At 40.6% G+C, this 245,775-nt stretch overlaps 3 protein-coding genes across 19 annotated transcripts; 1 reads left to right on the top strand and 2 right to left on the bottom strand.

The window, feature by feature from the left end:
* Positions 1-28,017: 28,017 nt before the first annotated feature.
* Positions 28,018-140,128, top strand: ATF7IP (activating transcription factor 7 interacting protein). Of its 17 annotated transcripts, none has more exons than XM_074870971.1 (15): positions 28,327-28,487; positions 81,192-82,249; positions 92,897-92,986; positions 98,325-98,470; positions 99,585-99,722; positions 101,573-101,638; positions 102,334-102,407; positions 102,911-102,999; positions 104,318-104,956; positions 106,580-106,647; positions 123,286-123,364; positions 129,888-130,037; positions 130,970-131,155; positions 134,676-134,788; positions 135,453-140,128. In XM_074870971.1, the coding sequence occupies exons 1-15, from the start codon at positions 28,327-28,329 to the stop codon at positions 135,867-135,869; spliced, it is 3,474 nt and encodes a 1,157-aa protein (XP_074727072.1). In that variant the 3' UTR covers positions 135,870-140,128. The 17 variants fall into 17 exon arrangements, with proteins under 17 accessions (XP_074727075.1, XP_074727067.1, XP_074727070.1 ...); XM_074870973.1 differs by having other exon boundaries at positions 129,891-130,037; XM_074870976.1 differs by lacking the exon at positions 130,970-131,155.
* Positions 140,129-144,771: 4,643 nt separating this feature from the next.
* Positions 144,772-183,984, bottom strand: PLBD1 (phospholipase B domain containing 1). The gene is made up of 11 exons (XM_074870977.1): positions 183,873-183,984; positions 176,401-176,620; positions 169,597-169,680; positions 167,147-167,285; positions 160,324-160,488; positions 158,999-159,143; positions 152,288-152,488; positions 152,035-152,175; positions 147,821-148,006; positions 146,579-146,685; positions 144,772-145,020 (listed from the first exon to the last, which is right to left on the bottom strand). Exons 1-11 carry the CDS (start codon positions 183,955-183,957, stop codon positions 144,853-144,855), a joined length of 1,641 nt encoding a protein of 546 aa, XP_074727078.1. The 5' UTR covers positions 183,958-183,984; the 3' UTR covers positions 144,772-144,852.
* A 3,762-nt stretch (positions 183,985-187,746) lies between these two features.
* On the bottom strand, positions 187,747-237,872 carry GUCY2C (guanylate cyclase 2C). The gene is made up of 27 exons (XM_074869432.1): positions 237,662-237,872; positions 236,630-236,742; positions 235,264-235,331; positions 231,757-231,972; positions 229,273-229,394; positions 228,322-228,418; positions 225,532-225,646; positions 221,127-221,262; positions 218,812-218,897; positions 218,268-218,379; positions 213,932-214,013; positions 211,474-211,579; positions 210,873-210,935; positions 210,216-210,287; positions 209,179-209,283; positions 207,829-207,915; positions 203,588-203,720; positions 201,643-201,780; positions 197,946-198,034; positions 197,151-197,242; positions 195,408-195,566; positions 193,861-194,053; positions 193,294-193,468; positions 192,472-192,570; positions 190,478-190,572; positions 189,775-189,851; positions 187,747-187,921 (listed from the first exon to the last, which is right to left on the bottom strand). Exons 1-27 carry the CDS (start codon positions 237,870-237,872, stop codon positions 187,747-187,749), a joined length of 3,216 nt encoding a protein of 1,071 aa, XP_074725533.1.
* Between the last annotated feature and the right edge of the window lie 7,903 nt (positions 237,873-245,775).

The raw sequence follows: 245,775 nt of genomic DNA on the forward strand, positions 1-245,775 counted from the left end.
TGGAGAAAGGTGGGGCTCCAGAACACCTGCAGTTCATTGATGATATCATTGTATGGGGGGACACAGCTGAGGAAGTCTTTGAGAAAGGAAAGAAGATAATTGAAATCCTCTTGAAGGCTGGTTTTGCCATCAAGCGACAGAAAGTTAAGGGGCCTGGAAGGGAGATTCAGTTCCTAGGAATAAAATGGCAAGATGGGCGTCGCCGCATCCCAATGGAGGTGATAAACAAGATAACAGCCATGGCCCCACCAACCACTAAAAAGGAGACTCGATCTTTCCTGGGTGCTGTGGGGTTCTGGAGGATGCACATCCCAAACTACAGCCTGATTGTGAACCCTCTCTACCACGTAACCCACAAGAAGAACAATTTTAAATGGGGCCCAGAGCAACAACAAGCCTTTGAACAAATTAAGCAGGAGATTACCCAGGCAGTGGCCCTCGGGCCAGTCCGGACAGGGCAGGAGATTAAGAACGTGCTCTACACCGCAGCCGGGGAGAATGGCCCTTCCTGCAGCCTTTGGCAGAGAGCAGATGGGGAATCCCGAGGCCGACCTCTAGGCTTTTGGAGCCGGGGATACAAAGGCTCTGAAGCTAACTATACCCTGACTGAGAAGGAGATACTGGCAGCGTATGAAGTAATTCGAGCTGCCTCAGAAGTGGTCGGCACTGAGACACAGCTCCTCCTGGCACCCCGACTGCTGGTGCTGGGATGGATGTTCAAAGGAAAGGCTCCCTCCACACATCATGCAACAGATGCCACGTGGAGTAAATGGGTTGCGTTGATAACACAAGGGGCTCGAATAGGGAACCTCGACCCCCCAGGATTAGTGGAAACGATCATGAACTGGCCAGAGAGCAAAGATGCTGGGATGTCACCAGAACAAGAGGTGAAACGTGCTGAGGAGGCCCCACCATATAACGAGCTGCCAGAGGAAGAAAAACAATATGCCCTGTTCACTGATGGGTCTTGCCGCATTGTGGGAAAACATCGACGATGGAAAGCTGCGGTGTGGCATCCCACACGAGAAACCACTGAAGCTGTTGAGGGACAAGGTGAATCGAGCCAGTTCGCAGAGGTGAAAGCCATCCAATTGGCTTTGGGGATTGCTGAGCGAGAAAAGTGGCCGAGGCTCTATCTCTACACTGACTCGTGGGTGGTGACAAGTGCCCTGTGGATGTGGTTGCAGCAATGGAAGCATAACAACTGGCAACGCAAGGGCAGACCCGTCTGGGCCGCTGAAGTATGGCAGGACATTGCAGCCCGGGTGGAGAACCTCGCTGTGAAGGTGCGCCATGTGGACGCCCATATACCCAAGAGTTGGGTATCTGATGAACATCAACACAACCAGCAGGTGGACCAGGCTGCTAAGATCAAAGTGGCTCAGGTGGACTTGGACTGGCAGCATAAAGGTGAACTGTTCATAGCCCGGTGGGCCCATGAGACCTTGGGCCACCAAGGCAGAGATGCAACATATAGGTGGGCTCGAGATCGAGGGGTGGACCTCACCATTGACACCATCACAGAGATCATCCATGGATGTGAGACGTGTGCTGCAATCAAACAAGCCAAACGGGTGAAGCCCCAGTGGAATGAAGATCGATGGATGAAATATAAATATGGAGAGGCCTGGGAGATCGACTACATCACACTGCCACAGACCCGCCGAGGCAAGCGCCACGTGCTCACAATGGTGGAAGCAACCACTGGATGGCTCGAAACTTATCCAGTGTCCCACGCCACCGCCCAGAACACCATCCTGGGCCTTGAAGACCAAGTCCTGTGGCGACACGGCACCCCAGAGAGGATTGAGTTGAACAATGGGACTCACTTCCAAAATAACCTCATAAATGCCTGGGCAGAAGAACACGGCATCGAGTGGGTTTACCACATCCCTTACCACACACCAGCCTCTGGGAAGATCGAGCACTACAATGGACTGTTAAAAACTACATTGAGAGCAATGAGGGTTGGAACCTTCAAACACTGGGACACACATCTGACAAAGGCCACTTGGTTAGTGAACACAAGAGGATCTGCCAATCGAGCTGGCCCGGCTCAGTCAAAACTTCCACGTGTTGTGGACGGGGATAAAGTCCCTGTGGTGCACATGAGGGACCTGCTGGGAAAAATGGTCTGGGTTAGTCCTGTGCCGGGCAAAGGCAAACCCATCCACGGGATTGTTTTTGCTCAAGGACCTGGGTGCACCTGGTGGGTGATGCAGAAGGATGGAGAGGTCCGATGTGTACCACAAGGGGACTTGATTGTGGGTGAAAACACACCGTGAGTTATACTGTGCTTTTGTCAATTTTTCTTTGTCAATGCTAATTGCTAAATGGCAGCTGGGTGTGACGCACATGGTATAGAATAAAGGGGTGGATTATGTCCTGGTTTAGCCAGGATAGGGTTAAGTTTCCCCAGCAGTGGTGGGGAAGCTCTAGCCGGGTTATTCAGATACCCTGCGGACGTCACATCCTGGCGCGGAAGCGGGACGAGGGGTTACCACATGTACTGTGGGATTTGCTCTATTCTCACTGCTTTATCGGTATATATTTTGCTCTGTTCATTGTTATTATTGTTATTGTTATTGTTGCTGTTTGTTGTGTTGCTGTTGCACTGCTGTATTAAACCTGTCCTTATCTCAGCCTCGGGGCTTTGTATTTCACTCCCTTTGTGGGGGAGGGGCAGCGGCCGCGTGGTCTCAGACCCCAGCAGGGGCTAAACCACCACAACTGGCAATGGTTATATGGCCATTGCCTGAAACTGTGTGAGTCACACTGACTATTTGTTTTCCTTTGGTTTCCCTTATAAAGGAGAAGTGGGTTCTAAGGTGAACACTCCTGAGGCTATTGTACTTTCATTTTTGGCTCACTAGTCTGTTTTTAGATGTCTTCCAAATCTTTCCTGTGTTAGCCATGTTAATTTAAGAACAGTCCATTGATGCTCGATCCTGGGCATCATTACTACCACTGCCTTCCAGAATTGGGTTTGGTTTTTGGTTTACTTTTTTTTTTTTTCCCTGTCATGTACATTCAGTGATTTCAAGGTATGGGGTTTTTTTATGAGGAAAAAAATAATTCTTGCAAAGCACCTCTTCAGAAGGAGATAAATAAATTACATTTGTAATATCAAGAGGAAGCTGCTGGCTTGGCCCCAAAAAATATTTCTAGAAAAATTGACTTCGATTCAGGTACACATACAGATAGTGTCACTATATTTCTAGGTTCTTAAACAGATCTCATCTCCTAAGCACATACACTACAGTATGGCAGTCTCAAAATTAAAACTATCTTGTCATCTGTTTGTTTAAGATCAGAAGGCAAATGTAATATCCAGTGATCAAGTGGTAGGATACCCCAGCATTAACATGGTCCAATTTGCCTTTGCAGTTTCCCTCTTCTCTGCTTCTTAATGTTGGATATTTATAAAATGAGCTGTCCACATTTAAGGATCTTATGCTGGGTTTCAAGTTAATCAGTTCTCACCAGCTAGCATGCCTATAGAGGAGATGACCAAGGAAAACCCATTTGCTCCAGTAAAAAAACTAGATCTTTTTTTCCTGTGCTTTTCATTTTAAGAAGTTGATGAAAAAGGACCTTGAAGTACTTTAAACGATGGAATGATTATGTGATTGTCCTACACCATTCCACCTCAGACATGGTTCCATTTCAGAATGAGAGTTTTCCTGCATTAGAAGTTATGCATTGTAATCATTGGTCTGTGGAGGAAATGAGTTGTTACACATTTGTTGTAACATTCCTCAGTTGTCTACACTGTTCATACTAATAGCATTACATATTTACGTATGCCATCATAAAGCAGACCCACCCATGAATTATTACCACATGAATGTGAGACACTGAAGGTCCACTTAGGAACATATAAGTATGTTCATGGATGAATATATATATGGTGGTATAATGGTCATAAATATTGCTAAGTCTTGCTTGGTTCAGATACTTCAAAGATACATGTTTTCATAGGTATATTAACCTGACTTCATCGCATGCAGGTAAGGTGAGCTTAGAAGTTAATTGACTGACTAAGCTTAGTTGTTTACAAAATGAGTCTTCTTGAGAAGTCACTAATGAGACACTCATTCCAAGTATTTAACACTACCTTGCCATACTGCTGTTCAAGCATGCAAATATGGAAGGGATCTGAATACATAACCTGCATAATATAATACAGGAGAGTATGTAGTGTGCAAGGTTGCATTAGCTTTCTTGCCTCTAAAGAGAGGAAGTTAGAGGAACGTGCTGTTAAAACTAAATTATCGTGACCAGTAGGATTTCACAACAGAGATGATGTTGCAAAGGCATCTGACTGCTAAATGTATATCTTGTCTTACTTAGCCACACATTTGTACTTTAATTACCAAATATGCAGAAGTAGAATTGCAGGGACATTGGCAAATAAGTCCTTTTCATCTGCATTCTATTTTCAGCTGTAGTTTAGCCTTGCTGTAGGACAAAAATAATTATTTTACACCTCGTGATTCAGTGATGTAGTATCCATGCAGTCATCTTCCTCCCCACCATCACTCAGTGTTTATATGAGCTAAGAGGGAGGATAAACATTTTCCTGTAAGGACTCCACCAGTGTTGCATTGGCAGACATAGTCACAGAAGTAATTTCAGCGGGCTCACTGATGATGTCATTGCACGGTACTCTCTGTTCTTAACTCTCCTGACCCTGTCTGATGGACTGCCTCCCACAGGGCTCTCACTTCCTTCTTTGATCAACGTTGCACTTCCTGCCTCCAATGGTCCTTCACAGCCTCTTGTTCTCTTTGTGTTTCCTGCAACAAATCCCTTCCAGTTTTCTGCCATATAAAGCAGAGAGACAAAGCCACACCTTGAAACTGAAAAACTAAGACAGAAATCATGGAACCAGAAAGATCACTGTTACTATTTTGCTCTACCTTTATCTTTTTTCTCCTTCACATCTGTCTTACTCTTTAGATTATAAGCATTCCTTGCACTCTATAGAGAAAGTGTTAGTGCAGTGTAAAAACTTAAATATCTTCAACAATTTATTGTGAAAGCTAATGTGAAACATATTAATAATAATGTGGAACACTTGATATCTTAGTCTAATAGCTTCAAACTGTAGTGACTTCTCAGTATTTCTTATAGAAAACTAATATTACCACCTAAAATTCTACACCTTACCTATTTTTGAATTATAAAAGCATCAAAACCAAGTTTCAAATCATTTCATCATACTCAAATAATTCAGTGATTAAATCTTTTTTTTAAATGTGGCATTTCAATACATGCACGTTATAAAAGATTGCAAGTAAATGAGATTAGAATAAAGTCTCTATGTCAACTTCTAAAATTATGTGCAATAAAGAGTTAAAATGTTTTGTGTTTTAAGCATATGGGATATCAACATAATCACAGAGTGATTAATTATATAGTAGTTTCAGCCCATTTGATACCTGGTTAGAGTAAGGTCATGCTTTTTAATGATTAATTGACACCAATACAAATATGAAGTAGCTATACAGGTATTCCAGTTATTCCCATGCTACACAACACACGTGTGTGTATTCTACATCTGAATTGTGTACACTTGTATAGACAGACACACAATCACATTTATATATATGTATGTATATATGTATCTCAGACGTATATTGTGTTCATGTGAACCATTGTGTTCATGCTATAAATATTCCCAGCCATGTGGTTATGTGAATTAGTGGTAATTGTAGGATAAAAGATTACTAGTGTAACTTTGCTATAATTTCAGTGTAATTACAGTCATTGTATTATGAATTTTAACAAAATATCGAGCCTGTACTGGCAAAACAGAACTTATAAGTGCAATCATTGCTTAAAAAAGCTTAAAACTTATTTCACTTTCAGAAAGTTTCCTCTTTCTTTTTCACACTAGTGCCTTTCCTTTTTTTTAATAATTAAAAAGAAGAATCTGTGGGCAACTGAAAAACTCATATATATGAAATATGCTCATACATAACTCATATATTTGAAATTGCAGAGCTGACAGTTATTAAATCCTAACTATTTTTTCTGAAGAGATTTACAGTAAACCCAAAACTTGTTGTAACGCATCTTTATAAGATACTATAATAGGATGTTTTTCCCTTTGGATCTTACTTTTAATCAGTATAATTTTAGTATTTATGATTTCCGTCTGTCACTTTACTGAAGATGCATACAAGTCACATTTCATCTTGAAACTGAAACTGAAAGAGAAAATAAGGAAGATCTCTACATTGGTGTTTAGCCAAAAAACTGGGCCCAACACCTTTGCACTTCCAAAAAAACACAATGAAATCATTAATTACAGAATCACAGAATCAAAGAATTCTCTAGGTTGGAAAAGACCTTGAAGATCATCCAGTCCAACCATTAACCTAACATTAACAGTTCCCAACTACACCATATCCCTCAGCGCTATGTCAGCCTGACTCTTAAACACCTCCAGGGATGGGGACTCACCACCTCCCCGGGTAGCCCATTCCAACACCTAACAACCTGTTCTGGAAAGAAATACTTCCTAATATCCAGTCTAAACCTTCCCTGGCACAACTTGAGGCCATTCCCTCTTGTCCTATCACTTGTTACTTGGTTAAAGAGACTCATCCCCAGCTCTCTGCAACCTCCTTTCAGGTAGCTGTAGAGGGCGATGAGGTCTCCCCTCAGCCTCCTCTTCTCCAGACTAAACAACCCCAGTTCCCTCAGCCGCTCCTCGTACCACATGTGCTCCAGACCCTGCACCAGCTTCGTTGCCCTTCTCTGGACATGCTCGAGTCATTCAATGTCCTTTTTGTAGTGAGGGGCCCAAAACTGAACACAGTAGTCGAGGTGCGGCCTCACCAGTGCCGAGTACAGGGGCAAGATCACTTCCCTGTCCCTGCTGGCCACGCTATTTCTGATACAGGCCAGGATACCATTGGCCTTCTTGGCCACCTGGGCACACTGCTGGCTCATGTTCAGCCGGCTGTCAATCAACACCCCCAGGTCCCTCTCTGACTGGCAGCTCTCCAGCCACTCCTCCCCAAGCCTGTAGTGCTGCTGGGGGTTGTTGTGGCCCAAGTGCAGCACCCGGCATTTGGCCTTATTGACACTCATGCAGTTGGCCTTAGCCCATCGCTCCAGCCTGTCCAGGTCTCTCTGCAGAGCCTCCCTACCCTCGAGCCGATCAACACTCCCACCCAACTTGGTGTCATCTGCAAACTTACTGAGGGTGCACTCGATCCCCTCGTCTAGATCATCAATAAAGATGTTAAACAGGAGTGGCCCCAAAACCAAGCCCTGGGGGACACCACTCATGACCAGCCGCCAACCAGATTTAACTCCATTCACCACAACTCTTTGGGCCCGGCCATCCAGCCAGTTTTTTACCCAGCAAAGCGTGTGCCCGTCCAAGCCGCGAGCAGCCAGTTTCGCCAGGAGAATGCTGTGGGAAACAGTGTCAAAGGCCTTACTAAAGTCAAGGTAGACAACATCCACAGCCTTTCCCTCATCCAATAAGCAGGTCGCCCTGCCGTAGAAGGAGATCAGGTTTGTCAAGCAGGACCTGCCTTTCATAAACCCATGCTGACTGGGCCTGATCCCCTGGTTGTCCCGCACATGTTGTATGATGGTACTCAGGATGAGCTGCTCCATCAGCTTCCCAGGCACAGAAGTCAAGCTGACAGGCCTGTAATTCCCAGATCATCCTTCCGACCCCTCTCTTATATTGGCGTCACATTGGCCAATTCCCAATCTGTCGGGACCTCCCCAGTCAGCCAGGACTGCTGGTAAATGATGGAAAGTGACTTGGCAAGCACCCCAGCCAGCTCCTTCAGCACCCTCAGGTGTATCCCATCCGGTCCCATAGACTTGTGTGTGTCTATGTGATGCAGTAGGTCACTGACTATCTCCTCCTGGATTGCGGGGGGGTCGTTCTCCCAGTCTCTGTCTTCTGGCTGAGGAGGCTGGATTCCCTCAGTACAACTAGTCTTGTTATTAAAGACTGAGGCAAAGAAGGCATTAAGTACTTCAGCCTTTTCCTCATCACTCGTTGCCATCTTTCCTCCTACATCTATCAGGGGATGGAGGCTCTCCCTTGTCTTTCTTTTGCTGCTCACATACTTATAGAAACATTTCTTGTTGTCCTTGATTGCTGAAGCCAGAGTAATTTCCAGCTGGGCTTTAGACCTCCTGATTTCTGCCCTGCATAGCCTCACAGCATCTTTGTAATCACTGTGAGTGGCTAGCCCCTTCTTCCAAAGGCCATAAACTCTCCTTTTCTCCCTGAGTTGAAGCCAAAGCTCCCTGTTCAGCCAGGGTGGTCTTCTCTGTCACTGGCTTCTCTTACAGCACCTGGGGACAGCCTGCTCCTGTGCCATTAAGACTTTCTTCTTAAAGAGCATCCAGCCTTCCTGGACCCCTATACCCTTCAGGACCATCTCCCAAGGGATTCTGTCAAGCAGGTGCCCAAACAAGACAAAGTCAGCCCTTTGGAAGTCCAGGATGTCAGTTCTGCTTCCCCCGCTCCTGGCCTCCCTAAGAATAGAGAACTCTATTATTTCATGATCTCTGTGAATTAGTATAAACAGGGAGGACTGTTGCTTTTCACATGAAAGGCAGTTACTTTAGTTATGTGTCCCTAAGAAATGACCCATTATTTTTGCAGCTGAATAGCAAAAATAGCTTTTAATTCCTAAAGTATAGCAATCCAGCCTAGGATGCTCAGGAACTAAAGCATCACTGGTAACTGTTTTAATGCACAGCATAGCAGCTATAGTTGAAACCTCCAGTGGTTGGCTGTTTTCCTCAAGCATAGGCTCTCAGCTTGTAAAGACCAGCTCCAATCAACTCCGTGGTTCAAAGGAGAGGATTGTGACACATTTTGTCCCGTGCCAAGTTCCCCTTGATAGTCGTATCACAGGCTGCAGTCAGGGAATGTGCTTTTGGGAAGAACAGCACACTGGGAGACATGTGCCACGGACACAGCCTGTCAGTACGGGCTCTCTCCCACTTTTCATTCACCACATGTCACACAGAGCTGATAAGCATGATCTTGGGTGCCAGAGTGAGAGGAGGCAGCAGCACTGCACTGCCAGTGCATGAGCTATGGGTGATGTAAAATGAGACAAGAAGCTTCCTGAATCAGGGATCCATAGCCTGTTTATTCCTGAAAGGTTTTATTGTTAGTGCAAATGTCAAATAACAGTGTAAAGATCTACAGGCCTACTTTCTTGCTACCCTGAAGCTTATGACATCATTTACAACATCAGAATTATATATTAACAATTCATCACATCAATTCACAAGGTAAAGTGTGGGGCAGAGGAAACCCACACCTTCATATGTAGCTGTTTAGCACTGTTAAATAGTAACAGAGGGCACATGCAGAAGTTGGATATATGAAATAAAATATGGTGCAGAGCTGATTGTAAAATGTTACTGTTCCGTGCTTGACATTAAATGTATTTTCAGTTTAAACTCAAGGTTAGTGTAAAATAAGGTCTCTTTACAGAAAGAATTATTCTCTTCCATATATCTTATAAAGAATAGCATACACTCTTTTCTAAGGCATCAGACCATAATTTCACCAACTGGTGCTGGTGGTAGTGATAAACAGGGAGATAGAAAGCCAGGGAAGTTTATCACATCAACTAGCAACCAGGAATAAAATTCTGCACTTTACAAATGCTTTAAAGTGTGCTTATTAATCATAAAAAGAACTTATAACCCCAGTGATTTGTACTTTACAGTAACATTCTTATGTCTAAAGAATTTGGGATAATTTGTGATTTTTTGCAGCAAAGGAATTCGGGAGTATGGGGGCACTAAATCTGGGACTTCACAAATTTGCTTTTAGCACCATGGCAGTGAGTCTACCTAGATACTTGCTTCCAGCTTGGCTCCTCATCAGCTGCTCTTTAACATACCTACTTCACAGTTAGTAGGAAAGTTTATACTAGAATGGCAATTGTAAAACGCTAAACAGAAGACCTGCAGAATAGGTCTAGTGCCAGGAATTCAGATCGCCATGTAGGGATTTTAACAAAACAAATAGAAAATTCTTTCCCATTGCACAGTTTGATAGTAATGGGAAAAGCTCAGAATTGGTTTCTGTTGTGGATGCAAGAGATGCAAGTTTAATGCTTGGAGTAGAATGGAAGTCAAGAAGATCAAAAGTGGATACATTTATTTCAGATATCTTAGAATATAGAATCATAAAATGGTTTGGATTGGAAGGGACCTTTAAAGCAGGGACATCTTCAGCCAGATCAGGTTGCTCAGAGCACTGTCCAACCTGATCTTGAATGTTTCCAGGGATGGGGCATCTGGAGCCTCTCTGGGCAACATGTTCCAGTGTTTCACAGCCCTCATTGTAAGAAATGTCTTCCTTATACCTGGTCTGAATCTACCTTCTTTTAGTTTAAAACCATTACTCCTTGTCCTATCGGTACAGGCTCTACTAAAAAGTCTGTTCCCATCTTTCTTATAAGCCACCTTTAAGTACTGGAAGGCTGCAATAAGGTCTCCCTGGAGCCTTATCTTCTCCAGGCTGAACAACCCCAACTCTCTCAGCCTGTCCTCGCAGGAGAGGTGTTCCATCACTATGATCATCTTCGTGGCCTCCTCTGGACACACTCCAAACAGGTCCATGTCTATCTTGTACTAAGGACACCAGAGCTGGATGCACTACTGCAGGTGGGGTCACCAGAGTGGAGTAGAGGGGCAGAATTACTTCTCTTGTCCTGCTGGTTATGCTTCTTTTGATATAGCCCAGGATACAGTTGGCTTTCTGGGCTGCAAGCACACATTGCCCACATTGCGCACATCTTATGGATTTGTAGACCTGGTTTCTATTATGTGATGTAGAAATTGCATATGTTTAATAGTTCAGGTCTGAGTGAAGCTGCAATGGTGACAGGAAGGTGTCATACTGGAGCAATTTCTTTCACATGGGATGAAGCATGGGCTGCATCAGGAAGTTCTAACACAGAGACTACAATCCCGATAGGCTTCCTGACTTCTGTAATTTAGTACATCCGCAGCGCATGTCTTTCATTTTTCACAACATGTACTCAACATGTTTTTTGAAAGGACAAATGAAAGTCAGCATGAAATCTCTGTGCCACTCAGTATTTTTTGTAGCTTTTATAACTGTTGTCACTTACTATTTTCTAAACAAAACATTCTCGACTTTTCATTTTTGTTCTAATCGAATGTTTTTAGACATCTCTGAACTCAAATTCCTGTAATGGGGTACCTGTTTGAGATGCAAGTATCACACCTGAAAACTATTTCATATGAGAGAATATCATACAGAGATACGGATAGCCAGGCTAATATTCTACTACTGTTGGTGTCATTTTTCTACCATTTTTTTATGTCTCCTCATATTTTTCTGTTTTACTTTTTAATTGTTAATTCATATTCAGTGAAGATTTACATGTCCATCATAACCACCAAATGTCTTTCCTGAGAAATCAGTCAATGTAGAAGCCTTAATTAGGTCTCTGTATTACACCTCATTCTTATCTGTTGTCTACATTATGAAAATTCCCTTCCCTAACTATTATATCAAGCAGTCTTTATAGTATGAAAGTGTATTAACTTTGTTAATATATATTAGTTCGCATTATACACTGCAGTGTAATGAGGTAGTGGAATTTTACTGGAGACTTTGGTATTGTGCATGCTTAAGTAAAACAAACTACTGGACACCAGCTCATTGCAAGGACCAGGACAGCCTGACACTGGAAATAAGGACTTTGCTTCTTGGAAGCTTAGAGTGGTCCATGAAGGATAAAACTTGCCCGTGAACAGCCAAGATAACACCAGCATCCTTGCCTTCCTAACACATCTTTGAAATCTTCCCAGCATCATCTGGCATCATGATAAGTAACTATAGCAAAACTGATGTCTGGTTCAACAGACAAGCAGCCAGAATGCTACAGAAATATAGTTGCTTTGCAAAGTTATGCTGTGATTAGTAATTGGTAGTGTTGTGTTGGTGATTAGTTAAATTGTGTTGTAACTGAACACTTTGAAGGGTACAAGAACGTTGTGTAAAACTGCATCTGGAGTGCCCTAATTTGGCTGGGAAACCCCACATGCATGAATAAATATTTACCCTTTGTAATTCTATACTTTGCTTCTTAGCCTCTCTCCTCAGTTGGCACAAGGCAGCTGTGCATTTCATGACATCTAGCACAGAAAAACAAAGAAAATTAACTGTCGTTATACAGACATCTGGTTGTCTCCATCAGTTTCTTCTGGACCTCTCTCACTCGTGACCTCTTGTTAGGATGCAAAGTCTAGAAGTCTCCATAAGCACATTCTACTTTAAGGAACTGTGTTTTACCTATTGGCATTACTAATGCTTCTGAAAAAAGTACTGCCCCAATGACATGATCTTAGAAAGCAACTTGGCTGCATGAGAGTGATATGCTCAACGAGCTCTTTCGCATCTCGGCCTCCACAAAGAAAACTAAAACTGGGGAAGGGACATTCCGTAACGTCCCTTCACATCATCACACGCTCTTTGGCTTGCACTGGCTGTACTCCCCTGTAGTATCAACGAGGGGAGCACACAAAAGATTTGCAGGACGAGTGGTGCATGTGGGGAGCCTTCCCCAGGGATGGCTGCAGCCAGGCCCCGCGTGCCAGGCCAACGTCGCCCCGGCACACCCAGCACGTTCCTACAGACACCCGTTGCGCCTCTCCCGCCTCAGCCCATCCCTCGTCCCTCCGTTTGGCCGGTTTTGGGCCCATTTTCAAGGCAGGTTCCTGCTTCCTCCCCTCCCCCCGAGACAGCTCCCTTCCCCTCCCCCCCCAACGGCCGAACTCTCTAGAGGCCCCTGGCGCCCGGAGCCCCGGTTGCTTGGCAACACCGCTTACCTCACGCACGTTGCCACGGTGACAGCACCCCACGCCACGTCCGCGGTCGGCGGGCGGCCATGGCAGCCCCGCTCCGGGAGGCCTTGGGGCCCCGTGCCGGTACTTGGGACACGCCACATCTCCTGGCCTGGCTGCAGCCACGGGGTACCCCAGGCTGCCCTCCACTCAGCCTTTTGGCCAGAGGTGCCAAGCCCAGGCAGCACTCCCAGCTCTGCCTTACACGGTTTTAGGACCACTGGCTGCTCCACAGCTCTGGGAAAAAAAAAAAAAAAAAAGAAAATATGTTGTTCACTAAAAGCAGAGACTGGGAATTCAGGCAGGCTGTGCAGCGACACTTCACGAGCTTCACTGTGGTCATGGTTCAGCTAGCAGGCAGACATAATTTATTTTACTTCCATACACACCATATGTTGGTGGAAATAATTTTCACCAAAGGTGCCTGAGGGAGTTGAAGAGCGTGTGTGTACGTGCACACACATGCATGTGCATGGCTGGAGAGGAGCCATCATGAAGGGATCGTCCAGAGTGGGAAACAAAACCCTAAAAGTGTTCGGTTTCCTATACTAGGGAACCACTCTTGCCACTCTACTACTGAACTAGCAAGTAACTAGTCAGTAAAACCATGGTGCTAATCCCTAGCAAGAAGCAAATGGTATCGTGGGAAACCAAAGCCCTTCTAGCACTTTTGAGTGATTGGAAGAAGCCCCTTTAAAATTAGAGGGAGCAAGGCCACTAAATAGAGAAAAAACTGCAACGCAGAAGAAAATTAGTTGTCCAAGGGAAACAAGACAAACCTTTTACGCCTTTGTAACAGTTAGATGGCTTCCCTGGATATATGACATTGCCTCCTCTTGAGTATTATTATATAGCAATTCCAGTTTTCACAGTTATGATGGATATATATAACACAATTTTGATTTTCCGCTGTTGCTCCAATGCTGTAGTTTACAGGTTTGCCAGTTGGTAGCTATGTAGTTCCTCGCTGGTTTTGCTGTTGGGTGACCGAAAATGTGAGTGAACCTGCTCTTTTCTCAACTGATTACAGAAGCCCTGAACAGTTTCACGTCTCAGGGAGAAGTGAAAGTCACAGACAGGCTGGGAAGGAGTAAAGCAAAAGAGATACCAGAGCCTGGAGCCGCTAGAACAGATGAAACCGAAACAGCACATGCCCTGGAGCCACAGCTCAGGCGTGAATGGGCTGGACATTAGCATGAGGCTAGTACAAAAGGCAGAACTACACAGCGGAGGGGATTGAAATGCACCTAAAAACCTCAGTAATTTGAAAGTAGTTGACTATTCATCTGAGGACTTTCATGTCTTTTGTTCAGAGCTTTATCCCTTGACTTGAGGCTCCTGACCAGATTCCAATGCAATTCCAAAACACATTTTTGTGGGTTAAGTTTGGGGGACAGGAATGGAAGAGTGGTTGTGGAGAGGATGTAAAGAAAAAAACCCACTTGGTTAAAGTTCTTAAGTTAAGCAGATTTTAACGAATGTGTTATTTCAAAATGTACCAAATACTCAAATGATATTTCTGGCAACTATTTCTGTTGTTGGCCAGGTCTGTTGTTAATCAAAGACTGTGTACAAAGTTTGTTATTTAGGTGTTGTGAAATATTCCAACAAAAAGTTGTATTTTGGTAGCTGAGAGTGTTACTGTCAGATACACTCAAAATTATGCATTCCTCTAATATCAGGCAACTCAGCACTAGCTAAGGGTGGACTATTTAACTCTGGTTAGTACGTTGAGTTCTAGAGATCTCTGTTTTTTCTTTAGAGACACAAGACCGGGATAAACTGAGGTCATACAATGAGTGTTTATAAATTAAAAATGTCTGAATTTTCAAATACATATTTAGTAGCTTTGACATTTCATTAAGCAGTATTATTAATATAATACAACTTAATATAAAACATGTTTTTCTTTCAGATTAAATCCTAAAGAGTTATTGGTATCTGAAAGTTGGGCTAATATGAAAATGTAAAATAGTGAATTTGCTCAAAGATGTTATAAGCATTTAGAACATGCTGTTGAGCCACAGCATAACTTCCACATATCTATGGATTTTCAGCATGATCTATGTCTCTTCCTCCTGCTCCAAGAGGGGTATTTTTGCCATAGAAAGAACCTCCTTAGAAACCTGTCCCGACCCCATCCTAATGAAGAAACTGAGTATGATGAGATAATGTTTTGATTTGAATTTTTTTAAGTTGTTCACTTCCTTTTGAAACAAATGAGGCACATTTGAAGAGATGGTTCTGTTAATAATTAATAATTTGACTCGTTTGGTGAGCTACATCAAGAAAATGCCGGGTGCTGCACTTGGGCCACAACAACCCCCAGCAGCGCTACAGGCTTGGGGAGGAGTGGCTGGAGAGCTGCCAGTCAGAGAGGGACCTGGGGGTGTTGACTGACAGCTGGCTGAACATGAGCCAGCAGTGTGCCCAGGTGGCCAAGAAGGCCAATGGTATCCTGGCTTGCATCAGAAATAGCGTGGCCAGCAGGGACAGGGAAGTGATCTTACCCCTGTACTCGGCACTGGTGAGGCCGCACCTCGACTACTGTGTTCAGTTTTGGGCCCCTCACTACAAAAAGGACATTGAATGACTCGAGCGTGTCCAGAGAAGGGCAACGAAGCTGGTGAAGGGTCTGGAGCACATGTCGTACAAGGAGCAGCTGAGGGAACTGGGGTTGTTTAGTCTGGAGAAGAGGAGGCTGAGGGGAGACCTCATCACCCTCTACAGCTACCTGAAAGGAGGTTGCAGAGAGCTGGGGATGAGTCTCTTTAACCAAGTAACAAGCGATAGGACAAGAGGGAATGGCCTCAAGTTGTGCCATGGAAGGTTTAGACTGAGTATTAGGAAGTATTTCTTTCCAGACCAGGTTGTTAGGTGTTGGAATGGGCTGCCCAGGGAGGTGGTCTAGTCCCCATCCCTGGAGGTGTTTAAGAGTCGGGTCGACATAGCGCTGAGAGATATGGTGTAGTTGGGAACTGTCAGTGCTAGGTTAATGGTTGGACTAGATGATCTTCAAGGTCCTTTCCAACCTAGATGATTCTGTGATTCTGTGAAAATGTTAAAATGTCAATTTAAGACTATAGCAGAATAACACAAACAAAACAAGAATCAGTAGCAGCTTGTGGTGAAAGGAACTAATGTTTTTGGCATTTTTATTCAAAAAGCAAATAACAAAGGAAAATATATGATTTATTACACAATAGGAACTTTGGGTTCTTTTTGGTTTGAGATAGGGGAGGAAGGAAGGTGTTGTTTTAATTTTTGTTTTTATTTCTCACCACCCAAATCTATTTTAACTGACAATAAATTAAATTAATATTCCCCAAGTTGAGTCTGTTTTGCCAGTAGTGGTAACTGTTAAGTGATTTCACTATCTTTATCTCAACTATCCTAAGCTTGGCCATCCTATTTTTTCCACCTGTCCTGTTGAAGAGAGGGAGAGAGCAGCTGGATGGGCATCTGGCTGCTAGACAAGGCTATGCCACCACAGTCCTTTTTGGTGTCCAACATGGGGCTCAAGGAATTTGAGATAATAACAGTAATTGGGAGAAGTAATGGGCAAAATTCAGACTGGACATTGCCAGGGAGTAGAATAATTTGGGGGAGCTTTGATACTGGTGTTGGGATTTTTTGTTGTGGTGAAGGGACAAGTGGTGGAGTTTTATTGTTTGTCTATACTGTTCACCCTCGTCAGTGTCATGATAGTGTTACTTTGATTTTGATGTGGGGAATTTTTTCTTGATGTTGCAAGTGAAGGTTGTGGAGGATGTGTGATGAATGATTATTTTAATGACAAAAATGTGTTTCACAAAGGCAAGGGGAGGAATGTATTGCATGTAGGTTGCAAAGTTTTGGTAGCATGGGGCAACAGACCCACTGCAGGACACAGCTGAGCCCATTAGCCAACCTGATGGCACATCTGGGAAAACATACTTATAGAAGGGTAAAACACTGTGTGGCAGCAGAAGTGAGAAAAAAATGTGTGAGAAACAACCCCACGAACACCAAGGTCAGAGAAGGAGGGGGAGGAAGTGCTCCAGGTGCTGGAGCAGAGATTCCCCTGCAGCCCATGGAGACCATGGTGGAGCAAGTATTTCCTTCAGCCTGTGGAAAGGACCACGGTGGAGCAAATATTCCCTGGAAACCTCTGGGAGAGACCATGGTGGAACACATGCACACTGCAGCCCACGAAGGACCCCACACAGGAGCAGGTGGATATCTTCTGAAGGAACTGTGGTCTGTAGAGTACCCACACAGGAGCAGGTTTATCCTGAAGGACTGCAGCCCATGGAAGGACCTATGCAGGAGCAGGGGAAAAGTGTGAGGAGGAAGGAGCAGCAGACAGGAATTATTAGGTACTGATCATAATCACCCATCACCCCTGCAATCCTTGCAGGCGTTAGAGGAGTCGGGAGTGATGTTGAGCTTGGGAAAAAGGGGGAGGGGGAGGTGGTGTTTTAATTTTTGTTTTTGTTTCTCACAATGCAAATCTATTTTAGTTGGCAATAAATTAAATTAATTTTCCCAAAGTCAAGTCTGGTTTGCCTGTGAGAGTAACTGGAAAGCAATCTCCATCTTTATCTTGACTCATGAGCTTTTCCAACCAATTCTCTCCCCCTGTCCTGTTGAGGAGGAGGGAGTGAGAGAGCAGCTGGGTGGTCATGTGGCTGCTGGCCACAGCTAACCCACCACAGTAGAGTAGCTAGCGCAGTTGTGTCTTGGAGTCCAGGACTATGATTTTTAAGTACTTTCATAAAGGTTCACTATTAATCATTCCAATTTTTGTTTAATACCATATGCTATTAGAAATTACAAAAACCGTAATTATTACGTATGTATTTTAGATTGGTTATATTGAATAAAACAGCTGCTGTACTGGTTCTGTGGCAACTATATTCTTGCCACAGCTTCAAATCAGACTTTAAGACACTTTGCAGGATAGTAGGGTAGAAATAACAATGATATATTTTCAGCTTTAACTCTGTCCAGTGCCATTTCTGATGAATGGAAACTAGGAATCTGAATAACACACCCATAGCCATGGAAGGGATAAATCTGGTCCACAGCAACCCAGTTGCACAAGCAAATGATTGATGAACCGCTCAGAACACCCCTTCCCACCTGTTCATGATATTTCAGTCACAAGCAATGGACTGTACAGTTGGAGAGCAGATATGTTTCACAGCCGTTGTCAAAACAAAATGAAAAATTTTAAAAAATAGTTGAAATAATGAATCCTGTCCTCTGAACAATGGAACTGATTGGGGTCAAAGAAAAACAAGCTTTGGCAACACCTGATTCAGGGCTTACGAGACATGCAGCCTCTCAACATGAACTGGTAATAGCACTTGCAGATTCTTAACATTTTAGCACAGTTGAGGAACAAAGACACGCAGAACATTGTTGGAAGAGGAGAGAGATTAGAGAATGGAGAAGTGGAAAGAGTGGAAGGAGAGTAGGTTGCAGCTGTGGGAGAGGATGAGGACATTAAGGAATGGGGTAAATGGAATGGATAGAGAAGATAAATGCTTGGCAGCTCTACTTTCAATCCTAATATTTGTTGTAGACAACTGGTCCCCTTCCTTTTAATTTCTACTTTTCTCATGTCATAGGCAGGCATCCGTCTGCTCTTCACAGCCTTCACAGCCACAGGGAATGGCTGCTATTGACCAGATGCACCTCACACAAAACTGGGAATGGAGCAGTGATTTCTGGTCCCTGTACTATAGGGAATGTCTCTGTGAGAGGGCCCTGCTACACAGGTAGAGGGGTAAGATTGCTTCTGTGTGTACATTTAGCCTGTTAGCCAAATTCTTAGAAGGCTTCTCATCAGTGGCTCCTTCATTCAAATTTTGAGGACCATGCCTCCCTGGTGAAAGGGGAAGAAGAGGCAACCTAAGCTTCTCTTCCTTCCTTCAAGAGTGTATGTGTATATATATTATGAACTGTAGGACCCCTACCTCAAAGATATAAGAGCTCCTTTCTCATTTCCCCAAATACACCAACATCTAGAGAAATCATCTAAAATTATTCTGCTAAGTCATAGAAATTAAATATGTTATTAAGTAAGATGGTGGTAACTGGCAATAGATAGGTGCTGAGTTCTCCATTTGTTGATGACTTTAATCAGGATCAGCAAATATCGTGTGTTTTCGTTAATCACCTGCCTCAGTACTGGAAGAAATTTGAGATTTTCTAAGCTATATTTATACAAGAGGTGTTGATCTTGTTTTACAACATAATGAAAAGAACCTATAGGAGGAAGTCATGAGAAAGCAGTCAGAACATGGCAAAAAATACCAGATGACAACTTCAATTAGGGAAAAACTTTAAAGGCAAGACAATGACTTCTAGCAAATATAACCAGCAACTTAACACTGACAAACCCCAAAACTTCAGGAGGTTTATTTTTTTAAAAATAAGTATGATTGATTTTTTAGGTTTGGCATAAATATAGTGAGGTTTAAGTTGCTCTTCATTTTCACTTTAAGTCACTATGGAGAAAATTCACCCCAAGCAGGAAATACGGCTGTAACAAAATCAACAATAATAAATAAACCCAAACAAGCACATATTTACATTCCACCCATTTTCTGAAAGCCGAATTTTTATTTACAAAGCCTCCAGCAAGTTAATACAAGGCTGATCATCCTGTGTTTAAGACAAAAAAAGACATTTCAAAATACAACTGAGATCATGAAATATTCGTAAGTCCCAATTATTACATAACTTACATCTTGAAAAAGTTCACTGTTGCTAAGCCCAAGTATTTTACCTTTTTAAGTTGTTACTAAAGCACTCTACATCTGATTCTTCACTAGCAATTTCCTGCAGATTGTCCTGATTTAGCCAGGATAGGGTTAAGTTTCCCCAGCAGTGGGGGGGAAGCTCTAGCCGGGTTATTCATATATCATGCTGACGTCACATCCTGGCGCGAGCGCGGGGAAGAATCGGTGATCGCGTAGGTTGGCGCAGCCGGTTCTCTCTTTGCTGTATCGGTATATACTTTGCTCTGTTCATTGTTATCACTGTTATTGTTATTGTTTGTTGTGTTGCTGTTGCTCTATTGTATTAAACCTCTCCTTATCTCAGTCTCAGGGCTTTGTATTTCACTCCCTTTGTGGGGGAGGGGCAGCGGCCGCGTGGTCTCAGACCCCGGCAGGAGCTAAACCATCACACAACTTTGGCGCTCCAACGTGGGGCTGGAGAAGACTGAAATAAGGACAAAAGGAGACTCAGTCCTTCCTGGGCGCTGTGGGGTTCTGGAGGATGCACATCCCAAACTACAGCCTGATTGTGAGCCCTCTCTACCACGTAACCCGCAAGAAGAACAATTTTAAATGGGGCCCAGAGCAACAACAAGCCTTTGAACAAATTAAGCAGGAGATTACCCAGGCAGTGGCCCTCGGGCCAGTCCGGACAGGGCAGGAGATTAAGAACGTGCTCTACACCGCAGCCGGGGAGAATGGCCCTTCCTGGAGCCTTTGGCAGAGAGCAGATGGGGAATCCCGAGGCCGACCTCTAGGCTTTTGGAGCCGGGGATACAAAGGCTCTGAAGCTAACTATACCCTGACTGAGAAGGAGATACTGGCAGCGTACGAAGGAATTCGAGCTGCCTCAGAAGTGGTCGGCACTGAGACACAGCTCCTCCTGGCACCTCGACTGCTGGTGCTGGGATGGATGTTCAAAGGAAAGGCTCCCTCCACACATCATACAACAGATGCCACGTGGAGTAAATGGGTTGCGTTGATAACACAAGGGGCTCGAATAGGGAACTTCGACCCCCCAGGATTAGTGGAAATGATCATGAACTGGCCAGAGAGCAAAGATGCTGGGATGTCACCAGAATAAGAGGTGAAACGTGCTGAGGAGGCCCCACCATATAACGAGCTGCCAGAGGAAGAAAAACAATATGCCCTGTTCACTGATGGGTCTTGCCGCATTGTGGGAAAACATCGACGATGGAAAGCTGTGGTGTGGCATCCCACACGAGAAACCACTGAAGCTGTTGAGGGACAAGGTGAATCGAGCCAGTTCGCAGAAGTGAAAGCCATCCAATTGGCTTTGGGGATTGCTGAGCGAGAAAAGTGGCTGAGGCTCTATCTCTACACTGACTCGTGGGTGGTGACAAGTGCCCCGTGGATGTGGTTGCAGCAATGGAAGCATAACAACTGGCAACGCAAGGGCAGACCCGTCTGGGCTGCTGAAGTATGGCAGGACATTGCAGCCCGGGTGGAGAACCTCGTTGTGAAGGTGCGCCATGTGGACGCCCATATACCCAAGAGTCGGGCCACTGATGAACATCAACACAACCAGCAGGCGGACCAGGCTGCTAAGATCAAAGTGGCTCAGGTGGACTTGGACTGGCAGCATAAAGGTGAACTGTTCATAGCCTGGTGGGCCCATGAGACCTCGGGCCACCAAGGCAGAGATGCAACATACAGGTGGGCTCGAGATCGAGGGGTGGACCTCACCATTGACACCATCGCAGAGATCATCCATGGATGTGAGACGTGTGCTGCAATCAAACAAGCCAAACGGGTGAAGCCCCAGCGGAATGAAGATCGATGGATGAAATATAAATATGGAGAGGCCTGGGAGATCGACTACATCACACTGCCACAGACCCGCCAAGGCAAGCGCCACGTGCTCACAATGGTGGAAGCAACCACTGGGTGGCTCGAAACTTATCCAGTGTCCCACGCCACCGCCCAGAACACCATCCTGGGCCTTGAAGACCAAGTCCTGTGGCGACACGGCACCCCAGAGAGGATTGAGTCGGACAATGGGACTCACTTCCGAAATAACCTCATAGATGCCTGGGCAGAAGAACATGGCATCGAGTGGGTTTACCACATCCCCTACCATGCACCAGCCTCTGGGAAGATCGAGCGCTACAATGGACTGTTAAAAACTACATTGAGAGCAATGAGGGTTGGAACCTTCAAACACTGGGACACACATCTGACAAAGGCCACTTGGTTAGTGAACACGAGAGGATCTGCCAATCGAGCTGGCCCGGCTCAGTCAAAACTTCCACGTGTTGTGGACGGGGATAAAGTCCCTGTGGTGCACATGAGGGACCTGCTGGGAAAAATGGTCTGGGTTAGTCCTGTGCCGGGCAAAGGCAAACCCATCCACGGGATTGTTTTTGCTCAAGGACCTGGGTGCACCTGGTGGGTGATGCAGAAGGATGGAGAGGTCCGATGTGTACCACAAGGGGACTTGATTGTGGGTGAAAACACACCGTGAGTTATACTGTGCTTTTGTCAATTTTTCTTTGTCAATGCTAATTGCTAAATGGCAGCTGGATGTGACGCACATGGTATAGAATAAAGGGGTGGATTATGTCCTGGTTTAGCCAGGATAGGGTTAAGTTTCCCCAGCAGTGGTGGGGAAGCTCTAGCCGGGTTATTTTTATATCATGCTGATGTCACATCCTGGCGCGAGCGCGGGGAAGAATCGGTGATCGCGTGGGTTGGCGCAGCCGGTTCTCTCTTTGCTGTATCGGTATATACTTTGCTCTGTTCATTGTTATCACTGTTATTGTTGTTGTTTGTTGTGTTGCTGTTGCTCTGTTGTATTAAACCTCTCCTTATCTCAGCCTCGGGGCTTTGTATTTCACTCCCTTTGTGGGGGAGGGGCAGCGGCCACGTGGTCTCAGACCCCAGCAGGGGCTAAACCACCACACAGATACTTATCAGTTATTGAGAAACATATTACCACTATTACCGCTTGGATTCATTAACCCATGAATCTTCCACTTTCTAGAAAGACCTAAAGCAGGTATTACATTGAAAAAAGCCCAAGCTTAGAACTAAGAAACAGAAACTGAGAAACGAATCTGATTCACCCTGAGGATAAGCCTTTTTAAACAGTATAGAAATTTTTCTTTAAAAGAAAGTATTTCCATTTCTAAACATTCAAAAAGGTCAAATATTTTCATTCATTTAAACTAAGTCAGTAACATGACTACACAAAAAATCAGCCCACACATTTCAGATGATCTGCATAGTTCATTTACTGAAGACATCCCATATTCATTACATTCCAGAGTGATGTTCAGATAGATTTCTTCCAACAGGTCAAAACATACTCCCAAGGAGGAAACATATGGCATATTTTTTACATTTCTTCATCAGTTTCTAAAAGTACTTAAATGTATTGGATAAAATTTAATGAGACGCGTGTTCGTAAAACTTTACCTGTGTAATCTGGGGATCAAGCACATTGCATCTAAGAAGTATTGTGGGAGGTAAAACTGAGCACTAATTTTTCAACCTGTACTGTAATTACAACGCTACCGCAGTATTACTTTGCATTTTTAGGGGGGAAAGGCATCTTCCAAACCAAGCTACTTGTAGACTAATTGTCTCTGAAGTAATGGAAAGACAACTGTGTTCACGAAGTTACATAGTCAACAGACTTGATGAAAATCAGATTGTTCCATGGCTACCACATGAATACTTCTGGTGACTGAAAATAAACTGCAAGAAAAATAGGTAAAACCAAAAGAGCTTTTATAGCTTTAAGGTTCTCCAGTATATCAGGTGTTGTTTGTACAACTAGGTTTCACAACTTTTTCGTATCAAAGAATAAGTGGGACAATGGGAGACAAGCTGTTCTTTCCAACAAACAGATTCCTGATTGACTCACTTTTAAGACCCTTTGGAAAAGGGTCTTCATTTCATAGATTCCAATTGTCAATCAGATCACATTTTGTTAAAATTACTTTTTCTTTCAAAGTCTGACAGACTCTTTAGCTAGATGTTAAGCACAAGAATTCATGGTGCAGATGATGCTTGCTTGTATCTCAAAATACTGATAGTTTAGTGTAGTGGAAACAAATTTAACAAGCTATAAAAACATGTTTTTGTCACTACTTCTTCATCATTGAACTCTGCACTTACCACTGAACTATATCAATCCTTACGGTACAAAATACAGTTTTCATATTAAAACCAGAAATGAAGTTAGATCTAGTTTGCTATGGTGGAGGTGGAAAGTAGCAAAGGGAGAGGACACCTCAGAGGAAAAAATGACTGGTAGGTTTTTAACCTAAACATGTTTGCTTAGTAAATAAATGAGTTAAGTTAATACAGCAAAGTCACCACAGAGTAAGTTTGATCACAAAACAGCTGAACAGCAGAATATTTACTTCATGATTAATAAAGTTTATTTTTAGAAAGTATTATGAAATCAGAGAGGAATAAAGTACATTTAGGATTTTTCCCTAAATCCTCTTATTACCCTTAAAGGCAATAGATAATATTAGCATATTTTACAAAAGTCACATTACGGGAAGGTACTTAATCTACAGTGAAAACTAACCTAAGTGAAAATGCCTTAAATAGCTTTAACCCATTGTTGTAAAATTTCCTCAAGTATTTTGGTTACATTTACTATGTTTGTGCTCTCTGTACCTTGTTAACTTTATGTTTTCAAAAAGTTTAGGAAATATCTTTACATATTTTTATAGATTTCTTCCTGCCTTTTTTGGGGTGTGTGTGTGTGTGTTTAAAAAAGTGCCCTTATATGAAAAAGGAATTTAAAAAATCTTCTGTTTTTCTTCACCAGAATGGTACCGGGCAATTCCTTTTTCAGTGACATTTTAAGCCTTCCTAGTGAAATTCTTGAAGTCCCAAATGAGTCCTTAAATCACAGATTATGTTGTCAGACAGGGATATATTTTTTTTTCTTGACAGAAATATTTCTGTTAGTAAATTTACTTTCTGGTATTATGGTGTTTCTTTTGCCCTGTGTAGGACTTGTTTATAATCAGAGAAGTTGTAATCATTGCATTCTATTAGACTATTACTATGCAAGAAATACTTATTAATCTAGTCAATTACCAAGAAAAATTAACATAAATCTTATTGGCTCAATAGTGTCATCCATTTAGCAAGGTGACCTCTTGTAAATACACATTTCCCAGCAATGATTTAAAAATAAAATGTAAAAATAAAACTACTTTATTTTTTTCCCTACTGCTAACCATTTCTTATGATCACATTTTGGTTTCATTATAAGTCAGTAGTTCTCTGTATATAAACCATATTTTCTTACTGAGAACTATACCTCTTTTGTGCATCACCTTCCTTTTATCATTCCCATTTGTGACTCTACAATATCTCTACAATTAGCAATTATTAAATCATATGGGGAGAGTTAATATTTGGGAAATATTCAAGGTGGTTAAGTCTCATTTTTCTAACACGATTTGACATACAGAAAGAAGGATCATGTAATCAGCTTACTAGTGATAAGTCATTCATAGTTTTGGAACTGTCCTATGACAGTACCTGGAAATAAGAAAATTCAATGTTATATGCATACTTCAAGCCCTAAGTTCAGTGGAGAATTGAGAACATCAAGAAGAAATCCTCTGTTGCACATAAAATACTCTTTTTTTGATTTTCATAAAGTACGTTGGAATCTATTGGGTTTTTTCTCTATGTTTATCATTACAATGCCCAAACACATTATCAGAGTCCTCAGACAGGAAAGTGAACTACATGGACATGTACTTTCCAGTGGTGTTACAACTGTAGTATCTTGTAAATTTAACTCCAGTGTAGTATTTGTTTTATGTGTCACTTTCCAGCAAAAAAAAAAAAAAATTTGCAAATAAAGAAAAGCTGCTGAAGTTGCATTTTTTCAACAATTTTTTATTTTAACTTTCTTCTTGCAAAGAGTGAGCAATATCAACTGATATAATTGCTTTTTATGACCAGTCTGACTTCAGCAAGAGCAGTTGACAGAGATCTGGATTTCTGCTTCCTCAAATTACTGACCTGATAATTCAGATGTGGTCACTGCTCTTCAAATTTTAGGATGCTAGCCTACTGCTTATACTGGTACCTAAAATGCCATAGCAGGGCACTCAATTGCTATAACAGCTGCATTAATAAAACTTTGGAGTTAATCAACACAACTGTGGAGTATGTGAATAAAGTAAATATAATACAGGTTGGGGTTTTTGCTTGTTAAATTTGGGGGTTTTCTGCTTTTAAGGCTGAACAGGAATACTGCCTTAGAAAGAAGTTGAAAAAAGAGCACTGGCATTAAAAAAATTATGGGGTGTATTCTTTAGTTTTTCTATAAGCCCATTTTTAAGCAATAATGTATCATCTGATATATATTTGTAATGACAGAAAATGGCTATGATAGCATGATGAACACATTAACGTAATTTGTGCTAAGTAAAACAAGAATGAAAATAAATTTTCCATTTAAAATTACTATGTTGCTGTAACAGCTTCCATACTAAAATAAGTTTGGAATAATACCAATTGTTATCCAAAGAGGTGGCTATACTAATACCCAGTCTTCTGAACACATGCATCTTTTAGCCACAAAGCATTCATTCCTGATTGACTCTCAAAGGACATATATGCATGGAACCTGCAAAAGTTCTCACCAGCAGTGAAATTTCGAGTTAAACAATAGGCATGGCTATGAACTGTCCACTTCTGGATAGTTCTAGCCTTTTTTTTTCTGAAATGCCTTGTCCTCTGTATTGAAAAGCTCAGACGAGTCAACTAAAATTCAGGTGCCCCTTTTTCCAAGACAAAACATTCCAGTACTGCGCTGTGACTCGATAAAGCTAGGTATGAAAGTTTAAGAAATTACTGTTACAGGTGCCTGCCCCACTTTCTCTTAGAAATTGCCATGCTTGTAGCAAAGACGTTGGAGCAAGATGTATGTTCACATTTCAGCAGTTCAAGTTCCCAGGCTAGTAGACTTGCTTAAAGCACTGTTGCAGATGTGTCTGCACAAATTTATGGGCACATGTATACATTTCCTTCTTCCATCTTGGCTGTGCAATGGAAGGGTGTAGCAGGGAGGTCAGGCAAACCACAGGGAATGGCAGCATCTTAAAACACTGCCCCTCAACCTGCCAAGCACACCTGACAGGACTCTTAAAATGGCTGTGTCATAGGCACTGTTTCATGACATATGGGAACAGAGTGCCCTATTCATCAGCCTGATCTGTATGGCACGGACAAAAACTTAATTCATATATAGCTTACTCTTGAAGATAGATAAATCAAGATGCCATTTTTCACGCCATCAGTAGGAAAAATGTGAATTTTATTGGCCTTAACAAGGAAGGAGTGGGACTCTCCATTAGTTAGTAGGTGACTGGTACTTGAATCTCAGTACTAGATTAGCACAGGCGGTATATAAGCATTTCTACCGAAAACTTGTCCTTCTATGCTCTTGTACCTTCTTGTGTACCCCAGGATACAGCCGCTGGTCTCTCTACTAGACCTGGACCCACGCCTTATGTGACAGTTGCACTGTTGCATTGGTCGTTCCTGCCTTTGGCAATGGTACAAAAGGCACCAAGTTCTGGCTCAGATTAAAGCAGGTCCTGTGGTTTTCTCCCTCCCCCACCCCGAGGGAGAAAAGGAGTGTGGGTGGGAAATGGCCACTGGCGGTTTTGACCTGCAGCTCACCCAGGATAAGTTGTGTGCCTTAGATCCACTTAAAGCACAACCAACGCTACCGTTTGGTTTCTTGGCACTCTTGAAAGCTGGTGATTAAAAAAAACCCCAAACCTCTGTGTTTTAGGAGCCTGTTGTGGAGAAAACTTGAAGTCACCTCACACACAGCCCAGAACCTGGACAAGAGGAGTGCTAAGGGAGCCGCAGCAAGCGATGCAGGAAGCTGACAACGCGGGTTATTGTCAGAGGGTGCCCAGCGGACCTCAGGCAGGCTTTTGAAGGTGTCAGAGAGGCTCCAAAGCCACGCAGCCCACGACCGCCGCGTCAGGAAGCTGAGGGAGGGAAGGCAGGAAGGGCCGGCTGCTCCCGCCCTTGCCCCTGAGCCCTGCCCCTGAGCCCTGCCCCTCAGCCCCACCACAGCGCCCCCTGGCGGCCACGGCTGCAGCTCGGCTCTGTCGCGTTATTGGGAATAACCGTCCGCCACTACCCGCCAAGGGGCGGAGCCACCTGCTCATTTAAATAACACGGCGGCTCATTTGCATGCTATCAAGATGGCCGGCCCTGGGATTGGCCAGCTCCGAGGCAGCCCCCACTGCCTGCCCCTGTGCCCACGGAGGGGGCGGGGTCACACGGAGAGGGGAGGGGACACGGGATTTATTTGCATAACGGCCCGGCACGGGCGGCGGGGGGAGGCGGTGCTGGAGCGCGTTCCGATTTTGAATCTCCGGCGGCAGCGGCGGGAAGGCTGGAGCGGCGGCGGCCGAGCGCGGGGGCAGAGGCTGCTGCGGGACGCCGGGGCGCAGGTACCGCACGTCCTTCCCGGGGCGCGCGCGGCCGGGCAGCGGCAGCGCTCTGCGCGGAGCGCTGCCCCGCGCGGCGGCGGCGGCAGTGCGCATGCGCCGGGGCTGCAGCTTTGCACACGCGCCGCTGCGCGCACCCAGACTCGCTCACAAACGCAGCGCAGCTAGGCGCGCGCTGCATGGGAGCACGTGACTCGGCTCCAGTGCAGGCGGCGGCGCGCATGCGCGTTGCTGTTTTCGCGCAGAGGTGGCAGCAGGTGGGGATCGGGGTGTGGGGAGGCGCCTTCCTCCGCCCCCCCACGTGTGGAGGGTTCTCTGTGGCGGCCGTTGCGGGGCACAGGTAGGTCTGGTGTAGGGCAGGGCACAAGCTGGGGCACTCTGCGGAGTCCTGAAGGCGCAGAAAGCTGGGCAATACCAGGCAGCTGTCTGGCTGCATTCTGCCTTACGCGTCGGTGAGGTGAGGTTGAGGCGCCTCCTACACCGCGCTGGGCGGGTGTTTGGGTGGGACAGTGGTGTGGCTGGCTGGCTGACGCCTCGAAAGTGTTTCCTTTCTGTTCGAATTGGGGATGGCATGACCTGGGAGGTGCTGTATGAAGCCAGTGGATATCCTCGCAAATACAGCAGGTGTGGATGTTGAGTGTCTCGGTGGATGAGCTGTAGAAGCAATGAGGAAAAAATGTTTTTTCTTGTTATTGCACTCAATAGCATGCTGATGAACTTCAGATTAAAGTTTCTGAAGCATATGGGCATGCTAATTCACTAGAAATGAGGGTGTTTCAGTGGGAAAAAGAAGAAGTGCCTAGTTGTGCCTTGTGTATGCGATGTCATCAGTAAACAAGGCCGGAGTGGCTACTCTAGGTTGCAATGGAGGCCCACATCAAATAAAATGGCAGAAGTTCAAAGTTTAAGAAGTGTGTTCATGTAAAGAAGGTACAGTTGAACTTTCAGTTTTCTTTGAACTTAAGCATTTAAAATCCTGAAACTGTGTTCATGGTTAAGTGTTTCACATTTTAATTCTGACATGACATTGGGGCCTGTTAGAGGTGTAGCGTTGTCCTCAAGCAGTTTTTTCTTGTAGCAGGTATATATCCTTGTTACACCTCCTAATCTTTAACAGATGTCCAGTGGAAATGCCTACGTTAGAATATTTTCTTGCATAATAGTAATCTTGAAATAAAATCTACATATTGTAATGTCACTGTGACCCTTAACACAAACTTGTTGGATAGAAAAATTGGATGGAATTGTTGATGGAAATATATTTTCTTAAAATAAAGGGGGAACAGCTCAACCATTCTAGGCAACAGTCAATGAGCTTAAAACTGCATCTTTCATGGAGTCACAGAAAAATAACACTTGTGCATCTAGACAGCTTATTTAACATGCTAACTGGCGGAAGTAAGAGTGTGCTAATAAATACATTTGGTCGATATCCCAGATTATACAAGCAAATACAATATTATGAATAATTTTATTGGAATCCATATCAGCAACATCAGGGTATTCTACAAGCATGCTGCATGGCTCTCTTTTGCAAGTTAAAATGTATATTTGACCATTATCTGTTACACCAGTTTGATCTAGTTACAATTATTACAGTTATTAATGTTTACTTTAGATTTTTAAGAATAAATGTGAAGCATATGCTTAACTACTGCTTAAATCTGAAATTAATAAGTTAAATATGAACTCTGATACAAACAGCAGATACCAATTTAAGAAATAAGTATGTTTTTCTGATTAGGTACTGGTTTCTGCAGTTCTACAAGAAGGTAGGAAGGAGAGTATTACCTCAAATATTAAGAATTCTTGGGGGGGGGGGGAACAACAAAAAAACACTGCTATTTGATATGTGATCTTGGGTAGGTAATTTCTTAGTTTTCAGATTGCTGAAATGGGGTTAATGGTAGTTGTCAGGCCCATCATAAAGTGAATTCACTAATGAATGCATGAGGACTTGTGCAGTTCATGAATCATGGCAACTATACCCACTATTTATTCCTCGAGTTTCAGTTATCTTATTATTTTGAATGCTCCAGAAGTATCAAATCAAGTTCCTATGTACAAATAATCCAGAAAGGAATTGTACTAATAGTTTTGGATTGCGATACATTTTTTTTTATAAATGCCAAATTAAAATACACAAAATCTTATTTTGTCACTGTTTATACATAAACAGTTCATTGTGTGTTCTTTTCAAAGAATCTCGAGAGATCTTTATGTTCTCATCATCATGTTTTTAGTTTAGTAGATTTACTATGTTGGTTGCAGTAAAAAGGCTTTTTATCAGCTGCAACCTTGCTACCACATGTAGCAGTACTGAACTGATGCTTCCTGTGATAAGGTGGAACAGTGTTGTATTTTGCTGTATGACTTAATTAAGACTATTTTGAATGTTGTGTAGGCTTGAAACTGATCATAACAGTATTGATTCATGGAAGGATACAGTAATTATATACATCAGTTGAAACAGTCATTTTGATGCTCTTATTGAGGAACCTCTTAATTATAATTTCCTATCCATTATGAAGTCTGTTTTCAAGAAGATGCTAATCCCAATAGATAGGCATACATGCCATACTCTGTCATGTCTGCTGATATCTCATGCTTTTAGCCTGTCTTGTTATGCCCATTTCACATATTTAGAAGATCAACATAAACTGTAGTATGTTAGTTTTCCTGTAAAGGCTCCCTTAGTAATGCTTCCATTTGGGACATGAAGACAGGAAATGTGGTATAATATAAACATATGCTTTTCTCCATCATGGGAGATGATCTTGCTAGCCAAGAGACTGCACATCTATGAATAAAAATAGCTTAATTTTAAATACTGATTTTACAGAATCTGTTGTAAACAGGAACAGTTCACATGCTAAACAATTTTTAAAATCCTGTTTTCATAACTGAATCCTAATTGGTAATTAAATCCTCATTTTTACTGTGTGTGTTTGTGATTTTTGGGAGAAGGCAATTTTTCTGTTACAAACAGACAATATTTCCACAGTGAAAAGTAGTTGACTAAACCAGATTTTCCTTCCGAACCAAGAAGAAAATAAAATTCCTTGTCATTTAGGTGTTTTTAATAGTATAATCGTTAATTAGGCTTATTTGGGCTTATTGTCAGAAATTCTGTTTATGCCAAAAATCTCAAGGTTATTCATTAAGTGTAGATAGGAAGGCCAAAAGATATTTTACCAATGTATTGCTCTTAAGGAGTTTGCAAGTTGAATTGCATTTTTTCCATTTGCTCTTCACCTGGTGTTTTTCTGTATTGTGGGCTAGTTATATGTTTATATTATGAGTTTATTTCGGAAACTGCAGTGACACAGATGTACATCAGAGAATATTTCTCTTAAATGCATTGAAATCTAAGATTGTTAATATTTTTCAGTTAAATCTGTGGCTGGACTCTACTTCTCTTTAGTATGTGACATTACTTTGTGAGATTTACCTACATACACAAAACAACTGGGAACTCAAACTGGCCTACACAAATGATGCTTTGATGATGTGTATTTGTAGTTCTGTTATTTCAGTTCTACTCATTTCTCTATATGCTGCACTGTATGAAAAAACACTCCTGTTTCCATCACACTGTAAGAAACTGTTCATCAAGCAGCAGTGACGTGCAAATACTGAATAGAGAATAAGACAGGGTTGTGTGGGGCAACAAAAAACTTGATTTTTTTTTTTTGACAGCTCACTAAGAAGCAAAGAGAAAGGTTCTCTGAAGTGATTAATCAGGTTTTCTTGTTGGACAGTTAGATAATATCTTAATCTCTGAATAAATTTTAGATGTGAATTGGGTAATACTTCATATTGTGAATTGGGTAATACTTCACATTTAAAATTCCTGTAGCTCAGTATTATTTAGGATCAGCCACCAGGCTTTAATATCCAAAACAAGGTAACTGTAAAGTCTTCTAGCTTTGAGATTTTCAATCAGGAGGATCTGGAGTACAGATTTTGTCAGCCTTTAAAGTTCTGGTTATCTTTTTAAAAGCAAAATTTTGCATGTAGGATCTTCATTTCATTTGTCTGAACAGATTTTATGTATCATTCATAGTGTGTTTAGGTGTTTTACCTTTTTTGTTTGTGTGTGGATTTTTGTTACATATTTTTCTCCCTATTTCTATAGCAATGGGGGTCAGAAAGTTCTTGAGTTCATTAAGTCTCTGGAAGTATCTGATAATTAAAGTTCATTGTTAGCCTGCAGATCAGGCTATGAAAGTAAGTGTGATCAATCTTAGAGATATGAAGTACTAATTAGTTATCCAGAAACTGGATATGCAGAATGCATTTTTATTTTTTTTATAATGATAAAGATTGAACTAAACCAATACATTTTTTAGCTTTTCAAGGTGTAAACAATTGAATTGTGATTCAGAAATGGGAGTCTGTCTTGTTTGGTTGGGTTTTTTTTTCTTTAGTTGCATATTCTGATTTTAGTTAATGTTCTAGTTTGTATCTCTGTTCTGTCTTGACTATTTAAAAAAAAATATCCCAAAGTTGAGAGTAGAATTTCAGCTACACTTAAGTTTTATGTGGCTTTGTGTTCTATGTTTTCATGTGAGGTTATGTTAGATAGTATTAAACAAAAACTAGAATGCTCTTAGTGAAAAATAAATGCCTGCATGAAACTTTAAATATGCATGAATAAGGTTATTAAATGGCACTTAGAATTCCACTAAGGCGACAAATATGTTTAACAAATATAAATTATCTTTTCTTGCCTAAGCAGAAAATTGCAAAACAGGTATGTAACAAAAAAATGTTTAATTGTGCCACAGCCCTACAAGTTTTAACAGAAAGCTGCTCAGTTCTAGTATAGTAGTCCAATTTCCTGTAATCATTGTTCGTCAATTGTTCTATCCTTAGTAATTCTTGAACGACTTGCTGGTTTTCAGTAAATTTGACAGAGTAGTAAGTATCAAAAATAATTAATTCCTGCAAATTTTGTGAAAACAAGCAGCTGAGGTGAGGAGAGGCTACCATTGTCCCAGAGAGGGAACTTGGCAGTTACACATTGTTTTGGGGGGATAACTTGCTGTCAGACAGGACATAAGTATTGTCTGTCAAAGCAGTTTGGAGGTTGTCACATCAACATGCAGCTTCAGACTAGACATGTACGTGCGCTTGCTTGCCCAGTGTGGTAAGGCACCAATTATAACCTGAGGTTATTCCGATAAACATTGTCTTGCTACTTTATAAATCTGCAGGAAGTGTGGTTTCATTAGTTCCATTGCTTGCTCATTATCTTGTTTAGTACCACCGATGTATATTTTTTTTAAATTGCCAGTGTATTTAACAGCAAGTCTGCCTCCCCTTCCTATTCTGTCCCCCCGCCTTTTTTTGGTATTTTGGTTTGGTTTTTTAAGTAACGATTCCTTGGTGGTGCAGCTGAAGGTGTAATAGTAACTATGTGGTATTAAATAAATGCCTGATCCTCAGTTGTATGTCAGCTTCCATCATATCACTGTGCAGGAATTTGGAACACTATGTATATGTGTGTATATTGTATAAATGCACTTTATGTTCCTTTAGGATTTATGAGTAACTTTAAAAAAAAAAAGTTATGTCCTTTAAGATGTTTTATTTTGAGCTGTGCATGTATGACTAAAAACTGTAGTCATGAGTTACCAGCTCTTATTTCTTCCAGGAACAAACATCAAATCTAATTTATTTTCTAAGATATGTAGGTAAACTAATAGAGTTTGTTTGCTGTGTGTAACTTGGATGTTTTTAATACAGGAAAAGTGTTTTTCTCTTTTTTTAGATCCAATTTCTGAAAATGCTCTTAAGTAATTCATGTACTCAAAGCGCAGGTTTTATGAATTACATGACTCTGGATATGTCAGCTAGCTGTTAAAATAACCTGCATATTTGCTCTATCATTTTGTGCTGTCCTAAGCATTATCCTCTATTTTACAATAGTGTAAAGAAATGTTATGGTAAAAAAAAGCCCAAACCTGGCATGAAAGAAGGTTCCTTCTACCTTTGTCTCCAACTTTTTGCAGTTTCCAGGTCATTTTAAAAGGATGTTGCATTTGAAGTTTAAGTCTTCCAAAATGTGTTTAGTTGCAAGCTAGCACATAAACATACATGCTTGCTGACTTCAGTCAATACATTGAAAATGTCTTTTATTGGTACTACCATGAAGTGGCTTGGAATTATGAGAAGACCTCAAATGTTGTCCAGCCTTTGACTTTCTGGACTCTAGTGTTCCTTGCCGCGTGATCATCATGGACTCTTTTCCCCAGTAGTTTAAGTAGTTTTTATCTGCGAAGTTCTTGTAGTCCTAAGTGAGAGTTGAGATGTTTCTTGAAGTCAGCCTATTGGCCTGTATAAATATAGGAATAAAGGAGGGTTTCAGTAGATGTTCTATAGAGACTATAACTCAGATGCATACAAACAGTAGTAGGGTCTCTTGAATTTCATCAGTGTAAGAAGTGTTTTGTCCTCTTAATGTTAACTAACATACAAAAAATTACAAAACAAACACAAAATAAAAAGGTAAATGGAAAAAGTGGATGAGATGTGGTTTGTCCACAAGGAAATGTGGATGATATGTAGCAGACTAGTTTCTAAGCGTGTAATTTGAGCAAAATAAATTATTTATGCTTTGGCTGCTTTTTTACTGCCCTTGTAATGTGAAATGACATAAAACCCTATCTGAAAGTCTAGAATTTTCTGCCTTCCCTTGATTCTTCAGGGCAGGAGCCCTAGTAAAGTCTGACTCTATGTAATGATACTTAAAAGAGCTGTTGGGGGGGGTGATATTACTTATACATGGCAACAATTAGAGAAATGACAGGGTACCATTCTCTTGAGTTTCTTGTTTGATGTTTATGAGAAGGTTGGAAAATGGAAGCTCCGTTTTAAATTTTAATTTATGACTAGAGTAATTGAACATGCTGAGATGATACTGCAGTGTGTTGGCATGTCATCAAAAGAAGGCACTTAATGTTGTTTGGAGTTTTTATTAGATATTTAAGAGAAATCTAAACATAACAGGTTAAGTTTAAATTCCATTTTGAATCTTTCGAAAATGCCAGATTTTCTTATTTTTGATTTTTAGAGAACCTGTATAGATGCCACCTTAAGTAGCAATAAGAAATCATAGTCCCACGCTAATACAGGAATTCCACAATAGCATAGGTTTGCTTTAATATTTCCTGGGCCAAAGCATTCTCAGATGAGTTATTTCACTCCTAATTTTGTGTTTAATTAAATGTCAGGTTTTATTTTAAAATTAGTCTGGTTAATATTTTTTAATGTATTAACACACCTATGTATATTAACCGAAGTATATTGAAGTGAACTCTTGAGTAAATGCACATGGTTTCTTACTATTCTAGATTTTTTGCAGCTAGGTATCTGTATTAACATATCAGTACCTCTGCATGTTCATGAAGTTTTCTGACCAGGTAAAGCAATTAACTGCAACAGGAGTGTGACATGGGTTCTGTTTTCTCTGGCTGAGTGAAAGTATTCTCTCAATTTTTTTTGCCAAGTACTTGTGCCTGTTCAAACCTATTTAAGTCATGGAGTTTTCATATATGGAACTCCAAGACTGAAGGTTAGAGAATGCAGTGTTGTACAAGTACAGCTGTTGGGTTCCATATTAGAACCTCTCTAGGTTTTTGTTTAATTTCTAGGACTGCGGGTCAGAATTCACCTTTTGATGTAGGAATTTCGTAGGTGTGCTAAACATAAAATTCTCTTCTATTTAAAACATTGCTACTGTGGAAATCAAAGTGCATGTGTTTGTCATACAAATGAAATACTAAGTTTGACTTTTGAAATGTTACTGTAAATCCCTATAAGCTGAAGGTGTCCTATGATTGAAGTTCAGAGTAAGCAACATGGGGTTATAACTGGCTAATGAAAACGTTTCTTTTGATTTTGTTGTAAACTTGATTTTTTTTATTTATTAATAGGTTTTGGTGAAGAAAAGCTTCAGTATCGTGGGTAATTATAAATTACTTGTAATAAAGTTGTTCTCCAGTCTTCTCAAATTTGTTTTTGAGAGACTTGTCTTTTAGGCATTTGAACTTCAAGCATATTTTAATTTAGTCCTCTGAATCTGTACAGTATTATCATAGATGATAATAGTGTAGCTGTTTCCATGTATGTGATATGTGCTTTTTCTTGTGTTGCAAATCATGCTCTTCCTTTTGTCCTTGTATTAGCCAGATGGTGTTTTTCAACATTTTTTAAGTTTGAAATACTGTGGTGCTGATGAGTGCATCAGACAACTACTGCTGGCATGATTAATCGGTCCTGAAATAACCAGCTACAGCTGGCAACAGACATGCACAGTTATGTAAGTTTAGACATTTTCATAAAAGTAGATGGAGGTCATGTTCTCCTGCTTTTTCATGTGTGTGTATGTCTGTGGGGGCTTACTGTGTTGAGCTAATTTTGGATCACAAAGACTATTTTTTAGTAGAAGGTTAGGAATAATTCAACATTAATTTCCTTCAGGATTGCCCCGTGTGCTCTTAGAATTATTTTGTTTTAAATTAGCCATATTTGGATTTTGTAGAAGAGGTGTACATGAAGTGAGGCTGATACAGACGAGCTCCCTACAGAACTGATCCACTGTTGCCTGGACAAGAGCACATGATTGGTATTAATGAACAGATATTAGAGAGGAACCAGTATTATATTTAGTTCTGCTTTCATTAGAATTGTATTTTTTTGACAACCCCTCTGTCCCCCTCCATAGGTTCCCAAACCAGGAACACACAAGATTCTAGCAAAATTGTTGAAGGGATTCTAGATAGGTCTCTCTGAAAAACTTACACAACATACTGCGTCATTCATAACGAATACTTGATTTCTGCAGGCACCGAAATTCTGGAGTGTTCTTGGGGTTTTTGCTATCTTCCTTATTTATAAAGTGAACTTCATTTTTTTTCCCCCCCAAGTAAAACTGTTATTGGGCAACTAATATTACACAATATTTCAAAATTGGTGGTCCTGTAAAAATGTATAGATCAATTTCTTAAGCATTTTCTTTAACACTGAAATGAGGCTGCTCTTGAAGAGTATTCCCTAATGTTTGTCAGTTCTGTGCATGATCTGGCTCTGTATCTGTGGCTGTTAATATGTGACATGGATTCTGAACTGCCTGGAGTCTGGAGGAATTTGAAATATGTGATACAAATCCTGGATCACAGACCTAGCAGCGCTGCCTCTCTGGGTTTTTTGGTTTATATTAGTTTTCTCTGTAGCGATGGTGTTCTAAGTAGCTGCAGTGTTGCAGCCGTGCATTAACCATTTCCTGCCTGACAAAGAAACCATTCCTCTGCCCCCCCCCTGCCTGTGGAGCTTGTTGCAGTGTGGCAAAGAGGGAGGTGCTTTGCTGTGTAAATTTTTTATCCACTGCTGAGTTGTCACTGAGTGGCTGGTCTTGAGTGCACGTTGCAGCCATCTTAATCACGTTTTCAGTGCAGCTGAGACAGTACAGTTTCAAAATGGCTGACGAAGTGCTCTTGATTGCAGCACTTTAACTTGACTGTATGCAAATGAGCAGAGCTGTTGGCATCACATGCTCCAGACCTTACAGGTAAGCATCAGCACTGCTTTGCTGAGGAACAATTTCAAACTTTATTTAGGCAAAATTAACTAATTCTAAGCTGTATAAAATATCTTAAATACTGTCCTTTTTTTTTTTTTGTCAACAGGAGGGTGGGTTTTTTGTGTGAGGGGGTTTTGGGTTTTTTTTGTTTGTTTCCCTCCCCTCTCTCACTGAATTATCATAGACCTCTATCCTTTCACAGTTACAGGGTAGATTGGGTGGGACAAGAGAGGTGAAAGGTCATACCCATATGTCTTGCTAATCAAATTATTTCATTTTGGCTTCCTTCCTCACCAGGCCATAAGAGCTCTCACTTTATGCTGCCCTTTCCTAAAAGCTTGCCTCATACTTTAACTAAAACATAAAATAAACTCTTTATAAACTTCATTAAATTTTTTTAACTAAGTGGTTAGAGCTACATTTGATTATCGTATTTTCAACATGTGACTTTTTCCAGTGGTAGATAAGAACTACAAAACCTGCATAAATACATTGGAATAGCAATGATTATGTAAATGTTAACTATTTTGCAGGTAGCAGTTATTTGCTACTCAAGAATAAAACTATAAATTCTGTAGAACTATTACAAATGATAGAATGAAAGTTTCAAGGTAATTATTCTTTTATTTATTTTGTATAAATTGAAATCTGAGTTTCAGAGTGCTAGTGCTTTCACATGGCCTGGTCTTTCTCTGTGTGTGTTACTGATTGGTGGCCTAGTTATCTGTCATGTTCAACACTCACTAAAAGGTAGTTGATAGGTGTGAGTGTCCAGGGACATGAAGGTGGGGAAAAAAGCAGTGCTTAGTTTTTTTTCCATTGAGGAGGGTGAGAAGAGAAAAGGAGGAGAAAGAAGACGTTTTTCCTCATGACTCGCACATTTTCTTGTTTTGTGTCTGTCTTAAATACCTAGTTAAGGTCTTTATGGGATCTTAAACTGGATATGAGTTAATTTGAGAGTAACTAAATAGGGAGTTACTCGAAGTTTTCCAGAAACATATCAGGAGCAGCAGAAGAGCTGGATAACTCATCAGGATGTAGCTCATAGTATTTTCATGTCTGAAGTTGAACTTAGTGCTAAGGATGTGCACGTCAGTACTAAACACCTAAAATTTTAGTCTTTCGTCAATATTTTTGCACATTAACTTGGTGCTTCTAGCATACTCTGTAACAAAGCACTTGGTGGTTAAATTAGTTTTTAAAATCTGTTCCCATAAACAATCTATGGTTAATGACAATACATCGTTAATAAAGATATTCTGGGCAGATAGTGCATATCAGGTTCTCAGGAGATGTGGTTTCTCCATGTTTACTGTGTGCATTTGATATGAAGAGATAAAAAAAAAATCATAAAATACAGGATTTTAAGCCCAGGTTGATTGCTGACTTAAGTCAACTGTAAATTTGTAAGTAATTGGTCATAGGATTTTCCTGCTTTAGGATAAAAGATCAGTGACAGGAATAATATTGAATGCGTGATCACAGGTGATGATGAAATGCAGGTAGGTAGTTTTGTTACTTGTTTTACTGTTAGTGGAATTTTTAGTGGATTTAAGGCAGGTTTTAGTTCATAGTGGCTTTTCTTGACTGGGTAAGATATTTTAAGATCCTGAGAACATTTGGGCACTTTAGAATGTCTGAAAACTCGGACAACAAATTCTACTTAAATGCATTTATATTGAGAAAATGTGAAGTTTTGCTGTATATTCACCTCATCTAATGAATGCAGATTAATAATGTAGTGATATTTCCTTCTTCCCATCCCCCAAACAATATCTTTCTGGTTTCTTGCAAGATATTCGGTGAGTCAAGTCATTCTGACCCCAAAATGATTACTGAGGTTTGTGTTTAGTCAGTTATTGTTGTTAATTCCAGATGTTAATACCTCATTGTTCAAAGCAAGCAGAAACAATTCATTCTTTATAATGAGATCACCAAAGTCCTACTTTCTAGTCATTGAAGGGGATGAAATTTTATGTCTAAAACATACTTTGCCATACACATCCTGTGGTGGTTTTGTTTGCTTCTTGGTTTTGGGTCTTTTGTTTTTTGTTTTGGCGGGTTTTTTTGATTCCAAGGAGCATATGAAAGTGTAATAAAGCAGTAGGCATATAGAAATTGTCAAGTGCTATTGGTTCTGCTGGGTTTGGTTTTTTTGTTAACCCGCTCGTTAATGGGAACATGAAAAGTAGTGTATTTTTTGACATTCGCTGTAAGGAGTGGTTCTTCACATGTATTACAATTGAGTAAAATATTGTATGTTCACACCACGTCTTTCATACAGTCCTTTTTGTGACTTTGTTGCCCATCTTTCTGTGAGCTGAGTAGGCTTACTCCAGTTTTATAGAAAAGGCACAGAGATTGCCAGAGTTCTGAGGAAAGCTCTTGTTTTGGTGTCTTCCCTTCCCTTTGGTTTTGGCTTACTTTGCTCTTTACAGGCCGTTTTGAAAACAGTATCATTCTTGAAAGTGCTGTACAAAATGACTGGCCCAGTAGGGAGCTGTACTGTGTTGTTGTATGAGCTGGGTGGGTGGAGTGGTTTGGTGGTTTGGTTTTTTTTTGGTTGGTTTCTTTTTTCTTTCCTAAAGTGGGTGTTGGAATGCATAAAGTATGGTGAGTTTTGAAACCTGTGTTGCATATGGAACACATCCCTGATTCCAGAAGTCCAAGTTGTACAGTAGTACTGGTAGCTGACAGCATGATCTCTTCTCTGTTCCTCCCATGGTGTTAATAGTTTGTTCTTTAGTCAAAAAGAAAATTGAAAACACCAATTTATCTGCATGGGAAGAAGGCACTTCAGTGGATGCTAAAAAAAAAAAAAAAGCTTTTTATTAAATACATAAATTAGATGTTCATGATTTGAATTAGAAATAATTGTGTATAATGAATTAACAACTTCAACTGAATTGATCACTATACATTTTTAATGTGAGATGCATTGTCAGACTCTGCTCAGTGTTCTCGTGTCTGCATTTTCTTCACTTCTGAGACCTGCTGCATTCTAGATCAATTAGCTTTGTGCTGCTGATGGGTAAACTTGAAGGATAGGCTTTCAGAAGTAAATAAATTGCTAATGGGATAGTAAACTCAAATACACATGATTTTCAAAGAGAAATACCCAACAATCGTTTACTCTGAAGGAGTGTATCGATTCCCATTTTTTTCAAGTAATTTTTTTGCAAATGGTGTATTTGATTATAAGAAAAATATTTTACTTTATTTTCATTTGTGCTCCAACTATTTGGATGTTTTTTTCATTACTAAATTCTACTTGGTTGGAACCATTCTAAGGCAGCTTGTTTATTTTTTATGTTCCTCTTAATATTCAGAATTGTCTCAATTTGCACAGCAACATCTTCTATTTTGATAGATATTTTGGGAGCAAACAATTTCAGGCAGGATTTGAAACAAACTGGAATGGACTGCTGAATTAATGCAATACTGTGTAATGCATGCAAATCACTTTCAGACAGCTGACTTGTTTGGTTCTTTAGGTACTAGAAATAAATGGTTACCAAGCACTTAGAACTGTTTTGAATTTTAAATACTTAATCACATTATGACTATTATTAAACAGTTAAATTGGACCTTTGTTCTTAGCTGTAAACCTTATGATGTTTTTCTCAAGAATGTACTGTCTTCAAAGAAACGGAGTAAGGCAAATGTTAATTTTTTTTCTGCATCATCTTGATTTGCAGGTTAAGATCTGTCAGCTTTTCAGTATTTGTTTAATAAATGACAAAATTCTTCATGTAAATTTAAGCAAAATGTGGGGTTTTTTAAAGTTTATAAGGAATCAAATAATTTTACCTTTCTAAAAGAAAGGGAGTGCAACATTAGACTGTTACTGCCTGGAAGTTACCCATTTTAGACACTTTCTCACATCTACAGTAGAAAAGTGGATATAACTAGTGTCAGCCTCCCCCCCCCCCCCCCCCCCCCCCTTCCTGCCTTCCCAGCTTCTGCTGTAAAATATCTTGCAATAAACCTCCCTGGCTAAGATAGTGGGTTGATAGTTCTCTACTTCAGAAATGAACATAATTTTTTTGTGCCTTTCAAAGACCAGTGTGAGAAAAGTTTGGGAGCTACTCAAACTCTGGTTGAATAATTTGTTCTGTTTCATGCTTTGGAGAAGAGGAGAAGTCAGAGGGGAAGGGGCTGGTTTCGCTGACTCTGTGTGTGTTGCTTACAGAAGGCCCAGGGCCTTTCATTTTCTTTTGCTCTGTGGTGGATGTTTTTTTGTCTTTTTTTTTTTTTTTCCCCCTTGGATCAAGCTACTAGAAACAGGTTTCATCATTGTTTTTTAATTGTTTTTATTTTGTCAATGAAATGCTTTTTTATCTAAAATTGTGTATGAATTAGGAGCATCATTCTGTGGCAGACTTTTGTGTACCTTTCTATTCTGAGATGAATCAACTGGCATTTAAAATTCGAGGATGTTGTCTTTGATACGTACCAATTGAAACCATATAGCTACTAGTCATTATTACAAATGCAACTGACCTTACTACTTTTGACTGTAACATCTGCTCTTAAAGGTTGCTTCTGATGCAAGACTAGGAAATTCTGTGCATGTTGGAGGAAGAGTCCTGTTAACTGGCTTTCAGAAGCCAAAGTCATAAAAGCTTTCGGGTGTTCCCACTGACTGCAGGCTAAACACAGGAAAGGCAGGCAGACATTTTGGCTTTTTCTGTAGTGGCAATCACTGGAGAATATAATTTGAGTATGCTGTTGTTTTTTCTTCCAGGTTAAACTCTCACATTACAAAAAAAAAGTATCTCCACCCCCCCACACACCCCACCCCAAAAAAATGTAAACAAAAAAACCCAGATACCCTGTTTCAGAAGCAGCTAAAATGGTCCCTGCGTTCAGGGTCTGGGGGCTGGTTCATCAGCTCTGTACATGGCAGGAAGATATTGCTGCAGTTGGTTTGGGGCTCAGCGAGCCCTCCAGTTACTTCAGTTCACCTCTAGCTCAGAGTCAGCCCCCTGTGCCCGGTTTGGTGCATTTGCTCCTCCTCTCTGTAAAAGCATTCTGTGTTTTAATATGAGCTTTATCATAGCTAGCTGTGCAAGAGGCAAGAGGGTGCAGAGAGGACGCTACGGCTGAGGGGTGGTGCGGGGGGGGGGGGTGGTGTGTGTGTGTGTGAGTGACTCTGCGGGAATGTTCTGGAATGGGGATGGTGCCTCCCCCAGATGGCAGATGGGGAGCTCCCCATCGAGGCTGGGGGCAAACTCTGGCCTGGCCTTGCCTGAGCAGACTGGAGCCAAGAATAGAAAATGTTGCAAGTAAAGGCTTTTATTTTGCAGTATTTATTTTACTGTGTTGAGAATCATACTATTAATCTGGTATTTGTGCACAAGTCTGTAGAGCTGGGGGGGAGGTGGTGGCAGCTGTATGTGGAAAACACAAGGGGTTTTTTGGTTTGCTTTTCTTAAAGCAGCATTGGTGCCCTTTATTTTTAAGCTCAGAGGCTGTTCATCTGATGATTCATTCTGCAAATGACAACAGCATCACTGAAAGATGTATTCTGCGCAGCGTTTAAATGTGCTAACATACACAAATCTGTCTGAAAGTAAGATAAGAGACACGTGACATAAAAGAGCAGCAGTACCAGATCACTTTTATAGTTAATGGCTGTCATTTTAATGTGACAGTCATTCTGGAAAAATAATTATTTTTCCCTTACACATCACTTTAGGCTTTTGAATACAACAGCTGAGGATGAATTGTAACAACCAATGAAGAGTAATTTGCATTACTAAATACTTTCAGACACAAAATAGGTATGTTTTTGACATTACAGATGAGCAAATTGTGTTATGCTCAAATAACCTAGAACCAGCTGTACAGCAAATTACACTCAGAGTGGAAAAGGGGACATACAAAGTAATTTGACTATATATAGCCTTGATGCTGTTGGCATTCTAAAGAGGAACAGTGCAGGGAACTAGAAGAGGCCTGTGGTGAAAAGCAGACTCTTCTGAATCGAGGCACTCTGCCTTGTCCTGCTGGAATCGACAAGCATCACTGTCTCCATCTTTCCTTTTCCACTACGTGGTGCCAGGCTGCAACTACAGCAGTGTTGCTAGATGTGTAGCTAGCCAAACATTACTGTGGGTTTAACTTGACTTTGTTTAGGGTTTCTCAAATTCATGTTTATAGTTAGTATAATAAATAGTATGTTTATTTGCATTGAGTTGTTTCATGCTCTGAGAGTTTCTTACAAGGCAGCAAATGAGGGGAGAAAGGTATTGGCGAATGATTCATCCTTTACATACATACACTTAATAGTAAGCAAAGCCTGGCTTCTTTTTTTCCCCGGAAAAGTACAGTGACTTCTAGAATAAGCATTTGTAAAATGTAATTTATTTATTAATGTAATCGGACTTTGGAAGGAAAAAGGTAAGAATTAAACTATTTGAAGTCAGAGTGAGGCTGAAATCCAAGCTTCTGTCTCCACCGGTCACTGTACCTTTTAGGTAGTTGAAAAGATAAAGTCCACAGATCGGGATGGGGAATTTCTGTCTTCATCTGTCTAATGAAGAAAAATTAAATGTGAAATTGAAACAGCAAATTAAATGGCCAGACATGTTACCTGTCAGCATTAGGTTAAAAAGGGATCTGTCCCACTTGGGACTGATACTTATTGGTAGGCTGCAAAATACTGGAAATACCAGTTTAAGAAAAGCTGGTTGCTGAGCACTGAGCATACCCATTTTTTCGGTGTTATTTCAGTTACTACAGAGAGCTCACCAGAATCTGTGAACAGTGCAGCATGTAGCATCTTACCTGGGAACAGGCTTCAAGGTGGAATTTCTTTTGCAAGAGACTACTGTCAATTTCCATTTATATAAAAGTAAGAGCAGCACTTCTGACATGGATCTGGATTATTAGTAAGCAAATAACTGTAGGATATATTCTAGAACCCGTAGTGGTGTCGCGGGGGGTGGGGGGAGGGGGGGGGCGGGGAGGCTTTGCTCAGCAATATCCTGCTGCAATTTAGTCTTGAAATGAGGCCCCCTTTATGTAAATTTTTACTGGCGCCAGCTAGCTGTAACTGCAGTCTGGCTCCGTGTCGGCAGCAACTAACACGTGTCGTGGACTTCTGTACACGGACTGCAGGAGCACTGCGGTTTCTGGACCGAATGAGCCGCACTCATGAATGTGGAAAGATGTACAAAGGAACCTAGGTGTAATTAGATTGCTAGTAAGTGAAAATACAGAGGAAATTTCAGCTTTCTTTTTTTTTTTTTTTAGTGTGCTGTCTTGCACTGTGCTGTAATAAACGTATGGTTGTTGGTACTACTGTGTGGTATGTGGGAGGTACTTCACTGAACATAGTTGCTGCAGTGCTAATAGTTGGCAGCACATAAGGCAGTACAAAGAGTCCGACTGGAGGCACTTGCACTTGCAACGTTCCCTGGGAGGCTGTGGCATGCTCAGTGTGCTGCAGGGGCACTCCTGACACGTTCAGCCACTTGTGTGGAGAAGTGGGAGTTCCAGCAGGCTTTAACAAGCAGATGTAGACTACTGGCTGAGAGGTACAACAGCATAGCTCAGGCTGGCTAAAAAACAGTGCTCGTGCTGTTATGTAAACAAAACAAGATTTTTAGTATCAAGATGGCTGACCTGGAAGTCTACTTGTAGCTCGTGATACTTATGCAAATGAGCTACACGTCAGTGGCTTACTCAGAGGAGGAAACTCATTTTGCACGTGCCCACCTTCTTGCCAGGTAAGAGCAGCATCTCATTTTCTGCATTAATGTTTTAGAGGCCTTTGATGTTATTTTTCCACTTAGGTGTCCATCCCCCGCTTTGGCATAATGCCAGGGATTAAATTTAAATACAAGAGGCGTTTTCTGGGAAGCCCGGAAGTAATTTGTTCTTGCTGTAATTATTTTTGGGCCGCTGTTGTTTTGGGGAACATTAACTAGCAATTACTGTAAAATGTTTACTTAAGTAAAACTGAAGACGTTAAAAAATATTAGAAATCTGAGTTTTGATTTTTGCTGCTGCTGTTACTGGTTTTGTTTGGTTCAAACCTCTACTGTTTTGCTACTGTGTTATTTTTGTCTCTATAGTGACATCAGTTGATGCACATGGAGGCTCAGCAATAAGGTGAGCTTACCCCTGAAAAGAGTGCAGAATTATAAAAGTTAAATCCACCAGTGGTTTTTTGGCTTCGTGGTATTATGAAGAAACTTCATTATCCTTGTTGTAGTTTGAATTCTTGAGATGGCAAAGCTGTAAAAGTATTGTACAGTGAACTGTTGTCCATGTGTCTTTCAGTGTAAAAGCACATTCTCAAGTGGATTTATATAAATTGTAAAGAGGTGTATTTGTAAATAGGGAAGCAGATCAGAAAAATATATTTATCTGATCTTCCCTCCCTCCAGAGACAATAAGGTTGCCTTAAAGCAGCAAATTTTAACAAAATTAAAGTATTACTAGTTACATAATGTACTGTATTGTTATGCATGTAGTGTATGAAATGACAGCATGGGGCAGATGTACTAGTTCTGCACAAATGTATTTACGTTCTATTTTACAAGTCAAAAAAGTTGTGACAGGGTGGGAGACTGGAAGGAGGAGATGTAAGAGAAGATAATTAATCTGGGAAGTCTGAGCTAGAGAAAAGAGATAATTGGAGATGCGTGAACAGGCCAAGGAAAACGTGGTCATTTAAAGGTAGACAGCAGCTCAAGGTAGGGATGTGGAACTGGCAGTACATGGGCCTGGTCTGGTTGAAGGAAAAATGAGATTAATTGAAGAGAACAAAGCTAAAAAGGTAGAAGGGTAAAGCAGGCAGGTAGATTATTTAGGTTTTAAATGGCAGTGATAGGGACTAAAAGTATTGAAACCGTTCTGAAATGGACTGTGAATTAAGGCCAATAGAGAAGATGTAAATACGCTAGGAAAGAGAACTAATTGTTTGATAGTGAGGAGGGGGGGAGTTTAATGATAATAGAGAAAGGTATACTTCTGCATTGATACAGCAGAATAAAATGCTACATGCCAGCAACTTGGGCCAAATGAGTCTTTTTTTTGTACGTATCTCACCGACTTTGAAACCTTCGATAACTTTTTTCTTAGTGATAACTTAAGATTTTATATGGGACACAATTTTGCTTGTCATTTAGAAGTCTCGTTATATGCATGTCCAGACTAAAAAGAGTAGAAAAATGGGGGGTGGGGTGTGTGTGCATGTGAGAAAGTGTGTAAATAGGTGTCTGGTAGATTTCCCCAAATAAATTACATTAGAAATCACAGTTAACAACTATAAAGGTTGTCCATAAAGGGCAAATTCTGTTAAAATCGGCCTTGCTTTCATTGCAATATGAAGGAAGCAATTCAGGGCCCCTCCCACCTTTTTTTTTTTTAAAGTGTAGGTGTGGGAATGGTAGAGGAGAAATGGCGTTGAGTGGGGCATGAAAAACATTAGAAGACTGACTAAAAGAGACAAAATGGTCCTGAGGCAGCCTTGACTAGTAAAGCAAAGGATAACAAAGATTGTTAAAAATTGAGAAATAATTTTAACAGCGATGGAGGTGAAAATGATAATATGGTTCATAGTGAAAGAGAAAAGGCAGACGATTACAGTAAATATTTTTGGTTTTTTTCGACAGAAATGAAATTACACTATGTCTCATAGGTGGCTTAAGTATTTAAAATCTAGGAGTTACTAGGAAGATATTAAAGAATGCATGATAGACATTTCTCAAGAAAGGGTATAATTATGCAGGTCTCTGTAATCTGCATGAGGAGTTCTAAGAGAATTGGCTGAGAATACTTCTTTTCTGAGGTGTGCCTCCCTATAACTTAAAATACAATGGAAATTCCAGAAGGCCTTGAAGACTTTATTTAGGTCATGCTACTTGACCTTTTTAAATAACTATTTAACCTCATGTCAATCCTGGGGAAAAATAATGGAGGGACAACTGAGGGATTCAGTAAACGCAAAATCATAATATTATAATTAATACTGAGGTGGTTTAATGGAAATAAAACTTTATTTTTTAAAAAAAATCCCAATTTGTCCTAGAACAAAGTTCCTTGGTGTAAATACCTGATACGTATAATGCAGTTAGCCTTGATAACGCCTTTTTCATAAAGAACAACTACGCCCTCCCCCAAACCCTGTATCAATAAAACATTAAGTTAATTTAAAAGTTAATCTGATAATTTAGGTTGGAAGGGACCTCTGGAGGTCATCTAGTCTGACATCTTCCTCAAAGGAGGGTAATTTCAAAATTAGACCAGGTTGCTTCAGGGTTTGTGAAGGTGAGGTTTGACATGGGCAGGGGTTGGAGATTCCACAACCCCTCTTGGACACGCTCTTTCAGTGTTTGACCACCCTTGTGGTAAAGAACTGTTCCCTGTATATATCTAGAATTTGTTGCTGCAAGCTGTATCTATTTCCTTTCGTCAGTGTACTCTGCATTTCTGAAAAATGTCTGGCTTCTCTATGAATGCCGATTATGTTGTTGTAGAGAACACTTATTAGCTATCTATTCTTCATACTACGCAAATTCAACTTGCTACTCTCGCCTCATCTGTCATGTTTTCCAGCTCTCAACTGTCTTGGTGGTCCTCCACTGGACCTGACCTGCTTATCAATATCTCTTTGGCATTTGGGGTCCCAAAATATAGGCACCATACTTCAGATGCAGGCTTTGTTTTTGCTTATGCAGCACAGTCTTGAGTTTTAAAAGAAAAAAATAATATAAAGCAGTAATTACATTGAATATGTTTTTTTCAGAAAGCAGAAATGGCTACTAAAATAGGCTTTCCAATCTGGGGGGAAGAGGGGGAAGTAATGGGAAGCCGGAGGCAGACCAACTAATACTTAAAAATGGTGCATTTTCATTTTGCAGTGAGCGAGTGTCCTGGTTTAACCAGGATAGGGTTAAGTTTCCCCAGCAGTGGGGGGGAGCTCTAGCCGGGTTATTCAGATACCATGCCGACGTCACATCCTGGCAGGTCACATTTTCCTGGCACGGAGCGCGGTGCACTCATGGTTTTGTACATCGTGCTTCTCACTGCTGTATTTGGTAGCTATTTTGCTCTGTTAATTGCCATCACTATTACTGCTATTGTTATTGTTGTTGTTTGTTGTGTTGCTATTGCACTGTTGTATTAAACCTTTCCTTATTTCAGTCTTGGGGCTTTGTATTTTCACTCCCTCTGTGGGGGAGGGGTAGCGGCCGTGTGGTCTCAGACCCCGGCAGGGGCTAAACCACCACAGTGAGTAAAGGAAGTAGTGAATTTTGTGTTTTGTCTGTTTCCAGAAAGACACTATTCTTGGTTTGAAGACAGGCTTAAAACAATGGCCAATGTATGGCACTTAAATGGCATATGGATTTGGAACAGTTGATGTATGACTTGCGCACTGTGGCAACTCTGCGGCTGGGTTATGTGGGATAATGCTGGCATAAAGCCTTCCATGTAATCTAGATTTCTGGTTATTGGATACAGTTACCTAGCAAGGACTGCTACAACCTTTTATTACTAGTTTGACTTGAAGCTGGTTACATACTTAGCCAAACCATGCCTAGCCTTACACTGATGTGGTGAGACCCCACAAAAGTTGTCTAGGTCTTCTGCCCAGGAATAATTTCTGCACTGTCTCATCTTGTGGCTCTTAGTCAAGATAAGATATTTAGATGATGAGGTCAAGAAAGTTAGCCAACTTTGCATTAGCCAAGTGCCTTTCTAGTTTCAGCAAAGGGATGGCTAAGAGCATTTAGTGGTCTGAGACTAGAAAAGGTTCCTTTTGTTGTCATGCTTTACAATGTTTGGTACTCTTCACCAGACACATTGCGGTGGTTCTGGATACTTTTGTTGTTTCCCCTGTCCCTTCCCTTCATGAATGGACAGTGGGAAAGGCTTAATCTTCATGCAGCAGAACTTGTAACTGTTGAATGAAAACCCTTATTGTCAAGAAAAGTAAAATACCTAATAGTATTCGGTCATCCTAGTGGCGTGTAGTCAGTGACCTTATCTTTCTATCTATAATTTTATTTCGCCTTTGTTGTGGGTCGTCTTCTTAATTTGTGGTCAGACCTGCCCTAAAATTTCACCTTACGTAAGTGCAAAAGGAACACATCTGCTTTGTTAGGGTTTTTTTAATCAGAGAACAATATTTCAAGCTGTGAACAGTGCGACTTTCGTACTGCCTTGTTTTAGACCTTCAGTGACGTTATCAGTCACAAGCATAGCTATCAGTTGTGGCATAGGCCTGCACTCTGTATGTGTGTGTTGGGGTGGGAGAAGAAGAGGTTCTTTGTGTTCTCCATCAGGAACCTTGTAGAGGGAAGGGTGAAGCCTTGCTTAGCTATTCTGAATAGATCTGAACTCTACTTAGGAAAGATCAACTAATCTAGGACAGGCTCTGCTAGGGCACATGGATAATGTGGAGGTGATTGGTGGCAACCAACATGGCTTCACCAAGGGAAAATCCTGTCTGACAAATTTGGTGGGCTTTTATGATGGAGTGACAGCATCAATAGATAAGGGAAGAGTGACTGATGTCACTTACCTGGACTTGTGCAAGGCCTTTGACACTGTCCCGCATGACATCCTGGTCTCCAAGTTGGAAAGATGTGGATTTGATGGATGGACAACTCGGTGGATAAGGAATTGGTTGGAAGGCCGTACTCAGTGTTGCAGTCAATGGTTCAGTGTCCAAGTGGAGACTGGTGACAAGTGGTGTCCCTCAAGGATTGGTACTGGGATCAGTACTGTTTAGTGTCTTTGCTGGCAATATGGATAGTGGGATGGAGTGCACCCTCAGCAAGTTTGCCGATGACACTAAGCTGTGTGGTGCAGTTGACATGCTGGAGGGAAGGTATGCCACCCAGAGGGACCTGGACAGGCTGGAGAGGTGGGCCCAGGCCAACCTCATGAAATTCAACAAGGCCAAGTGTAAGGTCCTGCATATGGGCTGGGGAAATCCCAAACACAGATACAGGCTGGGTAATGAGTGGATTGAGAACAGTCCTGGGGAGAAGGACTTGGACGTGTTGGTGGATGATAAGATCAACATGAGCCAACAGTGTGCGTTTGCAGCCCGAAAAGCTAACCAGGTTCTGGGCTGCATCAAAAGTGTGGTCAGTAGGTCGAGGGAGGTTATTGTGCCCCTCTACTCTGCCCTCGTGAGATCCCACCTGGAATACTGTGTCCAGCTCTGGAGCCCCCAACACAAGAAGAATATAGAACTGTTAGAACGAGTCCAGAGGAGGGCTACCAAGGTGATCAGAGGGCTGGAACACCTCTCCTATAAGGACAGGCTGAGAGAGTTGGGCTTGTTCAGCCTGGAAAAGAGAAGGTTCCGGGGAGACCTCATAGTGGCCTTCCAGTACCTGAAGGGCACCTACAAGAAGGTTGGGGAGGGACTTTTTACAAGGGACTGTAATGATAGGACGAGGGGTAATGGGTGGAAACTGTGGGAGGGGAGGTTTAGACTGAATATAAGGAAGAAGTTTTTTACTGTGAGGGTGGTGAGGCACTGGAACAGGTTGCCCAAGGAGGTTGTGGATGCTCCATCCTGGAAGTGTTCAGAGCCATGTTGGATGGAGTCTTGAGCAACCTGATCTAGTGGGAGATGTCCCTGCCATACCAGGGGGGTTAGAGTTAGACGATCTTTGAGGTCCCTTCCGATTCAAACCATTCTGTGATTCTGTGCTGCAAACAATTAATTTATTACCTTTACTGAGAACAGTTATAATATGTTTTACAGCTTTGAGGTAGAGCATCAGCAACTTCTAGTGCGTGCAAGTTGGTTTCATTATGAGGCCAGGAAGGGGGAATTATAAAGGTCTATCACACCTGGATTTGCTAGCACAAGATGTCATGGAAAGAGAATTCTGAATATGCTTTAGCCCAGGATTTTGTGCTGACTATCCTAATGGCATCTATTACATGTTTGACAGCAGCAGGGAGAATGAAGTGAATGTCTCATGAGCTACTTTTCAAAGTGATAAAGCTGTAGAATGCATCTGCTTTCTTTTTAATGGCTAAGATAAATCAAGTATTATGCATGCCAGCACAAGAGCTGCATGTGTTTTCCAGGAAGCGATGCTGACAGTATATGGCAAATTTTGTATAATAGCTTGCATTCTTCAGGCAAGGAAATTATCAGTCAATTCAGTAATAGAGGAGAGGCATTGCAAAACCAAGTCCAAGACTGTTCATTTGGCACAGAAAATGCAGCTATCGTAGGAACTATCAAAGTTAAATGTTAAAATTTAACTTGAGTCACTTAGAGTAGATGAGGCAGGCTATCAGTTGGTTTGGCCATGCCATGATTATTTCTAACTTAGTATGGGAGGTGAGCTTCCTTTAGGGGGACTAAAGAGACGTGACTGTTTCTAACAAAGAACTAGCATTCATTTAACAAGGATATTGGAACTTATAGCTGGATTTCAGTCTTCCTATTTAAGATTCACAAGTCATGTATTTTACAAAAGATGAAAAGAAGGAGCTTGTTTTCTGCAGCCTATCAAGCAGGTGGTTTATTTCATGAATCGCCTTCATTACTGTGCATTAAATCACTTGTTTGGGAGATCAATCACCAGGTTAAAAGTGTTACATAATTAGAAATGCATTGTTTGAAGTACAGTATTTCAGATGAGCAGTTTCTTGAGGTCAGTCAAGAGGTAAAGCAATTTGATTTTTTAATTTTTATTAGAAACACCATGAAATTCCTTTAATTCTGTTTCAGAAAGGCAGGTGACCTTGACACCTTCAAGATTTTAATGCAGACTCTTTCTAAGTTATTCTGAGCTATCATTGTAGAAATTAGATGGAACAAAACTGTAGTGATGCTGTTTCTCATTCACATAATGTGAGAATCCATGTTTGTTATTAGTTATTTCCCTGCAAAACTGGGCCATGCTTCTTACTTGAGTCAAAATCTGGAAATTATACTGATTCACTGAAGAGCTTGTCACCCCAGTCCTTCTTAGAGGTTAAAGAAATCTTCCTCTTTATGTACAATATGAAATTTTAATTAATTTGTAACTGTTACCGAGCTAGTAGAGCTCATGTAATCTGTGTGCTTAGGTGAAGCACAAGGATAATTTTGAATTGGACTTTGCTTTTGCTGTGTTAAACATATGAAGGAAATTACATTTAAGGGGGTTGAGTCCCTTAAAAGTATACAGCAAAATGCTAGTTTTAGTCCCCAAGAGATTTTCTCTATAGCAGCCAAACCATTTGTTGGTAGCTTGGAGAAAGGAAGAAGGCATTTGCTTTGAGTTTCCTACAATTCTGGAATTTATCATCGTTTAGTTTTCAAGGGTAGAGTTCACTTGGCAGACATAGTCATGTAGAGCTATTTTACATGTTCTGGGATGTGACTTCTGAATCTCGGCTGTGATTCCACAAGGGTGCTTGGTCTCCTGTAGAGCATCCAAAGCAGCATTAGTTGCCTCTGCTTAGGCTACTGAGTCTCATCCTGTGTGTTCCTAAGTTCCTTGAACTCTACATTTACCACAGCTTACTACAACCTCTGTCTCTGCATCCTGTTGTCCTTAAAGTTGGAAGGTCTGAACACTTCAGAACTCTTCAGGTAAAACATGGCATTGTACTTTGTTTAAACTAAGGTGCCCATGTTCAGATAATGGAGCACAAGTAGTTCCGTTTTTTCCCATCAAGATACAACGATGTCTATGTTCTGTGCTCTCATAAACTTGAATGAGTTTATATAGGAAATAGATTGTAGAAGCACTGTCTAAAATCTTTGGTTATTTGTATTTTCTAGAAATTGTTTGATTATTTGGGGGGGTTGGTTACGTTTATTTCAATATCCTTGTGAAAAAAAGACCACACAAACAGTGGCATTTGGAATGAACTTGTAACTTGTGGAATTTTCTTAGAAGCAATGACTTTATTAATGAAAACTTCCACTCTTCAAAAGGAATTCAATATCTGAATAACATTCTTAAATTATAGGGAAGTCCCTTACTTGGTAAAATATGTCCTACAGAGAGTTATAGTGACCCTAAGATCAAGAATTAAACCCAGGATACGCAGAATCAATGTTAACCTTCACAGAAGATCATGCCAGATCGTAGGAATTCATAATTTGGCAGTTGTGTAACCTTACCTTTTCTCTCAAATAATACCATGTAATCTTACAAGAAAAGCATTTTGGGTGGTTTTGTTCCAAAACGGCATGATCTGTATTTTCAGATGTATTGGAAATCTCTTTATTTTACTTGAAAAGCAATGATTTTGTGGGGTGTAGATGTTAAGATTATGAAACTTGTTCCATATCCATTGTGAACTTGAAATGTATTGTCGTCTTAAAAGCATAAACTGGATAAAAGCTGTCTTTACAACATAAATTTATTTGCTTTTGTATTTACTTACATGTGTTATGGAGTCTTTCATTTGTACCTGCTGACTAAATGAAGCTTTTTTCCTAAGAAAATGCAGGAGGCAAGACTCTTCTAGACCACTTTGTCACAATTCCTGACTTTGGCAGTAGATTTTACAGAAGACTCATCTCTATCTCACTTTACAGTCAAGAAAACTGAGGCAGGAAATAATGCTGATTTGACAGGGCTAAATTGTTGATCAGTAGTGGTACTGAAATGGAAACAAAATCATCTTCACCACCAGTCTGGTGCTTTATTCTCTAGGTCATAGTGTCTTGTGCTAAAGGTAACGACACATCCTCCTTCATGATTTGTCATTGTGCATATGCATGCACACAAACACGCGTGCACTGTGGGTAGAAAACAAGTATTAGAGTAATCACAAAGTTTTATTTTGGGATCATCCCCATCCCCCCGCAATTTTATGTGATTGTGAGGAACAGTCATTTGGTGTCTTCTTTGGCCAAAGCCATACGTATCCATAGGGATGCATGTGTGTTCTGCCAGCAAACAGGCAGACCTTGCCCTGAAACTCCAGTTGTCCAGCAAGGCATAGAGAATTTGTTGCTACTATGTTCTTGTCCCAAAGACTTCTCTTTTGTTCTCCTTTTTTGCTTTCAGTACTTCTCTGCTTTTACAGACTGGTGCATCTTTGCTAGTGAAGTTCTGCTCTTGACATATGGAGACTTTGGAATCTCCAGGCCTTTGGCCTGCTCTATACCTGGATCTAGTGTAAATCTTCACACATCCCTTCAGACTGACAGATGTTGAGAATGTATCTGACTCTACTCAGAGCTGAATTCAGTATGTATGCTGTCTGCTTCATGTCACCTTCACTGCCTGGATAACCTGAAAGATTATGAATTTTGCAGTATTATGGATCTTTGAGAAGTTAAAGCCCTTCTTGTGAAACCTCGGATTTGAAGAAATCTTGAACAGAGAAGCTGAAAAAGCCATACCTTGAAAAGCAGAGCATGGTTTACAGAACAAGATGATCATGCAAGAATCCGAGCATTTCTATTTAACTTTTGGTGAGACTGCCTCTGTGCCTAGCCTGGTTATTGATTCTCTTTCTGGGAATTGGGACTTTTAGAAGGGAAGAAAGCCTGATGAACAAAATAGTTCCTTTTCCATAATGCCTTTTGGTGCCAAATGTTCTGTTATTTTTTTTTTAGGAGTTGGTTCTTCGCATGAGGGACCATTATTTCCTTAGGTGCATTCAGCATTCTGACTGTTCCACTAGCCATGCAACTTTGAGGCAGAGAAGGATCACACCAATATAGTCTCTTGATACACATCTTAAGACATGTCTCAGATGTTCTTCAGGGTTACATTCAAGGATCTTCTAGGATGGTCAGACTAAGGACATGTGTCACTCCCAAGCAACTGGTGTGGAGAGGATTATGAGGTACTGCTTCAGACACAAAGAAGCCTCTTTTCTCTCCCACGTGAGAGAGAATCCACTTCAGCCTGTCCTGTCCCATTTCATACTTGTCAGTGGTACCTTCCTCAACCAGGATTGGAGGAGTAACCATGTGTTACCAAGACATACAGCTATCTATTTCAAGCTTTCAGATTTCCTTACCTCAAGGCAATTCTGATACTTATATGGAGTTCTTCCCTGTTACTGTGCACGTGCACACAGTTTCCAGACGATGCCAGAGGCAAGGCCTGCTCCTGCTAACCCCAGACAATGCAGGAGAGCAGATTTTTTTTTTTTTTATGGCAGACAGGTGGTTTGGGTTCATTGCTTCATCACAGGAGTGGCACAAGCACCATGCTGCTTTTTCAAAGGTAGATCAGCTTACTGGTCTTCTACTTTGTTCTCTTAGCTTAGATATTGGGAAGCTTTTGGCAATAGAATGGACAGAAAAATAACGGGACATTCCAGGATGAAATTTTTGGTGTGCTGCTGTAATAGGTATCATCCCTCATAATTTCTGTGTTTTTCTCAAATTACTTGGTAAGCCAAAGGAAGTTGAGTTACCCACATTGTTTAAAAAAATACGCTAACTGCTATGTTGTCTTGTCTATGGAAGATCAGTTCTTCTCTACGTGGTGTTGAATTGCTTTTGTGTATTTAACCAACCTACTTCCTCAGCTCTAATTGTAATGGTTTAGTGAGATGTAAACATAGTCTCTGCCCTAATAGCTTATCAGCTTGAGTCCAAATCTTCAGATGAAGTCTTATTTTTGTGTGGTTGTTAGTTTGAGGAGAGCAGGCGGGAGTAGTGGTAGGCATTTATGTAGTTCATATTGGGTTTTTACTGAGCAAGATCTCTAAGGAATAATTCTAAGCTTGCTTTGTTCTTGGTCACGGTACTTAATCTTATTTGGAAGGTTTCTTTTAATTTTTTTTTGAGCATTAGTTTCACATACTGAGGCATCTGTACGTATATTTGATATGAGAAGAGTCTTAATTTTTATCTGTGCTGAACCAGAACTTTATGGAAGTTTTCTCAACTATTGGTTTTCATTACCGAAAACTGTGGAAATTGCATCTGTCCCAAGAACTGTTTAGTTGAATATTGGATTGTGCCAAAGCTTGCAGAGGTGAATCAGTTAAGGATGGTCAGAGCTTCTCAGTTCAGTGAAAGCTGAATCAATTCTCTGGTGTGTTAAGTGTTTTCTCAGGGCAGCCCTTTGGAATTGGATTAAATATCAAATGTCTAAAGAAAATACTGTGATGGGTAGAACAGATGATTCTTTTCAGAAACTTCCCACATTGTCTTCTGAAAGTGGTCTGGTGAGGTGATTGTGGACCTCTTCAAACACAAATTTGCAACCATTTTAAAAAGTTTTATCCGTAGTTGAAATTCCTTGAGATGCAGATTTTCACTATCTCTGGCTTCACTTTTTGACTTCCCAGGAGTCTTAAAGGAAGACAGGTCACTGATAGAGCTGGGATGGCTTAGTTTGGGACAGCTGGTGTATTCACTGTTGTTCAGCTGCACAGATTTTTTACTTGCTTGACAACTTCCTGAATTTTTCTGGTTTACAGTGACCCTTCAAGACAAATCTTTTGCTGGTTTTGGTTTATCATTAAATACCTCATAACGTTGAACAGTTCAGACATTCTTGCAGCAGTAAAATTGCCCTGATGAGCCAAAAGCATGTGTTGTTTTTTTCAACTTGCTGTTGAGCATGGGGAAAGGGGAGTGCACAGCTGTATGTACAGGGTGGAAGGAACTGAGTTCAGAATTTTGAGTGTGTAGGTATGCATGATGGAAAACGCATCTAGATAGCGTAGCTTAGGGAACTTCGCATGCACACACACTCCCCCACCCACTCCCCCCATGTGGCTTGAGTAGATTGAAAATGAGCTGGAGATAATGTAAGGTGTGATTTAAACACTTTGCATCAACATTGCTTAAACAGCCCTTGTAACTTCCTAGTTCTAGCTATTTGTTCCTAGCCTTTGCCATCCTGTTCATTACACTGACACAGGAAGGAGCTGGATCAGAAAACTGATCTGAAAGGCTACTGGGAGAGCAGCTCATTTAATGGTTCCATGTGCTGTGTTTTACAATCTGTTCTGCCAATATAGCAGAAATAGCATAGGGTGGAAATGAGGGGCTGAGGAATATGGGTGTAGCATTTGTCATTGCAAAAATGCACATTGATCCTTTACTTCGGTGTCAACAATCAGTAATTATAGAGCGGAATTTTTGATGGTTTCAGGGAAGGATCATATTTTACAAGGAAACAGAATTCTTCATTTTTCTCTGTCCAAGGCTGTTACATAATTTTTGTGTGTTACAAGTTTTGCTTTTAGTTTAGAGGGGATTGGAGTCTTAATTTCTCTCATTAAACTTGGAAAGTGGCTTTACAGAAAGCTCTGTTCATGTAGAATAACAATGAGAAAGATCTATAATGTGTGGAAGTTGTGGTGTAATGTGAGGTGGTTCTTTTGCACACTTGTCACTTAGTCTGACTGAATGAACACCTTTCTATTTTCAAGTCTTAACTTCTATTGAAATGCTTCCTGACTTAGGTCTGTCGTCATTTCCTCAGCTTACTCAAATTCAGTGCAGAAGATGAAGCAAGCCACAGAGAAGCAAACTAGATTTTGTCTTTTCTTAAATTTGAGCATGTAGATGGTCCTTCTTTTCTTTTTCTTGGAGAAGCCCCATGTCCTCTAAAGGGTTCAGACTGGGGCAGGATTTTTTTCAACCTTTTAAGGAAGATCTTCCAAGAAGTGTTGGCAGACCCTCTGCTGTAAAACCTCTTCCACTAAAAGATAAACAAATCTTCCTTGCCTGGATAAGAGCGGAAAGATGGAAGAACTTGAACTGACTGAAACAGTTACTCAGCTCTTCTGAAGCTACTGTGGCATAAGGCATTGGCCAACAGGATTCCGAGACAGAGTAAGAAGCTTTAAAGCTCATTGCTCACTCTTTCTATCAACCTTCATCATCTTTGCACAGTTTCAGACTGAACCAGAGCTGTGTCATGCCAGCAATGTCAGCCCAGTTGCATCTCAGTTGAGAAAGAAATCTGATGGCTAGTTTTGGATCTCATGGTTTAAAATCTGGTACGGCTTAAACGCACTCTGTGACAAAAGATCACCACTGAACAAAACAGAGGTGTCTAGGAGGCCCGTTGTGAAGTCACTATTTCAAACATGCATAAGCCTCAAGTTAAAAAGTCTGCTTGAAAGAATAAACCCAGAGTCCTGCTGTCAGAACTCCTACCTCAAATTCTGCTCTACACAATAAAAAGAATCGGGAAGAACTATATTTGGATCTTGCTGTGAAGCAAAAAAATATGCAGCCACAGCAAAAAGGCTACAAAAAGGATTGTCCCTTTCTTTAAGTATTCTGAGATGGAGAGTGAGAAGATCTGTCAGTCTGACAAACTCAATGAGAAAAATAGCGAAGGAACCAGTTTTCTGTCACTGTTGCTGAAACATGCTAAGCAGAATCTGGTTTTCTCTATTAATGTTTTGGAGAGAATATTCTAATACTGTCCATCAGAAAGCGTAGCTACGTCCAGTTCTGATGTAGTTCCAGAGAGAAAGCTATTTGGCAGGAGAGGGTGTGTGGTCCCTATCAAACTATTCAGTGTTAAAAAAAACAAACAAACAAAAAAAAACCCCAAAAAAAACCAACAAAACCACTTTGATAAGGAAATCCCTACAAAAGAGGAAAGCATACTACTTATCCAATCTGAGGTGGAATCCTTACTCAGTATCATTCTTTCTTGAATAAAAAAACCCTTTACATTTGGGATGAAGACTTCTAGGCAAAACTTGGAAAGACTGCTAGGTATTATAATTATACTGTTCACTCAAGATTCTTTATCCCTCCGTAAGATGAATATGCTGATACAGAAAGAAGACCTGTTGCCAGAGTACCTCATAACCAGAATAAAAAAAGTGGTGTTTTTCTTTTTTCAAGGCTTACCTATGATTTACACTATTGTAGTCACATTTACTGTTAAAACCACTTCATTTTTGGACCAATACTAGCATAGATTAGTAATCCAGGATCTGCTAAAAAGTGGGGAAATATTTAACTGTTAATCTAGGTTCAATACCAGAGGATTCTGTATTTATAGTCAATTGAATTTTACACCAGTTCATTACCATTATGATACCTACAAGGACTTGCCATTTGAGCATTTTAGGAGGTTGTCAGTATTGCTGGTTAACATCTTAATGTCATCCTTTTGGATGGCTTCTTTTTGAAGTGTTTTGGAATCAAAATGTCACAGCTGTAGAGTGTTCTGTGAACAGTTTTCTTATAGATGCTCGTGGGGTGTGTCTTTTACCACCATCCTGGCACAGTCTTGAATACTGACAGAAGACTTCACAGAAATTTGCCTTATTTCAACGGAGAAAACAGACTTACAGGGAACTCTCAAAACAAATAGTTTTTTTAAATGCCTCTTCAAGGATCAGTAGTTTCTTGTGCAGACAGCTTTCACTGGAGCTGTACAAGGTTTTAAAGAAGCTAGTAACAGGTTCCAAAGAAAATGGCTTAGAAGGATTCTCAGGAGGTTATCCAGTTCAATCGCTTCTGCTGTTCCTCAGTATTTGATTACTTAGAGAAGGTCTTCCCCAGGAAGGTCCCATGGTGACAAATGAATATGACCTTGTTTATATTCACCTTTTGGGTACATAAATAAGATAGTTTTATAATCACAAATGCAGACTTGGAGACAGATGGTCACACGTGCAGAATTGTCAGGAAAGTCTGGAGATAGTCTGCAAAATGATCAGGAAACAGCTCAGCTAAGTTATGTGGCAGCATGTGAAAAAAGGATACATATTGATGTTTTCAGTCATTCAAAGAGAAATTTAGCCTCTGATTTTTGGAATAAGGTGAAACTGCAGTCCTTTCTTTACAGGAAGCAAGCGAACAAGCATTGTGTCTTACTGGTTCACCAGGCGAAAGCCTGTGGAGGAGCTACGTTCAGAATATTCCTTTTGATGTTAAAGGTTTCTGAGTAGAGCCTTTCTGGAGGTTGAGCTATTACAGCTAAACTTCAATAGTCAAAATTTAAGACAGCTTTCCTTTGAGGATCTTATACCATTTGTCAGTGGAGGCATTCCTGAGTATAATTCATACTTTCTGCTTCTGGCATCTAATTCTGGGTGGCATTCGAGAAGCTTTCTAGACAAGAAAAAGGAAGTTTATTGTAGGTGATCACTCTGAGTGACTCTGTGTGGATGCATTTTTCTTCATGTAATTTTCCCTGGAGTTTGAGAAGACAAGCAGTCTAAAATAGCTGTATAAATTCTTCATGTACTTCTGTGTTTGCACTGATGGTGCTTCTGGATTGTTGCTTCATCAACTGCTTTTCTTCCTCCCACAATGGTAAAATTAAGGATGTTTTTGGTAGAGTTATTTTGAGCTCTTCAGATAGCAGTTTGGAGAAGTTTTACAGAGACCAGGTATTAATCACTACTGAAAGTGCTGGCAGTATCAATATAGCCCGGCCATTGTTTTTTAGGTTCAGGCTCAAAATCTTTTTAAGGACTGTTATGGCAAAATCATTGCCAAACAATGTATCGGTTAAGCTAAACTTGCAAGTCTTTTTTTTTTTTTTTTTTATTGTATACTACTGTGAATAGTAGTTTGAGGTTTTATGAAGACTTATCAATGCTTCATGAATTTGTAATATCTTTATTTTTAAAGATTTGCAGTAGCAAGTAAAGCAATGACCACATGACTGAAAGAGATGTGTGTTGCTTTTGTTTACTTCCCTCCTCTCCACTTAGGATTGCAACACTGGCATTGGAGGTGGCTCTAGACCTGCTCTTTCTGAGCAGGAGGAGGCATGGGTCCTAGGAGGATCATACCTCTAGATGTATTTGTCTGGTTCACCAGGTTAGTATCTATGTTCTTACCAGTCAGCATCAACAAAACGTTGCTGGCTGGTGACTTCTGTCCACAAGTTCACTGCCAGCTACTGTGCACAGTTGATGGTGTTGGGTGGCTGCAAACTGAGACTCATAGCTGTCTTTGAAATGAGTTCCACAGGGGAAAAAAAATTAAAACTTATCATCCCAGATGTGAAGCTTAAAGCCTTTTAGAGTATTTCTTGTGCATCCTGCATAATTGCAAGCCTCATTGGGGCTCTTAACTCAAGAAATACTTCTGGAAGTGTAAGCTGTTTTCATTTTGAGGGCTGTAGCTTCTTATTCTAAAAGGCAGAGGTCTTCATTTATCAGGTGGAACATCTTTGCAGTCTTTATTTTGCATTTGTATCCTCTAAGAAACCTAGCCCAAGAAAACCTGCCGCCTACTGTGTTCAAGAGGACTGTCAAGAGGACATGTTGCATATAACTCTTTTTCTACTTTCTTCAGGGACATTAAGAAACTGAGGAAACACAAAGATGGATTTTTATTGGTCATGGAGAAGAGATGTCTTCAGACTACAGATTTAAATTACATTTTCTTATGTTTATAAGTCCACATTCCTTTGTAATATTAACAATAAGCTGCAATTCACAGAAAATATTTCAGATTCCTGATACTAGTGTTTCGCTACAGGTATGGCTGTTGACATTTGATCATCCTGCAACACAAAAGGAAAATGCAAGCTACTTAGCAGCTAGAGCACCTTGTTCATAGAGACTGGTGATTGAAAGGTTAATCCAAGTGACATCATCCTTGTAAGCAACTGGCTTCCTTTGAATGATTTTAATGATCTTTGGATTTCTTTGATCAGTAAACCATAGTCTTCAAAGGGATCAGTATCAATGTGAATTTGCAAGAGAAATGACTAACCAAAGGGAAGCTTTTTAATAGAGATATTGCCAAAAGTATATTTATGATTTGTTGGACTTATTCATGCAGTTGGATGAAGCAATATGCCAGACTTCAGAAGTCCTCCAGAAAAGCACCTCCATGCAAAAAAATTTTAGAGTGGATTGTATGTAGACCAGGGACAGCATTCAGCTGCAAGCATCCTGTCAAACCTTCTCTTGTCAAATGGGTGAAAAAATAACACATGCAGCATATTATCCATCCTTTACCCTTATCAAGGCATTTGGGAAGGATACTTCCAGGTGGAGATGGACACTCTAGCTTATGTCATCTTCTACAATCATGGAATTTCATTTTCCCTGAAGATGCTTAAGAAAATGTTCTGGGAAATAAGGCCGTCTAGTTGGTCTGCCAGGCAATTCTGCCTTCCCATGAGAGAACTAGGTACTGACAGCATAACAGCAGGGAGTTTTATATATTCATAGAAAGGGAAGAACCAAGTCTTTGTTCTTTCAGAGAGGCGTTATATCTGGATTTTGAGGCAAGGTAGTGTTCTCAGACTGGTATTTTCAGGGCATTATCCAGAAATGTCTCTAAAACAGCTCTCTCCTTGAAGGCTACAGTTCACATATGCCTCTCAATACAGAAGATTCCAAAACAAGAGAGGTGATAATATACTTAAAACTGGTCACGCAGTTTCTGTACAGAAGATACACAGAGATATTTAGAAAAGCATAGGAGAAAAGAGGCTTTTTCCCTCTCTTTTTTTTTTTTAAAACTCATTGCTGCTACCCCTGATCTTCGATGGCTTAATATGTAGACTTGGGGAAAAAAGTCTTCATGGGAGAGGATCACCAAAACAGAATTGTATAGGCAGATTCCTGTATATAAAGGAAAAGTACTCACTGGTCCCTGAAAAATCTACTTGATTGCATTTGCTAAAACAGTTGTGAAAAGCTCACTTTTTCATTTGGTATCTGATGTTATGCAATCAGTGCATTATACATCTTTGGAAAAGGAGAGAAATTAGATGAGGTTATTAAAAAGTGTTAGGTTCCAATGAATATTCCCAAATGGCAAATGTCAAAATTGAGATGGAACTAAGAGATGTTGCTTAGCAACTGTAGTAGTCTCTGGTGGCCATAGATGAATACAGTAAGTGTTTACAGCAGCAGTGCTGCTGTAAAGTGGGCCTATCTGAAGAAGGATGGCTGAAGAAGCTTGTTTTCCTCATGAAATTCAATAATGATTTCTTCCTCATTTTGGTGAACCTTCGAACTACCTTTGTTAGGGATGGGAAACAACAACCTGGCAATAAAACTGATTTTGCAAATTGATGTTCCTCTAGTCGTAAACAACTTTCTAGCAAATATTTTGATATTATATTTTGTATTATAGTTGCAGTAAGCTGTAGTATTTCTGTTTCTTCACTTGTCTTCATAGTTTGAGACAGGGTTATACTGGATTAGTCGTGTATAGGCTATAGTAGCCGAAAGGGAGAAAAAAAATTTCATTACACCTGAGGATAAATTGCTGTCAATATTTTTTCTTGTTGCATCAGCCCTAATATCATCTGTGACCTTGCAGTGTTCCCTGCTGTACATTTATTCAACTGTGTTGTGCATTCTTAGAGAAGTTCTGCAAACCCTACTGGCAGCGACTTCATTTCCTCTTCTCATTTAGATTTCCTAGTGCAAATATGTGTCTTACACAACTTGTGAACTATTTTGAACAGTCTTCTGAAATGAAATTTTGCAGGTGGAAGATGAAGATGAATAAATGGGATGTGAAGATTGAAACCTATATATGAAAACACAGTCTAAATTTTTGGAAATTTTAGCAGTACGTGTTTTCATCAAGTTTTGTAGGTGTGTTTGAGCTGAGAGGGCAACTGAGCACCACGCAGCTGCTCACTCACCCTTTTGCCCTCAGGACTGGAAGAAAAAAGAAGGCACAGGAACTGAGATAAGGACAGGGAGAGATGACTCACTCATTATGGTCACCAGCAAAAGGCAGACTTCTTAGGGGAAGAAAAAGAATATCAATTTAGTTCAGACACTTAACAACATTTAACAGAATAGGACAGTGAGAAGCATTACCACATCTTAAAAACACCTTCCCCCCACCCTTCCCTTCTTCCCTGGCTTAGCTTTGTTCCCAATTTCTCTGCCTCCTCCCCCCCAGCAGTGCAGGGGGCAGGAAATGGGAGTTAAGTCAGTCTGCTGCTCCTTCCTCCTTGGAGGGAGGACTCCTCTCATTCTTCTCCTGCTCCGCGGTGGAGTCCCTCTCACAGGAGACAGTCCTCCATGAATTTACTCTGATGTGAGTCCTTCCCATGGGATGCAGCTGTTCCCAAGCTGCTCCAGTGTGGGTCACCCCCACATGTTGCAGTCCTCGCAGTGCCGAACTACAACAGCGGGGACTTCTTCCCACAGAGTCCTGGCCTAGCGCAGCTGCCTGCTCCAGTGTGGGGTCCTCCATGGGCTGCAGGTGCGTCTCTGCTCTACTGTGGATCTCCATGGGTGGCAGGGGGCAGCCTGCCCTTCAACTCAGGCTGCAGGGGAGGTTTCTGCACGAGTGAACCTTCCCCACCCCCACTTCCTCCTCTTTTCTTGCGAACCTTTGTGTTGGCATAGGTGTTTTCCTCACAACTCCCAACTTCTCATCCCAGGTTCCCCTTCTTAAATACATCATTGCGGAGTCACAGCCACTGTTGATAATCAGCTTTGCCTTAGCCAGAGGCAGGTCCAACTTGGAGCAGAGAGAGCTTCTAGAAGCTTCTCACAGCAGGCCACTGTTGTAGCCCCCTCCCCCGCTACCAAAAACCCCTGACACACACACAAACCCAGCACAGTAGGTGTGAGGATCTGAATCAAAAATGCATTGCATTGTCCTTCAAGTTTATCCTGATGTTTTCACCTGCATTCTTTGAATTCAAACAAATAAAACAGCAAAACACCCAAAAAAGTGCCGTGGTTTTGACAAGCACTTTAAAGTCTTTGTCAGTTGCTCAGTGTTCCTAGTCTCAACTTCTGAAAATAACCTTCCCCTTCTGGAATGAGATCTTTAAGCATTGCAATGTACTTGGCCCTTAAAACGAAGACATTTACAATAGTGTTTATGTGACATTCTGTTTGTCTACACTGTTATACTTCTGCTTCACCCTCAAATATTAAAACCACTGTCTACCTGTTTGCATCTAAAATATGTCATGCAACTTGAAGAACCTTGTAAGATCCTGTTAAACTTGTATTCCTTGCAGTGTCTTCAAGTATATTTCTCTATATTTTTATTGGCAGCATTTACTGAATGAATGGTTTATCTCACCATGTCAGAAGAGTAAACAGTCAAAAAGTTAATTCAAGATGATCCAAAATGAAGCTCATGTTGGTTGACCAAAGACATGGAAGTCAGGTACTTGGAATTCATATCTCAGGTCTGATAGGAGTCTGTGTCTTATATAAATTAGAAATTACATTTCAGAAGCAGAGTCTTAGTTCAATTGTATCAATTTTTTGCATATCTGACCAGAGATGCCAAACAAGCTGAATTTATTTTCCTGGGAGGAAGGTGGCTAAAGATAAGTTCACTTCTGCTTATTTCAGTCTGATCTTCTACTGTTTGCATATATTTTTCAGCTTCCATATATAAGAATTATACTTAAAACGCTATGCAAGTAAAACTGGATCCTTATGTTCACAACCTAACTACCATCTCTTAGACTTTTCTTACTGTAAGCTAGCTGATCATATTTTCTCCAACCATATATATCTGTATAACTACAAAATATTTAAAGTATAAAAAACCAGATTTTTTTATGTGTGTATGTATATAACATATTCAAAGAGAAGTACTTATTTTTAAAATGGCTTAGCTTATTGCTAGAAGCTTGAAAGCTACCTCCTGAACTCTGCAATTACTGCTCTCCTGATGAAGATGTAACATTCCTTCACGAGACTGGTGGACTAGTCATCTGTCTACCTTCAGAGGTCCTGTTTCAGAGGGTTTTTTAGTATCTGACAGCTGATACTGATATTTTAGTCATAAAAGCAGTTTTATGGCTAAGTTCATAGAATAGCCCAGGTTGGAAGGGACCTCAAAAGATCACCTGGTCCAACATTCCTTAGGAAAGGGAGCCTAGATGAGATTATCTAGCACCCTGTCCAACTGCATCTTGAAAGCCTCCAGCAATGGAGATCTTATCACATCTCTGGGGAGGTTGTTCCAGTGAATCATTGTTCCCACTGAAAAAAAATTATTTCTTATATGGAGACATAAATTCTTCCTTTTCATGATTCTTTACCCACCAACTGATTTCAGCCAAACTTTAAAGGTATAGAAACCTTGGAGCTGGTTCCTACAAGCTTTATGAGAATTGCTAGTTGGATAGAAGTAGAAGGAATCTCAAGTTAGTGTTCCTACTGAGGTAGAGGCAGGGCTCTTATACAGTAGCTTCTCTTTAGACCTGTGTCTGTTGGCACATGTATAACTTTGGACAAGCCATAGGAGATGCTTTCTTCCCTCTCCTGGGAGAATTCCAAAGCATGTATTGACAAGAGTAAGTTATGCAGAACTGGAACAATCTCCTATTTTCATAGTTTTGTTTTTTATTTTTTTAATGTGAAAATATGTAGAAAAGGCTTTCTGATTTTGTGTGTATGTATGTTTTTTTTCTGCCTGCTTATTGTTTTTTCTTACTCATAACCACTTTTTTAAGGTAGCCTGCAATGGTATCAACAGAAATAAAGCTTTTTCATTTTGCCTTATTGTTTTGGATGGTACCAGAGTTTAGAAGTGGAAATGCGTGCGTTGGTGTCTTTTGGAGTCGCTACGCTCATCTGTGTACTGCTTCTCTTTAGAACTGGTTAGTACTGACCTGTCCAGAGAGGATGCTCTCCAGCAGTGCCTTGGTGGCACTTACACAGGTTACTTCAATTGTATTTCAGCTGTGCAAGACACAAATTTTGTTTGAAGAACAGAAAACTCAGTTTAGTTATCTGGGCATATCATGGAACAAATAGAGATCAGTTCTTAAGGTTATTTCTACTACAGGTTTCACTCACTGAGAAATGAGTCTGGAAAGGTACTAATGATCACACTGTTGATCTTTTGTATTTATGCATTTAGTGTTTTGTGGGGGGTTTTTTGTTTTCAGTCCTGGGTTATCAGCTGGAACTTTCTGAAAGAGTGGCTAATAAAAGCAAACCTAAATAGTTTGTTTATGTTACCAACTGTCACGTAGAAGAGCTAGGAATTTTTATAATTGTAGGATAGCCTAAGAACTAGGCTTCAGAAAAGCTTAAGTGCTAGGGGCATAGGAGTTTACACCACCCTATGCCCCACCCCCCCGTAAAATCTATTGAAAACATTTTGTTCATCTTAGGCTTCTATTACATGCAGCTGCAAAGATGTTTACAGATCAAGAAATGGCGTAGGACTGTTGCCACATGCAGTCTTTGCTGTGTGTCCTTTTTGCATTAACTGTATTAAATAAAAGATCTTACTAGTTTCATTATATTTGTCAAACCACCTCAGAGTACTGGACAGATTCAAAATACAAGTTTAAGTGGTCATAGTAATAGGCTACTAATGTAAATGTGGGCAAAAAAAGCGTAGATGTCACTCTTACTTCTTCAGACAACATCAGTTTTCATTAGAAGAATCTAATCTAATGTGAGACCTGATCTTACAAACTGAGTCAGTTTGGAAAGTAGCTAGTTTGCTGATGTTTCACTGTTGTTTTTACTCAAGGCATAAATGAAATGAAGGTAGGAGAGACTTGAGAGTCACAAATTGTAGGGTGTTTTTTTTGTTGTGGTTGGTTGGTTGGTTTTATTTCTAGGCTTTTTGTGTGATCTTGAGTAAGCCAGTGAGCACTCTATGGCTTACTTCTCCATTGGTAAAGTAAGTGCAAGATACATGCATTCAGTAGAGGAATAAGCCAGGTCTTTGTTAGAAAAGGAGTTGTAAAGTACCGAGCATAACAAAAGTAAATTTGACTGCTTGCTGACTCCGGTCATAATTAAATTTTTTCATAATGCAAATAGAATTATGATTCCTATCTCCTGTCTGACACTCTTTTTTCTGTCTTTCCCTCCCCCCTACCATGTTTCCCCTTGCCCTGCATGAACTATGTGTTTTTCTTTCTCCAGTAGTCTTAAGTCTGGGAAGCATTGGTGTTCTCAATGAAGTGTGCCTGCAGACAGAAAAGATAAATGAGATAAAACAGCTTTGTCTAAAACTGTTGTTGGAAATTTTATTGGCTTTTTATATATATGAGAATTTATTTTCATCTGTTTAATAGCATTTTTGAATTGTTATTAAATTAATACATAATTTTTTGTCTGTATCTGGCTTCAGATTTGGTACTTCAGTGTGTGAAATTCTTCCTTAGGGGTTCAAGGAGTGAATGAAATGAGTTGAGATCAGAGTGATCATATCTAGAATATTAATTGAAAACTATTTCACTATTATAAATGTAACAGAATTTCTGCATGCCTTGTTCAAGATCAGTATTTGATACCTGGGTTGAAGACAGGTGTGACTGCAGGTAACCAATAAAAGGAGAGAGTCATCTAATCCGAACTGGTTTGCTGGTAGGTGTATTTGGAATGTTGTGCTCCAGACTTCTCTACTTTTATGTGTTACTGTTTGAAGTGTGTGTCCCCAAATGGTCAGGTCAGACATTGGACTAGTTCTCCTGAGACGGGGAAGCTGCATCAAATTTGAATTACTGTATTTATAGGTGACTTTTGGCAACTTAATACAGCTACATTACAGTTTGCTTTGGTTAGCTTCTTTGTTGTTCTGTGTATTTTCAAATTATCTTGGAGGTTAGAAACTCCAGAAGTGATTTTAATACATAGGTACTAAATGATAAGCTGCACAGGAAGGTATATTATGTGTATTTACTGTGAAGTCATACTGTACTATGTAATTAAAAAACACAAATTATTACTTGTAAGCAGTCTTTAATGCTTATTGAAGAGGTTTAGATGCACAAAAACTCCAACTGTTTGGTATATGCCAAGCAGCACTAGTGTTTGGGGGGACAAGGAAGTGTTCTGTTTGGTTTTTTCCTAATAGGGTTTCTTAAGCTTTTAGGTTTTGTTTTGGTTTATTATTTTCAGAAAAGAATAGGGCCAAGGAAATCAGTTTTCTGTCTTTGTAGCAAAAATGATTGAGGTGGGGAATGCTTTAATGTTGTCAACCTCTGCTAAAGATTAGAAATTTTCTTTTGAGTTTTGGGATAATCTGTGACCCCTTAAGGGGTTACTTCTCCCTGTTGGTCCTTGTCACATATGACTGTTCTCTTTGATTGTCAAATGCAGACACATGAATTTTGCAAATCATGTTTATGTAAAATGTAATTAGTTCTAGGCTAAGCCATTTCAAGCTTCAATAGTTCTATTCCCTTGAGGATACTCTGGCACACTAGACATGGATTTTTCTCAGCAGTCTGACCTTTTTAGTTGATGCAGTACTCAACTTTGTGATGATGACACTTTGTGTTTGTTTGGGATAACTGAATATTCAGTAGAGCTATCCAAACCAGCTGTGGGTTATAAATATACTCTTAATTCATTTTCCTGGATGTTTAAAATAGATACTCAGTCACTAAATTAATGGGTAATCCAAATAGATGAATGAGTAGAGATTTTTCACAGAAAATTTCTACAGCTCAAATGCATGTAACCCTGGCTTCATGTGACCAGGAAAACTTGAGAATGTTATGGAATAAAGTTTGTTATATGATTTAAAGTAATGTTTAGTAATAACTTGATTACCATCAGGTCAGTTGTCAAAAAGCTTAGCATGTATATGAGCCACCACAAAAATTTTTTTTCTTTTTTTAAATAGAGAATAAAATGTTTGCAAGTGCTGCAGGATGTTCACTGAAATGTTTTTAAAGGGATGGAATAGTACAGATCTCCATATTTTCTGTACTAATACTCATGGTATGGAATTTGTAATACTGAGTATAATTAACACTTGTCATCTGTAATTGAGTATGGAAGTCTGGAAATATTTAAATAAAAATTCACATTAGGAGCTTGGTATTGTTCATAGAGCAGAGGCAAATTTTGTCTCCCTTTCTTCTTAATACCCTATCCAAAACCAGTGTGGAAACAGCCTCCTTACCCTGTCCCTAAAAAGCCTGAATAACCAGATGAAGCTGACTTCATGGGGACACCTTTGTCACCCTCTGGAAGGTCTGCCTGTCCATTACAGCAAGTCCTTGACACCCGGAAAACCCAAAGCTGTTCTATTGCATGTTTTGGTGCAACAGCCCAGATATTCCTGTGACTGTTTTGTCAGGCAGTTGAAGGAGCTGAGTTTAATAAAGCACTGATCCTACTAAATTCGTATCTGGAGGTTAAGCTCCCTGATCTAGCTCAGTGCTGTAGTTGTACAGGTAATGTAAGTTGGTATTAAAAGGCTGGTATGCAACATGCTAGTCTTGAACTTGTTCTCCCTTTGCCCTTCTGCCCCTGTCTTATGCTGGTTTAAGTGTAAGAAGCAGCTGCATGGTTAATAGCATCAGAAAACTGTTCTGGGCTGAGGATTTTCTTACTTGCCGGCTTTTTTGTATTTGCTGTGTTAAACTAAACAGTTAGCTTTAACATGTCTGAGGCCCCTGATCTGAATTCACATGTAACCTCACCAGTGCTTGCATCATATTGTTGCTTTATTTCATCCTTCATACACAAATATGACTGTGTACCATGTCATGTAATATTAACACACTTTATGTGGAGTGGATGCAATTTTGTTACTAATGTTCATTCAAAAACATTGATAGGAAGAATAAATGTTTAATTTTTTTTTTTTTAAAGAACCAAGTACAAAAGGCAGGTCCTGCTTGACAAACCTGATATCCTTCTATGGCAGGGCGACCTGCTTATTGGATGAGGGAAAGGCTGTGGATGTTGTTTACCTTGACTTTAGTAAGGCCTTTGACACTGTTTCCCACAGCATTCTCCTGGTGAAACTGGCTGCTTGCGGCTTGGATGGGCACACGCTTTGCTGGGTAAAAAACTGGCTGGATGGCCGGGCCCAAAGAGTTGTGGTGAACGGAGTTAAATCCAGTTGGTAGTCGGTCATGAGTGGTGTCCCCCAGGGCTCGGTTTTGGGGCCACTCCCGTTTAACATCTTTATTGATGATCTAGACGAGGGGATCGAGTGCACCCTCAGTAAGTTTGCAGATGACACCAAGTTGGGTGGGAGTGTTGATCTGCTCGAGGGTAGGGAGGCTCTGCAGAGAGATCTGGACAGGCTGGAGCGATGGGCTAAGGGCAACTGTAGGAGTTTCAATAAGGCCAAATGCCGGGTGCTGCACTTGGGCCACAACAACCCCCAGCAGCGCTACAGGCTTGGGGAGGAGTGGCTGGAGAGCTGCCAGTCAGAGAGGGACCTGGGGGTGTTGATTGACAGCTGGCTGAACATGAGCCAGCAGTGTGTCCAGGTGGACAAGAAGGCCAGTGGTATCCTGGCTTGCATCAGAAATAGCGTGGCCAGCAGGGACAGGGAAGTGATCTTACCCCTGTACTCAGCACTGGTGAGGCCGCACCTCGATTATTGTGTTCAGTTTTGGGCCCCTCACTACAAAAAGGACATTGAATGACTCGAGCGTGTCCAGAGAAGGGCAACGAAGCTGGTGCAGGGTCTGGAGCACATGTCGTACGAGGAGCGGCTGAGGGAACTGGGGTTGTTTAGTCTGGAGAAGAGGAGGCTGAGGGGAGACCTCATCGCCCTCTACAGCTACCTGAAAGGAGGTTGCAGAGAGCTGGGGATGAGTCTCTTTAATGAAGTAACAAGTGATAGGACAAGAGGGAATGGCCTCAAGTTGTGCCAGGGAAGGTTTAGACTGGATATTAGGAAGCCTTTCTTTATAGAATGGGTTGTTAGGCATTGGAATGGGCTGCCCAGGGAGGTGGTGGAGTCCCCATCCCTGGAGGTGTTTAAGAGTTGGGTTGACATAGCGCTGAGGGATATGGTGTAGTTGGGAATGGTCAGTGTTCGGTTAATGGTTGGACTAGATGATCTTCAAGGTTGTTTCCAACCTAGATGATTCTGTGATTCTGTGGATTTTCCCATCAACTGAATGATTACTTTCAGGACATTCCTCTGGTCCTCCTTTGCTTTTGTTCAAATATCTTTGTTTGCCAGAGTACATAACTGAGTTGACATGAGTGTATTAGCATCAGGTGTGTGTCAGCACCTCAGAAATCAATAGGGTATATCGTGCTTTGCTGCTTGTTTAAGGTGCCGCTGATACAGATAAATACAACTGTGCCACTTAAAACTAATGTGACATTATTCCAAAATTTATATCTACTTGCACTGAATTTTGAAAGTGTGGCAAGAAGATACTAATGAGAAAAGAGAGTCATATATGGTAACAAATGTAAGGTGTTGCATTTGATCTCAAAACAACTCGGGCAAATGGAGTATAGCGAGATCTTAAGTCTACTGACTATGCAGCAAGTACAGTGAGAAAAGAGGGATATGTTGAAGGTTCTAGAAAGGAAGAATACAGCAAGAATTAATACCATTTCAGGTTACTTTTTATGATCAAACCCCCTTTCAAAAGTATTTCTATTTTTCTTAACGTTTATTTCTTTGATTGGAACTACATAAACCATCTTGTGTTTGTCTGCTTTCTGCTTCCTGTTCCTTGGTCAATTTAGCAAAAACTTAAGTCTGGCAATCTCTGACTGCAGAGCTTGTTCTAAGCAAGCTTAAGTTGAAGAATAATCTATGCGATGGTTGCCTGTGTGTTTGATTATGAAACATGTAGTTTGGGTAATACCTCGGATAATTTTTCTTACAAGTCTTTACAAGCTTGAGACATATGACAAATCTTTGCCTAGCAGCAAATACAGAAAAGTAATTGTCTGCCCATTGACCCAAGAGAATTTAATCTGCTGCTATACACTTTTACTAGAGTAAATAAATCTTACTCTATTGTATGGTTGGTATAATAAGAAATTGACTGCCATAGAAATTTATTAGAGAGTGTCTGCTTATTGTTGTAAAAACGTGAATTACCTGCATTATCTAGGGTTCTTAGCATATTAATGCAGTGGGTTACCAGCACTGAAAACACACGTTTTGATTTTTCTTTTGTATCTAGTAATTAATAGAATATTAGGTTGATAAGTTTGCTTTTCAGTTCCCATCATTCCCCAACATTAGTTTCTTTAGGGAAACATTTAGCCTCTGATGAATGAATAACTGTCTTCTGTGCGGGGGGGGCACAGTTGCTAGCAAAATTTATTGGCAGTAGCTAACTAATGTCTATGGAGTAAGCTACCTTTCCTTAAAGAAGGATGCTTGCGAAAAATAGTTCTAACAGTAGGTATGGGTAATAAAGTTTTGGTACATTGTAGCTTTTACAAGAAACTCTTTTTGTAGTTTTTGTTCTTTTTTTTTTTTCCTTCTAATGTTATTTTGAAGATTTCTTAGATTCAAATTTTTGTCTTCCTTCACTTTAACCTTCCTATTGGGATTTCTGGTTAATTTTTGTGATTGTTTTTGTGGAGTCATTCAAAAGCTATCAACCATTGTCAGTGGTCACTCTGTGACTATCTGCGTTGGCCACTTTTCTTCCCTCTCTCCTTATTTAATTGAGACAGCCTTGTAGAAAATAATTTTTACATGCCAGAGGTGCTTATGTATACCTTATGTATGAGGCGGTGCTTTTCAGGCTGCTGAAGACCTGGACTAGGCAGCCCGTGTGCATTGGGTGCTGTTTTCATCCATCTCACTTTGTTGGCTCTCGCCTGCCTTTAACCGGTTCCATGAAACAAAAACCTGGGGGCAGATGTCATGGATGGGAAAGTGCAGAAACCTCTTTAGTTGCTTCTGCTACAGCCAGAAGAGTTTATGTCATCAGTTCAGTAGTACTGAAAATCAAATTTGTGTAGATGATACCTGCTCTGTAGGTGGAAAATGGTAAAATGCTGGACATGTAGATCATTGTTGAAGTTATTCATGTATTTACATAACCCTTTTAAAATTGTGTACTTTCCTTACCCCGTTTTGTTTTTAATTTTTATTCTCAGGATGTCTTGCTATTTACAGAGTTTATCTTTGTCACAGCCTGCTCGCCTTTCCAAATCCCACACCGCCTTCAGTTTGCACAAACTGTACAGGTGTGGCAAGGAGGCAAAAAGAAATCTGTAACTTCAGGTATAAGAGTCCACATTTAATGAGGATTCCATGACATCTGTTGTGGATGACTCACTTTTCATGTCACTGAACTGATAACGGGATATTAAACAGTCAGAGTAAGAAAGATGGTTTCTGTTCCTGTTTGCTTAGAAATGAAAGTGAGAAGGAAGATGATGTGCAGATTAAAATTGTTGATGTATTGATTTGAAAAGAGAATGACTTAAGAAATATTTTTTTCTATTTTGAAAAAACAACAAAACACACCAAAACCTGTGAGAGTTAGGTGTGCCATGTACCCCCACTTAACGCCTCTGCTTTTGGCACAAAACTTGAAGATCGGGTGTCCCTTGGTTCCTCGTGTTTGCAGAGTGGCTGTTCCGCCGCGCCGCCTCGCAGTGCCGCGGCACGGGTGCACGTTTCGCGAGGAGGACGACCCGCGGCGGGGTCGCTGACGTGCGCGACGTCACCATCGGGGACGCGCTCTATCGCTTCCCGGGGCGCCTGTTCTATTTTTAGCCGGTTGCTGGGCAGATTTGCACAGGCCTCTTGGGGTGGTTCCGCCTTGCGGTTGCGGATTGGTGTATGCAAATCAACTGTGCCGCAGCCAATCCCGAGCGGGTATGCAAATTTCACGCAGTTCCCGGCCGTCAGGCAGGAGAAGCTAGACTCTGCCGGGCCGAGAGCTAGTGAGGGAGCAAAATGGCTGCAGGGCCTCCCTCTGACACTCGCAGAAAGAAAAGTCATAATTTCATGTGGAAAATAGTCAAATAGTCTTCCTGCCCCCAAAATTTATGAAAAGTTTCTCCTAGGCTTCAGTTAGCTGAATTGATGAAACAGCTGGTTCCGTTGCATACTGAAGACCTGCCTCCTCCAGTCTGAGGTGAGGCCCTTGGTGGGAGTTCAGCCCTGACTTCTGTGTGTGGAAGGACTGGTCTGAGCAAGGAACAAGCAAGCAAAGCAGCAGGTGCACTGCCTCTCCTGAGAAAGGATATCTTCCCTAGAAGAAATACTGATAATGCTTTCTAAAAGAGGAGGTTCCCTTAAACAACTAATCAATGGCTATTTTGGTTCCATTTTAAATTGTTAATCTTTTGTTACTGAGAAAATGTAGGTTCTGCAAAAAACCTCTGAAAGGCACTTGCATGCATGACACTTAACATTTTAATTCAGCATCACCTGTTTTGTTGCAGGTTTTCACTTCTGTTTCTTCTGGCATTTGAGAAGCGACCTCAGGGGACCGCTATTAGCATCAGACAGCTCACCTCTTGAAGTCTGATGTCACCAAGTTGCAGGTGTTTGAAAGCCGAGGTTACATCACTACAGTTAGCTGCCTAGTTTAGAAAATTCTTTACAGAATGTTACGGGTAAATATATTTTTATTATTAGAATAGTGTTATTCTACATTTTATCTAACAGAAGACTTGTAAAGAGATCTGCCTTAAAAGGATGCAGTTCTGCATACATTAGTGATATCTTTTTACAGCTGTAGCCTGTTGATTTTTCACTCGAAATTCACTGATAAAAGGAAAAAATACTGTATTTTATAATGCATAGAAGAGCCTCAACATGAACACAACATCTTTTTTTTTTTTAAGGATTTTTTCCTCAGAGTTTCTCATATTTTTTGGTCTACATGTACATGAACAATTAATTCAGGTTGTTCAGGTTTTAAGTTTTGAATATTGGCAGTTGGGTAAGTTTTTAATTGTAGATGTATTCTGGCAGTTAGTGTCCACTTCTATGGAATTATTAGCTCCTCATATTTAAGGATAATGGTAACTGTTAATCCTGTGCCAAAGATGGAACTGTAGTATAATATTTAAACTGTGTATAATAAAAATATTCCATAAATTTATCTTAAAAGGCCCAAATTCAGCTTTATGTAAAACTTAATAAATCTGTTTTTTACAGAAAGAAATGTACTTAGTGCTTTAGCTTGTGCTAAAAAAAAAATCAATCTGTAAGAAAGCTGAATTTTGCTGTTACAGATATTTCAAACACCAGTACTTGTTTAGTGTTTGGAGATCTCACAGCTGAATCAAAAGCTTATGTTTTGAGTTGCTGATAAAAGTTGAAATCTCTAACACTTGTGGGAAGTATCTACTACTGTTGCTCTGAGTTCTACTCAAACAGTTCTGGTTTAATGACCTAAATGGCTGTTAAAACTTAGTTTATAGAAAAAGACAAAACTTTTCTTAAAGAATGAGCTTAATCTCCACATGCTAATGAGCAGATGTTTTTAGGGCACTTGTGTTGCTTGTATGAGACTAACTAGAGTATGTATTTTAATTGAAAGTTGTCTAGGAAAGATTTGCACTTGTTTTCTGTTCCATCTTCAAAAGTACGCATCTTATGTGTAGTAGTTATCAAGGCATAAACTGATGAACTCTGTAAGGGCAATTCTGCAAAATCACCAGCAGATCAAAGATTTTAGTTGTGTAAATGGACCTGACAGTCCTATTTTTCCCACAAGGCATGGCAGCCTTATGGGAAGAGAACTCTGAAATTACTAATTCAATATGAGGAACTGGTTCATGAGCCAAAGTCAAAGGTGGTATTATTTTCTGGAGGTAGAGAAGGCACAGGACAACTGCTCAATTCATTGTAATGCCAGTGACAAGAGCATAGTTCAGGTTTGTACGCGAAGTTGCTGATCGCGTACAGTACACAAGACTATATGACCTGTTTGAAACTGTAGTGTGAATTTATTCTGCTTTACCGAACCTGTAACCATACATCTGGGTATTTTTCTTGGGCATAGATACATGTGTGGACTTAAATGTTTTACTGAAGTGGTTCTTCAAAAGGCAGTTTGCAAGGGTGGGGAAGAATGGTCTCTACTTTCAAGGCACAAATCATACTGCACTTGTGAAAAACCACTGATTTTGATGCTCCTGTTAGTACACTAGAAGAGCACAGGCACTGCACAATACTTGAAGAAAGGTTACCAGCTGACATACTTGAACCCGGGTTGGATCTCGGCAGGTTTTTTGATTCAACATTTAGCATCACTGAAATTTGGTAGTCTTAAAATAGCCTAAAAATGCTTCTGCATATTAAACACCAAATCTTCATTGCGTCTGTGCACTGTACTCGTGGGTTACCGCTTTTGTGCAGCACCAGGTCTCAAACTGAAAACCCTTAACTTCATTCTTACGTCATTTACCAGCTCTTTGGAAAACTTTGTTAAGTTAACGCAAACCCGGCTCGCCTGCGCTGTGGGCCCCCCGTGTTCGTATTTGTGCCCTGGCCGACTTCTTGCTGCCGGCCTCCTGGGGCTTTGTTGCTGGGTAGAATTTAAGGAGCTGCTGTCTGATTGGCTGCCGTGCAGCTGCTCCCTCCAGCCAATCGGATGAGGGCTCGAGTCCGTTCCCGCGCAGGGCCGGACCTGCGGCTGGCGCGTCCCGCGGGGTGCGGGCGCGGAGGGGGCGCGGGGCCGCAGCGGGCTCCCCCTCGGGTACGCCTGCGAAATTACAAGGCTCTGGGCAAGGGAAAATGCCGGTTGTTTCTTAAACCGCGAACCTCGATACTGGATATTAAACACGGGGGAGAGGGGGAATAAGCTAAAGATTTTCTCTATCACAGTGGACCTTTTTTTGCTGGATGTGCGCTAGGTGAAATAGGACCGGATGGTGATGTAGTTTTTTCTCAGAAAATGGCACATTCTTCTTTCACTTTGTTCAGCCAACACTAACATAATTTTAGCCTAAAACGGAGGAAAAGTCAAATCATCTGGTGTGCTAGAAGAAATATTATTTGCACTTGCCATATGTCCTCTGCTTTGTTTATTACATTTTAAAATAAAGGCATAGTTGTATGTGGATCTCAGTAGGCTGGTGGTGTGTATCTTGCATTCAGTCAGATCAGTAGACTTGTATTAGTGGTAGAAAAAATTGGCACGTTATTTCAGTGCATGTTCTGTAAGAATAAATCACAAATGGTTATTTTTTTCTTCTTTGAAAATAGTTTTTAAATTTCTGACAACTTGTATCAACATTGCTTTAGAAAAGGATTTCAACTGAAAACTGCTTTTTATGAACCGCTACTTAAAAGGTAGGTTCTGTTCACCGCTTTCATTCTCTGGAACTCTCCATCTAGAACAAAATACTTCTGACCATTTGCTGCCTCGCTTTCCTTGGTTTGGCTGTGCTACATTTAAGTAGACTTGCATATTTTAGCACTTGATTTTCATGATCAAAGGCTTTACTTCCTCCATGTAGTTTTTATGCTTTGGCAAATGTCTTATGGTTATGGTGCTTTTGGCTAGCACTGAGTGCATGCCAGGAACCCTGTGCCGATGCTGTTCTAGACCGGTAATACCATGCAAACCCCATTGTGCACTGTTTAGATTCCAGCTTCCCCTCCCCACCCCCCCTCCATGTTTCCATGACCTTCTCTTTGTCTGCTGCCTGTTACCAGGCGGGATTCGGGCAGCTGCTTACTGATTGGCTAACGTTTCAAGCAGCTCTTGGACGGCTCATATGAGTACACGATTATAGGCTAATCCATAGCAGCTAAACTAACATTTTGCTTTGTTGCTTTAGAGCTGCGATCTCTCTACAGAGTAATAATAATAAAGATATAGAGGGAAAACTAATTGGCTGAGGAATCCTTCATGTATTCCTAGCTGCACTGCCACATTTTGGGTTTGCCATGGTAGCACACATTTGGTCATGAGGAAGAAATCTCCAAATATTATTGAAGGGAGGTGCCTAATGGTGTGTTTGTGTGTCTCATGCTGAAGTATATATGACTTTGAAGCTTAAAATGAAAAAGGGAATTTTCATAAATTGTGCCTAAACAAATAGACACAATGTTTGTGTGTGTTGGTTTCAAAATTGCTTGTGTTTAAAAAATCAAAACAAAAAAAGCAACCCAAAACCTACTACCTTATTTAAAGCATTTAACCCTTACACACTTATCTCTGCATGCGGGAGTCGTTTTGTGCTGTTCTGTACAAATGCCTTTCTTTGAAATAAAAGATGCCCATTGGCTTGGGGCCTGGGCCACTCATAGCCTTCTTATGACTTGGTCACACAATGAGTAAAAACTGAAAATACCCAGGCATCAGTTGAGGGAAGTGCATAGCAAACGTAGCTAAACTTTGTGTTAAGTATAAAGGGAGGCTACAAACATACACTCATTTAGAACACTACTAGTTTTAAATGTTTTATTTGTGCAAAACTGAATTCTTGAAATCTGCTCTGGAGTTGCTCTCTTTGAAAGACTGGAAGGCAGTATTTATCAGGTGGCTGCTGATTGGCTTGCCCCGGTATGACTAAACCTGTCTGGACTGGTTACCGATTTATTTGTTCTTTCTTTCACTCGGCTCTCACATGGAGATGCATTACTTGGCTGCAGTGTGCTCCCTTGTGGATATGGCTGGAAACGCTTTAAGGCTGGTCAGCCGTGATACATGGTATTTAGCTGTTAACCAGCGTTAGTGTTCATCTTTTAATTTCATCTGTGCTTATAATTTTGTCACTTACAGTAGCTTTTATTGGATATTCTTTGGTTGCAAAAGATTGTGGGATTGAGCTGAAAATACGCATGAGTTACTCATAACCATCTAACAGTGGCATTTTGAGAAGCCTTTTTTTTGTACAGGTTCACTGTAGAGCTGTATTAGAGCTTTTTTTTAAAACTAGATTTTGGGTAATATCCTAAGATATGAAGTAAACGTAAATTTGAAATATATTAGAAATTCAAGCTTATTCAGTATTTTTTTTTAAAGAAAAAAAGTAAGGATGCATCAATATAAGGGTATTCTGATGTTTGATTTTTAGGACTGCTATTCTTGGCAAATTTAAAAAGGAAGTGCCCTTCATTTTACTTTGTATTTACTGTGTTTTATATTAAAAATATGAGTGAAAGACAGCTTAGATGATTAAGGAAACCAGAGCAGAAAAATACTAATTTGTTTTATCTGTTATGATTGCTCAGGTGATTCACTTACGAATTTGATTTTAAGTTGTCTGTGAACATTTTATTAATCTGTTAGTATATCTTTTGGTTAGAGGAAAGGTAGAATTGTGAATTTTGTAATATAAGAATTTTTTAATTCTGGGTAATGCTTATAAAAGAAAGCACTGTAGTCTGGGAGATCAAACTACTTGTCTGTCTTAATTTTAATATAAAGGCCTTGTATCCTTGTACTACGTTAACAGAAGAGTCTCACTAGCTAGTCACCTATTAGGATCTCTTGGAATTGTTCAAGGTTAGCCAAGCCTGGAATCTTCTATTTTTTTCCAAATGGCTCTGCAAGATATATGGAAAGATAAAATAAATGTAAATTGATGGGCCAAGAGTATTTCTTCTTTACGAAAAGAGAGACTGCTTGGCTCTTACATTAGCACAATATCTGTTTCTAGCTAGAAAACCTCATTATGTGGCTTTGCATAATAGTAATAATACAAGATAACTGATGTAAAATGTATAGTCAGACTATTACTACATAATGTTATGGTGTGACCTCTGTGATCTTCACATACACGTGTTTGTGCAGTATACGTAGAAACTTGTATTCACTTTTTCTGAGGACAAACAAAATTTAAGTGTGTTTGTTTTCATAGATAACAGTTAAACCAGTTTTCTTTAAAATGGGCTAAATGCTGCAGTTTTAGGGATGCTGTAATCTGGTAATTTTTACCTTCACAATTCTTTCTGAACTTTTTTTTAAGAGTCAAGATGGATAGCACAGATGAACCTCAGAAGAAGGTCTTTAAAGCACGAAAAACAATGAGAGCAAGTGATCGACAACAACTTGAAGCTGTCTATAAGGTTAAAGAGGAGCTGTTGAAGACAACTGAAGTTAAACTGTTAAATGGAAAGCATGAGAATGGAGATTCTGATTTAAATTCCTCTTTAAGCAGTACAGACTGTATGGAGGACAAGAGGGAAGTTAATGGCCTAGTGGACTTGTGTGCTAACTCTGAAGAAGGAAGAACAGCTTCTGATGACATTAGTGAAGCCAAAAGCCCTGAAAGTAGGGCAGGGGACATAATCAATGACATAGAACCCAAACCTCTAACGCTGCCTCCAGAGAATGTTACTCCTGAGCAGGATAAAAGTACTGATAGTGCTTTAGCTTGTGAAGCTGAAAATGGAGTGCTTGGTAGCAATAAAGATAACTTCCATGAAGAAAATAATACAAAAGATCATTTGGACCAAAGAGAGAGTAACATCCCATCAGAAGGTGAAAGTAAATCAGTTTGTGATATTAGTGACTCTTCTGAAGAGAACGGAGAAACAAATGACTTAACAATTAATTCCAATTCATCTGATGAGGAAAAGAGGACTGAAGAAGTAAGTGTTGAAGACACTGTTGGAGAAGACGCCATCTCTAGCAGTATGGAAGCTAACCAGGAACCAAAGGACAAACAAGACGGCACTGCAGGTCTTTCAGAAACCACTGTTCAGAAGACAGATGAGCCAAGTGAAAGTACCTTGGACAATACTGACACTATGGAAACAGATGAAATTATTCCAATTTTGGAAAAACTGGCCCCTGCTGAAGATGAACTGAGCTGTTTTTCTAAAAGTTCTCTGCTTCCAGGGGATGACACAGTCCCAGATTTAGAAGAGAAAATAGACAACTGTTTGGGTTCACCATCCAAGCAGGAAAGCAATGAAAGTCTGCCAAAAGAGGCTTTCTTAGTACTGTCTGATGAAGAGGATCCCTGTGATGAGAAGGAGGAACATGCTGAAGTGCTACTACCAAACAAGTCAAGTCTTCCAGGTAAGAGTTTTATAAATTGGTAGTTTTGATTCAAGTCCATGTTTTTGTTCATTTCTTAAAATGACACACTTGTGACATGTTTCTAAATTAAAAAGGCAGTCTTACCCACCAATTCTGTGTTATGTAGTCTACAGTTTTCATGGATGGAATTTGAGGCCCAGAAAAAAAGAAAATTTAACACCAAAAAACTGTCATGTTTGGTATCTGGTTTGTTTGGTTTGGTTTGGTTTTTTTCCTCATGCTCTTTGCAAACTGGGGTGGCGTGGTGGTGGAAGAAGAGGAAAGATGAGTAATTGCCAGAGATGGAACAGAAAGATTTGTGGGAATAGAAATGTGTTCATTTACTGTTCTTGAGCAGAAGAAAGCATTTCAACTTTCTTTTAATGCAAATAGATAGCAAGAATAACATGCTGGTAATCCAGGCATGCCACAAGTCCCATTTGTTTCAAATTTCTTTTTTTCACCAAAAGACAGTATTAGGAAGTTTTCAGGAAAAACACAAGTCATGGTTTTCATGCTGTATACCTTTTATTCATTTAACTCATAGTGGTTTTTATCTAAATTTTATCTGACTATGCTAACTGATTAACATTCGAAAGTGTAGAAGGCTGGTAGTCTCTTCATGTAGTTAGCAGAAGATTTTTTAATGTTAAACTGAATGGATGTCTTATGTATTATTGTCAGTTTTAAAAGCATATTTATTTTTTTCACATAGGGCACTCATTGCACCTTTGCACTTCTGAAAATAGATGAATAATTTACAGATAAACTGACACTGCTCTTTTATCTGTAATTAAGCTGTTTCAAATTATCATAGTTTCTTTTTTTCTTTTATTTTTTTCCCCATTGTATAGCTTTTTACGAAATTATGACCATGCTAACACAAATGTGTTTAAACATGCTTGACTGGGTAGGAATCCCATAGATTAAACAAGATTCAGGTGTCTTTCAGTCTCTGCGAAGTTAGTAACCATAGTTTCTCAATTCTTGTTTCACTAATGATGAAACTCTGTCTTTCACTAATGTGTGGTGGCATTCTGTCTCTAAACAACTAGAGAAAGGGAGCTAAGAATACATCTCTTTAGCCATGTTTCAGACTCTTCCTCCTTTTCTGGTATTTACCTTTAAATTTGTGCCAGTTAAACAGAGAAAAGGCAGGTTCCATAGTTTCTTCTAAGAATCTAAGTGTTAGGTGTTGCTGACATTGCAAAAGTGATACCACTGTTGTGCAATTAGTCATCCAGAAACTATTTGGAGGTGGGGGGTGGCAGGGAGAAAGAACATCGTGTGTACTTGTGTCAAAATTTATAAAACGTGCATCACAAATAAATTGCTCATCCTTGTTCTTACCACAGTTTAAGGGTTCTTTCATTGAAGATGAATGAAATTAGCATAGCAGGGTTGGTTTTCTCATCTTAGCAAAGGAGAAAATATACTGTGGTCACAGATGAGTTTTTGCTCTGGAGCAGAAAGACAGAAGTGAATATTAAATACTGGACTACAGTTTGCAGAAGTCTAAAATTCTTGTATCCAGCAATATTTTTTTCAAATTTTCAGTTTTGGTGACGGGACAAATTCTCTTGACTAGTTGTTTTATTTATTGGCTATAACAGTTTATGACTTTTACAGTTGCATGACTGTAACTGGGACTGTTCTTGAACTCTGGCCACTGTGAAGTACGTTCTGTCCTTGACCAGCAGTCACCTGTTAATTTCTGTGCTCTAAGCTTCATAAAGCTTGCCCATCAAGTTGCAGAGAAGGGAATTTTTCTGAATAGTACATTCTCTGTGAAATATTTCAAGCCGATCTCTTGGGGACCAATTTTGTACTAAATTTAGCATGATATTAATACACAAAATTTTGCAGTCCTTTCACCAGGATCAGTCTTTCAATAACAAAGATAATAGCAGAGAGGTTGCAGGAACAGGAAACAATTGTATGAGAAAACAGGTAGAGTTGTCTTTAGAAGATAGAGGTTAACTTTTGGAAAGAGTCTGAGAATTAAATCTGTGGAGATGGTATGGAGATGATTTGAAGATGGTATATTGGAGGCACAGGTACAAACTGCTCAGTTAAAAAGTACAGTTTTCAAAAAGCTCAGACAAAACCCAGCATGGCTAAACAACAATGTAAATAATGCTACTTAGAAGATGGACAGATTAATAGAATCTTTTTCTCAAGTAGAATTTGTAAATATAATAGCTGTGTTGGCACTTAAGATTTTTGTAATGGAAGATCATACATTAGAAAACCTTCGAGCTCTTTGGGTAGATAAACAAGCATGTGACAAGGAAGACCTGATTGATGTGTTTGAATTCTTTTGGATATCCAAACACAAATAATTTCTTACCAAGAACTTTTGGAAACTGAACTGTCTTCAGATAAGATGGAAAGTCCTTATGGAGGAAATAATAATTTGAAGAATGGAAAGTTTATCTACGATGATCTGTTCCAGAGACTGTGCTGTGCAACAGAATTAATAATGTACCTAAAATGAAGGGTGACTAGTGAGGTGATGGTTTGCTGATGATACTGTGAAGAGCTGTAGAAGAATCTTAAAGTGCTGAATGACTGGGGTATAAAAATAGCAGGTGAAACTCACTGTGCTTAACTACAGAGTGGTTCAGATGAGTATGAAAATGTTCATAACTTGATAGAAAAATAGAACTGACTCATCACTCCAGAACGATTTTTCCAGGATTATAGTAGGTAATTTTGTGAAAACATTGATACAGTAACAGTTGAAGAAAGTAAATAAAGAATGCTAGGAATAAATTAAGAAATTGAGGAAAACTTCACTATGGGACACCAAGCTCTTAAATGTTTTGTATAATTCTGTTTCCCCTCCCCATATCAAAGAAGATTTCACAAAACTGGAAAGAGTACATGAAAGAGCAACAGGGAAGATGATGAAATTGCAAAGTAATTTGATGGGTTTTATTCCAACCTCCTACGTAATGCAGGTCCAATTATATCAGATGGCTCGGGGACCTTGGCAGTTTACTTTTATACATTTCCAAGGATGGATATACCACAACTTCTTCTTGGGTAGCCTAATATTTAGCCAACTTCAACAGTGAAAAACTTTCTGCTAAATTGGAATCAGCTGTGTTCCAACTTGTGTCTGTTGCTGCTTCTCCTGTTGCTGTGCATTTTAAAGACTAGTGGCTTCATCTTGTCTTTGCCGTCCCATTATGTAGTGAAAGTCGGTGATACAATCTCCAGTTAGTCTTCACTTGTTAAGGCTGAGCAAATCCAGTTCTGTCATCTGCTCATATAGCACGTACTTCATCCCCTTGATCTTTCTGGTGACCCTCCACTGGACTTGCTGTGATTTTGTCAGTGCCTTTCTAGTACTGGGTATCAAAAAACTGGACATAGTGCTGCAGATGGGGGTTTCTCAAGTGCTGGACAGAGAAGAATCACTTCCCTTATCCTGCTGGACATATTTCTTGTTAATACAGCCTGAAATGCTGTTGGACTTACTTCGCACTGCTGACTAATGTTCAAATTGTTTTCCACCAGGAATCAGGACCCTGTTCTACAAAGTTCTGTTCTAGCCAGTCAACCCCCAGCCTGTCTTAATGCATAGGATTATTCTATCCCAGATGCAGGACTTCGCATTTGCACTTGCTGCACTTTGTGTTGTCCCATTTTTTCCAGCCTGCCAGTGTGCCTCTGAATAGCAGCTGTGCTCTGTAGAATATTTGCCATTCCTCCCAGTTTGTATCTGCAAACTTGCCAGGTGTGATCTCCTGCCCACAGGTCCAGTTCATTAGTAAATACAATAAACTGCATCAGCCCAGTATGGATCCCCGAAGACTGCCTCTAGTGCTAAGCCACCGGCTGGACTATATTAACCACTGATACCAATTCAAGCCCATCATAAAAAGCTAACAGGTCTGTCAGGCACGATTGGCCCTTACTAAATCCAAGCTGACTACTGCCCATCACCTTTCTTTTCTTTGTGAACCTGGAAGTGGCTTGCTATGAAGAATATTTTTTGATAACTCCCTAAGATGTCAGGTGAGGCCAACCAGCCTGTAGTTTCCATTAATCATCCTCCTTGACTGTCTTGAAGATGACTGTGACATTTCCCTTTTCCCAGTCATCAGGAGCTTCACTTAGTTGCCATGAAGATGGTAGAGAGGGGCCTCACAATGCCACCGGCCTACCTTCCTCAGCACTCTTGGGTACATCTCATCTGTTCCTGTGGACTTCTCTATCCACCTGGATTAAGTGTGCCCTAGCTCTATCTTCTTGACTGTGGGATAGCACTTCAATTATGCAGACTCTGCCAGGGTCTCTCCCTCTGCTCTCAGGAACCTAGGAGGGAAACTTGCCAGTGAAAAATGGAGACAGAAAAGTTAAGTACCTCAGCATTTTCCACGTACACAGCCATTAGGTTGTCTGGCCCAGTGAGTAGTGACTCCACAATTTTCCTTAGCCTTTTGCTGCCATTGTAGTTGTAGAAGCCCTTCTTGTCCTTTACATCCCTCCCTGGCTTCAATTCCAGTTGGGCTTTGGCTTTTCTTATTCCATTCCTGCACCACTGGACAAAGTATTCCTCTTGCTTCCTCCTTCTGTGTAATTATTTTTTACACTAGACCTCTGTCAGGAGGTCCCTGTTCACCCATGCCAGCTTTCTTCCATGCTGGCTCTGTGTTCTTCTGCACATTGAAATGAACTGTTCTCATGCTTTGAGGAAGCTGTCCTTGAAGAACAACCAACTCTCCTGCATCCTTTTGCTTTCCAGGGTAGCTCCCTTTGGGATACTACCAAGTAGGTCCTGAATAAGGTGGAATACGCTGTCTGGAGTGCAAGGACTGTAATGATACTTGTCCTGGTGACTTCTTGCAGGATTTTTAATTCCACAGCCTGCAGGTTGCTGCAGGTGAACCTGTTCTTGACCTTCATGTGCCAGACCTATTCTTCCTCGTTTGTGAATAACAAACCAAACAGAGCAACTCTCCTAATTGACTCATCAATCGTTTGTGTCAAGAAATTGTCTCCAGCACACTCCAGAAACCACCTGTGTTGTGCCAAATCATACAGCCCTTCCAGTTAAGGTACATCCAGGAGTCAGTCCTAAGGCCTGCAATTGTGTGAGATGGCTCTATTGACTTTCTCTCCTTGATCAAGTAGTCTGTAGTGAGAGCCTTGCACAATATTGCCCGTTGCTTTGTTGCCTTGTCTTTGCCCACAAGCACTCAACGGGCTCATCACCTGTCCTGTGGCTAAGCTCTGGGCACTGCTCTGCATAAAGCACAACCACTCCTCACCCCTTCCAGCCTGTCTTTCCTGAAGAGGCTGTTGCAATGCTGTAGTCGTTTAACCTATCCCACCAAGTCTCTGTAATCCAAATGAAATAATAATTTTTCAGTTGTGTAGGGACTAGTAGTTCCTCTTGTTTCTTGTGCTGCATTTGTTTACAGGTACTTGAGATGATGAACCCTGAGTCATGATGCTTTCACGAAGGACAAGCAAGCACCTTCCCTGTCATGCTGTTCCCCAGATGTTTCCTCACTGCCTCCCATACCTCAGCTTCACCTTACGACAACCATTCCTTACCATGCCTAGTTTCAGCTCTTCCTCAGTAGGTTAGCAAGCCTGCTTGCAGAACAATTGTTCAAATTTGTCAGATGGATTCAGTCCCTGCTCAGTAATTCTTGATAATCAGAGATTACCACAGTGAAAGGTGTAAGAACCTTGCCTGCAACACCTGTCATTCAGTGAGGTGTTGATCTTCTGGATGCATGCACTTTTACTAGACCTTTTTTTTTTGTCCTAGTTCATTGTGAGGATTGGTGATAATGCCACCTTGGGCCTTTGTGCCCCTCGCCCTTTTCTGTAGAGATCCATTGTTGCTCTTGGTATGCTTAGAATTGATTCTGGTAGGGTTGTTGGTGCCCATGTGGGTAAAAAGCAAGAGGTAATAGGTTGAGGACCAGATGAGCTTTGGTAGCCTCTTTGCAACATTGGGGATCCAGGCCCTCAGCAAGCAGCTAATGTCTTGAGGCATAAGGCTAGGTGGGTACCTCCTGTGTGGGAAGGAGTCCCTAGTCTCTCCTTTATGCAGGGAATTGGTTCTGGATGCAGGTGGCTTTGATGCTTCCATTAACAGAAGATTTTCCTCTTAATGTGTTCCATCAGTGCTGTATCTGTTCAGTAACTGCAGATTTGCAGGTAGAGAGGGAGTCTTCATTCTGTTGCTGGAAGTCATAGGCTTCTTACCTACTCCATTTTAAAAATCTCCTTTTGTTACTATTTTGAATACAGCCTCTAGCTGTCCCTATTTCCTTGCACTGTGGGCTTAGGTTTTTGTCTGTGCATAGTTTATCCCCTCTTTGTCCATTCTGTACAGTCAGCTCATCTCCTCCTACAGCTTCTTCACTTTCTGACTCGGATCAGAGAGAGAACTTCTAGGCAAGGATGGACTGTATTTTAGAGTAGGATCTTTCAGCCTGAAAAAGAGATGTAGGAGAAATGTGACAAAGATCTGTAAATGGTAAGTGGTGTGAAGAATGGATATTTGCTATCTTTTCCTCTACAAGAACCTCATGTATCAAATGGAGGAAAGGAAAAATATGAGAGACAGGATCAAGGCATGTAAGGAAGAGGTGGTTCTCCCTGTGGAGAACCTATGGAGCTCCTTGCTAGCAACACTGTGACTGCTAAAAGTTTACCTACATTCTTCTTCTGTGGAAGAGGAATTTTTTTTGAGGGCAATCAAGCACAGAAACCCTAAGGCTCTGGAGGTCTTCCACCAGCAATTTTTCAGAAAGCTGAGAAAGTTTTCTGGGACTGTGTAACTATGTTCTTTCCTCACATTCTCTATTTGCTCATCTGCTGTTGATGTGAAAGTGTTGGACATAGGATCCTGGATTAGGTGAACAGTTGGTTTTGCGTAGTGCAGCTGTTGCTGTGTTCTTTCTCATACCTGATTTGTACACTCTCAAGTTTGACCAGGCGAGTATGTCTACCAAAGCAAATCTGAAGTCTTTCTCTCAGAATTGCTAGCACTTTGGGTGCCTTCTAGACACCTTGATTCTAGGCTTCTTTACAGCAACAACAGCATTTCATGCCCTCCAGGGATAGTTTGAAAGAGAGTTTACTTGTTACTGATCTTTGTTAAGGGAGTCTGAAGCCAAGCAGCACACTCAAGTACAACCTTTTAAGAATAAAGTGCAGTTAACATTTAAAAGAATGTAGCTTGTCTTCTAGAAGGTAGTGTTTGAAGAGAGCTTCAGAGCATATGAATGGCAGATAAACAACTAAACATGAACTTTTGTTCCTGTGTTGTGATAGAACTGGCTGTCAAAATTACTGAATTCACAAACAGGAAAATAAGGTACACTTAAATGTCACAGATGAAACCACTTTTCTGCAATAATTTTCTATTTCTGGTTTTTACTTCAAAAAGGGATAATGGAAGGCTTTCAGAGAGTTGCTGCAAAAAAATATTTCAGCATTTCAGAAACAAACTTTATACTAGAAAGCTTAAAAGAGCATAAGTTTTGTTCATCCAATGGAAGATTAAAGAGGTCTACAATATCTGTAAACGGCAGCTGAATATATGGTGGAAAGAGATTTCTTTATTGCAGCAGACAGAGACACAACCACTGCATTTTTGATCCACTGGATTTTTCCAACAAGAAATTGGGCACACTTCTGTCTGACAGACTTTGGAGGACCGTTTAATGGATGTTGGATTCATTGGTTGTAATCTTGAAGTCCTTTATGGCTTTTTTCCCACTAAAAATGTGGTAATAAATAACTAAAGAAGAGACTATTGTGCCTTGTGTTTGAATCACTTTATAATTTTTTTTTTTTAATTTTTTATTTTATGATAGGCAGGAGGACTTGTGACCAATAATAGAGTACAGGTTGGGAGGGACCTGAAGGTCTCTAGTCCAGTCTCCTGCTCAAAGTAGGGTCAGCTGTGAGATTAGACAAGGTAGCTCAGAACTTTATCCAGTTAGGTCTTGAAAACTTCCACAGATGAAGACTGGACAACCTCTCTGGGCAGCCTGTTCCAGTGATTCTCTTCATGCTGGAAATGTTTTTCATTCCATCAGTTGGAATCTCTTGTTTCTGCTCACATGTGTTGTCTCTTATCCTTTGCTGTGCACCTGTTACAATGAGTCTGGATCCATCTTCTCAAAAGCCACCTTACAGGTATTGAAAAGCTGTTTTTAAATCTCCATTAAGATTTGTCTTCTCCATGCTGAATAAGCCCAGCTCCCTCAGCTTCTCTTAGAGGTTGTGTTTCCCAGCCTCTTAGCAGTCTCTTGCTCCTCACCAAGACATGGCATAACAAGTGCCAAGGGCAATAATCACTTCCTATGCTATACTGGCTCTGTTCCTGTGAATGTAGCTCAGGATGCTGTGGACCTCCTTTACTGCCAGGACATGCTGTTGGCTTGTGCTTTGCTTGCTGTCTATGCAAGTCCTTCAAGCAGAGCTGCTCCCCAGCCATGTGTCATTGCAAGGGCTCTCCCTTCCCAGGTGCAGAACTTCTGTATTTGTCCTTGTTGAATTTCACAAAGCATTTGTCATGCTATTTCTCCAGCTTGTCTAGGTCGTGATGATTCCTTTGAAAATACATGAATCTATGATTTCTTCCTAAACAAAAATAGTCAAATCCTGTCATGTTTCACAGGAAGAATCTGTATTTCTGTTTTATAATAACTTTTGGGTAGAGTTTGATCAAGGATTTGCTACTTCGAAAGGCTATGCATTTCTACTTTCTTGTGATAGCTGTCTGTGCACATCAGTTCTAGCCAATCTGTAAAGAGAATGTTGCAGTTACGGGATTGTGGAATAGTGAGAGTATGACTGTGCAGTCCAGAGTAACTTGGAAGTACTGTTCAAATGCTTTTAGGATTACTCTCTTTAATTTGCACTTACATGTATATTTTGGCAGAACTGACATCCAAATACGCATCTAGTCAGTCCCTAAGCAGATGTATGTGCTTGCAGATGTAGAAATTATTAAAAGGTATTTTCAACTGTTTAGTGATAGGTAAACACCTAATTAAAAAAAAAAAGATAAACACCTTTGTGTTCAGATCCATGGCAACTAGTGTGACTTAAGGTAACTGTGTGATAAATACAGTGATAATGATATCATCAAATTACCATTTTTTTAAAGGATTGCATTTGTTGCTTCTGCCTGTCTAGCATCACGATAACAAGATTGCGTCTTAGTGAAAAATAAGCTGATAGCTAACTGTAAAATTATCTCCATATTATGGTTTGAGCCTTCCTAACTAAAGAGGCTTAAACCACTTTTAGTTAAATGAGCTAAATTTGTTCACAGAGTGATGGAAGTTTGTAAGGAAGGGACTTCCTCATCCCTGAAATTACTTTTTTCTCTACATAGAACTCAGAAAATTCAGCATCTTTCAGCTGAATATTAAAATCTGTAAATTGTGGAAAAAGAACTCTTGAACTTAATAACTACTCCTTTACATTTTTAGGTAAATGAGTCCTATTTTATTGATAACAATTACATGATGCTTATCTATAAGTCTTAAAAAGCACATGGCATAGGCACTATGCTATTTTATCACCTTAAAAATAAATCAGATTGGTTTTGAAGAATTTATGTGGTATGGATATTATTCCTTGCATAAATTAACAAAATGAAAAACCTCATCATTTCAGTTTTTGGTTTTCTGACACCTTGCTTTTTCTGATTTATTAGGTGACTTATTTCAAATTATTCAAATGTTCTTCATAGTAGAAGTTAAATTTAGTGTTAAGAGAGCAACAAGCATATCTTTGCAGCCAGAACTTCCTCTAAAAAAGCTAGTAAACTGCTGTAATAGCAAAATGAAAATAGGAAATCGGAGAAGTGTACAGATCAAGATGTACCATGGCAGTGCTGACCTGTTATATTCTGGATAGATTTAATGTAATCTTAAAAGTAATAGTTTTACGTTGTATCTAGCAGGCATAGGAGGTGGCAAATACAGCCTGCATGAAACACATGATGGAAGTTCATGGAACATATAATAAAAGCTTTCAGGAAGTGTTAGCAGTTTTCATTTTAACCTGTGTGTATTCTGGCGTGTTATTTCAGATTTTTCTTTATTTAAGAATTTCCTAAAGTGTATGTTTTTAAATGATTAGTCTTAAATTGTGATACTTTGTATTAGGAAGAAACTTGAAATGAAAATTCGTATTTGTTAAGAAAAGAAGAATCTAGGCTGTTTCTACCATAAAGATTATGGGTGAATTTGCCAATTGTAAATAGAGAAGCATATTAGCATTTTGTTACTAAAATTTTTATACTTTTTTCCTAGGTGAAAAATAAACTAAAATAACTTATTGGGAACTTTTAACTACATTAAAAATACATTGTTTAATTTCATAGGTAACTTTGAGGCATTCTGTTGATATTTAAAGCTAAGCAAATCCAGAAGTGAATCTTACTGTGTTATATGGTAGTTCAGATTTTTGCTCTGAAGGTATCCTCTGATTTTTTTTAATCTCTGCATTCCCTCTGTCATACTTATTTCTCTTGCCTTCCCCAACATGGTTTTTCATAAGTATTCTGAGTTTGCTATTCAAAGTGGGACTCTTAAGAGACTTTTGTAGGTCAGCATAAGTAACACATGGGTTTTTTTCTTCTGTTTATAGAAGAGGTGGAGGAGGAGAGAAGAAAGGAACGTGAGGAGGATAAAGGAGGAGAAGAGACCCACAAAGAAGAAGAGAAACACACAGAGAAAAGTACGTAATGTTAAAATTATTATGCTTCACTGGTGGTACATACTAGAAACACAGAATCATTGACGTTGGAAGGGATCTTTGGAGATTATCTAGTCCAAACCCCCTGCTCAAAACCAGGTCAACTAGAGCAGTTAGCTCAGAACCATGTCCAGACAAGTTTTGAGTATCTCCACAGGTGGAGACTCCACAACCTTCCAGTGTTCCACTTTTACTGTTTGACTACCCTCAAAGTAAAAAAGTTTTGATACGTTTGAATGGAATTTCCTGTATTTCAATTTGCGTCCGTTTTTCTCATCCTTTTACTGGTATTCACAAAGAGACCTGGTTTGTCTTTTTTCACTCTCCACCCATCAGGTAATTTATGCACATTATAAAATCTCCCCTGACTGTCTTCTCCAGTTGAGCAATGCCAGCTGTTATTTCCTCGTATGATGGATGTGCTAGTCTGTAAAACGTGTTGGTGCCCCTAACTGAACTCTATCTAGTATGCACATGTTTTTCTTGTATTTAGAAGCCCCAAACTAGACACAAGACTCAAGGTTCAGTCTCACAGTGCTGATTATAGGGTAATAATTACCTCCCTCAACCTGCTGGTGATACTCTTCCTCAGGCTTGACTGATGTTGTTGGCCTTCTTTGCCAACAGGGCACATTGCTGGCTCATGTTCAACTCAACGTGCATGAAGATCGCCAGGGCCTTTTCTGCAAAGCTGTTTTCCAGCTGGTCAGTTCCCAGCCTGTACTAGTACATGGGTTTAATCCAACCCAACTGTAGGACTTTGCATTTTGTTGAACTTTATGAGGTTCTTGTTTGCCTATTTCTCCAGCTTGTGAAGGTGACTCTGGCAGCATAACCATCTAGTGTAGCAACCACTCCTTTCAGTTTTGTATCATCTGCAAGTTCCCGAGGATGCCCTCCATGCCATTGTCTTGGTCATTAATGAAGATGTTAGTGTTGGTACCAGTATCATCCACTGGTGTACATTATAGTGACAAGCTCCAGCTGGACTTTGTACCACTAATCACAGCTCTTGGAGCCCAACAGTTGAGCCAGTCCATTTATCTAGGCCATACATCATGAGATGGTCTCTGAGGATGTTTTGGGTGTCAAAAGCATTACTAAAGACAAGAAAAACAGCATCCGCTGCTCTCCCCTTGCACACCAAGCCAGTCATGTCATCATAGAAGGCTGTCAGGCTCATGAAGCATGATTTCCCCTTGATAATCCATTCTGACTGTTCACCGTCACCTTCTTTAATAGGTTTAAAAATGATTTCTAGAATTACTTGTACTATCACGTTCTCAGGGACTGAGGTGAGGCTGACCATCCTGTAATTCACTGGGTCCTTCTTGCCCTTCTTGAATATTAGAAGAAAGCAAATCTCCCTCCTATCCTCAGGAACGTTCTGGTGTTGCCACAACCTTTTAGAGGTTGAGAGTGGCCTTGCAGTCACCTCAGCCAGCTCCCTCGGCACTTGTGAGTGCACTCCTCTGTCTTGGATGAACTTGTGTATGTCCAGTTTGTTTAAATGTTAACTTAATGCTTCTCCACTGAGAGCGAGTCTACCTTTGCTCCAGACTGTCCCACTGGTCTCAGGGAGCTGGCATTGCTGAAGGCAACTCTTCTCATTAAAGTCTGAAGCAAAGAAGGCATTGAGTGCCTGGGCTTTTTTTGTGTCCTTTTTCTGCGTCACATGCTCCCTTGCCTCATTGAGCAGGGGGGACGTATTTTTCCTTGTTTTGCTTTTGCTGGTGGTATACTGGTAGAAGCCCTTCTTGTTGCCCTTCATGTCCCTCACCAGATTCAGCTCAAGGTGAATTTTGGCTTTCCTAAGCTAATTCCCACCCACATAGTGCCTTTATCTTTCTCATGGGTCATCTGTCACTAGCAGATGGGGGGCCTTCATCCCCTGCAGGCAGGGAGTCACTTGCTACTCATATGCGGTGCTACTGCATGGCTCAGGCTTCGCCAGCTCAGATGTTTCACTGGGCGCATCTCCCAGCCCCATATCTGCTATGAGGGCACTGAACGAAATTTGTCATTGTCCTGTACACCTGCAGGTAGAGTGGGAGCTGCTGTCCTGGTGCTTCCAGCCTTTGTCATCATAGGAGTGTCTATTTCCCATCTGGATAAGCTCAGGCTCTGGCTGTACCTCCTTTGGTACAGTGGGGGTTGCAGTTCTTGAGGCTGCAGTGTCTTGGAGTATATCCAATCTGTTTCTCAGTTATTTCTCATGCTGTGCCATCCACTGACCTCCTCCCATAGCTCCTTTAACGTGGTGTGCTGGGTTTGTGTGGCGGGGTTTTTGGTAGCAGGGGAGGGGGCTACAGGGGTGGCCTCCTGTGAGAACTTTCTTGAAAACTCCAAGTTGGACCCGCACCTGGCCAAAGCCGAGCCAATTAGCAGTGGTGGCCATGCCTTTGTGATAACGTATTTAAGAAGGGAAATTGAGAGGGGATTGGAGGCTTGTGAGGAGGCATTACAGAGAAGGACACCTTTGTGAACACCGAGGTCAGTGGAAGGATGTGGGAGGAGGTGTGCCAGAGCAGAGAGCCCCCCTATATCCCATGGTGATAGGGCATGGCTGCTCCCTCCTGCCACCCATGGAGGTCACTGGGGGAGCAGAGATTTGCCTGTGGTCTGTGGAGGACCCCCAGGACTCTGTGCGAAGAAGCAGCCCCCGCTGTTGTAGTTTGGCACTGGGAGGACTGCAGCATGGGGAGGTGAACCCCGCCAGAGCATCTTGAGAAGAATGCATCCTGTGGGGAGGACTCACGACAGAGAAAGTTTGTGGAGGACTGTCTCCCGTGAGAGAGATGCCACATGGAGCAGGGGGAAGAATGCAGAAGAGTGCTTCTTCCCCCCCTTGCAGGAAGAAGCAGCAGCCTGACTGTGTAAGCCAAAATGTCTTGCTAACTTTTTTTTTTTTTTTTACTGAGAGTAGAGTAGGTCAGTGTAACTTTCGGAATGTGCAGACACAGCTGAATTTTGGTGCTTTCATAAAGAAGAAAGGGGTTTGAAGGTAAGAAAGTAATAAATAAGACAGTCGGGCCTATTCTTAAAGATAACAGGAACAAGGACAGGACAAACTAAAACAAATGAACTCAAGACACACCACCTCCTAACAGACCTTTGTGAGCATGTGTGAGCACTGAGGTCAACCAGCAGACATGGTGAGGAAGACTACTGACAACCACCAGAAACCCTTTGAGACCACCACCCAGCAAAAAAGCACATGTGTAATTAGGATGCAAATACTATGATTAGTTCCAGGAAATCTAATGCATATGTAACTCACTTCTCAGAAAAATTATTAATATATATGATCACACTGTATATTAGCTGCTGCTTATAGATCTTGGGCATGCTCACTTTTTGCGAAGCTATTTGTGTGTGCACCCAGGGCTGCAATAAAGAACGCCTGCTTTCTGAAACTCCAAAGCAAGTCGTAAAAGAGTTCCTATACCAGCTTTTACAGTAACAACTGCACTGCCCATCGCCTGCCCCTGTGTTGCTGGGGAAGAGGTAGAGATACTGGGAACAAAACTGAGCCGGAGAAGAAGGGAGGGGTGGGGGGAGGTGTTTTTAAGTTGTGGTAATGCTTCTCACTGCCCAGTTCTGTCTGTTAAGTGTTGTTGTCCTTAGTGTTTTGAATTAAAGTGATGTCCTCTTTTCTTCTTTTGCCGAGTGACTGTAATTGGGTGAGCCACCTCTCCCTGTCCTTATCTCGATTTCTGAGCCTTCATTTTCTCCTTCCCAGCGCTGGGGATGAAGAGATGAGTGAACGGCTGGGTGGTGCTCCTTTGCCCTCTGGGCTCAAACCATGACACTTGGCAACACAGCTCTCCTGCTGGTTTGCACCTTCTGTAGCCAAGAAGCTCATCTCACTCTGCCATAGCCTCAGCCAGAATGGGAGGTCCTAGAGAATCCCTGCAACTGAAGCCTTATCTTCCCCAAAATAGCTCGGTCTGGGCAGAGGCTTTGACATTACCCAAGAGTTGTTCTGGTGGCTGCTGCAGACCACACCATGTGGCACATCACCACCGCTACTGAGTGCAGGGACCATCCCCCATCTGTGCATCCCATTGTGCGAAGTCCTCTGTAAGCTCCTCTGCAAGCTGTACTCTAGGCCCAGCAATAGTAAAGGCCTCTCCCAAGTACCTGCTGCAAGGGTGTTTGAGCTTCCCCAAGAAATCAGCTACAACATCAGCACAAAGCACCCTTTGGTCAAGAACAGCTGACGCAGCTCATTAGAAGCTGCTAGAGTTCCTAGAAGTCACAGCTTCCTTTAGATAGCCTTTCCACTAGTAGCAAGCACCCTGAAGCTCTTCAGAGAGAATCAAACTGCAATAAAATGGTGTGTAGCATCTGCCTCAGAAGAAATAACCTGAACATTAAACATGTTCTGTTAAATATGTAGGTAGCTCTTGCATGTTACACACTACTTGTACTATTCATTGGTTAGGCTTTTTCTAAAGAGGGACTAGAAAACAGTTGTATGGAAGTTCCTAATAAACTTGTCTTCACTAGTCTGAGAATAGTGTTCTAGCCAGATTTCTTTTTTATGTCTACAAGTTTTTCTGATGGGTGGAAGAAGGCTGGAGTTGTAGCTTTCCCCTCTTAATTTTCCACTATTTACTGTCATTATGTAAAATATGAAAAACTTGTACCATAGACATTTATATTGCTTGCAAATATTTAGCATTCTGAGTGAGATTTCTGGTTCTTTTGTGCTTCATTGCTGTGATGAAAATGACTTTTATAATAAAGTTCTGATTTGAGCCTGGTTTTTGTTAGATTTTTACTGTTGTTCTTATCTAAGAAGTAAGAAAAAGGTTTGGATGTTTATTTCAGTCAGGGATTGGAGGTACAGGTTAAAACGTCATGGTAGGTAGAAAAAAAGGTCCTTGATGACACAGCGAGAATGAGATGTAGTCTTACTTGGCTGGAATCTTGAGAAGAGGATTCCTTTTTCAGAAGAGGGTTTTGTTTTGCTTCTCAGAAGCCATGTTTCATTCTAGGATGATGCTGATAGGAGCTGGAAGAACTGGAGGCAAGCTCTGGAGAAGGGAACGGTGATACTGTAGCCATTTTGCATTTGGAGCAGTGGTTTGGTGAATCACAAAGCAGAATCCTTAACAGGGCAGCAATGTACAGACACCAAAGGGGCTGTTGTTCTGCTTTGATGCCATCAAACATGTTTTCAAAAGACTTCTTACTGATTTAGGATGAGAAAGCTTAAACTGGGGACAAATGAAACTTCATAATAATTGCAGCATTCTGCAGATACCTGTTTTTTCAAAGATGCCTCACGAGCAGTTGTATCTAACCGTTCCAGGTGAAGTGTCAAGGAGAAAGCGTTCCAAATCTGAGGACATGGACAGTGTTCATTCTAAACGTCGTCGGTACATGGGAGAAGATTATGAAGCAGAACTCCAAGTAAAAATTACAGCCAGAAAGGATGTTGACCAAAAATTAGAAAAGGTAATGGCAAATACACACCTGTCACTTGTCTTACCATCTTTAAATTAACTGTCCTTTCTCACATGCTCCCTGCCCCCCCAAACTCTCAGGTTTTGTTTTGAAAATTGGATGCAATTCAAATAACAAAGGTGGCTTAATTCGTATAAAGTTCTGTATAGCCCTACTTTCTAAAAATAGACCAAATATCATTTGAAAACTATTCTGCAAGAGGTATATTTGAAACGTATTAAATATTTGAACTCTTAAGTCTCATGTGGAGAATTGTAGCATTGGAGGTATTTCAGTGTGGTAAATGTTTATATGTGGTGCGCTTTACTATGTACCTAGCTTTAAAGAAAGTCTGTCTCCAAACCAGAGTGCAATCAGCATAGCATTTTGCAGATTTTTGTATAGCCTGATTGCACCGTTAGCATGTAAAGAAACCTATGGTGTTGAAGAAAAAAAAATTGTGCCCTACTTTCATTAGTTAGTTAGCTAGTGCATGTTGTAACTTTAATAGGATGCAGAAAACTGAACTATGTTTGTTGCTTGTTTATGTTTGTTTTCTAAGGAAAATGCCCTGCAATAGGTATAGGAGGGAGAAAAAAATTAAATAATTGTATCAAGTAAACTTTGCAGAATCAGTCTCTTTTTTCATTTTTAGCTTCTGAAAGAAAAGCAACACAGGGCATTTTTGCTAGGGAAAGGTGCATGTCAGAAATAACGTTTTGTTGAATGTCTTTTAGTTTTTGTTCTTTGAATGCCAGTGTCCCTCTCAAGAACACAGAAGTAAGAGGAAAAATTAATTTATGTAAACACAGCACCTTATGAAAATACCTGCTGTTGTTAAGGTTCTTTTGATATTCAGTAAGGTTTTATACACTTACCATACTGCAATGAAATTAATTTCTTGGATTAATGGCAAAGAATGATCATTTGTATTTGCCAAAATAGATGTTCTTAGCTGTGCAACCACATGTTTATTGGTGACTACAGATTTATTTGATTGACAGGGCACAACTGTTATTGTTCTGTTTGTAGCAGGATACTTGTTAAAAGTTGAGAATATTTTTATAGATGGTCTCACAAATTCTGGAATTGCATTGTTACATTTTTTTAAATAATAATTTTGCAGGTTATCCAGAGACTGTTAGAAGAAAAACTTACTGCTTTACAGTGTGCTGTATTTGACAAGACTCTGGCGGACTTGAAAACACGAATAGAGAAAGTAGAATGTAACAAGAGGCATAAGACTGTGCTTACCGAACTACAGGTGAGTGAGTTTGTGTTGAACTATAGACTAGAGTCAAATTTAAAAATAAGGCCCTCAACATTTAGTAGTAAGTCTCCTGTAGTTGTCAGTAGGGAAGTCATTTTGACTTCACAAAGGGAAGGGGGGGAAGCAGCAAATACTGATGTTGCTTTTGAGTTCTAAAATTCTGTTGCCCTACTCAGAAAGAAGAAAGCAATCAGTTAATCATCAAAAAAACCCAAAGCAAATCCTCCTTCTGGCAAACTGATTCATTAGCTTTTAGTAATCTGCTCTTGCAGTCTTCTGTTCCATTTAGACATTATTCAAATAAATGTTAAGTATGAAAATGTCTAATGCCTCTATGAAGCCAGAAATTTGCTTTAAAATGGAAGAGCACAGAAAGGAGAGGACAGTAGCATGGGATGTTGTAGAATGTTCAAACCAAGCAACATCACATAATACTTACCTGTGTTACTTCCCCAGAAACTAAATAATTATGTTCTATCAAGGAAGCGAATAGCTGGTGTTGAATGCAGTAAGCTTTCTTGTATTCTCTGTGGAAACTATGTACATAGCAATGACCTGAGGAGCATCACAAAAATCAAAGAATTTTGATAGGACAAGACAATTAAAAGCTTATGTCATAAAAAATTCAAACAATAAGGCCATTTTACTTTTAACATTAAAAAAGTATGAAGTTTGCCAGACCAGTTCATACTGTATAACTCTTCCCTCTTGCTGCCCGAGACATTTTATGGTGACTTTTTAAGTGCTAAGATGCTTTCAGCATACTTACCGGTGTCTTTAGCTATCAACTACAGTGTTAAATTAGTAACATTGTATAAGGCTGTGAATGTGTTGATGTTAATATACTCAGAACCTAAGCTTATGTGGTTTTATTATGCAAGGTGCTCCAAAACACCTCTATGTTGTAAAAGGTAACAGAAATTGAAATATAAACGTAACTAAAGGCAGACTATAATTGTAGCCTGTCAAGTTGGTTTGTAAAAATGTGAAAGAGGTGAGGTTTCTAAATGGACCAGCTCCTTCTAGGTAAGTTCTGAAATCATAGTGTATGAAACTCACTGATTTTTAGAAAACTTCCATTCTTCTAGTGCTAAGTTTTTGAGGAGTTCATAAAAAGAATTCAACTCTTCTTTCTGTGCAAAAAAAAAAAAGAAGAGAGCAAGTATCTGCTTAGAACAAGTGGCACAGCTACTGCCTCCAGATAAGTTAGCCATCAGAACTGCAGCCTAGACAGGGTAAATTACGATTCTGTAATGCTGAGATAATTACAGAAGGAATGGTCACCAAATAGTATTTTGAGGGAAGCACAGCTAAAAGACAAGATGTAAGAATGGTGCTTAAGAAGATAATGAACCTGACACCTGAACATAGAATAGAGTAGTACAAAGCTGACAGTAAGGTGTGTATGATAGGTAGTGTATCAGTGCGAGGGAGAAATAGGGTAAATGGGGGAAGAGTAGATAATATGAAAGTCAAAAAGGTGTGCATTTCTCAGTATGGTTGGTACCTAAGGCATTGAAAGAGTGAAATGCTTTCAGTTGCTTTCATTCATGCAGAATATTATGTGAGCCTCTGATGGATTCTGTTTGTGCAATTGTGAATAGGAAGGAAAATAATGCAGGTTGTCTCTCAGATTTCTTGATTGTGATACACGTGTGTGTCTTTCTGCTGCTCGGAAGTAATATAGTTGTACTGTATTTCAAGGAAGAAGAATTTCCCCTGATACGAAAATAGCCTTTGACTTGATGTCTTCATTATGTATCTTCTAGTTTGTATAATTTCTTTGATGGTTCTTGGGAAGTATATTTATGGTCTTTGTTTGTTTTCATCTTATTCCCATTCAGGCTAAAATTGCTAGATTGACAAAGCGGTTTGGAGCAGCCAGAGAGGACCTGAAGAAAAGACAGGAAGTAAGAACTAGATTTGTTATGTTCGTTTTTCTGAGTTAGCCTAAACCTTGTGTTTAAAAATAAAGAAATTTTATATGCCTAAAAATGTGACCTGGTTATTCAGTGGTGTTCACAAAGCAGGTTTGTCTTGTTTGGTTAAAGGCAGTAATACGAAAGAATGGTCTTTTAACATGTGTTACATAATTCTGGTTTGTACAGAAGGTTCTTTAGACATTATTAATGTGAAAGCACCTCAAACTGTATGTAAGTAAACCTGATTTACCTCAGTATGAAGAGTACAGAGTAAATGAATGAATCCCAGTACCTTGATTTTGGGGGTGGAGGAGGGAGAGGAATGAATACAAACAATGGTATTTCTCTGTCTAGAATGAATATTTTGGATTAATTACTGTGAAGAAGTGGAAGCTAAAAGTCCATTAACGTTCAAGAAAAAATTGATTCTCATGATACAAAAACCTGAAAGCAAGAGACTTACAAAAAGGGAGGATGTAGGAGAGGGAGGCAGGTAGGACCAAGGACGTTTTGAGGCATTGTAAAATGTGTCAAGTTCTCTTGCAGCATTGGCTCCAGAAAATTTATATCTCATAAAGAAATGAATGAATATGAAATATAATGAAAGCATAAGTTTGCAAGCTGACTTATGGTTGTTTTGTTATTTCTTTTCTCTTCCCTCTTTTTTTTTTTGTATTTTTTAGAATGCGCCAAATGTACCTCTGTCTCCAGCGAAGACAGCAAGTGACACTGCAAACACAAACAATGTGACTTATCGGTAAGCAAACCACATCACTGTGACAATGTTAAAATTTACAATAGGACACTTGAGATACCTAATGTAATGGATAATCCCTGTGTTTTTTATTTAAAGTGCTCTTCCTTTTCTTTCATTGCTCTTCAGTTGTAAAATTTCATTTTTCTTTCACAGAAGTCATAAATGGACAGTATCGAATGCATTCTTAAGTAAACTGAGATGAGTGTTGTTTCAGTAGTTAAAAAATAATGGATAAAATGGAAGTTTAATTTCAAGGAAGGGAAAATTCTCATGGTGAAAGGCAAACTTGGTGGAAGCACTTGAAAATTTACAAATAATTATGCCTTTTTTTTAGTATGGGAATATCCAAAGTTAATTTGCCTGAGGGGCAGAAAATAAATGGGTTTAGAAGATCTCAATGAAAAGAATAGCTGTAAAATAAGGGATTTTTTCATCATTGTACTGTTCATAATTATACCAGGTGTGGCTCATTGAGAAATGCTAACTGAAACTTTGTTCCATAGAAATGCTGGCACAGTGAGGCAGATGCTGGAGTCAAAGAGGAGTGTAGGTGAGAGCACGCCAGCAACTTTTCAAGCCACTGTGAATGCAGGTAAGAAACTGCCTATGGACTATAAACACACTTCTTAAAAGTTTTACTGCTTTCCGTTAACAGAACAGAACAAAACTGGGTTTTATGACTTTCTTTTTCTGACATCAAAAATCATTATTTTTAGCTCCCTACCACATTCCCAGTTTATATTTGTGTAGTGTACTTACCAGGTAAGAAAAAAAAAAAAGTGGTGATTTGGTCAACCAGAACATGTGGGTAAACTAGGTACTTCAGCAGGCTGATTGCTGGGTATGACAGCAAAACTTGCAGTCTCTCAGCTGCCGAGAAGTGAAACACATGGCTCACAGACCATGTTTTGTACTTGATCATAGTAGGATGCTGATAACTTCTGTAACCATTAGGTAGAGGGGAAGATAAGTAGGGAATGAGCAGAAGTAATAAGCCCCATTTCTTAAGGGAATCAAGTTGAAAAATTTAATTTCTAGATTATAATTTTATAGGGAATGTAGAATCAAACCCACTATTAATTACATTCATTGTAGTCACACCATCCTTGGTCTTAAAAGTAGTTTACTTAATACTGAATGCTGAATATTTTCCACAGAATCATAGTAGGCATATACTGGCTTTCTGTAGTGTATTATGTGTATATTTCTGTAGTGACCTTTAGATTTAATCCTGAAATTTTGTTGCATAAAAGTGAGTATCTTCTCTGACACATTAATCCTTGGTTTCAATAGAACCTTCTGGATACAAGGTTCTACCTGTACAAAGCAAGTTAGTCATAACTGTCTTAGTTTTTCTTTTCTTGTGTTTTCTGAAGGACCAGTTGTTCTACCATTTCTGTAATGTGTGTTTAAGATGTTGTATTTCATGTTTTCAACGGTTAAATCTTGAAGTTTTCTTCAAGCCTGTTGATGTCATAGTTCTTTGTATATCTTAATTTTTGCCATTTATATATAGTTCTTTCAAACAGAAATACAGTATTGACTGTATCTTTAAACCATTGAATATCAGAGTGTACAACAGAAAAATACTATCTATAGCCTTTCTTTGAAAAAAGTTAATCATAAACCACATTTTTCATAGAATGGTTTGGGTTGAAAAGGACCTTTAAAGATCATCTTGTCCAACCCCGCTGCCATGGGCCAGGACATCTTTTGCTAGATCAGGTTGCTCAAAGCTCCATTCAGCCTGACTTCGAACACTTAGAGTGATAGGGCATTCATTACTTCTCTGGACAACCTGTTCCAGTGACTTGCCACACTCATCGTAAATCGTTTTCATCTGTTGTGTTGGAGTGAAACTTCCCACTTGGTTCAAATACTTAATTTTTTTTTCCTTTTTTTGGGTGCAGTGCCAGCTTCCAGTCTTGCTGTTCCTCCAGCAGTTGTCAGTGGACTTCCTAAGCCTCAGGCTCCAATGACCTCCACCAGCTCTTTGACAACAACAGTTCTTCCTACAGCTAATACAGCTACAGTTGTAGGCACTAACCAACTGCCCAGTGGCAGCACTCCATCAGTGTCTGTCTCATTGCAGTCTTTGCCCGTAATCTTACACGTACCTGTTGCAGTGTCATCCCAGCCTCAGATCCTGCAAGGTCACACAGGGACCTTGGTCACTAACCAACAGTCAGGCAACGTTGAATTTATATCCGTACAAAGCTCATCTACAGTTGGTAGCCTTACCAAAACTACAGTGTCTTTGGCATCAACTAACCCACCTAAACCAAATAACAGCCCATCTGTGCCCAGTCCTGGTACACAGAGGAACTCTCCAGCCAGTGCTGGGTCAGTAGGCACAACGTTGGCAGTACAGGCTGTTTCTACTGCACATCCTGTTGCCCAGGCCACAAGGACTTCTTTGCCCACAGTGGGTACTTCAGGACTTTATAATGCTGCCAGCAGTCGAGCCCCCCTACAGATGAAGATTCCCCTCTCTGCATTTAGTAGTACAGCTCCTATTGAACCACCCACCATTACAGCACCCCGAGTTGGTAAGTTGTGCTTGAATGTTGACACTGGGAAAGGAAAATAATTGTCAAAGGGAAACACAAAACTGTCCTCCAGTGGATATTTGTTTGTTAGTATATTTTACTGAGATGTTTCTTCTGGGTTGCCTTTCTGTTGAAATTGTCAAGATAAAAATCATCTCTCTCATAGATATGCCATTGTTGAAAATATTCAGCCATTGTTGAAAATAATCTCTCCTTAGAAGTCAGCAGTGTGGCTCTGTAAGCTTTGTTTTATTCAGAACTTGATTTATATCATTCCTAGCATGAAGTCAGAAACTCCTACCATTAACAACTTGGTATTTATTTTTAATACAGCCTCCCAAAATAATCTGGCTTCCTTTCTAAGCAAAGACATACTGAAAGGAAAGTATAATCATTAATGTAATTTTCACAGCACTTAAAAGTAAGCAAAATAGGGAGAGAAAAAAAGCAGAATGCTAACCTAGTTGCAAAGTACATTTATTGTATTTAATATAAAGTCTTCGAACACAATGAATTGTTCAAACAGTATCTAGATTAACTATTTTAAAATACTTTCTATCCCTCTTTGGCCATGCCATGATGATTCTCTGCATTTCTGGTTTTACATACCTTGAATTTTTTTTTCTAAGTCAGTTGGAATTATAGCAAGTTTCTCATTGGTACAATATAAGGTTAAAATGAACTCAAGCAGAGCTTGACACCGGAACTAGTTTTATTTCATTTTCTCATCTCTGAGTTACCTAGGTTAAAATATGTCTTCCACAGAGCTGGACAGTTACAGGCTTTGTATTGATTTTTAGCTCTAGAGTTAATATAATGATGTAACAGAAGATAAAAAGAGTTGTGACAGATCAGGCACAGTGACCAAAGAAAGGGCCTATGTGTCCAAAAAATGTATCTCTCTTTATGCAGTTCACATAGCCTTAGCACATACCCTAGTAGTTTTCTCACCAGAACTGAAACACTACTGTAGGCCAGCACTGTTGCTGATAAGCTCTGGTTAAAATTAAGAGGAATGAGAACAGAGAATTTGGATTTAAATGTTTATATCACATGTTCAAGCACCTTCTGCTTAAGTTACTAGTTTAGGTATACATTTGGCTGAGCTAATAAAAATACTCAGTCTCCCTGCACAATTTGTCCCAGTTACGTGTTTTGCAGTCTGTTTAACCATCTGTTGTTCAGTCAATTTCTTGTACAAAAATGTTGAATAATTATAATTTTTTTCAGTTTAATATCTTGTCAGTTTACATACAGAGGGAGGAGATGTGCTTTGTCAGCTCCAACAGAGTCAGAGTTGTGCTTTGTCCTCAGATAGGCAAGGGAATTGTCCATAAAATTATTTTGAATACAGTGTCAGACTTTGAAGGAAGGGAACATATACTGCTTCTAGGCTGGAAAGTGTCATTTTGCCTTTCTGTATCTTCTGTTCCCTCTGAAAAAATGATAGTAATCAAGCTTGAATACTTACAATAGAAAATTAGGGCTGAAAAATGTTAAATGTGCCACATACTGAATGTTTAGTATCAAAGATTTTCAAATATTGCCTCCAAATTTGTATAGTGGATAGCAGTACTTAGTACTGATTAGATACTGCAAATGAACAATTTCTTGACCCCTCAGAAAACCAGGCAAGCAAGCCACCAACAGATACTTCGGCAAACAAGCGAACTGCTGAGGGAACAACACAGGTAGGTTGTTGATTGTTTCTATATAAAATTTTAAAGTTACAATCCACAGGAGAAAAGTTCTTTGCCTTTATTGCTCATAATGAAACAATTTTAGTTTCTTTTTTTGTGCCATCCTTCTAGTTTCTGTCCATTTGTATTTTTCTTCTTCTGATCCTGAGTATTACTTGGAGCATGAGCTTCCGATAATCTTTTCAGAAGTTTTCTGGTGCGGTTTGTGTAAGTAGATGAGTCAGTAATTCAGGAGCACACCAAAAACTTGTCTGATAAAACAGACCTAACATAGAAAACCGTGCCCAGTTTTTGTCTGAAGGGCTTGAACTTAAAGCTACAAATATTTTGTAAATTATTGCAGCTCTCTCATTTCCACACTAATCCAGAAGTTAATAAGAATTGGAGTTCTAATATTTCATTGCCATATGTCATAGGAAAAAAAAAAGGGAAAAGAAACTTTCTTCAGGAATAACTACTTCATGACAAAGGAGAACTTGCAGTAATTCTGGATTCCTCATGTAAAATTTGTTGAACTTGCTTTAAAATTTAAAGGTTGAAATTAAGCTATTTACAATTATTCATAATTAGTTTTCTTTCTGCATACAGATCTTTCACAAAGCACCTCCTACTTATATTGCTGTTAACTGGAAGCCATTTTATTAAGGGGAAAAAAACTGATTTCTTCTAGCCAAAATTTCGATATTTAATAGTGTTTCAGGGTGAATTGTATTTCAAAGCAAGAAGAAAATATACTGGACAAGATTCTGGTTTTCACCTGTCACAGAAATAGTCTGGCAAAGATAATCAGTATTATAAACTGTGCCTCGCTACGTTTTTATTAAGGCATTTCATAAAGAATGGTTGTTTGGAACTTCATTTTTCAAAGATACCTGTGGATTATAGCTATTAAAACATTTGTCAGTACTTGATATGTAGGAAATTCAGTACCAGAATGGATGACAGATGTATGGTTTTAAGATTTAATTTTCAGTATAAGGTGCATATTTTGGAATTTTTCTTCTTCAGTAGAGCCTGAAACCCGGAAAAGATTTTGGAAAAACAGACTGTGTGTGATAGTGGTATTTAGCAATGGAAGGTGAGCAAGGAGGAGGGAAATAAGACACATGATGCTTTCCGGTTTTCAGTCTTCTGTTACAGTGTATGTTTCTAGGTTTGCTTTGAGTCAAATCAGTTAAAGCATGTGTAATGCCATGGTTAATAAAGAAGGACCTGACGCATTTTAATTGGCTAGTGAGGTATGGAATTGACATGCCATATCATTTGAAAAATCCAGTTAATGCCACCTGCTTTTTGTTGCATAAAATCCAAAATATTATGTATTACTCCACACTTCACAGCTCTCAGATCAAAAAGTAGTTCGCTGTGTGCCGTATACCTGTGGCATATTTGATGGTACAACTTTGATCAATTGTTTCGAAAAGCAGTTGAAACAGGAAGAGACTTCATCAGAAAATAAAGAAGCGGTAGAAGCAGCACAGACGAATTTTAACTTCCCTGAGGATGTCCTCTTTGGCTTGGAGGAAGAGGAAGAGGATGCTAAGAGCATCAAAAACACCCACAAGCAGACTGGCTGGGCAGCTAACCTATTAAAACAATGGCTGGCCAAAAATGGCAAGGATCCTAGCTTTGAATTGGTCCCAGTAAGTGAACTCAATGATATCTTAAGAGAGTTTTATTACACAATAAGAAATCATGATGGAAATACCTACAGTGTGGCAAGCTACAAGTCAATGCGTGCTGGCTTAAACCGGCATCTCAAAATGCCACCTTATAATCGTCAGATTTGCTTAATGAAGGACAAAGAGTTTGCTAGTGCAAACATGGTATTTGTGAGTGTGCTGAAGATGCTGCGCATGCAGGGAAAGGATGAGACTCACCACCATCCTCCTATAGCTGCTGAGGACTTGCGTAAGATTAAACAATCTGGTGTGCTGGGATTGCACAGTCCACTGGCACTCGTCAACAAGGTGTGGTTTGATTTGCAGTTGCATTTTGCCAAACGAGGGAGGGAACTTTTAAGAGATCTGGCTCCAGATGCTTTTGTTGTTGAGAAGGACAAGAACGGGCGTCGATACGCTATGTTTAGGTATCCTGGCAAAGGAAAAAATGGAGAAGATCCTCATAAAATGGGTAAAATGTATGATATGCCAGGGGACCCAAACTGTCCTGTTTTTTCCTTGGAGCTTTATTTGTCTAAGTTGCCTCCGGAGCCCCCTGCCTTTTACCTGCATCCTTTAAAGCTAACGTCAGAGCAAATGCAAGAACAGCCTGTCTGGTACAAAAGAGAACCAATGGGTGTGAACTACTTAGGTACCATGATGCCCAGGATAAGTGTGGCAGCCAGGCTGTCTCAGCGATACACCAATCATTCTCTCCGAACTACTACCATCCAACTACTGTGTGAAGCAGGACTGGGGCCTAGAGAAATAATGGCAGTGACAGGCCATCGCTCTGAGTCTGCTATTAGACACTACTGGGGAGCTGCGGAAGTTCGCTACAGGGCTTGGTCAGATATAATGGAGAATAACACCCCCAATTACCTATATAGCAAGATCCCAAATGAAGTGATAAAAGAATCACTATCTGGTGCCTCCACCTCTTCTGTAAACCATGTTGTTCTAGAACAAAGCAAAATTCTATTCCCTAAGAAATCTCTTGTGCCACCTGGCACTAATTCTGTGACTTTAGTCCCTGAGGGACACCCGGCTCTGAATTCCAAAAGCCCCATCCTGTTGAGCCACAGTTCTTCCATGGTGTTTCTCCCCAAGAACATGGCCAGTGGGAACCTAACTGCCAGTCCCCTTCAAGGCTGTTGTAACGAACCTGTCTTTATAAAGCGTGTGATAAAACAAGAACCAATGACTTGATGCTTCTGTAACAGAACTGATTTCAAATGAATTGCTAAAATGGTAAAATTATCAGATTTGTTTTTTCACTTGGTCTACTAAGGAAATTTCTTATGGTCTAGTTCAGCAAGAAGTATCCTGTTCGCACTCCTGAAGTGAGCTATGGAACAGAAACTTTAACAGAGCAGGGCTTGGAGTTTGTATGACTTTCTGTGGCAGCTGGGACTCTTTAAGTGTCTGAGCAGAGCTATTTTAAAAAAATGAAAGGGAGATGCTGATTTCCACTTAGCTGAAGAGCTACACTTTCTTCACTAAGTGCATGGCTTTTATATTTTGTGAAGAGTGTATTTATTATACCATTTTGTGCCTGCTGGCACTAATGTAGCATCTTACAAATCAAATACTTGATTACTGAAGAGCACGGAGAAAGTAGAAGCTGAATGAAGTAGACACAAATACACTACAAATATATACATATGCATGAAAACACCTGGAATTGCTTGACCACTGTCACCCTCTCTGTTCATATTGTTATCGGACCTACAGGGGATTGTGCCTTTTCTTTTTTTAAACATTCTTCTAAACTGATTTTCTTTGTGAGCTACAGATTTGTATTGCAGGTCTTTCCTTTTCCTGTTTAGTATTTCTGGCTAAGTTTTCAGTCATTCTGCTCTCCAAAGGCACTATTTGATACAAATGATATTAAAATTGGGATCTCTTCAATTGTGCATGAAATGGGGAAAACGTTCTCAAAAGAGTTGAGAACAGGATTGTTGCTTAAATGGCAAGTAATTAGAGTTGAAGTGTTGTCTCTGTACGTGCTTACCTTGTGAGAGGCTTTTTTGTATTTCCTCTCACCTACCCCTTCCATTACATTTCACATTGTGTTTGCAGTATAGAATCACAGAATCATGGAGTGGTTTGGGTTGGAAGGGACCTTACAAGATCATCTAGTTCCAACCCCCCTGCCATGGGCAGGGACGCCTTCCACTAGACTGGGTTACTGAAAGCCCCATCCACCCTCGCTTTGAACACTTTCAGGGAGGGGGCATCCACAACCTCTCTGGGCAACCTGTTCCAGTATCTCACCACCCTCACAGTAAAGAACAACTTCAATAGGTCAGTATAGTCTTTGTCAGTATAGTTATAATTCACAAGAAGCGCATCCTGTTCTTCCCCACCAAACCCTATCCAAAATAGTATTTTTGATTTTAACTTCCTTAGATTAGTTCACTATAGTAAACTGATCCTATCGTTACATTTTCCATAGGAGATTTTTACAGGTTGGAAGTTCTCAGGATAGTGGGTGTGAATTTTGTCAGAAAAAAGAAACTGTAATTTAAAAGGCTCTTTAATGAAAAAAAGATTACAAATTAGGAGGGCTAGCCATAGTTCATTTTTAATGAATCACACTTGAGAATCTTAACTCATGGTCTGTCTCTGCTATTTTATGCCAGAATTTTCATCAGAGATTCTGACAAATCGAGAGATCTTACTGTAAATAAAAATGGAAAACTGGTAATCAAATTATAGTAGGTCCACTTTGGAAGAAGAAACAGTATAGCATCTAAAACTGTTTTCCATTATATTAACTGAACGAAATAAGAACGGCTTCGTCCTTTTGAAATGCATGTGTATGTGTGTGTACACACATGCTCAGGCACACAGTTTATCACACTAAGGACTTCTCTGGAACTGTTCATGTTGCTCGGCAGTGGACAAAATACAGAAAAATCCCTGCTGAAATAACAAATTGACCATGATAAACTTAATTCTGTGGAGAACTTCCTTGCTGGGAAAGGCTTTCAAATATCAGATGAGGTTTATCTTTGCTATAGTCTGAACAGAGGACTTGATGCCTGAACTTTGGAGTTTTTATCTTGGCTGATAGTGTTTATCTTTGTGACCTTGGGTAGGTTATTCATGCTTACTGCAACAATTTTCCAAAGTGTTAAGACCAGCACAGCGTCTTCCATTTTCTGATGGATCATGTTAAAAGATTAAAAGGTTTTGAAAGTGCTATATTCATCTTGCGTATTGTGTTTACAGTCACTTTTATTTGCTGTTGTTATAATAATTGAGCTAGTTGATCCAATATAATTGTTAATATAAAAATTACCTCTGCACAATCCTACACTTCCTTAGTTGCAGCATTAACTTATGACATCAGTGACTATAGGAAGGAAATAATGAATTCAGGATTATTATTTTGTCAAGCCTCAAGTAAATCAAATGGAAATGGTAAAGAAAGTAATCCTTTCTAATGACTAGAAAGAAGAAAAATTGAAAAAATGAAGGGCAAACAGTTCTCAGAATATAGGAGAACTGTGCAGTAACTTACTCCAGGATATTGTAGAGTAACTTCGATTTCCAAATTTTAGGGATTCATAGAAGTCAGAATTCAGCCAGGCTGGCAAATTTAATTTCTTGTTCAAAGGTATTTACTCTAAACTTTTCACCAAGATGGGTATGTAGTATTTTTTCCCCAAAAAAATATTTCTGTCTTAGTCTCAGGTAATTGCTTCTCTTCCAGCATACTGGTGTTGAACATTTATCCTGCAGAAACAAGAAAAGTATTTTTCCAGGAGATGATTCTTTTTTGTTCCCTCTTGCTGCATACTGTGGTCATACTGACCACATGCCCTGCTCTGGTCCTAACTGCATCTAGGTAACTTACTGTAACAGCATATTGCTGTTTGTTTCATTCCTTAACACAAATCTAGTTGGTGATTTAAATTGAAAAAGAGACTCTTTTGGCCAATCTGGGCATGTCTCTCTGATTCTTTTAAAATATCATTTGGCTTCTAATTACTTCTATTTTGTTGGCTCATAGTTGGGTATTTTTGGCTTCTCATTTGTTAAATTCTAATTCTGCTGGCACCAACTATACAATATCCTCTTACTACCTTCAGTTTGAACCTGATACTTCAAAGCTACTGACTGCAGTATTACTAGCTTTTTATTTTTGTATGAGAAAAATTTTTTTTGAAAATGAGAAAAAGCATTCCTGGTTTGGGCTGGAAGTATTACTGCTTCACAAGAGCTGGAGTCAGTGTTCACTAAGCTTTCCACTAATATTTTAATTAATTCTGATTAATAGAACATATTTCTAACCTTCCAGAACAGAAAAATCTTTCTCCTGTTCCCCCTCCCACCCAGAGTGTTACATGAATCTTTCCTACATGTATTTCCTTTCTAGAAAAGCTGAAGTAGGCAAACAGAATGGATGTTTTGCTGCTTTTGTAAAGTCAACTTTGGCTATGTGTACAGTAATATGGGGAACGGGGGGTCTTCCCCCCCCCCTTTTTTTTTTTTGTTTAAAATGTGAGATAAAATTTCAAGTCAATCCTGTTCATTGCAGTATAGGTTGTGCTGTGTGAACATCATGAATTCTATCAAAATGGACATGAATTGGACTCCTCAGTGGCAGTATCAGCAGAGAACCTCAAACAGCAGGATAACTTTGGGGTGTTTTTTTGTTCCCTTTCCATTATATTTCCATTATGGGTGAACCATGTTGGTGGACCAACAGGTTAAGTACAGCTTGTTTGTCTAAACTTAAATTTAGACTTTGGCTGTAAACTTAATACAAAATTGTTAATAATAATGTAAAATTAACTTTAAAAATCTGACTATAACAGATACACTTTGAAAGAAATTTATAATCTTTCACTCCTGAATTTTCTAATTAGATCTTTTCCTAAAATAAGAATATTTCATTTCATTAAAAAAAAAAAACCACTTAGCCTTAATTAAACCAACTTGAGCTAATTTTTTTAATAATGGCTGTCATGTCATTGATTAAATTCCATTTCCCTTGTTGGTGATGACTCTGAAAACAGTGGTGAATGACTGGAAGCTTATATAATATATCCATATATTTAGCTTTGCATCTCATTTTCATAATGAGGCTTTGGTACTGGTGCTGTGAACCTAGAATTTGTGTTTTTCTTTGCTTTTTCCTGGTAAGTTTGGAAATCTCTGCTGTTACTTCAAGGAGTACCCTATTTTTTATTTTCATGAAGTTGGCACAGTATCTTACAGTGTATTAAATTTTTTATTCTTTTATTGCTATTTAAGTAATTCATCCCCACTGTAAGGTACTGTGATCTACAGTGTGGGAGATAAATGTTCTTCACTGTATGCACCTTCTCTTTGCTCCCTGAAGAGCTCCAGTGTGCACAATGTCAAATCCTGAAGGCATTGGAAGGATGCTTTGAAATTGAACATGTTCCTGGCTTTGTTGTGTTTTTAGTCTGGTACATCTCTCTGGTTATCCTGAAGTGTACAGCTTCTCAATAGTTCCATACTGTTAAGGTCAGTATAGTCAAAGTTTTCAGTAAGCAGCTTTGGACGTATGATTTTGCTGTATGACTGCTTCTCCTTTTTCAGCCTTCCTCTGCTTCTTCCTCCAAAAGGAATGGCCACAGGGATGTGGGAGAGGGGCATCTTACTATGTTTGTGTTAGTCTCTCAACTTCAACTTTTTCCTGCGTACACAGAAATTTAAGAGCTGTTACTCAGTCCCAGTCGTTTTACCAATGGCCATTCCAGTGCCTCAGGTCCTAGGATTGCGTTTCTGAAGACGTGACAAGTACTTTTAATGTATTGAGCTAAATATTATTGTTACAGAGGCAAAGCCGTTTTTAATTATATAACAAATCTTTAGAATGATTTTTAAGTATTTTATTATGAATCCCAGTTATAGATACAGGATTTATATATATATATAAAAATATAGCTATGGTATACTGAGAGAATCTATGAAAGCAGCTTTTATTACATTGTGACATATAATAACAGTGAACAAATTTGAATGGGGTTGGATGTGTTAAAAATGGCTGGCATAAAGTCAATCTGTTCAAGAATGATTATGTTGTATTTATTAAAACACCAGGTCAGGTGAATACTCTTTTCTTCCCTGTTCCCCACTCCAGGTGCACCTTATCCTCTTACAGAGTAAATCTTTTTTTCAGTCTAAACTTCATCTGTGCATTTCAACATTTCAGCTAATATTAGTTTGGTTTTTGGTTGTTTGTTGTTTTTTTTTTTTTTTTTTTTTAATCCACCAGTGTCCTATCCATTTCCCATTGTTTCTGACATGCCTTGATTAGTTTGGTTGAAAACAGTTTAATTCAAGCTATTTTGCTGACTATTGGAAATTCATCTGGTAAAATGTTAATAAAGTACATTTATAACTCCTATCCCTTTACTTTGCAATGTGTAACAAACTCTGTGAATGTCTGTTGGGAAACAATGTGAACAAAGTGGATATGTCAGCTTACAATTTATAAGCAACTATTCTATATTGTTGAAGCATTATTGATATGTTCCCTTGCGTTTCATGGTTTTGTCACTGAAAATAAACATGCATAATTATATATGTAAAATGGGCTACTTGATTTTTGTCTCTGACCCTGGGGTTATGTTTGTGCTGTTTAAAATACAACTAGCTTTCATCTGTGAGGTGGAACCTTTACCTGAGACTAATTAGAAATCTAAATTATAAAGATGTTAGCAGGAGGACAGTTTAAAAATGAATTTAAAAAATAATCTGAAAAATTCCCTATAGGACGATATGTAGCTGAATTGGGTGCCTGTTGCAAGGAGCAAAATCCAAGTGAATCCATTCTTGTATGACTTCTAAAGTTGTTTGTCTTCCCCTGAGACCATAACTGTGTTACTTAAACCACCCCCGGTTACGGAGAGCAGCTTTCAATGAGTAAATATGCTTGTGTTTTGTAGGCTCCAGTTTGTGATTTGGGGCCAAAAAATTGGGAGATATTAAAATAATCTAATTAAATATGTTATTACACCAGACATGGATAATACCTTTTAAAAGCTGCATTAAATTAACCTGAAAAGTACTATAAATGTATTTACTGATTAATAAGATGATCTTCCATCATCCAAGATAGCCATCCCACATAATACTGTTGGGAAACTGTCACTGGGCTTTGGGGCAACAAGGTAGATGTTTCACCTTAAAAGAGTAAGAAGGAAGAGGAGACGTGTGTGTGCATGCATGCATGTATGTGTTTATTATATACCCTTTTAACTGTTCAATTAAGGAAAAACAAAATGACAGCAGTAGAGAAATACTTGGAAGCGTTGTGTCAAGTGTTCTTTTATGGCTTTTAGTTGGAGTTATGATTGCTAGTGCCTAAAACCAGAATTTCTGGCAACCAGTCTCTCAGCCTTCTTGATCTATGATTTTTAATAATAGGGTTAGCAGAGCCAATGTCTACTCTTTGCACCAAAGAAATGAGAGGGTAAATAATACATAAGGGTTACTAAGACTGGTTATTCATTTTTTCCACGCTTGCATTGTTCTTGTTCTGTAGGAAGTGTTGCACAGTACCAATTAAGGATAAGGGGAACACAGCAATCTTGTAAATGCAATACATAAAAGTCTGTTAATAATATTTGAGAATTATACAAGTATGCAACCATGCTCTTATCAAAATGTGTATTGCTGCCCTGTGAAATTTTTTTTGTGCAAACTGTAATCTTGGTAAACCGCTAACTTTATTGCATTATCATTTTCATTTTTATCTTGGTAAGAGATGACAAATATAGTTGACACCCGGTCAAATAAATTTTCGTGACAGCTTTGCAAGGTTAGAATAATTACTTCCGTTTTGTGGGAGTTACTGAATTGGAAAAAATAATTTAAGGAGTGATAAGTCTGATATTGAAGCAGTTAGTGACTGAAATATGATCAAAAATGTATTTAAAAAATTATTTTCACAGATGCTTAGTCTGTGCTTGAAATCTGTAGTTTTATATATGGATGACTAAAAACATAATATGGGCCTTACAATTATTCATAGAGACAGTATCACCACCCTCCCCATGCACACCCCGTTCCCAGAACATATTTTTAACATCACTCCCCATATTTAAGATTGATTTTGCTATTATATAACGCCTTGGTGCGTCGTGTATGATTGTGGTGGTGTGATGCTTCATTGATTGTCTGTTTTACAACCCCCAGAATTTTTTCTGTTTTATTACTGTAGAAGCTGTTAATAATAAAGTTGTCTGCACTGTGTCGGTATGCCACATGTAATCTTCAGAATTTTTATCTTTACTACCCTGGAATTAATTTTTATTTTGCACTGTATTTTTTGTTGCATTTTTTCCCTTCATTTTTCACTTCTACATACTGAAATGTTCCTTTATGAAAAGCAGGTGGCATTACAAAGAATAACATAGTTATCTCTATGTGATGAACTGAACCATGGCGTTATATAATACCAAAACCTTTTTTTAGTCATATGTCTCATATGTGAATAGAGAAGTGCATATTCAGAACTTTCTTCAAAATACCAACATTTTGGTTTTTCATGTGGTGCAATACATGTGCATGTTGGCGTGTATGTGTGCTGTTACACAAAATGATGTAACAGGTAACATTTGCTGGTTTGAGTTTTAGAGATTTGTTTCTTAGTTTTCTTCAGCAGTTTGCCATTGACATATACATGCCATGATGTTGTAACTACTTCTTTCTGTGTTAAATGTCACAATTTGTAGTTATGGTGGGAGATACCCGCTTTTCCCAACATCATGTCTACCATATGTGCTTTGGCCTTTAAATTCAGTCTCCTTCCTTGTATTTGTTTTCTACATGGAACTGGAATAGCTTCCCTCCCAACACCTTTTTTTTCTCTTCTTTCTTTTTAAAATTACAAATGATGAATCAACCTAATTTGCAGCAGTGCTGATCTGAAAAAATTGCTGGATAGCAAAACTAAGGTGATGTTCTTTCTCCCACTACAGTGTATTTTACAACAGTGTGAAATGGTCTTAGCATGTGGAGAAACATAAAAAGATAGTAGCCTGTCTCAATGTCCCTACTTTTCCAGAGGCAGATGAGGAAACTGCTTCAGAATCACTTCAACACCAGAGACAGCACTTCATTTTAATGCGAGGCTGATTCCTTTCTGATTTCCCATTATTAATTTACTATTGACTAGTGTGTAGCTTATTAGATATTGCAGTCAATGATATACGGAATATAATGACAGTCTTCCAAAAGAAAGTTGTTGATTATAAAGCATTTACATTGGTTTTATTGAAAATCTTAAATGTGACTTCAGATTCAGGTAATCCTGTTCACTGTATTTATGCATTTTTAACAAGTTCCAGGATTTTTATTACCTCTAAGAACTCCTTTCCTATTACACTTTTTAAAATTTCTGTAATATCAATATGGCATTGGTTCTAGAAAGTCACTGCATAATTATTTTCTTTTTCAAGGAAAACTGTACTATTGCTGCTTTTTCCTAGCACTTTTCCCAGTAGTGTATATTCTTTGTCAGTACATCTATTTCTCAGTACTTTCTTTAATTGTTAAAAAGACATCAGTGGTTGGGATTGGAAGAAAGTAGATGTTATGTTGTCATAGTATATGTGGTGAAAAGTGCCTGGAATTCTGAGTATAAGTCATTTTTACCAGTCCTTTGTAGAAAATCCTGAATTGAAGTGTAATTACTGTAATATGAATAGAGATTTTATGTAAGAAATTAAAACAAAGTCTGTTTCTAGTAGTTTTCATGGTAAAAAAAATGTTACTCAGAAGAATCACTACAATAGATCACTTTTCAGCAAAAGTTTTGTAGCTAGCAGAACACTTAGAAACACCAATTTCTGGTATTGAGAAAAATGCACCAATTGAATAGTTGCAGTTCATTTTATACATACTTTTCATTATTTTATCTTCCATAGGCCCTATAAAGCCGTTTACGCTTAACCGATAAAGTGGTGTTTAGAAGAGGTTATGACTTAGCCTCTGTTTCAGGACTTACCAGGTTTCACTCAGGTATTTGAAGGGATGAGGATTTACTCTCTTGGTTTTGCCCCTCTTCTAGGGTTTTTCAGTTGCTGCTTTCACGAGTTGTGCTGGCATTAAAATACTTTTCCTTCACACTTGCCAAGTTAGATGCTTGCCTGGGGCATTTGGCATGCAAACATGCCTAGGGATAGTTACATATTGGTAAATGCAGTAAGTGTGAACATAACTTTGCAAACTGAAGAAGCTGGGGCAGAGGGCCTGCAATTTGGCAAGATATTCTTTAAAGAACAGACTCTTCAAAACAGATCAGGGTTGTAAACGTGCAGTGCCTTCTCCTTAGCTGGCTGTTTCAGGAACAACACACAACACTGGATAAGAATAGCAGAGTAGCATTACCGTACACTCACACCATCCTTCCGTATTTGTGGTGGTGCATGCTCGGCTGCTGCTTGGCTTGTAATCCTCTTTTCCCCTGCTGCTTTTTTTTCCTCCTTCTGCTTCCTTTTTCCACCTTTGTTTCTGCTCTTAATCATACTTTGCAGTCCTCTTCCCCCACTTCACTTAGTGTTTTGCCTTTCAACTCGAAGTTGCATGCATCTTTTTGGGCTGGATCTACATTAGACTTCAGTATGAAATGTTCAGTTACAGGACGCATCATTTTTATGCAAAACATCTTAGTTGCAAATGGAAGTTCACCAACCAGATGAAGGATAAAGATGTGGCTATACTAAAATTAGGAAGTCAGGAAAAGATGAAGTCTTGTATTTTTCTTGCTTTCTTCCTACAATTTTTCTTCACATTTATCTTTAAAACTGTGACATTTCAGAGTAGGATTTGTTAGGTTTAATTTTTAATTCCATTTTTAATCTGATTTTTTCATTGCATTGTTTTGTGGTAAAGATTGTTACACTGTTGACTGCTATATGAAAGCAGAGAAAGATTTAAACTAAGGCAGCTCAGGCACAGTTGTGGTTAAACTGGATGGTTCAGTTCATGATGTTGCTTCTTCCAGGTTGTACAGTTAATCTCATCAGCTGTGGATAAAACAGGTCCAAAATGGTAGTGTGAATGACAGTATATCAGAGGATTTGTACTTGCAGTTTAAAGGCATACACATTAAGATATGTGAGCTGTTAAGAAGGATAGAAAAGGTAGTTTGGCAGTTAACATTTCTTTCAAATCTCAATGTAAACTTTTTTCTGTTTGATTACTAGAAACTACCCAGATGCTGTTGTAAACAATCAGATTTAAGTGCAGTTTCTGGTCTGTTTGGAGACTGGTGCTCTGGTTCTGACAAATGATGAAATGGTGGTTTGGGTGGTTGTGGTTTTGTTTGCTTTGGGTTTTTTGTAACTAATCTTTAAGTAGAGATCACTTTGTATTGCTGTGACTATTTTGTTTCTGTTCCAGCTTATTTGATATTGTAAGGCAACTGAATCTTCTGTTACTCAGACTTGCAAGGCAATATATGAACTAAACCACCAGGCATGTTTTGGTTTTCATTATTTTACTAGTGTGACTGTGCTGATGAAGAGGTGTTATGATTGCATCATCTTGCTCTTCTGCAGAGATCAGCTGAAGCAGGTTCAGGTTCTTGGCTTCCTGTGTTTAGAGAAAGCTGAAAACTGATAGCGGACCAGAATGCCTTGACTTTGCTTTTCTACATCACCAGTTTCTGCCCAAATGTTTGCTGAAATCTAATATTAGGAGCTGAGAGACTTGTTATCTTATTTCAGTTTTTGACATAAATGTAAATATTGTTCATACATGACTGAAAGTCCAATGTCAGGCTTCCCTTTGCCTTCATCAGGGCTGCAGGTCTTCTTAAGCTGGTTTCTAATTTTACTTAGAGCAGCACATCTGAATCTCCTCTTCTGATGTGTGACATGGCAGTCTCCTCCTCAGAATCATATTCCCTTCTTTTCACAGAAGCAATAGCAGTTTTTTTCTCTCTATCCTTTCCTCAAACATACCTGAGTTGTAAACTGGAGTTTTCACAAGTCCTTGTAGCAACAAAAATTTCCCTGAGAGAATTTCTGAGTAAAATAGTCATGATACTCAAAAGGGGTGTGTATATTTGATGGGTTGGGCACAGGATTTTCTGAAAACCATTTATTACTTGCTTTTCTCAGAGTTGATTCCAAATGGTTACATTTGTAGGTCTTAACCATTCAGGTGGTAAGTGACAACACTCCAGAAGCATCTGGGATAGGGTGATAAAGCTGCTCTCTGAGATCATAGAGATGCTTAATTTCACCATGAGAAAGTAGTGTGGACCAGTCTTTTAATACCCAATTTCCAGTTCTTCCTGAATCTCCCTTTTCTCTCCTGGATTTGAGATACCTACAAGTATCTGAAAACTGTGTGCCAACACTAAGAGGATATAGAAATTAATACTTCTCCTTTTGAATGTAGGTGGGTGCTCTGAATAGTCAAAATCCTGACCTTTATGGCAGGCATAACTAGCAGTCTGTTCTGTGTGGGGATACCCCCTAGGTAGGAAACACAATGTGCAGCATTTTTCAGCGTTTCAGGATTCTTTAAAATGTTCCTGTACCACTAAATTTCATTCAAGGGAGATGCATGTTTAATGAACTAGGGGAATCTAATTGGAAAGGCTGGGGAGTCAGGACTTCAGTTATTGTGTGTTGACTACAACATCTTCTTTGAGTAGCTGAAGTGTATGCCCTGAAACTAGGACTGGGGAATGTACCACAGAGCACCACTCAAAACGCTGCCCTGCAGATCTGTGACTTCTGATGTGGGTTGTAGAAAGAACCTAACTACTTACGGATAGTTCGTGTTGAGGAGATTGCTACGAGGGTTGTTTAGTAGAAAACCTTGAATAGTGTGGCTAACTGCAAGAAGGTCTTTCCTCCCGAGAAGTACATGTATGAGACCTTGGCTGATTGGATTTATCATTTAATAGGTGCCTGTTTAACCAACGCAAGATTTTGGCCTTCCAGACATGCCAAAGTAAAAAAATCCATGCAGTGACACTTGCTGACTTGGAAGTTAAAAGAACTTCCTTGACTGGCACAGTTAAGCAGGGCTGCAAAACAGTTAGCTCTCATACACAGTATTTTTCTAAGGATTTCGATTTCCCTGCAAAGGAAGATTTGAAATTACTTCAGACTAATGTATTTTATAATGTGGAGAAGTGAATAGCTTAGTGTTCCAGTTCCTTATAAATCTCCCCCTCCACTTTTCAGTCTGCTTTCTCCTGGCAGAGAGTGTCATAGTTCAAAATTAAACGTCACTGACTGGGAAGATTATCAAGTTGGAATGAAATTCCTCATGACTTTATGCTAATCAAGTAATCATTGATTATTTAAATGTGCCTTTTATCTTAAGCTTCACGTGGATAAATCAGATCATCATACTAAGAAAACTGAAGCTGTGGAAGGTCTTTGAAATAAAAATTGCTTAACAGAAGAATTCCATAGTTAATAAATCTGAAAGATGTTTCTCGATGTATAGCAAAGATAGGGTCCTTCTATCGCCTGTGAACATAAGTAGTTAGATATTTCTTACTCAAAGTGTTTATCATGTAGGTTAGTAGCAGAATTTCATCAGTGGCAGAATCAAAACTTAAGGCAAGAAGAAATCAGGTTGTAATAATGCATAATGAAGAGATCAGTTGTGTCAGGCACTCCGAATATGGTAACAGAGAATTTGGACACAGCTTTTGCAGTTAGTAATCATACAACACCTCTTTTCCCTCTTGTCAAAGCCTTGCCTGTGTGAGAACTGTCTTCAGGACCCTCCTTGAAGGCTTAGTTTTACCCAAATGAAAGGTCATAGAGTAGGTAATCTCAATGCTTAGGTTTTTTGCATCTGTCCCCATCTGACTGCACCGAAAAAGCTCTGATCTTCCTAGAATTTACCATGTTGACATTTGTACAGGCCATGTGGGGCTGATAACTCTTACACTTTTCCCCATGTTAATTGTTCAGAGATTTTGATGATTATGTTGCTCTCCTAATGCTTTGTCTGTCCTAAGGAACCTGGTTTACTCTAATCCATAAATTGATAGCACTTCTACAAAACAAAAAAAAAAAATCCTATTTTTTGCAGCAAGTTTAAGGAACTACAAATTGACATCATTCAAGATTTTTTCTAGAAAGTATATTTTAAAACACAGAAATATATAGGACCTTCCCCAGTATTTTTTCCATCACTTGAAGGAAGGTGTTGGTGGTCTCTCCAGTCTGAACAGCCAAGGGACAGCAATTGATCCAGAAGATAAATCTTATTTGATGGTACTCTGGGTTTTTTTATAACGTTTAGCCTTCATTAGCCTCCACAATAGCTTAAAAGATCCCTTTATCCACTCTAAAGAGATGATTACAAATGGCTTCATATGTAGAATAGAATGCTAAAATTTGTGATAATGGATTAAAATACAGTAGTGAAATTACTTTAAAAAGCTGGATACAGTTGGAGGTTTCTGATGGCTTTTGATGACATGTTTTATAAGCATACAAGTTCCAAGTGTAGCTTTCCCTTTTTCTTATTGTGAAGTCAATTTCTTTATAGGCACATAGGCCGAGCTGTCTCAAGATAAGTAATACACTGCCCTGGTGACTGCTCTGTCAAAAGGTTGTACTACTATAGTGGAAAGCACAGATTACAACTGGATTAAAATGTTAAGAGTCATAATTGAAAGATACTCTATAACACCAAATTGTTATTTATTTATTTGTAAAATAACAATATGTTACTGGTCTTCAGGCTTTTTTATTCCTTACAAAGCTAAAAATACTTTAGTATTTGATACCACAGTACAGTCATTTGGTTATTGCCTGTTTTTCAAGTCCTGGGAAATTTGTCTGAAATTTCCTCCTCCTGCTCATTTCATCAGTTCCTTTCTTATAAGTGTATAAGTTCTGAGACCTCTCCTTCTGAATGTTCCATTCGTATCCCTTTTCCGCCTGTGTTCCCTGGATTTGCTTTTGCAAAATGAAAGAGTTTTGTCTTTCAGAGCGGGAAGGTCACAGGAAGTGATTCAGGAGGTGTCATTGATCTTACACTGGATGAAGAGGATGATGGCTCTTCTCAAGGTAGGTGAAAAAGATTTTGCTAGCTACAGGGGTGATCGAGCTACAAGTATTAGTTTATCCTGTGAATGACAGAGGAGTAACCTTCTGTTTCTGCTTAGTGTATTTTATTCCTTGGTGTTTCAGTTAAACAGGACTGGTGTTAAAGAATTCTGATAAGCATTAAATAAAAGGAATCATACTTACTGTAAAACAGTCTTTATGATTTTTACCTTTCCCTTAATTCAGGCATTGTTGGTGTCTGTGCTTAAATCTGTTAGGCTTGGGGAATAATTTGTTTGAATTCTTCATTATCTTTTGGGAAGTTTTTCTAGATGTATCATTTTTCTGTTTATTGATTAATTAAAGACGTTTTAATTCTACAGTTGGTATTCAGGCATTAGATTATTACAGCTTCTAATCTTTTGTTTAACTGAAAAAGTTTGTGTGCAAAAGTTTAAATACCAAATGCAGATCTGTTCTTTGCTTTGGGGCTGTATGCCAAGATTAGGGTAAATATAGTTGTACTTTTACATCTTTTGGCAGTTTGGATGCACTTTATCTTTTAAAAGAATACATTTTTATAAGTCTTGCGTAACTGTAGGCAATTTATAATTAGCATTGGATTAATGAAGAATTACAGTATTTCAGAGAAGTAATAAGAGTCTGTACTTACGGCAGCACAATACATGGTCTTCTTAACTGAAAAAATGATATTTCTACTGTTAGAGATAAAATTTTAGTTCTGCATGGTCTCTAAATGCATGCCCCTGATCAGCATTCTGAAGTCCAGCCACCAAGAGGTTTTGTTTCCTCTAGACAACCTCAGTAGCTATCTCTCTAGCTAGTGCGTCCAAGTTCTACACATAACAATCTTACTAGCTTGACTTGCTCTGTATTTGTATTATGCAAATGTAGAAAATCACATTGGCTTGTGGTAGCATTTCTTTCAGTGAGGAAGAAATGTAATGTTACCACCAAAAGGGGAGTGCCTGTTGTGTACAAGTATTAGAGAAGCATGATACAATTCAGATAGCTGACAGTCTGGTTCTTGGAGGATGTGTGGTGGACATGGAATTGAGTATGAGCCAACAGCATGTCCTCATTTGATGTAAGTCAGTATTCCCCCCACAAAGACACTAGCAGGGCCACACCTGAAATACAGTGTCCAGTTTTGGCTCCCCCTTATTTGAGTTCAGAAGACTTGTGGTAGCACTGGAGAGAGCCTAATAGATGCTGTCAGGATGGTGGCAGCCTAGAGTACATGACCTGTGAGAAGAGATCAACGAACAGGCATGTTTGGCAAAGAGCAAACTGAGAGACAATGAAATAGCAGCCTGCTGCTCCAACTACTTGGAGGATAGTTACAAAGATTACAGAGCTCAACTCTTCTCAGCAGTGCCAGATGATGCATCAAGGGGCAGTGGCCATGAACTACAAGTTCAGGAGGGTCAAGCTGAGCTTGAGGGGAAAAGAAATCGCAGTAGGAAAGTAGTGCAACACAGAGGGATGTAGAAACTCCACTCTTGAATGTTCTCAAGATTCAGCTGAGCAAGACAGCAATTCATTTGAATAGTGTTGGTGACAGTCCAGCTTCAAGAGGTTGTATGGACTACATGGCAACCAGAGGTCCTTTCCAGACAGGATTTTGACGATTCTGTGAATCGCTTAGCTGACTGTCAGAATAACATAGGGAATTGAGTTTTTACTACTGTAATCTCTTCCGAGGGTTAGTTCTTAAAAAGAAAAAAAAAATGGTTGCACTTGCACTGTGGAAATTTGTCAGGTAAGGTTAAGCTTCCAGTCCTATTTAATATTCTGTAAAAGAAATCAACAGATCTAAATGGCTTTATAGTATGTTTTAAAGTAGCGTGTCACAGTATTGTAATTTCAGCTAATCTTTTTCTATCAAAAGTAACATTTTTCAGAGAGTTTTTTTTTCCCCGATTGCATAAAGTGTGTCTTCATCTCAGTTACCATAAAAGATCGACACCATGGTTACATGTGCAACTATAAGAATGCTTCTCTAAGTAGAAGTGCTAGCAGCCACGGCAGAGTTGTAGCTGCGTTACAGTATAGTAAGTTCATTCTTACGCAGTTTCTTTTTGGGAGCTTGAGCCAGTATCTTACCATTTTCTCCTGTGGGATATTCTGAGCTTCTTTCCCTTTAGTTGTCAGATTTTAGAAAATTGTCCTTTGGTTAGGAGGAAGGTTAGTGGGGTGCTTTCAGGCTGGGTTAGCCCCTGTGTGTCTCTTCACTGCAAAGCAGAAGCCAGAGTCTCCCTGATATCTGCAAGGCCACAGACTTAGTTTATGCTTAGAGTTTGAGAGGAGTCAGTATTTTTCATATAAGCTGTAGAAATGTATGGACTTAAAACCCTAATAAAAGCTTGAGTTTCACCATGCACTGGAAACACATCTCTAGGATTTTGAGCAGGTTTCTTGGGAAATAATTCACATGTTCTGATAGTAACATTAAGGTTAAAAAAAAGGAAGAGTACATTTCTGACAGCTTTTGCATAATCATATGCATGTATATACCTTTGGCCAATTAGTTTTTCCACTGCACTTTGTTTCCGGCAAATGCAGAGCAAGTTTTATTTTGTTACAGATTTATAGGTACACAGCCTGGCATTACAGTGTTTACTGCGGTATGCTGGAATATCCGTTCAGTACTGATTCAAATAGAAGAGCAACACTTTCATAGTGATCTTGGGAACACACAGATCCCAATTATTTTGTTTAAAGCCCTGGCGCCTGCATACTAAGTAAACCTAATTCTGTTACTTACAAAGGTATTTAAATAGTATCTGGAGAGAGATGTCTATTGTGTGCTTCCCTTTAAATATCTCCTGGTACAACTTGGAAACAAAGTTACACTGGATTGGTAGTATACAACTACAGTGTTTGTCCTTGTTGATTGAAATTACTAAAGATTCAGGTTGAGAGTAAATTTGAATATTCTGGTAGATTTTTAAACTTCTTCATGTAATCTACTCTCCATACTTTCCTTTTTCCAATGAAGTTTCCGCCTGGATCAATGATTAATATCTGTAATACTGTATACTAAAGTATGCATATAGAGTAAATTAGACTTAAACTTTAAGTTAAGAACTATGGAATTTTTAGATGTTTTGTGAGGTTATTAAACTGAAATCAGAGTTTCTGTATTGAGTCATGGAAGAGCAGACCTGTATAAACTGTCATCAAGCCCAGTCTTCAGTCATGTTAGACAGGCAAAACCCTATGCATTACTTTTAAGGGCTAATCATGTTTTGAGGGTGGGGGGTTTTTGTTTGGTTGTTTTTTAGGGTGGGGTTTTTTGGTTGGTTGTTTTAGTGTCAAGGTGACTAGGACCTCTAATCATGTGCTTGAGTCACTGGGTTTGGACACAGTACCCCTACAAAACAGAGTAGCTGTCCTTCAACAGCTGTTGCTTTGGCATTTTGAAACCTCACTCTGTTAACACAGAAACACATTGTCTCTAACTTCCAACCCTTTTTTTACATAATGAAGTTTGCATTCAAATAGTTCTTCACGTAGGGAGAAAAATCCTACCATCACAGTGTGGAGACACTCACCCGATACAGCCTAGATTTGCATTTCCTCTCTACTTTATCAGACAAGCAGCGCACAGACGTTCCATAATTAACAACATACATGCAGGTTTTCTTGATCATCTTTACTGCCCCACACATGATTTCCCACATTAATAGTAGAAGTTTTTACCAATTCCTAAATAGCACTGTTGCACTCTCTACTACATCTTCTTTTTTCTAGTTCTCAAGTCTTAGCTTTGTTCCTGTGTGACATTTTGGTCCACCTCCATACTGGTGGCATCTTCCAGTTTAGTGCATTGGCAACTAAATTTAGTGCACACCTTCTGATGTGTGCAGAAATTATTAATGAAAATGTTGCATAGCGTTTGAAAAACTGTGTTGTTGATTTCTGTTCAGAACAATTGTTGTCATCCTTTTATCAGAGAGTAATCCAGATACTTTTCTGTTGCAAGTATCTTGCAGTAATTGTACAATCCCCTTCCTGTCCTTTCTATTAAATATTTGTGTAGTGCACTGCATCAAACTATTTCATAAAAATATTAAAACAATTAATAGATTTAGCTGATACCTATCCTTAGTCTAAAGTGGAGTTTAGACCAAGAAAGACACAAGTGTACTCTCGAACACAGCCATGTTCCAGGGTTTTTTTGCATTTCTCTTTTTGTAGGAAAAATTACTAAATATGTACAGTATCAGTTTTTTAGTTTATAAACTGTTTTATCTGATCAAATCTGTAGTTTTGTGGATCATTTTTTGTCTTATTCTTGAACATGCGTATGGTATGTTTGCTGTTCTGCAATCCCATTATACCACATGTGAATTAGTACGTGATTAAAACTCCTTCCTACTATAACTCCAGTGTTGTAGGCCCATTTTCTGGCATGGAGATTAGCCCTTCTTCTTTTCCATTTTATGTATTAGATTTGGAGTTTTGCTTATACCTTCAGTAGTAATGACTTCCACTTTATGCTCATTTCCATAAATCTGATTGTCCTGTCTTCTCCAGGTCCACATTTTTAATGAATATGTTGCTGTGTTCATTTAGCATTCGAACTGTTCCCGTATTACTTTTAACCTTAATCCTATGCTTACTATACATGGCAGTCCTCCTGTTTTTCTTACTGATTTTTCACTTACATAGCTAAATTAGCCTTTGTTATTTGTTCTATTTATTTAGTAGTCTAGTTGGTTATCTTCCATCATTTACTGTGGCTGGTGCACTCCTGATGTAGTTTCCAGCAACTGGAAGCTCAGCAGGGCTCTTGATTTAGCAGGGACAAATGCACATGCTTCTGTGTGAGATTAAAAACAAAAGCAAAACCAAAAAGTCCCTCACGTGTGTCTAGTCTGTCATTTGTACTTGAACTACATTTTTACAGCAATAGCGTGTCTGGGTTTTTACTAGTTGGATCATGAGCACATCTTCTCTAGGTCATCACTGAGAACACACTCACATCACTTAAATTATCCAATGGCAGTTGAAATATGCATCAATCAGTGTGTAAATACTCAAAGAAAACAGGTGTGTGCATCTCTGTAGGAATCTCTTCAGAGTCAGATAATTAGCTGAACACCATGAAATCTCTCATAGAAAAGGAAGGAAGCTTGAACTAATCACAAGACACGTTAGCTGATGAAAGCAGGAAGCATCTCACCTTCTGTTTTCAAAATTAACATCACTGTACTGCTCCTTTTATAGACTTTGAAAAAAAGAAAATTATCTTCATCAAATTACTTCAGTGAAGTAGCTCGGCTGTTCAGTCTACAGAAAGACAATATGGTCTGCAATTTATATTGTGTTTTATTTTTGAGGTCTTGAATTGTGTTTATTTTATCATATAGCAGTTTGTGAAGGGTACTGCTATTTCAAGCTGTTAGTAGCCGGTTAAAGACACCAGCTCAGTGAGTCCATCAAAATAGTCTCCAACTGCTAAAAACCCTAGCATTTTGAACTATACTGCAATTAACCATGTTCTTAATGCTTTGAAATCTAGTTAGTATACTTGATAGTTTCTCAATGTATTTTTCAATATATTGTTGATACGTTTTCTCAAGAGTAAAATATGTATTAACGTGTTTTGTATTTTTATATTGTGCGCTCTTTTAGTAAATTAGTGGCTGCTGCATGTACAATTTTATTAGGGCAGATCTTTTTTGAATGAGTGCCCTTAAAACCTACTCTTCTATCTTGTGTTTTTTAGTTTTTAGTGATGCCTTCTCTGCCCACTACTACTCTAACCTAGCTGAAATATCCAGGCAAAAGCTTCTCAATTCTTCTTTATTCAGCTTGTGCACAGGCTTGATTACATACAGACTTGCACTCGAATATTTTATGTTGTCACAAATAAACTAAAGCAGGAAAGAATATTGCTGTAGTAAACTACAGGTACAGACACTATTTGTCACTTTCATAAGTCACTAAGTCATGTTGAGGAGGGTGTCAATGTGAGAAAACAAATTCTCTCTTTAAAGTTTTCTATAAATAATGCGATTCCCCTTTTTTAAGAAAATCTCATGAAAATTCAAAAGAGCAACAAACAGGGCTGACTAACATTGAACAAAGGAAAGAGTCAGCAAATAACAGGATGTAAGCATCAAAGGTAGACAAGATTTATTTAGGGAGCTCTATGACTTTTTTGAAACAGAGTACCACAGTGTTTAGGCCTTTTTAAGGTTTTAGGCTATTCTTTTTTTAATAGAAACTTCTAAAGACTTTGGCATAATGTTCCATTAAATTCAGATTTCCAAATTATGCTGAACTACACAGACTTCATGATGATAGAATGAAATGGGGGGAGGGGAGATGATGAAAGTGAGGGGAATTGAATGAATTTTCTAGTTCTGTTTGCAGAATGAGAAGGTCAAAGAAATGTCATGCTAGGAAATATTCTTTGCTAATCTGTGAATGATGGGGGGAAAAAAGATTTTAAAACTCTGATGTTCTAATTTCTGTTTGCTACTGTCTATAACTTCATTTTGTTTTAAAGCAGATGGCAAGAAGCAGAACCAGATACCTGTTACAGGACTGAGCATACCCACCCAGCCCTTGACTCGACCTTTGCAGCCAAACCCTGTGCAGCCAACAGGTGTGCCAACAAGTGGACCTTCCCAGACCACCATACATGTATTACCTACAGGTAACTTCATTTTACATCATCATGTGAATTCAGTGACTGCTTTTTTTCTTATACTAGACTCATGTGTTCTCCATGGTGCTGATCTTTTCAGGTGAATATTCAGAATGTTTGAGTCACTTTTTAATCTTCCATTCTAGTCAGTTTCCCATAACTTTTTTTTTTTAAGCTGATGAAGTGAAAGGGAAAGATAGTCCGGTTGGTTTGGAAAGAATTCAGGATCAAATTAATTCCATGGAGAGGAAGAAGCCCTGCTGAGGATGGTCGTGGAAATTATTAAATATACTGTTGTTTGTAAAAGTGAAGGAGAGGAAGCCTGTAGCAGTTGCATTATTTAAGTAATGGGGAAAAAAACATTAGGAATATCGCTCCTAGGTCTGTGCACCTGCACTTTGCAATTAATCCTTTTGGCAGAGTGAATGGCAAGGCTGATACTGAAGTTTCATCCGTAGTTAAATGTTGTTTTATCTACAGTATGATTTTTTTCCTCCCTTTCTAACATGAAGAAACATGGATCCTCTTTTTCTTTCTTTGTTTTACTCTCCTTCTGTAGATGATTGTTGAAGATTAGTTGGCATTGGAATAGTCTTATGACTGATCTGTTCTACAGACTCTGGTGGTCTGGCTTTTATATTCTCCACAGCTATGCTTATGTTCAGGACCTTTTTTTTTGGTGGGTGGTGGTATTATGTTTATCTTTTCTGTTTGGAATTTGTATATATATTGGCATCATTATTTCAGGTGAAAATTACTTTTTGTTTAGGCTGTTTTCTCTTTTCTTGCATTATCAAAAGCAGATAAAATTCACAGAGACAGTTTTTATTTTGCATGGCTCAAACGAGTCAGTTTTCCAAAGGTGGTGTGTACTCCTTTGGCATATCAGCTTAATGTCATGGAATTCCATTCTAGGTTGTGATCTGTCTATCATTTTCCAGCTCCGACAACAGTGAATGTAACTCAACGGCCAGCGACTCAAACTCCTGCAAAACTTCCTATACCAAGAGCCCCTCCTAACCATCAGGTGGTCTATACCCCTCTTCCTGCACCACCAGCTCAGAATCCTGTAAGAGGAGCTGCCATGCCAAGCCCAGGTTTAAGGCCAGTCAACCCACAGGCTGGAGGTAGGGGCTGCTTTCTTCCGTGCACATTTTAGCATGGAACAGCTTGATACCTGATGGATGTGGGGTTTGATTTTCTCTTTTGGGTTTGTTGTTTGGTTTTTTTACAATACTGGTCCAAATTATAGAGGCTAGGGTTTTTTCCCGGCTTACAGACATGAGAAAATCTCAGGCTGTTAAGAAATCATCCCTTCTGCAGATATGTGAATGAGGAAAAACTGGATTTAAGTCATCTCAGGCCCTAGCTCTGCCAATTAAGCATCTCTGGATGACATGTCCAATACAAGGTAGCAGAACGTAATGTGATGAGCACCACTGTTTTGTAGAAAGATAGAGACCATTTTGTTGCTATGGAGTAAGACTAAAACATGTGAGTATGTAGCAAATCGAGTTCGATTTTCTGTCTAAAAGTTACATTTATATCAGGTATCCTAATGTAATTCCTTAACAATCTCTGATGTCCTGTGCCCAGCAAATTTCCTTATTTTCTCTAGGCCTGGACAGGTTAAATTTCTAACCAAATGTATCAGAAATTGATGTGTGCTTGAGTTTCCTTGAATAGAGATGTCAGCAAGTTCATCTTGGCTTTGCAGATACGTAGCTGGTATCTTCCCATAACAGTAAACTCATTTTCTGAAATGACTAGTAGATGTCAAAAATAAAGACCTTAAACTTAAATGATAGTCTATATTTTGTTACAAAGTGGTGGATCTTAACTGCCTGGTTTTTAGCTCCCCACAATTTCTACTCTCTGGTTATTTTAAACGCCCTTATGTTAAACACAGATTTCCCTCTTCTAGTGCACTGAGCATGAGCCTACTTTTGTGACATCTAGGCAGTGATTTTTTTAGACACCATCTGTATAAGACAGACTGGGAACTCTGCATGCTTGAGCCACGTAAGACTGTACTCTGTTGCTAGCTAAACAGAAGTTGATCAGACAGTTCTTGAACTATCTCTGTGAAATGTCAGGGTGTGAGGAAATTGCTGTTCTTTTCAGATTTGTTCACATTTCTTAAACTTCTTACACTCTTGTGCCACGTGCATTTGAGTTCGGGTTCTTCTGACCAGCAGTATCTTTTGAGGACATGTCTGCATCTTGCATTTCTGTTGGCAAAAGGCCATAAAAGGCAACCTCAGTCCATGATTAGTTTTCTTCATCATTACCCTTAGCTACAAGTTAGATGTGTGTGATCCACCTGTTATTTTGGAAGGAGTTTTGAGTACTTAACCATGCATTCACCTATGTTAATAATTTTTAATAGTATTTTCTTCTTCTGTCCCAAAATATAAAATACATGATTTTGTCAGAATCTACCACTTCTTATAGCAGTTATTATGACTAAATACACATCACTAGTGTTAATATCTGCAGAATACCTTTCAGCACTAGACATGCAAGATAATTAATGTGTTGTTGAAGAAGGTAATAGGTAATACACTATTTTAAGGCCTTTTCTAGGACAACTCAACGAGGTAGGGAATTTATACGTTTTTTGCACAAGGTCATCCAGCAACAGATCTCTGTGTATTGTGCTTCTGACCTGATGGTCAGTGATACAATGAATGCTTATCCTTGAGTTGTCTGCTTACAGATTCTCAGAAATCATGTCAGGTTTCCACCAAAATAATGAAGATTCAGCTTTACCAACCTTCAACAGAAGGTTGGGCCAGATCATCTCCAGAGGTCCGTTCAAACCTGGGCTTTTCTGTGATTCTGTTAGGGGCCGTTCGTTCTGTTAGGGGCCGTTCTGTTACGCTGGCTTGGAAAGTATGTCTGTGTATTATGCAGTACTGTTGTCTGACAAGCCACATAAGACATAAGAAAATGACAGTTCCTCCAAAGTATTGTGCATTCACTGTATCTCAGGACAAGGAAGCCAGATGGTTAACCTGAGTAGATGGAAGACCAATTTAGTTAGAATACAGGTTATTTTGAGGCTTCATATTTGCATACTGGGTAGGCAGGTTTCATGTATTGTTAACAATAAAGCAATCTTGTTTCTTGATCCCTTTTAGCTGCCATGAGTTTTCATCCTGTAGTCCATTCTACATTTTTCACTGACTTTGTTAAACAGCTTTCAGAAAAGCTGCTACTGATGTGTATTGGTTTATATTATCATTGAAAGAGTCTTTAGTGTTAGTAGCAGGTGCTTCAGGAGTAAGATCTTTGCACTTTTGTCTTCTAAAGATTAACTTTGAGAACGCATCTGAAGTGTTTTGCAAATTGTAGTTTTGTGCTTCTACCTCAACTAAGTAGTATGCCTAATTAGAAATAATGCTAAATATGTACTTTATATCAAGGCATTTCTGTCCATCTTCAGATTATTGTAATTTCCTGAAATAGAATCACAGTCATGCTAAAAACAGCGTATCTGATTGGATTCTTATAGATGAGAAATATCCAATTCAGGTCACTGTCTATCTTACAGGAGTTTGCACAGCTTCGTTAGCATCTTAGATGTGACAAGAGAAGAAGATGTGAAGCAGCTACCGAGAGTTCAACACTTCATAATAAAAGCGTTAAGATTTAGCACTCTGAGGTCCTTGCCTCCAACTCATAGATTACATAGACTTCTGACACTCATCACCTATGATTATAGCTTGATGACTGTTTCTACAGAGAAGAAATTTACCATACAATAGCTGTGGTTTCCTTACATATGTCACTCTGTGAGCTTCTCTTCTGGAGTATTAGAATCCTTCAGTCTCTTACAAGTGTGGAACTAGGGGATGGTGGGGATTGTCCCAAATCTTGCATTTCTAGACAGAAATAGAGGGACACCCTAGGCAACCTATAGCAATGAGCAAAAGCTTTGAGCTCACAGAATATACATGTTTCAATAGTAAACAGACAAAATGTTACTTGAGTGAGATGTAGTATAAAATGAATGAAAACTTGTTAGTATGCAAGAGTTTGGGATGTTATTTACAAAGCTATAAAATTACCTAGTTTATTCCGTCCAGTCAGATCAGTTTGCTGTGGGAATGAATGTCAGTAACGTCCTGTTGTAACAACAAGTTACCTGTGAGTAACATCCATTGTGGTGTCCATTCTGTGAGGGAGGACAAGCTTCTTGGACAGTGACTTACCTTTTTTGGTTTTGGTGCCAACCACTGCACAGCCTTCTGGTATTTGAATACTGAGTGGATATCATTCTGCTGCAGCAGCATTTATCTTCTCCTTTCTGAATCCCAAAGTCATGTAATTTTTCTTCTCATACTTATCCCTGTATCACCCACACTTCCCATCCCCACCCATTTCTTTCATGCCTCAAATTATTAAAACATCATTCTGTCCCCTCTGCATACATAAGCACTTGCTCTCTTTCACTTTTACAGCTTCAGGGGATGGGAGGTGGTTTTGTTGTGCAGTACTTCATCAGCCTGCTGGCAGTTTGAGAAGAGTGTGTCAGTTTGAAGTTTGGTGTCATCCAGCTGAACCAAGGAGTTGGTCTTCCAGTGTTCTGTTTAGCTGATTTTAAGTATTGCGTACTCACAGTATTCACTGTGCTTCTTACAGGTATGACAGTACGAATGCCTCAAACAACTGCATATGTTGTGAACAACGGACTTACTCTTGGATCTGGAGCACCTCAGCTTACAGTGCATCATCGACCACCACAAGTGCATGCTGTGAGTAGTCCTTTTGAAATTACTTAATGCAATTTACAGGCTGGTCTCTGCATTAATGTCTTTCAGATTGCTTCTTAGTGTTGAACTGCAGAATAGTGAAATGCCTTGTAGACACTTTGCAGCCAGTTCACGTGTGTAGCACCACCCTGTCAGCTACAGCAACTTCTGCCAAGAATGGTAAAAGTTATGCAATCTGTTAGCTTACCCCAGAGTTCTTCAGATCGCCAGTAGCACATATTGAAAAATGGTGCATGAATTGTCTGCAGGTGACTTGTGGAGCCAAGGGTACAGAAGAACTGCCGCTAAAATGTTTAGTCATGGTTTGGCTACGAATTGAATGACCCATTTCTCAGTACAGCTGTTTGCAAAACTGAGGTAGGAGAACAAGGTACAGACAAGATCCTCAAGGTTGACAACTCCCAAATTTCAGAGGGTTGTCTTACCACTGTTGGGGGTGATTACTTCTGCATCACCTCAAACCCCTCTTCGTAAGTATTTGAGAGTTTACTCTGGCTCATTTCACATGGTTTTGTTGTTGAGACTGAACCAGATACATTGCCTGCATACTCGCTGTTGTGCAGCCTCATCGCTTGTGATGTCCTGGAATGGTAAATATACTACCAACAAGGTGGCTCACCATTCTTTTCACTCTTATGTTGCTTAGGAGCCGCCACGTCCTGTACATCCTGCCGCGCTCCCAGAGGCACCACAGCCACCACGTCTGCCCCCTGAAGCTGCCAACACTTCTCTGCCTCAAAAGCCACAGCTGAAGCTGGCACGGGTACAGAGCCAGAATGGTATTGTGCTGTCATGGAGTGTCATGGAGGTGGACCGGAGCTGTGCCACTGTGGACAGTTACCATCTCTATGCCTACCACGAGGACCCGAGTGCCACTATGCCCTCCCAGTGGAAGAAAATTGGGGAGGTGAAGGCCCTCCCACTGCCCATGGCATGCACTCTTACGCAGTTTGTGTCTGGCAGCAAATACTACTTCGCGGTCCGGGCTAAGGACATCTATGGACGTTTTGGACCCTTCTGTGACCCCCAGTCCACAGATGTGATCTCTTCCCAGAGCAGTTAAACTAGAGATCTTTGGAGCCTTTAACCTGTCCTACTACCAAGAATTACCCCAGTTTTGGGGGGTTGATCCCATGCATGAAATTCACTTTTAAATCCACTCTCAGCAGGATTATTTTAGACAGCTGTGTGATACACTACGTGCATTCAGAACCAAAAGAAAAATAAAGTCTCACCTGCAGCAAGAGAGCCTGTTTTTTCTGGATAGCTCAAGTCATGGGCCGTTTGAAAATTTCATTTTCCCTTCCATGACAGCTGTTCCACCTAGATACCTACCTACCCTTTATCCAAGGGCACCCTGGGTGTCTGGGATTTTGCTTCAGAGTGGGAACAAAATAATAAATTACAGTTTCTGTGACGCAAAACATACACACCTGTAACATCTGTCAAGGCACCAACATGAGGGCAAGAACAGATTTGCCTCTTGCCCCCCACCACTCTGTGGGCAGACTGATATGAAGGGTGATTCAAGGCCTCACTCTTGTACTGGAATATTGAGTGGTCTGGTCTTATTTTACAAACTGTAATGAGCTCTCTGAGGGGAGGGACTTGAGTCTGGCCAGGGAAACGAATATGTGTGTAAACTTGGAGGTGGTGGGGGAGAAAAAAATAAAGCACCCCACTACCTCCTATCTCTCCTAAAAACGCTCCTCTACTTTCACCATCCTCCCCCACTCACACCCGGAGCATTCCCAGGTCAGATCTGAAACTGGATTGTAGAGACTGCATTCACACCTCTAGCTCAGATAATTTCTGTGCCCCTCCCCTCATACATCCAGCCCTATTTTTTAGATTTATTTTGTGCCTTAAAGAATAATTTCAGAAATAAAATGTAGCCAGATACCTTGTGGTGTTCTTTTATATGTTTGGAGTTATTTTTCCCTTTACCCTTCCAGCCTTTCATTACTGCTTCTCATTTTCCTGGCCTGCAGTAATTATTATTTCTGTGAAGACCAGGAAGTGCAACATCTGCTTGATGCTGGATTTGATTTTATCTGAAGTATTATTCAACCCTTTCCTCATTGTAATTCTTGAGTAGTTGTTTTTGTCCTGTCAAGAATATTAAAGAGTATACAGGCAGTATTTTCCACCAGAGCCTTTCCCTGTTCTGTTGGGAAAGCTGTATGCTGCAATTCAGCCAAAGAAACCTCTGCAGTGTGGCACCATGAAAGCTTCTAGCTGTTTGCGCTCGGTTTGGATGTTCAGTTAGTACAAAAAGATAAGAAGTTGGCTTCCCAGTCCTCTGTCTCATCACCTGCCTGCCTCTGCAGAAAGCGAACACACCCAAAGCAGTTTAGAAACTATTTTAGACACTGGCCTAAAACTTGGGAGCAATTGTAAAGGTTAATAGATGCTTTCATGATGCCTCCGAGCTGAGAAAAGAAATTGCTGCATCTGCCCCACTGTTGTTGACGTGTTAAACTTGCTTTTTGCAGAACCAAATTGTAACACACCTGGACAAGAAAGTATATGTAAGGCTTTTATTTTGGCACTTTTCAGTCTCATTCCTGCCCAGCAGAACCAAACAGTGGATTTAGAAGGGAAAGAGGGGGTTTTTAATGTGTCTTTGAGGTGGTACCAAAGGGCCATTGGCCATATCAGTACAATGAGATTTTATAGCTTGAAAGTTAAACGTTAGAATAAAACCTAGAACTTATGCTGCTTATTTAATTGTAATTCCAGCCCAAACTATACATGACCTTTTCTATAGTTTGTGCTTATGTTTAGGTCACAATTGTTCTTAGCTTTGTCTTGCTTGGGATAGGCGGGGGGTGAGAGTCCTGTGTTAGAATTTTTTTCTTTCCTCCAATGGAGGTATTATTTAGGGATGGTCTGGTATTGTGTTTGCAGGTTGTGTGGGCTGTATCTTTAGAGAAAGAAGACTCATCTTTATTTACTAAAGAAAGATGTAGTTCTCAACTGAACTGATTGTAAAAACTGGCTTCTGGCTTAATAGATCATTTCTGCTATGTATGGCAGAGTGCAGTTGATTTTTGCAGCTGTGGGGTGAAATCTGACTTCTCTTTTGTTTCATCACAGCAGAGCTGTTAAATGTCCAATTTCATGTTCTTAAGCAAGCAGCTGTGGCAAAGTATGTGATAACACGACTTCCGAATGCCTAGCTCTGTTTGGAGACCTTAAAGGTAGCTGGTCCTTAAATCACTGACATACAGATTCTGCAAAATCATTGTTATGGTGGAGCAGATCTCTGCAGTGGGTAACAAAAAGGAGTATTGCTTAATTCCTTAACTCATGGCACTTCTCCCTGTGTTGTGGGGTGGCTGATAATATTTTATTATCCTTTACCTTCCAGAAACAATAAAACTACTGAGAAACGAAATTTCTGCTAGCAACAAACATTCAGAAATAATTGATTTAATTTAGGAGACTTTATTTGAAAGTATTACCAAAATATTTTGGAACATTCAGTGCAGGTCTCTTAACACCGTGCTTCTAGACTGGGCTCTTCATAAAAATGTTAGTTGCTGGAGGTTTCCAGTAATTCACTTCTAAATATGCTAAAAATCTCTATATGGCTTTTAAGTGGAAGGGTTGGGTTTAGTTTCTTTGCACTTTATGCAAGTTTTTCCATCTTCTTTTCAGTAGCCTGGCATAAAGTTGTTTTGCTGTTGCCACTGGGTACATGACATTTCAGCAGTACCACCTTGGATCCAGTTCCCTGTGTTTCAGCAAACACAGCACTGATTCTACAGCTGTTTTCCATCCTCATTAACTTCCTGGTTTGTTTTAGGTTTGGTTTGTTTTCTCTGTGATACAAGGGCATCTGGATGTTGGGGTTGAAAGTAATTTGAGTTAGTTCAGTTTCTGGTTGGAGAGGAGCCCAGCTGTGGGACTGCTGACAGCAAACTGCTGTTCCTTTCCACTGCCTTCCTCCTAGCTACAGCTTCATGGCCTCCTTTATTTCAGTATATGTCTAAAAAAGCTTTATTGGATTCAAACAACCCTAGGAAGGGGGCAGACTGTAGGTATAGCCTCTGTACTGCAACTCCAGGGGCAGTTTCAGAAAACATGAGGGTGCAGAGGCAGGTTCCCCTCTGCCCGTAGTTATTTCCATGCTCTGACCAGCTTCCCTAGGAGTAGTGGTTTGGTCTTGGACTTTGCTCCTTTGAATTATTTGTGCTACTGTTGGCCATGTTAGGTCACTGAGCACAAGCACTGAGACACTCACCCATCACAAGGGTTTTAGCACAAGGCTGGAAAGGCCCATGGTGTCTTCCCTGTAAAAATAAGGGGTCTTACCCTGCTTCCTTTGAAAAATGGCAAAACCCCTCGTGCCTTCAGTGGGAGCACGATTGGGCCTGATAGTAGGATCTGAGCATCGTTGTGTACTGTAACAAAAACAGTCACTTCAGCCCTTGCTTTATGCTGTTTGTCTTAACTGTTCAATAAATTAGAATCTGTATTATATGTAGGGACAGGTCAAATCTGTTCCTGCTCCCCAAACAGCCATTCCCCAGTATTAGAGTATTGCATACACTGTACAAAATCAAGCTGTGATTCTGCCTTCTCACGAACTCTTGAGTATTTTCATTTAGTCAAAAATATCTATCCAGATTTTTTAAACAGAAGCTTGATATATTAAATATATATTTTTTTAATTTGTTGGTTTGGGTAGGGGTGTTGTATGTATGAATTGCATGAAAACACTGGAGGGAGAGGAATTCAAATGACAGTGAGCCAGCCCTGCCACCAAAATCTGTATTCCCTTTCACACACCTTCTGAGGGGAGAAAGAAAAATATGATAGCTATGAGAGAGCCAATTAACAAATTTTCCTTTTCATGATTTCTGAGTACCTGTTAAAATGCATCTTTATTTCTCATTGTCATTATGCAGGCTAAGCATTCTTTTTTTCTCTCATTATATATATATATATACATACACATATATATATTTGAAGCGCTGTCTTAATTTAATGAGGTATAGCTGTAAATAAAGATAACTGGGTAGTAGCTGTTTGGGGAGTCCTGTTCAGCTTTAGTAATTTATTGGCTATTGGGAGTCAAATGTGCAAAATCCTTTGTTAGGAAACTCAGATCTGATTTCTTCTTCTGTTTTGCAGCTGGACTTGTAAATACAAAAAAAACCCATAGGACTGATTTAATGTCCAATTTAATCTGGGCAGTTGCAAGCTCTCCCCATTTTTATATGTACTGTAGATTAGTGTGTCTGTTAACTGTAGTGGGGTTTTGTCTGACAAGCCTGAAATTTATACTTTGAAATAAACTACTGGGTTTTTAACATTCTGAGTCATCTGTGCTTAGTTCCAGACATCTCAGGAGACAACTCTTTCAAAAAGAGCCCAGCTCTTCCTCTACAGAAGTGTTGCCACCTTGCTCAAGTAATGTTGAGCAGTAACAGTTTGGCTCTAGATCATTCCCAGAAAGTCAACTGCATGATGCTGCCCTCTCAGCCTTCTCACAGAAGCAAAAAACTGAAGCAATGCTGTAACTTCTGGAAAGTCACGAAGCAAAGAGGAGTTGTGTATCCTGGACACCCAGAATCAAGTAACTTGTACCCCAGAGGGGGACAGGAATAGAAAGTAGATTGCTGGTGCTACTCTTCTCTCCCTTTGAGGACCTGGATTTGACCTCTGAAAATGGTCATTCTTTTAGCATGAGGCTTTGGACAAAGTACAGGAGATGCTGTTGGGTTTTCACAGCACCATTAAGCATTTGAGCCTTGAGCCTGCAGCGGCAGCCGCAGCGTGCCCAACTGGCCGTGCTTCTCATGAAATCAGGAGTAATAAACAGGGCGGTTTAGTGCAGGGATTAAAAAAGTCTCTGGCCCCCACCCTGTTGCTTTTCAAGGATAGAAGCCAGGTATAACACCATGAAATATGTTGTGCAACTTAGTTGAGAACCAATGAACTGCCTTACTAGAAGGCAGTATGGTAAAAGCTGCCTCTTGGACCCAACTCCTTTGGCATGCTGCCAAACTGTAGAGAAGTCCAAGTACTTAAAACTTGGAGTTACTGACATGCCTACATGGAGTTAGTGCTGAGCCCCTACTTCAAGGGCGTGCAGTTAATTAATTTGTGATGGTAACAGTTTCCTGGCACTTGCTAAAACTTCCTTCGAGTCACTGACCAAAAGATGGTGGACTGACTCTGTGAAGTGATGCCTGAACACAACCATGCTTGAAAGTCCTGAGTTTCTCAAACTGCCTATTTAGAATTAAGAGTATACATACTGCACCTAGTTTAGACCCTTAGTTTTATCATAAAATACAGTGTAACCACTCTGCTCAAGCACTGTTGTAATTGCAGTTTGTGCTGGTATGAAGCAAAGTAAGTGAACATCCCTGCTTTGCTGCAGGGTAGCTTTGCCATACACACAATGCTATGTATGTCTGGAAGGATGTGCTACAACCTCGGAGCAAAGTGCACTGAAGCATCTACTGTATAACAGAAGGAAACTACAAAAAAAAAAAATATGAAGGGGCAGAGAAGTAATATGACCTGGCAGCACAGCACCAGACCCTGACAAAGAAAGGAAGTTGGTGTCTCCCTGGGGAGAAGCATGCACTCATGCCTGGCCAGGCACTGGTTGGACCTTGCAGGGGTGGCTCCTGCTCCAAGGGCAGAGTGGGCTGCTGACAGATCTCACCCCTGCAGGGTATGACCAGTAGCCCCTATGGGCTGAACTGGGAGGAGTGAGCAGGGGGTGAGTCTGTTACTGGATTTCAGAAAAAGGGGATGGTAAAGAAAGCAAAAGCTTGCATTCAGTGTGGTAATTCTGGTGGTCCTGGTGGGAGGATTCATTTCCTCTGTAGGCATTTCCTAGCGACTGAGCAGCAGGTTTCTTTTTATTATTGCAAGAGGCATGTATCACAACCACCTCCCACTTCCATTCCCCCCCACCAAATAAGTCCCTCTCCAGCCAAGCCTGAAAACCTGAAGAGTAAAAGGCAGAAGCCACAGAACTTGGAAAAACCTAGAAGCAGGGTGTGAAAAAGGGGGCAGGTTCTACCACAAATCCCCTGTGTAGAGCACACCTTCCCCTTTTTTCCCAGTCAGACCCACAGAGGGAAATAAGACACTGAAAGAGACCTTTTAACTTTATGCAGCTGCCAGAGAAATAAACTGTCAGTTCTCTGGGCCCTGCCTCCAGGTCTCCCAGTTGTAGCCTTCTCCTCTGGTCCCTGACCTTGCTGTGCTGGGAGAGGACCTGGACCCAGCTGCTGGGGTTGTGGTTGGCAGATCAACCCAGGCTGGTCTGCTGACAAAGGAAGGACATAGGGCAGCACAGTGAGAGGAATGCAGTGACCTCTGAAGGTCGTGCTGTTGGGGGGCGGGGTGGGGGGGGGCGGGCAGAAAAAGGCTCATAAGGTCCCACTGATGTAAACATTTACTCATAGAAAAGGGGTCTTCAAAGTAGAGCTCAGATTTCCCACAGCTCTAGGTTTGAGCACAAAGCAGCTCCTTCCTCAGGGTAGGAGGCTCAAGGTGGGAGAAAGGCAGCTCCCCCCTTCCCACCCTTATTTACGAAGGGGCAGGTCACATCTGCTGGTGCCTGCCTCCACTCCCTGCAGGGGGAAGCAGCCAGGTGAGCCCGGGGTCAAGAACACTGTCCAACACAGTAATTGCCAGCAATTGCCTGGTCCCTGGGGATCAGCTTTTAAACAATACTTTTCCATTAGTATTTTTATGTGAGATTGGGTGGAAAGGCAGTAAATACAACCTGCAATGTTGCCTGTGAGTGACAGTCAAGTTGCAAACAGCCATCCTCCAGCCACTCACTTTGTGCTTCCAGTCTCAACAAGCAGCTGAATCTTGGTTCTCTGCTTGCTGTCAGCTCAGATCCCTGCACTGTCCGTCATGGCCCAGCTCGATTTCTTCTTCGAAGTGTGCTCTTTAATGCCTTTACAGCCTGTTCAATTCAATTCAATCTGTGGCAGTGGCTCTGCAGCTGCCAAGCCTCCAGTACAGGAATTTAAAATATGTCCCTCAAGGCAGTGATCAGCAGCAAAGACCTGAGGGTTACACAAAAAGTGTTTGGTTCCTATTTGGTGCTTAGCCAAAAAGCATCAGGATTGCTGCCCTGTAAGGCTGGAGCTGCACTCAGAGGCCCGGTGAGGGCTCACAAAGCCAACAAACCAGGCAGAGGCTAAGCCACCCCAGGCAGCAGGAACAACAGACAGGCCTTCGCAGGCTCCAAGTGACCACCATGTGACCAGTAGAGCTTCCCGGCAGGCAGAGCTGCCAGGGCATGCTGCAGAGTAGGGCTGGCTGCTTGAGCAGCGCAGGGAGGGCTGGCTGGGGTTGAAGAACATTACAGGGAGACGGTCTTGAGGCAAGAACGAGCCATGTGGGGACAAGGGCTCACGCAGGGGCTGAGGGCCCTGCTGTCCCCACTGTGGGGGAGCAAGACACCTTCAGTGATGGGGAACCTCGGGGTAGGAGGAAAGTGGGAGGGGTGCTGTGTTTAAAGCTGTGACTAGGGCTGCCTCCCCCCCACCGCCTCTGGTTGAAAGCACCTGCTGCCATCTCCTTTGGCTCACAAGAGGCATCAAGCAAACATCACCCTCATCCCCCTCTAATGCAGGCACAGCTGCAGCTGGCACATGCACCAATGCATACACCTGCAGTGTGGCTGTGGGCCTCTGGGTACCACAGCTGAGTAATTTTGCTCAGCGAATTTTAATGAAGAGCTGTATTGCAGAGCACCAGCTCTGTGGCAAGTAGTTAGGCAGTCATTTTACAGTGCTCTCCTGCCCCTGTATCCCACCCCCTCCTCCCACCCCAACACATGGCACAGATGCTCTCTCCTGCCTCTCACACTCTCCTTCTGCTCCAGCATACTAGTCACTTCGAGCCCTGCATGGATTTTTCATCCTCTGCAAAAGCTTTGCAGCAACTTCTGTTCTCCCTCTTCCCTTGGCAGAAATCAGCCCTACTGACACAGCCAAACATTTAGGGAGGAACCTCACCCATGCTGCAGTAACTCACTCCCTTCCCCCATCACACAAGCTGAACTGCAGGGGCTTGATCAAAACCTCACACTGCTCATTCCTCACCTTCCTAATACAGGGGAGTACAGTGCACTGTTTAACTTGGACCATCAAGGCCAGGAGGAAAGAGCTGGTTGGTTGGTTTTTGGTGGGTTTTTTTCCCAAACTTAATTACATATAGAGCATCTAGCACAAAACAGCTCCGTGACTCAGTTCCTCAGTGTGAACACAGGTAACAAAATAATACATACAGCCCTGGCCCTCGCTGCCATCTCGCTGTCACAGGCAAAGAGGTCACTGAACAACTGCGTGGGCTGATCAGGACGAGATCCATCCCACCGACACACACAGCTCTTTCCCTGCTGCTACGCTGCACCCTGGGGCAGGAGGGTGGGGGGTGTTTCCAAAAGCAGCAGGCTGCTTTCAGAAGTCAGCAGACACTGTGATCCCTTTGCTACCTTTTGCAGCCTGACTGTTGCACGGTGCTTTGAGACAAGGGAAACCTTGCATCCACCACTGAAAGCCATGCCCTGTAGACAACTGGCATGCTGGAGTGCCATGGAGAACAGGGCCCTTGACTCTCTCCACTAGTGACATTCCTGGATGAGAAGCAATTTGCAGCACATCTCGAAGGCACTGCTCAGGCAAAAGGCAGACATCAAGCCAGCGCCCAGATAAGGCCACTGTGGCCCAAAGCAGGCACCTGGCTGGGCCCAGCCCTGGAGGCAGGTCCCTGGGTGCTACCAGAGCCGGATCACTCTCTGATGGCAGTGCAGTTCACTCCCGCTCGGGGAACAGCGGTGATGACATCTCAGTGCCATGGGGGCTTCCCATAGGGCCACCCAAAACAGGCATTGGGCTCCACCGAGGCAGCCAAGGTCTGTAGAGTGCCTAGCAGGCAGGACAGGAGAAAGCAGGTACAGCACAAGGATGTGGACATCCAGGTCGATTTATTACATACAATAATGAAAATTTCCATTTAAAAAATCCCATTTGGGAATATTGATGCTGGTTTTACAGGATTGGCCTCATGGTGATGAAATGAAAGTTGTATGATTCTGGCAGGCCCTGGTGTCGCGTATGGTTAAACCGTCTCCAGGTAAAGACAGGGAGACCACCCTGTACTGGGGGGCCATTGATTGCAGTGGCTGTGAACGCTGAAGCCAGGCGGAAATCTGACACCTGTAATAAAGGACAGGAGTTCAGGGCAAAAAGGTGGCGCGATGTTTGACATGCACCCATCCCACGGAGCAGGAACAGTTCTGGGAGATTTGATAACAACAAAGAAAGTGCACAAGAGGAAATGCATGCTGGCCAGGCAGCATTCCTCCCCTGCACCGAGGCATCTTCAGCCACTAAACAGTCAGCACTGAAGGGCCATAGCAAAGCACAAGCCCACGCTGCCCTTGCACAAACCTGGGGGGAGAGAGGCAGCACATCTGCCCTCGAGACGATACTCCCTGGGTCTGCGCCTCTCCAAAAGAGCTGGAGCTGCAGCAGGCAGCCTAGAGGGTCTGACCTAAGCTCTGCTGTGTGTTAAGCACTTGGGCTGTCCCCTGGGGCACTCTCAGGGTAATTCAGGAAAGTACAAAGGCAGCACAGAGTTAATATTGCTGCCCAGACTCTGCCCTGTTCCTTCGTTATCTCCCAAGAGGTCCCCAGCCTGTTCCATCTTCCCAACCTCTGAGACACTACAATTGTCCTTACTATTTATAACTGCCAGGTTTTGCCTCTGCCCTGGGCTATTTCACTCAACGCCCCTCAGCCCCTGTCTTTCCCCAGCCCAGCCCATTCCCCTTGCCTAAGTGTGCTGGCAAAGGCACCACAACCGACATGCACTGACCTACTCCCTTACCACACAGCAATTTTCTGGATTCGCCTCATAATAACCAGCTCTGGGAGCTCCTGCTGGCCACTATGGCAGGCAGCTGGCCTGGGCTTGTGCAGGCTGACTGGACACACAGCACTGGCAATGCCAAAACAGCCTCCACAAGGCCCATCCTCGCAGCCAAACTCACAATCCAGAAACGCAGCAGGTTGGTCCCCATGGGATAAAGCACCGTATGACCTCCCAGCACACTTGTTTAAGGGCCGAACTCAGGACTTACTCAGGTAATGTCCCTCACAGTGAAAATACCATACAAGCTGCCTAGAAAAACTACTGCTTTCTCCAGGACAGTGGGTCTAAGGATTTCCCTGCATCCCCTCAGAAAGCAAAGTGATCTTTACCAAACTTTGCTCAAAGCAGTTTCACAGAGAGATGGAGCCCTGGAGCAGGGTGACTCACTGGAGAGACAAGCTTTTGTAAAGGTAAAGCTAAAATGAGGCTGAAAACACATTCCTGTGGGTTCTGGAGAGGCACCCACACAATCCCCATGAACAGGAAGCTGAGGCTGTGCAACTGTCACAGTCCTGAGGTGGAGACTCATTTCAGCCTTCTCTTAGGCTCCTCCTGCTGCAAGGCTTTAGGGTTTAAACCCCTGCACCACAAATTCCCATGGACATAATTCTTTCCTACACCTCCCCCTGTATCCTCCGCCAGGACTGGTGTCAGGGACAGGAGATCAGACTCTGCACAGAATGCCATCTCAGGATCTGCCCAAGCACCAGGATGGTGTGAAAAGAGGGAACAGACAGGCCTGGCCACGCCTGCCCTAGTGCAGGGAAACATCCTACAGGTCTGATAGCACAAACAAGCTGCAGCAAATATTCAGCAGATGCTGGAATTGAGGTAGTTTACCTTGGAGTCATAGCAGCCTGCAGGCACTGGAAAAGAAGGATTCAGGTCTTCCCGGCAGCAAATGGTGTTGCAAGGATTGTGTTCAGCGTAAGGATCACGCTGGTAGTCTGGGGACAAATGTGGTGGGGAGGGAAGGAAGGAAGAAACAAAACCAAGTTAGTGCCCTCACAAAATGCTGATGCAAAGTGCCCAAGCCACTAAAAGCTGGGAAAGTGTGCTGGCAGAAACACAGATCTATAACATGGCTCTCATGCTTGTCCCCAGGTAGCAGCTAGAAGTCAGTGCTCAAGACAGGACATTAAGTAGACAAGTTGCTAATCCAAGTCCATACAGCTATTTCTGCATCCCAGGGGCACCACTGCCAACCTCTAACCACAGATATCTGCAGCTCCACATGACATGATGAACCTTGCAGGAACTTTGTTAGGAGAGAAAAGCAGAAGAGAAAGGGAAGGAGGGGGAAGGGAAGGGAGAAGTACAACAGTTAGAACCTTTTTTTTCCTGTTCCAGACTAAATTAAGTGGCAAGAAACAAAGCCTTTGAACACCCATTGTAGCAGCTGCAAGTTAGGAGGGGAAGGTGGACAAGCCTCAACATCTATGAGCATGCTGCTACTCACAGCCCAAATAGTAGCGATACCCCACCCTGGGAGAGGCCTCCCAAACCCAGCAATCAGCATGCTCCCTATAATTGGGAATAAAAATATAGCATCTAAAGCTATTTGTATGTAGATATGGGCTTAGCCAGAAGTTAATTAAGCTGGTTTTAATGCAGTTAAGGAGAACCCTGTCAAGGAAAAGCAGAGCAGAGCATTACCTACCAAAGACCATTTGCCTGAACAGGGAAAAAACACCTGAAGTTTTACACTAAATTCTCTGCCTGATCTGACCTAACTGTTGCTTAGGATTTAAGGCTTTCAAGATTGTCAGGCTGTAGATGCATTGGGTAAAGGCAGTCCACAGAGTCTCTTGGAGTGTCAGCAGCTCTCTGGAAAGGTCAAACAGCAAGCCCGGGGCCCTTGTTCTAGAAGGAACCCAATCTTGCTTCTGTTAAGAGTAATTTTAGCCTGGTTTCCTACCTTGACAGCAAGCTTGTGTTAGCTTTTTGCTTTGTGTGTACTCTGTACCCAGTGTAATATAACTGATCCGTATGTGAGGCTGCAGCTTCCCACTATAATCCAAGAAATAAAATGAACACTTCTTTATTAAGATTAGCTCCACAGTATGTGAACATGTGTCTTACTGTTGTATCTCATGATGTACTTCATGCTTTCCAAGTTGGTCACCTTGCCCTGGTCTCGACGGAAGATTTTTGCTCTTGGAGCAAGTTCATAAGAGAAATCCATGCCATACTTCTCAACGTATGCTGCATACCCACTGAGATTGTAAATCTTTTCATGGAAAGGGATATTGTATGAAGGCCAGTAACCTGCCAGAGACAAAACCCCATCTGTTAAATCACTTAGAAAAGCTGAATGCTCTTGTTTGTATCAAAAAAGAAAAATAATCCATTTTCCATGCTGCATTGCCTTAACAGCATGTCGAGGAACAACACATCAAACTGGTTTGAACACAAGAAAATAAGGCAATAGTCACTGGCGTGACCAGGGTTGACTCCCAGTGTAACACCACTGGAGACTGTACCCAGGCAACCCGCCCCCAGACTTCCACCCTGAGGACTCATCCTGCAGAACAGATGAGATCACACTTGCAGGAGTCTTGAGGTGAACACGCAGGGCAGCCACAGCCCTCCTGCTGAGCTTTCCCTGCTCAGCCTCAGAGGGGTGTAAGATCATTTACCACCACTAAACTTCCCAGCAAGAAGCTTGAAGTCAGTCCCTTTTTCCTTCATCTTCCCATCTCACCAAGGCAGAGTAATGCACTGTGCTGAGATGTCAGGATGGACGGACGTGCACACACGGACCACAGAGCCAGCAGGGGTGAACAGGAGGCAGGCCAGCAAAGAACGCGTGCACATGCTTTGTGCAGTGGTGACTGGAAAGCTGTGGTTGCACACAGTGATAAGGAAAGATGGGGAGAGAGTTGCACATTTGCCAGTATCTGCCTTTGAGGGTAAGGAAGCGATTGATCAGCAGAGCAGAGCCCTGCCCTAACTTTTCCAAGAGCAAATGTGAATCCTGCAGTTTTGTTACCTCTAAAGAGCAGGCTTACCAGCCAGAACTCCAGAGAGAGTTTTAGGTAGGTGACATACAAGTGCCTGAAACAAGACTAGTCTAGAAAGCAGAAAAGCTTATGAAGAGCCAGGAGACCATCCAGGTAAGGATCTGGGTACAGCAAGTCTTGGAAGAAATAAAAATAGATACCTATACCTTAATGTTTAACTTTTTTTTTTTTTTTTTTTGCAAGGCAGGCACCAAGGAGTGTTTAGGCAGAGAGTATATAACATGAGCGAGTCCCAAGAGCAGCACACTTTCAGGTTCTCTCCAAAGCACTAGCATTCCTGTTGTCAGTGGGGAATGTTGCTTCTCAAATCACACACACCAGGATTTGACTTAGAGATTTACTATCTAGACACTGGTAAATGCAGCACTTCATGTATTAACATCAGGCCAGCACAACATGAGGAGTCTGACTGTAAAATTCTCAGAAAGTGGGACTCACTGGGAGTGATACACACAGATATAAACTTCCTGAAGAACAGCTATGCAGACAGCAGGAGCACTGGAACGCTGCCTGAGCGGAGGCCTAACCAGCTCGGGTTCTGCCCAGCAGGCAGCAGAGGCAGGAATACCGTGTCTGCTGGCATTTGCTTACGTGACCTAGAGCCTACCTGAAGGAAACAGGTTGTGTACATGTGTTGTAATACAGGCATCTTCCAGAAAGCACGCTTGCCAGCCTCTAATGACGCAGGTCAGAGGATACGGCTACATCAGCTTCCAAACCAGCAGGGTTTAGTTGCGATTCAGAAAGGTGCTATTGCCTCACATGAATGCAGGGAGCGCACCTGAGAAAACTTTGTGTTTAAATTGCTAAAACAGAGGAAACTATTGAAGTTCTCCTCCAGCAAGAGCTCTTCTGTGTCTCAGGCTCTGCGAAACCGCAAATCCCATGCAGACAGTGCAGCACCCAACCCAAGGCAGGCTTTACCCAAGGGCTGCTATAAGTCAGTGAAACCTGCCCGTTAGGCCTGGTGAGATGAACAGTGAAAAAAACAAGTCAGAGATGGTGTAAGGTTGAAAGGGGAGGCGAGGGAGATGACATGAAGGCAGCAAAAATTCTCTGAAAACAAATGCCTTCCTCTTCTGCCCATCAGAGCAAGAGATCTCAGCGACAGAGAGATAGAGCAATGAGATTAGGTGTACAGTGTATGGTGGAAGGGACTGAGATCCTCAGTTCTGATCTGATGTGATGTTTTTGATGCTAAAATGGATGCAACTGTTTACTCACCATCAGGAAATGTGAACTGCAGCCCGCTCCTGTGCCCTATCCCTATACTGGAGGCAGGACTGCTCTCCTCCACCTCCTCTAAAGGATTCCAAAGTTTTTCCTTGTCAACATACAGAAAGCACCTTGACATCTTTGCCTGGAAAGGGCAACATAAGAGATTCCTGGTTTTCAGAACTCACCTGCACTGGCCTAAGAGACAAGCTGGCAGAAGTGAAAAAAAAAAAAAAAAAAAATCTTTCAATTTTCAAACCCATATAACAAAATACTTCCTTTTCCTCAGATATTGGGCTTACTACAGCAATGCCTGCCTTTGTTCACCTGAGAACTCAACCCACATTCTCTGTTGTTTCTAGGTTTATGCTTGAAACAGACTTAAAAGCCAATGCTGGTACAAACTCACTCTCACGATGCCAGAATGTCAGAAGTGCATGATCTTGGGATACCAGCTACAATGCAGTTATGGAGTATGCCAGGGTCAGCTACTCTACAAACACTTTGAGCCAACACTGCTCTTGAGAAAGGCAAACTTCCTTCCTGTGGGCTGCTCTGAACACCAGGGAACAGAGCAGGGTCCCCAGTGGCAGTTGTCCAGTGAGTGCCCTGCATGGCATGGAGGAGTCCAAATCTACTGCTTACAGGACCAGTGCTGGCTTACAGCAGCTGAGGTCTCTAAGGCAGCACTCCTGCAGTGCTTAGCCCACCTGTGTGCTGAGGGCTGCCCTTCTAATGTTTAAGCTACCAGAGACTGACTGCTTCATTATCCAATACACACAAGGTGCATTTAGATACCTGGGAAAAGCCATACTGAAAACATAAAATAATATATAACGTCTAATTCATGCAGTCGCCTTCCAGAGTGGAGCAGCCACAGGATCTCCTAGGAGGGAGTAAGTGGCCACTTTCTGCCCAAGCCCAGGGGTTGGGCTCAGTTTTACAGGGAATCCCACACAGCAGCTCTCAAGTCACTGCTGAAAAGGAACTCAGGGAACCCTCTAAGCCTGGCCTCTGCTCTGGTGTGGCTGCACTGCTTCAAGTGCCAGAGCTAGAGAAGGTTTCCATTAGCTTTTTTGTCTGCACCACAATCCACAACACAGCACAGAAGAGCCCAAGGCATTCCACCATCTGAAGCACACACAAACACTGGCAGATAAGGTGCACTAGCCTACTTCCCTAAAGGAGCCAGAGAAGCATAAGGGAGAGATATATTGGCATTGTGGCAATGCCTAAAATAAGCCAGAACTTTCCAAGGAGAGAGACACGAGGAAAAATTCCAAAGGGAAGCAACCCCAGCTGCTAACATAAATGCATTTCTAGTCATTTCGATGATGATGAACAATTCATTAATTCCCCTCCTGAGCATGTGATTGGAGGAGGAAGCACAAAGCACAAGACATACACTTAAATTTGTGGAATGAGCTCAGGCTTTTGGATGCTGACAAAAGTGTCTAAAGAACACTTATGAATGAAATTTGACAGTGGGTGTTTTGCTTCACCTATATTTTTGTTTGCTTGTTTTCCATCAATTTGTTGCTAGTCTTGCTGGGGGGTTAAGGAATCTTTTAAACAGTAAATATTTATCAGGTAACAGAGCTCCAGAAAAGCGGAGGAGCTGAGTTTAACAGAGAACTTCTGTTGTATATTTAAAAGCTCATCTTCTTGTAAGGTGACCCACTCAAACATTTCAAATAGCCCACAGCATCAGCTATTTAGCACTGCTTCAGATAGACCTCACCTTTTTCCTCACAAGTCTCTAAGACAGGGCAAAATAATACCAGAAAAAAAGGCAAGAAGAAAGAAAGAAAGAAGGAAAGTCTATTTTTCCCTCCTCTGCTTCTAAGAAACACAGATCCTCACCACATTTCTGCCACAGCATATAGGAGAAATGAATACATTATAGACATAGCAACACAGGGATAGTCACACAAAGCTTCCTAACTTGATACTCAGTGGTGTTCAGTATACCCTTCCCAGGTACAAAGCACAATTCTCCATTCAGCTGGCACAAAGAGATGGCTTTCCTAAGTCAGTAACTACTATAGGAGCTATTACCTTTCCGGAGAATATTTGTTTGATCAGAATACTCCACAAGGGTTGGGATCTGCTCAACAATGTACAATGCACCATCATCAAGGCTCTTCTGCAGCTTGACCTTCTTCAGGTCCAGCACCATGTACTGATTGTTGTAGGTCCCTAGGTATGAGAGGAAAGAGAGAGTTACATGTCCTGCCTGGGGCAGGAAAAAGGTACGAGGGGGAGAGGGAACACATCCCTTTTTCTAAGATTCATATGAAAATGTACTTACCAGAGTTGCACTTTGAGAAGGTTTCTGCCCAAGTTTTGCCACCATCTGCCATCATGTTAGCAATGCGGACCCTCTGCCAAGCTAACAGGGATTCAGGCACCACTTGCTTCATGAGGCTTTGGTTGAACACACTATTGGTAGTCTGCAACATTACCAAGCCGCTGCCTAGTATGTAAAAGTCATCCAGGGACACCAAAAAGCCTTAAACAGCAATAATACAAAATTCATTATCTTTGTGAACCTTTGATATAGAACAGAGAGAAAAGCCAAGAGGATACAAATGAGTCAACGTGTGCGTGTTTGAAATCAAACTGTACAAATATTGAAGATGAGGTGGCAACTTCTGCAAGTGCTTTAAGCCCACCTGTCAGCTTTGTCATGCTTTCAACACACAACCTAATCCTTTGTCTAGAGCATTTGCTTCATGTTTGCATCCCAAGCTTGGAAGTTCCTCCTTCATATGGCAAGCTGCATCTTACTCTTATGCTGACAATTACATACTATAAATGCCTAGTGAGTGTTTGTTTCTAACAAAGAAATGCCAAAAGTACAAACTCCACAAAGATTTTCATCAACCAGTTTCAGTTTTAGATTTTTATTCTGTAAGAACAACAGGTATTCCTTTAAATTAATCCCTTCTGGACTAAATCAAGCCAAGCAGACAAATCTTCCTTCAAGCTTGATCTTTCCCCGTCTAACTATTCTTAAAAGCATCTCCAAGAAATGGGTACCTCTTAAATCATAAACCACATCCTGTATATGAGAGAAAGTTTTGCCTACTCCTCTTTCTGACATGTTGTCATTGGGTTTTTTTATGCCTATCAGCCCTGCAAACTCAACACAGCAGTGGATTTTCTGGGCAGGATTCCCTTCCAGGCTACATGCCAAACAGAAGTACTAGGTCCAATTGCAGATCCCACGCCAGGAGGTGGTATACAGAGCTGCAAAGGTCAGCTATAATGCCATGGATAGCATGGTGACTACTTACAAAGCAGAAATAACTTGACTTTGAGATTCCCTAGCAGATACAAGGCTGCCAGGTTGGGAAAGACAGGTTGTTAACTGAGCTCCTGATGGGGGAAGTCACCCAGAACCTGCTCTCTTGCTAACGAGTTTATAATGGTATCACTCTTCAAAGAGCACAAAATGCTAAAATGCTGTGCAACAGCATAATAGTCGAGTTCCACTATGAAATCTTCTACAGCAAGCTTTATTAATGTGCTCTGCAAACAAAGGTTAGCAACCTACAGCAGCCAGAAAGACAACTCAGGTCTGCCTCCTATTCCTGGGCTTCCTCCAAAAGACAGACCTTCAAGCAAAAGTAATGTTTAAGGGCTCTGTTTCAGCAAGATTTCTTTAAAGTCTCAAGTTCTCGAATCAGAACAGATCCAGGAAAATATACTTTGTGGTCACCTGTTCTCTAAAAATATGTCAGTATAGAACAGGCAGAACATCCTGGCAGCTTGTGGTTCCTAGTATTTTATTCTTGGAGACAGAAAAAGAGTGTCAATAATAAATTATGTGCATCAACAGCAGAGTTCTCTCTCAAATAAGGACAAGAAGATAAACACTCTAAACCTGGCTCTGCCAGTCTTTTATACAAAGAGATGGGATACTCCAGTGATAAACTGTTGACATGTTGAGTGCTTGCCCAAACAGAGACAAGAAATTAAATTGTTAAACAATTGTGATTCAAACTGAATGTCAGTTCCCAAGTACCCTACTTCAAAATAAACCAAATAGGTTTTTACTTCGTTTTCAATCAACAGCTGAGTTAAAACAGAAAAACTGAACTCAAAGCAAGTGTCAACACAAGGAACATGCTGAATTAACTGAAGCTTGAACTCTGTAATTCACATAAACTGCAAAGCTCAGCCAAACTGAAAACAAGGGGATTTGCTTCTGGGCCTCAGTATTTACCAAATTTTATCCTGGAATATTTTATAATACAGAGTGCCCTCCATGATGCACTATTACTAGCCTAATTATTCCAAAACAATATATACCATTTTAACTTAAGGCATAGGCACCCCTGAAAAAAAAGGAAGTTAGAACATATACAACAGGTTTACCCAGGGCAAAGACATCCACAAAAATAAAACCTGGGTAAAGACTAGAGATATCAGCAGTTATTTTATGTCCTCTTGTGTCATTCTTTGCTTTTTAAGCATGTATGAGACTCTGTTGTGATTGAAAATGCCTTTTATGTCAACTGTTATCTCACTGTACAGTTCACCTACTGTTCCTGTAAACCCATCTCCCGTTTTTATCAGCAACTCTCAATCAATTTATTTTTCTTTCCCTCCCTCCAGTGAACCTGACTTTCTACACAGAAAGAAGCAAAAGCACTTCCGATTGCATCTTCCAGGTCTGAGCCGTTTAGATTCGGTTTCCAATCATCACTGGAAAACTGAAGTTTCCAGAGCCCGGAGTTTCATTCATCATGACAGTATTAATCTGCCAAGCAAAGCAAAATATTTTTTGAAATCTGAGCCAGTGTTCTCCAGAGAGTCAGCACAACAGAGTATGTGGGGGGGTAATACGTTCGTTCCTGGCAGCTATTGTTCTCAAAGAGGTAGGCTGCTGCTTTCTCAACCAGATGACATCAGCTTTTCCGGTGTTTTAAAAGGTCATGCTCACTTAAGTACAGAAGGGGTCAGTATTACTGGCTGGAAGTCAGAGCCATGAGGTCTAGCCATCCCCTCACAGGGATAAGAGTAGCTCCGAGCTGAGATGCTCAATGCTCTGAGCTATAAACACACTTGACAATGGGAAAGGAGATGTCTTCTCTGGATTAGTTTTCTTAATCCCATCAGCAGCTGCTTCTCATGCCAAGACTGAACTCCTGCCAGCTGCCTGCCTTCCACTTGCAGACCTCTCCTACGCACCAAGAAATAGCACATCCCACACTACAGCTCTGGCCTTTCATCTCCAAAGTGCATCAGACACTTTCTTCTGCTTCCCTCCAGGTTTTAGACAGATGTTGGAGAGAGCAGGGAAGCAAAAAATGGTCTGGGAATACCTCATGAGCAAGCTGGCCCCCTAAATACAAGGGCTACTGCCCTTCCCATGTTCTGTCCCTCCTAGCTTGTGCACCAGCTGCAGGGAAGCATAATGCTGCACTTTCTGATTCTGCGCTAACACCAAATTACTTCAAAGCAAGGGACACATGTTACTTCTCTCTCCTGCCTTAGCAGCACACATACAGCCATCCATCAAGACAACTGATGCCATCTTGTTCCCATGTCATAGCGTGTCTCAACCAAGCAAAATCCTGACAGCAAACCAGAGCCGTGAAGGTGGCAGTAAAGTGCTTTTCAACTGTTTTACTTAAACAGCTAAAATCAGAGTAACATACAAGACTGTGGCTCAGTCCAGAGAAAGTAGATCACTACCCCAACCAGAGTGCTTGGGTCCAAATGGTAGATTTCCTTTCTAAAATGGAGTTCAAAACTAACTGTTCAAGAAGAGGTCCATCCAAATGGATGGAAATCTTGGGAGCTGCTGTCCAAGGAAAACTGCAAATTTCATCAGTTAGTTGGGCTCATTTCTTTGAATGCCTCAACGGGGCAGTGTAGAGCAGTGACTGCATGGAGGCAGGGGGCTTTCTCTCTGATCTTTTACTAGATGTGTCCTGCAAAACACAGCACCTACCTAGTCTCTGTCATCACCCCCCAATGCGCATTGCTTCACTCAACATTTGTGAGCAAATGTAACGTGTCTGTACAATTTAAGTTCTCTCTGCTGTGCATAGATTCACCAACCACATTAAGTACTCGGTCCAGAGCTTTAACAAGACACTGAAGTCAGGAGTGCCCAAGCATCCAGCTCAGTGACATTCCTCCTTTCCAGATGTTTACAGAGCTGTCCTACATGCAGCTCTGCACAGATGCTTTCAACAAAGCTAAGACTGTGTGCAGAGTTCAAGTGAGGACTAGGACTAGCACGGAAACAAGCAGCAAGTAGCTAAATCATTCTGCAAAATCAGAGATTACTACTAGCATTCATTTCCACTTGACTGTGCCTCTCCAGCACTACTATTGCTCTGAAAGGGACAAAGCAGCAAAGAGAGGACATGCTGTAACAGTGGACATTTGAGTGTGCTGGCAGCAATGTGGGGAACTGCTGGGGATGTAGGATAGACTGCAATTCTTGCCTGTTCTCCTACCTGCTCAGTCACAGCAGAAGCAAGGAAGTGCAAGGCCCTCTAGCTGTATCATAATGCACACGCTGACATGCATCATGGTTAGTGAGTAGTCTTAGATCCTCTAAACTGAGTCACAACAAATACTAATTTTTGCACTGTAGTAGCCCGTCTTTTGAATTCAGTAAATAAACAAACAATCTGGACAATTATACTCTGTGACCCCAGGAGAAATCAGGGAGTTGGCACATTCTTTCCCAGAAGGCAAATGACTCCTTGAAGCTTTTCGGACACAGCTTTTGGACACATCTTTTAATGTTCTTTGCTTCCTCCAAAAGTCAATACTTCTAGGTACACTAGGATCATGTTACTATTCAGGAGAGCTCACCAACTTGGTCTTTCTTACTGGTTCTTAGTGTCTATCAGGATGGAAAATAAGAGTGGGAACTTCCATGCAGGGAGAAGTTACAGTCATCAAGTTGAACCGTGGCCAGGACCTGCAGATTGCATGGTCAGATGCCCTGAAAATATAAGGCTTCATCTCATCAGAACATGGAGCAGAGAAATCTGTCAGTTCCCTCCTTCCTGCATGATGTCCCTAGATCACTACCAGGCCAGTGCTTTAGAGCTTACTCATCACCTGGAAAACTGCAAGTTTGTGAACTACACCCACAGCTAATGCAATCTGCTGTAGTCAATGGATCATACTCCTTTAGTGCTTGTGATAGTATCCTGTAATTAGGCAGTCAGTGAGTACACTTTGCATACCACAGGTGTCTCAAACTTCACTGTAGCCATGGGAACTATGTTTTGCAACAGTTCTCACTCAATTTTGTTGGTAGAAGTACACCTTACCACATCACTGTGTTAGAGTCTACCTGGCACAAGCAAGCTTTAAAATAAGCTATCTCTGCAGACCTCAACAGTCTCAGGGAAGCACACTGGGATTTTGTACACTAATGAACAGACCCCAACCATTTCAGCATAGTAGCAGCTGATTCCCATACAGCATGCTTTGTCAGTCTCATCAAAACAGAAGACTTGTATTTCACTTTATACAAAGAATCCACAAAACCCAGAGACATCACCATAGATAGACACTAAAAATAATAAATTTTCTGCATGGCTGATCCTGGTCCCCAGTTTTGAATCTGCAGCACAATGCAGCATGCAACAGTTGCTGAACAGAGCCACATTCTCCTGAAGGGTAGTACTATCCTCACTAGTATTTCTGCTGAGAGATATGAGATCCAGAATAACCTTCTGTACATTCAGGTGATGAACAAAGCTCAGACAGAAACCTTGGCTTTCTACCAGGTTACACAGGCTCGGCAAAATTCCTTGCAACAAGCAAGCAAAATTCCTCCGAGGGAATTGGAGATAACCCAAGCTCTTGAAAGGCTGTACACTTAACAGGCATTCACCAGAATACCTCTACTCCCTCCTCAAAGCAAAAATCTCAGTTGTCAGAAAACGTCACGTTCCTGAGGGTCAGCGAGGAGGGTCAGAACCCCCCCCAAAAAAATACTTGCTTTTGACACAAAATGCATGCAACTGCTTTTCAAAACAGTTTCCCAGGCAGTCTCGGGATTCCCTGCCATGAAGGACCCTTGCCTTTGTGGTAAGGCAAGCACAGTAATTCAAAGCACATTTTGAAGTCAGCCACCAACAAAATTTCATCAGAATGAGACCGTCTCCTACGGCACGTACTTCACTTTAAAAAGTTTATGAAGATTCCTGAGTGTTTGTGTATTTTTGAATTTGAAATCCCACCTTTAAAACTTATGCCATGCTAATTCACTCTTAGAGTCTTAGATTAGCTTTGATTTTTCATGTTCACATTTCTTGGTGCTACTCTAGCAAGAGCACATATTTTACCTCGAACATTAACTGTTGACAATTTCCAACATTCTTCTAGGAAACTTGAGAATATGATACACTGCCTAACCTTCCCACGGGAGATTTTAAATATTCTGGCTATCTATATCACTAGCACATGAAATAAACATAAAAAAATACTCCCCTCTGCAACAGCTTATAGAGAAACTGGAAGAGGAAGATGTAGGGAAAAGAAATCAGAAATGGAGGTTTGCTAACCCAACACCAAAGAAGTCAATACAATTTTAAATAGCTAGTGTCTGATACTCTCTAATAATCCCATTACAGCACACAAATCATACCACAGTGGCAAACAGAAGTGTTCAAAACTTATTACCAAACATGCAAATGCTACAGGCAAGGTGAGGAGTTCAACAGTTCAGATGACTGCAGACTACACAAGCAGAATTCAAAGCAGCATGTTTGTGCCAGAGGTAGAATATTTAACTAGTACTATTCAGAGCACTGAAGGTGATTAATCAAAAACAAAAGACAATGACAACAATATCTTGTTCAAGCCAGAAAATTGAAGATGACATTTTGTCCTCCCGGTGGCTAAAAGTTTTAAGGTAGATTGAAGCCAGTGCTTGTTGAGGTATCACCCTTTTTATAGGCAAGACATCTGCAAGACAGCAAGATGGTCCAGGCCATCTTGGATATCTACATTGTTTTAGCTTTCTTGACTTTACCTGGGTAACTGCTGAATGAGACACGGCTGGTGCTAGTGTCTGGATCAACTATATTGAAGTTCCAATGCTTATATATTCTCAGTGTGGCTGCATATGTAAACCAGCTGGAATGAGCAAAATATATATTTTCATATCCAGGTAGAACCTGGAAAACAGAACCAGAAAGATGAATAATTTCAGACCCTACTATACTCTGCATGTTTTGTACTTGATAGAAACTAGGAGAACAACTTGTTTTAAGTAGTTTGATTAATTGCATTATTCAAGAAGGAGCAGATTCTTGTGCTTTTAACTGTGAACTTAACAATGAATTTCTGAAACCTCTGGAAATAATTCTTGTGCTTGTGTTGTTTTCAAATAATTAATTGCTATTTTTCAAAATGAAACAGCTTAGGGTTTTTCGGAACACCTGCATCACGCTATATGTTTTGTTTCCTCAATTTCCTCTCAAACACATTCAGATCAGCTGTCTGCAAACATATCCAACATTGACTTGGAACATGCTGTTTATGTGAAAATGCCTCAGGGTGACTTTAAAGTACAGAATCAAATGCAAGTAAATTAAATTTGAAAAGGTAAATACATATATTGATAGTACATCTTTTTAAAGTATTTCCCTGGTTCTAAGATTTCTTGTTAGCTCAAAAACCTATTGCTGTAGGCAAATGCTTGAATGAATGTTTCTCAGTTAAAGGTAAATGTTGTTGCTCTCAGGTACATGAAGTCTCCATATGCTGACTACATCTTTGATAATTTTAACTGAAAAATTTAATTGCCACTATGATGTATCAGACACTTATCTTAAAAGCGTTTTTTCTGTCATTACTCCCATTGGAAAGCTGTTCCAGAGTATCACTGTTAATACTTAGAAAACATCAGCCACTTGCGCCCATTTGTTCTTGCACTAGCACTGCTCTTTAGTTTAAGCAATCCTCTTCCCTTCCTCCCTGTTCATTTGCCCAATGTATTTGTAGACATTCACAATACCTCCCCTTTTAGATTTCGCTTGGCTTGGTGGAACAAATTACTCTCTAACAGCCTCCTCTCCATGGTAGTTCCCCATTCCCTAATAATTCTAGTAGCTTTTAATTGTCTATCTCTGTGGTTTTGGTTTGGTTTTCTCCCTGCCTTTGAACACAAGAGAGCAAAACTGAACCCAAAATCCTATGGAACCAGAAATGACAACTGCATAAAAGCATCGTGATTGACAGGAGTCTCTTTATGCACACACAACATAAACAGTGTTTATGTTTTTCCTCCAGAAACGCAGACTCATGACATTGCAAATCAACACAGTCACTGGAGATGAAGTTCTTGGTGCTCACCTTGATGAGTGCAGAGCAGTGACCCATATCCCACTGATATTTCCCATGGCTTCCTGGCTCCATGTTGCATTGTCCACCCCGTGCAGAATACTCAAATAATGCAGGAATGAGGTCCAACAGGTCTCCAACTGCATTCAGAAACTGGACATCAAAGATGCTCAGTGGCTGAGGAAAGGGAGAAAAGAGACCACAAAAAGCACCTTCAGACAGAGAAGCATCAAGACTGGCTCAGCTGTTAGAATTTTTCTTTTGCTCTCAAAGGAAGTTCTTCTATGGTCTATGAAATACCTGTTCACAAGGCCCAGGTGCTCAAATTCAGTGTGGCATTAAGCACCTAGGTATCTTTAAGGGTCTGGCCATTGTAGTGGCATTACCAATACTAACATTTCTGAGGAAGGAAAGGAGACGCTAGCAGTAACTCATGAAACTTTTGTGTGTCTTTGCAAACAGCGTATCAATCAGTCTGCTGTTACTGTTACCCTGGGATAATAGTAAGATTTTTTTTTTTTTTTTTTTTATCTAGATATCTTTGAAGAGCCTTACATTAACAAACACTCTTGGGAGTTTTTGAATTTTTACAAAGACTGCAATTTAAGACATCCTCAGGACCGACGAGGGAAGCAAGATATGTTAACAATACTAATCAAGTATGGAACTAGCTGAAGAAAGGAAGTCAGTCAAAAGGCATTCCACCATGTCCTTTCTAAAACCCCTTATGACTGGAACTAGCCAGGGTTAACTACACACAGCTCGTTGTGCAACATGCTCTTCAGAACCTTCTCTTAATTTGCCTCTTCAAAAATAAGAACTTAACAGCAGTCTAGCCTCAAGCTTCAAAGACCATTTTCTAAATCCTTCCTGTTCTTGCTTGCACCATGCCTTTAGTTAAGGTAAGCTTAAGAAAAAGAAGTCAAAATGTACATCACTGTAGGGCTATAAATAGTAATTTTAGAACAGGACATAATCATATAGCAGAGAAACACATTGCTTGCAATATAAATCACTGTTGTTAAACCATTTAGCTGATCTCTCCACAAATCCCAATAAAAGGGAGACAAGGACATGGAAAAAATAAACAGCACCAAATCCATTTACTTTTTATTCAGAAGGCTGAATTCTGTGTTACCCATCTGCTGTTTTGGCAGAGAGAATAACCAACAGGAAAACTAGAAACAATGTAAACTAGTCCATATATACCAGGGAAAGGAATTAAAACTTCCTACAATGCTAAGACAAGTGAGGGAAATAAGCCATTCTCACAACTAAAATCACACATTGCAGAAGGTCCTAACAGCAGCTACAGTTTGAGGAAGAAATCCAAAGCAAACTTTCATATATGTTACATTGCTTTAGCTCATCTTATTTTTGCTGTAAGAATCCAAACAGGGAGCAAAGGCCTCAACTGACAAACATCAAGAGATGTATCTTTAGATAGTTTTAAGCAACTCAGTGGTATGAGTAAGTTACAAATCAGTCCTAACAACTGCCATCTCATTGGAATCCGCATAGAGAGACTTAGCACTGTTTCAACACAATGCTTCCCCATCCAACTGCACTTAAAGGTCTGCAAGTCCACCACACAATGAGAAGCTGTTTTCCAATGTCTGATTTATGCAGGCATTACTATACAGTACCACCAGGAAGGGAGCAAACAGGATTGCATGAGAATGCTCAGCCAGCCCCAAGACAATTTAATTGTACTTATCATCCGTTTGCTACCACTCCATATTCTCCATAAAACCTGCCTCCACTGCAACACCTACAGTTAGCTACACTGACAGTGCTGCAGCATCACTTGTAATTGCCTGTATATTTTTTTTAAAAGTTGCACATTTCTGTGCTATCTTACAGTCATTTCAATTAAAAAAATTCAGTAACTACTAAGAAGTCTATTCAAGCTAGAACAAAGGTGCCAAGCAACAAGCTATCAGAACTATACACACAGGAAGGTGACCAGAGAACAGGAAGAAAGGCCCGTGAAAAACAAAGCAGCAAAGGTTATGTAAATTTCTAGGGCTCCACTAGATGAGATTAGGCTGCCCAGCTCCCAAACCTAGCCAAACTATCAGAGAAGTAAAAGAGGAACTAGATTGTTAAGCACCGACTAGGGTTCTGCTTTCATTCCCCTTTTGAGCAGCAGGCAAATTTTGTTCAAGTTTACTTCCAAGAACTCATTTCTCTGCTTGGATAAACCTGGTTTTGGGTTTAAAATTGTGTGATGCTCAGCGAAATCACACATGCACAGTGCTACTCTGAAGTCTCAGTAAAACAATGGGTTCAAACAGAAGACCTGAGCATCTGCAAGGCAGGCCCAATCTGGGAATTTCAGGAACGGCCTGAGGCATCTACCACAAGGCAGTGTGGGAATAACTACAGCTGATTTCCAGGATATATGGAGAAATCTCCATGAGGAGATAATCAGGGTCCACTAGCAAGAATTAGACAAAAAAGTGTGCATCACAACAAGCGCATAATATAGGGCATATTACAAACTTTCGTAATCACCTTCTCCTATCTGACACAGCAATGTCAGGAAAACTCCTTGCATGCATGGTTTACATCCTGAATAGTGAATGAATGAGCTAAATAGACAAGTGGAGAGGTGGTATAGTCACGACAAGAGAAAAAGTCCTTTCGCTAGAATGTGTGGCTCCTCTAGGGTACCGTCCTGAATAGCAAAAAAAAAAAAAATTCAAACTGATTTTGAGTTACATCAGCTGTAAGGAGAAATAAACTTAGGGTAGCAGATAGAACGAACTTTAAAGGCTTGTCTACATGGGACATTAAAATAGACAAGTTATTCTGTAACAATTGTTTTTCCAGTAACTTCCCCATGCGTGAGCATTCTCAATACAAAATAAGGAAGTACAAATAGAGAGCTGTCCTAGTATCATTGTAGTATTTAGAACTCTGACACCTCCTTATTCAAGAGTAATTTCCCTGGGTAGACAAACCCAAGATTAATCACAGCTTGGTAGAGCATTAGGCAGATGAAAAGGCTTAATGTTCTTTGAGTGCCCCTCCTTCAGAAATTGTCTTGACAAAAGGGTTGGGTTTGTTTACTGGCTATAAAATGTTGCTAAACCAGATGGAATAATGTCACACTTTAACACGAAAATGTATTCAGATTTTGACATTCTTAATGATACCTGTAAATATCAAATTCATAATACAGAAGTTTACAATATACATTGCCTTCATGCAGGTCTTAATGCAAGCACCTACTAAAATAGCCCTGCAGGAAACCACACTCCATGCAATTAAAAAAAAAGTGTAGAACAGTACACTACAAAACATTTAATTCATACATATAGTACATATTTTTTTTTATTTCTATCACTACTATCAAACAGTTCAGAGTCCAAACCAAATTTTATTCCTGTAGTAAGACTCAGTTATTTGTGGCAGACAGAGTGGTTCTACAATATTCAAGTGAAGCAGACCTGAAGTTTAAGGGAGAAAAAAAATGGAACATTTCAGAGTGACCTGTGTGCACAAAATCCAACTCTCATTTAAACACTATGTGGTTTTGGCATAGCATCAAACTACTGTGTGTTGTACAGGACAGCGGAAAGTCAGATCTTTTCACTTGTCTTCCTCAAATAAGTGCACATCAACTAATCCACCAAATGTAAAATTCCAACTACTTGTAAATTTGAAAAGTATGGGTAGTGCTGATAAGAAGCCTTGACATGTGAAATGTGTGAAATTAAAAGCAGATTAGCTATTGAAACAGCTTGTTTCCATTCTCCTGAAAAGGAAACGATTTTATTCAACTTTGACCAGTGCTCAGTGTTGAAATTCACAGACTCTGTAAACACGGTTCCTCTTCCCCATCCCCATTAGATCTTTTGGCCTATCCTTGTCAATCAGTCAACTTCTCAGTGTTCAGGAGAGCACTCTGTCCATGTATGAGCATTCACTGTAGGAGGGGGGGAATGTAAGAACTTTGAAATCCATCTCCTTCTCCCCCTGCCTTTGAGCTTTTGGGAGGTAAAGAAAAAGGCTTCCGAGCTTTTCTTCTGCAGCATTTATTCTTCTTTTAAGCTTAGGGCAGTGGGGGGAAATTGCCCTCTGCACATACAGAGTAAGCAATCAGTTGAATTTAGAAGTACACATAGTTTTTCCCAATAGCAGTCAGAACATCGGGCAACAAAACAGAGCCTGTCACGTGTTGGGTTTTGGCTCAGTTTTGGTTGTTTTTTTGGGGGTTTGTTTTGTTTGGGGGGAGGATGTAAAAAAAAATAAAATAAAAACACCACAAAACACACACACAAGATATTCTCAATGTTTCTAACATTCATTTTCACCATGAATCCAAACTACTGCACCACTAGAGTTCAGAAGATAAACTTGTTCCCAATTATAATAATACTAAGACAATACACACAGAAAGGATTCTTTTTTTAATCAAACAAAAGTAGTATCTACCAAAAGAAAGAGGGAAGAAGAGACTCTCAAAGCACTAAGGAAAACATGTAATAGGTATGAGATTTACTTTTAAAAACATGCAGAATTTGTTGTGGGGGCTTTCAGTAACAAGTTCCTTTTTTTTTTTTTTGGAGGTGAGAAATGAGTAATGGAAATAATAAATACTTGTTACTGCAGCTGTTGCCCAAAGAATGATCAAAACAGCACTGGATGAATTGAATCAAAGTATAATACTTAGAAATAAGGAAAAAAAAAAAAATCAATCATCTATTATTTGAATTTATTTGTCAAACATTCCACTCACCAATAATCTCAGGGATTAAATAAAAGAACCTTTTTAACATTCTTGTAACATGTACTGCAAGAGCAAAGCTGAAGACAGCCTCTTTGGAGGGCAGAGGTTCTTTAATCACAAGAAGTAAGGAAGATACTGTTGGTCTTCAGGGAGGGGTGGTGGTGTTTGTTTTGTTTGAGAGTTTAGTTTGGTTTTTTAAGTCCCAACAGTTTACAGAAGCTGGGTTGATTCTCAGATAAGCGGATGTGTCAAAGCTAGAATACTAGTCAGTAACTTTGCATCTGCACCTGTTTTTATTGTCCATGGAAGCTCAGAACACCAATCCTCAAGCTCTTCTATTTTCTGAAGAGGATCCTATCAGCAATAAGTATGTACACAAATAGCACTGTTGTAGTCTAATCTCCCAAAAGTATTTGAAAAGCAGCATGGTATCCAACAAAGTGAACTGCCTGTACTTTTGCAGAGCTCTCAGGTATCATTTTGATGCTAAGAAAAACCAAACACCTAGGTCCCAGAGCAGCTGTCCAAACTGTACTCAAAGCTGACGGACTGATGTTAACTTACTGGCTCTGGCAAACAGAGGAAACTGCAGCACCATCTCAAGTGAGAAATACATACACAGGGAACATTTTGGCTTTGAATGAAAAGATATGGATCTCAACATAGGTAATAATGCCCAAAGCTAAAATTGTGAATGGCATAGGAAGTAGTCAAAATAAATCCCACCAACTGCTCCAGGCACATTTGGGAAAATAAATAAATACATCCACTGTATATAATTCAAGAATAGATGACAAGTATTTCAGACTGAACCACATGTCTGAACTTTCACCGAATGCACCATTTTTTTTTATAGGCATGCTGATGAGATCTCTCAAAAAGAGGATAAAAATGACTGTCACTTCAGAGGTCAGTGCTTTTTAGTATCAAATACACAGTTAAATAAGTACCAGGGAATACACGTTGCAGGTAGGACACGCCTATTACAAAGAAATAGCTCAAACTAGCATTTTCCCCTCACCCCAATCTGAATCTAAAGGATTCTGAAACAGCAAAGAAAACTGATGAGCTTTGCAGGGCTCTTCAGGTACACGTGTTCTGAAAGGAAAAGAATGAGTTTTTTTTCCTAGAATGTCAAGGTTTCTTAGTATCTTCCTTATAACTCAGGCCCATCAGGATGGATTTTTCCATTATTGTAAACACGCTTTTTCTTTTTAGTTTGAGCTGGTTCCCCATTCATGAAAGCCCCAGAGCAAGTTCTACACAAGGAAGATGTGCATTTTACTAAAACCCAGTTTTTTTATAATTTAGGACTCCCAACTTCTCTAAATTCTTGATATGGTTAAACCAAGACAAAAAGGGTCAACTTACAATTACTCAAGTCCTCCCTCTGACATTGAGAAACCTATTAGACTTAAGGACAGCAATGTAATTACCAAAGCTGTACTGGAGTTAAAGGAGCTCAGCTATTACACACAAGCTGGTGATCCAGAACACAATTCTCATTGAATTTAGAAAAAACAAAAGCCCAAACCCAAAAAAAGTCAAAACCTACTCCATCTGGCCTGCCACAGCACTGACCATATATTTTTTAATAGGAGACTTAGAAAAGAAGACAACATTTAGCAATGTAAAACATATTCCAAAATAGAGACACTTCTAAGAATTGAAATCTGATACTTGGAAATAAGAAAGAAAGCTTTAATACACTCCTCTACGTGCTGATTCATGCTGTTGCGGCTACTCTTTACACCTAGAGGGTCATTTGCTCAGTAACAATTGTAAAGTGACAACAGCAAGCAGTTTAGAAGTTTCTGTCCTTCCCACATTCACATGTGGATACAAAAGCCACCCCCTATCTAATCAATACATAAGCACCTACGGTTCCAAGTCCAATGCAAAGGATCTGTGGTGACATGACCCAAGTGCTCAGTCACATTATCTACATTGAAGAGCCACTGAAGTTTATGTAGAATGGCATGCAGAATGAGTACTTGACACTAATTATCCTCTTTTTTTAATATGATATTCCTTTCTCCCATCTTTGTCCTCTGACATCCCATCCCCAGCTCTGAAAAAGAGATGCAGTAATCTTACTGTTTGTTTGTGTAGTTTAGCCCACTCGAGGGCTCCCATGTACAGACCATCCAACTGTGCAATAATATAGCCAGCATGCCTCCAAAATGGGTCATCCTTATTATTTCTGATTTGTTGTCTTGTCCATTGATCTTGTCTCCTGCAGAGGAACAAACAGGTTGGGGGTTTCTTGTTTTTGTTTTAAGAGTATAACTGATAATGCAGGGAAGGAACAAATGTATTATGATCCAGATAATCCAACCTCCCTAGTGTTTTCAGGCAAATCATGCTTTGGAAATCCTGCAGACATAAGCATGATATCCTCTAGGTGTAAATGTTCAGACCCATACAACGTACCCTATGCCTCTATCAAACTTTAGTATCAGCCTATGAAGTCTACCAGGCTTTAGTATCAAAGAAAGAGTTGGACTCCACCTCTGTGGGGGACTCTGCTACATGAGATCTAGCATCCCCTTACAGTCAGTAAAAGGGAAACAAGCATTTGATAGGTCGTACGAACCACTCCCTTTTAAAAGCCTACTTAAGGATAAAATACACTGACCTTTGAAAAGCCTGTTTCTCTCCCCTAGGTACAAGTGCAATGAAGGCTTTCTGCTGGCGGTACTCAAACACTGCCTAAGAACCACTACTACATTCCTCTGAGGAAAAAGCCAAACACAACCATCCCATGTGCCAAATCCAATCAAGAGGTTACTAGCCAAATAACCCAGGTTGAGAGCATGAGGCAACACAAGCTGAACAGATCTTAGGGCAAGAACAGCCAACATTATAAGGATCTCTCAGAGTTCCCTCCTTTGCTGTGTGCAAAGGGCCACAGAAGAACCACAGGTGACAGAACAGGCCAGAACCAGATTCTGGCCTCTCCATGCTCCTGTATCTATCCATCCAGCATTATGTACAGCAGCAAAAAAGAGAGAATGAACCTGCCAAGGAAGCAAACTCTTCTAGCAGTATATGGGTGATAAAATCAGGCAGATTTAGCTTTCTGGAAGCAACAAAATACAGGAAGCATGTCAGAGGAAACAGGGATATGGTCAGAGCATTCAGGGCTAAGACTTCCAGGACAACACAGCAGCCCATATTGCAAAACTGCTATGAAGTAAAGCAGCAATGCAGAAGTCCGGGATACAGAAAATAGAAAGATGATACAAGGCCACCTAGTATTGCCCCCCCCTCCATCCAACAATGCACTGTATGGGGATACAGCTGCTATGCTGAGTCATTCTAGAAAAAACCCATACACATTGATATGGTAACTATTCCATTTTTCTCACAAGGAAGAGAGCAATGCTGAAAAATGATAGCAAGGGAGTGCTAAGATTTTTTTTTCTTGTTTTTGGATAAGCTAAAACCAATCAACTCTACATATGTGCACCAATAACAGTATTAGTCAGATATATAACTCCTTGTAGAAGGCACAAGACAAGGGAAAGATGGAAAAAATAGTCCCCAGTGTCCTGGTTTAACCAGGATAGGGTTAAGTTTCCCCAGCAGTGGGGGGGAGCTCTAGCCGGGTTATTCATATACCATGCGGAGGTCACATCCTGGCAGGTCACATTTTTCCTGGCGCGGGGTGCACTCGTGGTTTTGTACATCGTGCTTCTCACTGCTGTATTTGGTAGCTATTTTGCTCTGTTCATTGCTATCACTATTACTGTTATTGTTATTGTTGTTATTTGTTGTGTTGCTATTGCACTGTTGTATTAAACCTTTCCTTATTTCAGTCTTGGGGCTTTGTATTTCACTCCCTTTGTGGGGGAGGGGCAGCGGCCGCGTGGTCTCAGACCCCGGCAGGGGCTAAACCACCACACCCCAGAAACGACCAAAGTTTCACAGAAGTATTTGTAATGGAAGAAAACATAAGCCTAAGGCGATTTAAATAATTGGTAATCACAGTTGAGTTTCCCAGTACCTGGCTGGGTTCTTCTCCCACTTGTAGTTTCCCACCAGTGTAGCTGCATTATTTGAGCAGAATTACTTTTGATTTATACAGCTGAAGAGAAAATGGAATTGGGACTTTTGTGATTTGAACAGAATTTACATCAGTGGTAGAATAAACAGAATGCTAACCTAACAAAGGAAGGAAAGGACACATAATACTAAAAAGATTAAGGTGCCAAGAGACCACACTGTTCAGTGTAACATTCACAATACCAGCTTTTTAAAAAAGTATTTTGACTAGAAGACCTTCAGAATTCTTTGGCATTATCCAAACCCCTTTGCAGCAATGGTTTTAAACATTTATTTGAAAGAATCAGAATTAGGAAAGGGCATACGCCCTCCTTCATGTATATCTAGAGGTTTTTATCATACTAATGACATTCAATCAGAGGGAAAGGAAGCATTTCTTTTCTTTAGCCCATAAGGAAGACAATAAAAAACCCTTGAAAATTCTGTCATCCTCCAACCCCAAGTCTTGAATAATTTTTTCTAATAACTAAAATACATACGCCATAAAATTCTGAACTCCACTTCGAACGGTGGGATTCTTAATTAACTGTGGATACATATTTGCAGCATGGTCATACATGTGCCTGAAAGAACAAGAGTAGCAGAAGTTATTCTTTTGCATCTTCCCTTCCTTTTTCTTACCAACCCGTTGATCAACAAGCATTGATAGACAAGCAGCACAGTCCATAAAGTAAGCTTTACTTAATCACAGAAATTACTTCAGTGCATGACAAACAGCAAAGGTAACACAAATAGATTATTAAAATTTAACTTAAAATAAACCTTGCTAATACCTGCTTAAACTGCTGTACAATGGGAAGATAAGCAAGAATGAGATTGAACTACTTCATAGCAAAACTTCACATTCCGGGGATATTCGTAGGCCAGAAGCATCTTGAAAGTGTTAGCACATTAAAGCACAACAGAAATAGTTTATTGAAGAACTATTCTTTTGGGAACCAAAAAACCACAAAGGTGAGGAGAACATAATTTGCCAATTCAGTTGTGAGAGAGAATTTCAGACCGATACCTAGCAGGTTTTACTTACCATTAACCATGTTCCTTCCTTTCTGATTAAGCTAAATTTAAGCTAAATATCTCCATTTTAAAGTGCATATAAGTTCATCCTATAGAAACTCCTGCTCATGCCAGCCTTAAACAGATTCAGCTTTATGGAGACCAAAATTATTGTGATTTTTTTTTTTTTTTTAATTCAGTTAGCTCTTTCATCCCCATTAACTAATAAAAACAAAAGTGGTAAGGGTTTTTTTGGTTGGTTGGGGCCTTTTTGTTTGTTTTGTTGAAGTCCTTTACATTTCAAGATGAAATCGACTGCCAAAATTTGCTCAGGAGCCCAGAAGTTAAAATCACCCTTCCATTTTAGGTGAAACGTTAATAGTCTGATTCAAGCCAAAACAGAACTTCAACATTTCTTAATTTGGGTCAAACTTAACCAATATTTTTTTCAGCCACTGAATTAAAAAAAAAAAAAACAAAACAAAACAAACAGGGGAGGGGAGAGGAATATTTAGTTCTAGGTGGAAATCAGCAGATAATGATTTCGCTGAGGTCTGGAGTTGACAGAGCTACATCAACCATCAGTAAAGTTAGCTCCTATAAAGTGCTGAGAGAAAGAAAAAAAACAAGAAACAGAAACCAGCCTCAAGGAAAGAGCATGCCCAGGAGGACAGATTTCCCTGTATTAAAACTCATGAGGGCAACTTCCTCTGGGAGGGATGCAGACAGGAGCTCCTCCCAGTTTCCCTCAGTGCCTAATTAGAGAATACAGCCAGAGATGACTGAATGGTTTGCTGATGACTAGAGAATCATCCACTGACCTTCTCCCCTCTGTTTCTGTCCCTTGCCCCATTCCCAGCTGTTTAAGTACTTGATTGCATGACCCTGCTGCTTCTTATCTCAGCTCTGGTGCCATTCTGACTACCAAATCTAATTGCCTGCATTCATTCAGGGAAAACACTAACCCAAAAAAAAGTGAAATATTTTTCTGGCAGTTTGTAGTTTGAATTAGGTTGTTACACAGACAGGTAGGCAACAGAGCTGGTGCACAAGAAGGCAGCACTCTACTGTGTTAGTAGATGAACTGATGCATGAATGGGCTTGATCAGTGCCAGGGCAAACACCAGTTGGGGGGACTGGATCTGTGGAGGGAGGTGCTGGGGCAAGAGAGGGGAACATGCAGCAGCTTTGCACCATTACTTCATTCATGAAACTGCAAATACAGTATCAATTTTAGTTCTAGAGTTTCCTGTCTCCCATGTAACACAAGATTACATGCCACAATCATAACCTACTTCTTGAAAAGGACAAGCAAGTTGAAGAGACAGATCAATATTCTCCACTCCCGCAGTCACAGAGAGTTTAGCAAATAAAAATCCCAATTTTAGGAAAAAAATTATAGTGTATTATAGTGTAACATAGTCCATACAAGCCAGAGCTCTCATGGCACTAGAGAAAAGGAGCAAACAGCATAAGACAGTCCATCTGACAGAGGGTCTTTTAGGGATGAGAACCAGATGAGTAGGATAAAGACAGGCAGGATACTACTCTAATCACTGACTAGGCCAGGATAGATGACCAGGCTTCCAGGCTCAACCATCAGCTCTACTCTCTTCATTTTGCACTGAAGCGTTATGCAACACAAGGCAGATTTTACACTAGTAGTATCTTTAAGTTGCGATGACTGATGTAGAGACTGGTTAGTTCAGAATCAGGGGAATTAACACAGCTTCTTTAATGGCCTTCCCTCTTGTATATGCTAACAGAGAACAGACAATTCGTGGAATTGATTTTTCTTTTTTAGATGTCCAACATCACTGAGAATTTTTCCCCTAGTTGCTCTGTTTAATTTTTTTGCTTTAACAAAGCTTCTATGTGCATGGCTTGCATGCTTTGTAAGGGTATTATCCTCTGAAGTAAATTGGATCATTATAGTAAGGAAAGGCTTTGCAACTGGATCTAAGGCCAAATGCAAGGCAATTACAAAGCTGGGACAAGAATTCAAAGTCTAAAAACAGCAAAGCAGAGCCATACTTCTTCAAATTAGAGAGGAAGATGACAGGACTCAGGTCAGCTGAGGTTATAGCAGAAAAGAGTACAATTAATGTTGCTTCAAATTTAAATGCTGTTCTTAGGCACCTGGCATGCCCCAACTGGAAATGATTAAAAGTATGTGCTTAACGTCATGGATTTGGATGTGCTCTGCCACTGCCCAAGTAATGCAAGGCCTCATTAACACTTCTCTGTTTGCAATGGGGGTAAGAGAATTCATACCCAAGGAAACCAGAGCAAACGCTTTTGGCTGGATGATAGGACTGGACCTTACAGAGAGGTGAGAGACTGGGGATAAAAACAAATGTCTGGATCTCCAGACACTAGAATTAGATTTATCCAACCCCTAACTATGTGTTTCCAAAATAGACAGCTACTATCTGAATCAGGTGCCAACACTAGAAAGATGAATCATGCTCTTTGTGTTTCTACCCTCATTGGTAAACATATCTGACTACCTTAGCAATTGCTTTTTCTACCACAGACCCATATATCTAGAGCCGAGATTAATTCTTCCCCAGTAATCTGAGATAAGACAGTCCCAGCACGTTTCATATCATGATTTTTTTCTTTTTTTAGATCTGGTTGTCTTACATTCTGCTTAGGTTCCTACTAACAACAAAGTGCACCCTTTTAATGGGAGATATTTTGTCACTTTTGCTTACATGATAAGGCCTAGCTGTGTCTAGAAACCCTCCTTCATGCCCCAAGCATAATGCAAGAACTGAGCTAGATGAGAATTCCTGAAGGTGTCCAAATTTCAGGTAATGTCAAGCTGGAGCTCTTGTTCACCAGACATCTACAGGAACCTGTACTTCAACCTGGGAACGGGCATGCAACGTATCCTTCCTATTAATGGACCACATCAGAGTTCTTCTTAGTAGGACTTCAGGGTTTCTGCGAAGAGCCACCCTGGATGATTTCTACTTCATGGAGTCATTACCACAAATGGATGCAAGACAGCTGGAGACCTTGGAGTTGTTCAGGTTATAGGTAGCAATGTGCTAGAGGGCACTTCAATTACCAGGCATACCCAATGTTTTCACATTGCAGGGCTGTGCCTGAGCCACTCGAGGTGGTGCCTGTACGGGCAAGTGACACAGGAATCTTCACTCTGGTAGCTACATGGTTGTTGATGCAAATAAACCTTCCCTACAGTTAAAAACATTGTTACACTCTTCCTTGTTGTTACCAACTGCTTAAAAAGGAAGCTTGAGCTGTGCACTGATGCGTGCAAAAGCAGAATGAGAATGTTGAGAGACACCTTATCATAAGAGAAGTCATGATGGTGCTAGACAGCTTCCCTGACAACAGGCTGGATGGGCCAGGCTGTCTTATGGGAATAGAACTAAAGATGGGGAAGACTGTTTCCCAGTTTTACTTCAGAAGACTTGTGTGACTGTCCCAAAGAAAGAACATCTGCCTGCATGTTAATTAGGATTCTGTGAATCTCTAGGCAAGATAAACAAGGAGAAATGGAGCTCAGAGTAATCTTAACATCTGCAAACTTAGTGAGTTCTCACTACTCCTGCAGTTCAGGAAATTGCAAACACACTGTGTAAGAAGACTCATTAGTTGCAGTTTGCTGAATTAAAAAAAACCCACCAAGGTCATGCAGCTAAAACCTGAAGTAATAGGTTCTGTCTTCTCAAGGGTCAAGGGAGTACATCACCAATTCATCTCTGGTCCTTAGCTGGAGCATTTTCAGTAGGTATTCATAGCTTCAGGAGAAACCCTTTTTTATCCCAAATAGCTTTACAAGACCTGACAGAAAATGTTTATATTCATAACCCCCACTGAGAAATATGCTTCCACTGCAGTTACACCTGTACAATGGAGAAAAGACACAGCCAAAAACCAAATTCAGATGGTATGTATAAGATTTGATTTTCATTTTAGTGATGGTAAGCATTTTCAGGTTTTGCACTGTGAGAGGATTTCTCAGTGGATTTCCTCAAAATGTTTCCTCAGAAAAGAAAGGCTTTGGTTACTTCTGGTTTTGCATCTTAACCCACTCTCACACTTAAATTCCTTTAAAAGAGTCGAATTTCCTGCTTTGCTTAAAAGTCAAAGTCTCAAATCCTACTTTTCCACATTGATAAAACCCCTCAGCTCCACTTTCACAGACTGTAAGATCTCTGTTCATTACTATTTCTGCTATATCCACTTCTCTACAAAGGGCCACTCAGTGCCAGAGCTGGTAGCCCTACGGTAACAACAGCTAGGGCTAGGAACCACCCTCAGTAAGCACCTGACCTGGAGAAGGCAAAAGCCTTGAGCAGAATAACTTGTGAGTACCCTCATTTCTGTGAATCTTCACTTAACACCCATGGAAAAAATAAAGGTGAAAATCTTTCTCCCCTAAACCTAAGCACAGACCAAGACATCAGATGAAGTGCCTGGAGACACTGTTTTCAAATTCAAACCAGGTTTAAAGGAATGGGCATATACTTAAGTTTGTTTAAAAGCCAGGAAGATTTACAAATCTACTGTGGAGGCAGAAGGGAACAGGGTGTGGGTTGTTGCTACTAGAACAGTACTTGCCATCTAATTGGGTTTAGCATGGATTCAGTTCTCTGCAGTATGACAAAGCTTAAGCTTAACCACTTAGAGAGGAATACACCTAGGTAAAGCCTTAGTGAAAAAAATCTGTTGAGCAATACTCCGTTTTAACAGTATTGTAAATGTAATGATAGCATCCCCCTGATCCATAGTTTACATAAACTGACTGAATAGCGCATAACAGCAACCTCTCATGCCAAATAATTCAACGTACATCCAGATCTCCCATGTATTCATTTCCTTTCCTGCCTGGATTACTGGTTGTGCACTCAAAACTCTAGGATTTCTTTACTTTCTCCCTCAGAAGTGTTTTGTTATGGAAAAATATTACTTTATTGAATTTCCTTTATACTCTCTTCAGAGACCTAGTTGCCTCTCCTGCAAAGTCTACTAGAGAGTCACATTATCATATCATATGATCAGAGAACTATCCATAAATCTTAACTGATCTTAAAATGTCTTACTAATTAAATTAATATTATCTTGTCCAGCAGCCATATCTGACAATTGTTTGACAGACCACCTTTCCCTGCTGGCCTGTGCAACACAGCCTATGGGTATTTATTTCAGTGTTGTGGAAGCAAAGCTGACGAAACCAAATTCATGTCACCACATCTGTTACAAGCATCTCCCAAGTATTCCCCAGCCATGCATCAGAATTTGGGAATTTTTTGTTTCCTGACTAAGCTGATAGAGAAAAAGATGGAGCTTGGTCAACAACAAGCCACCTGTCATGTTCTTAGCTATATTGCCAGCTATATCCTACCAGTTAGTATGTCATAGTGACATTCTGTCCTCCAACTTAGTCAAGGAGAGAACAGGGTTTGGTTTGGGGGCTATTTCTTTGGTTCGTTGTTATTTGGTGTTTTGGGTTTTTTGTGGGGTTTTGGGGTTTGTTGTTTAGGGGGTTTTTTGTTTGGGTTTGGGGTTTTTTTTGTTTTTAGAAAAGAATTGCTCTGGATTCATAACAAGTACAAAATTCTGTCAGTTTTCATAGATCTGCATTATGGGAGAGATTCAGTCCTTCACTTTCTCTTCAAAGGGCTTTCAGGAGTACACTGGCCCTTCTAGACACACACCAGTCTGCTTTCAGGCCTATCAGTATTATTTTTTTTTTTAATTTGTGCAAGAGAGACTAAACTCCCCATGCTGTGAAATTTCAGTATCTGCTCTCCAGCAGTTTCCTGACAGTGTTTGCCGAAAAAGGTCCTTAAAGAAGCTCTACAGCCCTTGCTAACAAGGTTTCTCCCTGCCTGATTTGCTCTCAATTGTCTCATCTGTTGTTGGTCAGTCACCTAACTATAGGCTGGGGAAGTAACTACTCTTTCTGCTACCCCTTTTGTAATTATTTACAACATACAGCTTATGCACTTCCTTACACATACACTATTATTTGATTACATTACTTAATCAGTAATATAGATACAATACTCCTCTATCTCACCAAGATGTTAGGACAGTCTGCAGGACAAGGAGAGGGCACATCTTGATCCCATAATAAAGCAGCTGTACGTCATACCTGCTTCTAATTAAAAGAACAGCACACTACTGCTAAATGTATGGTTAATTTAAATAAATGGGAATTAAGGGAAATGAAAAAGTAAACAAACAACTCACAAGTACAGAAATCCATTGGAAGTGTCATAAGTTGAGTTGCTTCCTGAGGTACTTACGGAGCTGTGAGATAGCCTTCCAAGAAGCCAGCTGCATACATGGTATCATCATTGCTTAAGGTCCGATGGCCATAGCCTGCTCTGATCTCCAGAACTCCCCAACCTGTTGTCTGTATAGTGTTGTTGTAGAAACCATAGGCATCTCCACTTCTGTCCAATATATTCTTGACCTGAAATGTTTTTTCAGCTCTATTCCAGTACACGGTTGCATAGCGGATTTCTATGGTAGACAAGAAAGGGGACAAGGGAAGCAAACACGAGTAGGTATTTCCTAGCCAATACGGAAACATCAGGACAATATTTTGGCAATTTAAAAAAGGTAATTTGATAGCTTTCCATCAGGTTTACCTCTACTATGGAGAGCCACACTAATGTTAACATACTGAAAGGTGACATGAGAACTAACTGAAGTTTTACCAAGACAAAGGCTTACAGCTAAATATTCTCATGTTACACTTCTGGAAATTATTTACAACTCTTCCAGTGTAGAGCTCCAGTGTAGCTGAGTCATGACATAAAATTCAGGAAAGTATTTCCTTACTTGGCCCAGAAGAAAATCTATACAAATCTTATTGAAAGTAACTTTAGAAGACAGCATGCCTTAGCAACTGCAAAGGATTATAAGCTACTGTGGACTTGGTTTTCCACTTAAAGACTCAAATGGCTAGAAAATTTTTCTAAACTATCTTTTTGGGCAACCAATCCCTGGAGGTGGCATTAGGACTCAGTGGATTACAGGCTTAAATACAAAAGCACCACAGGTATGCGGTCCTTTATAAGACACACAATCCCTATCACCCAGCTGGAATACAATGGATCCCAAGTGTGGAATGAACAGGAAGGAAGGGCACTAGACCGCTCAGAGTTCTGCTTGGACTGCTCTTTAAGAAACATTCTTCTTTAGTTGGGTTTTAATCCTGCTGAGCTGAAGAACAAAGAGCAAGGTAAACTGCTTTGTAAAAAAACACCCTTACAACTCTAATTCAACCTTCCCTAAAATGGGACCTGATTACACCAGATCTCTATTGATGATGATCAAATCACTACTACAGTTCAAAAATCATGAATCAGTTTCCAGAATTATTTGAAAAGTTTTAAGGGATAAACTCATAAACACCTAAAACTACTGAGAAACCCGCAATGTTTTTATTTCCCTGACCCTTCTCCAGCGTGTGACTAGTCCCGCCAGTTTATATCAAGAAGTTACAATTTGGTTACTACTCCTCACAACAATTCATTTTGTGTATCATGCCTATAACAGCTGCAAAATAGAAAGCTACATCTAATTCTGGATGATCTTACACAAAATACTTAGTATGCATGCTATGATAATAGAACCATAAAAAAAGCAATATAATGCCAACACAATACCTAATGTTCTTCAAAAAGCTGTAAGTAAAATGTTTGTGATTAAGCAGCTACTTTGATTTCAAATTAAGTGTACCCACTTTATTCAGTACTGTAAAACATAACATAAAGCAGCTATTTTTATGAAAAGCCATGTCGTATTCAAATAACAAAGCAAAAACATTTTCCAAGAACTAAATTCTTTTTGACATAGCAGTTACTCAGTTGCTTTAAAGCCAGTTTCCATCCATTTTACCAGGCTGTTGAATAATCTGTGTCATTCAAAAGCCAGAAAGCTGTTTCTCTCCTAGTGTTCCAGCAAGAATAGCTAAAACTGTTTCTTACTGCAAATCACAGAATGACTGAGGTTGGAAGGGACCTGTGTACGTCATCTCGTCCAACCCTCCTGCTCAGGCAGGGTTACCTAAAGCCAGTTGCCCAGGATTCATATCCAGATGGCTTTTGAGTATTTCTAAGGATGGAGATTTCACAACCTCTCTGGACAACCTATGCCAGTGCTCGCTAACCCTCATGGTAAAAAAAAAAGCGTCTCCTGATGTTCAGAGGGAACCTCCTGTGTTTCAGTCTGTGCCCACTGCCTCTGGTCCTGTCCCTGGGCACTACTGAAAAGAGTGTGGCTCCATCTTTTTTACACCCTTCCTTCAAGTATTTGTATACACTGATGAGATCCCCCTTGCACATTCTCTTCTCCAGGTGGCGCAGTCCCAGCTCTCCCAGCCTTTCCTCACAGGAGAGATGCTCCAGTTCCTTAATCACCTTCATAGCCCTTTGCCACACTCTCTCCAGTAGCTCTAGATCTCACTTGTGCTGGGGAGCCCAGAACTGGACCCAGAACTCCAGGCATGGCCTTACTGGTGCTGAGCAGAGGGGAAGGATCACCTCCCTTGACCTGCTGGCAACACTCCTCCTGATGCAGCTCAGGAGACAGTTTCCCTTTTTTGCCATAATGGCACATTGCTGGCTCATGTTCAGTTTGGTATCCACCAGGACTCCCAGGTCCTTTTCTGCAAAGCTGCTTTCCAAACAGTCAGCCCCCAGCATATATTGGTACATGATGCTATTCCTCTCCAGGTCAGGACTTGGCATTTCCCTTTGTTGAACTGCATGAGATTCCTGTCAGCCCATTTGTCCAGCCTGTTGAGGTCCCTCTGAATGGCAGGTGTTTCATCAGCAAACTTGCTGAGGGTACACTCTTCCCCATCACCCAGATCATTAAGGAAGATGCCAAACAGCATCAACCACTGCCATACACCACTAGTTACTGGCTTGCAGCTAGACTTTATACCACTACACACTATGTCAGTCTTCATGGTACTAGAGACACTTCTCACATGAACAGGAAAAGCGTTAGCAAGAACAGAATTTTAGTAGTGAAGGAACTGTGGTGTGTCGTCCGTCCCGTCCCCCCCGCCATTCTATGAATAGAAGCTTTTAAATGAATCTTATTTAGAGAGGAAGTCATTTCAGGGACTTGGAACACAGTGTTTAAAAGCATGTTTTTCATCTGCCAGGTACTGAGGCTATTTAAAGGACTGAGACATGACAGACTTTGGACAACTCTTCAAGCAGCTATAATCTTAGGTTTTTGTTGTCTCCTTAACTACTTTCTAGTAATACATGCAGTAATTGCTCCTTTAGGTTAAGGATAAACATAAGAATTACTCAGACTGAAAAATCTATAAAAAGAGCAGGCTGATAAGGGTCATCACTGAAGAGAGCCAAAGGCCACCTTACAAAGCTAAAGCTCACAGAGGCAAAGAGATCAGGGAAAGGAACATCCTGTGAAAAAGTGATGCAAGGGGTCAGGGCAGAACTAGCCTGTCCAGCAGTAAATGGGAAGGCTGATTCCAATCAAGAAGCCCCCTGCAGGGTGGGGCAGAGGAGAGACAGGCCACGTGCCCAGTACACAAAGACAGCTGAGGAATGGGTAAAAAAACCAAGAACAAAGTAGGGCAAAAGATGATCTTCTTCCCACCTCTTCAGTAGGCTGTGGAAAGGTGGCAAGTAGTCAAGAGGAACCAGGACAGCTGGGTATTGTTATTAGTGTCCACAGACTAAATAGTTATGTCAAAGAAACCTTCTTCTGCCTAAAGCAAAATAGCTGTTGCTTTCTTTTGTAAAAGAAGGTTGATCCCAACGCCAGACAGACCTATCTGACACAGGTACTCTAACACAGTAGGCTCTGTTTCTTTGTTTTATGCTCTGCCAGAGCATGAACATGCAGAGCTATTTTCAAAAGTCAGAACAAACTTTTAAATTACCCTTGGAGCTTCGCTGCCCCAACTTCACTACATGACAAATTTAAACGGAAGAAAACCAGGACTAGAAGAGGATGGGAGAGAAGGGGAAACTTTAAATTACAGGACAGTTTGCAACAAACCTGAAGAGGCCTTTAGAGGAACAGCATCAAAGTAGCTGTCAGATGTGGCTTAACAATCATGCTGGAAAAGACCACTTCCTATTACTTATTTATTATTTTTTTCCAATTCATTCACTCATCATCCCATTTTACCTCATTAATTTATGTCAGTTTCTGCAATTCTAATTACCCTGGTCTAAAGTGTCAAAATTCCCACATATGAAATTGTTATGTTTATTTCAAGGAACATCTATATAATCATATAGTAATTGTTATAATTTAGAAGATAACTCTATCTTGCTACAGATGGAGTTAAAACTACAAGCTTATAAAACTGTGTACACTTAAAACACGCTTACACCTATAATGTAATCGAAGCATTTGCTATCACCCAGTCTTACAATTTTAATGTGTTCATCTAAACTAGCAGCACTACCTTTGCCAAGAAAACTATCCAGAACTGAAGTATAACACGGAACACAGATATACAAGAAGCAGCTGCACATTTCCAAACAATCCCATATGTGTCCTGCAACAACAGGAACCTTCCCCTTGACAAATGCTGGCATTTTTATATTTATTTTTGAAGGGTGAGGCAGGGGCCCTAGCATCTCTTATCCCAGCAGTTGTACTGGTAACTTCTTACATATTAATCAAATGCAACATCTCCATGAATCTACAAATCATCTTTTTATCATGAAAGTTAGACTTCCCGGGGTGTAGCTGAGAATGCTGCCAAGTATTTCAGCCTATTAGGACTCCAGGAACACAAAAGACTGTAGCAACCTGTGGCTATTCCGTAACAGCATTGCTTGGAATAACCTAAATAACAAACCAGAGCACACACTATTTACTGCGATGAATTACTCAAAATCCCTGGGGATAGGGGTAGGTCAAGTGGAATCACTGTTCCCCTCCGTGCAGCCAGCCAGCCATGAGAACAGCACAGCATCAGCAATGCACAGTTCCACCACAATCACCAGTGCACTGTGTAGTGCAAGACAGAAGTGCTATGACAAAACAAGCCTGGAAATAAACAAGTCTTCCTTCTCCTTTCTGCAGTCAGCAGGGACTGGGAGGAACCTTTCCTCAAATTGCCTGTTTTTAAGGATACATCAATGCTTCTGTCAAATAAAGATCCAGAAACTGGGACTATAGTTGGGAGAGTGCTGAAATTTCTTCAACAAATGAGAAGTATCTGCTTTTTGCCAAGATTATACCCTAAACAATGGAAAAATGAAGATATTTCAGCTGTGGCTAGGAGGTAGTGGCAGTCCCCTTGGTTTTCAGGCCAAAACGCCAAATCTGTTCTCTGCCGTTTTGGTTCAATACAGGCATTGCCAAGGTTATGTTAAAAGCGGAGCTTGGATTTTATTTGGTGGCAGCAGGAGTGTGGAAATACATACATATTCATGAGAATCTAGAGAAAGCAACTAAAGGAAATACTAAGTGAGAGGACTGAGGCAAGATAAAAACAGAAGAAATCAGTTGCTGAAGAGGACATGAAAGAGTAGCAGTAACTTGTAATGAAAGAGCAGAACGGACAGAGAAGATGAGGAAGAAAAATGAAGAGCAGTAGAGTGAGATGGTCCCAGACCATCTAACAAACACACTATTTGATTAGTGCCAGTAATATTTATTAAATAAATTACACCTACAAGAATAACACCTCACATGCCTTAAGAATGTCAGTAAAATTTGTTTGGCAACATGCAACAGATGCTTTTCGTTATTTTTAACAGAGAACATTCTCTAGAAACAGTTTCCAAGCACTACGATGAAGACTCTTCAAGGTGTTCAAAATGCTAAAGAACAATGAACCAATTCTTAAAAAAAAAAAAAAATCTCGACAATTCACAGTGCTGAAGGCCAAATTTACCCCATTAAATAACCTAAAGGCATTTCTATTTGCTACTCGGTAGTTTTCTACCAGTACTTCAATTATGATGTGAGGAATCAGTCAGGTATTAGCTGAAACTACTTTATACCCTGAACTTCCTTTCACTCCCTCTGCATGATTCACAGTTGACCCTTCCTTCAGTCCTGCTAATGTAGTACTAAAGTTTTTGACAATTCAATTAAAGTCTGAAATGCAGGTCTGCAAGATGAGGTAGGACTGTCCACAAAAATCATACGCTTGTAACATGTTGGACACATTAAAGCAACTGTTACCTGAAATTCTCCTTGTTTTGTGGCAATTAATAAATTAACTGGGAATTCCCTAGAAGATAAGCACTGAATCCAGTCTTTAAGATCTTCAGAATTCATCAAAAGCAGCAGGAGGAGGAGATATTCTCCTGCTGATGTGGGGTCCTCAACAATCCTACTATTGCCATCAGTATAAATGGTATCCAGAATTCTCTAATGGGCATTCTGCTCCCAACTGCTGTTGTCTGTCACTAACCTTTACTGATCTTTCAGAGGCAGCTTCACTTTCACACTTGCTCAGCATCTCTTAAATTTCCTCCTTTAGTGACTCCTTTACCTACCTTTCCCGTTGACAGTAAACCAGTTTCATACTTTGAAATGAAAAAAAATAATAATGCTGCTATGTTCATACCTCACTGGCATGTCTTTTCTAGCACATAGTTAGATAGCATAGTGTGTGTCCACAGCTGCAATGATTCTCAAAGAAAACAGAAACTCAATTTTTAAGCAGGAAGCCAAGATTCTATGGAAAACTGTGAAGCTCACCAAAATGTGCAATTTCAGCATTTGCCAAATTCTGTTTCCATCTAAATCTGAGTCTGAAGCTGCAACGAGAATAAAGCTCCAAAATCAGGAGACAGAAAAGCTTAGCAGTCATCAGGAGAAAACTCAAAAGCGCTACAAAAGTTTCATTTATTGCATTACCCTAACTGGAGCCCTACAACTTTGACTGAAAAAGTGTATTATGCAAATGAAATACAATCATGAGCACAAAATTAGCATGAAGTGGTGTTTGTACCATAGAAAGCAACTTCAAGTTTTAAAAGCTAACCAGATATTGGTAAAGTACTTACTCTAATGGCAACACAAGCTAAGCTACTCAGAAAACATCAGATCATGCATAGGTATGAGTTCTGAAAGACAGACGATGATCTTCACCCACAAGCTAGCACTAAAACTCTGTTAAAGATGCAAGTTGCAGCATGCCGTAGGCCACAGCACCAAAACGAAGTGTCCATCCTAAATGATTCCCGTGCATGCATATTACATTAAAACCCAGCACCACTGGGTACTCAAGGCAGCTTCCCATCTGTTTAATTTATAGTTTGGTTCCCCTCGCCCATTCTGGGAACAGGAAAGATGTTTGGAAAGCATGCAGGAACTAAGAGCCAGCACTTAACACCCACGAGGCACTAGGGCCAAGCCGCCGGGCCATGAGGTGCTCCCGGGGCAAGCCCATGAGGCAGTCGGGCCCCTCGGGGGGTGGGGGGCCTTAACGGACGCGACGGCCCCGGCACTGCAGGGGGACAAGGCCCCTCGTCGCCTCACACCCGTTTCCAAGGCGGCATGGGGGGCGTCCTTCCCCGGCGCCGGCCGGGGAGCAGGCGCAGCGAGGAGCAGCTTGCCCCAGGCGAGGCGCCGAGCCCAGGGCGGGCCCGGACGAGCCGCACTGCCTCCTCGGAGCCGCGGCAGAGCCCCGAGCCGGACAGCCCCTCCCGGTCGCCTGGCACCCCCGGCGCTGGGGGTACCCCCCCTGTCGCCCTCCCTTCCCGCCCGTCCCGGCGAGGGGGCGAGGCCGCCCCCCCACTCCCCTCACCTGCTCGGCCCCCCGCCGCCGCCCACAGGAGGGCGAGACCCCAGCAGCAGCAGCACACGCCGCCGCCGCCGCCGAGCCGGGCCATGCTGCTGCTCCCCCGCACCTCCTCTAGGCACCGGGAGGCGGCGGGACTTTAAGAAGTTCCCTCACTCAGGGCAGGTCTCGTCGCTGCCCCCGCCTCCTCCCGGTGCCCGCCCCGGGCTGGGGCTGGCGCTGCCGGGACGAGGGCTTTCCCCCGCGCCGGCCGCCCTCGGCGCTCTGGGTCCGGGCTGTGCCTCATGGGATGCCGGCAGCGGCGGCCGCTTTTCACACCGCGCTTCCCGCCCAAAGTGTCGGGCCCGGGGCCGCCGGCCCGGCCTGCACGCTGCCTTCTGCGCCCAGCCGCCTCGCAGCCCGCTGTGATGGCGGAAGGCGCTGGGGAAGTGTGGAGTCTTTCTTGGGTGCCAAGCCCAGGGCCCTGGCGTTGTTTTCACCCTGGCGCTTGTTTGGAGCCCCCAAGGCCTGGCCAGGAGGTGGGGTTCACTCCGGGCCGAGGTCGGGCCTCGCCACCACGCTGGCTGGCCTCGTATGGCTGCTGGGTCACTGGGCTTGCCAAGGGTGATTATCCGAAAAGGGGCGAAAGTTTATCAGGAAGGGCCCCCGTAAAGCCACAGGACTTGTGTGGTGTCTTACCAAACTACGTGTTTTACTTAAGATGAAGAGCAGCGTTTGGCCCTGTTGAGAAGAACAACTGCTGCACTTGTCCCAGCGGAAAAGCTGAGCGATGGTCCTTTTCCTGGGGTTTATAGATAGGACAACTTCCCAGGGGGTCTTCCCCTGCCCCCATGATTCAGATCATTTTGAGATGCTGCCTTTTCTCACCCGGTGTTGGATATTCTACCAGTGTCCTAAAACTGCCATTATTAGGACTTTGTGATTCGGTAATTGTTTAAGATAGTTCAGATTTGATACTGGTGCCTGTAATAGCCTCATATGACAAGATCACATGCCAACCAGTTCAGACCAAATGGCAAGACTTGGCCTCAAGCCCAGGGTGAGAGCACTGCACCACTACTGCCAGGTGCAGGGATCCTTCCATACCCATCACTGTTTTGTTCTGGGCTACTTTTCACTAAGAGATAAGGATGAAACACTGATACTTTTTTTTTTTGCCTCCCCAGTGAAAAACAACTCTTAAATGTCTGATTATGAATAAACACTGTGTTTGCTTTGGAGGAATATTTTCCAAAGTTTTTTCCAAATGAGAAATTCACCTCTGTCACATGCTGCTCTCAATTTGACTGTGTTGGCAAAGTAAAATACAAAACTATATTTTTCATATAATTCCCTATATAGGTTTACCACAGGAATAAAAAAAAAAAAAAAAAATTAAAACAAGATTGTCTGTGTTCAAGTGATGGGCATGGCCAGGAATTTGAGGCACATGCAAACTAGGATAGAGAGCACAAATACACAGTGCTGAAACAGGAGAGGAGTGCAGATGCATGCAAAATTGAGATGGAGGCAATGGGGGAGTCTGAGTAAGACCAAAGCTGCAAAGTTCTTGATGTGTATTTGGAAAGATTCACTCCCACATACTCCCAGCCCAGGGATTCACAGAATTTTTTTTGGTGTGAGTTAAGTTCAAATGAATGGTGACGGTGCAGCCAAAATCCTTTCCACTTGGAAAACAAAATTATATCTCACACTAGGTTTTTAATATAAGAGTTCACTGCCTAAAAAAAACAGGAGAGGTGAATGACTGGACCTTCAGTGACAGATTCCTGATGGTAGAGGGCTCTTCAATCTAACATTTGATAACAAGATGCAATGGTAAGACATTGAATCTAAGAGTCAAACCAGAAACCAGGAGCAAATTTTTAAAAAGTAGTCAAAATTTATTTTATTGTGATGTATGCATGACAGATATAGGCAGGGACAGAACCATGTAGAAAACAAAGCTACCAGAAGGTGGGTCCATCAACTCATTGCTGAGGTAACTATTTATCTTCAAAGAATTATATGAAATTTATCACCTGAAGAATGCAGAAAAGAGAAGGGCTACTGAAAGCTAAATACTGTTTAAATTAATTGTCTCAGTGTCCACAGACATTTGCTCTAAAATAATATGTTTCTCAGAGGTGTAAAGGATGGAACCCATAAAACTCTTTAAAAGTAGACTTACATCACTTCAAAGAGCAACTCTGCATAAGTAGTAGTGGGCTTCTTAAGGCCTGAGGGGTCCAGGGCTTGTCACTGCATTACAGCTATGCTTGCTGAGTGTACCAGATACAGCAACTAGAATAGTCCAGTGGTGCCAAGAAGCACAGCAGTCGCACCCAAGAATGCATAGAGACAAAGCTTGTTGATTGGCACCACAGGGCAGGAAATAGCAGACTTTATACTTTTTTACGGTACTGGTGGTCTTCTTAATACATACCAGTTTTAGAATACCAGACATTTTTTCCTATCCTTATCCCAATCAACACTTCCCTTAGGATGCAGACCAAAGAAGTAATGGTATGGTCATTAATGCCAGTCCAAGTTTAAGACTGGTTACATATGATCTGAAAGCTGTGGCTGTTGGTTACATGCTGTCTGCTATTTCTGTCTATATCATGTTCCTGGGTGTAAGAATTTGCATTCATTAGGCAAGAGTGTAAGCCCTACAGCACCTCCTGATTTAATTTTTCCAGGGATCTTTGCACTTCAGATCTGTCTATTTACACCTAGGTTGTTCTGGTTTTTGTGTGCATGTTCTTACAAAGCCAGTTTGACAAAAGAAAAACACAGGCAGCTGGTTTGCTCTTCTTGAAAATTTTTAAGTTGTTTACTTGAACAAAAACACTGTTCAAAACCATAAAAGAATGATTTTGCACCGTTTTATGCTTTGAATACTGACCTATATTTGACAATGGTGAAAGAAGTAGCTCTGCTTTGAAAGCCACCAATGCACAAAATGCCTTTGCAAAAGTTTCGCTTGCTAGTTGCTATTTTTTCATGTGAATGCTGATTTTCTTTTATGTGCATCCCCTGTGCTTTGGTTGCTTTTTAAAGCTGTTTATTAATATAAATGCCATGGTGTCAGTTAATGAGCAAGTCATCCAAGTAGAATCTGAGTTCTGCCTGGTTGTGAAACTTCATCCAAAAGCTGAATTGAAAGTTTCTGAGGTTTAAGAAATTCAGATAAATTTGTTTCCTTCATTTCTGTTGCACTTCTGGTTTGGGGGCAGAAGCAGAAGTGGAGAAAAGATATGAAAGTGTCTGGTTTTGCAAGATTTCCAGTTTCATTTTGCATGCCCAAGAGATTCAGATGAGCTTTAGAAACCATACAACTTCTGGAGAAATCTCCCAAGATAAATAACAGAAGTGTTGTCTCTTGAACAAAGTCGACTTGATTAAACAAAACGTGTGAGACACAGAGGAAAACAACAGAAGCAGCAAAATGGCAACATATCCAGGATTTACGTCTGTTTAATGTTATTTTCAAATATGTTACAGCAAATCTTTCTTCAAATAAAAAATACAAATTAAATACAACATTTAAAAATCATGACAAATTAAGGTTTTGCTGTGCATATTTTCAGAAGTGGATTATTGAACAGCCTATCACATTTAAAAAACTAACCAAAACAAAAAAAAATATTTTCCAGACTCAAGTGCAGATATTTTCATTTACCTCAAATCAGGCTGCATGTGCGCTACTGAAGTCATCCAACAATTTCAATGTTACAGTGAAGACAGGTTTGATTTACTGGTAGGAGGTCAGATGGTAGAAAGGATGCTTGAAAAGGTATATTCTTTCTCCTCTAGCTGAGAGCATAAGCCTCCAGCCTTCACATGAAGTAGTCCAGAGAGTTGCTGCAGCTTTTTGAGTCATACTAGACATCCAGTTTTAAAGATATGTGGCAGAATTCTCTGTGCTGACCAGTTGCAGGTATTCCAGGGTACTTTTTTGGTAGCTAGCTACCCGTGAAAGTTCCCGTGTCTTGGATCTTTCACTTTCCCTTTTTTGAAGAGCATTGGTTATCATCTCTTCTAAGTCATATTGTAACTGCTGCTGGTTCTCCCTGAAAGCAACAGGACGGAAAAAAGATGCAGTGATTCACACAGTTTTAGTGATCCCCAGTGGTTTTTGAACATTTCTATCCCGTGTTTATCTTAATGACATCACATGCTGCTGATAAAAAGTGTGGGTAGAACCAAATTTAGGTTCTGGATTTGGGAATAGATTCAGGATTTCCATGTGATTTTTTTCAGATAGTATGGATTAGTGTCTCTGCACAGGAAGTCTGTAGCAGTGTCATTATCAACCTTAAAAAAAATCATGATGATTTGCATGAAAAGGAAGACATGAACTAGATTCACTCCCAATCAAAGTATGTTCTAGCTCTCAACACCATTACTGTCACCAGCACTTCCACTATTCAACTTCAGATGGCCTTCAGTAACAGAGCTGCCACTTTTTCATAAATTTCCGCAGTGTGTCTGACTTTTGCTGGAATACCCCACATATGACAATTTTAAGGGGCAATTTTATCAGTCACAGCCTATATGAGGAAGTGAAAACAAAAACATCACTGACCACAGTGATCCAGCTCAAGAAGTACTTTAAATAGTTGAATTCCAGAATTGCCAATTTGATAATTCTGGTAGTCTCAACAGATCACATTAATCAAAAAAAAAAGAAAAAAAAAAAAGGAGTTCTGAGTTTACAAAAGAGATGTACCATAGAAGTAGGCTTGACAGTATTTCCTGCTCAGCCCAGAGACAAACACTGGTATCTTCCATTAAAAAAAATCAAAGTCCATGAGATTCTGTAGCAGATTAAAAGTTTGACTGTTTTTTTGCTGAGAAAACCTTTATCTTTTTCTTAGCCTTCTCTTTTCTCTTAAGTAGATGGGAATAAATGGGCAGAAATTTTTATTTGTGCAATGAACATGTTGTGTAAGAATCAAAACTTTTGCAATAGAAGTAGGCTATAACATTTACTTATGCCTTTCACCATAAGGGATCCCAATGTATCTGGCAAATTACAATTTGCATTATAATTGCTTCAAGTTGTACTGAAACACTGTAATTTCAAAGCAGATGGAAGCAAATTCCCACTTAGTAAAGAGCAACTGTACACAGGAGTTTAGAGGAGAAAGTGAGGAACTTCCACATTTAGTGAGTTTACAGGAAATCATGCAGGACTTGTATGTGAAATACACATGAAATAAACACAACCAGTTATCCTGACTTTAATTTCGCATAGTTTCTCAAAAACAACACTTCCACTATTACTATATTTTATTCAATACTAATGCAAAATGATAGCTCAGTTCCAGGACATCAACCTCATATTTTTTTCCTGATAACTTAACTCTATGTGTTAGAAAGTAAGCTTTTGTTCAATTTTTAAAGACTTTATGCCTGTGCAACACTACAGTAACTTTGTCCATCTCTTCTAGCAGAATACTGCTCGAAATCCTGCAAGTTTCATTCCTCCTACAAATTCCCCCACAAGACCTCACAGGCATAACATGGTATTACAGAGAGCTGCATATTCATTTGCGGTTATCCTCTCACCGTACTGTCACACAGAGGTGACATTAGGACTAAAGTTTTGGGAGTATTCACGTTTTTCATTTTTCTGTCCATCTCTTTCACTTACCATATCAGCAACTTGTCCTGTCTTAGTTCCTTTCCAAGGAAATGAACCCATTAAACATTTATATATACAAATAACCTTCAGCACTTGCATAGTCCCATGTCGTGAGTACTTGCACATGTTTATATGCACATACACTGTTAAGCCTTTAACTACTGGAGGCAAGTTGAGTGGTATAAAAAAACCACAAGTGCCAGGGCGGAACAGTGGTGGCTAAAGCACAAAGACTAGGAATTTCTCTTCCCTTTTCACATATAAAGACAATCTTACACAGAAGGAGGTGTTGGGAGATTGTATTTCTTGTCCTCAGTACCCGTCAACCAGTAGGTAATCTCTGTTCCTCTGCCCTAAATATGTATGACAAAGAAGAGATTTCAGGATTAGAATGCAATTTCCTGTAGTTAATTTACTTAAATAATACTGTATTACACATTGCCATGTTTGCCTTTGTTTTCAGTAACTGATGTTACAGCAAAGGGTTAAAAATCAGATGTGAGAAGAAGAGTAATGGAAGAGATACTGCACACCCGCTCCCATGTTCCATGACCTGAAACACATGTCTTGGGAAAGATGAGCTGTGCTGCCTGCCATCAGCTCCCAAGTACAGACATCTGCCAAGTGTAATAGACTGAAACAAATGGATTGGTAGATAGACAGTCAGATGTCGGAGCATGAGCAAATTGTCAACAGATTCAGCTTCTCTTCCATCAGATTAATTGACTCTGCAATTTTCTGTTACAAATGGTATGTTTCATTTATTCTCCACATCTTTATGTTGCTTTAATTTATGGCTTAGGGAGCTCTTCATTGCCAACATTGTCTTTATAGAAGTGTCTTCAGCCACTAGAGACTGTGATAGCAATTGATCTGTAACCCTTGATCCCCAGCTGTTAATTAAGTTGTGGGGTACTCTCAGCTATATAATACTTTTATACTATCCCTCTATTTTGTGTTCATGCATGTGCATGGTTACCTTCAAGGCTGTTTCTCCTCTCACTTCATATTGGAATCGGCAGTCTGTTCTTTTCAGGATGTTAATAGTGGAACCACTTACATGAATCCTTAAAGCTAAAAAAAATAAAGAGACAATGAAAGCTCAATCTGGAAATGTACCACATAATCATATTAAGTACATGTGAAAACTGATGCTATAGCAGAAGCTTCTCCAATTATTATTAACATAAATTCTGAGAGTCAGATTAAATGAGAATCAATTACACTGCTGTATGAAAAATCTGACTCCAGTACGTAGCATTGTATCTAGGGAGGAATAGCTGGTACAGCCATTGATCTGAAATAGAGGTGACCATAGTATTTAGATGCCAAAAAGGAAAAGAATAGTTGGGAGTGACCTATATAGAGAATAGTCATGTGAAGACACGGGGCTGAAGGAAGACAAACTGGCTCTTGGCACTGTTCCCTAATGGTGACGTTGAAGAAATAATTACAGAATCACAGAATCGTCTAGGTTGGAAAAGACCTTGAAGATCATCTAGTCCAACCATTAACCGGACACTGACAGTTCCCAACTACACCATATCCCTCAGTACTATGTCAGTCTGACTCTTAAACGCCTCCAGGGATGGGGACTCCACCACCTCCCTGGGCAGCCCATTCCAACACCTAACAACCCATTCTATAAAGAAATGCTTCCTAATATCTAGTCTAAACCTTCCCTGGCCACTTCCCAACTTGAGGGCCATTCCCTCTTGTCCTATCGCTTGTTACTTGGTTAAAGAGACTCATCCCCAGCTCTCTGCAACCTCCTTTCAGGTAGTTGTAGAGGGCAATGAGGTCTCCCCTCAGCCTCCTCTTCTCCAGACTAAACAACCCCAGTTCCCTCAGCCGCTCCTCGTACGACATGTGCTCCAGACCCTTCACCAGCTTCGTTGCCCTTCTCTGGACACGCTCAAGTAATTCAATGTCCTTTTTGTAGTGAGGGGCCCAAAACTGAACACAGTAATCGAGGTGCGGCCTCACCAGTGCCGAGTACAGGGGTAAGATCACTTCCCTGTCCCTGCTGGCCACGCTATTTCTGATGCAACCCAGGATACCATTGGCCTTCTTGGCCACCTGGGCACACTGCTGGCTCATGTTCAGCCAGCTGTCAGTCAACACCCCCAGGTCCCTCTCTGACTGGCAGCTCTCCAGCCACTCCTCCCCAAGCCTGTAGCGCTGCTGGGGGTTGTTGTGGCCCAAGTGCAGCACCCGGCATTTGGCCTTATTGAAACTCCTACAGTTGGCCTTAGCCCATCACTCCAGCCTGTCCAGATCCCTCTGCAGAGCCTCCCTACCCTCGAGCAGATCAACACTCCCACCTACCTTGGTGTCATCTGCAAACTTACTGAGGGTGCACTCGATCCCCTCGTCTAGATCATCAATAAAGATGTTAAACAGGAGTGGCCCCATAACTGAGCCCTGGGGGACACCACTTGTGACCGGCCACCAACTGGATTTAACTCCGTTCACCACAACTCTTTGGGTCCGGCCATCCAGCCAGTTTTTTACCCAGCAAAGCGTGTGCCCATCCAAGCCACGAGCAGCCAGTTTTGCCAGGAGAATGCTGTGGGAAACAGTGTCAAAGGCCTTACTAATTGCTTCAACTTAAAATATACAGTCAGCGTATTTACACAACAAAGCTGTAGTACAATTCTAGCTTGAACTGAAATCTACAATTCATAGAGTAAAATTAAATTCCAGTAAGTATCATATCTTCCAGAGGAACTCAGCCAGTGATCCAGCCTATATACTCCCCGTTACCAGCACTGAAGCATGAACAAGGAACAACCCTTCATTGCCCAGCAAGACAGTGAAATAATTGGTAATCAAAACAAATAGGGTTTCTTCATCTTTAAAACTTCTGCAAGCTGATAATAAATTGTTCTCAGCTGAAAACAGACACTTTGGTCACAAACTAACCAACAGCCTTTGGTTCTGTTACACTGACAGCTAAAATTAAATCCTTACGCAAGCCTGTGGATTCCATCCGCGAAGCTGTGTTCACTGTATCTCCAAACAAACAGTAACGAGGCATTTTTATTCCAACCACACCAGCTGCACACGGACCTACAAATGGGATGTAGAGAATGAAAAAAGGCAGATCAAGAGACTATTCCTTTGTGTTTGTCGGTTTTGGAAGCAAGAGAAAAAGAGAATAAGCTTCATTATGGAGGGCTGCATTGTGGTGCCTCGAGCAGTTTCCCAGTGCCTCAGTCACTTTCACCAATATGTTCCTCCCCTGGCAGCTGGTGTTCAGGTGGTTGTTGAAACAAGCAGAAACAAAAAGATAAAATTTCCCAAAGTACTTGGGATTGTTGAGCTATCTGCAGTTCTCCTTTGATAAAAAGTACTATTATGGATAAATTAAAACATTAATTCCCACATAGGCTTGACAGAACTTTTGACACCAAAAGCATAAAACACAGGCCTGCATTTTTTGGCTAAACAAGTACAGCTGGCCGTGGCTGTTCTCCACTTCAGTCAAGGAGGAGCGATCTGCAAAGGCTTATTTGTTACAGCTGACTTAATAATACCAGGAACAATGGCAGTTGCTCTACCTAGCTACTGACTTAAGCTATGAATGAATGGGAATGGGCTATTTCAATACGAGGGAGCAAACCAGTGGCTTATTTACTTCTGTTGCTCTTCCTCCAGCTACATTGTTTTCAACCTGATTCTTCATGAGAAGAGCAGCTGCGTATGATGTACTACCAGATCTTCTATGGATGTCTATTCTGTTCAAAAACAAGGTAACAACATTGTCAGTGTTGCTCTAGCATTACTGCATACCAGAGTGAATTCCAATACGAATCCAAACAGGCAGATCTGGCAGATGTCTCAGTTCAAAAGATCCCATGAAGCTGAGGATGTCCAGAGCCATCATGGAGATGTCTACTGCATGCCGGTTGCCATTCCTCTTTGGTAAACCACTCACCACCATATAAGCATCACCAATGGTCTCCACCTGTGGAAACAAAAGTAGAACTCACTACCTGCAGACATAGCAAATTACATATTTAGTTAAAAGCAGAAAGGTTTTATCTGATTCCCTTGTTCATGATTAAACATTTCTTCCCTGGACAGCAGGATTGATTAGTTTAAGGTAGCTGACACCTTTTTGGTATATGAGTGTTTATAACTGTACCCAGCATTCCAGTTAATGAATCTGTGACCACCTAGTATAGAAAATTTGGTATAAGCAGGCATACTGAAAGCAGATTGAAATGAGGTAATCTTGACCTGTTTTCCTCTCTTTTGTCTTTGCTCAGAAGGCAGATTCCCACATCCACCACATCATCCACATTTGATTTGTATGTCCCCTGGTTGTTAACTGAGCAAAAGTGTGGAGCTAGTCACCTTGTAAACATCATGATGGTCAAGAATGTGGTCAAAGTTCTTGTAGATATCATTCAGCATATCTACCACCTCCATAGGGGTGCTGCATTTGCAGAGAGTGGTGAAGCCAACAATGTCACTGAAGTAGATAGTGACTTCTTCAAATAGTTCTGGCTCTACCAGGCCAGTCTCCTTCAAAGACTTTACTACTGGCCTGTGGAAATAGAGAAAGCAGGAAGACAGATCAGTAGTGTTTAATATTAAAGGTATTTTTTCATGCAACCCAACCACGTCATTGCTTTCTGTGTAGGAAACATCAAATAGTTTGCTGAAAACTGCCACTGTCATCACATTTTAGATGCCCATAATGCCTTTCAGCCAGGGACCTCAAAGCACTTACTAATGTTAATTAATGTGCTACAGCCTTACAAAATCCAAGTGTGTTAATAGCCATGAGGCACAGGCAACTGAGCTTCTTGGCTAAGGTCAGAAATAGGGATATTGAGTCAAACTTAAAATGAAATTCTGAAACTTCTGACATGGAGACCTACACTCAACCCACAAAATAAGTAAGAACAGACATTTTTCTGTTTCCCAATGCAGAAGTAATTTCATCCTGATAATTACATCACCTCATCCTGATTTCAGATATCGTAGTCTGATAAGTTTATGGAACAAAAATTCAATACCATGATAGTCCATATCTATTCAGAGAGACCTTCATTTTCTTGCATTTCTAAATCCAGGAATATATCTGTTCCTAGTGGAGATATTACAAGAGAATAAAAAAAGACCCAGAAAATTATAGGTGTTGCACAATGCTGTGCTCCATGTACAGTGAGACAGTAATAGAGTGGTAGGAACAAGATGGAGTGGAAGGAAACATGTATTCCTTGTCGCACAGTCTGCACGGACAGATAATTTCAAATTTCCCCCAAACTGGATTGAACAGACTTTTTTTTTTAAGATGAGTCATAAAATGACTACTTAAATACCCTTGAAACTAGTAATGACATACCAGGATAGTTTTACTATTCCAAATGTATGCAATACCAAAATTACTGGTATTATAATATCAATAATACTTGTCCTATACCATACTCTGAAATATCTATCTAGCCCAGTCTGGCCCAGTATAGTCCAGTCCACCTCAGCCCCTCTGTTACATTGCTAAACCCCAGCCTGAAGTTGGACTTCACTCCTGCTCTCCAGTTGGAGACACTCCTTCTACATAGCAAGGTGCTGGGAGCAGAATAGAGCTCTGTCATGTGGAATCACTATAGATCTATGTGGTCCCAGGAAGGCAGTGAAAAAGAGGTTTGTGCTGGAAAGGGGGATCCTGTGTGTGAAGAGAGGTTGAGGAAGATAATTGGTCCCAGTACCATCTTGGCATGAAACTTGACCATAAGGTGGAGACCTCAGGGACAGCTGCTTCTTCTTTCCTCCCTAGCAGGATCAGATTAGCGGGGAAGGAAATAGAAGATTAATACTAAGCCCAACCCCCACTCTCCAAGAATCAGGTGATATATGTAAATAAAATGCCCGTGAAAGTCTTCCTAGCCAGTTACCTTGGAAGTAACATGAAATTAAGCCTGTCTGCTCTGTCTCGCTCTGCTTTGTACAGCTCTGTCCTTTCCTCCACCAGGTGCTCCAGGTTCCGGGAATACAGCTGTAGACGCCGGATGAGGGTATCCATGTAGCTTTCATTGGTCTGGCCATGGTAGCTACTGCAAATAACAGAAATATACAGGAGCCAACAAGAAAGGTTGATGGAAGCCCATTGTTGAGAGAGGCAAAAAAGAGGCAAAAAAGGAGCAATGGAAAACTTCTCCAGTGTTTGACTTCCATGTAGTTAGAATGTAGTGTCTCAAGTGCATCATTCTTTTTCTTGCTTGCAGGCCTTATGTATATGAATTGAAAGTCTGTGATCCATGCTGTCACTTGGAGCTGGTAATTCTTAAAGCACCCCTAAATCACCTAGCCCTGCTAGTATTGTTATTTCCAGGTACCTTGGGTAATCCATGAACATTCATTTGTAAAAAGTAACTGTCAAGCTGGAATCCTGAGAGGAAGCTAGAGGTAGTAGGTAGAAAATTGCATTTAGCATTCAGGTAGAGACTTCAGCCGGAAGGATTAAGACAAGTTGGGGCTGCCTGTGTAGAAGACAGAACAATTCAATGGAACAGTTAGCAGCCTCTGGACTAGTTTTGCTCACAAGATCCTGCAGACTCCAGAAGTATGGTAACACAAGCCATTCATAACTCCTGTTTGTCTGGGCAGCCTGTGCTCACCAAAGCAGTCTGAAAGTAGATGGGGCCAGACTGACTGGGAGAGTTGGATTAGTATTATACCCAACTGGCCTTTAAAACCACTCTAACTTTAAACAAATCTTTATGTCAGGGATGAACCATCTTAGAACCCCCATGAGGAGACCACTGTGTTGCATGTGGCAAGAGGCAACCTCTTTGCTTTTGTAGGATGGAGACTTAGGAGCTGAACCAGGATGTCTTTCTATTCAGCTGCAGTAACATTATTCAACTGATACATTCAGTTATGCACAGTGCAGTTGTCCTTCTGCACGTGTGAAGTGTAAAATGTGAGTACTGTTGGGGTTTGTTGATGGGCTTTAAAAACTGGGAAGCAATTTCCCAAGAGAAGTGATTAAAATCTCACTGTTTGGACATGGAAATAATTAACTCAGACCAAACTCTGTAGGAGCAATACAGCGTTGGCCAGGTGAAAGGCCTGTATAACCGCACAGGGTTTATCCAGCTATGGCCCTTATTATCCCAGAACTTTATACCAACAAAACCCTGTAATTAATACTTCTGGTGAGTTACAACCCAACACTTCTAGTCAGCTTAATTTGGGACCATCCAAACTCATTTATAGCACAACCCAGCTCATCCAAACTTTCTAATCATCTTCCAAACATTTATGTGCATTCATTTCCCGAAACTTAGATGACATGAGTCACTATCCAACTCCTGACTAGAGACAGGGGGTAAATTACTTGAATGGTTTAAATCTCTAATTATCCAGCTTGCTACTTTCACAATGTACCAATTTGAGGTATGGTGATCATCTTTCTTACCCTCACTCAGCTAATACATGCATAGATGCTCATGTACACACATGCACGTATACGTGCTCGCCTACTTTTCCGCCAAAGAATAAAAGAGGATCTAAGTGAAGACACTCAGTTTTTCCACTGAATCATAATCACATCAGCTTACACACTTAAAATATGAGCTTTCTAACACTTAGGAGGAGTTTGGAGCATCTTAAAAAATTGAAACCCTGCTGCTCACCTGAATATTTTAGCCAGAGTACTCTCAATTTTCTTAAAGTCAGGCCTTTTCTCTGGATCTTCCTCCCAGCAGCTCTTCACTAGTGTATACACCTTCAAACAAAAATTTAAGGAAAGTCCACCTGAGTAATGGATATAGAAGGATAATGGTGCTGAACAGTCCTAGTTCATTAGGGAATTTCCGGTTACTCTTGACCAGCAACATATTCAAATGTGTGACTAACTGTTTTGGATCTATGGTTAGGACACTCACTGCAGGCATCTTAAACTTAACTCTGTGGTGACTAGTGACATGATCCTAACTTGAATTTGCAATACATAAATGAAAAGCAAGTAAATGGATCCAGACTTGCAGCTAGTGCCAAGGTAATTATATATACAATAACCTAAGTTTGGGATTTTTCTGAAACTGATGATTCAGCCAAAAAGATTGGGGTTCATTACTGAATGTGTGGATGTCTACAATACAGACCTTTTCACCTGAGCAAGAAGCCTTAGGTGCTATATAATCAGTGGAGAGGGGTATATTTGAGGTGTGATTCATCTCATCTTAAAAATATCTAAAATAGGTCAGAAGAGTGGCACCATATAAGCATCCATTTCTTTCCAGTGAAATAGTTTTCATGAGCTGTATTCATTTCACTGGTACCAACTATAGAATACCATTTTTTCCCATGAAGTTAGGGCATTTGGCATAAAATGTGAATAACTTTCATCCTCCCATGATCATGAGATCTAGTTTGGCCAGGACTTCCACCCTTCACCCAGAAAATGGCTTAATTAATTATTAGCTTACTTCCACATGTCTTTCTCCCACTGTTTCCAAGGACAGGTCTGGTCGGAAAGGCCTCACTCCTTTGCCACTCTCCACTCTGTAAAGTTTCTCTAACACAGGAAAAAGATGCAAAGTTTTAAACAAAAAAAGCATAAGAAGGACATTCCTTGTGGATAGCATCCTATGATGTTATGAGTTACTGTACAAACAGAAGCCTTGAAGACAGTTCCCTCATTTTTATGTGAATTTCAACTTTGAAGCTTTTCTAAATATATGGCACAAGATCAAAACAGGCTGGCCTGAAGGCCCCTGAAAGCAAAATGAAGAGGAATGTACATGAGTATTTATTGGTCATGGTAGACATGGTTATGGCATCTTCCCAAATGAACATTAGGTGAACATTATTAGTGTGCCTCTCAGCATGAAGTATAGCTATAGTAAAAAACAATGTGAAACCCATTGTGACTTGATCAAAAGTGTGGAGACATACAACTCTCATCAGAGCAGTTCAAACCATCCTGCAGATGCTCAGCTTCCTTAAAACTAGGCTATTAAGGTATATGGTTTAAAAACATTGCATTTGTTAGCTCATTCGTACTCTTATTAATGAAATCCATCCTATGAAAGTTATTTGGATTCTGAACACATCAGAATGCAGGATGCATTTGCGCAACTCAATTTAAGCACAGTAAGAGAGAGCTGAAGTGAAATCTCTCTCTTTGTCCTTCTCCTCCAGACCTCAAGAGGGAGGGAGTTAAAAAAGAGAAGCAATTTTTTACCTCTGGGGAAGAGAAAGGGAAACTGAAAGGATCCGTGAACAGGCATGAAATACATTTATTAATAATGTCTGATTATATTTGGGAGACAATTTTAATGAAGGAAGCATATAACAAGATGAGGAAGATTTGTAATCGTGATGGTATGTGTAAGTCTGGGGCACCTAGGGATGCCTAAGCATGCCAAGTTTACATGATCTTCTAAAAAGATGCAGTAGCTTCCAGCTTTGTGGTATAGAAGTTACAGACTAGAGAAGGAGCAGGAGACTTGAGTTTCCCAAATGCCATGTAATGGAGAAACTGCTAAGAAGTCTTCTGTGGGCTAAGAGACAGAAGAATCTGTGTAAAACTTGTGTGCAACAGGAATGTGTTGGATTTCCATGCTGTGCACACACCTGAGAGTGGAAGTAACAGCAACTATTAGCAACACTGCAATTAGCCAGTGGCAGAAAGTAGTGGAACAAGGAGGCAGCTTGAATTGAGCTTTGGTATGTGACAAGACTTCAGTCTTCAGCAGTGAATGAGGTGTTTCTGCAGAAGAGTGGAGCAACCAGCTGGCCTAACAGCTGTCTCACAGAGAAGTCAGTGAAGAGGACTATGACCCAGTTACTTCTGTACATTAGAAATCGAGTTCTGTATGCCCATCATCTTTGTGGGACTTCTTTTCTGTCATTAGTAGCAATATTATTGTATGTTGAGTTGATTGATAGATATTTGCAAGTTGAGAAAATTGGCTGAATACCTGAAAGTTGAGTTTAATTTTCCTAAACTGGTGGATGGGGGCTAGGTACAGGGTTTTTTAAACAACTCTTTTAAAATCTGAACACAGTCCTTGCTGCTGCCAATGAAGTCCTGGAGAAGCAGTTATATCAGTTGTCCTGAAATATTAGTATCATGTCTTCTAACTTGCAGAGATTAACTTTTGATAGCCTAGCCATTAAAAGACTTTCTGCAGGAGACTTAAAAACCAAATGAATCTAACATGCAAGAGGGACATTTCTTTGCCCATTACCACTGACTCTAATTCTTTTCCCTCCTTTTATCTTAGATATTTGTAAATTAATGGTCAACACAAGTTTGAACTACTCTCTTCCAAAGTTAGATGATGCCACAAACAAAATTCAAAGGTGTTTGAGTAAGTATGGCCCACCCTCTTGCTGCCTCATCTTGGCTAGTGGAAGGAATCCAGACATTTAAATGAGGAGCCACTTCAGCAATATATAATAACACTCATTCCTTTCTGTTACATGATGAACTGCTGAAACTAGGCTGAACACATTTACTCAAATTGCATAATCAAAAATCAAGAATAATACCAAAAGCCATTAGATCAGCAATATATATCTTAGACATCTACTAATGCTTTTTAAGGAAAAAGCTTTGGGGAGAAAACAATCTCCTCACTGAATGGAAAACTTAACATTTCAACGGAAGTTAACAAAGCAGATTTTTTTTTTAAGTTGCATTGAATCCAGACTTGCCAAACAGGCTTCAGGCCCAGTAAGTTTATTGCTGTCTTACTAAACATGCTGATAATGTGTGACCATCTCCAGCAACAGCCCCTAGAGGTGCTAAAAATTCCTTCAGTTGAATGGATTAACCTAATGCTATTTGAATGTAACAGTCTTTTTAAAATGAAAAAAATGCAGTGTTAAGAAACAGGTCAAAGTTAAAACAAGGAACTGGATTGTGACTATGACAGCCAGGGTCAAACAAAGAGCAGTGAGGATGCCACCACATCTCAGAAGAGCCCAGAAACACTGTGTCTGAGGCTAACTTAATAACCATTAACATAACACAGAAAGACTGCAGCTCCTCAACAAACAGTTAAAAGAATGTAGTTTGCTATGGATTTGCTTTGCAAGTCAAAATGAGCAAGGAAGAGAATTGCTCTTTCCTTTCTCCATTTATTTTGGTGATATTTGTAAAATCCTTGCATTCATGAGGGTTGTGCCTGCTTCTTCCCAAGAAAAAGGAATAGAAAAACTTTATTTTTTCTACCTTATCTTAGGCATGGAGTCCTGAAGAGTTTGCTTGAAGGGGAACAGGCATTTCTAATCCCTTTTAGGTCTACATTTATATTAAAGAGTTGGTGATGTGAAATACTGTGTTTCCTCAAATATGAACATAGATTTGCAATAATGTATGATAATGAACATGCCCCAGAAGTTATTCTCAAATGTAACTGTTGTCCACCTGCTGCTCTAGATGTTTTAACAAATGTGAGGCGGATCTATCAGAATGACTCAGAGGTAAAGGCAACATCTAAACTTGTTGTTGGTAACTGTCACTAGGAAAATCCCAAACCCATACATCTTTTATGTCAGTTCTAATATATAATAATGCCTGGATTCTGGGAAATGGCATTGACTGGGCTGTTAGCCACTCAGAAACAATGTCGCAAAATGCACAAAATGGGGTTTAATGGATGCACTACAGGAGGAGATGCTTTTTCTGACCGAACTTAAATGATGAAAGTTAATTTTGACAGGCTTGAATGAAGTCTGAATTGCCAGTTTTTAAATGCCAACTGTTCTTGTGTAATGCTGCTGAGTTTTTGTTGTTCTGTGTTGACACTGCTGATTTACAATGCCTAATATGAGTGAATTATTATATGTTGTGCACAACTCATAATAGAAAACCCTTTGTGGCCTTTAAATGTTACAGTAAGTCTGGACAGCACTGTATAATGTTAACTTCTGTAATGCTGTGGACAAGGTGAGGAGGAGGAGACTAAAGTGCAAACTTTATTTACAAAAAGAATAAGGACACTTGCCCCCACAGTGAGATCCTTCAAATAGGCTCTTCATTCATCACACAGTGAAAGAAGCAGCAGTTCAAGCAGCTATCAGAGACAGTGCCTTTCACAAAAAATGTGGAGAATGGGCCAGTTACAGCTATACCATCCCAGAAGGCTGCAATGGAGAAGTTTGTGGATTTACCTTTGTTGTCCTGGCAGTGTCCGGTGTAGAAGGTCTCCCTACGTAGGATGATTTCTTGGGCAATGATCCCGTAGCTGTACACGTCACCCTTCTGAGATACATCAGCATGACGGAGATGCTCAGGAGCTGTCCACAGGTCTGAAGATCCAGATAACAACAGGGGATGAGATAAAGGGGGAAGGGAGAGAATTAACTGAAAAATGGTGCTTCTCAGAGCATCCATTTGCTACAGTGATATTTCCTTTTACTCTTTCCATATCAAACCCAGAGCCCACTGGTACCATTTATTTCCTACTTTAGCATTTTTCTTGAGAAGCTGACATTAGTACACGTTAGATAAACCTCTTATGTGGTAGTTTTCAACTATCTGGGATTTGCTGACCCTACTATTTCCACTGTAGATGCAGACCCTCACAACTCCCAAAAAGTTATGGTTATTGGCAATGAACTTGATTTTCTTAGCTACTTTTAATGGGCTTCTTAGAAATAGCCCATGCATCTGTGTAAGACCAAGGAATGACAGCGCTATAAAAAAAACCCACTGAGCTGTAAATTATTGAGCTAGATGCATGGAGTTTGTTATACAAAATGTCAGATGAGAAGACTGTCATATTTCCCAGCAGCCTTGATACCACGAATCTATTTAAGTAATTCTCGAGTGCTTTTGAGCCTGACATAGTATTACCTGCTCATAACCACTTTCTTGCTACAAAAATTATTAATCTGTATTTTCAGTGCAACAAGCACTGTTGTACCTCAAAAACAGAACACTGCCATGGTATGACAGTTTGTTATGACATGCTGGTGATGTATCATAGCAGTGGCCCTGAAGACTGTTACAATACCAGACTGCAACATCCAGCCACAATGAATCTGCAGATCTCTTGTGAAACAGTAAGTTTTGTTCAAGGAAAGAAATCTAGTAACCAGAAATTTTGAGGCTGCTTATGAGCAATGAAAAAAGAGAAATACATTACAATGTAATAATAATATAAATTTAAATATAAAATTTGTAAAAGGAAGAATGAATAGAGCATTTACATTCAGTGCACTTTTCTTACTCTTTTTTATGTTCTCATTGCTACTCTTGAGCATGTTTGTGTCTGAATGTAAAAATTTTCTTTCAAGCCAGTTGCAACCAGTTTCTTCTCGGATCATATACTGCAGTTATGGCACAGTGCTGTGCTTATTATACCCCAAGCTCTACTATACAGATTCAGATGACATAATTTCAGATGGGCTTGTCTTTTCACTCAAGATCAAGTAAGAAGGAAAAGATGAGTAGAAAGGAGTGCTCTGTTTTACAGAAATGTCCTATGAATAGAAAATGTAAAGAAAAGCTGTTAAAATTATTCCAATCTGATTGAAACACATAGTACTAGATTCCTACCTAAGGAATGAAAAACATTGAGGTTATCATTGCATATCATTACAGAATTTTTTAAAGATGATCAGAGTCATGGGTGTTAATGTCTAAATTCAATCACAGAGCACTGTGGTAACACGTGCATCTGATAAATGACAAGATCATGTGGTCGTTAACTCCTTTTTTCCTTCACACAAATTCAGCATTACTGCTGAAGAGAGCTGTTTGCATGAAGGCCTTGGATGCTGAAAATGTTTCTTGCATCTCAGCCTTATGTGAAATCTCTGTTTTCTAAACTGTAAGCTGAAAATTCATCTTTCCCTTCCTTCTCACCTACACTGCCTAATTTCTTTCTCTACCTGCTAATAATTCTCTTTCTTTGTGTTATTTAGGATAAGACAGTGTTTTCAGGTATCATTTGTATGATGACTGCTACATGAAATGAAATTATTTGTATGTTTTGTGCTGTGTACAAGATGTAATTAGGCCCTACTGGATGAATATCCCCACCTATGAATATAAGAAAATTCTATTGGGTTGGAAATCATGAAGAAGAGCCCAGCTGGGTACTGGTTTTACCTTTCCTTGGAGGCAGAATTGAATTACATCCAAAATCAGTGATCTTCACTACCATGCGATTGTCTACTACACAATTTGATGATTTGAGTCGACCATGGACTTCAGTTTTACTTGAGTGCAGATAAGACATCCCCTGTGGTTGATAATAAAAGACAAAGTAAGCAAGACTATGTGTGAGACACTCAGTTGTTACCAGACTCAACAAAAATATGACATATTAGTGTAATATCTGTCCAAGCAGTTAAATGGCCTTCATCAGCAAAGAATATGCATAAATCAGAATTTGCTGTCACAGAGGGAAACAAAAATTATTTTACAGAGGAGACTTTCTAAGATGACAGGAACAGTCAATATTAAGAAATGAGGAGGTGGATCATTAGAAGGATCATGTCATGGAAGACCATCCTTCCTCTTATTTAACAAAAGTCTGACATAGCACCTTGGGTTTTGATAAGATTAGAACACAATTAAGCAATTAGGAACATTTATTTCCTCCCACAGAAGTTTTGATTTCACCTGCAATAAATGCTTTTTTTGGTAAATTTAGTACAGATTTGTTGGAATGTCACATAAAAAAAGTGCTTCCAACTACATGTTTATCACACCATAAGTGTGAGAGGAATTGATCTTTATGTCTGTATCATCTTTGAAGATTACCAGAGACCAGAGACTTCATTCAGAAACATTGCAGCAGATCCTCTTCTGCAAAGCAGAGGGCTAAAGAGGGGTCAATGCACAGAGTGTCAGATGATGCACAAAGGCTTATATAAGGCAGGGGGTCAGATTAGACAATCATAAAGGTCTCTTCTGACGTGACTGATTATGGTTCTCTCTGTACTAATCAATACGTATCAGCTACCCATGAGCTAAACTCAGAAGTGGGCACCATGAGGATCAGCCAGTGTAGTTTCAGCTGAAGTCTGAGATTCAGCCTCTTGACTCACAACACACACAGGTGTAAAAAGGTGTGTAGTTTGCCCCTTTTTACTCATCACATCTGAATTTATCTTGTTTAGTCTAAGACGTTCAAATACAGTGCAATACATGAGAAGGGGGCAGCACTGAGGCATAGCAGGAAAAGAACATTGGTAAGTGGGCGAAAACTGAAGAAGGGAGTAGGTATGCTAATTTGCACCCTCTTGCTATTATTTATTCTGTTTCATCTCTCTCTTCTGAGCTACTTAAGCTCACACCTACTTGTAGCATACTGCTGGTTGTTTTTCTTCCTATAGTCCTCTTTTCTGTAGCTCAGTATATGAAGCATAATCTATATTCTGTGGAAGCCAGAACAGGTATGTCATATCTGTTTAGTTTCTTCTCTGAATGGTCTTCCACTTAGACTACTACATGTATAGCTCATCCTCTTGTATGATAACTGGTAGATAGGCTTTAATAAGGGTTACATAGCTCATGTGGTCATGACATGCTGGGTTTTCTCTCTCTGAATACTGGGTACCTGTAATTGGGAATGGATCAGCAAATGCTACAAGAGATCACTGAGACATGAGCTGAGTTTTGGGCACAGTAGATGTATGTCTGAGACACAAGCAGCCTACAAGGATGCAATCCCTGGAGAATGTTGTTGGACTGGTTATCCTGGACCTATCTAGACCATGCCAAATTTACAGAGAGTGTGCATGCTATATCCAAGGAACACATTTCTTGATTAAGCAGCTTTTATCATGCAGCCCTGATGATACTATCCAGGATGTTTTGCCTGCTTTAGGTCCTATTTCCTCCAGCTGCACCTTCTTCTAGCTCCTGCTTTCATCAGCCAGGAAATATACCCATTGCTACAGCGGAATTCCCAATCAGTTTCGGGACCAAATAGCAGCAAAGGTAATTTTGATTTCCTTATACCAGGGCTTGCTTGTTAACAATTTCTGGAGGCAGAAGTCTTATAGATGTGCTGATAAAATTTTTCTCTTTTCTTCCAACTATCCTATGCACCTACCTGAGAACACAGAACCTGTTAAGAACCCACAATGTGATTTTCAAAATTTATAATGACTTCAGTGCAGTACTCCTAAATCCTTGAGGCATTCTTGTAAGCTTTGCTCTGAATCTCTGAAGCTTTCATTCTGAGAACCCTTTTCCTGACACAATGCAAGAATATTACAATCCCTTGCACAATATCCTGCAGCAGCCCCTCATTTAATAAATAGTGTTGCAACAACAGTGTATGCACTAAGAACTGCAAGGCTTGATTACTGCAATTCCTTCTTAGCAGACCTTTCATTAGAGCTCTTTGGTCACATGTAGCCAAATCCATGTAGCTACAGGTGGTACAATCAGACCTAGAGACAGCAAAGATAGCAAAATAAAAGGGAAAAAAAAAGGAAATAGAGCAGATTTAGGGCTTCCCTTTGCTTACCTCCTCTGAACTAGGGGCTGCTCTAGGAATAGTGACTACTTGGCTAGTTGTACTAGCGAATAGAAATGATCCAACCTCTGTTCAGAAACACTGATGCAGAAGCTTCTGTGCCAGATGAAGAGTAGGTGAAGTATAAGGGCTGTTTGGGCAATGGTAAAAGCAAGGTGTAGGAAAGTGGTGGTGTGGGAAGGGAGAAGCATATCAAAAGGAAGGCAAGGGAACTGCAGGAGCTGGTCATAGGGATTTTAACAGCCTGGAGAGCTGGGGCTGGGCTTTAAAAGGGCAGATACTAAGATAAGAGGAACTGGAGCCATGAAGTGACTTATGTAAAGCAAGAAACTGCTCAAGTGGAAATAGACAGGGTGCCTGGAGGTTTGGAAGCTATGGTTTGGGAAAAGCAATACAAGAATTTCATGGAAATGTCTAGGTCCCAGAGGCTTCAGCACAGTATCAGGTCAAGGAATAGGAGAGTCTGGAAGATCATCCAAATGACAGTAAGTTTCCTGATATTCCTAGGTACATACAAGTTTTCAGGAAGATTGTGTGAACCATCTCTACTAACATGGCTAATAATGCTCAGGAGCCATTCCACAGAACAGACGCAGTGCGCCACCGCTCCTTAGATGCCATGTCCCCATTACTAATGGTGCAGTGAATGACTGGTCGTGAAGTCCCGGTCCCAGTGCAGTCACTGGGAATTTCGTTACTCCCTTCAGAGGGACTGGGATTTCTCTCTCCTTCTCGTGAACAGAGCCAGTACTAGTCCCTGTTTTCTAAGGAAACATCTGAAGGTGAACTGCAAAGAGTTAAAAAATACCCTGGTTTTTCATATGCTGTAAGGAGGAAGGGAAACTCCACTGCTGCTGTTTAAAATGAAACTTAATGCTGAACATTAACTGAACTTGAAAGTCATTAACAAGGCCAACAAACTGTGACAATTTGGATTAAGGGGGCTTTAATAAAGAACAAGATTTTCAATATCTCTTTAGAACAGACACAGTGAAGTCATTCATCATGGAGACCAAATCTGAATTGATGCATGTAGGGAAATGGGAGGACTGTCCAACCGCAAACCAGCAACAGGAAGAGCAGAGCAGTTGAGGACTAGCAAAAAGGCAGATGTAATTCTCTACATTACCTGCAGAGGTATAATGAATTATTATACCTGTGAATTAGAAAAGCTCCTTAACTACCAGCTAAACAGATACAAGTGTCTAATGTAGAATAGAATTTCCTTTACTGTGCATATTGATTCTTCCTACCACAAGGACCTAAAATGCAAAATCTGTTGAAAGCTACTGAAAAACAATCTTGGTTTTTATACAAGATTAATTTCTTCCCTCTCAAACTGCCTGAAATGGATAGCTCTAGTGAGAAACTACAGTTTTTCACTCTAGTGAGTGAGAAAATCAGGATGCAAAATAGACAGTTTGTTTAGAAAAAAGTTGATCCCATCTCTGGATACAAATTAGAATAATTCCATCATTTGAAAAAACAGTTTTCCTTTGTATGCCTTACCTGAAAGCAGTGTGTTTTGCAGGTCTTGTGACTGCACAAGCCATAATAATCAGAGCCACTGGTCAACAGATTGTAACCCTCTGATCTTTGGGTCACATTTCTTTGGGACATACTTTATTTGTTTATTTATAAATAGCCCAAAACCCATTCTGGCCCATATTTCCTCCTTCAGTTTGAGAGCCACTGGTTTCTCCTGCCTCATATACCTGTACCCAGAGGAGGAAAGAGCGGAAGGGCATACAGCTTTATCAAGGAAAGGAAAAGACCTTGAGAGCTGCCCTTCTCCAGAGGTTCACTTTTGCAAGACAGGACAGGTTGATTAACACTGCACTGTCAGCAGCCTGCTTACCTTGGCAATATCGTACATGACAGAGATTTTAAATTCCCAGTCCATGAATGTGCCGTCAGGGTAGGAGATTTTGTCATTTAAAACATCCTGTCAAGAGAAGAAAAGAATGGTTCTAATCTATATCAGGGAAAAAGCAAAAGATGAGATATGGGTACCTAAATCGCACAGCCTTTCAACCAGCGTCTGAAAGAGGTAGCCCTTCATTTTTTATAGGGACTACATGCGCTAGAGCAGGAATTGACTCAGAAAACAGGGAATATGGAATTTATTTTAGGTTTACAGAGAACTAGAAAAGTGGAGACTCCAGAAAAGAGGTTTTTGTGTAATTAAAGGTAAATTGGGAATTTACTCTTAAAGCTGAGCCTTTAATAAAGCAAAATAGCTGTGACAGAAATGGGTAGGTGTGCAAGAGGAAGGGAGAGGAATTTCTGTGTTTTGTGCTCACAGTCTATTTCCTACCAATTTACTCATGGCCTTGTATGTTCAAAGTAGACTGTTTCTTCATCTTATAGTGCCAGTCATTTACAGTTCTTCCAGCCACTATGATTTCTGTTGCTAAAAGTAAACCTCCATGAGTATGCCACTATACAAAAAAAGAACTAAAGATAGAGCTGTTATTTTGCTGCCTTGCTGTGAATTTGCTCCACAGACCACTGATACTGATGAAAGTCTTTGTATGAACTCAGAAGCAGAGACAATGTGTGCCTGCAGAAGAGCTGATGCCACGATTACTTCATGATTAGCACTGAAATAATATTGGTCGTAATAAAGCGTAAGTCTTTCCCTAATTTTTGCCAGGCATCAATTTACCATTTCTTTTTATAAACAAAAATTAAGGGCTATTGTCTCTTACAGCACAGGATTTGCCATATTCCAGTCTCATACTGTTTGTCCCTTATTAATATGGAATATATTCTTTTCTCTATCCTTTCACACTCTGCGGCCACAGTGGGGCCCACAAGGGCATCAGCAGATACAGCATCTACGGGCTTGGAGAACAAAGAAAAAGTTATATCCTATTTGCTCCAAATAGGGGACAAATACAAATATTGGCTGTTGCTGTTGCCTGGGCAGAGCTCTCCTGTACCTCACATGAGGTGCGGAGCCCTGCTTGCACCTCACGTCATCCTCTGGCTGGTGAGAACCATCAAACTGATGGCAGCTGCAGCAGCACCCATGGAAGGCTGGAGAGAGCCAAGAAAGGGAAAGGAAACTTGGAGCCAGAAACCTGCCACGACTTCCTCAGTCCATGGCTGCTGCATGAGGGCCAGAGACATATCGATGGGGATTTTTTTCTTACTTTGAAATTTGATAATTTGGGGGTGGAAGGAGACCTGCAAAATTCTTTACCCGCAGAGAACCTCTTTCGCAGTACTCAATCACCCCAAAGATCATGGTGTCTATCTTCACAGTGCCATAGAACTTGGTCAGGTTGTAATAATCAATCTGTAGGAGCTAGAGAAGAAACATTGCATCTATTGTTAAAAGCAATCATTGTTAGTACAGAAGCACAGGTCAAGGATACTTGTGTGACGTGGCTTTTTATCTCAGGCCCTGATAAAATGTATGAGTTTCCTTTAAACCAGTGTGTACTAAGACACTGAGTGAAGAACTTGGAGACATTTGTCATTCCAGAGCCTTCTGGATTAGGGAGATAAGAGTGGCTGCCATTGGATATTACAAGTTAATTCCAGAGCCCACTAGTCTCCATAATTGCCTCTTTATTCAAACCTCCCCGTTGACCAGAGTAGCCATTATGAGTGACAGAATGTTGCAAATCCATCAGTAAATGAGCAAGTAATAAAAATTTAATGACACCGCATGATATTAAAGACTTGCCCATTTATATAGACAACTGTAGTTTACTTTGAGGTATTTTTAGAGCTTATTGAATTCACAGTATAGCTGTGCTGAGTAAAAAGGAAAACCATTCAAAAAAGATGCAGTACTGCAGCCAAATTCATTTCATGTTGGAAGAGTTTCTATGCACGAGTCAGCAGAGAGTTACTTATATTTAAAAAGCTGCACTTGGCATTCGATAATAAGATTTAACTACAACATTCCACTACTAATGAATTAGCATGAAAAGAGTGCATTGCCTTTTAGCATCAGCTATAAAAATGTATTTAGCAAGGCCATATGACAGAGTATGAATTACTTCATTCATCTTCAGCTTCACTGGCATACAATTCAACTCTGAACTGGTGATAAGATCACACACAGAAAGAGAAAGTTCATCAAGCAATATCCTTTGAGGAATTCATTACCCATCCACCTCACAAACATGCACAAGCATATGGCTGTTGGAGCTGACAGTGGGAAGCAATGACTTCATTCATAGGCTCCATCCCGCCCTGCAGTGTCCAGTTGCTACATGCAACCATTACCTTGTTCAGTTCTATTTTTTGCTTCTCTGAGAAATTACCATCGCTGTTTTTGAGATCCTTTAGGATCACCACCTGAAGAAAAAATACCAGTGGGAAAAAAATCATAGGTTTAGTACAACAGCAATTCATCCTTCTTTTCCAAGAAATGTCCATACAAAGAAAAACTTCAGAAACACCTGCCTACTGCTTCACTATTGGAGTTTCGGTTAATCAACTAATAAGTAACAGAGTCATATTTCCTTCAAAAATAAATAGAAGCTATTTAGAACTGTCAATGATGCAGATCTTAACTCAACATGAATATATCTCAGGCAGGCAGATAGCTCTACTTAATGTACAAGAATTGCCACGTAAATGGCCTGTCCTCCATTAATCTGTTCATCTCCCCAGTACCAAATGTATTCTATTTCTGATCCCTCTGTTTCTGCTTCTGCACTTCTGGACTAGGCTAAGGGTTCATGGGTCTAATATTTTGTCTCCTGTCAGTAAGAAAAATGCAAAGAACCTGATAGGGAATAAATGGCTTATTCCTTCCATAAGATTAAGCCATTTTGTAAGGTTGGGGGAAGTGGAATTGTCTCTGGAGAGGAATGACCTCCTCACAGAAAGAGCCCTCCTAAGCCAAGGAAGTGAGCATGGACACGGCAGTCAGGTTACCTTCTTGTCATATTTGCCTTGGCGCAGTCTCTGGGTGGTGTCACGTCTTTTATCTTCATCAATCTGAGAACAAAGAAGATTAATTAACTTGCAATTATCACCTACTCCCCTCTTGGCAGGTCCAGAGAGATAAGTAATGACAGTGTGTGCCACACAGAGAAGCATAAGACTCTCTCTAGGGAGGGCCACTGTATGCCACAGAAAGTGTGGGACATCAACACCACTCCCACAGCTGCCAGGGCCTCCACCTGCTGCTTTCATGCTCTTGGGCATTACAGAGGCATAACAAAGTACAGGGAAATTATTTGTATCAGGAAGAGACTGGAAATCAATACCCAGCCCATTTGCCCATCACAAAATGAGCTTTAAAGCTGGTGAACAGATAGATTCTATTAGGGAGTGATAGATGGAGAATAATCTCTTTTTTCTTCAATACAGCAAGTGAGGGTTACAAAAACTTTTTAGAAAATTAAGTTTAACAGATCCTAGTTCTCCCAGAGCCATAGCCTGCATTGTAGTTAGAACATGCCAATACCCCAGCACCAGTGGTCTTTAGAAGACAAAATCCAAGACCCAGCTTTGGGCATTGTGCTTTTCTTACCTTCAAACTAACATGACTTGTCTCACCAGTCTCCAGAGGCAAAATTTCCTCAGGCGGTATATGGGACCATTTCTTCCACCGGCGCTTATTATCTCTCCTGTACTTCCTGCAAAACGAGCAAAGTCATTCACAATATCCTCCCAGTGAACCGAAACTCACAACAGGAGATTAGGACAGCGAAGCTTCTAGTGTCAGGATGACACAAGGATGGGGTGTCAGGTTGGCAAGGCTTGAGCACAAGCCCTGTGTCTCTCGTACAGTTTTCCAGTTTGAGCCTGCTCTAATTCCCCTAGCTTTGGGAAAGCCTAAATGCTCATTCAATTCCATAGACATAGCAGAAGAACAGAACTGATTTAGCAGAACAACTACTAGGCAATTGCCAGAGTCTCAAGGGAGGTCAGAACAATTTAAAGCACAAAGGACCGTCTGGATTTTATATAGTTTTCTCTTCCATGATATTGAACCTACTCTGAAGGGAGGTCCCACGAACAAATGCAAGCCAAAGGAAGTCCTGCCATCAACACTGGATGATAAGAACTGGTGTGAATACAATGCCAGGAGAGGAGGTAACAACAGTGTTGAGATGAGATGCCTTTTTGTGGGTGTCCCTTGTATTCTGCACATTTTGTAAAAATGAGGGAAAAGCCCTTGGAATGGGGAGAAGGAAACTGCTGTCTCCCTTGCAGAACTTCAGACACTGTCTTCTCTTAGAGAAAAGCTGCAAGATGACTACTACTCATCAAATTACCTGCTTACTTGTGCGAGTCCTTCCTCATTTAAAAAAACCCCACAGGACTGACTAGAGAGACTGCAGGAGAATCCTAACACACTGATGACTGCTGGCAAATCCTCCAAACGGGAGAACCTGTCCTATTGGCTAAGAACCTAAATGTTCCTTTTCCAATATATTTTAACATACATATGTATAAGGAAGACCAGTAATTGCTGTAAGAACAGTTTTTCTCAGTTCAATCTCGTAAGCTGTGTTGTATCACCAGGATGCACTGCAATTCAAACTGGTATCAGTTGGTGATTAAGTACATATCAAACTGAATTAAAATCTACTAGATCTAATATTTACTTATGTGTTTTTCAGGACTTCACCTTTTTACTTAGCAGTCAGAACTACACAGGGAGTTGTGGGATAGTTCAAGTGTCCTAGACACTTGGGAAATAAAGAAGGAATGATGAGTCATTTTGTTAACTTTCATAGCTGAGTCTCTCTTCTCCTTTGCTTGCTAGGAGACAATCTTTGGTTGAAATTATAGTTGAGAATTTTGCTATTATTTTGACAATAAAAAGGTAAGCTTTATTCTAAAAAAATCCTCAGGAATCTTCTATATTTGATGGTTGGGAATATTACAATGATATGTATACAATAATCTAATCATCTAAACAGAATCTTTACATTTTATGCATCTGCAAATATGGAAGAGTACAGAACCTTTTATAAGAAGTCCATACTGTCTCCAGACAAATTTTTACAAATTTTCATAGCAATTACAAACTTTACCTGTCTGTTTATATGTTACTGTTTAGCTGTGACAATGATTAGCTCTTCCATTTCTTGAGTACAACCCAAGTACTCTTACACAACTGGGTGTGTAAGAGTTGTATATCTTCATCTTTGATTTTTCTCTTGTGAAAAGCTTTAGTTAGCAAGGCAGATTGCTCCACTCAAAATAAGAAAGCCTGTGTAGTATCTGTTTCTAATCAAGTTTTTCAAGACTTGATTTTCTCACTTTTTCTGAAGTTCTCTGATATATAGCAGGGAGGGATGCTGAGCTACTGAAAACAGATGTACAGATAAAGAAAACACAATGAAAGAAAACCACATACTTTGGAAATGCAGTGGCATTTCTTCCAGCAAAGGGAGACATCATTGATTTCTATTACTGTTTTTTCCATTGTAATAAAGCTGAACTGTGGTACGCTTATTAAACTCCAGCTGTTAGAAAAGTCAACATGCAAGGAATTGGGCTGAGTTGGAAGAAACTGAAAGACAGGATGGATCCATGCAATGAAAACACCAAAACCTCATGGTGTTTTGACTCCAACAGTGACTCAAGACAAATACCTCCTTCTAGATTGAATTTTTGGGTCACCAATGGGTTAAAGAAACATAAGTGAACCCCAAGTAAGCTAAAGATGGGCAGTAAAGTGGAAAAAGTCTGAAGATCAGTCTGAGACATATGTTTCTGTGTATGTATAGAAATCAGAGCTTGTTAGCAGATACAAAAACTCTGAGCCTTGCTGCATCTTCTCCTTTGATTATTAACCTGACATAACAATGCTATGGATGCAAACACTACTTGGCATATACTAAAGAGTTCACACTGAGGTCAACCACCCAGGTATGTAAGGTAAGCTAATGAATGGCTCTTCAAGGAGAGATCAAAGGCATTGCCCCAGGAGGAAAACTGTTCAAGGACAAACAGAAGGCCAAAGGGGTTGGTACCTTAGAATCAGCAAAGAGATGATGAGAACCAGAATCACAATTCCTGTGAGTGTAAAGACAGCAATAGTCAAGATGTGTGGGCCTGCAGAAAAGAAAAATTGAAAAATAAACAACTTGACAGAGGACACTGAAAAACAATATTATATTTAAGAAATTACCCCCACCCACACATGTCAAGTCACAGTAGCTGAGCAGGGGTATTCTTCGGTCACATCCAAATTGAGAGGCTTTGATAAAGTCCAGCACTGCCTAGAGATGACACGTGCCTGCCCCTTTCACTGCGGGATGAAGCATAACCCAGAGCAGTGCAGTCTTACATCCCCACCTGAGGCATGGGCACTCTGTAGGTACACCCAGGTGGGAAGTAAATTTAACAACACTAAATCTCACATCAGCTCAGCAGCAGTTTCCAGGTGTTCTCCTCTTTAAAAACAAACCAGGATAGTCCAGGAATAAAAGCTGGCTTTTCTTAGTAACCACATTCTTAAAAATGAAGCAGCCAGACTTCTCCTTGTAGTAACTCCATAAGAGAAGATGGTGGAGGCAAACCTTGGGTACAAGTCTCTGTGGGATAGGGAGGTAGGTGGGGTAAGCAGTTGACAATTTGAAATCAGAGTCACTGGAAGGCAGGAAACACTGTTTTCCCTCAGCATACCCACGGCTTAATGCAAAATGGGCTCCTCATTGACTCCTTTGGATAAGGCTTTCTCTGAAATGGGGAACAAGGGTTTGATCCCTACTGTTTTTATCATTAAATGCAATACTCAGTGATGACTTTCTGATTCAGGCTCTATAATGTATGTCCTTTCTTTTCCAGTCCTTCAGGGTACCCACCCAGTGAGAAAGACATATGTCCCTTTAGAGTGAATTTTCCACAATTTTCCACAATATCTTCTTCAACCAGAGTCTTTGCTGATATAATTTGCTTCAGGATGGGATACACCTAAAGCTTCCACCCAGAATTTCAGCTCATATAGAGTACAGCCAGTAGTGGATTTGAAAGGCATTTCTCACAAAAACTTGTTATCCAAGAAGAGGTCAGGATGAAAAACATGGTACAGCTTTTAACATACGCAGACTTTTCAACATGTCGCACCTGGGTTTTCCCCTTATTGGCCCAGTTGTTTAATATCATCCTGTAGTTGCTGTAGACAGAGCTTTGGAGACTGTGGAATCATTTCTGAACACTTCTGTAGACACTGTGTTGGGACAAGTGCTACTGAGTGGACTGTACTCTTCAATAGGAAATTCATATCCTATAGAGGGAGAATAATATGGTGGCAGCACAAAGCTAGTAAAGTGTCCTTGGAAGCTCTTAGGTGCCAAACAATTTGAAAATCAGGCTGTTCAGGCATCTGAGGACTTAGACCCAAAACCGCAGAGCACACAAGAGTCCTAATCCTGAGCAGGCAGGCAGGACAGCCAAGGCTGGGAACTATCTGAGGTTGCAATTTTGGTTGTCTTAATGTGGAAAAGCAAACTGAAGCCTGTCTTGGGTCAGTTCTTGAAGCTCAGGAGTACTGAGAGTGAAAGTTGCAGCCATCAACTTCCTTTGAAAAGCAACAGGCCATCAGTGCAGAGCTTCATCTGGTGGCCACACAGCTAGAGTGTACCTACTCTACTGAGCAAGTCTCTCAGGCAAAGAAGGCAGAGGAGAATCTCGTTTTGCAGATTGCCATGCTGGTTATGGATAGTGAAAGAGCCTGGCTACTCAGCCTTACTGGGGCTAATGCATTTCTGCCTATGCCCAGAAACAGAAATAAAGGCACACAGAAAACTGATAAAGTGTAAAAATTAATAAATAAATAAAAAGCAACGTGACACACACCAGATGCCTTAAGAATCAGGCAGCAACTGAGCAGGGATTTTCAACACACCGATGTAAGTGTCTGCATCTGACATAGAATTCAATTTAGGAACAACTCTGGATTTTGGAACCAGCTTTCCAGCTTTGATTTTTCTTGTTCTGTGTATCACTTCTCCCCACCTTCTTTCTGTGTGTTCATCCCAGCATCAGCCTCAGGGCCTCCTAGTAACTTAATATTAGTCTGATGCTCTCCATTGAAAACTGTCAGTACTACTGTTTCCCTCTGCCAAGAAAGGACATTAATTCACCACTATAAAACGACAGATACATGAGAATGTGCAAAGCCATTTGGTATGAAGTCTCTAAAACTTAACGTCTGTGAATCGTGGCTTGCAGCTCAACAGTCGGCAGGTTGTAAATTCCCATGGAAGGGCTGTGGGACCACAATTTCCCGTTCCTGAGGCTCTGCTACCACCTCCTGGCTCTTAGTATTACAACACACAAAGGGAGAACGCATCTCAAATTAACTGTTCTCAGGTCCTCAGGAACCAGAAATATTTGTGTATTGAAGACTAACCTTATCCATGTTTAGAGCGAAGGTTAAAACTTCCTGAATAATGGGGAAATGTGGATGAAGCCCCTTTTTTTACGGAATGCCAGGAGGAAGGAGGGTAGCAGAACTAGGTCAGGTGTTCTCAATTAGACCTTAGGAAGTAGTAGAGCTCTGGTTGCTGTGTGTGTTCACCTCCCTGGAGGAAAAAACATATTTCTGGTTGGAAAGTTTTGACTGGCCTTGGCAAGGCATGGTGATTACTTAAACTTTGGCCGTAAAAAGTTGCCCTTTGGGGGAATATATTTATTCAGAATCACACTGAAGGAAGGTTTATTTTAAAAAAAAAAAAAGTGAAAACAAAATAATCAAGTGCCTGTGGGAGGTGGTTTTACTTTGGTTTAGTATAGTTTGGCTACAGTCAGGCCTTCATTAAGCGCTGAATGTTAAGCTACTGGTTTGTAGACATTGGCGTTCTGCAGTTCCCATTTTTCTTTTGCACTTCTGCAGCAGCTTCAACCAAGGACATACTCAAGGGAATGTTTTAAAGATACGAAGTTCCACTGACAACACAGCATGTTGTGGGGCCCAAGGGATGGATGAGAATGGGACTGGAGTCACACCAAGAAGACTGATGCCAGCAGTACACAGCTCAGGGAGCTGGTGCAAGGAGACTCTGTGGCTGACATGTGCGGCATTGCTGTCTCTGCACAAGCAGGACTCGTGGTGATACCAAGGAAGACCAGAGATTTGACCAGAGTTGAGAAATGAAAGCTCCACTGAACTCTCTCTGCTCTTCCCAGAGCTGTCTAAATGGAGTCTTGTCAGTGCTGCTGCCTGCTCCGGACAGTTCCCATGGGTCCCTGGCAATGAACAACTACCTCTGCTTCTCTTAGGAGGGGTAAACCCTAATTTGAAGCCATCTGATTTACTTTACTGAGGAATAAAAACATTTGAATCCATGTACCACCTTACTGCAAATGGACTCTTATTTAGCAGAAGGTGTTTGTTTCTCCAGTTATTGCTTTACCTATTCCCTAATGTTAGGTAAGCAGTACAGCAGACTAATGGAGGCCTTTAGCAGAGACCTTTAACAGTGGCACCTTTGGACACTCACTGATGGGAATGACTCAGGTGAACACTAACCCACCGTGCACTAACCCTTGCAACCACTACCACTGCAATAATTTTTATCCTGCATATCATACCCTGAAGCATATGCCTTTCCATTGCCAATCACCACGTGGCAGCAGTCTAAATGGGGAAACAATCCCAATCTGATCAGACTGACAAGGCTACTACTCTGCTATGCTGAAGAACAAGGGATTTCATACGTTCTGTCTAGGAGTCACCAAAAACTCAGAAGAAAAGGAGGTGATGATTTCTGGGATTTCAGATTTAAACTTTGGGTATAGATAGAGCAATAACCTATTTTCCCATTGTCTTCCTGCAAAGAGCCAGCTCTTCAAGGAAACCCCTCCAGAGAAGCACCCTGAGTCTGCACAGTGCTGTGTCCTCTCCCCAGTTCCCTACAACAAGGATAAAGGGGCAAGCAGAAGCCCTGTGCTGCATCAGCAATACAGAAATGCAGAGTCAGATAACTCATCATAACCTTAACTCTGCTGCCTTTCCTGAACAGTCTTTCAAGCAATTCATAACCCCACCATCTTCTAGTGAAGGTTATACGTTCAGGGGTGACCTCTTCCATAACACGCCATGGTAGTACCCACAACCACTGGTACAGTATGGAGTCTACAAGAGACTTAGTAGCGCCTAAACAGAAATGCAGGTTTAGAACTGGGCTAGACGCAGAGAACATGGGCAGTTGGGGCAAGGAAAGGAAAGATGCTGTTCTGCCCTCAGGTCCTGCTGTCACTGGCTGGGGCAGTGTGAAGGTGGCATGCTAGATTGCACAGCAGATGGATTTTAGAACTGTTGACTTGTCTTTGAAGAAGAGGTAGGTTTAATGGGTGTCTCACCAGTGCCTGGAGTATCACTGGGCAGCTTGTGGTTCTTCCAGACAAAATCCGGAATGGCAGTCGCCACGCGTGTCTCGTTCTTCTGAGTGTTGAAATACAGAAGGATACTGAACTATGAGTGTAGGAGGGAAGAAATGCAGTCAGCAGCTGTGCTCTCCCTCTTCTGTCCCTTGCTTTAAACTACCCTTAATAAATGTGTTGCCCAAACTCAAACTAATTCTTGCTCTTTCTGCTACAGTGGTGCATTCCTCAGCTTAGCCATATGTTTGGTTGCCATATTCTTCCTCATTCCTCCCCTCTCTCTGAAAAGAAATGTATCAGTCCCACAAAATACCAACTGCACTTTACTTACTGAATCACCAGATTACATCAATCCTGTCAGTCTCCAGAACTACTCTCATGACCCCTCCTGGCATGCACAGCATGCCTTGGCACGCCACCACTTCTGCTGTAGTTATTTTCATCATTCTTATGCAATAGTACAGGGTATTTTGTTTTTCCTTTCACATATAAGGTTGAACAGTTCCTCCCTGGACATACATACATGAGTTGCAGTCTGTGACGTATACAGCAGGGTCAAATTGGTATCAATGTCTCCAAATTCATCTAGAGTCACAGGACCCAATACACCTGTAGACACAAGGAATTAGTCAGAGGGCTTGCATTCTCAGAAACACAAATATGTGGCAGGAAGGATGGGATATATAAAAGGATTTCTCATGCTCTGGATATTTTTCTTCTTCATGTACATGCTAGAATACATATCAGCTTATTGTGGTGCTACTTCTCCCTTAATAACATGCTACATTTTCTCTACAAAATCAATAAAAGACATTGAATTGACTGCACTGAAGAGGAAAGTCTCCCTCTAGCTATAGAAAAATATATTTGTCAGTCTTTTTCAGAATACCAAGAATGTCAGAGTAACCTCTGCTGAAGGGACCATTTTAGAAGTGAGAAGGGAAATTGCCTGTTTCCACCTACAGTTTGAATCTATCAGCAAGAAAGGAAATATAGGGATACTTTCATTCCTCTTACTCTTTTGAGAGCTACCTGCTTGGCTCCAATAATATTATTTTAACCAGGTTCTTTTTCCCTTTAACCTCCTGCCTCCGTATGTCAGCAAATGTGCAGACTGAGAAATCACCTATGTAGCAAATTCCAGTGATTTTAAGGTTGAACTTCCTAAATACCTCAGTGTGGCTTGACTTTGCTCTCATGAAGTCAGTCACTTCAACAAAAGCACAAGCTTAGCCAATACCCACCACTTCTGAAAGTCTCATTTTTTCCCTTCTTTTTTCAGGAGAGTCTTTTTGATCAACTTCAGCTTGCTCTTTTGCTGCTGTTGCTGATGGCTTATTTTATTTTTCCTAAAGCTCAGCATCATCATTTTAGTTTGGGAATTACCTTCTCCCTTCCCACCTCAAAAACTGATGCTAAGTTTTTCATGGTCTACCTTCTTAATACCAAAATAAATATTGTATGAACAATATTTATACACTATCAGCCTCCAGCACAAGAAAGAATGAAGGTGGTTCAACATCTTTCACTTTTAGGATTTTTTTTTTAAAACTAGACCTATTGCTAATGTGGAGCATTAGAGTGTAAGATTATTTTGGATAAGTAAAAAATTTTGTGCGACTTACCTTTCAAATTTAGAGTGAAACTAAAGAGATGAGTTTACTGATATTCAAAAAAGGATGCTGTCTCCAGGAGGAATTATAAACTATATTTTGCTAGGTTTGGAATACCATGGTTAACTCAAAGATAAGCCTAAAACCTGCTGGGTCTATTAGGAAAATCTGGGAAACTTCTACACATGAGTTCGCTGAGAGTGGATGGGACATAAACACAAAGCTTTGGGTTGTCATTTTGGTACACATCTCTGATGTGAAGTGACAGCTGGGACTTTGCTTCCAGAGAGGTAGCGTTGTCACTTCTTTGTCTAAGTATTGCCTCTGTCTTTTTCTAATGATCAAATTCTGTGATTTTAAGCCCATGGCCTACAAAAGCCCATTAGTGCTAGACAACCTGTGAGAGGAACAAGAAAGTGGACTAAGAAGAGCCAACCAATTGCCATATGGCTTACATTCACATTGTCAGGCACCCAGGCCCACGATGGCTTTGTAAACTGGAAAATGGCTGAAACTACTTCAATTAAAGCTTACCTAAGAGGATTTCAGAGTAATTTTGAACATCAATCATATTTCATACATACTGTCCTTAAGTCAAGACTAGACCTCTGGGGGAAAGCTTAGAAATGCCACTGTTGTGAATTAACAACCTGAATGTCAGGTTGCCTCTGGAGGAAGCATGAACTGTGAAACCCACCTATATGCTTCACTCTTCCAGCTTCTTTCTCATTCTCCAAATAGTCTCCCTATAGAGAGTTCATCTCTTTGTCAAAAGAATGACACCAGCTTCAGGTCCTCATCCCTGTCCTCCATTTCTGATGGCTGGGAAGCTCTGTCTCTCCTCCTTCCCCCACCCCTCCATAGGCAGCAATATTCTTTAAATGTGCTTTGTACTTCAAAGCAGCAGGAAAGATGCAACAGCCCAGAAAGGGGTCTGGTTCTCAAACAGTCTTTTGCTAATTGCAGTGTTTCAGATTATCATCATCATTTTTATTTTCTATCTCTTCTAAGGTGATTCTGAATGACTGCTATGTAGTGCTTCTGCTAATACTGAAGATAACATCCTTGGGAAAAATAATAGAAAAAGAAAAAGAAGTGAGAGTAAAACTCATTGAAGGTCTTGGACTTGTTTAGTGTAGAAGTGACTTACCCTAAGAGTGTTTAAAAACAATTTTCTTTCCCCTCATCAATTTAGTGAACCTGCACAGGACTCTACATTTTTTACCTTCAAAGGTGGTATTTCGGGATTCATTGATGAAACTGAGAGGTGACACTGGACTCTGGGAGAAGATAAATTTCTTCAGAATATGTCCAAACAGCAAGACTGCATTAAAATAGCCAACAAGAAACTCATCTTCCATCTAGAACAGGAGAAAAAGAAAAACAGCAATTTGAGAGTTCATGCTTCTGCCTTAAAACCACAATATCTTTGGTGGTCTCCATTTGGCAAAAACTCCAGCATTGAAGACCAGAATGCGCTAAACACTGAGTGAGTAGATGGGCAATGCCACATCAGTGTTCTGTCTTGGAAAAATAAAGGTAAACAAAATATGCTTTTGGTGTATGAAGACAGGGAAGTGGTGAAGACTTGTAAGAGGCCAATGTAGAGCTCTGGCATGCTGATCCTGGTGCAAAGGATTCAAGAAATCCTATACTGTAGGTTCTAGGCAGGTCTGCTCAATGGCACCCAAAGCCCCTGGCTTTAGATTAGACTTTCTGTGCAGATAATCCAGTGTGGTGCCAGCAAGTCTGGGCTTCCAGATGGCCACAGCTCAGGGGCAAGGAGCTGTGCCAGAATTTCCAGCAGCCTGCCATAGAGCTGGCACACAAAAAGCGTTGAGCTCAGGCTGGGGGATCTGGAATCCCTGTAAATCCAGCCAGAAGCTTCAGGCTGCCTGCTGAAGAGCTGGAACTCAAAGCCACAAATCCTGGGAGGAAATCTACATGTAGAGTCTGATTCCCAGACAGACAGTAGGAGTATCAGTTTCAGTAAGTAGATACAGGGTTTGCATAGTTTCTGCTTTTCAGGAAATTAAAAAATACATATTTCCTACAGAAAAAAAAGTTCCTGCTTTTGAAGTTTAACTGGAAAGTCCCTGGACAGAAACAGCAATGGTTGCCACCATTTATACATATCTGCACACAAAAATCACTCAACAATTATTAGTTCTGAACTTTCCATGCTCACATCTCAATTACACCTACAGATCTTCCTTAAGTGATGTATTGCAGCTACATAAAAGATTGTCAGTCACTCAGAAGTGGAGTCAGAAGGCCATGTACCTAATAAGTCTCTCTCAAGCCCTGTGAACATGACACTTGCAGACCAAATTAAAAGCTTGAGTTGAACTTCACGAAGCAGGAATAGGAGACCCTGCATGTTTGCCTTATGATACTATATTTTTACATCATCACAGAATCACAGAATCATTCAGGTTGGAAAAGACCCTTGGGATCATTGAGTCCAACCATCAGCCCTACTCTACAAAGTTCTCCCCTACACCATATCCCCCAACATCTCATCTAAACGACCTTTAAACACATCCAGGGATGGTGACTCCACCACCTCCCTGGGCAGCCTATTCCACTGTCTGACCACTCTTTCTGTGAAAAATTTTTTCCTAATGTCCAGTCTGAACCTCCCCTGTTGCAGTTTAAAGCCATTCCCTCTTGTTCTGTCACTAATCACCTGTGAGAAGACACCAGAACCAACCTCTCTACAACGTCCTTTCAGGTAGTTGTAGAGAGTGATGAGGTCTCCCCTTAGTCTTCTCTTCCTCAAACTGAACAGTCCCAGCTTCTTCAATCGCTCCTCATAGGATCTGTTCTCCAGGCCCTTCACCAGCTTCGTTGCCCTCCTCTGCACTCGTTCCAGCACCTCGATATTTCTCTTGTATTGAGGGGCCCAAAACTGGACACCATCCTCCAGGTGTGGCCTCACCAGTGCAGAGTACAGGGGGACTATCACCTCCCTACTTCTGCTGGTCACACTATTTCTAATACAAGCCAGGATGCCGTTGGCTTTCTTGGCCACCTGGGCACACTGCTGGCTCATGTTCAGCTGCTTGTCAATTAGAACCCCCAGATCTCTTTCTTCCACACAGCTCTCCAGCCACACCTCCCCAAGCCTGTAGCAATGCATGGGGTTGTTGTGGCCCAAGTGCAGGACCTGGCACTTGGCCTTGTTGAAGCTCATCGTGTTAACGTTGGCCCACAGATCCAATCTATCCAAGTCCCTCTGTAGAGCCTCCCTACCCTCATGCAGATTGACATTCCCGCTTAACTTGGTGTCATCTGCAAACTTACTGATGATACACTCTATGTCCTTATCAAGATCATCAATAAAGATGTTGAACAGAAATGGTCCCAACACCGAGCCCTGAGGAACACCACTTGTGACCAACCACCAGCTGGATTTAGCTCCATTGACCACCATCTCTGGGACCGTCCATTCAGCCAGTGCTTGATCCAGCAGACCATTCGTTCATCCAGGCCATGGGCAGTCAGTTTTTCTATGAGAATCCTATGGGGAACTGTGTTGAATGCTTTTCGAAAATCCAGGTAGACAGTATCCACAGCTTTTCCCTCATCCAATAGTCGAGTCATCTTGTCATAGAAGGAGATCAGGTTTGTCAGGCAGGACCTGCTTTTCATAAACCCATGCTGACTAGGCCTGATCCCCTGGTTGTCCATTATATGACTTTTAATGGCACTCAAGATGACCTGCTCCATGACCTTCCCTGGCACCGAGGTCAGACTGACAGCTCTAGAGTTTCCTGGATCGTCCTTTCTGCCTCTCTTGTAGATGGGTGTCACATCTGCCACCCTCCAGTCCAATGGGACCTCCCCAGTTAGCAATGACTTCAGATAAATCATGGAAAGCAGCTTGTCGAGCACATCTGCCAACTCTTTCAGCACCCTTGGGTGTAACCCATCCAGTCCCACAGACTTGTGTGCATCCAAGTGGTGTAGCAGGTCTCTGACCACTTCCTCTTTAATTGTGCTGACCTCAATCTGCTTCCCCTCCCCATCGCCCAGCTCATGAGGCTGGGTGTCCAGGGAACAGCCAGTTCCACTGCTAAAGTCTGAGGCAAAGTTGGCGTTGAGCACCTCAGCATTTTCTCATCCTTTGTTGCTATGTTTCCCTCTGCATCCAATAAATTTTCCCTAATCCTCCTTTTGTTGTTAATGAATTTATAGAAACATTTTTTATTATCCTTAACAGCTGCAGCTAAGTTGAGCTCTAGCTGCGCTTTGGCTCTCCTAATGTTCTCCCTGCATGACTTCACTACAACTTTATAGTCTTCATGAGAGACCTGGCCCCTCTTCCAAAGGCCATAGATTCTCCTTTTGTTCTTGAGATCCCGCCAAAGGTCCCTGTTTAGCCAGGCCAGTCTCCTTCCCCATCTGCTTGTTTTTCAGCACGTGGGAACAGCCTGCTCCTGTGCCTTTAAGACTTCGCTCTTGAAGTATGTCCAGCCTTCCTGGACTCCCATATCCTTCAAGGCAGCCTCCAAAGGGATTTTGTTAACCAGTCTCTTGAACAGGTCAAAGTTTGCCCTCCAGAAGTCTAAGGTGGCAGTTGTACTAACCCCTCTCTTTGTTCCTCCAAGGATTGAAAACTCAATCATCTCATGATCACTGCACCCTAGACAGCCTCCAACCTTTACCTCCCCCACAAGCTCTTCCCTGTTCACAAGAAGCAGGTCCAGGAGGGCACCCTCCCTGGTCGGCTCACTCACCAGCTGCGTGAGGAAGTTATCCTCCACACATTCCAGGAACCTCCTGGATTGTTCCCCCTCTGCTGTGTTGTATTCCCAGCAGATACCCGGGAGGTTAATGTCCCCCACAAGAACAACGGCAAGTGACCACAAGATTTCTCCCAACTGTTTGTAGAAAGCTTCATCCACCTCACTGCTTCGGTTGGGAGTCTATAGCAGACTCCCACAGCAAGATCTGCTTTATTGGCCCTTAACCTAATCCACACACTCTCAACCCCGTTATCGCTATACTAGATTTCTGAGCTCTCATAGCATTCTCTAACATACAGGGCCACTCCACCACCTCTCCTTCCCTGTCTATCCCTCCTGAAGAGCTTGTAGCCGTTGATTGCAGCACTCCAGTTATGTGAGGCATCCCACCACATTTCTGTTATAGCTACTATGTGATAGTTCTTGTGCTGCATCATGGCTTCAAGCTCACCCTGTTTGTTGCTCATACTGCGTGCATTGGTATAGATGTACTTGAGATGAGCTAATGAATCCTACACCTTTTTGTGAGTGTGGGCCCCATTTCTTACCAGTCCCTTCTCAGGTGCTTCCATGATTTCTAAATATCTATCCCTTCTCTCAGATGAAATGGCAGAGGGAGAGCCCTCACCAGTCCACCATCCTTCAAGCCTTGGCATGTTTCCCTTGAGCTTATTCCTAACAGGCCCAGTTATCTTCCCCTCCCCCCTCATATCTAGTTTAAATCATCACAGCAGGACAAAATGTCATCCTGCAATAATGTAAGAAAATATCAGCATAGAAGCATGATGGGGGATGATTACAGCTGCATTTTTAGTTTTCATTTCCTAGTTTATGAACATGAATTGAATGCAATAATCAGATATAAAATAGTGTGGTTACCAGGACAGCATCCTCAGTCTTTATGGTATTCAAGTCATAATTAGCTGGTGGCAGAGTCAGGACAAGTACATTCTGCATGTAACGGGCTGAGTTGTTGTTCCCGAAGTACATGTTACTGCAAAAGCAAAGCACAAGAACCCCACGAACAATCAGCAAGAGACACAGTGGTAACCATGACAGAATCACTCTCCTCTCCCCAGCAGCATTGTTATTTAACAGGTTAAAAAAGTAGTTCTAAACATAAAATTTCATCATGGACAAAACTCTCTAAGTTCTTCATTCCCTGATGCCAGCTTCTATGCTTAACTACATGAAAAGGTAATATCAAAGAGATCTGGCAATCTGAAACTCAAAGGTTGCAGTGAATTATTGTTATTATTGTAACTGGCTTCTGTCCTTTTTATTTCCTATTCTTTCAAGCAGGAGTTTATATTTATTAAAACCAAGTCTCTTCTTGGAATCCACAGTACCACGATCTGTAGTTTCTTTGTGTTATTGTGCATGTTTCCGGCTTCTTCTGCACTCTTCTGCATGTTCCTCTTAATTTTGATATTTCCTGCTAGAATTGATCACAGCAGGATTTGCACTAAAAGCATTTAACAGGAAGGCATGAAACAATCAAGAGACGTGCAGAGAGAAGCTTATTGATTTATGTGTTTAATTCAGTGAGCTAGGAAAATCAGAGGAAACTATCTGAACTTGAAAACTATGAAAAGGTTGTAGCTTTCAAGTACCTTTGGTTTCATCACCCTGACAGGCCATCTGGAAGTGTTTCACAGACCAGCAACCACTGGATTCACATGTTACAGAGGAATTTAGCAATAGATATTAGTGTCAAGTGGCAGCACCTATCATTGCTATAGCTAGATTGATTAAAAAATCATTATATGAGCCTTCTCTCATTATTCATGTTTGATCGTCCTTTTATTTTTTCAGTTAGTACTGTATTAAGAATTTTTAAAGACCACAGGCTCTGCTCCACGGCCATCAGATGGGATCCTGACACCAGAGCCCTGTCCCTCCCTTTCCCTGAACCTTCTGACTTTTACACTGCGCTTTTCACCCAGACGAATTTCAAAGTGCTTTTCATTCAGGCTTGGACTGAACTAGCCAGGTGAAAAAGAAACTTCCTTAGACTCAACCAGACTGGATAATCCTACAGCATCCCACCTGCCCTGAGGGAGGCTTAAACACTGTGTGTCCTGGCTGCTGGCAGGCTCAGAGCTGAACAAAATTTAAATCCATCACTTTGTCTGAGGGACCTGACTCCTGGAGAAGGTTGGGACCTTGCCTACTGTCTTCTCCTACAACTTGAGTTTGGATCTAATATGTGTCTGTATTTTGTTTCTGTTTTAAGAAGAACATAATTTGAGATATTCAGCAAAACCAGGGGTATATAGCAAATTTAAAGAGGGCAGCATATAAAATGGGATAAGGCAGTTGTGTATATCAGAAGGATGCATATCACAGCAGAGAAGCCCCTAATCGCCCTCACCTATTGTGAGGCCACAATTATACATGCAAGACCAGTAAGTAAAAGCACTCACGTACTTAAGTCTCCATTGTGCATTTATAAAGAACCAGGAATTGTGGCCAGTTGCCTCAGGAAAAGCAGCTGGGGATTCCTAGTGCCTGGATAAAGTGGTGGAAAGCCTAAAGCTCTTAGAGGCACTTCTGTAAAATATATATGATGAACTTGAAGGTGAACAGGACAGAGAAGATCCTATTAGAACTTGAACCACAGGCTCCAGTTTGGACCCAAAGGTTAAATGACTAAAGTCACGAATCCACAGTGCCTCAGCCCTGCCCTGTCGAGGTCAGCTTTAGACACAAGGGCTGGGAAGTCCCACAGGCCCTGGAAGTTCATGGATTCTTTTGCTACATCACCAGTGAAATAAGTAGGATTGAGACATGGGCACATACATTTGCCCTGTGATCATCCATACCATTAAGCCGCCAGCACAGTCCCAGACATGGTTTTGTTCTAGGCCAGCTAGCTTTCTCTGAGACTGTACTTGCTATGGTGACTGGACCCATACCCAAAAAGCAGTTTGGACATCTACATTTAGCCATACGATGTGAGCTGTGCTGTGTCAGTTAGGCTAACCGCCAGAGTTCATCTCTAAGTCCTCATATGCAGATAAAGCTTCTGAGGCTACCATTGATAAGGCCAGTTTATATCAGTCCTCACCTATAAAGATGAAATTGAACAGAAAACTTAGGTTGTATACTAAGAAACGTCTCTGAAAAGTTAGATTTATGTAGTTACAAAGATGTCAAAGAGACGGTTATGAAGTGGAAGAGTTATAAAGTGGAAGAGATAGTTGTACCACTCTTGAATCATTTAAAAATTGAATAAATGGAGCCTAGAAATATATACTATACGCCACATTTACATAATGGTCTGGTTGGGCAGAGTGTATGAAAAATGTACAATATCTCATATGAACAACTCATGACTATTCTGACTTTGGACTCTGTGGTTCTCTCATGGCTTCCTGCACTGAGGAGTCCACAGATGGACCTGTGGACCCCTACCTGCTCTGTCACTGCCTTAGAAAAATATTATGTGAACTAAAGGGGATGTTGTAGAGGATGTTGTAGTGAATGTGCCACAAATTAAACACTAGGCAACTTAGATAAATGGTAAGATATGAGGAAAGATAGCAATGGAAAACATTTTTTGAGAGAGCATTTCTTCAACAAAACAGTTCTACTCAGGTTATTTCCATCATCTCTATCCTTCAGCAAACTTCAGAGAACAGAGGAAAAGCAAAGGTGATACTTTACTTGAAGAGATCTATCAGGATGATAACAATGTCCTTATCCACTTCTGCTGTCCCCAGGTCTGTGCTCACGTCAGCTGGAGAGCCACACATGATGATCACTACAGATTGGGCAAAAATGGAGACAGATTTGTGAAAGGTACAGACAAGAAGAGGGCATTTGGCTGCTCCTCCGTGCTTGAGTAGCAGGCAGTAGAACATTGCTGGGCTAAGGCACATTACCTGCACTCTGCTGAGAGCCAGGCACAGAGCTACAGCCTCTCTACCCTAAGACTGGGGTATCTGAGGGAAAGTGGTAAAAGGCGGCTCAATGTCTGCACCATTTTCTGTCTGATTGCACCAGAGCACTACCATTATCTCACTCAAATAAGCATTAGCAGTTCCGATGCAATACAGGCTACCGAATATGAACATTTCTAAGTTAAATGGCATTCAAGTAATAGTTTTATTGGCTTACTTATTACTCTCTCATTCACTTGGTCTGCTGATGTCAGGTGCTTAGTCTTAGGAGAAGATGAGGTGTTTACTCATCCTCTTTTCTAGTTTAGATGGATCACTTCTGGAGTGCCACTTGTTAGCACCAGAGGCCTATATATGTACCAGGGCTGCAAACACAGGAATGGTAGAGAGCTAAACATTCTTGTAGTATCTAAGGCCCTTCTTATGAGGAGTTGTGATTCCTGGATTTCTGAATCTTTCACAAAACAGAGCTTGTGCCTAGATGGGATAATTCATCCCAAAAGCTCTCTGAAATCAGGATGTTCCCCCATATTTTATGGGGATGGAGAGAGAAATCTAGGAACTTTGTGCCATTTTGTGTTTGCATCCATGTGAAATGGTATATCTGCATTTCTCCATGGAAAGACTATCCTTAAAACATAACTAAGGGTAGGTCTGATTTCCTGGGAAGAACAATTTACCTGAAGGGGAGAATGCACCTGCAGCCCCCCCTTACCATTGCTTTTCCGGTTTGGATCTGTCACAGTATTTTTAAGCTGCTCCGGAGTCCTTAAAATCTCCTTGAACTTCAGTTTTTCAGAGAAGTGTGTGATCCCAGCTTCTAGCGCATTTATGTACCTGACACAAGGGAGCACAGAAATTGTCAGAAAATTGCTAACAACTCCTCACATTCTCCTAAGTAAGCCAAAATGCGAGATAGGATGTTTACAGCACACAAGAGTGTTTGTAAGGCGGTATGGAACACTTTTTTCTGCAGCAATAGAAGAGAGAAAATCAATACAGGGCATGAAAGACTCAGAAGTGTTTGGAAAGTCACCCAGAGGTATTTGAGCCTGGTTGTACAAAGGATGGGTTTGGAGAATACAATGATGTAATAAGACATTAACAATTAAGAAAATAAATCAGGGATATGAGGAAATTACAGTAAGTAAGACTAACTGGGAGGCAAAGCCAAGGAGCTTTAAGACATCAGTGGTAATCTTAAAAGACATATGTGAAGGTTCAAAGGAGTAAATGGGAGCTGCAGAAAGAACTGAGATAAAAAACACACATCTACCCTGACTGTGGAGAAGTAAAGGAAGGAAAGTAGCAACAAAAAAGTCCCTATACTGAGGCAGTTAAAACTTGAAGGGGAAAAATGAGGACAGCAAAAAAAATCCAACTGAGTAAAAGCTAGCCAAAAGACTAAGCAAAACCAGCCAACTCCTAAATCCTGTTCTTGCCTCAACTTGTGTCTGAGACATTCTGTCTGAAAGTTAATGTAGAGGGAAAACCAGAATAAATCTCTTTGTTTTCAAACTGCTTAACTTTTGATCTAGCAACACTGAGATCCCATACCTATAAACTACTAAATATCTTTTGCCTCCCATTTTTTTTCAAGAATAGAATCATTAACCATTAATTTACAGGAACATATACATAGTTGAGACGTAACCTGATTTTGCTATCACTGTGGGTATTCACTTATTTTCATACATATATGGGGAAAAAATTTATCCCTTGCAGTATAACTTGTGCTTTAGCAAAAATGGATTTTTAAAATTAGTTCAAAAACCTTCAAGCTGACAGTTTGTATTAAAGCAGAATGAGAAGCATTTTTACAACTATATTAGGGTGAAAAATGGGCAGAGATACAAAATTTATTTTAAATTTATTAATTCAACAATAAAGAAAAGAAGCTTGAACAATTTTGAAGTCATAAAAAAGGTCCTGAACAGAAGTATTAGTAAAGACAAGGTAAGAAGCACTTGCATTGACTTCCCTGAAAGGTATGAAACCTGCAGAATTAAAGGGATTTAGCTAAAGTGTGTGTTGGCAATTATAGCTGCAGATATGGAGAAATAGGGATTGTAGTAAGAGAGAAGGAAAGTGCACGGATGTTTCAAAGTATCAGAGAGGTAATCATAGCAATTAAATCATGTGTTCAAGTTGCTATCTATACCAAAAAAGAAGGAGGAAACAACAACAGTCCCTAAATATCTACAAAATGGTGAATAGGAGATCAGTTTTTAGACCCCTTAATTCAGAAAAGAAAATTAAATTCTGTATAGAAAATATTCTGTAAGTCCATGCTTATATCACTCTGAAGCCAATACAGTCGTAAATTTTGCTTAAAATTCTGTAAGTTTCTCAGGTTATGAATTGGAAAGAAAATTGTAGTTATTTCCATGAATTGTTGGCTGCCTCTGAGCTACATCTATAAAATTGGTAGGAGAAATTAGATTTTTTTTTTTCATTTATCAACATTTTATGTCCCAAAATTGGAAAAGAAATTCAAAGGAGCATGGAAACACTCACATGAGCTGAAAATTGAATAAGACTCAATAATAGAAGAATAATGATAAATATCAGTATATTAAAGAGCCTATTTGACTAAAAACAGCCTTTGATTTTAGGCAAGGAGAAAACCCAGCATTCTTGAGAATCAAGCATAGGCTAATGTTTCAGGTCACAAAGTGAAAACTGTCTCCTTTGCTCCAAATTGGTGAGAGCACAGCCTAAACTCTGCAATCATTGGGGTCATTTTGTTCAAAGAAAGATAGAGTTTGAACTTTGGAAATGTTTTGGAGTAATAGTAGTGACCACAGACTGAAGCCATTAATGTGGAGAAACATTACAAGAGCTTGAAAAGACCCCTGACCTAAAAAGGCATCTTTGCAGAGCCCAATGGAGGAGCCTTTCATATCACACTACTTACATCAAGGATGCAGTAAAAAGGTATTTTCAGCAAGGACAACATGTGAGCTATGCTGTCCACAGGAAAAGCCAAGGCTTGAGAATACTTCAAAGTAGACTGAGTAAAACATTCAGATATGCAGTACAGCTAAAGAGTATAATTCATCTTTTCCTTCTCTCATTCCTTGGTAGCTGTAAGGCACCTCCCAAAGTGTAGGACTTCAAGGATAGCTTGCAAGAACCATGTCTGAGGATGGAGGTGGAGTTTATCAACAGCCGGGTCAGAGGTGGATCCGGATCTTACCAGAGGCATGCCTCCGAGTTTTCATTCCTCTTGTAAATGTAGGCAGATTCCCAGATTGTGGTTTTGAATGGTAGCTGAGATTCTTTCCAAAAATGATAGAAGAAATCATTCACTTTCCTGGCTGGGGTCAGAAGGCGGGTTAGGTTTACTTTGTAATCACAGGACAGTCCAAAACTCCCTACAGAGATCAGAGGCAGGCTCAGTATTGTTTCAACTCTGAAAGGAGAGACAAGAGGACAAGTCTGAAGGGATTGCTGTCACACCAAAGCAGCTACCACACGATTTCCATCCTCAGCTCCCTCTCTTCTTGTGCCCTGCATTAGTTTAACAGCAATCTGAACCTGAAACAGAAGGCTCCTCAACAACAGAAGCAGATTTCAAGTCAGTATTAGCACTGAAAAGACCTGTTGAACTGGTCCAGGTAGTTCCTCTCACTGCCCCCAGTTCCGCGAGCCCTTTTGGGTACCATACATCATTTCAGCCCAAGAGCTGTGACAGGAATACAAAGACTCAAGGACGCATCTGAATCTGCTCTGTGGCTGCCATTAACATGGCATGGATTTGATCTCTTTATTGGGGCAGTGCTGGAGGCTGACAGCTTTTTGTCATCAAAAGAGCTTTACTCCTACAACTCGAAGAAGTCTTAGTTTCACTATGGCATATTTTAGGAGCTGTACAACAGCAGCAGTCAGGGAGAAAAACTAAGACAAACCCCTACTGGCAGGGAATTTGTAAAACAAACAATTTTTTATCCACAGAGACAGTAAGTTTTTAAGAATAAAAGTCTTTTCCTAGATGCTGCCATCTTATCAGACTAGACTCAAAATATTTTAGTTCTTTTATGGTGTTTTTTTATGACAGGGAATTTTCCCTGCAAAAAAACATGGCCATTAGAATTGTTGGCATTATCGTGACAAAACTATTTTCCAGGTAAAGGCCACTTACCAAATTACAGGGTTTATACTTGTTGAAACAGAAACAGACGCAGATGATGTAATAAGTAATGCCAAGGAGAGTATTTCACTGATGAAACAGACCTTTTTCTGACAGAATAGAATAGAATAGAATAGAATAGAATAGAATAGAATAGAATAGAATAGAATAGAATAGAATAGAATAGAATAGAATAGAATAGAATAGAATAGAATAGAATAGAATAGGAGTAGACTAGACTAGACTAGACTAGACTAGACTAGACTAGACTAGACTAGACTAGACTAGACTAGACTAGACTAGACTAGAATAGAATAGAATAGAATAGAATAGAATAGAATAGAATAGAATAGAATAGAATAGAATAGAATAGAATAGATCTCCATTGGAAGGGACCTACAGTGATCATCTAGACCAACTGCCTGACCAAAAGCTAAAACATGTTATTAAGGGCATTGTCCAAATGCCTCTTAAACGCTGATGGACCACCTCTCTAGGAAGCCTCTTCCAGTGTTTGACCTCACTCTCAGTACAGAAATGCTTCCTAATGTCCAGACTAAACCTCTCCTGCACCATTACCATGCATCCTATCACTGGGTACCAGAGAGAAGAGATCAGCACATTCCTCTCCACCTCCCTTCCTCAGGAAGCTGTAGAGAACAATGAGGTTGTCCCTCAGCCTCCTTTTCTCTAAACTAGACAAGCCCAAAGTCCTTATTCACTTCTCACACAACATTCCTTCCAGCCCTTTCACCAGCTTTGTGCCCTCCTCTGGACACATTGAAGGACCTTCACATCCTTCTGAAACTGTGGAGTCCAGAACTGCACACAGTCCTAAGGTGATGCCGCAACAATGCTGAATACAGCGGGATAATTACTCTTTTTGACCATCTGGTTATGCTGTGTTGGATGCACCCCAGGCTGCAGTTGGCCTTCTGGGCTGCCAGGGCACACCGCTGACTCACATTGAGCCTGCTGTTGACCAGCACCCACAAATCCCTTTCTACAGGGCTGCTCTCCAGCCACTACTCTCCCAGTTTATACTTGTGCCCAGTGTTATGCCATCCTAGGTGCAAAGACTGGCATTTGGACTTGTTAAATTTTATCCCATTAATCATTGCCCAATGGTCTCCTAAATTAGAGATGGTGAAGAAGTTGGAGGTGGACAGTCAGGCTAATCCCAGACCACGTTTGTTACTTCCACTGTTCTGTCACAACATCCCAGAAGCTTATAGAGCTTATAGTGCTTATAGAGCTCTAGCAGTTAACACTCAGTGTCATTTAACGTCCATCTGATAATCCCAAAATGAAACCCAGAGAGCAGCAGCCGAGTGCAGGCAGCAGCTGGGCCACCACAGGCCCTGCGCACTCCTGCCCCACTGCCCATGGAGCATCCTCCCCACACTTAAAGTGCTGTAATGTAAGGCACTTGGTTCAGATTTGCAAAGCTGTTGCACCATGAAAAAGCCAGCTGCTTGTTTGTTAGTGTTCTTCATTGCTTTGCATAAACTTCCACTATTCATACTTTATACTGGTTTAACAGTGTCACAGTCCGAGGAAAAGACTTTGGCATCATTCTGGGCAGCTCCATAGCCAACAGATAGAAAAGCAAACAAAGTTAGGAGGCACAATTAATAAAATTACATATATTGCATAATTTACCATGGTCCTATACATATGTAAGACTTATTCTTTTGATTCTTCCATAAATCAATCACATGTGTTCACTGGTAACATTGTATTCACTTCTGGTCATGCCACTCAAAGAAAAGTATAGAGCTAAAAACAAATAAATCTTAAGGTAAAAGTGTCTCAATCTTCCCAGTATCTCTGAGTGAAAACAAAAGGCTACCAAAGTTTAAAAAGGGAAGTGATTCACATGGGTAACAATACGGCTTTGTATGTCATGACTGATGGGGGTTTTTTAACCGATTTATGCTAGAAGTCTGCAGATTCATCTTACACTTTTCCTAATATCTGAGAATGAACATATTAATATATAATATATATTGAATAGAATTATACATGTTCATGTATAATATGACAGTAGAGAGATTCATTCTTCAGGAATGCTTCCTCAGGCAGAGGAGTCAGGATGAAACTGGCGGCTCCCTATATAAACACTCTTTTACTGAAGACGGTTAGGGGTTTTGGATCGTCTCTTGACACATTTAATTCAGGCCCCTCTCAATCACTGAACACCCACCCAGAAGGACCCCTGTTGCTGTAGTACTGCAATGTCTACATGCCTCAAGCCATCATCTCTTTTCTGCTGCTGTTGCTGAAGAGTTAAGTGTTTTGAGCCTTTAATCAATCAATCAACTTACTGCCAGCAATTAAAAAGTTTCCCTGATAGCAATGGCATTTCATCAATGTGCTTTGGGAGGGGATTTTCTTCTCCCTACCAAACATAGTGGCTGTGCATAAGAGTCTTACTTCCTTGACTGCCGACCTCGAGGTTCCTGATGTATCCTAAACGCCAATGTCTCTGCTGGTTTGTTGTACCCAAAACAACTTTGTTCAGCAGTTGATATCTGTAACATCACAATATTAGGGAGAAGAGGTGATACTCACGAGACCATTTGGTAGGTGGCATAAGTGCAAGCAGGTCCTATGACAACGCAGCCAAGGGCACCACTATCCTGCAATGGATCAGAAGGGGTCAGTAGTGGGGACAGTGCAGGGGACTGGCAGAGAGAAGAGGACAGGAGAATGAAGAAAACTTTAGGATTTGAGAAGGAGTCACAGAATTTACCCAGCAAAAGCAAGAACAAGGTAGTAAAGGAGCTAGAGAAAGGTCAAAAGAACAAACCTAGAGTGAAGGAGAGAAGAATCACAGAAAGCTAAGAAAAGGCAGAGTACAGAATGATGCCTGTGAGTATGACCTTCCTTAAGAGACATACCGCGAGTTAGGATTAAAATGTTGCAGTTGTTGCAACTGAACACTCGAAATTACACAGCCCAGCAATGCTTCCATTTGCAGAAGACAGAGGGGTGTACTGTGTATCAGCAAAACGATCAGTTATGTCTATATGAGGCTTTTATGAAAAAAATCCTTTCAGGACCACCAAATGAAGCCTGACCAGTAGCTTTATGTGTCATGAGGACTTGTCTTAACAAAGACTACAGCATGTGCTCATACATTGGTAGATTTGAGAATTCACATTGGATTGACAAAATTTCACTTAGAGGCGACGGTTATTAGACACGAGAAAATTCACCCAAACATGGCTCCTTGTAAGGCACCAATTCTAACTGAAGCTTTTCCCCATATTAGGGTATTCACATAGTTTCTCCCATGTGACTTCTGTGATTTCTAGTGAGAAGTGAGCACTTCATCTTTGCCCTCTGGGCATAGTTCCATACGCATTTCTGTGGTATCAGTGCCAGCCTAATAATCTCTTTGCCCGAACATTCCCATCCTGGCACAGCTCTCTCCTTTGTGTATTTGTGTAAACTGATGGTGAACCAGATCAGGGTCTGTTCCAGTTGGAAACTGACCTTTTTTGCTCTGCTTGGGCCATTTGAGAGTTTGAGTTTGGGGTTTTTTTTCTGTTTTGTTGGGGGTTTTTTTAATGGATTGTTTTGGCTATGTGGCCACACAAAGAACCGTGCAGATATTAAAAAGAGGACAACTTAAGCATAGAAAAAGGAGCCTGAAGCGGAAGGCTGCTTTAGCTGACACTGCCACCAAATGTCTAATGACAGCCTCCAGGAAGCATTCATAGAATCTCTCTCCAGTATTTGGCTGCTTGTCTTCACAAAACCTACAGGAACATCTTCTCTTTGAAAACTTCATTTCCCTGTCAAGTGTTGTTTGAACTGAACAACAGGATCAAAAGTTAATAAGAAAAGACAGAGAGACACATGCGCAGACACACGCAGAAAGAAAGAAGTCTTGTCTTCTTAGGAAATCAACTTAAAGAAGCCTGCTACTCACATAAATTTCCTTGATGAGCTCCACACCTTCACAGGTGCTGGTACGACAGCCTTGTGAGACATACAGTGATGAGGTAAAGCTGTGGAAGGTGGCATCGACTGTAACATTTTCTGCTGTAACTCAAACATAAAAATAAACAGCATCATGACTTGCAGATAACCTCTAATACACTGTATCCCTCTTCTTCTGACACAGGTCTGAGCAGTCTTATGCTAGGATGTCTCCCACCAAAAGGCTACCTACCACCTAATCCCCACTACTTAGGATGAGACTGTAAAATTTGCTCCATTGTGGACTGCTGAATTCTGCTGAGTACTTTCAGGACAAAGTACTTCTAGTGTTGGCCATTATTAGAGACATTTTTTAAGGGTCTGTAGGAAGTAACTGAGAGACCACTTTCCAATAAAATTGGTCAAAATCTCTTCAACTAGAGGGCAGATAGGGAACAGGTATCATTTCTTTGGAACCTCTTTTTCCCATGATATTCTAGAGAGTTACAGTAGATTGGTGATATGGAAAGGAGAGGTAAAATATCAAAATCAATAAAAGCAGCATCTGCAGTAACTCTACATGAAGGAAAAACATATGGACTGCAGATTCTTCACACTTCAAGCCATAATGTGATCAACAGAGTGAGTTGAGGAAAATTGTTTTCAGAAAGTAGAGGCTAATCCAGCCAGGAGAGGAAGCAAAGGCATCCCAGTTACTGCACTAGATGGATCTCTGGTCTTGTTTGATCCAGTTCAGCAATTCCCATGTTCCCAATCCCAACTAAACATCTCCAGAAAATCACAAAGGAAGTCTTCCCAAACAAAACACCGTGAAAGCAGATATGGTTCTGCCCATCTGTCGAGCACTTCTGTTTTTACAGAGGGAGATCATTATTTCTGTAAGATCTACATAAGATCAATGGACAGGCAAGGAGCCTGTCTGAGGAGCAGTTTGCTGAAGGTCAGATGAGTAGAAAGCTGTGGCACAAAGTCTGACAAGAAACCACATCAGGAGAGGGATAACCAATACCTGTTGCCTTACCTGTCATCTGGAATTCATTTTGTACCCTTTTCAAGGCTTGCTTCACAGCTAATTTCAAATTATCAGTAGTTGATGGGAAGTCCGAGTAATTCATGAGCATCACATTGATCACATAACTGTTGTTGTTACACTCATTTGAACAAACTTGCTGCAGCAGCTGGAGTGAGAAAAACAAAGGCCAAAGTGCCAGACACAATATCCGTTGCTTCATTATTGCTCAGTTTAGACCCATTGTGTATGCTCTCTCTTTTCTTTTTCTCTTCCAACCCTCTTTCTTTCAGATACTCTACATTGGTTTTGTTCCTGGATAGGTCAAAAGAGCTCTCCACCCCGTAGATTCAAAGGCAGGTTGTATGATCCTTCTCTCAGGCACTTCCCTATCCCACTCCCTGCCTCCACCTCTGCCCGTCACTCCAGTGTACTAGGTGGCACTTCTGTTTGTGAAAAACTAGCAATAGCAAAACTCAGGAAAGGAGAGAGGCTAAAGGTCGCTGTGAATGTTTGCTCACAGAAAAGCTAAGGCTATAAAACTGAAGCATTACCTGAAACCTTGCCTGATAAAGGCACTAACTCTTCATCACAGGGATGAATTGAGAGAAGGAAGGGGAGGGGACAAGTGGACTGCAAAGACAACTCTTTAAAATGGAAATAAAATACAAGGTCCATTAAAGCCTAGAGGAAAACAGATGGTTACTTCATGTTTGCATTGCCCTACATCTCTGGTTACATGGCCACACCACCTCTGCTGGCTGGGCTCATAAATCAAGGGTATATTTTCTTCTGTTATAAGTTACCAATTTAATTCCTTTAGCTTTTACGATCAAAGCATTTTTTGTGTTGGTAAAAAAATCTGACTTGCAGTCCTCCAGACCAAAGCCTTAATTTCTACTTACAGAGTAGACTCAGCACAAATCTTGTCTGCTTGTACTCTCTCAGCATTGTGCACCAAAGTGCCCCAGGCCTGCCCCAGACTCATTGCTTCCAGGCAGCACAGGTCTCATTGACCATTCCCACCTTGTCAGATGGCTCCTCAAATGGGGGCTAAACATATTCGTACTTTATGTGATGCAAACTTTTGCGTCAGGTAAGGATTAGGAAAGCTGAAGGCCACATCTCAGACCTGTGGGATCAAAGCTAAATTATAAATGGCATCACCAGAAGCATGCAATATAGGACATCTGGTATTGTTCCTGGGTAGGGCTCTTGGGCTTTGCTGAGTATTTTTATTGAGAATGGTGTCAGGGAAGGTAGGTAGAATGAAGGGAAGACAATAAAACCCACAAGCCTTATGGGCAAGTCTGGGCACAAAGGAGAACTGCAAGATAAAAGGAATCAACAGGCAAATTTAAATAAAGTACTGAGTGTGATTGGTCTGAATTTGGGGTGTTTGTGCACACCTACAGCAGCTTCTGTTTTTCTACTGAAACCTGGACTGCAGCTGTCAGACAATTCAGTTTACTTTTATTACCATCCTGAAATAATTTTAAGACAAACAACAATCAACAACAGTGTAAGTATTAGTGCTTTTGGTATCAAACAGAATTACAATTCCATGGTTTCTTTCAAAGCCTATATTTAAAAGGTGTTGAATGCACTTCAAATATATTTGCGCAGATTTTTACATGATCCTATTTTAATACCAAATATTATTGCTTGAATCTGTTTTGTACCCAACAACAGAGGAGAGCATGAGCCAGCATTTAAAAGCAAACCTTGAACACTTCAGCATATCTAATCTAGCATTTGTAATTAGTAAAACAGTAATTCTAAATTAGCAGTCTGTCACGTAAATATCTGGACTAGTAGGACTGTCTAGAGCCACAGACTGAGAACGGAATATAGCTTTTCATGCTGAGATCATCTGCTCATCACTGCCCTGTTTTATAGGTATTTATAAAGTCCTTGAAACTTATCCCATATAAGTCAATAACAGATTTGTCATTAACTCCAGCAGAGCAAGATTTGCATTTTTATTCTCTTCTTGGCCTATCTGAGAGAAACAGTTAGCCAGCATGAATAATGCAAATAGAACTGACTATTTGCTGACTGCTGATCACACAGGGAGTATGTAATGGCACTGAGGTGACCCTGGTTTTGTATCTATTAATGTATTTATTTGGTTTTCATAGCTGCTTAAAAATGTCCTTTAAAAACAAAAAGTAAAATCAACTATAGCCAGAACATGCTATCAATAAGTTGTTGACCTCTCAACTTTTTAATTGCCCCATGTGTGTAGTCTCTCAGTGTCAAGTTCCATGATGAGAGCATGCCTTGAGCATCGGGTGACATGGAGCAGGAGGGAGTGCAGCTGGGGTGAAGTAAGCACTACCTGTAACCACACTTTTCCTTGTATCCCAGGGCTTTGCACTTCAGACATGGCAGATCAATAACATCTGCTTCATGGCACAAGAGAGACAAAGAAAAGCTGTGGCATCATGCTGTAAACATGAGAGTTACTGATACTATAGATCATGAGGGTGGAGAGAAGAAAAAGTAAACGAGTGAGTCATATGTGTAAAGCACAAAATTTGATGGGCCTGCCACAAGCAAAAGCAAAAACGTCTGTATATTTGTGTTTGTTGCTGCCTGTGGCTGAGGGATCTTTAGTCCCCAGGGAATAGAGGAGGTGAGACACCAATGTCAGTCCATTCATAGTGCCCTGGCTGCAAAATGAAGCTAAGCTCCCAAGGATCCCAGCCAATTTCATCTAATTCTTTTGTAATGTCCCATCTAGCAGTTTATAAAACCAAGAGGTTACCAGTGACACAAACCAGCCAGCTACCCCAAAAAATCTTCCATATCTCTTCAGGGCACTGCCCCTGCTACCTCAGTAACTGTTCTCCAACCGCGAGCCAGCTCTCACACTTCAAAGATTAGTCAGGGAGGGATACAGTTCAGAAACCTAGAAGTCAAATTATGTGTCAGAGGAAAGAAAAAAAAAGCTTTTTTGACTCCTACAGCTTTAATTTGAAATACTGTCTTACAACAGAACTACAAGTAATGGGAACATCCTGAAGGCAATGCAAATGACTCTGCCTTCCACTGAAAGAATGTGAGGACATGGGGAAGCAAAGCAAGAGCCTCAAACACCAGGAATATCTTGCCTAAGGTAACCTCTCCTGAGACCCTCAGGATAAGCCACAAAATTTATCCCAAAAACATCTTTAATGCACATCTTCTAGAACTACTTATTCTCTCTTAAAAGAGTCAAAGTTTAATCACCTAAGGAACAAGGTGCTACGAAACTGCATCTGACGTCCCCAGTGCATTTTTCCTAGCTGTGGCTACTGTTGTCATCTTGTCAGAAAGGTAAAAAAGATCTCAGTATTAAATGCCTTCACTATGTGAAAGTATCTATCCAAAAAGTCAGCTCTTAGGTGTACATCCAATTGAGTGCCACACCTGTGTAATCCTAGTATTATTAACTGCTGATGGAGGTCTCCCCTTGAATCACTGAATACAAACTCTGTAGTTTATCACTTATTCCGCCTTCAGAAGCACAGGGATAATTAAGATTCAGATAGGCAGGCCCTGTATTTATTTGTCTGAAGACAAAATTCAGTCCCTCACCAACAACAATAATACCTGTGCATATATTGCATAGCTACAAAACACCACAATAGGTCTCTGTCGGTGTTCCTATAATATGTGTTAGATTAGAAATACCAACTCAAAGTAACTCACTGGAGAACTGTGTCATTGGTTTTAGTGAAAAATGATTTTTAGTGCCTCATTCTACAGCACTATTTGTTCTGCCCTCTGTTTTATTGGATAATAAACAACCAGATATTATAGGGTGTATTTGAAACATAATCAGTACTGACTTCCTGATCTAAAAGTACTCTGAGAGGTACTCTCAGTCTTCTGGAATATTAAAAGACACTCAAACAGAGAAAAAGAAACCAGAAGAGAAAAACAACCCAGAGTTGTTCCTCTAAGTCTCTCAGCCTATGTAAGATTATGTTCTGCAGAACCTTTTCCAGTCCTTTTTTAATGGTCCATGGGACAGTGTCATTTCAATGGCTTCTTCTTTGTAGAGTCTGAGAGTCCTGGAAAAATGGAATGATAGGCCAACCTGGGCATCACAGAGTTCCTTTGCCTATCCAGCTCATATTGTAAAAGTGCACCTGTATTCAGAATGAGGCTCTGTGTATCTCCAATACCTTTACTGTATTAATTTTTAGGATCTTTTCACTGGCATTCACTAATTTCCTTTTTTCCTATTGAAGATCGCATAACTCCACTATTTTCCTAATAAATCATTATTCCACTTGACTACTCAGAAAGGAGAAAATAGGGAGAAGATATGAATGAAAATTTCAGAAAGCTCAGAAGAGCCAAAGAGTTACGTGAAAGTATCAGCTGCCTCCAGTTGTCAAACTACTAATGTGGAAGTTGGCATTAAAAGTCCTAGTAAGTCCAAAGAAAATGTAGATATATTGTCAGCTCATCTTCAATTTTTTTGGTACCAAAGACAACCAATGTGGCATTTTTCAAGCAACTATTTTGTAAAGAAACTTGCATTCTGATACAGTTTTATTTTGACGGTGTCCTTTAAAATCGAATTATTTTCTATATATTTGCTACAATTATTTATTTTATAAATGACTTTTAGTTCTGATTTGTTATGATCCCAGAGCTGGGAACTTTGATAGTACACAAGAATTTGAGGTTCCATTAAAATAAAAGAGATGCCACAAGTCTCCAGCGTTGCAGAATTGGGAAATGTGAAGAAAGGATATTAAAAAAAAAATCTGAAAAGATATGTAAATAAAAAGAACAGCAGATACATTTATGTAGTTAATTCTCACTTACTTAAAAAACAAATTTCCTTTGTTTCAGTGGCCATGACTATGTTTTTGAATAAATGAGGTTGTCAATATTGTTTCCATAATTTTCCAGAATTTTTAATATGCAATTTGCAGAAGACATTATATGTTGTAGTAGTTGATCATATTTAGCCAACAGGATAAATGTAGAAAAACTTCAAACAATGTTGGTTTTGAGTTCTACCCACTATTACTAAGCCTGATTCCAAATTATTTTGATTGTCCGGGGCTTTAGCAGCTTTTACCCTGTCTTTAAAAAGATTTAGAAAATCACGTTGAAGAAAAATAAAATATAATGTTTCAATTTCCTTTTTTTTCCAGTTTTGTTAGAGGTTGAAATCACATCTGTGATTACAGAGAGAAAAAAAAGATTGCAGTACTGTAATGTCTGTGTTTATTTAATGTCAGTAACTTACAGGTCTAGACTGTACAGTATAAAGATTTCTTCTTTAACTTTCAATATTCCAGAGAAGACTAAGGACATTAAACTATTTTTTTCTGTCTTTTAAATTATTTTTACAATATTTCTACTATGCAGATTTAGAAGACAGTAAGGGAAATGATGACAAATATAGCTGTATAGTATACATATATAGCAGCTGTATACATGTAGATAGTATATAGTATATGTATGTATATAGTATACATGTATAGCAGCTGCATAGCAGCTATGTTGACTTTTCAGAACTGATCTTTTTTTTCTCATTTACTACACAAGAACATAAAGAAAGACTTTATAAACATTATTCTTTAAGAGTCAAACTATCTACTGATAAACAACAAGCCTGTAAAACAGCATGCAAATATGTGGGTCATGCATTTCATGATCCTGATAGTACAGCATAATCCTGATCCAGTACAGATTCTGATAAAGTAGAAGTCCTAATTATATTGCCATTCCCATGGGTTATCGAAAGTTTAGGTCTGTTTGTGGAATTCACAGTTGCTGCCAGAGATTAGAGTGGAATTACACTGCAAAGCACTGACTGTTCTCATCAGAAATAACCAATCTAGTAAGAGACAATCTACAGAAAAGTTGTAATTGGAATTGCATCATACTAGCAGCAGCTTGGGTGGTGGCCCCATCTTCCCATAGATCTGTGTTGCCACATACCAGAAGTTGAAGCTAAATATGTGATGTATCATAAATATCTAGCTCAATTAAGAAAGTCTTCTTCCTTTTAACCCTTTCCCAGCACATACACACTTTGAAGTGAATATTATTCATCCATATAACTTGTATACTACAAAAATAAATAGTGATAAGTTTTTCCTATTAACTGCTTTCTTTTTCTCTAAAGGACTTTGTTTACAGAGTGACAGGACATATTCTTTTTTTCAGTGAAAGGGTTAGCCTCTGTTCTAGACTCAGCAGGATACAGCTCTGTCAAGTGACGAATGTCAGCTATCTGTAATGTGCAAACATCTGTTCTGTTTTTCCTTACGAAGGTAAATGGCTCGAGTGTGTAATAATTTATATCTTGGACACATACTTCAGTTTCCTTAAACTCTTTTTATTAAACATTATACACATCTATACTGTGTGACAGGATGGAGTTATGAGATCTTCAAGCTAGTGCACACTTGCTCCTGTAAATCCATATGGCAGTGGAATACTGTACAGGTACAACAGCACACATCCTGGACCAGTACAGCTGCATTCTCTAGGTCATAGCACTTGAAATGATGTGGCTTTCTGGGCTGGTTAAGTTTGTGTGGATCCAGCTAATCATGCATTGCATTTTCAGTTCTGACACGGACTTGTGCTGGATCAGCAGACGGCCTCGCCTCCCCTCCCTTGGTTCTACATACATAAACTTCCAAAAACTTACCTAAATGTGATGCTGAAATCCAATACAAGGAGAGTTTTTAAGTTACTTTTATTAACTTGGCTGAATCTTGATGACAGGTTGGATGCTGGAAGTATCAGGAAAATTCTGAAGGTGCAGTTCCTGCAAACCCATACAATTACAGACATAAACATAAGTGAAAACTAAAGAAAGAGGTTTCCCTACCAAAATAAAGATAAAATTATTTTTTGTTTTACCATTTGGAGGTCTTTAATTGACATGACTGTTTGCTTTGTTGAGTTGGGCAACAGAGACCTGACAAGACCATTAAACACGCACATAATCTGTCACCTCTACAGGCTGGACTTTGCTGTCAACTTACATATTTCACCTTCTCTCACCACGGGTGGTCTATCCAGAGTGGATTAAGGCTCAGATGTTGCTATCTCCATAAAAAATAAGCAAATATTCTTCAAGTTCCTTGCTTTTAAATCATTTCCCATTTACTCATCTCAGGGCACTGTCTTTGTAGCTTTAGCAGGGGAGCCTTTCATTGGTCTCACTTTTGTATATCATTTATCTTGAGATGTTGTCAGATGCATTTTCAAAGATACAAGAGGCAGAACATGATGAAGCATAATTACTGAAAAAACACGATCTTACCCAGACATTACAGAAATTGAAGCATGTGACTGTTGCTGATGCAGAGGTCACTTCCTAACCTCTTGCTTTGGTTATATTTTTTTTTCCACTTCTTGCTTTTCCTTTCTCTACCTTTTTTCTTTTCTTCCCATCCTTCCTCTCCTTTTCTTAGATCTCACTTTCCACTCTCTAATTTTTTATTTAAACACTCATTACACTCTCTGATGATTATCTTGGTGTTTAGTCACTGGTGCATGACTTCTCTTTTACTGTTATCAGTGTCTCTCCCAGCAATTTTGTGTGGGAATAAACATGATCATTAATCATTTTACAGCTCACAGCCTCCAAGATAATGCCACTAGCTAACAGAATGGTAAGAACTGCAGCAGTTTTGCAGCATTATTAATAGAGCAGCTGAACTTCTTGACTTGTCTTTAATTTATGAAGTGTCATCTTGGCATTTCATTATAACATCTCTACCTACTTTGGTCTGCATCTTAATAACAACTTCTATACCAGATGCTAAAAATATTTTGGTCAGTTTGATGCTGGTGAGAATACAGGATTAAATTACATGTGTCCTCCTACACAATTGTCTTTAGTGAACATTAGATATAAATGGAGACTCCTACTGCTCTGAATGGGGTTTAGACCGCTCATGTACACAGAGTCCACACCAATTGCCATAATGCCAAATTCTAGCATTTTGCCCCCTACTTATATTGCTCACACACTGTGTACAGTTAGCACCTCTACAAGTCAGGAGATAACTTAATTTTATGCTGTTTTCAATCCATGGCTCACCTGTTGAGTTGTGCAATTTATAATTAGCAACCCTTCTGATGGCAAATTT

This window comes from Strix uralensis, chromosome 5, assembly GCF_047716275.1.
Source record: "Strix uralensis isolate ZFMK-TIS-50842 chromosome 5, bStrUra1, whole genome shotgun sequence".
NCBI classification, from domain to species: Eukaryota; Metazoa; Chordata; class Aves; order Strigiformes; family Strigidae; genus Strix; species Strix uralensis.

Excerpts from the sequence above, each read along its gene's own strand:
- PLBD1 (XM_074870977.1), bottom strand. The coding sequence starts at position 183,957 with ATGGCCCGGCTCGGCGGCGGCGGCGGCGTGTGCTGCTGCTGCTGGGGT. Across the intron at positions 159,144-160,323 it reads ACTGCTCTGCACTCATCAAG|GTTCTACCTGGATATGAAAA; the intron begins GTGAGCACCAAG and ends TCTGTTTTCCAG. Across the intron at positions 148,007-152,034 it reads AACAAATATTCTCCGGAAAG|GTTACTGGCCTTCATACAAT; the intron begins GTAATAGCTCCT and ends TGTCTCTGGCAG.
- ATF7IP (XM_074870959.1), top strand. The coding sequence starts at position 28,327 with ATGGGAGCACGTGACTCGGCTCCAGTGCAGGCGGCGGCGCGCATGCGC. Across the intron at positions 92,987-98,324 it reads AGAGAAACACACAGAGAAAA|GTGAAGTGTCAAGGAGAAAG; the intron begins GTACGTAATGTT and ends TAACCGTTCCAG. Across the intron at positions 99,723-101,572 it reads CTGTGCTTACCGAACTACAG|GCTAAAATTGCTAGATTGAC; the intron begins GTGAGTGAGTTT and ends ATTCCCATTCAG.
- GUCY2C (XM_074869432.1), bottom strand. The coding sequence starts at position 237,872 with ATGAAGCAACGGATATTGTGTCTGGCACTTTGGCCTTTGTTTTTCTCA. Across the intron at positions 229,395-231,756 it reads AACTCGGAGGCATGCCTCTG|GTACATAAATGCGCTAGAAG; the intron begins GTAAGATCCGGA and ends CCCTTGTGTCAG. Across the intron at positions 195,567-197,150 it reads ACTCTGGCTAAAATATTCAG|TAGCTACCATGGCCAGACCA; the intron begins GTGAGCAGCAGG and ends TGTTATTTGCAG.